The sequence below is a fragment of the Protomyctophum parallelum genome, assembly GCF_964188405.1.
Source record: "Protomyctophum parallelum genome assembly, chromosome: 8".
Lineage (NCBI taxonomy): Eukaryota > Metazoa > Chordata > Actinopteri > Myctophiformes > Myctophidae > Protomyctophum > Protomyctophum parallelum.
The window spans coordinates 20,112,678-20,401,035 of NC_139703.1; the positions used below are offsets into that span (position 1 = coordinate 20,112,678).

The 288,358-nt window shown below is 42.6% G+C and overlaps 1 protein-coding gene across 1 annotated transcript; it reads right to left on the reverse strand.

The window, feature by feature from the left end:
* Window positions 1-34,909: 34,909 nt before the first annotated feature.
* On the reverse strand, window positions 34,910-168,330 carry LOC310862535 (cadherin-22-like; the record flags this gene model as incomplete). The annotated part of the gene is made up of 12 exons (XM_083770479.1): window positions 34,910-35,475; window positions 52,713-52,814; window positions 54,122-54,271; window positions 64,925-65,042; window positions 95,625-95,746; window positions 111,140-111,276; window positions 113,965-114,221; window positions 117,265-117,452; window positions 124,060-124,227; window positions 131,848-131,967; window positions 153,372-153,666; window positions 168,238-168,330. 12 exons carry the CDS (start codon window positions 168,328-168,330, stop codon window positions 34,910-34,912), a joined length of 2,316 nt encoding a protein of 771 aa, XP_083626605.1.
* Between the last annotated feature and the right edge of the window lie 120,028 nt (window positions 168,331-288,358).

Sequence of the window (288,358 nt, forward strand, 5' to 3'; positions counted from 1 at the left end):
GATGGGCTATAACCCATGTTTTTTTTTCATTTTTTTCAAATCCTCAAAAATGATGAAAAACGGCGTGCTATAGTATGCCGTACGGTATGGGCTATAGCCCATGGTAACCCATGTTTTGTTTTCATTTTTTTCGAATCCTCAAAAATGATGAAAAACGGCGTGCTATAGTATGCCGTACGGTATGGGCTATAGCCCATGGTAAAAAATGATGAAAAACGAGGATAACTTTTTTTTCAAAAATTCAAAAAACGATGGGCTATAACCCATGTTTTTTTTTTCTTAATTTTTTTCAAATCCTCAAAAATGATGAAAAACGGCGTGCTATAGTATGCCGTACGGTATGGGCTAAAGCCCATGGTCAAAAATGATGAAAAACGAGGTTAAAAAAATAATTAAAAAATTAAAAAAACGATGGGCTATAACCCATGTTTTGTTTTTTTCATTTTTTTTTCAAATCCTCAAAAATGATGAAAAACGGCGTGCTATAGTATGCCATACGGTATGGGCTATTAGACGAGCGTCTAAAAAGGGGATAAAAAACGTCTAAAAATAGACGTCTAAAACACGTCTAAAAATAGACGTGTTTTAGACGTCTATTTTTAGACGTTTCTTAGACGTCTATTTTTAGACGTTTTTTATCCCATTTTTAGACGCACGTCTAATATTCCAAATGGCTGGTTAAATATAAGTTCCCGATTATACCTTACATGCCAGTGTGGCTCAAAAGAGAAATCTGAGGTTCGTAATCCAAAGGTTACTGGTTCAAAACTCCATCAAAACGAATACTCAACCAATGCTGCATTAATTTGAACTTTTCAAGGCTTGAATAAAAAAATTAAAACTCAAAAGCACCAGGAGACATGTGCTGAATGCCCAAAGGTGTGTTGGCGTAATGGTGTGGAGCGCTTGACCCGTTGCCTCTGCTACAGGCAGTTGGCAGGTTCAAGTCCCATGTCATGACATCAAGGTGCTGGAGGACCATCGGGAGACGGTGCTCTCTCCCCCTGTTTCCTGAAAAGTAACAGTTGGGGGTTATGTTTGAAAGAACCCTGTCCACCTAATGTTTTACAGATAAGAATTAGGTCAAACGTTTACAAATAAAATTGCAATGCATTTTGGCCCATCTGACAGAATAGTCTGTGTATTTGCATACTGGGCCCCGATTATAATCGTCGACAATGGCAATGTCATTTTTCTTGACTTTTGACAATGAAAAAACTACACTATAGTATATTTGTTTAATAATCGTCGCAAAAACCATGAACTATAGTTCATGATTTTCGCAACGATTTCAAAAACCAATATGAAAATGATGAAAAAACGACATACTATAGTTCATGGTTTTGGCCCATCATCTGACAGAATAGGCTGTGTATTTGCATACTGGGCCCTGATTTGGTGGCCCAAAACTTGGTTGGAAAGTCCCTCTTTTATGTCTGGCTTCCAGGCCAGTTGGAAAAGGGCACACTGAGAGGTGGTAAGAGTATGTTAAATTGGACATTTTCATGGTAAAAGGTTAGCTGGACAGGGTTCTTTCAGACATAAGCCCCAACCGTTACATCTCAGGAAACAGGGGGAGAGAGCACCGTCTCCCGATGGTCCTCCAGCACCTTGATGTCATGACATGGGACTTGAACCTGCCAACTGCCTGTAGCAGAGGCAACGGGCCAAGCGCTCCACACCATTACGCCAACACACCTTTGGGCATTCAGCAGATGTCTCCTGGTGCTTTTGAGTTTTTCTTTTTTATTCAAGCCTTGAAAAGTTCAAATTACTGCAGCATTGAGCTGTAGGAGGAACAGGACTTGAACATGGAATGTCTGTAATGAAAGCCTGATGATTAGACCACTGCACCATCAGTCAGACACTCTCAGGCAAAGTCTCCTGGTAATTTTGAAGTGATCTTTTGTTTGTTAGCCTTCAGTTAGTAAAGTTTAAATAACACAGAATCATATTAATCAGATGTTTCTTAGCGGTGTTGAGGTCTTCTTTTATATGATAGTGTAACAGCCGGGAATCGAACCCTGGTCTCCCACGTGGAAAGCCAACATCTTAACCACTGCGACAATTAGAGTTTTGAGGTCATCAGGCTGAGGCTGAGGCTGAGGCTGTGAGCCACTGCTATACAATAAAAAAAATCAAAAAACGATGGGCTATAACCCATGTTTTTTTTTTTCTTCATTTTTTTCAAATCCTCAAAAATGATGAAAAACGGCGTGCTATAGTATGCCGTACGGTATGGGCTATAGCCCATGGTAAAAAATGATGAAAAACGAGGATAACTTTTTTTTCAAGAATTCAAAAAACGATGGGCTATAACCCATGTTTTTTTTTTTCTTCATTTTTTTCAAATCCTCAAAAATTATGAAAAACGGCGTGCTATAGTATGCCGTACGGTATTGGCTATAGCCCATGGTCAAAAATGATGAAAAACGAGGATAACTTTTTTTTCAAAAATTAAAAAAACGATGGGCTATAACCCATGTTTTTTTTTTTCTTCATTTTTTTCAAATCCTCAAAAATGATGAAAAACGGCGTGCTATAGTATGCCGTACGGTATGGGCTATAGCCCATGGTAAAAAATGATGAAAAACGAGGATAACTTTTTTTTCAAGAATTCAAAAAACGATGGGCTATAACCCATGTTTTTTTTTTTCTAATTTTTTTTCAAATCCTCAAAAATTATGAAAAACGGCGTGCTATAGTATGCCGTACGGTATGGGCTATAGCCCATGGTCAAAAATGATGAAAAACGAGGATAACTTTTTTTTCAAAAATTAAAAAAACGATGGGCTATAACCCATGTTTTTTTTTTCTTCATTTTTTTCAAATCCTCAAAAATGATGAAAAACGGCGTGCTATAGTATGCCGTACGGTATGGGCTATAGCCCATGGTAAAAAATGATGAAAAACGAGGATAACTTTTTTTTCAAGAATTCAAAAAACGATGGGCTATAACCCATGTTTTTTTTTTTCTAAATTTTTTTCAAATCCTCAAAAATTATGAAAAACGGCGTGCTATAGTATGCCGTACGGTATGGGCTATAGCCCATGGTCAAAAATGATGAAAAACGAGGATAACTTTTTTTTCAAAAATTCAAAAAACGATGGGCTATAACCCATGTTTTTTTTTCATTTTTTTCAAATCCTCAAAAATGATGAAAAACGGCGTGCTATAGTATGCCGTACGGTATGGGCTATAGCCCATGGTCAAAAATGATGAAAAACGAGGATAACTTTTTTTTCAAAAATTCAAAAAACGATGGGCTATAACCCATGTTTTTTTTTCATTTTTTTCAAATCCTCAAAAATGATGAAAAACGGCGTGCTATAGTATGCCGTACGGTATGGGCTATAGCCCATGGTCAAAAATGATGAAAAACGAGGATAACTTTTTTTTCAAAAATTCAAAAAACGATGGGCTATAACCCATGTTTTTTTTTTTCTTCATTTTTTTCAAATCCTCAAAAATGATGAAAAACGGCGTGCTATAGTATGCCGTACGGTATGGGCTATAGCCCATGGTAAAAAATGATGAAAAACGAGGATAACTTTTTTTTCAAGAATTAAAAAAACGATGGGCTATAACCCATGTTTTTTTTTTTCTTCATTTTTTTCAAATCCTCAAAAATTATGAAAAACGGCGTGCTATAGTATGCTGTACGGTATTGGCTATAGCCCATGGTCAAAAATGATGAAAAACGAGGATAACTTTTTTTTCAAAAATTAAAAAAACGATGGGCTATAACCCATGTTTTTTTTTTTCTTCATTTTTTTCAAATCCTCAAAAATGATGAAAAACGGCGTGCTATAGTATGCCGTACGGTATGGGCTATAGCCCATGGTAAAAAATGATGAAAAACGAGGATAACTTTTTTTTCAAGAATTCAAAAAACGATGGGCTATAACCCATGTTTTTTTTTTTCTTCATTTTTTTCAAATCCTCAAAAATGATGAAAAACGGCGTGCTATAGTATGCCGTACGGTATGGGCTATAGCCCATGGTAAAAAATGATGAAAAACGAGGATAACTTTTTTTTCAAGAATTCAAAAAACGATGGGCTATAACCCATGTTTTTTTTTTTCTTCATTTTTTTCAAATCCTCAAAAATTATGAAAAACGGCGTGCTATAGTATGCCGTACGGTATTGGCTATAGCCCATGGTCAAAAATGATGAAAAACGAGGATAACTTTTTTTTCAAAAATTAAAAAAACGATGGGCTATAACCCATGTTTTTTTTTTTCTTCATTTTTTTCAAATCCTCAAAAATGATGAAAAACGGCGTGCTATAGTATGCCGTACGGTATGGGCTATAGCCCATGGTAAAAAATGATGAAAAACGAGGATAACTTTTTTTTCAAGAATTCAAAAAACGATGGGCTATAACCCATGTTTTTTTTTTTCTTCATTTTTTTCAAATCCTCAAAAATGATGAAAAACGGCGTGCTATAGTATGCCGTACGGTATGGGCTATAGCCCATGGTAAAAAATGATGAAAAACGAGGATAACTTTTTTTTCAAGAATTCAAAAAACGATGGGCTATAACCCATGTTTTTTTTTTTCTTCATTTTTTTCAAATCCTCAAAAATTATGAAAAACGGCGTGCTATAGTATGCCGTACGGTATTGGCTATAGCCCATGGTCAAAAATGATGAAAAACGAGGATAACTTTTTTTTCAAAAATTAAAAAAACGATGGGCTATAACCCATGTTTTTTTTTTTCTTCATTTTTTTCAAATCCTCAAAAATGATGAAAAACGGCGTGCTATAGTATGCCGTACGGTATGGGCTATAGCCCATGGTAAAAAATGATGAAAAACGAGGATAACTTTTTTTTCAAGAATTCAAAAAACGATGGGCTATAACCCATGTTTTTTTTTTTCTAATTTTTTTTCAAATCCTCAAAAATTATGAAAAACGGCGTGCTATAGTATGCCGTACGGTATGGGCTATAGCCCATGGTCAAAAATGATGAAAAACGAGGATAACTTTTTTTTCAAAAATTAAAAAAACGATGGGCTATAACCCATGTTTTTTTTTTTCTTCATTTTTTTCAAATCCTCAAAAATGATGAAAAACGGCGTGCTATAGTATGCCGTACGGTATGGGCTATAGCCCATGGTAAAAAATGATGAAAAACGAGGATAACTTTTTTTTCAAGAATTCAAAAAACGATGGGCTATAACCCATGTTTTTTTTTTTCTAAATTTTTTTCAAATCCTCAAAAATTATGAAAAACGGCGTGCTATAGTATGCCGTACGGTATGGGCTATAGCCCATGGTCAAAAATGATGAAAAACGAGGATAACTTTTTTTTCAAAAATTCAAAAAACGATGGGCTATAACCCATGTTTTTTTTTCATTTTTTTCAAATCCTCAAAAATGATGAAAAACGGCGTGCTATAGTATGCCGTACGGTATGGGCTATAGCCCATGGTCAAAAATGATGAAAAACGAGGATAGCTTTTTTTTCAAAAATTCAAAAAACGATGGGCTATAACCCATGTTTTTTTTTTTCTTCATTTTTTTCAAATCCTCAAAAATGATGAAAAACGGCGTGCTATAGTATGCCGTACGGTATGGGCTATAGCCCATGGTAAAAAATGATGAAAAACGAGGATAACTTTTTTTTCAAGAATTCAAAAAACGATGGGCTATAACCCATGTTTTTTTTTTTCTTCATTTTTTTCAAATCCTCAAAAATTATGAAAAACGGCGTGCTATAGTATGCTGTACGGTATTGGCTATAGCCCATGGTCAAAAATGATGAAAAACGAGGATAACTTTTTTTTCAAAAATTAAAAAAACGATGGGCTATAACCCATGTTTTTTTTTTTCTTCATTTTTTTCAAATCCTCAAAAATGATGAAAAACGGCGTGCTATAGTATGCCGTACGGTATGGGCTATAGCCCATGGTAAAAAATGATGAAAAACGAGGATAACTTTTTTTTCAAGAATTCAAAAAACGATGGGCTATAACCCATGTTTTTTTTTTTCTAATTTTTTTTCAAATCCTCAAAAATTATGAAAAACGGCGTGCTATAGTATGCCGTACGGTATGGGCTATAGCCCATGGTCAAAAATGATGAAAAACGAGGATAACTTTTTTTTCAAAAATTCAAAAAACGATGGGCTATAACCCATGTTTTTTTTTCATTTTTTTCAAATCCTCAAAAATGATGAAAAACGGCGTGCTATAGTATGCCGTACGGTATGGGCTATAGCCCATGGTAAAAAATGATGAAAAACGAGGATAACTTTTTTTTCAAGAATTCAAAAAACGATGGGCTATAACCCATGTTTTTTTTTTTTTCATTTTTTTCAAATCCTCAAAAATTATGAAAAACGGCGTGCTATAGTATGCCGTACGGTATGGGCTATAGCCCATGGTCAAAAATGATGAAAAACGAGGATAACTTTTTTTTCAAAAATTCAAAAAACGATGGGCTATAACCCATGTTTTTTTTTTTCTTCATTTTTTTCAAATCCTCAAAAATGATGAAAAACGGCGTGCTATAGTATGCCGTACGGTATGGGCTATAGCCCATGGTAAAAAATGATGAAAAACGAGGATAACTTTTTTTTCAAGAATTCAAAAAACGATGGGCTATAACCCATGTTTTTTTTTTTCTTCATTTTTTTCAAATCCTCAAAAATTATGAAAAACGGCGTGCTATAGTATGCTGTACGGTATTGGCTATAGCCCATGGTCAAAAATGATGAAAAACGAGGATAACTTTTTTTTCAAAAATTAAAAAAACGATGGGCTATAACCCATGTTTTTTTTTTTCTTCATTTTTTTCAAATCCTCAAAAATTATGAAAAACGGCGTGCTATAGTATGCCGTACGGTATGGGCTATAGCCCATGGTCAAAAATTATGAAAAACGAGGATAACTTTTTTTTCAAAAATTCAAAAAACGATGGGCTATAACCCATGTTTTTTTTTTCTTCATTTTTTTCAAATCCTCAAAAATGATGAAAAACGGCGTGCTATAGTATGCCGTATGGTATGGGCTATAGCCCATGGTCAAAAATTATGAAAAACGAGGATAACTTTTTTTTCAAAAATTCAAAAAACGATGGGCTATAACCCATGTTTTTTTTTTTCTTCATTTTTTTCAAATCCTCAAAAATGATGAAAAACGGCGTGCTATAGTATGCCGTACGGTATGGGCTAAAGCCCATGGTCAAAAATGATGAAAAACGAGGTTAAAAAAATAATTAAAAAATTAAAAAAACGATGGGCTATAACTCATGTTTTGTTTTTTTCATATCCTCAAAAATGATGAAAAACGGCGTGCTATAGTATGCCATACGGTATGGGCTATTAGACGAGCGTCTAAAAAGGGGATAAAAAACGTCTAAAAATAGACGTCTAAAACACGTCTAAAAATAGACGTGTTTTAGACGTCTATTTTTAGACGTTTCTTAGACGTCTATTTTTAGACGTTTTTTATCCCATTTTTAGACGCACGTCTAATATTCCAAATGGCTGGTTAAATATAAGTTCCCGATTATACCTTACATGCCAGTGTGGCTCAAAAGATAAATCTGAGGTTCATAATCCAAAGGTTACTGGTTCAAAACTCCATCAAAACGAATACTCAACCAATGCTGCATTAATTTGAACTTTTCAAGGCTTGAATAAAAAAATAAAAACTCAAAAGCACCAGGAGACATGTGCTGAATGCCCAAAGGTGCGTTGGCGTAATGGTGTGGAGCGCTTGACCCGTTGCCTCTGCTACAGGCAGTTGGCAGGTTCAAGTCCCATGTCATGACATCAAGGTGCTGGAGGACCATCGGGAGACGGTGCTCTCTCCCCCTGTTTCCTGAAAAGTAACAGTTGGGGGTTATGTTTGAAAGAACCCTGTCCACCTAATGTTTTACAGATAAGAATTAGGTCAAACGTTTACAAATAAAATTGCAATGCATTTTGGCCCATCTGACAGAATAGTCTGTGTATTTGCATACTGGGCCCCGATTATAATCGTCGACAATGGCAATGTCATTTTTCTTGACTTTTGACAATGAAAAAACTACACTATAGTATATTTGTTTAATAATCGTCGCAAAAACCATGAACTATAGTTCATGATTTTCGCAACGATTTCAAAAACCAATATGAAAATGATGAAAAAACGACATACTATAGTTCATGGTTTTGGCCCATCATCTGACAGAATAGGCTGTGTATTTGCATACTGGGCCCTGATTGGTGGCCCAAAACTTGGTTGGAAAGTCCCTATTTTATGTCTGGCTTCCAGGCCAGTTGGAAAAGGGCACACTGAGAGGTGGTAAGAGTATGTTAAATTGGACATTTTCATGGTAAAAGGTTAGCTGGACAGGGTTCTTTCAGACATAAGCCCCAACCGTTACATCTCAGGAAACAGGGGGAGAGAGCACCGTCTCCCGATGGTCCTCCAGCACCTTGATGTCATGACATGGGACTTGAACCTGCCAACTGCCTGTAGCAGAGGCAACGGGCCAAGCGCTCCACACCATTACGCCAACACACCTTTGGGCATTCAGCAGATGTCTCCTGGTGCTTTTGAGTTTTTCTTTTTTATTCAAGCCTTGAAAAGTTCAAATTACTGCAGCATTGAGCTGTAGGAGGAACAGGACTTGAACATGGAATGTCTGTACTGAAAGCCTGATGATTAGACCACTGCACCATCAGTCAGACACTCTCAGGCAAAGTCTCCTGGTAATTTTGAAGTGATCTTTTGTTTGTTAGCCTTCAGTTAGTAAAGTTTAAATAACACAGAATCATATTAATCAGATGTTTCTTAGCGGTGTTGAGGTCTTCTTTTATATGATAGTGTAACAGCCGGGAATCGAACCCTGGTCTCCCACGTGGAAAGCCAACATCTTAACCACTGCGACAATTAGAGTTTTGAGGTCATCAGGCTGAGGCTGAGGCTGAGGCTGTGAGCCACTGCTATACAATAAAAAAAATCAAAAAACGATGGGCTATAACCCATGTTTTGTTTTCATTTTTTTCGAATCCTCAAAAATGATGAAAAACGGCGTGCTATAGTATGCCGTACGGTATGGGCTATAGCCCATGGTAAAAAATGATGAAAAACGAGGATAACTTTTTTTTCAAGAATTCAAAAAACGATGGGCTATAACCCATGTTTTTTTTTTTCTTCATTTTTTTCAAATCCTCAAAAATTATGAAAAACGGCGTGCTATAGTATGCCGTACGGTATGGGCTATAGCCCATGGTCAAAAATGATGAAAAACGAGGATAACTTTTTTTTCAAAAATTCAAAAAACGATGGGCTATAACCCATGTTTTTTTTTAATTTTTTTCAAATCCTCAAAAATGATGAAAAACGGCGTGCTATAGTATGCCGTACGGTATGGGCTATAGCCCATGGTAAAAAATGATGAAAAACGAGGATAACTTTTTTTTCAAGAATTCAAAAAACGATGGGCTATAACCCATGTTTTTTTTTTTCTTCATTTTTTTCAAATCCTCAAAAATTATGAAAAACGGCGTGCTATAGTATGCCGTACGGTATGGGCTATAGCCCATGGTCAAAAATGATGAAAAACGAGGATAACTTTTTTTTCAAAAATTCAAAAAACGATGGGCTATAACCCATGTTTTTTTTTTTCTTCATTTTTTTCAAATCCTCAAAAATGATGAAAAACGGCGTGCTATAGTATGCCGTACGGTATGGGCTATAGCCCATGGTAAAAAATGATGAAAAACGAGGATAACTTTTTTTTCAAGAATTCAAAAAACGATGGGCTATAACCCATGTTTTTTTTTTTCTTCATTTTTTTCAAATCCTCAAAAATTATGAAAAACGGCGTGCTATAGTATGCTGTACGGTATTGGCTATAGCCCATGGTCAAAAATGATGAAAAACGAGGATAACTTTTTTTTCAAAAATTAAAAAAACGATGGGCTATAACCCATGTTTTTTTTTTTCTTCATTTTTTTCAAATCCTCAAAAATTATGAAAAACGGCGTGCTATAGTATGCCGTACGGTATGGGCTATAGCCCATGGTCAAAAATTATGAAAAACGAGGATAACTTTTTTTTCAAAAATTCAAAAAACGATGGGCTATAACCCATGTATTTTTTTTCTTCATTTTTTTCAAATCCTCAAAAATGATGAAAAACGGCGTGCTATAGTATGCCGTATGGTATGGGCTATAGCCCATGGTCAAAAATTATGAAAAACGAGGATAACTTTTTTTTCAAAAATTCAAAAAACGATGGGCTATAACCCATGTTTTTTTTTTTCTTCATTTTTTTCAAATCCTCAAAAATGATGAAAAACGGCGTGCTATAGTATGCCGTACGGTATGGGCTAAAGCCCATGGTCAAAAATGATGAAAAACGAGGTTAAAAAAATAATTAAAAAATTAAAAAAACGATGGGCTATAACTCATGTTTTGTTTTTTTCATTTTTTTTTTCAAATCCTCAAAAATGATGAAAAACGGCGTGCTATAGTATGCCATACGGTATGGGCTATTAGACGAGCGTCTAAAAAGGGGATAAAAAACGTCTAAAAATAGACGTCTAAAACACGTCTAAAAATAGACGTGTTTTAGACGTCTATTTTTAGACGTTTCTTAGACGTCTATTTTTAGACGTTTTTTATCCCATTTTTAGACGCACGTCTAATATTCCAAATGGCTGGTTAAATATAAGTTCCCGATTATACCTTACATGCCAGTGTGGCTCAAAAGATAAATCTGAGGTTCATAATCCAAAGGTTACTGGTTCAAAACTCCATCAAAACGAATACTCAACCAATGCTGCATTAATTTGAACTTTTCAAGGCTTGAATAAAAAAATAAAAACTCAAAAGCACCAGGAGACATGTGCTGAATGCCCAAAGGTGCGTTGGCGTAATGGTGTGGAGCGCTTGACCCGTTGCCTCTGCTACAGGCAGTTGGCAGGTTCAAGTCCCATGTCATGACATCAAGGTGCTGGAGGACCATCGGGAGACGGTGCTCTCTCCCCCTGTTTCCTGAAAAGTAACAGTTGGGGGTTATGTTTGAAAGAACCCTGTCCACCTAATGTTTTACAGATAAGAATTAGGTCAAACGTTTACAAATAAAATTGCAATGCATTTTGGCCCATCTGACAGAATAGTCTGTGTATTTGCATACTGGGCCCCGATTATAATCGTCGACAATGGCAATGTCATTTTTCTTGACTTTTGACAATGAAAAAACTACACTATAGTATATTTGTTTAATAATCGTCGCAAAAACCATGAACTATAGTTCATGATTTTCGCAACGATTTCAAAAACCAATATGAAAATGATGAAAAAACGACATACTATAGTTCATGGTTTTGGCCCATCATCTGACAGAATAGGCTGTGTATTTGCATACTGGGCCCTGATTGGTGGCCCAAAACTTGGTTGGAAAGTCCCTATTTTATGTCTGGCTTCCAGGCCAGTTGGAAAAGGGCACACTGAGAGGTGGTAAGAGTATGTTAAATTGGACATTTTCATGGTAAAAGGTTAGCTGGACAGGGTTCTTTCAGACATAAGCCCCAACCGTTACATCTCAGGAAACAGGGGGAGAGAGCACCGTCTCCCGATGGTCCTCCAGCACCTTGATGTCATGACATGGGACTTGAACCTGCCAACTGCCTGTAGCAGAGGCAACGGGCCAAGCGCTCCACACCATTACGCCAACACACCTTTGGGCATTCAGCAGATGTCTCCTGGTGCTTTTGAGTTTTTCTTTTTTATTCAAGCCTTGAAAAGTTCAAATTACTGCAGCATTGAGCTGTAGGAGGAACAGGACTTGAACATGGAATGTCTGTACTGAAAGCCTGATGATTAGACCACTGCACCATCAGTCAGACACTCTCAGGCAAAGTCTCCTGGTAATTTTGAAGTGATCTTTTGTTTGTTAGCCTTCAGTTAGTAAAGTTTAAATAACACAGAATCATATTAATCAGATGTTTCTTAGCGGTGTTGAGGTCTTCTTTTATATGATAGTGTAACAGCCGGGAATCGAACCCTGGTCTCCCACGTGGAAAGCCAACATCTTAACCACTGCGACAATTAGAGTTTTGAGGTCATCAGGCTGAGGCTGAGGCTGAGGCTGTGAGCCACTGCTATACAATAAAAAAAATCAAAAAACGATGGGCTATAACCCATGTTTTGTTTTCATTTTTTTCGAATCCTCAAAAATGATGAAAAACGGCGTGCTATAGTATGCCGTACGGTATGGGCTATAGCCCATGGTAAAAAATGATGAAAAACGAGGATAACTTTTTTTTCAAGAATTCAAAAAACGATGGGCTATAACCCATGTTTTTTTTTTTCTTCATTTTTTTCAAATCCTCAAAAATTATGAAAAACGGCGTGCTATAGTATGCCGTACGGTATGGGCTATAGCCCATGGTCAAAAATGATGAAAAACGAGGATAACTTTTTTTTCAAAAATTCAAAAAACGATGGGCTATAACCCATGTTTTTTTTTAATTTTTTTCAAATCCTCAAAAATGATGAAAAACGGCGTGCTATAGTATGCCGTACGGTATGGGCTATAGCCCATGGTAAAAAATGATGAAAAACGAGGATAACTTTTTTTTCAAGAATTCAAAAAACGATGGGCTATAACCCATGTTTTTTTTTTTCTTCATTTTTTTCAAATCCTCAAAAATTATGAAAAACGGCGTGCTATAGTATGCCGTACGGTATGGGCTATAGCCCATGGTCAAAAATGATGAAAAACGAGGATAACTTTTTTTTCAAAAATTCAAAAAACGATGGGCTATAACCCATGTTTTTTTTTTTCTTCATTTTTTTCAAATCCTCAAAAATGATGAAAAACGGCGTGCTATAGTATGCCGTACGGTATGGGCTATAGCCCATGGTAAAAAATGATGAAAAACGAGGATAACTTTTTTTTCAAGAATTCAAAAAACGATGGGCTATAACCCATGTTTTTTTTTTTCTTCATTTTTTTCAAATCCTCAAAAATTATGAAAAACGGCGTGCTATAGTATGCTGTACGGTATTGGCTATAGCCCATGGTCAAAAATGATGAAAAACGAGGATAACTTTTTTTTCAAAAATTAAAAAAACGATGGGCTATAACCCATGTTTTTTTTTTTCTTCATTTTTTTCAAATCCTCAAAAATTATGAAAAACGGCGTGCTATAGTATGCCGTACGGTATGGGCTATAGCCCATGGTCAAAAATTATGAAAAACGAGGATAACTTTTTTTTCAAAAATTCAAAAAACGATGGGCTATAACCCATGTTTTTTTTTTCTTCATTTTTTTCAAATCCTCAAAAATGATGAAAAACGGCGTGCTATAGTATGCCGTATGGTATGGGCTATAGCCCATGGTCAAAAATTATGAAAAACGAGGATAACTTTTTTTTCAAAAATTCAAAAAACGATGGGCTATAACCCATGTTTTTTTTTTTCTTCATTTTTTTCAAATCCTCAAAAATGATGAAAAACGGCGTGCTATAGTATGCCGTACGGTATGGGCTAAAGCCCATGGTCAAAAATGATGAAAAACGAGGTTAAAAAAATAATTAAAAAATTAAAAAAACGATGGGCTATAACTCATGTTTTGTTTTTTTCATTTTTTTTTCAAATCCTCAAAAATGATGAAAAACGGCGTGCTATAGTATGCCATACGGTATGGGCTATTAGACGAGCGTCTAAAAAGGGGATAAAAAACGTCTAAAAATAGACGTCTAAAACACGTCTAAAAATAGACGTGTTTTAGACGTCTATTTTTAGACGTTTCTTAGACGTCTATTTTTAGACGTTTTTTATCCCATTTTTAGACGCACGTCTAATATTCCAAATGGCTGGTTAAATATAAGTTCCCGATTATACCTTACATGCCAGTGTGGCTCAAAAGATAAATCTGAGGTTCATAATCCAAAGGTTACTGGTTCAAAACTCCATCAAAACGAATACTCAACCAATGCTGCATTAATTTGAACTTTTCAAGGCTTGAATAAAAAAATAAAAACTCAAAAGCACCAGGAGACATGTGCTGAATGCCCAAAGGTGCGTTGGCGTAATGGTGTGGAGCGCTTGACCCGTTGCCTCTGCTACAGGCAGTTGGCAGGTTCAAGTCCCATGTCATGACATCAAGGTGCTGGAGGACCATCGGGAGACGGTGCTCTCTCCCCCTGTTTCCTGAAAAGTAACAGTTGGGGGTTATGTTTGAAAGAACCCTGTCCACCTAATGTTTTACAGATAAGAATTAGGTCAAACGTTTACAAATAAAATTGCAATGCATTTTGGCCCATCTGACAGAATAGTCTGTGTATTTGCATACTGGGCCCCGATTATAATCGTCGACAATGGCAATGTCATTTTTCTTGACTTTTGACAATGAAAAAACTACACTATAGTATATTTGTTTAATAATCGTCGCAAAAACCATGAACTATAGTTCATGATTTTCGCAACGATTTCAAAAACCAATATGAAAATGATGAAAAAACGACATACTATAGTTCATGGTTTTGGCCCATCATCTGACAGAATAGGCTGTGTATTTGCATACTGGGCCCTGATTGGTGGCCCAAAACTTGGTTGGAAAGTCCCTATTTTATGTCTGGCTTCCAGGCCAGTTGGAAAAGGGCACACTGAGAGGTGGTAAGAGTATGTTAAATTGGACATTTTCATGGTAAAAGGTTAGCTGGACAGGGTTCTTTCAGACATAAGCCCCAACCGTTACATCTCAGGAAACAGGGGGAGAGAGCACCGTCTCCCGATGGTCCTCCAGCACCTTGATGTCATGACATGGGACTTGAACCTGCCAACTGCCTGTAGCAGAGGCAACGGGCCAAGCGCTCCACACCATTACGCCAACACACCTTTGGGCATTCAGCAGATGTCTCCTGGTGCTTTTGAGTTTTTCTTTTTTATTCAAGCCTTGAAAAGTTCAAATTACTGCAGCATTGAGCTGTAGGAGGAACAGGACTTGAACATGGAATGTCTGTACTGAAAGCCTGATGATTAGACCACTGCACCATCAGTCAGACACTCTCAGGCAAAGTCTCCTGGTAATTTTGAAGTGATCTTTTGTTTGTTAGCCTTCAGTTAGTAAAGTTTAAATAACACAGAATCATATTAATCAGATGTTTCTTAGCGGTGTTGAGGTCTTCTTTTATATGATAGTGTAACAGCCGGGAATCGAACCCTGGTCTCCCACGTGGAAAGCCAACATCTTAACCACTGCGACAATTAGAGTTTTGAGGTCATCAGGCTGAGGCTGAGGCTGAGGCTGTGAGCCACTGCTATACAATAAAAAAAATCAAAAAACGATGGGCTATAACCCATGTTTTGTTTTCATTTTTTTCGAATCCTCAAAAATGATGAAAAACGGCGTGCTATAGTATGCCGTACGGTATGGGCTATAGCCCATGGTAAAAAATGATGAAAAACGAGGATAACTTTTTTTTCAAGAATTCAAAAAACGATGGGCTATAACCCATGTTTTTTTTTTTCTTCATTTCTTTCAAATCCTCAAAAATTATGAAAAACGGCGTGCTATAGTATGCCGTACGGTATGGGCTATAGCCCATGGTCAAAAATGATGAAAAACGAGGATAACTTTTTTTTCAAAAATTCAAAAAACGATGGGCTATAACCCATGTTTTTTTTTCATTTTTTTCAAATCCTCAAAAATGATGAAAAACGGCGTGCTATAGTATGCCGTACGGTATGGGCTATAGCCCATGGTAAAAAATGATGAAAAACGAGGATAACTTTTTTTTCAAGAATTCAAAAAACGATGGGCTATAACCCATGTTTTTTTTTTTCTTCATTTTTTTCAAATCCTCAAAAATTATGAAAAACGGCGTGCTATAGTATGCCGTACGGTATGGGCTATAGCCCATGGTCAAAAATGATGAAAAACGAGGATAACTTTTTTTTCAAAAATTCAAAAAACGATGGGCTATAACCCATGTTTTTTTTTTTCTTCATTTTTTTCAAATCCTCAAAAATGATGAAAAACGGCGTGCTATAGTATGCCGTACGGTATGGGCTATAGCCCATGGTAAAAAATGATGAAAAACGAGGATAACTTTTTTTTCAAGAATTCAAAAAACGATGGGCTATAACCCATGTTTTTTTTTTTCTTCATTTTTTTCAAATCCTCAAAAATTATGAAAAACGGCGTGCTATAGTATGCCGTACGGTATTGGCTATAGCCCATGGTCAAAAATGATGAAAAACGAGGATAACTTTTTTTTCAAAAATTAAAAAAACGATGGGCTATAACCCATGTTTTTTTTTTTCTTCATTTTTTTCAAATCCTCAAAAATGATGAAAAACGGCGTGCTATAGTATGCCGTACGGTATGGGCTATAGCCCATGGTAAAAAATGATGAAAAACGAGGATAACTTTTTTTTCAAGAATTCAAAAAACGATGGGCTATAACCCATGTTTTTTTTTTTCTTCATTTTTTTCAAATCCTCAAAAATGATGAAAAACGGCGTGCTATAGTATGCCGTACGGTATGGGCTATAGCCCATGGTCAAAAATGATGAAAAACGAGGATAACTTTTTTTTCAAAAATTCAAAAAACGATGGGCTATAACCCATGTTTTTTTTTTTCTTCATTTTTTTCAAATCCTCAAAAATGATGAAAAACGGCGTGCTATAGTATGCCGTACGGTATGGGCTATAGCCCATGGTAAAAAATGATGAAAAACGAGGATAACTTTTTTTTCAAGAATTCAAAAAACGATGGGCTATAACCCATGTTTTTTTTTTTCTTCATTTTTTTCAAATCCTCAAAAATTATGAAAAACGGCGTGCTATAGTATGCCGTACGGTATGGGCTATAGCCCATGGTCAAAAATTATGAAAAACGAGGATAACTTTTTTTTCAAAAATTCAAAAAACGATGGGCTATAACCCATGTTTTTTTTTTCTTCATTTTTTTCAAATCCTCAAAAATGATGAAAAACGGCGTGCTATAGTATGCCGTATGGTATGGGCTATAGCCCATGGTCAAAAATTATGAAAAACGAGGATAACTTTTTTTTCAAAAATTCAAAAAACGATGGGCTATAACCCATGTTTTTTTTTTTCTTCATTTTTTTCAAATCCTCAAAAATGATGAAAAACGGCGTGCTATAGTATGCCGTACGGTATGGGCTAAAGCCCATGGTCAAAAATGATGAAAAACGAGGTTAAAAAAATAATTAAAAAATTAAAAAAACGATGGGCTATAACCCATGTTTTGTTTTTTTCATTTTTTTTTCAAATCCTCAAAAATGATGAAAAACGGCGTGCTATAGTATGCCATACGGTATGGGCTATTAGACGAGCGTCTAAAAAGGGGATAAAAAACGTCTAAAAATAGACGTCTAAAACACGTCTAAAAATAGACGTGTTTTAGACGTCTATTTTTAGACGTTTCTTAGACGTCTATTTTTAGACGTTTTTTATCCCATTTTTAGACGCACGTCTAATATTCCAAATGGCTGGTTAAATATAAGTTCCCGATTATACCTTACATGCCAGTGTGGCTCAAAAGATAAATCTGAGGTTCATAATCCAAAGGTTACTGGTTCAAAACTCCATCAAAACGAATACTCAACCAATGCTGCATTAATTTGAACTTTTCAAGGCTTGAATAAAAAAATAAAAACTCAAAAGCACCAGGAGACATGTGCTGAATGCCCAAAGGTGCGTTGGCGTAATGGTGTGGAGCGCTTGACCCGTTGCCTCTGCTACAGGCAGTTGGCAGGTTCAAGTCCCATGTCATGACATCAAGGTGCTGGAGGACCATCGGGAGACGGTGCTCTCTCCCCCTGTTTCCTGAAAAGTAACAGTTGGGGGTTATGTTTGAAAGAACCCTGTCCACCTAATGTTTTACAGATAAGAATTAGGTCAAACGTTTACAAATAAAATTGCAATGCATTTTGGCCCATCTGACAGAATAGTCTGTGTATTTGCATACTGGGCCCCGATTATAATCGTCGACAATGGCAATGTCATTTTTCTTGACTTTTGACAATGAAAAAACTACACTATAGTATATTTGTTTAATAATCGTCGCAAAAACCATGAACTATAGTTCATGATTTTCGCAACGATTTCAAAAACCAATATGAAAATGATGAAAAAACGACATACTATAGTTCATGGTTTTGGCCCATCATCTGACAGAATAGGCTGTGTATTTGCATACTGGGCCCTGATTGGTGGCCCAAAACTTGGTTGGAAAGTCCCTATTTTATGTCTGGCTTCCAGGCCAGTTGGAAAAGGGCACACTGAGAGGTGGTAAGAGTATGTTAAATTGGACATTTTCATGGTAAAAGGGTAGCTGGACAGGGTTCTTTCAGACATAAGCCCCAACCGTTACATCTCAGGAAACAGGGGGAGAGAGCACCGTCTCCCGATGGTCCTCCAGCACCTTGATGTCATGACATGGGACTTGAACCTGCCAACTGCCTGTAGCAGAGGCAACGGGCCAAGCGCTCCACACCATTACACCAACGCACCTTTGGGCATTCAGCACATGTCTCCTGGTGCTTTTGAGTTTTTAATTTTTTATTCAAGCCTTGAAAAGTTCAAATTACTGCAGCATTGAGCTGTAGGATGAACAGGACTTGAACATGGAATGTCTGTACTGACAGCCTGATGATTAGACCACTGCACCATCAGTCAGACACTCTCAGGCAAAGTCTCCTGGTAATTTTGAAGTGATCTTTTGTTTGTTAGCCTTCAGTTAGTAAAGTTTAAATAACACAGAATCATATTAATCAGATGTTTCTTAGCGCTGTTGAGGTCTTCTTTTATATGATAGTGTAACAGCCGGGAATCGAACCCTGGTCTCCCACGTGGAAAGCCAACATTTTAACCACTGCGACAATTAGAGTTTTGAGGTCATCAGGCTGAGGCTGAGGCTGTGAGCCACTGCTATACAATAAAAAAAAAATAAAAAAACGATGGGCTATAACCCATGTTTTGTTTTCATTTTTTTCGAATCCTCAAAAATTATGAAAAACGGCGTGCTATAGTATGCCGTACGGTATGGGCTATAGCCCATGGTAAAAAATGATGAAAAACGAGGATAACTTTTTTTTCAAAAATTAAAAAAACGATGGGCTATAACCCATGTTTTTTTTTTTCTTCATTTTTTTCAAATCCTCAAAAATTATGAAAAACGGCGTGCTATAGTATGCCGTACGGTATGGGCTATAGCCCATGGTAAAAAATGATGAAAAACGAGGATAACTTTTTTTTCAAAAATTCAAAAAACGATGGGCTATAACCAATGTTTTTTTTTTTCTTCATTTTTTTCAAATCCTCAAAAATGATGAAAAACGGCGTGCTATAGTATGCCGTACGGTATGGGCTATAGCCCATGGTCAAAAATTATGAAAAACGAGGATAACTTTTTTTTCAAAAATTCAAAAAACGATGGGCTATAACCCATGTTTATTTTTTTTCTTCATTTTTTTCAAATCCTCAAAAATGATGAAAAACGGCGTGCTATAGTATGCCGTACGGTATGGTCTAAAGCCCATGGTCAAAAATGATGAAAAACGAGGTTAATTTTTTTTTTCAAAAATTCAAAAAACGATGGGCTATAACCCATGTTTTGTTTTTTTCATTTTTTTTTTCAAATCCTCAAAAATGATGAAAAACGGCGTGCTATAGTATGCCATACGGTATGGGCTATTAGACGAGCGTCTAAAAAGGGGATAAAAAACGTCTAAAAATAGACGTCTAAAACACGTCTAAAAATAGACGTGTTTTAGACGTCTATTTTTAGACGTTTCTTAGACGTCTATTTTTAGACGTTTTTTATCCCATTTTTAGACGCACGTCTAATATTCCAAATGGATGGTTAAATATAAGTTCCCGATTATACCTTACATGCCAGTGTGGCTCAAAAGTTAAATCTGAGGTTCGTAATCCAAAGGTTACTGGTTCAAAACTCCATCAAAACTAATACTCAACCAATGCTGCAGTAATTTGAACTTTTCAAGGCTTGAATAAAAAAATAAAAACTCAAAAGCACCAGGAGACATGTGCTGAATGCCCAACGGTGCGTTGGCGTAATGGTGTGGAGCGCTTGACCCGTTGCCTCTGCTACAGGCAGTTGGCAGGTTCAAGTCCCATGTCATGACATCAAGGTGCTGGAGGACCATCGGGAGATGGTGCTCTCTCCCCCTGTTTCCTGAAAAGTAACAGTCGGGGGTTATGTTTGAAAGAACCCTGTCCACCTAACGTTTTACAGATAAGAATTAGGTCAAACGTTTACAAATAAAATTGCAATGCATTTTGGCCCATCTGACAGAATAGTCTGTGTATTTGCATACTGGGCCCCGATTATAATCGTCGACAATGGCAATGTAATTTTTCTTGACTTTTGACAATGAAAAAACTACACTATAGTATATTTGTTTAATAATCGTCGCAAAAACCATGAACTATAGTTCATGATTTTCGCAACGATTTCAAAAACCAATATGAAAATGATGAAAAAACGACATACTATAGTTCATGGTTTTGGCCCATCATCTGACAGAATAGGCTGTGTATTTGCATACTGGGCCCTGATTGGTGGCCCAAAACTTGGTTGGAAAGTCCCTCTTTTATGTCTGGCTTCCAGGCCAGTTGGAAAAGGGCACACTGAGAGGTGGTAAGAGTATGTTAAATTGGACATTTTCATGGTAAAAGGTTAGCTGGACAGGGTTCTTTCAGACATAAGCCCCAACCGTTACATCTCAGGAAACAGGGGGAGAGAGCACCGTCTCCCGATGGTCCTCCAGCACCTTGATGTCATGACATGGGACTTGAACCTGCCAACTGCCTGTAGCAGAGGCAACGGGCCAAGCGCTCCACACCATTACGCCAACACACCTTTGGGCATTCAGCAGATGTCTCCTGGTGCTTTTGAGTTTTTCTTTTTTATTCAAGCCTTGAAAAGTTCAAATTACTGCAGCATTGAGCTGTAGGAGGAACAGGACTTGAACATGGAATGTCTGTACTGAAAGCCTGATGATTAGACCACTGCACCATCAGTCAGACACTCTCAGGCAAAGTCTCCTGGTAATTTTGAAGTGATCTTTTGTTTGTTAGCCTTCAGTTAGTAAAGTTTAAATAACACAGAATCATATTAATCAGATGTTTCTTAGCGGTGTTGAGGTCTTCTTTTATATGATAGTGTAACAGCCGGGAATCGAACCCTGGTCTCCCACGTGGAAAGCCAACATCTTAACCACTGCGACAATTAGAGTTTTGAGGTCATCAGGCTGAGGCTGAGGCTGTGAGCCACTGCTATACAATAAAAAAAATCAAAAAACGATGGGCTATAACCCATGTTTTGTTTTCATTTTTTTCGAATCCTCAAAAATGATGAAAAACGGCGTGCTATAGTATGCCGTACGGTATGGGCTATAGCCCATGGTAAAAAATGATGAAAAACGAGGATAACTTTTTTTTCAAGAATTCAAAAAACGATGGGCTATAACCCATGTTTTTTTTTTTCTTCATTTTTTTCAAATCCTCAAAAATTATGAAAAACGGCGTGCTATAGTATGCCGTACGGTATGGGCTATAGCCCATGGTAAAAAATGATGAAAAACGAGGATAACTTTTTTTTCAAGAATTCAAAAAACGATGGGCTATAACCCATGTTTTTTTTTTTCTTCATTTTTTTCAAATCCTCAAAAATTATGAAAAACGGCGTGCTATAGTATGCCGTACGGTATGGGCTATAGCCCATGGTCAAAAATGATGAAAAACGAGGATAACTTTTTTTTCAAAAATTCAAAAAACGATGGGCTATAACCCATGTTTTTTTTTCATTTTTTTAAAATCCTCAAAAATGATGAAAAACGGCGTGCTATAGTATGCCGTACGGCAGGGGTCCTCAACTAGAAATGATGAAGGTCCACAATTTTTTTTTTAATAAGACCGAGGTCCGGTCCCATTCGCGGCGTCCTTCGGAGAGCGGGGCTCTATGCCCGTTTAGTATGGTCAAGCCAAACTTATACAAATCAGATCCCCTTCCACCCAACCAATAATGGGGTGCAGAGTGCAGGCCCGGAGTGGAACTCCAAATCAGGCCGGGAGTTATACGCCCTGGCAGGCCACACTGCGCGCGCGCATAGCGCGCGCCAGAATTTTGGAGGCCCTTGGGGGACATTTTGGGGGCCTTTGCAGCAATTTCACATGAGAAATGTACCATCTGATGTTATTTATATTATTAACTTAAAAAAAAAAAAAAAAAAAAAAAGAACTTTTTTTTTTTTTTTTTTTTTGAGTGGTCCGCAAAGAGGTGGTCCGCGGTCCGGTCGCGGACCGCGGTCCGCCAGTTGAGTACCCCTGCCGTACGGTATGGGCTATAGCCCATGGTAAAAAATGATGAAAAACGAGGATAACTTTTTTTTCAAGAATTCAAAAAACGATGGGCTATAACCCATGTTTTTTTTTTTCTTCATTTTTTTCAAATCCTCAAAAATTATGAAAAACGGCGTGCTATAGTATGCCGTACGGTATGGGCTATAGCCCATGGTCAAAAATGATGAAAAACGAGGATAACTTTTTTTCAAGAATTCAAAAAACGATGGGCTATAACCCATGTTTTTTTTTTTCTTCATTTTTTTCAAATCCTCAAAAATTATGAAAAACGGCGTGCTATAGTATGCCGTACGGTATGGGCTATAGCCCATGGTAAAAAATGATGAAAAACGAGGATAACTTTTTTTTCAAGAATTCAAAAAACGATGGGCTATAACCCATGTTTTTTTTTTTCTTCATTTTTTTCAAATCCTCAAAAATTATGAAAAACGGCGTGCTATAGTATGCCGTACGGTATGGGCTATAGCCCATGGTCAAAAATGATGAAAAACGAGGATAACTTTTTTTTCAAAAATTCAAAAAACGATGGGCTATAACCCATGTTTTTTTTTTTCTTCATTTTTTTCAAATCCTCAAAAATGATGAAAAACGGCGTGCTATAGTATGCCGTACGGTATGGGCTATAGCCCATGGTAAAAAATGATGAAAAACGAGGATAACTTTTTTTTCAAAAATTCAAAAAACGATGGGCTATAACCCATGTTTTTTTTTTTTCTTCATTTTTTTCAAATCCTCAAAAATGATGAAAAACGGCGTGCTATAGTATGCCGTACGGTATGGGCTAAAGCCCATGGTCAAAAATGATGAAAAACGAGGTTAAAAAAATAATTCAAAAATTCAAAAAACGATGGGCTATAACCCATGTTTTGTTTTTTTCATTTTTTTTTTCAAATCCTCAAAAATGATGAAAAACGGCGTGCTATAGTATGCCATACGGTATGGGCTATTAGACGAGCGTCTAAAAAGGGGATAAAAAACGTCTAAAAATAGACGTCTAAAAATAGACATCTAAAAATAGACGTGTTTTAGACGTCTATTTTTAGACGTTTCTTAGACGTCTATTTTTAGACGTTTTTTATCCCATTTTTAGACGCACGTCTAATATTCCAAATGGCTGGTTAAATATAAGTTCCCGATTATACCTTACATGCCAGTGTGGCTCAAAAGATAAATCTGAGGTTCGTAATCCAAAGGTTACTGGTTCAAAACTCCATCAAAACGAATACTCAACCAATGCTGCATTAATTTGAACTTTTCAAGGCTTGAATAAAAAAATAAAAACTCAAAAGCACCAGGAGACATGTGCTGAATGCCCAAAGGTGCGTTGGCGTAATGGTGTGGAGCGCTTGACCCGTTGCCTCTGCTACAGGCAGTTGGCAGGTTCAAGTCCCATGTCATGACATCAAGGTGCTGGAGGACCATCGGGAGACGGTGCTCTCTCCCCCTGTTTCCTGAAAAGTAACAGTTGGGGGTTATGTTTGAAAGAACCCTGTCCACCTAATGTTTTACAGATAAGAATTAGGTCAAATGTTTACAAATAAAATTGCAATGCATTTTGGCCCATCTGACAGAATAGTCTGTGTATTTGCATACTGGGCCCCGATTATAATCGTCGACAATGGCAATGTCATTTTCCTTGACTTTTGACAATGAAAAAACTACACTATAGTATATTTGTTTAATAATCGTCGCAAAAACCATGAACTATAGTTCATGATTTTCGCAACGATTTCAAAAACCAATATGAAAATGATGAAAAAACGACATACTATAGTTCATGGTTTTGGCCCATCATCTGACAGAATAGGCTGTGTATTTGCATACTGGGCCCTGATTGGTGGCCCAAAACTTGGTTGGAAAGTCCCTATTTTATGTCTGGCTTCCAGGCCAGTTGGAAAAGGGCACACTGAGAGGTGGTAAGAGTATGTTAAATTGGACATTTTCATGGTAAAAGGTTAGCTGGACAGGGTTCTTTCAGACATAAGCCCCAACCGTTACATCTCAGGAAACAGGGGGAGAGAGCACCGTCTCCCGATGGTCCTCCAGCACCTTGATGTCATGACATGGGACTTGAACCTGCCAACTGCCTGTAGCAGAGGCAACGGGTCAAGCGCTCCACACCATTACGCCAACACACCTTTGGGCATTCAGCAGATGTCTCCTGGTGCTTTTGAGTTTTTCTTTTTTATTCAAGCCTTGAAAAGTTAAAATTACTGCAGCATTGAGCTGTAGGAGGAACAGGACTTGAACATGGAATGTCTGTACTGAAAGTCTGATGATTAGACCACTGCACCATCAGTCAGACACTCTCAGGCAAAGTCTCCTGGTAATTTTGAAGTGATCTTTTGTTTGTTAGCCTTCAGTTAGTAAAGTTTAAATAACACAGAATCATATTAATCAGATGTTTCTTAGCGCTGTTGAGGTCTTCTTTTATATGATAGTGGAAAGCCAACATCTTAACCACTACGACAATTAGAGTTTTGAGGTAGTCAGGCTGAGGCTGTGAGCCACTGCTAGAATAGCAGTAAATGAAGCTCAATAACTAGCATTAAACTTTAGGAAGAGTGGGATTTGAACATGAACTCTCTGTGCTGAATAGCCCCTACTACACCGTCACTCAGTAACATCTGCCTCTTTGTACTGTTGAAGCGATCTTTTGTATGTTAGCCTTCAGATAGTAAAGTTGAAAGAATCAAGAGTTGAACATAGACTCACGTTCATCAGAGTGTAACACCCAGGAATCGAACACAGGTCCCCTGCACTGAAGGCCAACATCTTAACCACTACGCCAAAGCAACTGCCTATGGCTCAGGGGAGATACAGGTATGAGACTTTTGAGGTTATCAGGCTGAGGCTGTGAGCCTTCAGTTAATACACCTCTAAATGTTCAAATCCCTGTTCTCCTATAGCTTAATGCTGGAGTGTTTCAACTTTACTAACTGAGGGCTAACAGTAACACACACAATTACCAGGAGATGTTCACTGTGTGTCTGACTGGTGCAATGGTCTAATGATCAGTCTCTCTGTACGGACATTCCATGTTCAAGTCCCATTGCTCCTATATAGCACAATGCTAATGTTTCTCATCCTCCGCAACACCCATTCTCATACACCGCTATACTTTTAAGTATGTTGCGGTAGAGAGAACGTCATCATTTTGGACCATGGCTATAGCCCATATCGTACGGCATACTATAGCACGCAGTTTTTCATCATTTTTGAGGATTTGAAAAAGAAATGAAAAAATGAAAAAAACGATGGGTTATAGCCCATCGTTTTTAGAATTTTTGAAGAAAAGAAAATATCCTCGTTTTTCATCATTTTTGACCATGGGCTATAGCCCATATCGTACGGCATACTATAGCACGCCGTTTTTCATCATTTTTGAGGATTTGAAAAAAATGAAAAAATGAAAGAAACGATGGGTTATAGCCCATCGTTTTTTGAATTTTTGATATATATTTTTTATCCTCGTTTTTTATCATTTTGGACAATGTTAGCCCATATCGTACGGCATACTATAGCCAGTGTTGTTTTCGTCAGGACTGACGATAACGTAAATGACGACGTCAACGCCCCTTTTTCCAGGACTAAGACGGACTAAAACGAACGACACTAAAATAATTCGGGACAAGACTGACACTGACGAGCTAAATACCGTAGCTCTGTTTGATGACGATGACGAGACGTGTGTGTGTTATCGTTGACAAGACGAGGCTAGACGAAAATGTTAGTGGATTGACGAACAAAGTTTGTAGGGGTCCTAAAGTTGTGAATCGATATAATTCAACTAATCTGCGGGAAAATCACAGATGTACAAGCTCAAAGCGCTGTTCATTGCGACGGGTAGATAACTTGTAGATCTGCTACTTCCAGCGCAGGGCCCCGCAAAAGTGTCATATGAAAGCAGGGAATCATATAGCTTTCTGAGGTCTTGCAGGTGGCCACCCTACTTCCACCCGATCTGTGGTGGTGTTGTGTTGTCTGACGAGGGAAGCTACTGCTAGCATGGGAGCTAACGTTAGTTTCTTCCATATAGTTAGACACTATGTACTTTCCATCCGTTCCCCAACCCCTCACACTCGCTGCTGCGTTTACACGGGCAGACAAAGACGAATGGGAATATCATTTGGAGCTTTAACAATGAATGATATACTATCGTTGCGTCTGCCTGTGTAATGCTCAGGGTTTCACTGTCCACAGCAGGCAGACCTGTCAAAATGCACACAAAATGCAAATTCAGAGACATGCCACCACCTATAAATTCAAACCCACCTCTGGAATATTGCTATCTCATTCCACTTTAATTTATTTTATTCCATAGTCTTAGTTTTTCTCTAATAAAGTTGTTTTTATTTGTTTTCTCATGTTCTCCTTGAAAAGTGTCTTTAAGTACTCAGAGAAGCATACACTGACACGAAAACGCATATTCAGGGCGGAGTCACCACCCCCAGGGTAAATTGTGATTTGCTCTCGTTCACTGCAATGCAATTTGCGGCATTTCCAAAACAATATTGCGCAGAGTAGCGATTATCAAACGTATTTGCAATGCCATATTTTGAAAGATCTGTTGCCCGTGGACAAGGCACGTTACCTCCGCAAGTTAGATATTATCGGCATAGATGTTTGTCCGTATGTGATTAAGGATTGGAAAAAGTTGCATTGGCAGCCATAGAAAATTCTGTCCAGGGTAAAAAACCGGATGTGACGTTTTTGGGCGTTCCTGTCTTGTTTCGTGTCAGTGTATTATATAAATAATATTATTATAACTATTATTATTACTACTTGTTTCATTGCCTATGCTTATGTAGAAAAAAAAGCTCACAGTTCAGGTCAAATAGGCCTATTGATATGCGATTAAAATGTGATTAATTGAGATTAATTAATCACAAAGCCTCCAATTAATTAGATGTTTTTTAATGGACGCATAAGTGTTTATTATTTAAGTTGGGTTTTGCCATAATCATGTCTTTTGCCATAATCAGGTAGCTTTACAACAAAGATGTATTCGGCTATTCGGTATTCGGTTTTCGGCCAACTGTTTCCTATATTCGGTATTCGGTTTCGGCCAAGAATTTCCCTTTCGGTGCATCCCTAGATATTACCGGTATATGATATCATACATTTTATTTTTATGTTATTATTTGCATCTGAACTCTCAGTTGAAGTTATATACCGGTATATTTGTGACCATTTGACTGAGGGACTGCCATTTTTATTTTTTTCATGTCATATGAAAGCAGGGAATCATATAGCTTCATATGACAATGACAACCTGTCAACCTTGATTCCAATGCCAATGTATTAATACCTGTAGCTATAGACATTGTATTTAAAGACATTTTTAAAAATTTGACAAAAAATTTGACTAAAAATGGACTAAAACCTTTTACTAAAATGACTAAAACTGACTAAAACCCTTAGGAGTTTCCGTCGACTAAAACTATCAAGGATATAAATGACTAAGACTGACTAAGACTAATTAAGCATTTTTCCAAATGACTAAGACTGACTAAGACTAATTACGCATTTTTCCAAAAGACTAAGACTGACTAAATCAAAAAAATGCCTGCCAAAAACAACACTGACTATAGCACGCCGTTTTTCATCATTCTTGAGGATTTGAAAAAAAAAAAAAAAAAACGATGGGTTATAGCCCATCGTTTTTAGAATTTTAGAATTTTTTTTTAATCCTCGTTTTTCATCATTTTTGAACATGGGCTGTAGCCCATACCGTACGGCATACTATAGCACGCCGTTTTTCATCATTTTTGAGGATTTGAAAAAAAAAAAAACATGGGTTATAGCCCATCGTTTTTTGAATTTTTGGAAAAAATAATTAACCTCGTTTTTCATCATTTTTGAACATAGGCTATAGCCCATATCGTACGGCATACTATAGCACGCCGTTTTTCATCATTTTTGAGGATTTGAAAAAAATGAAAAAATGAAAAGAAAACATGGGTTATAGCCCATCGTTTTTTATATAAAAAAAAAAAAAATGAATCCCCGTTTTTCATCATTTTTGAACATGGGCTATAGCCCATACCGTACGGCATACTATAGCACGCAGTTTTTCATCATTTTTGAGGATTTGAAAATAAATAAAAATAAAAATAAAACATGGGTTATAGCCCATCGTTTTTTTAATTTAAAAAAAATAATAATTACCTCGTTTTTCATCATTTTTCAACATAGGCTATAGCCCATATCGTACGGCATACTGTAGCACGCCGTTTTTCATCATTTTTGAGGATTTGAAAAAAATGAAAAAATGAAAAAAACGATGGGTTCTAGCCCATCGTTTTTTTAATTTTTTAAGAAAAAGGAAATCCTCGTTTTTAATCATTTTTGACCATGGGCTATAGCCCATATCGTACGGCATACTAATGGGATAAAAAACATCTAAAAATAGACGTCTAAAACACGTCTATTTTTAGACATGTTTTAGACGTCTATTTTTAGACGTTTTTTATCCCATTTTTAGACGCTCGTCTAATAGCCCATATCATACGGCATACTGTAGCACGCCGTTTTTCATCATTTTTGAGGATTTGAAAAAAAGGAAGAAAAAAAAACCGATTGGTTATAGCCCATCGTTTTTAGATTTTTTTAAATCCTCGTTTTTCATTATTTTTGACCATCCCACTGAGCAATAGCCGGCTATTAGACGTGCGTCTAAAATGGGATAAAAAACGTCAAAAAAATAGACGTCTAAGGGGCACGGTGGCACAGTTGGTAGTGCTGTCGCCTCACAGCTAGAAGGTCCTGTGTTCGATTCCCGCTGGGGACACTGTGGGCACTGGCGGCGTGTTCCCTCCTCCGCGTCATCAGTGCCCATACCTGAGGCGGGGGTTGGCGATAGGGCCTTTCTGTGTGGAGTTTGCATGTTCTCCCTGTGTCCCCTAGGGTAGATACCCTCACAAAAACATGCCGTAATCCTGGTCTCTAAAACTACCTCCCCCTGGCCAGCCGGGGCGCCTGATGGAGGGGAAAGGAACTGGTCGGAATAATGTGTCCCTTCCACGCGCTACGTCCGGCCAGGGAAATTCCCCTCTGTCACGTGAAAAGAAGCAGCTTGGACTCCTCATGCATAGAAGGAGGCATGAGGTCAGTCTGCTGCCCCCCCAGGTTGGCAGAGGAATTGTAGTGCCCAGGATTACATTAAATAATTGGCACTGGGTGAAAAGAAAACTGGGTTACAAAATCGTGGGATAAAAATGTAAGAAAAAATCAAATAGACGTCTAAAACACGTCTATTTTTTTATCCCATTTTTAGACGTTCGTCTAATAGCCCATATCGTACGGCATACTGTAGCACGCCGTTTTTCATCATTTTTGAGGATTTGAAAATAATGGAAAAAAAAAACGATGGGTTATAGCCCATCGTTTTTTGAATTATTGATTTTTTTTTGAATCCTTGTTTTTCATCATTTTTTACCATGGGCTATAGCCCATACCGTACGGCATACTATAGCACGCCGTTTTTCATCATTTTTGAGGATTTGGTCTGTGGGGGGGGTCTGTCTCTCTCTCGTTCTCGGAAAATCCATCCACCTCCTCGGGAGAAACTATGTAGAAACAGGAGGGGAGGGGCCTCTTTTCATGAGGGGGGGGGGGGGGGTTCCCTCTTTTTTCAGGATCACATACCCGGAACTTTGAAGATGCGATCGGAGATACATTATATGTTGTCCGGGCACATAGAAAGATGAACTAAAGTATTCAATAGAAAAGCTATAAATGCGTATAGATACGTGATACGCACATGGCGATCGGCTGACAAATGACGTATAGATACTGACCCCGCAAACGATGTGTTAAGGCCCAATCAGATCCCAGTTCAAACCCATATAGGCAAACACAGGTGGCGCATACATGGTTCTGAAATAAAATGGCCCATTTGGATACCACCTAAGATCCAGTTAGAAACCCACGTAAGCCCATATGGGCTAACACGGGTGGGCCCTTTGTGAAAACTGGGTGCACGGCCCACTTGGAACCCATGTCCATAGCCCATGTAGGGGAGCTTTTGAAAACCATACCTTTTGGCACGGCTAACACCGTGCCAAAATATATATATTTTGAGTGGTGCAACCACTCCTATCTGGCTGTGTCCCTGGCTGTGTCCGAGCACAAAAATAGCGTTATAGCGTTTGTTCACCACTAAGTGTCACTGTTGCACATCCTTACCATACCCTGAAGAAGGCATCTTGTTTGCCGAAACGTCGGTTCAATAAAAGTTTCTGGCATCGTGACCTCGAGATGTGCGGCCTCTTTTCCTTTTTTCAACTGTCGCACAGACTAACGCACAAACACAGACACACACAGGCCAGGGAGGAGGGCTAGTACAGTACAGTACAGTACAGTACAGTACAGTACAGTACAGTACCACTCACTATAGACGGGTCTGATTTTTTTACATGTTCCTTCCCGTACCTTCCCAGCTATAAGCTATTTTCTTCAAAGAGATTTCATGTGGAGGGGCAAAGGAGGAGGCCAAGCATAGAGCCATTGGGGAAGCAGTGGTTAAAGTCAAGTTAATGTCATCTCATTAGTACGCACCGGCATACATCATTCAGTAGATCTGTCTCCAGTGCACACAGTGTCTGCAGAGACCAACCAGAGGCACATTGTACAGTAAGTGACTGATTTATTGATCTTGCCAAGATGCTCTGTTTGATCCCTGAGATTGCCAAGATGGAGGAGGTATTACAGCCAGGCACAAAACCGTCGGACTGTCAAAGTAGTCCCTCACCAAGATGTACCAATCTATTACGTAGCATCGTTTAATTTTCACACAGTCTGCTGCTACACACCTGTCCCTATATGGCTATGAGGGGATAATAATTATATCACATATTTGTTTTAAGTACTTTGCTGAAGTAGGTCTTTGAACGAAACGCTTAAATACAAGTGTTCATATTGCAAGTGCAGACGGGTGTGCGGGTCATTATACATTGTGTGCATTTTTTTGGAATACCTTAAGTGCTTTGCTTTCAAAAGGATTCCGTTACATAAAAGCAAACATGAGACAAGCACCTAACCGAAAAGATAGAGCATCATGTTGAAGTTACAATAATGAAGACAAAGATCGTGATCTACAATTGTCAGTGAAAGGCTTGTCTGCATGGGCATTGCAAGATGTTCACTGAATGTTCACATTCATTTCATACTACCCCCTTTGTGATTTTTTTCTAAAGGCCCAAATGGCCTTCATCCTCCTTTGTGCGACTAAGTCAGAAATCTGGGTATGCATCTGTTATGCTAGAACCAGCTTTAGCCATGCAGCGTTGCTCAAAGCAAATGGATTTGTTGCTCCCCCTGGTGAAGGAGAGAGCTTGGTCTTTGAGCATGTCTGAAGACAAACAACTAAAGCTATTGTGCATTCAACACCCCCCCTCCCCCCAGGCGCCCACACACACACACACACACACACACACCACCAGGGTTTAATCAATTGTCATTATCCACCCAAGTGCAGAAGGAAGCAATGGGGATATTTCAATTGCACCCCCTTGCAACCCCTCAAATACACACCGCAAGCACGCATGTGCGCGCGCGCACGCACGCACGCACGCACACACACACACACACACACACACACACACACACACACACACACACACACACACACACACACACACACACACACAGAGAGAGAGAGAGAGAGCACTGTCAATCACAAAACATCAATCTGCGTAACAAATGGAGGTCCTGGTGGTGGTGCCCTTGGGAGTCTGGGAAGAATGGTCAGATTTATGGCGAGGCTGGCAACACATTAATATGTTCACATGTACGTCCCGATCAGCCCCTGACAAATGGTTTTCTGCTCCCACAATAAAGGAAGATGAATAAAGCGTGGAAACGGGGAGCGTATACGGGCCTGATCGACATGCAGCAGCCTCGGGGACCTTCACTTCCTCCTCCCGCCCACAAAGATGAGCTCGAAGATGGATCCCAGCGTCCCTATTTTGGGCACGTCATTAAACGTAGGAGAAACTAAAACAAAACGACAACAAAAACCACGCTTTATTCTCTGTCGTATGCTGATGCTAACTACGTACATTTGAGGTATTTGCATTTTGTAATTTACTTGATTATTTCCAATTTTCCAATAGGCTGACTTTTCCACACTACATCTCAGATCCAGATATTGTACCTTTACTTACTAGATTTGGATTATTATTACAAAGCATTCATTAACCACTTCAGCCCTGTATGAATTTCAGCCATTATACCAGATCTATAAGCTCACAACATGTAGATCTGCTATTTTCAAAAGAGTTGTACACATTTAAAAGCTTCTGCATAATGAGTATACTTTGTACATTTGGTACATTTTGATACCAATACTTTGTACTTTTTCTCAAGTTTTGAATTACAGACTTACAGACAGAATTACAGACAAATATTTGAGTACTTTTTCCAACCACTGGATGCGACACAGGCGTGTGTGTGTGTGTTTGTGTGTGTGTGTGACTGTGAGGCATATTTCAGGCTTCAGTGGTTAACCTCAACTCTTACAGGCATTTGTCACCGTGGGGTTGGTAGTAGAGCACTGTCCTATCAGACCTCTCCAAGAAAAAAACAAATTAACACAAATCTTTGCCAGTAAGTGACGTACTGGCCATTGTTGCGGCAGTCAGACACTATATAAAGATGAAAGCGACGTCATACACCTCACTATCCTCATGTGGCCCGGGGACAATTACAGGAGTTTGGCAGGATGCAGACAGTGGGGACTCATAACCGAAGTGGATGATCTTTGTTTGGCCTGTCGTATGCTTCTTTCTGTCTGAGCCTATTCTTCAACTCTACCCCCGGTGTAAACACAAGATAGCTACACACAATTATCCATTATTCAGGAGATATCTTCAGCAAACGCAAATAAGGGACATAGGCGATTAGACGTCCTTTATGTCAGGGGTTCTCAACGTTTTTGACTGGGGTTTTTGACAATGCTTTGGCCATGTCTCGCAATATGTTACGATATGATCTGATTTAATTTGGTCCAGCATTTCGATTTACCCTAGCTACACAGTAAAATGTAGACCTTTACCCAAACAAATTAAATATTTATTGTTTTTTTTTCATACATTTGCAAGTTAAGGTCAACATTGAATAAGTCGTGGATATTAGGTGGCCGTGGTCAGTCAGTCCCTTTATCGTCTAACTCTTTCCCATTAAATAACACACTTGAACCCGTCATTAAACCTCACCCTTCCCAAGTAGAATATCAAAAGACAAATCAAAAGAATATAAAACAAGGCAAATCACACTCAAATCTGGAATGAACATGGTTGCCCAGTGGGATGGATCTGACAACCATCCGAATCTGTGAAACAAAGACAGTCCTTTTGTTTAGTCTTAAACCATGTGTGTGTGTGTGTGTGTGTGTGTGTGTGTGTGTGTGTGCGTGCGTGCGTGCGTGCGTGTGCGCGTGCATGTGTGTTGTTGTGCCTTTATAGTTACTCAGTATTGGCTGTAAAGAGAATAAGAAAGAAAACGGCAGACGCACAATGTCTCGAATACAGTATATGTGACCCCTAAAAAAACACTTTATAAATCACAAAAATACGTACAGGAAATTCATGTCAATCCCAGGCAATCTTGCACGGGACTGAATTGGCACATCCTTTTCTGCTTTTAAATTTCCATCTGTCTTTTCAATTCACCGCTCTTCGGTTGCTTTGTTACAAAAAGAGCGTTCCTAGAAAATAACTGTGACCCTTGGCAAATGTCTCCCTCTTCAATGCCTGTTCATGTTCCACTTCCATTGGTCTCCTCCCTTCTTATTTTGAACACTTTCACGTAATAGTCCAGTGTGTCCAATTGCAGTCAGAATAAATAAATAAATATAGATAGAAATGAATAAATACATAAATATGTCACCCCCCCCCCCGTTAAATAAATACAGATGTTTTTAAACATATAATTTGTCTTCGATCTGCAAAACCCTAAGCGCCAACTGCTCTGAGTCCTCCCCGTATAATTTGAGTCCCACAGTAAACAAAAAACAAAGTTTCACCTCCATGATTTCAGACAGAAAATCATGCCTCCAGATTTAAATGATAATGTTGCTTTTCCTTGTGGGCCACCCAGTACCATTTTACAAAAGTTAGAGGTTTGTAAAGGGAATGGCGAATGAATCTCTCTCTTGCTCTCATCTTCTTTCTTATCACCCCATATGTTCAGTTTCCAGTTTAAGTAAGAAAGTAATTTAACATTTAAATACCGATTCATTTTCATAAAAATTAAATTCAAAGACACTGCCGCTGATTATCTTTTCTCCTTTCCACATTGAAACAGAGGAGTTGGTGTGCCTGTGTCCTGCTGACTCTCAAGGCCTATTCAGACTCCAGTTTTAGGTGATGAGGTGATCACCGTTTCGGTGGTCACCTCATCACCTAAAACTGGAGTCTGAATAGGCCTTCATCAGTCGAACGCTCGAGGGTCAGAGGAGGAGGAGGTAACATTACAGGCAGAAGAGCACAGCGGAGAGTTTTCAGGTCTCGGGTGCAAACCTAGCTCAGTGCTAGGACCCCTCCTCCTCCTCTGTGTTCCCCGGGGGAGCGTAGTAGCCCGCCAGCTGCTTGAAGCGCGGCCCCCAGTCGCCGAGGTAGGAGAAATCCTGCTCCGAGGTGGTGGACAGCGTGTGGATGGAGCTGAGCGAGAGCGCCGGCGAGCTGTTGCCCTCGAAGGCGTACGTCTGGAAAGAGTCGTACGGCGGGACCGACAGGTCTGCGTCCGCCTGCTCCACCTTCTTGCGGATGTAGCCTTTAAAGACGGTGAAGTCCGCCGCCACCACCGCCGCTGCCCCACCTCCTTTTGCGCCGACCCCTCCCGCCCCCGTCCGGCTGGCCGTCTGGACCCACTGGGGCAGCGAGCGTAGGTCCGCCGGCCCAGAGTCGGAGGAGCAGCTCTTGGCCTCGGGGAAGTCGTAGAGGTTCCTCAGGGCGCTCATGTCGTACGCCTGCGTGTCCTGCTCGCCTCCGCCCTCGTCGTTGTACTTGATGACGTTGTCGCGCATGTCCTCCTCGTCCTCGGACATCCGATGGCCCTTCCTGTGCCGCTTGAGGCTCACGATCAGCAAGACCAGGACTTTGATAGAAAGAGGGAAAGGGTAGAGAGAGGTAGAGAAAAGTGGCCGTGAGAGAGACATAAAACTAAAGATTATCATCTGGTGGGTATTGTGATATTAAATCATATGGAGAGTTTATGTAATTGTTTATGTAATTTTTTGTTCAGCATTACACACGTTGTTAAATGAGGCCCCCGATATGGTTTGAGGTAAATGGCACAAATCATAGGATGTTGAAAACTGTCATTAAGTGAAATCATGTGACTTGAATGAGGTTCAGGGACTGCATAATAAATATATTTGGAATACGAGCTGTCAGGCAAAAGGTTTGAAGAGGTCGATGGTAAAAGAGGAAGTGCACTTCATCAAAGTAAATATAAAGACATAACCATCTGAACCCCTGGGATATTATGCAAAGTCAGGTCCTTCAATAAGGTTTCTGTCAAGTAAAATGTTTTACTGGAATGTGCAAATTTGTTTAATGCAAGTATGAAAATTAACTTCATGGAGGCTAAAATCACACACGTTCTAATTTCCGTAAATTTGATCCTCCCTATAAAGACAAATTATATTTTAACTTTCATTTGCATGAGAACTGATTTTCCACAATCCTAATGGCTTTGCCCAGAATATGATTTCAGAGGCTTAAGGGATGTCAATCTTTCTTTCTGTTTCTATGTGCAACGCCCTGCACATAGAAACACACAGACACACACAATCTTTCCTTCAATACTTATGTGAGTCCAAAGCACCACAGAGTTAAAGTTTACTGTACATCACTGCCGAGAAACAGAGGACACCAACAATGGCGAGGTCTGGATAAATAAAAAAAAAGAATATAGATGGATCCCTTAATAGACTAATGAGACGAGAGGAACACAAAGGCTGCACGCATCTAAATAAATCAATGAAGATCTAATCTGAGTTTAGGTATAAATCTGAATTAAAAAAAGTTAAATGTTTGGATGGAACCCTTAATGGACTAATGATATGAGGAAAACAAAGGCTGTATGCATCTGGATAAATCAATGAAGGTTTAATCTCATCTTAGTTATTTTAATTACTGCCTACATATGTGATTAAGCAGATCTCAATTCGCCCCCCCCCCCCCCCCCCCACACACACACACACACACACACACACACACACACATCATTCGTCCTGAGGGATGCTCCGACTCCCTTGGGAACTTCAACTATGCTAGATGTTAGGCTCAAACTACCACCACTTCCCATCATGATAATGAAAACACACCACCACACATCTTTATGAATTATGGATGATGAGGGAAATTGGAGCGCTAATTCAGTCATATATAAAAAAAAAATCACACTGAAGTTAGACCATATATGTCACAGCTGCACTGTCCCACTGGAAAACAAACACGCACACACACACACACACACACACACACACACACACACACACACACACACACACACACACACACACACACACACACACACACACACAGTCTTTCATAAAACTATTGGAGAATCAACAGGGACTATTTAATGTCTCAGTCAGATCAACTCTGAACAGGGAACAGCCATTCTTTTTTATTTTCATAGTTAATTGCACCACAAATTATGAATACACTGATGTGTTTTGCTTTGTTGGTAACTGTATAATCGCAATATTTGCACGTGTGCTTTACCTAGATTATTGGTTCTTGAGTGATGCTTGCCACATCACTGTTGTGCCAATAATCACGGTAAAGCACACCCTTGGGTGTAATTGTTGTTTTTAGGATTGATTAAAACAATATTTTACTTGTTAGCTCTCAATGGTCTCGCACACTACTGTACATGTCTGCCTGCCTAAATATGTCCCAAACTGCCCCTAAGGTCTTCCACTGCTGGCATACTCGCTTTGCCTGAAAAAATGGCAACTAAAAAATACGGGGAAGCAGCTTTTTGCCGACGGCATGGAACAAACTCCCACTGTACCTTCGACAGGCAGCCTCTGTAGACATTTTGTTATTCATGTCCTCACTGTATTGCATTACTGCTACTATTTTTTTATGTTTATGCCTTGCTTTTCTTTTCTTTCTTTCTCCATTGCTCTGTAAAGCACTTTGAGCTGCATTTCATGTCATGAAAGTTGCTATACAAATAAAGTTATAATATTATTATTATTAATATTGTACTGTTGTATATTCAGATCCATCCCCAATCCCCACCTACAGTATAGATAGTTGTACAAATATGTACTTAATCTAATCTAACAAGAATAAGATCTTATGGGCATCCCTGGCATCAAATATTTGCAAATGGTGGTCCGCAGCAGCACAATACATATAACATTTGGGAATCCCTGGCATGAACATATTTGAGAACCACTGCACTACAAGTGTGTGAAACCCTTCCCTCTGCCTGTGCTTTCTTATTTCGGAACATGTCTGGGAAAACGTTGAATGTTGTGTTGTTTATGAACAGCAACTGACAAACATTACTCATTATACCTCAGCCACCTGAACAGCATTGGGTAATGCTGATGGATAATTTGTAATTAAGATTTATTGTTTATGAATGAGTGCCCTGTGTCCTGCTTAATTATAAATCACATTGATCCCACTGATTTTCATATCATTGCTGTCTCTGCCCCGTGAGATATCTCCTGTACTGTATGTTTATTTAGCAACATTCCGTGGCGTCTTACATGGGTCTCTATGCGCCCGAAGCAGACTTAGTCGACTTAGTCAGTCTTAGTCGGGTGCAATTATGGTTTGACCCTAAAAAAATTGCAACAGAAGGTTTCTCAACAGTTTTTTGTAGTATTAGGTGTCCTTAATAACATACTAAAAGTTTACCAAAGTTTGACCATGCGAAAGGTCAGATTTTCAAAATGGTTCCTTAAAAGGCCATTACTCTTTCATTATTCACAGTAGACAAGTAATGTTGGTGCCTAAACCCCATGTTTTGGTGATCTAGGAATCCAAGTAGCATATTTAAATTATAGTCAAGCAATTACAAGTACAATTATATAATAAAGCAATTGGTAATAAGGTTATAACAGTGTAATAGGACATTTCTCCCTTTTCTATATGCCGTAATGCCCAGGATTGGTGAATTCATCACCTATACACATAATTCACATTCTGTTGAAGCTTTCAGGAGATTTATTTTGATTTGTTTCCATACCAATAAGGAGTGCATTCATTATTAATGGTTGGTACTGTGACATTTGTAAAAGCATGGCTGCCAAGTGATAGACTGTAAAGGTGTCTGGCAAAATAATAATAATCCAAGTCCCCTAGGGCAGTGGCTCCCAAACTGGGGGTCGGGACAAACATTGTGAAAATAGGCGATCTACAAGCTCAGTCTTTGCAGCAAACACAGTTAGTAGGAACAAATTGCCACTTGTCTGGTCTATGAGGAAGATGGGACTCCTCAGTGGGGTGTTCAAGTCAGTACAGGTGGTGGAGTGTGGCACGGATAGGGTTCAGATGTACTTGTCACAGGCATCTTCTTATTCCAAAACTGTACTAGTTTGGGGTTTAAGTGCAAAATTAATTTCACTGGTAACCACAAGGTTACCAGCTCGAACCTGGGCTCCCCCAGAGTATAGTGTCGAGGACTAGGCGTAGACTCTGAACCCCTAATTGCTCCTGATGTGCTGGTTGGTGCCTTGCATTATTTCCGCCGCCATCAGTGTATGAATGTATGTGTGAATGGGTGAATGTAATGTACAATCTATGTAAAGCGCCTTGGATAAAGGCGCTATATAAATGCACCATTTACCATTTTAGTTTGAAAGTCCTTTTGGGAAGAAGATATGAACCCAAATAATAGTCATCAACCTGTTTGACCAATTCTGACCTGAGATCAGATTCATACGAGGTTTCCGCCGGACACACACTGGTCTGATGAACCCATTCTGACCTGAGATCAGATTCTAAAAATGTCAGTCGTTCTTCGATTTTTTTCAAAAATAGCAGACCTACAAGCTCGTATCGCGCCACTCGGTGGCGCGATATGAGCTTGTAGATCTGCTATTTTTCAATAGCTAAAGCATAACATGATGCTAACACCAAAATGGGTGCCCGGTCAGAATGGGTTAAAAGGAGTGTTGTTAAGTGTTTTGAAAATGTGGTTATTGAGAGACTTAGGTTCTGACAGCCCTGCACCAACCTCCATAATCACCCTCTTTGCACACTCATACTGATTGCCTTCCAAATGTATTAAAAGGTTGTCCAAAAAATCCTGCCACCCTAATTAAAACCCACACACCCTGTTTATCCAGCTGCCTTTGTCTGCCTTCTCCTACCAAACCACACCGTTTGCCCACATAACGCACTACTTTGCATCCATGCAACTGTCATAATTACTGTACAGTTTGCATTTGCATGAAAAACCATGTTATTGCGCAACATTTCACAGTGATGGGAATTACATCACATTTTAGGCCACACCCCATTTCACTGCGAGTGTGTGCGCACGCACACACACGGCGCAGCAGTACAGTACAGTACAGTACAGTATTGTACAGTACGGTATTGCACAGTACAGTACAGTACAGTACAGTACAGTACAGTACAGTACAGTACAGTACAGTACAGTACAGTACAGTACAGTACAGTACAGTACAGTACAGTACAGTATGGAACAATACAGTGGCATGGCTCGGCGCTCAAGTGTACTAGTCTATTTAATGTTTTTCATTTTTCGTGCTTGTCCACGATACAAAATATGAAGTTCCTGTGAGGTGGATAAGGGAAGGGCTGCAGATATTGGTTAATAATGAAAACAAAAGTGTGGCTGGGGTGTGCATAGTCAAAGATGAATTTTGATTGAGCCTAATTTGATTTACAGAGCTAACCAAAATGTCTCAATATTGCAAGCAATACTATCTGCCACCACCTTCTCAATTACTGAAAATTGTGACTATTAGTTTTGTTGTGTTTTGAGGATATCTTGAAGCCTTGTTCCAAAAGATATATAAATATTTGGACATTTATTACATATTTAGTTTAGTTAACGGGTGACCATTTCAGAGGATTTTAATAGCCACAAACGAAATATATGATTTCACAATTATCTAATTGTATCTCTGCAATTTGGACAAGTTCAATGGATTCCTAGACCCCAAAAACATAGGGTTAGACACAAATATTACTTGTCTGAATAATGAAGGAGTTAGGCTATTTTAATGATTCCGGACGCCATCTTGGACGCCACCTTGAAAATAACACCTTTCGCATGGTCAAACTTTGGTAAACTTTTAGTATGTTATTAAGGACACGTACTACTACAAAAAAGCAGTTGAGAAACCTTCTGTTGCAATTTTTTTAGGGTAGGGTGCCTTTTTTCATATATGCACTCGTCTAACTCCAACTAGTTTGAGTTGTGAACTACCCTTAAATAGAGGTATGGTATCTCTATAAAAATAGAGATACCATAAAGTACATTTCTGAACGCACCAAGTATTGCGAGACTTCCCACCGTTTCCTGTCTGGCAGCCAAATATCGCGATACTTCGGAGCCAGAAACGATACCTGCTGCGGTTTAGATCCTCAGATAAAATGATATACTGTGCACTCTGTGCACATCGAAAAGTAAGTGATTAGAGAACAACCTGTGATATGTCTTCTGTTATTTTCCAGAAGTGATTACTTTACAAAAGGTCTCAATTGTTCATGAATAATGTTTGTTATGAGCTGGTCCAGCCGGCTCCATTCACTGCCATGTATTCATTGCACTTCCTGTGTGAGTTTGGCTCCAATGAAAGTGTCCATGAAAGTGTCATGGCGCAGCCCAGTCACGTGACCACTTCCCTGCCTTCTCAGAGCTTCCTTGGTTTTGACCAAGGACTGGTTTTGACAGGATGTGATTGTATGAACTTCTCTTGACTGTAGGACACATAGCCCAAGAGGAGAATTAGCAAGAGAGGCCAACTTTGCTTTACTTCCCGTATCTGCGTGAGGTGGGCGGTAACATTATTAGGAGACGGGAAGAATGTTCGAGTCTATTCATTTCCAATGGGAGAGTGAACGTGGACACAGCTTCTGAACCATCCCTTAACTCCATGGTCACTGTTCAGATTTATGGCTTGCTACGATTTCTTTGCTAATTGATAACATACCGTGCTCCAACCCCTCTGAAAGGGGAAACAACTTTACATAGGGTCAAATGTATTTACTCAAATCTCAGGCCATTCGCAACCTAAATAACATAACTCCTTGTCTTTTATATATTTTTATTATATGATTTCATAACATACATTTAACACAATGAGCTTAGCTATTTTAGATCGGGTTAGTTGTTATAGCCCTTGTTCAGGCCTTTGATTATGATTAGTTAAAGATTAGTTAGTAACCTTTTTGATTAGGTAAAAAACCTGAATATGAGACAAGAATATACAATACATTTGTCAATAACAGGTTTACAACACAACACATATATTATTATTATTCATAGTTATTGCATGAATTCATATTTACCATTGGTCAATGTGAGGCTGCGTTTGGTCGCTGTGCAGTGTAATACACAGGGCTGGTCATCGTGCTACCACACGAGGTATTGGACTCTCTTAGTTTGAATCTGGTCCAAGGGGATACAGGCTAGGTGATTTAAGCCCTCTGTTCTGCTAGCCCTTCCTCCAGGGTCTGGCCATCAGCTCTTCCTGTGATTGGCTGTTTGTGCCCCAGGAAGTGAAATACATGTGCCGTGTGGCTGTCATGCTCTAAGGGACAGTGGACTGTGCCCACCCCCGTTGTGAGTTGAAAGGAAGTTCCTTATCAGATTCCCTGCTGTGAGCAGGGTTGGGACAGGACATTTTAACCTCCTCATAGTCTTTGTATGACTATACTTCAAGATTATAGATCAGTTCCACCCATGACATTACTGCTTTACAATAATTACATTATATGGATTATTATAACTTGTTAGTAGTTTTAGTAACAGTTGGTGCTTCTACTGATTCCTCCCTTTGAGAGAGACAGAAGTGTCCCATTTCACACCTCTATGTTAACTCAGTAAGAGTAAAGTCAGAGCCTGCTCTCGGTCACAGATCACACTGTTATCTTTAGTCGGTAACTGCCAGGGTTTGGGCAATTTGGTTAACAGCATATTTATGTAGACATTATTAATTAATAATAACGCTGAGCGTCATACTCAGCGCCACAGTCACCAAACTAAATACTGGACCCAAGGCACACAATATTTACAAGGTATTCATAGTAAAATGGCTTCTTTTAGCGAGACAAATCAGGAGAAAATCTACTTTGTTAATGACATTTCTTTATCCCAGCAACAAACTCTTGCGAGATTTGAGATGAGTCCGGAAGCCTCTCTCTGTCCATCTGAAATTTCACGGACAACACATAGGGGGCTCTGACCCCATATTTAAGATGAGAATATGTGAATATTATAACGTGAAATTAATGGACATATTTAAAACGATTAGAAACGATCCTTATGTGCCCAAATTAGAGCTGGCATACTTGCTCTGCATATTGACAGGCAGGCATCATTTTGTTGATGAATTGAACAAGGTGGACCCTCTTGTAAACAAGTGTTATTTTCCAGAAGTGATTACTTTACAAAAGGTCTCAATTGTTCATGAATAATGTTTGTTATGAGCTGGTCCAGCCGGCTCCATTCACTGCCATGTATTCATTGCACTTCCTGTGTGAGTTTCCGCTTTATTGGGTCGTCCACTCACAGTTAACAGTCTTTGTATTGAGTTGTGCTTGAATTTTACTGTAATTCTGCAAACTGTTAATACATATTTCAATCAGTCAATCAATCAATCAATCAAAAGCAGATATGGCATGGTTGAGGAGGATAGATTATGTAGTCTGTGTGATCTAAAGGAAATTGAAAATGAAATGCATTTTGTTTTTTATTGTCCATTCTACAACTCTATTAGGGAGAGACATTTTAATAAGATATATCCAAATCATGAATTTATATGGTTGGGGTACTTCGAGAAACTACGACTATTTAAAAAGTACACCTTGTCAGTTGTTTTCAATGTACTTTGTTAAATGTGTCATATAATCCCATATGGGATGGGCCAAAGTGGCATGACACGAAAATAAATATTTCATTCATTCATTATTTAAAAGTGAAATAAAATGCGTGTTCCAATGCTTAATAATTTAATTTCTATTAATTCCAGTGTTGTCTTCTTCTTCGGGTTTCATGGCAGTTGGCAAACCTAAATGGTGTATTACCGCCACCTACTAGACTGAGTGTGGAAACAGTGCTGTTGTCAGTGGAGGTCAGGGAGAAGCAAACCACGCCCACTATATTTAGGAGACCATTTGTAGGCTTTGTGTACCATTTCGCCTCTAGTGGCTCCAATGAAGTTGGCCCATCTTCATACATAAACCATCTTTGACGTAGCTCTGTGTAGTGTTCTCTATCTGAAAACAATATGATATATAAACCGTGTCCATTTTGCGACACGGGGTAGAGACATTTTGTAATTTGGCTGTATGTGGACTCATTCCATTTCCTTTCCATGGAGCGAGAATGAATGCCGATGCGATTCCAAATAAAAATGTGTTTGAAATCATTCCAACCAGATAGACCCACATTGGTCAAAGTAACTAATTTTTAGATCATCTGGGGGAAATAAATACATCTGCAGAGTCCCCCCCCACGCAATTATAGCCTACCCAAAGGTAAAACAAAGTCGGACAGTGTTTTATCCGCTCCCAAACTTTTTCGGGAGAAATAAACAGACATTGTTATTTCTGCAAACCGCATATAAATTTCCTTTCCTTTGAGCGAGAATGCTTGCCGATGCGATTATAAATAAAAATGACAGTGTTTGAAATCATTCCAACGCGATAGACCTCCCGAACGTCTAAATGTTTTGTCAGTCAAAAGATAACAGTTAGTTATGTCCGTCCGTCCGTCCTTTGTCTGTACACTTTTCTGCAAGCGACCAGTGGAACTGATTTGCACGCACGCACAGCCCTTTCCTTTTTTTGGCACAATCAATCAAATATATATTAATTACATCGATAACACACCTGTAGCCTATAATGTTTCGCCCTCTATATAAAAATGACAATATATAACTCTAATGTCGTATTTTGTCTGACGAGCAATGAATGTGCCTAGCTCTGGCTGTTAAAATAACATGTGGTAGCCTATTTTATTGGCTCAATACAAAGTCGGACAGTGTTTGGGTATTCAATATAGCGCTCACACCGTCACAATAATTATAGTTTGGTAAACTGAAATGAAAAAGAAAAAATAACTTCAGTTGTCCTGTAGAGTTGAAACTGCATGCTGCCTTGAATTAGTTGGAATGTGACATTTAGAAGACAATGGCAAGTCGTCAACCCCCCCCCACCACGGGGGGAGAGGTGTGAAGAGCATTAGAAGAGATGCAGGGAGAGAGTGGCCAATGGAATTGCACGAAAAACACGGTCATCTTGACCGTTAGCCGTCAGAGTAGTAGTGAGTTTAGTTCAGACATGCTAGTGTTAAGAGTTTTAACTTGACTTCAGTTCTATAAGCTTGAAAGGCAACACAATAGACTAGACTAGAGTGACATACATTAGGGTATTTTGCTTTTGTGATATGGCATAAGTGTTATATAAAAATATAAAGATCCGATCGGGAAAGATCGGTATCGGTATGTCTCAAAATCAAATGATCGGAATCGGATCTGGAGCAAAAAAACGCGATTGGGACATCCCTATCATCAGTATTATGATTGGTCTTTCAGGCCGCTTAGGTGGAGCCCGTAGAATTGTGGCTCAAACACAGGACCGCTGGGATTCTAGATAATTAGACATGGCTGTTTAGTTGTAACAACCGTGTCATAGTGGAATGATTGTTGGGCTTTTTATGTTACCATTAACATCACTGCATACAAATGTGAATCATTCACACTAAAGTGTTCTTTTATCAACCAAGGCCTTAGGTTACCTAGTAATAATGGGAATTATATTTCTTTAATCTTATGTGATCAGTCATTTTACAAGGGTAGATGTCAAGTCAGATTGTTTTGACGAAAGGACTCTCCATGCGTTCCTTAATTGTCTCTTCTCTCTCTCTTTCACAACAGGGACCTTGAGCAGGTACAGCAAACGCATGCCGATGAGAGGACACTTAGATAGATCATTACATGGTGGGTGCAATACATCTTCTGGAACGTACACATGCAGTCTGTTGCCTAAAACAAATGTGAGCAAACCCGCTGGAGAAGACAGACCATCTATTATGGTGTCTGTGATGTCCAGGATGGCACAGAATGTTTGATGCTCTAAGCTCACATGACTACAGCCATGCTCGAGTAAACTGAGATATATGGCCAGATCATTTAGTTCTCAAACTAGATGGATGGTACTTGCTTATGTGTGACATAAAGGGGACTGCAAATACAGTAAAGCAGTGGTTCTCAAACCTTTTCATGTCAAGCAGACCCAAATTTAATATACATGTATTTTGCCACTGACCCCATCCAAGATTTGTTTGTTTCCAAACTAGTTTTTGAAAGATTTGGGGAAAATACCAGATCTACGAGCTTATAAGCTATTTTCAAATTGCCGATGTATAGGGTTAAAGTGGTTAAATAGAATTTGATGCTATATTAAACACACTGAGGGTCACAAGCATATGAATCTATACAAAAGACTTGTTACAGGTCCCAGTAATTGTCTTTATTTTGTGTAAATTACCTGAAAAATAACTTGCTGAGGGGAAAACGGCCCGCTCGGAAGAGCGGCGTCCGGGCAAAGAGGAAAAACTCACTGAAAAGCGTCTGGGGGCTTTTTTATGCAATATCTCTGAGTGATAATGTACAATCACACTCCACTTGCATTGTTTGGTGCGGTCTGCTGGGACCGCCAGCATCTCAGCTCATTGTGTTTATTCTCCTCTATAAATGGGAGTTAATTGCCACGGGGTCCAGGAAGCCGTCACAGCTACGTGATAGGCTCTGGAGCGTGCCGCCATGTGTGCCAAGCATTCGCTCAGACAATTACTCTCAATTCTCACTGATGAGGAGAGTAATGGGAGGTGGGGACCTTGACACTGCAAACTGTTTTGTACATACAGATCAGCTGCTTCTTGTAAATGCAGGCCATATAATTTCTATCACATCGCAATGCGTGGGTGGTGGTAATGTGCTTTTCTTTGGGGATAATTATAACTATTTATTTTACTGGTAATACTGTGTGTTTTTGGTAGGATTGGTAAAGGCAAGATATTTTAATGTCAGACTGTAGCTTACGCCATTAATCAAAGTGGCTTGTGTAAAACAACGGAATCAACAACTTACAGTCTGACATTCACTTTTGACTTAAATCTTGCCAGTGTGCGTGCATCAGACTCATACATCACTGTATCTGTTATGCACACCATAAACGCTACTGCTGCCACGGGTTGCCTACAGTATCTAGCTACAGGTTAGCATGTCCGAGGCAATGTACAAGTGCATAGCTACATGCTCTAACTCTGTAGGAACCATAATGTATACCTGTACCATTACCTCCACATGCAATGGCCCCGGCCCCCCTTGTGTACAGGTGTTTCAATAAGCGTTCCTGACAAGACGGCTCATTTCCCCTTGGGCCACGCTGGCTGAGCGAGCCCAGGAGTTCATCACGGCAGATGGCTGGTAATTGGAACGGATGCGTGCAGATGCTGCAGCGCAGTGGAATGGATTCATCACATCGGGCCTCCTTAAATGAACTGATAGAGGGACTGTTTGCTTGTAGGGTAATTAGGCAGAAATGTGTTTTCATTGTTCTCATCATCCAACAATTGATGTAATAGGGGTGGTCCGGCCTCGGGAGAAGGAGCACGCTCTCTGCTTGGGCTAGGTTGTTTAATGGCTGTGTGCTTGTGTGGGTGGGGCTGCTCCCTCAGTCCCTCACTACAAAGGAGTCTACTAAAGATGTGTTGTGGGCTAAATATTTGCACTGCAGTTATGCACTTACAGTAAGCCCTTCGTACTTCGTACAATAAATAGTGAAAATAGCCTATCAGATAAGCTTACAGATTTAATTTTTTTGTATTATCTTTTTTAAATACAAATTTGAGAATATTTCTTTAAATATTTCGCCCCAAATTATGGACTCCAGGGTTAAATCGGTTAAGGGTGGAAAGATGCAATCTTCAAATGTGTGTGTCCGTATGTGCATTGGAAGTGTGCGTATTGTGCGTGCAAGAACAGGACAAATCTTATCCATGTATACGTACATTACAGTATGTTGTCATGCTTTTAGAGGGAGCAGCAAAGTATTTGGCTAATGTGATGATTGCTGTAGCTTTCACATGGCGGCTCACTCCAGTCCAGCTAGCTACTCTATTAATACCAGCGAACAACTGTTGGAACACTGCTGTCCATTTTCATTCCCCTGAGCCCAGCACTTGCAGCTCCTACAATCTACTGTCCACACAGTGGACAGTCAGGCAGCATCAGGTGCTGCCACTCAATCTGTGCATCCAGCCGTGAGGGAGTATTTTCTACCACTCAACAGCACTCAGTTGAATCTGTGGTGACTGGTTTGTCACAAGCAGTGCAAACTGACTAGGTGTGCAAGTGCAACAGTTAATACAACTAATTGATTCAATCAATTTAAATGAATAATAATACTAATAATAATGATAATCAGATTTACAATTTGTTGATTTTGGAGGACTTTTTATTTTATATATAGTTTAGCTTTTTCAAAAGTATCGAAAATTGGCGTGCGGTGCGTTGTGAACTTGTATTATGGTGTGACACTGTACGAATATTTCACATTGATATCTAATAATAAATGTTTAAAGTATTGCTAATTTGCAGCCCTAAATCTGACACCATGACATAAAGAATGGAGTCTCTTTGTGTCTCCATAGGGAACCACTGCACCACTGCACTGCACGTCGTCAAATTATTGGCTTAGGAATGTGACAAAAAAAAGAAAACACATATCAAAACATTCATAATCCATAGTAATCCATAGACAAGAAAATATATATATTTTGGCGGGTGAACTAACCCTAACCCTTAAGCTTCTTGGCAAGTTTAGACGCTTACATTAAGTTTGTTTGTATAAGTTCCAGAGCCCAGAGCAACAAACCTTGGCACTTTACCAACCACACATATATAATATAGCTGCAAGCAGCGTTAAGGCGGGACCAAGAAAGAAGACAATACGCAATAAGAACAATATGCACATATAAGAATCACGGGCTGAGTTGCCGGTACCCGGATTTGAACGCATGACCTTGTGCTCCAAAGGAAAAAGCTCTACCAGCTGAGCTATACAGACACAGTCAATTGACTCATTCTAAACAGTAACATCATTCAGTGTTTTGGTAAGAAGTATGTGTGTCCTCATTTTGGGCATGTCATTATCCATTTCTACAGTGTGTTGGATGCTCATGTTTTCACTTACAAACTTCTCTTCAACTGGTATTTCAGTAATGGTTCATAGATTGTGTGTAGGACGTTTCACGCAAATTGCTCAAAAATCCAGGCAGAAAATCAGGTATATGAATCCTCAAACTGAGGGCGGAGCTTACTTGTCAAAGTGACAGATATGTTCCCCATAATTCATGGAACATGTGGAAACAAGTGCCATGACTTTTGCCCAAACAAAGCATGAGTTATGACGGTTCAAAGGTTTAGTGCCCCCCTTTGCCTAATTGGAGTAAAACTGCTTGCAGTACTATTTGGCATGACCCTCTACAATACTGTAAAGTGACATAAGCATATGACACTGCATATGTATTATCATTTTTTCACTTAAAAACAATTTACTATGATTTCTTATCCGTATAGGTCCAAAGTTCACGCGTAGACGTTTTTGTGCATTTTGATCAAAGATCCTGGGAGGAGATACATTTTAACTGTTTTTCATATGATTCAAAATGGTGGGTGATCTAAAGGTCAGAGGTCAAAAGTCAGAACACAAAAGTTGTTCGGCATGATGAGACACATAATTGTGTATCAAAGTGTCATTGCCAATGGTCAAACGGTTCATGAGCTATGCACGTTCAAAGTTTGCATTTTCAATTGAGTGCTATAGCGCCACCATTTGGCCTATCGTCATGGGCTTCGCATAGTCACCGTTTGGCATGGCCCTCTACCAGATTACCAGATTTCACGAAAACCGACTGCACGGTTCAGCCAGAACTACTATTTTTGGTGGAAGGAGAAGAAGAAGAAAAAAACCCCACAAAAACAAATATAGCTGCAAGCAGCGATAAGGCGGGACCAAGGAGAGGGAGATAGAGAGAGAGGGGTGAAGAGAGAGAGAGATAGAGGGAGAGAGAGAGAGAGAGAGAGAGAGAGAGGGGGGGGGGGTGTAGAGAGAAAGAGAGAGAGAGAGAGAGAGAGAGGGGGGGGGTGGAGAGAGAGAGAGAGGGGGGTGGAGAGAGAGAGAGAGAGAGAGAGAGAGAGAGAGGGGAGAGAGAGAGAGAGAGAGAGAGAGAGGGGGAGAGAGAGACAGAGAGAGAGAGGGAGAGAGAGAGAAGACAGAATACACTTATTACACTATTACACCACTATTACACTATTGCACTATTACACTTATTACACTATTAAACTAAATACACTTATTACAAAATTAGACTTAATACACTACTTCACTATTACACTACTACACTTATATTACACTATTACACTACAATTAATCTATTACACTAAATACACTTATTACACTATTACAAAATTAGACTTAATACACTATTTCACTATTACACTATTAAACTATTATTACACTACTTATTACAGTTACTAGTATCTCTCTTATTGTGATGCCATTTTGGAGGGCAGGGCCAAAAGGCATAATAATGCATAATATCAATTTTATTTCTATATAAAAAGCAGTAAATGGCCATTTATGATGATGTACAATAAGAGCGCCCCTCATATTTCACATGGGTGTGATTTATTTTACTTTGTACTTGCATGCTTGAGACGTTTCCTTTCCCAGTTAAAAACTATGTTTTTGTTTAAGTTACAAGTCTAGCATTAAATACTAGCATTTTTATTTTAACAATGAGAACATTAGAGGTAGCTCTTTTAATAGTTATCTTCCATGGAGGACCCTGGTGGTGCCACTTTCACAACCCACATGGCGCACTGCTTACTATCAGCGTGAGATGAGCACTGTTGAGTCACTCACAACCATTCAACAACAACGTTCTGAAAACACAATAACAAGCCAACCAGTGATGATAGTATTGTTGAGACTTGGCACCCTGGCAGGCATTGATGTGTGCACGTTCTGCCAGATTTACTTTGTGGTACAACAGTGTCGACTCGCGTGCCAAAAACAGACGATCCACAAGCGCACGGCGCATCGCCCAACCGTTCTTAACTTCAGAAACACGCCACATTCGGGGCGCAACACCGCCTTACGATAGGCATATTTTAAAAACACATATTTTAAGTTAACTTTATTGGTGAGGCGTGTTAGAGCGGGTTAAATAAAGCAATAAAGCATAATGGGATTTAACTTGTCCTCCTGCGAGTAAGTTTGGTAATCATGCGCCTGCCATACCGTGTTGTGGAGCTGCATGCTTAGCTGGGCTTCATGGCTATTTGCATTCACCGACGCTGTTGTCACCAATAAATCCAAAAAGCCGACATTTTCGCATATGGGGGGTGAAGGAAGGAAGACAGGTTCTCAATCACACGCAATTCACGTGCACAGTTGATGTGCAGATTGCGTACAGTGTGAGAATACATGGGCTTCAAAATAAAAGCAATGCGGTTTTAGTCCACCCATATGGTAAGGAAAGTATGTTTTATTTTCTAATTATCAAGTAATCTTTCACGGGCCGGTCAGAATCAGCCAGCGGGCCGTATCTGGCCCGCGGGCCGTACAATGCCCAGGTCTGGTCTACAGACATGTACCATACAGTATGCAGCATGTCTGGCTTTTAGAAACTTGATGAATAAATCATGCTCCTTCTTTCGACGACGCCACACCGGAATATGTCTTGGCTAATGGGAAACACGGCTTTAACTCGCCTCATTACAGAGGCTGTTTGAAAGCAAGAAAGCAAAGCAAAACAAGCAACCCGTTATTCAAAGTTGAAGCGAACCCTGTGTCACGCCATCCATCATTCATAGCCCACATAATGTAAAACATATGTAAAGTGTTGCGCGCCAGGGAGACAAAACATCTTGATCTGTGGCTCAGAAGAGCGGGATGAGGAGAGTGAGAGAGCCGGCTCATCAAACTTTCAGTGATGACAATGCTAACCCTCTCAGGCCCTCCTCTTCCTCTGAGAGAGAGAGAGAGAGAGAGAGAGAGAGAGTATGTGCGTTGCGTGCGTCACGTGTGTGTGTGTTCGCACGTTTGTGTTTGAGTGTAATATAGCATAATTTGTGTTAGTATGTGTTTGTGTAACTGTGTGCACGTTGGGGTGTGTGTTTGACAGCTTCTGTTTTTGTGCGTGCGTGTGTGCACGCATGCGCGTGCGTATGTGTATGTGTAGGGCTCGCGTTCACAAACAACTTTGTAACAGAGAAAGTGAAGAAAGGCTTGTCTATTTAAAGCCTTCTGTTCCAGAGGGATACAGTGCTGAGGCAGCTCTTTTTGCCTGTTTGCAGCCCCCTCTCCCCCCTCTTCCATCCCATCTTCAGTGTGCATGGCACAGAACAAAGTGACTTGACATCACTGATAAAGCCAGGCGGCATCGGCTGTACAGGCAGAAGAAGCTGTCCCTTCGTAAAAAATAGTAGTATTTTCTTTCTCCTTGTTTTTGGCTGCTGTGTGTGTGTGTGTGTGTGATGCCAATGCTGAAATATAGATAACTTAAAAAAAAGTGGGCATTAAAGTATGCTTGGTTGCGTGAATTTCTGAGTGGAGTGAACTTTCTTTTTAAAGATTTTTTTTTACAGTACTTGCTTCATAAGATCTTCATAAGATCTGACACTAAGAGTCCATTTTGTTAAATGTATACACTGTGAGTTACAGCACATTAGCACTCAGGAATTCACTGTTTACTGTCATATTAACAGAATTGTGGGAGTGATTTGTTGATCCCATGGAGCTTCACCGATGGCTGATGGCTGTGGTTCTTCACAATGAGCGCTCAGGGGTAGCTGTTAGGGGTTAATTGCCTTGCTCAGGGACACTTTGACACTTTGACACGGGCTCGCCGGGAGGCGAACCGATGACTTTATGATTACCACTAAGCTACGGTCGCCCCTAGAAACCGTTTATTTCAACTTTAGAGCACCTTTCTGACGGGAAATGTGATGGACGTGCTGTTTTGAAGGTGTGGTCCGTGATGAAGAGGAACCCCCGTGCCCCTTCATCATACTTATGTTGAACACTTACCGATAAGGATGAGCATGCAGACCAGCAGCGCTATGAGAGCTCCGGGGCTGAGAGCAGCACTCATCACGTAGGCTGTAGCGTTGCAGGATTGGATGGCTCCATCTGTAGTGCAAAGAGAGAGAGAGAAAAAGAAGCACTCCATTTGTATTCAAAAAGCGGCCCTTGAATCTCACTAATGCTAATACCGCTGTGTTTTACCACGTTTTGACACCAGTTATTTATTTTTACATTGCCAGTGTAAACTCAATCATACCCCAATGTAGGTAGTATAATACCCATATAAACATGACTGATAATCCCAATCAAGGTCAGATCTTAATCACAGTAAGCAAGCTAGAGACACAGCTATTACAGTTGTACAGTTCATTACTCACACCCTTATGCCAATTGGCAATGGCACTGTCATGAAACTTATAGTGCTCCAGGAAAATAATTAACTTTTGGATTGAAAAGGTCAAACGTAAAGGTCACAATCAAAGGCAAGGTAAACATTGAGGGCAGATGGGGAGATCTCCATGGCACTTGGTGGGGTTACCAGTAGGCAGGTATAGGCTTGAGATACTCAAGAACAAGGTCGAAATTACATAATCCGTCATATCTAACAATTGTATAGGGTTAGTTAGAGGATGTATGCACTCAACTGAGTGCAATGTTTCAGCATGTAAACTCCATAATCAGATTTTGACAGATTGTTTTGTTTTGTTTGTTGTGTGTAAAATATCACTGGACACAGAACGAGAATATCATCGCATTCAGGAAAGAAAATACATGAAAAACCCTGCTGTGCAGGTATAGTAGAATCTCGATCACCAATGGATTATGCTGTAAACAGGTAAGCACTTTAAATTACTTATTGCTGTAGGCCAAGTGTAAACCAATGATTTACTGTCATTTGAGTGTTATTTGTTCACATGTAAGAGATGCAGTTAAGACGTAACTGACTTGACTTAGTCCACTTTGCCCCCTTGGGAGCATAGGGCATCCACCATGGATCTTCACGTCACTCGAGAGCAAACTCGATGCAATAAGGGATGGCCAAAATGAGCAGACCCATAAACTGACAATGCATAACTTCTAGATCATGATGACGAGAGAATTTCCAATATCTTTTTTTCAGAAAGTATATAAGCCTCGGACAAAGATAACTTGGATGGTGACAAATCATGGCAATAAGCAATTCTTTGGGGGCCAAAAAATATATAAAGAAGAAAAACAACAACAAAAAAAGTCAGAGTCAGCTTTGTCCGAGGCTTAGGCCTACAGGTCTTTTAAATAAATACTTTCTGAAACATCTATGGGAAAAAATGAATGGAAAATTCTCTTCTGGGGGGCGGGACTGCAGCGTTCTATTTCTGGTGCATGACACCCAGAAGAAGAACGTAACTTAGTATAAATGGCGGTTAACTCACCGCGGTCGCAGCCACATATGCGAATGGTCAGCGTGCCTGTGGAGCTGAGGGAGGGAGGCCCACTGTCCACCACCAGTATGGGCAGGAAGTAGACGTTCTGCTCATGGCGGTTGAAACCTGAACGCTGGGTGCGGATACCAGCCGTGTTGTCTGGCATGGTGGGGGCGAGAGAGAGAGAGAGAGAGAGAAAGAGAGAGAGAGAGAGAGAGAGAGAGAGAGAGAGAGAGAGAGAGAGAGAGAGAGAGAGAGAGAGATAAACAAATGAGGAACATGAACTAAGTCTGGTGACACTGCACAGACTGAAATGAATGTGTCTGTTTTCTTAATAGAAACTCCTTTATATTCATGACCTTTTATGCATTTGTATTATGCATCCCCATGTATGATGTAGATCAGTCATATGTACTGCACGTTTACGCTCTTCTCTCTATATATTTTTTAACTGCAATTATGAGCTGCACAACCAACAATTTCACCCATGTTACTTGTAGTGTGATACAGTGACAATAAATATTCTGAACGTATAAATGTAACAAAAGACAGACACTGCAAGGTGGAGGTTTTCAAGAACAACCGTCGTTATTTAAATTTACAGCCTTTCCTAAATGAAGTCCTATTATTACTGCAAGCAAGACAGTGTGTTACTGAACGCTTCTAGCCTCGGCTCACATCTTCACTCAGACCACTTTCAGCATCCAGACAACCAGAACGTCTGTGTTAGCGGCTGATTACTAAAGCCCGACACACACCTTCTGCGACCGCCGCGCGTAGCACCGCGGCACAGTATTGCCGCGCGCCATAGCCGCACGGCAACACCAACAGGACGCGGCGCGCTACCACGCGGCTGGGGAGTTTTGTTGACTATTCCATTGCCACGCCCACGGATAGCCGGGTGGAGGCCGCGCGGCAACGCCTGGAAAATAGAACAGCGGTGCATCGGCGCGGCAGGCGAGGCGTGACCGCGCGCCAGTGCGCGTCGGACGCAGCCGGTGTGCGATAGGTTCATTGAAAATAATGGAGGCGGCTGTGTCCGCCGCGCGGCGACGCAGCCGGTGTGTGGTGGGCTTAAGTCACCGCTACCTCGCAATTACAATATTAACGCTTCTGATGACCTATAAAAAGACGGTAGCCAAATTAGCTTTAGCCGATTTAGCTTGTGTTTCATTTTTTATTATTATATATAATTGGTATAATTGCCATATGTACACAGTGACAGACATAATAATCATAATTCTATATATCCGACATGTTCAGCACAATAACAAATCCTTCACAATAGCAAAGCGTAAAATAGCCTGTTAAACATTGTCTGAGAAGGTAGGTGGCGCCGTGGCGGTATGCAATGCCATGCACCCAAATGACAGAAGAAAAAGAACGCTCCGAGCTCTCCTTCCTGCACGTGAAATCAAAATGAAAACAAACATTGCATCTCACCCGGCTTGCTCCCACTGGTGTGGTGTGTACTAGTGTAACCATGTCGCTATCGAAATTGAAAAAAATAAAAGTTGATTCAGAAAATCGCCAGTTTAATAACGAGTGGACAGAGAAATATGCATACATTGAAACTCCTGAGGGCAAACCAATGTGTTTGCACTGCAACCAAATCAATGCTGTTGCAAAGGAGTATAATCTGCGGAGGCACTTCAACACAACTCATGACAAGTTTGATGCAAACTATCCACCAGGTTCAGATATGCGCAAGGGAAGGATAAAAAAGCTGTCTGAAAGCTACGATAAAACACGGCGTAACTCGGCGAGAAGGATAGATGTTTTAGCCACAGACGTCTTTGAAACTCTTTCGGGTCAATTGAGGAAAGCTGCTGTAATATCGCTGGCTGTGGACGAGTCCACAGATAACTCCGACATAGCTCAGCTGTGTTTATTTGTGCATTTTTTCGATGGTGACGTTTTCAGAGAGGACATCCTGGGACTAATACCTCTGGAAGGACAGACAACTGGTGAAATCGTGTTCAACAAGATTGTTGCTTTTCTCAAAGACAACAAGCTTAATTTGGAGCAAGTTAACGTGCTGGTTACAGACGTTGCTCCATCTATGGCGGGGAGCATCAAATGCCTGGCTGCACGACTGCGTGCCATCGCACCGAGGATGAAATCACTCCACTGCTTGATCGACCAGAGCGTTCTGTGCGCCCGACTCAGTGGTGAGTTGAAAGATACAATGGACTCCGTTATGGCCAAGATGAACTCGTCATGATTTGTCACGACAAGAGTTGGCTTTGTCCGCGGCGTAAACGTCTTTAAATAAATACTTTCTGAAAAGTCTATGAGGAAAATGAACGGCGATTTCTTTTCCGGGTCTCTCGAGGGGGGCGGTACTGCGACGCTCTATATCCCTGGACTACAGACTGAATCAATTCTAACAGTAAATGAGTTCAGGGTATTGTATGATTGAATGAGAGGATGTTGTGCTTGCTGAGGTCTGAACGACCGAAATGTTGAAAATGCTAAACAAACCCTAAACAAAAACGGGGGATGATAAACCCCAGAGATAATCTAACAATATAAGCAGTTCAAGGACCACTCCATCTGGGGGGAGCTGCCTGGCACACCCTAGGCATTGTCACACTCAGGGTTGAATCATTCCAACAGCAAAGTGAATTGGCTGCGTGGTGTTAACATTCACCGGGTAATCTTTTTCAGTCAAATAAAAAAAGACGAGAGAGAAAATGGGGAAGCGTCACTGTTTGAAATTAAACTTCAGCAGTGCACACTCTTCACAGGAGACATAGACAAATGTATCACACCATACGGGAGGAGGATTTTACAAATAATAGTCAAGAGCCGCTTCTGTGGATAGACTCGGATAAGGGATACAAAGCAATCCAACTCCCGGAACATATATCACTGTCATTCTCGCCATACACAAGCACTTTTCTGGCACGTGTGGTGTACAATCTTCATGTTACTGTTTATGCAGAGGAACTTGTGCTGAGTGCAACTCCCATGACATTGTACTTTTGACTTTTACACAGTGGTCTCGTCCATCAGTCTCTCTATCTGCCTCAGAGGAGACTCCCTCTTGTCTTACGCTTCATTGACACTCCATGATGCAAGGATGTCGCTCGCTAAAAATAGCTGATCTGCAAGCTCACAGCACGTCGCAACACTGTCATTTGACAAAGCATAAATGAGGCTTTAGACAGACTATAGGGCAGATTTAGGCATTTCGGTTTGACTACTTCCAGCAACTCCACTAAACATAGCATTAATCAACACATTTTATTTTGATTTACAATGTAAAAGGAAAAGAAAATATCTCCTTTAAATCTTGCATTTAAAGCATCCTTTTTCTATATTCGTACCAACCAGACCGTGGCTTTGTGGTTAGAGTGTCTGCCCTGAGACTGGGAGGTTGGGGTTCGATCCCCGGCCGGGTCATACCAAAGACTGTATAAATGGGACCCAATGATTCCCAAGTGCGGCACGACTGCAGCTCACCGGTCCATGGATGTGGCTCACCGCTCCAAGAGATGGGTCAAATGCGGAGGACAAATTTCACTGCGGTAAAGTGTGTGACAAATCGTATGACTTTGACCTTGGTCCGGTTGCCAGGCAACACCTCCGTCACCCCCATGATCTTTGCACATGGCCCCCATAGACCTCTGTTCAAAGTAGGATTTTCAATGCCTCATATCTCTGAAACACTACGAGCGCTGTCCATGATATTGGTGATCCATCCGAGGTTCGGATGTGATTTTTGTTTTTGTACCGCATCGCTCCCGACATGTTAACATTTCTGGCGAAAGGTAAACAGCGTGAGCTAATGCTAATATTAGCCGATCTTTACAATGGCAGCCTCCATGCCAGTAAAACGAAAATGAAACTACCCGAAAATAAAGAATATGCCCTGGCAGGGTTTAACTACCTTCTTCCGCCACCAGGTGGCAGAGAAAGAGTTTAAGGGTGAAATGTCACGTTGTCAAGATAATTTAATTGACATTATGTTTGTCACAGGTTTCTCTGTAAAAGGTGAGAAACATTGGATTGTGTTTGTTGTGTCTCCCGGCAACAGCAAACAATTGCCAACATGGGAAGGTCTTTGACTTTTTTGTCCTCCATGTCTCCTTTGTCAAGGCACGGATACATGAATGTGATGTGAGGCCGTGATAGGGAGAACACGACAGTGACAGATTGAGTGTGACAGGTTGACAAATGTAGAGAAGACTGGAGTGGAAAATAGGGAGGTGGGAGGATAAAGGTCTGTGCTGCGCTCTGCCTGTCTTTGTGAAGATATACATATACCGTAGGTTGTAGGGAGAGTGAGAGCGAGAGAGAGTTAACCCTAACCCCAATTTAAAGGTGATTTCTGGATTAAGGGTTTTCTTACTTTAATCTGATGTTATTATATCCAATAACAAATGGTACAGGTGAAACGTTACACGACAACAGCTCTGCCCATGCGCGCTGCGTGGGTCTTAGGCTAAATCGCTTAGTTTGATTGCTCGAATACATGTCTTTTTTTCTACACATCTGTCTATCATAATGACCAAAGACGTTGCTCAGTGTTTTGTCCAAAAGGGGCTTCTGTAAAAAGAAGAATGAGCCTAACAGTACGTTTTAACAGCGGAAGACCAACGGCGAGCATCGCTTGAATTACATTGGCTATCGCCCAATCGCCCACTATCGCCGGGCAACGTCGCCCAAAAGATGAATTATTATTTTTATCTTTTCGGCCAACGTTCCTCCGCCCACTTTTCGACAATCACCTGTTCGCCTGCTATCGCCAGTAGTTGCCGCCGGGTCCCATTGGAAAATAATGCAATTCCGGAGAATTCGTCGTGGATATAATAAGATCACATGCTCTACTCTACCACTGGTTGTGGATATAATAAGATCAGTAAGAAAAGCACTAGTCCGGATTTAAGCAATATTACACGAGAGGGGGTGGTTTAACGTCATTAATGCACGCCTGCGATGCTGCAGGAACTCGCCTACAGAGCGAGTTCTGAAAGCAACGTAGAAGTGTAATATTGCAATTATACCACAACAGTTACCCTTAAAACTAAGAGAATCGCTGGAAAAAAAAAAAGAATCAGGGTTAGGGTGTGTGTGTGTGTGTGTGTGTGTGTGTGTGTGTGAGTGTGGCTGACTCGCTGTGCTTTGACAGTGTTGGCCCTGAATGAGGGCACTATCCGTGTGTCTCCAACACGTGACACGTCGTGACACAAAGCAACACGTGAATTCACTTCCAGCTGACCATCGGAGTGTGGTTGTGACGTGTGTCATTCCAAGAGAGAGAGAGAGAGAGAGAGAGAGAGAGGTGGAGACTGTGCGTGCGTGCATGCACGCGTGCGTGGAGCGTGCGTGCGCGACTGTGCGGGCGTGTGTGATGTGGGCGTGTGTGTGTGCGCGTGAGTGCATGCATACACATGTGCCTGTCCGAGTGTCTGTATGGTGTTTGCTTTGCGAGTGAGAATTTTGTCCATGCACTCTTGGGCTTTCAGCACAATTGTGCAGATACACGTGCATGCATGAGAGCGAGGAGCCAAAGCAGCCTCCGCATGGTGACATTTCCTTCGCCATGCAGGTCCACTCCCCTGACATTTTCCCGCTGTCACATCAATCTTGATTTAGCCGTGCGTCACATTCACTTAGGTACACATCTCCAAGCAGGCGTCCGCAAACATCCAATCCAACTTGGCTCTAAAGGCACAATGTTTTTTTAAAACAGTACACAGAGGCGGCCAGGTGGGCAAAGTGTATGTCTAAATAGAGTGGCAGCAGTATGAGGAACCTTTTGTAGCCTTACATTATGCAGTTGCAACAAAAACGGCCCGGGTTAGGTTTACAGAAAACAAAACAGAAAAACATGTTTAATTCATGATGACATTTTAGGCAATTATGAAAGTTGTTGACAATCCATTAAAGTAGGGAGTAGACTATAATAGTTTATTGAATTTGTAGCAAACAAAATACTTACCCTACATATATTTAATCGTTAATAGTACGATTCATATACAATTCTTAGGGAGTACATTTACATATAATCACGTTGCTTGAATATACTAACACAATCCGTCAACCCCTTGGTCCACTGGCAACCAACGTCAAACCCTAGCCTAGGCACAGGCAGCAAGGGCAGAATCCATTTGTTCCGGCCCGCGGGTCAGCCGGTAAACACATTCCGCCGGTCGTTTTAAGGGTCGGCCGGCCGGATTTCTATTTTATTTTATTTTATTAAAAATAAATTGTACCGGCCTCTGGGCCGGCCGGTGCGATAGGTCGGCCGGTCCGTGGGTAGGTCGGCCGGTCGTTTGATATGTCGGCCGGTCCGTGTATAGGTCGGCCGGTCGTTTGATAGGTCGGCCGGTCCGTGGATAGGTAAATGGTAACTCTGTCATTTCTCTACCGTTTTGGACGGGGGTGGGCTCGTTGGAATCGTGTCGCCCCCCTGGGGGCGTCTTTGGGGGTCTCAAGGTTCGGGGACCCCCAGGAACCCCCAAATGGTAACTCTGTCATTTCTCTACCGTTTTGGACGGGGGTGGGCTCGTTGGAATCGTGTCGCCCCCCTGGGGGCGTCTTTGGGGGTCTCAAGGTTCGGGGGCCCCCAGGGACCCCCAAATGGTAACTCTGTCATTTCTCTACCGTTTTGGACGGGGGTGGGCTCGTTGGAATCGTGTCGCCCCCCTGGGGGCGTCTTTGGGGGTCTCAAGGTTTGGGGACCCCCAGGAACCCCCAAATGGTAACTCTGTCATTTCTCTACCGTTTTGGACGGGGGTGGGCTCGTTGGAATCGTGTCGCCCCCCCTGGGGGCGTCTTTGGGGGTCTCAAGGTTCGGGGACCCCCAGGGACCCCCAAATGGTAACTCTGTCATTTCTCTACCGTTTTGGACGGGGGTGGGCTCGTTGGAATCGTGTCGCCCCCCTGGGGGCGTCTTGGGGGTCTCAATGTTCGGGGACCCCCAGGGACCCCCAAATGGTAACTCTGTCATTTCTCTACCGTTTTGGACGGGGGTGGGCTCGTTGGAATCGTGTCGCCCCCCTGGGGGCGTCTTTGGGGGTCTCAAGGTTCGGGGACCCCCAGGAACCCCCAAATGGTAACTCTGTCATTTCTCTACCGTTTTGGACGGGGGTGGGCTCGTTGGAATCGTGTCGCCCCCCTGGGGGCGTCTTTGGGGGTCTCAAGGTTCGGGGACCCCCAGGGACCCCCAGGAACCCCCAAATGGTAACTCTGTCATTTCTCTACCGTTAAGGACGGGGGTGGGCTCGTTGGAATCGTGTCGCCCCCCTGGGGGCGTCTTTGGGGGTCTCAAGGTTCGGGGACCCCCAGGGACCCCCAAATGGTAACTCTGTCATTTCTCTACCGTTTTGGACGGGGGTGGGCTCGTTGGAATCGTGTCGCCCCCCTGGGGGCGTCTTTGGGGGTCTCAAGGTTCGGGGACCCCCAGGAACCCCCAAATGGTAACTCTGTCATTTCTCTACCGTTTTGGACGGGGGTGGGCTCGTTGGAATCGTGTCGCCCCCCTGGGGGCGTCTTTGGGGGTCTCAAGGTTCGGGGACCCCCAGGGAACCCCAAATGGTAACTCTGTCATTTCTCTACCGTTTTGGACGGGGGTGGGCTCGTTGGAATCGTGTCGCCCCCCTGGGGGCGTCTTTGGGGGTCTCAAGGTTCGGGGACCCCCAGGAACCCCCAAATGGTAACTCTGTCATTTCTCTACCGTTTTGGACGGGGGTGGGCTCGTTGGAATCGTGTCGCCCCCCTGGGGGCGTCTTTGGGGGTCTCAAGGTTTGGGGACCCCCAGGAACCCCCAAATGGTAACTCTGTCATTTCTCTACCGTTTTGGACGGGGGTGGGCTCGTTGGAATCGTGTCGCCCCCCTGGGGGCGTCTTTGGGGGTCTCAAGGTTCGGGGACCCCCAGGGACCCCCAAATGGTAACTCTGTCATTTCTCTACCGTTTTGGACGGGGGTGGGCTCGTTGGAATCGTGTCGCCCCCCTGGGGGCGTCTTGGGGGTCTCAATGTTCGGGGACCCCCAGGGACCCCCAAATGGTAACTCTGTCATTTCTCTACCGTTTTGGACGGGGGTGGGCTCGTTGGAATCGTGTCGCCCCCCTGGGGGCGTCTTTGGGGGTCTCAAGGTTCGGGGACCCCCAGGGACCCCCAGGAACCCCCAAATGGTAACTCTGTCATTTCTCTACCGTTAAGGACGGGGGTGGGCTCGTTGGAATCGTGTCGCCCCCCTGGGGGCGTCTTTGGGGGTCTCAAGGTTCGGGGACCCCCAGGGACCCCCAAATGGTAACTCTGTCATTTCTCTACCGTTTTGGACGGGGGTGGGCTCGTTGGAATCGTGTCGCCCCCCTGGGGGCGTCTTTGGGGGTCTCAAGGTTCGGGGACCCCCAGGGAACCCCAAATGGTAACTCTGTCATTTCTCTACCGTTTTGGACGGGGGTGGGCTCGTTGGAATCGTGTCGCCCCCCTGGGGGCGTCTTTGGGGGTCTCAAGGTTCGGGGACCCCCAGGAACCCCCAAATGGTAACTGTCATTTCTCTACCGTTTTGGACAGGGGTGGGCTCGTTGGAATCGTGTCGCCCCCCTGGGGGCGTCTTTGGGGGTCTCAAGGTTCGGGGACTCCCAGGGACCCCCAGGAACCCCCAAATGGTAATTATGTCATTTCTCTACCGTTTTGGACGGGAGTGGGCTCATTGGAATCGTGTCCCCCCCTGGGGGCGTCTTTGGGGGTCTCAAGGTTCGAAAACCCCCAGGGACCCCCCCATGGTAACTATAAATTCTCAACCGTTTTGTACAGGGGTTTGTTGGAATCGTGTTGCCTCTCTGGGCGCATTATCGGGGTTTAGGAGGTTCGGGGACCCCCACATGGTAACTCTTGACATTTTCATGATAGATCTTTATTGATGGGAGGGAGACAGAACCATTTATATTGATCTGCATATTCTTCTTACTATAGCTCTCTCTCACACACACTTTTCACCCCCGTCCAAAACTTTTAAGTTACGTTTTTTGAAGTTACGTGTTTTTAAAGTTTTTTTTAAGTTTTTTCTTTTTCATTTTAAGTTACGTTTTTTTTTTTAAGTTAAGTTGTGTGTGTGTGTGTGTGTGTGTGTGTGTGAGTGCGTGCGTGTGTTTTGTGTGATACAGCTGCGCCCTCTGGTGGCGGGCGGGTGGTGTAACAGCGGGACAGACAGACACACAGACAGACACACAGACAAATGCCTACTGAAGATACCGGGGACTAAGCTAAGAACAAAGGGCGACCAGGCTTTCGCAGTGGTTGCTCCTACTCTCTGGAACGCCCTGCCCCTCATGTTAAAAAATGCTGAGTCAGTAGACTCTTTTAACCCTTGGCCTACAATTCACGGAAAAAACGGAATTAATCGAAAAATCTAAACCTCCCGTTAACGGAAAAAACGGAATGACAATCAATATCAGTTATCGCGGGGTCAAAAGAGCAAAAATTAATATTTTTTCGCTAATATCACTAATGTTGGATGTAATTTACCAAAAAACGGCCGAAATCCGCGTGATCGTGCGCTATCGTGCACGCGCGCCGTCTCTATGTGCGTCGCTGTAAAAAATGTGATATTTTGCGATCTTTTGGGGTTGATTTGAGGTAAATTTGACTTAGTTATGAAAAATATAGCATTAGCTTAGCAATCCGGACCAGCCAAGCTATTGACTAGGGTCAAAATACTACAGGTTGTTGTTGATCGTTGAACCGGAAGTGACTTAGGAAGATCTGTCTATTTTAGCCAAAATCAGCATAATGATGCTTTCCCGCCATCTGGTGGCGAATCGAGAGAATACATTTGCAATGAATGAAAAAAGAAAAACATCTCTTCAATCCACCAGATCTTTCTTGTATGTTAAAACGATGAATTAAAAATATGCCAATTTGTTACCCAAACAAAAAAATTGGGACTGGTAGTCCAAGGGTTAAGAGAAAGCTAAAGACACATTTATTCCGTAATTATTTTTCCCATGTAGTTCTTACCTGACTTATTTTTATATACCTATGTTTTTGTGATTCTGCCTCTAGTTTACTATTTTACATGCCTATGTTTTGAGTTTTTGCCTTGTTTATTCTGTATTGTCTTTTTACTTTATTGTGCTATGTTTTCCTTTGGTTTTATCTTGTTGATTGCTTGTTCTGTGTTCTGTTCAGCACCTTGTGACTTTGTCTTGAAAGGTGCTTTACAAATAAAATGTACTATTATTGTTTTCTCGCCAAAGAGTGTTAAGGGCAGTTGAATGTAATTTAAAATATTTGTCTTTAACTATGTTGAGTACCGAGTATGCAATTATTGGGAATGTGCTGCACCAGGGCTGGGTAAATGGTTACTTAAATAATTTTAGTGGCCTCTAAATACTTCCCTGTGATTATGTAAACTTTCTAGTACACCAATATTGTTCTGTACAGCAACCATATCCGCCATGTTACTACTTGACAAGAAACATGTATTCACAAATGCTATTTGGCTCCATAGTTTCCCCTTTAGGTATTCACTTGACCTTTGACTTGAACTCTAGACTTGTACAGTAGTTCCCTGGGAGCTAAATGGTTAGTGCAACTCCATGTCTACAGTCAGTATGACCTTATGGTGAAATGTCAGTGAAATAAAACAGTGCTTACCATTATGTAGTGTAGTCGGCTACTGTGTACTGTTCAGTTTCTCTTATTTTACATTTTACTGCTGCCTGCTCTTGCAGCTGCATAGGTCTGTTGCTGTAACACCACAGTGTGGTTTCATGCCAGTGGCGAATCACTCCCCTACTCACCATGCCCAACCTCATTCCACGTCTCTGCCAGTAACCTTTGCCCTCTCACCTTTGACATCCCAGAGAGTGAAGTGTCGATTGCTGGAGGCTTCGGGGGCCAGGGTGAAATAGAAGCGATGTCCAGACTGGGGTTCATCTCTGTCCACCACGCTGATGGTGTGGATTAACTGGGGAGTAAGAGATGGAACACATAGAGAAGAGAAGAAGTGTCAGTAAGACACAGGTTTACCCCCCCTGGCGCCTGATGGAGGGGAAAGGAACTGGTCGGAATAATGTGTTCCTTCCACGCGCTACGTCCGGCCTGGGAAACTCTCCCCTGTCAGGTGAAAAGAAGCAGCTTGGACTACTCATGCATAGAAGGAAGCATGAGGTCAGTCCACTGCCTCCCCAGGTTGGCAGAGGAAGTGTAGCACCCAGGATTACATTTGATAATTGACACTGGGTGGAAAAGATGGGTTGCAAAATTGTGGGATAAAAAAAAAAGAAAAAAAGTAAGACACAGGTTGCTACTGGGGGCCAGTTGTAGACAGGCATTCTTTTGTTTAATTATAATTTATTATCTATAATTTTCTGCGCGATGTTACTACTTGACAAGAAAAATACAGTATATTCACAAGTACGCTATTTGGCTATTTATATTATTATTATTATTATATATTTTTGTTATATTTAGTAAGTTGTGACCCAAGTGCACAGCAAGAGAGGAGGCGTTGTTCTGAAGTGTTCAGGTTTATTCACAAAAGTAATATGGAAAGGAGTGGAGTGGTAGAATGTTGGTGGCTCTCCAGGTTGGCCAAACTCAGCACGGAATTCAAACACTGAGGAGGAGAAGGAGAGGAGGCGTCAGTCTTCAGAGAATAATAATAACACGGCAAAAAACAACAAAGGCTGGAGCTGCAAAGTTGAACAGCTACGTAAGGCTAAACTGTAACTAGCTCTATAACTTAGTTTAACAACACTAATGCTTGAGCTGTACTTTACCATACGTGTTGACACGAGAAGCTCTGGCGTGGAATGAGGGGCAGACTGGGTTCTTGTAGAGGCAGTGCTTGATTGCAGGATGGAAGACAGGTGCAGAGGATTGGTGCAGGAGAGCAGGTGTGCTGAGTAGAGCCATGGAGTAGTCAGTGAGGGGGGAGTGGCTAAGCAGTGCTTGCATGTGAAGGTGAGGAGGAGTGAGCCGTAACATTTTTTACCCGTTTCACACACCTGTACTATGGCTATTTTGTGGTCCTTGGAATGGAAAACTTTGGGAAACACTGATAATAATATACAGTGCAACATACATTAATACTATAAATAGAAAGACTCAACTTGAAAGCTTACAGTATGATATATTAAAAAGAAAGACTCAACTTGAAAGCTTCCAGTATGATTTATTAATATTTGTTGTCTACAGATTTGTATAGTAAGAGGTTTTTGTCTGTGGCCTACATATGGCTCTGACGCTTGTACTTCTAATAACTCATTCTATGGTACTCCTAATAACTCATTATATGGACACCATTGCACAGAGTATAAATTAGGCTTGGCTAACCGTATAAAATAGCCTACAGTGTTATGTAAACCAATGTTCCATGGTTGATGTCCTCATTCACTCTGCAAAGGGATGTTTGTTTTTGCAGCCTCCCTTTTTTTACCTCTATTACGTGTTTGGCTTTACATGCTGCTTCAATATTGAGTTCTGCTTTTTACCCTCCAGCAGACATTCACTGGATATATAATATACTACTAGCTGTTGTGGGCAGATAAGACTATTCCATTTCCAAATAAAGTCTAAATGACTTGAGGCCTAACCAGCAGATTCCAACATGAACTGTCTCTATCCTCTCACCTCCCCTCTACCAACTTGCAGCCATTTGAACTCTACTACACTAGTGTTACGGTCCTTAAGAACTTGGCTCGAACACCAGGACTTCTAGTGAAGAAAATATATTAAATGAATGATAAAAAAAAAAGATAAGGTTACACTTTCCACTTCTCTATCTGACTGTACTGGCTACCAGTGCGCTACCCTTGTGAAGTTGCGCTTCCCATGAAAGTTGCATAGCACTTTCATAAAAGTTGGCAGTAGCTGTCTAGGAACTGACAGTTCCCGTTTCATTCCCCAGCTAATCCTGACTTAATGAAAAAGAGTCCTTGTGCAAGACACCGAACCCCTTACTGCTCCCAATGAACATCATTGGGATCAGTGCCTTGCATGGTTGCCTACTTGCCTTTGACATTGTTGTGTGAATGGGTGAATGTTATGCATAGCTGGTTCACGCATTTAAAGCAACAACAGCGACCTGTGCTTGAAGTCGGACACAAAGGAAAATATCCTCCAGGAGGAACTGCTGGGCAAACAAATGGAAATGGCAAGCTGTCCCCCAGAGACGCCTCTCGCCTCAACGGAGGTGAGAATTCATCCACCCTTTCATCCCACCAGCCCTTTAGCATCATCAGAGCACAAGCTGATACTGTACAGTAGGTGACGTTCACACCCAAACTGTGCAATCTGTTTCCTTAGTAGTGGAAACAGTAGTATGGCAAAAGAGGAAGAGAAGACACTGTAGCTATAGCATGTCAGTGGCCAGAACACAATCGATTGATTGATCATTAAAATAATGATGATATGCTTTGTGGAAATAATGTAAGGTGCTGTCTACATGAGGACGTATTCTGCGTTACCCGCAGAATAAGTATTTAGCCGATCTGCCCTTTCTGCCACACGGAGACAGCGTTTTAGGGGACTTAACTGGTTCTTTTTTAAACCAGCTCCCAGAACCCTTTTCCACCAGTTGGGAACCGGTTCAGTTCAGAACCAGTTTTTAGTCCATGAGCCAGACCGCCACCTATAGCTAAGCCCCTCCCCAAACTGATATGGTCCAATCACAGCTAAGCATAACATGGGTTAGACAAACCTCTCCACCAATAGTTTTCCTATATGATAAAACACTGTTTTAAAAAATAAATGCCACGCACATATTTTTCCAGTGCATACGGCAGGCCTTGCTGACGGATTTGGGAGAGATTTTGAAGGTCTGGTTCCAAAATGAACCAGTATTTAATGTGTAAAATCCATGATATTTACATTGGAATGAATGCCAACTTATTATGAATAGAGTGTGCAAAACCAGTTCATAGGATCAATATAAGTAAATTTATATTATGATAACCCATCCACAATAGTAGCTTTTTCATATTAACCGTCTTCCTGCCATTGCCGAAGCCCTTCGGCAATTGAAGCATTAATTTGATATTAACGCTTGCTGCCATTGCCGAAGCCCTTCGGCAATTGCGCTTTTATAGTGAATATGATTGATCAAGCCATAATGCTACTCACGTTAGCCGGTTAGCTAGCAATGTTGTTAGCACTGCACTGGATCGTTCATATTAATTCACCGTCGCCATAAGAATCCATTCTATCCGTTTCTTTCAATCGCCTGTATCTCCTATTCCTTGTCCCAGATGGCATTTTTGGTCAAAACAGCGTTTCTTTGACGGCACGAGCCGACGTTGTGGAGTGCTAAAATGTACCGGCATGATTCGATCATGTAAACAAAGGTTGTCTTGGCAACGTAAAGCTGGCAGGGATAAGCTCACTTCCGGTTGAGGCAAAATGTGGCTTTTCAAAATAAGAGCTCAAATTAAAAAAATGCTGGCATGAATTAGGTCCTAATTTCTCAATAAATGGCAGCAGTAAAAGGGTTAACTAATTTACATATTTAAGAAAAAATTCAGAAAATGTGAAATACAATTAAGTGCTGTAACAGTATAACCGACCGGGATAAGGGGTCGTGATCGCCTGATCGGTCATACTGATACTGGTACATTGACCGAGGAGACCGAAAGACCGAAATGCATATTTCGTTCAAAGTGCTATAACAGCATAACCGACCGGGAGAAGGGGGTGGTGACTGAACGAGGTGCTGTAAACTACCTGTGAAGTGTGTACGAATGACTGACTTGGGTCTGACATTGTCTAGCATTGGAAACCCATACATTTTTATTTTGCGGAAGGAAAGACAGATGAGTCTAATAATAATAATAATGCATGACTGACTGACTGAATGACTGATTGTATTTGTAGCCCTCTGGTTGCAAATACAAATACTACTTGCAAGTGCAACAAACAACGTCATGATAATTAACGTAGAAACATTAAACTTTGATTGATTTATTGATTGAAATAATGTATTAACAGTTTACAGAATTACTTGTTTACAAGAGGGTCCACCTTGTTCAATTCATCAGTGACAATCAAACAATAAGAGTGACTGGTTATTAAATTAGCTCTCTTCTGTTTAAATGTAGGCTACTACTATTATGGTGATATTATAATAATATGGTGGAATTATACTATTATGGTGAAATTATATCAATGGGAAATAAACAGGCTAATACATACCAAAAATATATATAGTATTTAATGCTATAAAAACATGAAAATAGATTAGGCTCCTTCTTTATACTAATAACATTAATAGCATAGGCTACAATTCATATTACCATAATTGGTTAGTATAGATTAAATATAGGAGGGGCTCAATAACCATGGAAACTAAAGGGATGGAGGGTAGAGGAATGGAGTTAATCAATGATATTTTATTTGTGGATATAAATTATATATTTCCCCTCAAATATCTTAGTTTTACCAACATTGTTAATGTGAAATGGTTTCTATATGCTTATTTATTTAAATTGTGATAATTGCTATAGCTATTGGAGCTCTGGTGGTCCCAGACAGACAGGGGACGTAAAGAGGAAATTATGCCCGGGTAGAAGGCATCATGACTGGGGGTGACTGGGAGGAGTGACTGGTGTTGACATCGCAGATCGTCTGACTCTGCCAAAACGGAACAGTTACCCTTAAAAAAAACACATCCATTCACTTTCATTGTAACTAAGATTAATAATAATTCATAATTCATAATTTTTAAATACCGTATTTAGCTATAACGAGCGCAAATGTTCGATGCTAATTGACAGTGCTACTCTGCTACTACCATAGACTGTAGGGGAAAAAATTACTACTCCTAGCCGCACCGACTCGTTCGAGTGACTGGTGGGTCCGTGCCATAGAGTATGGTCCATGCGGGAGATCCTATAGCTTACAGCAGTAACCGCGCGAACGACCGAAATGAACGGATCTTTTTAGTGAACGACCGAACCGTTCACTGAAAAGACCGAAAGTTCCCACCACTAGAAGTCAGCACAAATACTAATAAGATTTATTGTTCGCTTGTTTTAAAATTCAAATCTCTCATGCTGTTTGCCTATTTTGCCTCCGTTTTCAACATATAGTTTTAACACTCAGCGTGCTAGCGATTCCCTCAGCCTGACGCTAACGCTGATAGCATTGGACGACAAAACCTTTTCCAAGGCTGACAGCAAATGTTCTCTTATAGCGAGAAGCACACCGCATACCTCAAAAGAAAGCTTAATTTGTCCACTCCAATTTAAAACAAATATTTTACCATCTTCCTTTCTGGATATATTTACCTTTATGTAACAACTGCTTTGTGGTAACGTACTCTTCTTGAAGAGAAAGCCGAGCTAGGGGCCGTTTTATGTCAGACGTTGACAGGCAGTTATAAAAATGAACATAGAAAATATCCTAATCATACTATACATCGAATGAAAGCCCTGAATGTCTACTTGAATGTCTACTGAATGTCTAAAAAGTACACATTGATCCCATCTACCCTTCGTCGGTAATTGGCTTTTGTATGAGCTAAAGAATGAGCATAGGGACTGAGGCAACATATCGGGGCTACGTTACTAGTGTTTTGTTTATTTTTTATGAAGATGATGATGACGGATAGGGTAGGCGCCAGGCGGGCAGATGGAACGATGCAAAGACGTGCTGTCATTATTTATCCATCTATACGCGTCTGTCACTGTATATCGTTCCAACTCGGCTCGCCGAGAGACGGTGGTGTTGCTGACTTGCTGTGCCCCTCCAGTAACACAACAGTGCGTAGCCTATTTGCACTGTTCCATCTGACCGCGGCGATGATCATCATCATAAAAAAATAACCGTTCCATCGGCGATCCAATCCGTGATAGTTGTCTTGTTTGTTTGAGTATGGAGAAGGAAAGGAGACCCGACTGAAACAGGAGCCCTCCCTCCCCTGAAACATGCAGGAGGGAGGGGGGAGGGAGAAACAGGAGCAGATTGGCAGAGGTGGATACGAGCCGATCGTATGCAATGTGATTCTGTTGACTGTTGAGTACGCTCGCATGGGGGCAGCCATTGTGTGATAGACACAATGTGCATTCCCGTCCTGTTTTCAGGAAGGGAGGCATTTCTTTTTATTTTCACGTGACCGGAGTGTTGTGGGATTAATCAGGGCTGCTTGAGCTATTGTCCGGGTGTGTACAAAGGCGATTGAAAGTAATCAATAAAAACATGCGCTAAACGGACATCTACATATCCCGCACCGGACCGTTGGGATTCGAACCACGGAGAAAACCGTTTCCCGCACGAGAGAGCTCTGAGATGTGTTGGCATCTGTACAGTCACACAACACCACCCAGACATACTCATCATAGCTGCACTTGTCAGGATGATTAAAGCTGGTTGTTTGGGTGGATATAATTCCTTTTTCTGGCATAGAGAATTGCTCAAAGTATCCAATAATGGTTTGTGGGAATACAGCAGACCATTTTCCTGGCCAGGTATAGCAGCCATTGCCTCTTAAACTGTTTTCGTTTTGAAAGCTTATTTACCAGTACAAGTGGGGAGCGATTCCTTCTGTCCGTCTGTTTCTTTTCTCCTCCGTTACATCCATCCATATCATTTTCACCTGTTCCCTCTATCTGTCACATTGGGACACTCTCCTACTGTAGGTTTTCCCTGTCGTTTACATTGTTTTTTCATGTATCCCTTCAAGAAATTTCTTCTACTACATTTCTTCTACTTCACATTCATGTTTCGGCTAGAAAGAAATAAGATTATCCGAACGGTAACAGGTATGGTCGCCCCTTTTCTATCTCGCCCCACTACTCTACCTAGCTGTAAATATCCATGGGCATAATAGCATCATGATGCCATTACAAAACATGGGCTACATATGGAATAAATGTGTTTAATGAAACGAAATTAACTGTTTGGTCCTAAATTAACTTAATTAAGCAATCACCGTCTCTGTCTCATGTTATTCTGCCTTGATTTTACAGAGTATAGAGATCGACTAGTATACAATCAAATAAATCTGTATACAATATAATTTCAGATTTTAGGGAGGGAGGGACATACTAAATTAACTGTTAACTACATTAACACTTTTCGCGGGGGCAAGTTGGTAAAGGGGCGAGTCGTCTGGTATTCATCCGAACAATGGGCCTGATTCACTAAGCTGTTTACACCCATATTTTGGGTGTAAAGGAATTTTCCAAACTTCCCACGTTTGTGTAAACTTGGGTTGGGAAGTGGGTGGCTTGGGAGGAATACTGTACTTGTGTGCATGGTTTTGCTCGTTTTACTTGGTCTTAGAAAGAGCGACTGTTAACTGTTCTGGGAGTTGTGCTGTGTTTGGGTGCCTTGAATGTGCCTTTATGTAAAGAATTAGAATTTCAGTCTGAGTGAATTGCTGGTATAGGATATAGTGTTTTGAAGAAAAGGCATACCCTTTAATTCATATTGTGTTTCACATACTGTGATTTTAGTCTTTTTCAAGGTGCAAGGGATACGTTATAATAGTTTTGGGTGCTTATTATTATTATTATTTTTTACATACATTAGATACATTGTTATCAGAGCACGATCTCCCAGTAAATCTATCCTATATTGAAATTGGCTACTGGGAGGGCCAGCAGACCACGTCACTCAGACATAACCATAAACAAATCCATACAGTATGTAATGCAGAGTAATGTAGTAAGAGAGTGCTGACACTAGCGTTTACTCCCATTGTAACAATGGAATGTGGACGTGCTCGTTCTATCTCAATGGGATAGTTCCAATTTTTGGAACTAGCACCCAGCTTTGCGGCGAGATCAAAGTGTGTCACCACTCTCTTACTAGATTACTCTGATTGAATGGTGGTAGTGTCACTATGAACATAACATAACTATAAACAACTATAACAACTATAGACTGTGTATCTGTCTGTCCTTTATGCCTTAAAAGCCATTAATATAGTCGTTGTAAAGGTATAAATTGTTTGCCTGAGGTGGGAGTTCTGGTCTGGTTTTGGTGAATATTAAGTAGTTCCGGTCATTTGGCGAAGGGCACTGGGGGCCACCCATTAAAAATGTATTAATCCACTAGCGTTGTATTGATGACCTATTTCTACTGTCAAATGCAACTATGGTTTAGTGCTGCTGCTGGTGTAGTGACAAAGACATAGTGGGACCAGAACTCCCACCATGACCATAATGACAAAGCTTCTGTATAAAGATGAACCCTCAGCTCTGAACTCGGTAGAATCTGCACCTGGCTCGCTGATAACAAACTATCCTTACACCTGGGAAAAACTGAATCCATCCTCTTCGGATCAAATAGTAAACTCAGCAAGGCAGATGGCTTCTTGGTTAGAGTGGGTGACAATATTATCACACGAAAAGATCAAATTACCTACCTAGGTTCCATCCTGGAGGCTAATCTTTCCGGTGATAAAATGGCCACCAACGTAATCAAAAAAGTCAATCAAAGAACAAGATTCCTTTACAGGATCTCCTCACTGGTCAGCAAAAACACCTTGAAGACCCTAACAGGAGCCCTCGTACAAGGTTTCTTTGACTATGCATCCACCTCTTGGTACCACAGCACCTCAAAGGCCCTTAAAACAAGGCTCCAGACCTCCCAAAACAAACTGGTCAGGCTCCTACTTGGCCTCACCCCCCGAACCCACCTCACCCCTGCCCACTTTGACAGGCTGGGATGGCTTAGGGTCGTCGACAGAGTACAGCATCTTGCAATGGGTCTGGTCCACAAGATTCGATACACCACCAAGATACCCATGTACCTGTCTAAATACTTCCTTAATGTAAACGAAGTCCACACCCACAACACCAGAGGGAGTGCAACAAACCATGTACAACCCAGATTCGGCACAAACAAGGGACTAAATTATTTTCGCTCCTATGCCACCAAAATGTGGAACGCCCTACCAACAGTCATTAAGACATGTGAATCCCTTGACTCCTTCAAAACCGCTCTCAAAGGGCACCTATACGGATGGCTGCAATTCGAAACTGGCCTCTGTAAAATCTGAATCCCCCCCACCCCCCCACCCTCACTGTATATTGTATATTTTCCCAGTGCTTGTATATTTTCCCTTTTTTGCTTCCCATATGATGAATTCCTGTTCTGTTCTTTAGCTACATAGAAATGTCTATTTGTATGTCTCTAAATGGTTGTATGTCTTTAAATGTTTTGATGAATTGAACAATGTGGACCCTGTTGTAAACAAGTGTAATGCTTAATTGGGTCGTCCACTCACAGTTGACAGTCTTTGTATTGAGTTTGTGCTTAAAATGTACTGTAAATTCTACAAACTGTTAATAAATATTTCAATCAATCAAAAAAACAGTCGGATGAAAATAGTGACAGTTCCAAGCGTTCACAGAACAGGTTGAAAGCCTAATTGAAAACCTGAATCAGCGCTTAATTGTCCGCTGCCCACCATCTTTCAAATTTGAGGCTTATCAGTGTTGCAATCGATAGCAACACTGATAAGTTGAGTCGACACAATTTGTACAATAGCTGCAGTATACAATGTTTTGTCACTTGTTTTTTGTAGGATATATCATGATGATAATACGTTACAATCGTAGGTGTTGTAAAAGTGTCCAAACGGTTTCTCTTAGATAATAAATGCAAGCCCTTGAGCTCACTGAGGTGTGCACTGTCCGTAGAGCCTCTGCGTACAATTCTCACTCAGCAGGAGTAGAGAAAATGAGGTGAAGACTCACACCCTATATTATCATTCTGTACCATCCTTGAAATATTACTTCTGCGTCCCATTTATGTGGATCCTATATGTGCATTCATGCACAGGCACCTGTGCTCTTGCACGCCCGCACACAGACACAAGCACAAAGCATAATGACGCACAATGACGCAAACCATCTGTGACACAAAATCGAACATCTTTACATGCACATATTACCAGTGAATCGACAGCGATGTGTTCACGCTGCAGCAGAGAAAGCGTTGTACTTTATGCTCGACCAACAAATGGCTGACTGGGTCTCCAGACTCTCCACTCCACTATTCTAGCATGAACATCTTATATTAAAATTGGCTAATTAGTCCTTAGGCCGGGTGAGATATCGTTGCCCTAAAAAGGGACAAGTATAATTTTGTTCGTCTGACATCCAGGAGTGTTAAATTGTGTGATAGCAGTTTCAGAAGGGCAGCTGAATATGATTTTAGGGGTATAATCTGATTATGCAAAACCACAATTGATTATTATCTATAACTCCAAAATTATTCACTTTTATGCACATTTCTGATGTTTGTACCATGGATGGGCATGACCAACATCATAATAGAACAACAGACATGCTGAATTATACTTCTTGTAGCCATACCGGGCAAATCCACAATTAGTCCTTAGGCCAGAGGCCTTATTATCGGATATCGTTGCCACAAACCATGTGATTTTTGTATTGCTACATGTCTGTAGTTTATGAAATGATGTGATAGCAATGTCAAAATGGCAGCTGATTACTTGTTTTTGGCCTTTATATCTGATATATGATGAAAACAATGGTATATAGTGAAAGGCATAACTCAACGACTGATTTGGATGATTCTGACATCAAAGTATACATTTTATGGGGTGCTGAGTTTAAGAGGTGACTGAAGCAATTCAAGTTCAGGGTCATGTGTCAAAGGTCAATATCAAGGTCATTTTGGATCCAAAATGTCCTATAATACTACACATGTCTTGGATTGGTTTTGATCACATCTTCTCCTGTCTACCTCTGATTCGGAAGCCATAGATTAACGTTGCACAGGTTGTGGAAGAGCACCCTCTATAGTAAACACTGAAAACACCAAATTACGTCTATGTCAATGGCTGTATTGAACTATGGTACCTCTTCCTCGTCAGAACTGTCCTGTTCAACTGTAGGCATTCAATCTTTCTCAGGTGTTTGGTTTGTACAGTTCTGGAGTTTGCAGAGGTCTGTACATCTCAAACCATTGCTGAGACAACTGCAGTTAAGAAGCTTGCATACTTGTGCACATTTACAGGCCAAAAGCTCAAGGACTACATCTGGTGCAGGGGCTGTGCTCATCCACTGAATTGCTAACTCTCCACCATCAACAGTTGTCCATCGACTATGGGATCTGGTGCAGATGGGTGAGTCTGCAGAGACAGAGAGAGAGAGAGTGTGTGTGTGTGTGTGTGTGTGTGTGTGTGTGTGTGTGTGTGTGTGTGTGTGTGTGTGTGTGTGTGTGTGTGTGTGTGTGTCTGCAACTGCTATCACACAATTTTGCACTCCTGGATGTCAGACGAACAAAATGATACCACATATGTCTTGTCCCTTTTTAGGGCAACGATATCCGATAATAAGGCCTCTGGCCTAAGGACTAAATGGGTGGATGGTGGGTGAGTGGATGCACAAACACATGACAAAATATGGTGTACATGCACTGGAGGGACATACGTTAGTACAGGAATACAGGAAAAATGGAGACCCCACACACTATCCTCACTTAGTAATTGAAGACAGTGTGTGGGATTCAAAACACAAACACATGAATCAGACATAACCAATAACCGTCCTATCCTATATTAAAATTGGCTAATGGGTAGAGCCCTGGCAGCAAAGAGGAGAGAACAATCCTCTTGTTTTCAGTTGAAGAGAAAAATCAACAGTTTTTCTCTGAAGGAATACGAGCATCAGAGGATGAGGCGAGTCATGATCTGTTTTGGACGACGGTGCCCTTGCATCGTCTCAGGGTCCTGAGCAAACCACAGAGGCCAATGTGTGGGAGTTTATCGAGTGGCAAAAGCTCTCTGAAGCACAATCACCTAATTAAATTGCAAGCGGTTCCCTTGTCTGACCTCCTTAAATCGCTAGCATCATTGGAAAGATGGACGCAGAAGACTTCGCCAAAATTATCCCATCTGTGGCGAGGCCATCCATGGGTCAGAGGACAGCAAGGGCAGCCGCTTTCTTCTCGGAAGAAGAAATGAAGTACTTTCACACGACGTCTGCAGCAACATAACTTGAAAGGAAGAGAGGCACTCAAAGCAGCTGTGTCTAGGATTAAGCCATCAAAGTAAAGTAAGTTAAACATTGAATGCTGTAATTGAATACAAGTATTCAAGGCTATAGCGTTGGAGTGCCTTTGTTCATCTGCTGGTAGGTCTGTGTGTTTTTCCTGTACTGTATGTTTGGTTATATGTATGTTATTTTAGAACAGTACCTTTTGTACCAAAAACAGACATTTGAATATTTATGGAGATAAGAGGTTTCTGCCTGACAGCATCGATATGCTGCTTACTTGCATATTGTCTGTGTATGAGTTATTCAGTTTGTGGGTGGAGGAGGTGGTTCGAGGTCCCTAGCATTGGCCCATTCTACTAGCTCTCTGAGAAGTGGAAGAGGTTGAGGAGGCTAAGCATGAGACGTTCCATCACGGTGACCCACCCGACCAGCCATGAGACGGCTAGGCAGAACTGACAGGCCTCCGTATCCCCCAGGGCACACTTTGTATTTGGCTTCCTCCCTGCACACACACACGGCACTATATGGTATCTGCAGTGTTGGGCAGTAGCTAGCTACAAGTAGCGAAGCTACATAGCTTAACTACATTTATCAGTAGCTTGACGGTAGCTTCACTCCTTTTGAACCAAGTAGCGTTTTTTGTAGTGTAGCTATTTTTAGACCCAAGTAGTGACGTAGCTTTCAACAAAAGCTATACGTTACAAATTGACTGTTAAATAAAGTTTTGTGGGGAAAAAAATCCCTGGAAAAAAATCCATGATTGGTTGGTTTAGATAAGAAGAGTCTGACACAGTTATGTTGTTAAGCAGCAAGAGGATCCCACGCAGCAGCTGTCCTTTTATCTCTAGCACAACACAATGAATTACTCACCTAATGCTGCCTGCAGGTTCCATGTTTAATTCCAGCGTGTGTAACCTAGATTATTGTCTAAGTGAAAGTTTTCATATTGTAAATTTGATCGCTAACGGTTTAGCGACTATAGTACTTTGACAGCTCATTCATCGTAGCTTGTTTACAAGTCAAACGGACTTCTTGTGCAGAAACTGCCCCATCAAAATAAGAGCCACTTGTATTGATTAGTCAACACTAGTTTTATTTCTAAGTCTACTACAGGACATTAACATCTCATTTAAGTGCCTGTCAGCATTCTCTCAATCTGAGTATCCCATCCTCAAATATTCGGTAAAACAGTGCCTATCGAGGCAACAGTCTGTCTTGAGAGACTAGCATTCTCTAGTCTAAATTATGTCTCTCAGCTGGTGTGCAAATGGCTAGGCTGTGGCAATAATAATAATTAAAAAAAAATAACTAAAACATTTTTGGAACCATGAACTTTAGTTCAAAATGTTGAATTATGAACTGAATTAGTTCCTTTAAAAAAAATGAACTGTGAACTGAACTATAGTTAATAAAAAAAAGAACTTTCCCAACACTGAACACATGAATCAGCCGGCTCCTGACACCGCAAGGTACATTAATACAAGTAAATGGGAAAAAGTTGACACCAAAAGCCAGACAGAGGGCTTGTTTCCTGTTTGTTTTTTAATAAACAATCAAACTCAGCATTTTGCCTGCCTATTAGGCTATTTGTTCGGTGGAAACTTGATCATTAAGTTGATAAAAAATATATTTTTTTTAAAGTAGTGTCCATGTAGCTAGCTACTTTTGCCATGTAGCTTATAGTGTAGCTTGCTACAATTATCTGGGGATAGCTTCGTTGTAGTTGAGCTATATTTAATAGAGAGTAACTGGTAGTGTAGCTTACTACATTTTCCAAGTAGCTTGCCCATCACTGGGTATCTGTCCCTCTGCATTCAGTCAGACAAATACCACAAGGTGGGCAAAGAGCTGTCCAAGAGACCAAAGTAATTTTCACATGTCAGGTAAGGTTAGATCAATGAAACAAAACACAGATGATGTGGGACATCAGCACATTCACAAATGATGAGGGTGCATGTGAAGTAACATGAGAGTCAAACATTTATTATTGTCTAACCACTTAAGCTATATTTTATAAATGTACATGCTCAAACTGGGACACCAGGTTTAAAGTGGTTGTTAGAATAACTTTGCAATGTCTGTTACATTCTGCCATTCATGTGTGGATGAATGTGAACGGCGTGTTGTAGTACTCCAGTCCGGTCTAGAGTCCAGATTTAAATTTACTCGGTCTCGTCTCGGTCTCACACATCATTTTATTTGATCTTAACTTGGCCTCGGACCAAGGGACTCGCGACTCTCCCCCCACCTAGTCCAATCGAGGCTCACAACTCCACTACAATGCAATGAGATATTATACCCATATTATGAGGAACCCATTCACGTTAACATTATAAGACATTATAAGCTGTCTGGCGCTTATAGACAGCCATCTTGTTAAGTAACGGAGTGTAGCTGACGTGTTTTCAAATGACAAAAAAATAAAGACAATCTGGTCTCGTTCTCGACTCGTTCTCGACTCAGGCTCGACCCCCTCCAACACTCGGTCTTGACTCGGACTCTCCCCCCTCAGACTTGGTCTTGATGGACTCGACTACAAAAAACGGCGGTAGAGGCAACCATGCAAGGCAGCAACTTGTGAACAGTTAGGTTCACTGTCTTACACAAGGACACTTGGCCCATAATGGCAGTATAGGAATGGAGATGGGAACCTTCCAGTTCCCAGATGGCCACTCTACGTGGCATCCCCCTACACCCGAAAATGCCTCTTTCCGTGACTCTCTGGCATGTCTGAAGATCCACCTGTATGAGTCCTAAAGAGGTAGCGTGTAATAAAAGGTGTGAAGCTATTTGCCACTCTGTGTCGCGCCCCTGGCTTGAACTGTGTCTCCGAGCTAAAGCTGCTTAGCTTCTGTCACCGGAGCGGCGGAGCCTTTTATTCACTTCTCAGGCAGCCTTCTCCCATCTCCCACTGGATGCGCTTTGCCTCTGAACACAAACAGAGTACGCTAGTGTTGCCAGCCCCTCAAATGGGATCAAACCCAACGCAGTTAAAAGGCTTAGGCTAATCTAATTTTCTCTGTGGTTCCACCGAAATACCTAGAGCTGAGCCTCGGAGCTGACACTCCACTTGCGACACAGGCTGATAACACAGTACAGGAGAGGAGTCAATGGATAGATCCTCATTAGCCCAGTTAAATCAAGGCTGATTTGACATGTGTGCATGCATGCAGGTGCCGTGTCATTAGTCAGAAGGTTCATTGTTCCGAAATTACTATCCCTATCTCGAACCCTAACCTAAACCTAACCGCAAGCACGGGAGCAAACCTAAACCTAACCGCAAGCACGGGAGCAGTGCATGTTCGGACTAACGGGACTTCGGATCTATGGGTAGTTCCCGCATGCATGCGTGCGTGCAAACTAGTGATGTGCAGGTCAACTTGTTACCTACAGGGCCTACAATACACACAGATTTCCAGATTTGGGACAGAGAAAACATATTTCATGAATAGACACAGCGTGGGTGCATGAGATGTCCATATGATGATCATCACTGCCTCGTGTACAATTCACTCAATTGGCTGCTGCCAATTTTATTTAATAAAGACGGCAATTACATTGGTTTCTCTCAATTTATAAATGCATTTACTTTAGGTGCCCTTCTTACTTGAAGCAGTATTTTGACATCATATCCACTAAGACATCTACAAAATCCTTACTTTAAATCCCCCAAATCTCCAATGTGGTTGGATGGAGGTCTTTCTGCTACATTTGATTGGAACAATCTCCCTCTATCTCTTAGATACTTCTCATCATTCAGTAGCTTCAGGACTACCTTATATTCACATCTAGACTCAACTTGTCTATACTTCTAATCTGACACGCACCGTGGGGTTCTTTTAGTTTTTGCCTGGAGGTCAAATCAGGCTTATTATTTTGCCAGTGGGTGTTTAAGCTACCAGGCACTCCCGGAGACGCCGTTGCTCTGTAGTAGGGACTACTGTATACAATTAACATAACCTGTTTGGCTAGACACCCCACACAATCAGACAATCAGAGTGAGACAGAGTTATATGAGAGAGACAGATAATTTCCCTCTATATGCCCTTCCACACCAAACAGTCTTGTTCAGTCGGCAGATGAAAACATATTTTTGCCCATGCAAAGTAGCCTGTAGATAGTGCTGGTTTGCAGTGTTGCCATTTATGCCCATTATAAGCGAATTTGTTCTGTAAAATAGCTTGAAAACTCAGTTATTTGGGCTTTCTTTCACTATTCTTTTTTGAAAATAGCTGATGTAATAGGGCTCAAGTGGTGAAATTGGTTGCTTGTTTGGGCTTGTTTTCATAGACCTTGTTGCTTGTTTCACTGACATAATCTGGCAACCTCTCTGTACCCAGTAATGACACTGATCCCTTCTTTCTCCATTGTGTAGCAGCTGATGGTGTGGTGGTTGGTGGGGTAGGTGCAGCCTAAGATATAGACTCTCGTAGACGTATTTATTGATTCTGACAGCATCTCTCTCGTCTCCCCTAATGAGTGCAACTGGCTGTGCAACACTGACCGCTAGGGGCACTGTTGCACATTCACAATTGAGGAAAATCCAAGATGGATGCCAGATTCCGAGACAGAGTGGATCAAAACACCTTTTTATTGAAAACTACGGGCACACTTACCGGTGGGGCAGCAGGGAAAGCGCCGTAAAATGTGCATGTATGTATCTATTTGTATATCTGTACTGTATGTTTTGTGTATTTGTGTACTGTATGATTTAAATCTTGTTTGTTATATGGGTCCCTCTTCAAAATGAGCTGCTGCATCTCAAGGGACTCTGTTTTAAGAACAGAGTGGATGCAATTGTGTTTCTGCTCTGTTCAAAAGGACACAGAAGAAAACATTGTTCTACAAATAATAGGGGTGCACCGATGTATCGGCCGACAATCGGTAGGGGCCGATATTTGCCTTGTTAACTGACATCGGCACATCGGTAAAAAACTTGAATTTCACCAATATTAGTATAGCCGATGTTCTGCTCTGCAGCCAAATCCGGTAATACACCCGTGTACGGAGATGTATAGCAGCTGCATGTCGCTCAGTGCACTGAGTGCAGTGGTATTCCTCACCCTCCCCTCACAGGCTCACACACAGGCAGCGGGCACCGTTTTTTTCCCCTTTTCTTTAGTTTCCAGTTTACCAGACTATAATCCACAAGTTAGTGTTGCCCAGGCGGTGGCGTAACCGTCTGGGCACCCGACTGGTAATCCAGTCGCAGTGTCCCGCGGGTTCGACTCCCGGGCCCGACACAGCCTTTACTGCATGTCTTCCCCCATCTCTCTCCCGTTTCCTGTCAGCCTACTGTCTGTCCCTTAAAAAAAAGGCATAAGCCGCAAAAATTTAAAAGAAAAAAAGTTAGTGACGGTGTGGGCCGTCAGCTGCAAACGATCAACGGTCTTTAATTGTGTGATTAACGGATTATATATACTAGCCCTTACCCATTGTGAGATATTTGCCCGGGTGCGTTTGTAATTGACTAATCAATTCATTAATAATCATTAATGTGTCAAATCGAAAAAAGGGCTTCGTTACGCCCTCCGCATTCATATGGTCAATGTCTGTGTGAAAAGTGTGTGAAGAGTGATTGGTGCAGGCAGTAAGGAGTTATGGCAGTGTTTCTGACAGACACACACACAGCCAGACACACACTCAGACATTGTTAGAATTATAGTATGATGATAGTATGATGATATATTAATCATTTTGGGCCAAATAAATACAATACTGGGCGTTGGGGGGTGCATCAGCTCGGTCAACGTCGAAGTCCTCCACATCCCCAAAAATAATCATTCGTGCCATACTCAGCCTATCAACATATTGTTTTAATTCAAAGTGGTATTTATTCTGTGAAATGTTTATTGTCATCCCGTGTATCTATAGTGTTGTGTCCACATGCAGCGCATTGTGAGCTTACTATTTTGAGTATTTTCGGTGCGCACTCACCATGAATCCAAGCAGAGGTAAAACACCGCCACCACCTCAGTGCAATGGCCCGTGTGCAAAAAAGTTGAGATCAAACTGCCAATCTTCAACAGATTGTTATAATTCCAAATGGCCTATACAATTTTTTCATGGGTGGATAAGTCATAGAGTCAGAGAAAGGAGAAATGGTAGGGTAAGCACTAAGCCCTGTTAGCCATGCAGCCTATATTTCATGAGCATGAGCTTGTTAGGCCTGCACTCTCTCAATTATGGATTTTCCCAGTGGTTAATTTCACTGATGTGTACAGCCTTTATTCAAATAGTTGCAAATGTATTCATTAAAAAACCGAGCACATGTATTTTTGATCTATAAGGCCAAACCTCATTTGAAAGAATATATTCAGAGTATATGACAGCCTTTTAAAATCTATATAATATTAGAATTTTACACAGCTGTGCTACCAGTCTGTTTGCGCAAATCTGGGTCAAATAAATTAATTCATACCTTTTAATTTTGCACTAAAAAACATGCTTGACAGGAACTGTAACCAATAATGGCCCAGTGCAGACCGGTGCAAAAATAAATAACGGCCTACTGCAAATAGCAGTCTAGTTCCTAATAAACATGTATAACACCGGTATCGGCCAAGAATTTCCACATCGGTGCACCCCTAACAATAACAATAGGCCTATATTTGTTTTACATGAAATGATAATATTTGTTGCAGAGACAGATCAGTTGAAATACAGTAGGCCAAGAAGCAAATATGCAGTGGGAACTTAGTTTGTTAGACTTACTGATTTTCAGACTCAACATTATTTAAAATGCTGGCCTAATTAAGTGCTGTTTTGTTGTGGTTACACTGCTGTGGCATGGAGTTATAGACCGATTCCGTAGCGGTTTCATGGTGGCAGCCTACGTATTTCCTGTAGGCGGACTCGACGTAGCTGCAGGGTTTAAACCCTCACCAGGCGCATCTCTTCCACTACAGTGAACGGCAGAGTGACTGATGTTAGTTTGCCTCAAACTTTACTCTTTTACCTGCTTTTTTACTAACACTAACATTACAAAGATGTCCAGAACATCGAGATGAACCTGTGTAGTTTATGGCTGCTCCAACAGTAGTGGCAACATAAAAAATAAATAAATACGGAATGTCAAAATATCTGAGACCAGAGCCATTGATTAATGGTTGAGACAAAGCAGTGAAAGGTCCTGAAAGATACATAATTTCAGTCTTACCCAATCTTTCTGTTTTATGAACACAAGGCTGCTGTATTTTATACCTCATACTAAGCATTTAAAGTATGAGGTATAAAGTACAGCAGCCTTGTGTTAATAAAACAGAAATATTTGGTATTGGGTAAGACTGGCGTTATGTATCTTTCACTGCTTCGTCTCAACCATTACTCAATGGCTCTGGTCTCCGCCACCGCGGTGGATATTAGACATTCCGTTTTTATTTTATTTTTATGTTGCCACTACTGTTGGAGCAGCCATAAACTACACAGGTTCATCTCGATGTTCTGGGCATCTTTGTAATGTTAGTGTTAGTAAAAAAGCAGGTAAAGGAGTAAAGTTTGAGGCAAACTAACATCAGTCACTCTGCCGTTCACTGTATTGGAAGAGGTGCGCCTGGTGAGGGTTTAAACCCCGCAGCTACGTCGAGTCCGCCTACAGGAAATACGTAGGCTGCGACCATGAGACCCGCTACGGAATCGGTCTATAGAGCACCCAAGTCTGACGTCACTTTCAGTAGAGGTCGCCAGTACATAGTTTCATCTATTTGCATTGAAATCCCCATTTTAGGTATTTTAGGTCTCTTTGTGGTGACCCACATCTAGAGACTTACAGAGACATTCACCAAATGGACATTGTGCCTTTAAGAGGATGATGAGGATGAAGGGTGCAGGTTAGACTAGGGTTTCCGGTTCCGGGTAAACTAGTGTTGTGTTGTTGTTCTGACTCTGATGCTGCCTACAGTGTAATGCTATACATTTTTGGGATTAAGTAAACTACCTCTCGCTGTTTCTTACCCCACATTGGTGACCCCGTGGCGTGAATACAAACAATGTCAGACATCGAAGAAAACAACAACGCTGCTGCGCCGAACATGCATGCTAACGTCTATGCTGTGACCGTCAAACTGCCCAACCTTTGGCAACACAACCCGCGGCTGTGGTTTCAGCCCAATTCCAGCTGAGAGGAATAACACAGGATATTACTAAATACTTCCATGTTGTGGCGGCGTTAGATGCTTCAACAACTGCACGTACGGTGATGCTGTTGGAGGCTCCACCGGCTGACGGCAAGTACGAGGGACTAAAGACATTCCTACTTAAGCTTTATGAACTGTCTGAGCTGGAGAAAGCGGACCGTCTGCTGTCTCTCAACAGCCTCGGAGTCGGAGTTAATGGAGAGAATGTTGGCTGTGCTGGGATCAACTGATCCATCGTTCCTTTTTACGCACGTTTTCCTGCGGCAGCTTCCAGTGCCTGTGCGCACAGCACTAACCCCTCTCCTCCACCAAGGACTATCGTGGCCTGGCTGACAGGGTTTTCCTAGCCAACCAACAGCAGTTTGTCCATGCCCTGCTGCCCCACCAGAGCACCTCCTTGACCCCACTTCCGCCCCTGGAGGACTATGCAGACACCACAGTTGCGGTGACGGCCCGCCGCCAGACCGACGACGGGCTCTGTTATTACCACGCCAGGTTTGGGGCCAAGGCCAAGCAGTGTCGAAAACCATGCACTTTCAAGATGCAGGGAATCGCCAGGGCAGGCGCTCGTTAGCGGCCATGGGCGCCGGCCGTGACTGCAAGCTGCTGTTCATAACTGACTCCTTGTTTGGCCAGCGGTAGCCTGAGCTAACGTGTTAGGTTTCTGGTCTAGAGGGGCGGGGCGCGGCTCAGATTTGCGCACGCCCTGATTGGATCTCATCGATCTTTCCGTCACCCCCGGCCCCTCCTCTCCCCCGTAGTGCAGCGCTACGTCACATAATTTGGAGCGACGCCCACCCGGAAGGGTTGACTCCCACTTTTAGACCAGAGCGGCCAATGCGTTCCTCCAGGCTTTCAATTTTCGCACCAACAGAAATGGAAGCCTGGTACCGAGGCTAGGCCGGCGGCTGCTGGTGGATTCCGGCGCTCAACGCAGTATCCTGCCAGCACAGGCCGTGGACACCGTGGCCGGTGGACACGGCCCCCAGATGGACGCCGCTAATGGCACACAGGTACGCACTTACGACACCAGGTATGTGGAGGTGTGTTTTGGCGGGCGGCGTTTCGTCTGGGACTTTGTTATGGCTGCTGTGTCTACGCCGCTCCTGGGCGCAGATTTCCTCTGTGCCTTCAGCCTGCTGGTGGACGTTAAGAACTGTCGCCTGATAGATGCCCTTTCTTTTGCTTCGTACCCGTGCACGCTTTGGGGGGCCGGAGCACTCTGCCTGTCTAACACGCTCACCACTGGGGACCCATATCAACGCCTGCTCGCCAGTGTTCCCGACCTCACCACGCCATATTACCACCTTGGGCCCCTCAGTCTACGCTGGGCCCGACGCCTCAACTCGGCCAAGCTGGCCATCGCCAGAGAGGAGTTCTCGACTATGGAGCGCCTCGGCATCGTGCGGCGCTCGAACAGCCCGTGTGCTTCCCCGCTACATATGGTGACTAAGGCTGACGGTGGTTGGCACCCCTGCTGCGATTTCCGTCACCTGAACAACGCCACGACCCCCGACCAGTACCCCGTCCCACACATTCAGGACTTTTCTGCCCACCTGGCGGGGGCCGTCATCTTCTCCAAGGTGGACCTGGTGCGCGGCTATAACCAGGTTCCAGTGCATCCCCAAGACATACCGAAGATGGCTGTCATCACCCCCTTTGGCCTTTTCGAATTCTTGCGGGTGCCTCAGGGCCATGAACACAGCCTTCGAGGCTGCCAAGACCGCGCTGGCCAACGCAGCTCTGCTCGCGCACCCGTCTCCCGCTGCCCCGGTCGCACTTACAACAGACGCCTCTAACTATGCAGTGGGTCGGCGGTGCCTGGCAGCCGCTGGCCTTCTTCAGCAAGCAGCTCCGCGACGCCGAGCGATACAGCACCTTTGATAGAGAACTGCTGGGTCTGTTCCTCGCCACCAGACACTTTAGGTTACTGTTGGAAGGGCGCCAGTTCACCACATTCGTGGACCACAAGCCACTGACTTTCTCCATGGCGAAGACGTCGGAGCCGTGGTCTGGGCGTCAGCAGCGTCAGCTCTCGGCGATCTCCGAGTTCACCACGGATATCCAGCGTGTGGTGGGAAAAGATAACCTCCGACTGCCTGTCGAGGGCAGTTGCGGCGTCCGTCCACTTGGGGCTTGATTATGCCACCATGGTGGCATATCAGGCCACGGACACGGAGATTCAGGACTACGGGTCGGCTCCTATACCGCACTGCAGCTGGAGAACGTGGTGAACTCGGAGATCGCCGAGAGCTGACGCTGCTGACGCCCAGACCACGGCTCCGACGTCTTCGCCATGGAGAAAGTCAGTGGCTTGTGGTCCACGAAAGTGGACCACTGGTGTATTGGAGTTTTCTGAACAACACAACAATTGAAGTGGTTAAAATGTAAAAGATGTCACAGAGGCTTGACAAAGTGCTCTAAGTGCATTGTTCTTATGTTAGTCCATGTATGACCAGTAGTGGTCCTATACCCGAACACAGGATCTAAATTACCACCTCCACCCAATGCAGTTGTACTAGTTTGCTAACATGTCATAATAAGCTAACATTCTAATCTGCAATTTTAGCAATTATTTCACTGAGTTGGTGTAGAGTAAAAAAAAAAGGACGGGGCCAAATACACAGACCCCTAGCGGCCTGTACCGGGGTCTGGAGTTTAAGTGGTTAAAATTATATTCACTGGATGGATTGAAACGTTAATGCCCTATATATAGAGAGATAAGCCAAGACAAAGGCTTCCCATGCAACGTCATCATGTTAATTGATATATTTCATCCACATGCTCATCAAACAGATAGCATCAACCTGGCACAGAACTTAAAGCTGCTCTGCTCTCAGATAGTGTCAGATGTACCGTATCTTCATCGGGATATTTCTAATGGACAACAGAGAGAGCCATTCATGCTTCTGCTTTGAGATTATGATGAGACGAGATCATTTTGCCAAGAATATATTTTTTCCCAAGAAAAGTGGCATCTGCTTGGTGAAGATATTTCTGCAGTATATTGGGCAGATTACTGGCAGTTCAAAGCCTGGTTCAAATCAAAGATTGAGGGTATGTGCATGCATAAAGTGAGTGGCAAATCGAGTGGCAAAAGTGAGTTTAACGTCATTTAATCCTCAGATTGGACTTTTCTTGCCTCTCAGTAGGCGTTCCCGCATAACTTCCGGGTATGATGATAATGATGTCATGAGCATATTCTCTATTTGCAAAATCATGATATACGACTGTGTCGGACAACAAAAATAGCAGATCTACAAGCTCACAACATGTCATAGTTGCAACGCGTTGTATACGCTTTTACATGGGCCATTTTCAGTGTGCGACATCATCTTATGAAAATTGCAAAAAGGCCTCTAAAAGAGAACTTTGTTATGACTTAATTTGCTGCCAGTCGCTCTATACGGGGAGATTTGTTTTCACCCACCAGCGAAGGGTCTATATGGCTGGAGTAATTCATTAATGGATTGATTGGAACTCGATCAATAAAAATAAAACCCTATCCCTGCCACAAAAACAGAGCGAGAAACAATAAACTACCACAGTACATAATAGCTCTGCTGCATTAAAGACAGACACCTGCACAAGGCAAATCCCTGGGTCTATAACATTATTACATTCTAAAACATTAAAGACGGACACCTGCACAAGGCAAATCCCTGGTCTAAAACATTATTACATTCTAAAACATATGCCGGCCATCTCATTTTTCATTATGATTAGCTTTTGTTTTGTTATATCATTAAAACAAAAAAACAACAAGATGGAAGAGAAGGCATTTTCTCAAAGGCTCAGTCGGTTGTATTCCCTCAGGGGTGAGAATGATCGCTGGAAAGTCTCTGACCCCAGGCTAACACATTTTCAATCTCAGCAGTCAAGTCTGACAGAACTCCCCAGAATATATATTAAAAGGACAAACACAGGGTTAGAGAGTGAAAGACCACAGGACTGAGACACTAAGTGCAAAACCAATTTTACGACAGACAGACAGACGTGTCCCTCCAGGTGTGCAGATCTTTCTCCCTCTGGCCCATAATTTCTCTGTGAAATATTTAAGTGCATTCCTCTCTGATGAGAACATTAACGAACCTTTCTTCGTTTACAATGCTGCGAGCACGACAACCTTTTTTTTTGCCGGAAGACTAATTGTCTCTGTATGATTAGGAGTTGAAGGTTAATGTGGACTTGTCTAGATGGAAGATGTAGCAAGGTGGGAGTGAGCGAGATCAGACCAGACAATGTTCAAGGAGGAGGGGGGGGGGGGGGGGGGGGGTGCAGAGGCAGGTGGTGGGGTTGCGAAGGCACAGAGAGGCTATAAGCAGTAAAGTCTGCAGATCAAGAGGAGCCTCATTACACATATAAATGTAGCTTCCAGCATGGAGGGCCCCACTTTAATGCCTTGCTTTTTTAATTATTCCTCTGCTCTGCAGATATTAATTGGGTCCAACTGAGCCTCGGGCCTGTTGACTAAGTACACCGAGTAAAATACCGTTAATGACTCTGTCCATTTCTAAAGGTGATTGGTGTGGGATTTAGGAGGTATTATACGGCTACTAAACTATTAAACTACACATGGACTGTTCTTCAGACAGATCGATTGTTTTTGTGTTGTTTAGTGACGGCCTCTAGAGATTTCAAACAATTTTTTACTTAAGTGACCCTGTCGAGGAATTCAATTTGATAATGCATTAGGCACCATTTAATACAATTATTATCCCTGGGACCCCCCAATCTTATTTAACCCTCTAAGACCCAGCGTTGCTTTATAGCAACAATTTTATTTTAATTAATTACGTAATTATTATTACTAGTCCTTACCCGTTCTGATATATTTCAACTTGTATAATATATTTGTGTGTGTGTGTGTGTGTGTGTGTGTGTGTGTGTGTGTGTTTTTATGAATAAAAACAGCAGTATAACATGAAAGTATTACAGTACAAATGCATGGTAGGGAAACGTTTTCATGGCAAGAGCAAGGACCGCAACATTTACACTTATTAGCCCACAGAGCCCCATTTGAAAAGTATCAAGGACCCCCAGTTTGACATGCACCTATATATGGACAGTCGCACAGATCCAATTTGCAGGTGGATTTGCGTCCAAAACGGTCTCAATTGTGAGCTTTGGCTTGAGAGAACTCATGGCTTTTGCAACCTGTGATGTTGTGAGCTTGTAGATTAGCTGTTTTCACCGGAGCGTGCGCTGTAGCCACTTCACGCTGTGTGTGTGTGTGGCTTATGTTCAAGACAGTTGTATCTCGTGTTGTGTTTATAGCGAACTGAAAACGGCCACGCGATGACGCACGCGCACACATACGCACGTGCGCACACACAGCTTAAGTAGTTTACACACACACTCACAGCGAAAGTAGTCTGCACACACACACACACACACACACACACTAATCCAGCCAGGCAAGGGCAGAAGGTTCCTATTATAACGACAGTGGGTGCCCACCTCAGAGTAGCCTGCGCACACGCTTTTAGCGAGGTGCTAAGCAAGGGTTGTTTTGGTATATCAAACAATCCGTCCACTCCATGTGCGTGCGCACGTGCACTCTTTACTCTGTACAGTAAATATGACAGTTGCGTCGATAAAATGTAGCCTAGCTGGATTCTGGGAGCGTGCAGATTTTTTTTGGCATGGAGAGATGTGTGCTAATAGTGTGGCTCGGTCGGAGATAGACCACGGACAAATATGCAGGTTTTTATTCACTAATAAATTCATTATTAATCTTATTGCAAAAATGGCTCCGTTAAGACCTCCATATTATTATGGTCAATGCCTGTGTGAAAAGTGGGAGCGATTGGTGCAGGCAATGAGGAGATAAGGTGGTGTTTCTGACATTCATTCAGACAGACATTCGGTTAATTATAGTATGATGATGATTTCTTTATGTTCTTTTTTCACCTAAACGTCATCAGTGATGTTCATTGCAATGCCATTTCAATGCCATTGGTCATGATATTTGCATATAAATACCCCCCACAGAGGCTGAAATTCACACAAAAAATCTCCGGAATTTTTTTAACCTATGACTTTTGACCTTTAACCCTAATAAAAGTAAGTAAAATAATTGTAATATAATTATGTTTTTTTGTGATCATTAGAATGTCTAGAACATGTTTTATTCATTATTGTGAAAGATATCCCCCAAATGTAAATTATTAATTTATTATATTATTATATAATTATTATAAATGTTTCATCAAACCTTTTTTTTTTTTTACATATTTTTTTGTCTTAGTCCTAGTAGTACAAAGTAGTAGTAAGGTTGAAATCTATGTTTTGCAAGTAGAAATTAATGCGGGTCTTAGAGGGTTAAACTCTGAGAGAGTTTAAATGGTTACAATATCATCACGGCCCATTTGGTTCGTAACTATAAACCATTTAGCTGGGGACCTCTGTTTTGACAGCCTCTACAGTTTGAACAGTGTCAGATAATGTTGTACGCACAATTCATTCTGGAGTTTAACTTTATTAACCAAATAAACCAAACGTTATGAGATATATAATAGAACAACTGATTTTGTCTGGATAGCTCTAGCTCAGTAGGGACACAACGTCATGGGTTCAAATCTGAGTACAGACAACTCAGCGTATGAGTCTTCAAGAACCCTGCCCCCCACTATAAAAAAAACTACCCTGTCACAATTCCATGGTCTTCTTTTTCTCAAGTTTAGTCTTCCATGTTTCTATGGCTAATTGTGCATATTATTGCACAATTAGCATATAATATAGTCATGTATTTATAATGAGCTGACTATGAAATTATTAGAATTGTGCGCATCCTTCGCAGATAGATCATGTACTGGGGTTATGTAAGAGATGAAATACTGAACGATGTGTTGCGTAGCGATCCCCTTGTGAAATAGCACGCAGCAACAGCTTTGGCAGGTGTAACACTACGCTGGAAACCGAGATACCCCGAAGCCTTATTTATTTAAACCAACCATATTGTTTATTTATACAGAAATACAACATTGGAATCGGCGAAGTATCTCACTTTCAATCTGCATCTTGCATCAAGAAACGCAGAATAAATCTTCCTGTTTGGGGTGAAAAAACGCAGGGAACCACTTTCTGGCACCCAGTTGTGGAAAAAGTAAGCCCATATATGGAGATCCCTGATGTCAATATTGGCTAGCAACTATACATCTGACCTCAAACCCTTAGATCTCCATATATGGATCTATGTCAGAACCTGTTCTGACATTCCATACGTTGGTCCTTCCCCATCCATCGTTCCTCTTCGATGCCCAAAGTTATTAGTGCAGCCACGCCCAGCAGCCGGCGAAAACTAGATTTCTCAACAGGCCCGAAAATTAAGGCCCAGCCCTACCTGAGCCCTCATTAAACCCTGTACACTCAAGACACTCCATATAATGGCCAGTACAGAATTCATTCCACATGTTGATCCCCCATACCAAAGCACCAGCGCTTGCCCAGCAGTCTGCTGTCATCCAGGCGGATGCATGCATGCAACCTAGGGTGAGGTCGCCGTCAGGCGTCTTACTGGTAATAATCAAAATCTATAAAGTAACTAGCAACTAAAGTTTTCAAATTAGTAAAAGTACAATATTTGGATCCGAGATGTAGTGGAGCAGAAGTAAAAGTATTGGAAATTGGAAATACTAAAAAAAAACTAAACATTTCACTTAACTGCAGTACTGCTGGCACCAGTACACTTGGCAAATTGTGCCTTCTTTGAGTTGAGTTTCTAAATTGCCTCTGGAACAAAGTGTCAGATAGATCATGCTGTCCAATTGGAAAAAGAGCCAAACCAGCAGCATGCCATAATGAAACAGTTCAGACAAGCGAGTCGAGGCATGGTGATTGGCTGTCGTAGTAGGAAGAAAACAAAAGAAGAAGGAATATCAACGACAAGGTGATTGCTCTACTAACACCAGTACCTGGCAAGACCCTGGTGGAAGTACAACGTCTGAAATGATTTATCAGAGGTGGATACATACCATAGACATGTTATCTTCACCAGAAACAGCATTTCCTATTTCAGCACAAACCGTGTATTTCCATATTTCAATGTTGTATGTTTGTCATATTACAGTGTCACACGAAAGTTGCAATTTAGGTTTTTTTGCGGTGCCTAACGACTCCAATGAACAGGTATGTGTGTCCGTATAAGTATGTATGTATCCATGTATGTCGGCTTGAATGTGGCAATACCGCTCTGTGACCTAAAGTGGCACTGTTGAGCTGCCTAGTAATGGGGCGAGTCGGACCAACGCGTCATCGGAATAATGACGCTGACCCGAGTTAATGTGACAAAACAAAATATATCAAACATGCCTAAAAATATAGTGCCTACCAGTGGCGTGCACAGACATTTAGAGGGGCAGGTGCTCAAGTGAAAAAAAGGCACCTTATGCAGCGCGTCGAACCGGCCAGTTGCCTTAATAGTGTGAGATTTATAGATTTGGGGGAAAAATAATATATTAGAAGCTTTTTTTTTTAATCAAGAATTGATAACCTTTTTTTTTCTTCAAAAGGGCACATTGCAGTCCAGAGGGCAAGGGCAGGTGGTAGAAGGCAGCACGGGTCCATAAAATTGGACCCGGTCCGAAACGGGACCAATGATATCTGAACCGAACGGCTATGGAACCGAGAAACATTCTAATTGGCCGCACCCGCCCCGGAACCGGCTCCGAAAGTTTTGGATCCGGTCTGAAACGGAGCCGAGAAGGATTTGACTGTTTGGAACTGGTCCGACCAAAACGGCGCTGATCCGATCCGATATACAGTAGATCCGGACTCATATTGTGTTCTCTGCAATATTATATGCTCAACATGACATGAGACTGCTCTATGAGCGACGTACGTGCACCCCGCCGCCTCTCGAGACAGCGCCGCAAAGGAGGAGGAGGGTTGCAAACTTGCATAGGCTATAGTGCATTTTAGCGCACCGACATTCTTACCAGAGCTGTTGGCAATCACAACAAAACTGTCCCACATTTTTCCTCCAAAGTGTAAAGCCTGGTGACGTAAGGTTAGTCCCACCTCGCTCGCTCAAGGGGGTCGCCATGATTGCATTAATATAGCCAGCTGTGTGTGTGTGTGTGTGTGCGTGTGTGTGTGTGTGTTAGAGGGCAGCACGGGTCCACCCGGACCCGAATACCCGAGATCCGACCTGAGAATCGAGCCGGGTCGGGTGCAAAATATTGACGTGCCGTCGGGGAACGGGTCGGTTCCATTTCAAAGCTGCGGATCTCGTTTCGGGTATCTGAAATGCAGAATACCCGAAATAACCGTGAGGATCCGAGATTTATAAATTAAACCCTTCAACTTAAAAAATGGGTTTAAAAAATAGACATGTGTGCGTTGTAATTATTACATTCTAACGTCCATATTGTCTGTTGAACAGAGTCAACGAGGGCTGGGTCTCGTCATGCACCTCGACATGAGCGAGAGTGCGCTATCTCTCTCTTTCGCTTGCACACACACACACACACACACACAGTCACACACATGGCTATATTAATGCAATCATGGTGGCCCCCTTCAGCGAGCGAGGTGAAACGCAAAGCAACAAGCAATGTGGGACTAACCTCGCATCACCAGGCTTTCCACCTCGGAGGAAAAATGTGGGACAGTTTTGTTGTGATTGTCAACAGCTCTGGTAAGAATGTTGGTGCGCAAAAATGCACTATAGCCTATGCAAGTTTGCAACCCTCCTCCTCCGCTGCGCTGTCTGGAGAGGCGGCGGGGTGCACGTTGCTCATAGAGAGCAGTCTCATGTCATGTTAAAGCATTATAATATCGCAGAGAACACACTATGGGTCCGGATCTCGGATCGGATCAGCGCCGTTTTGGTCAAAATTTCTCGGCTCCAAAAATGTCGGGTCCCGTTCCGGGCCGTCTGCGGCCAATTAGAATGTTCTCAGATCCGGATCGGTTCGGTTCTGATATCACCGGGTCCGTTTCGGGCCGGGTCCAATTCTATGGACCCGTGCTGCCCTCTAGTGTGTGTGTGTGTGTGTGTGTGTGTGTGTGCGCGTGTGTGTGCGCAAGCGAAAGAGAGAGAGAGCGCTATCGCTCATGTCGAGGTGCATGACGAGACCCAGCCCTCGTTGACTATATGGACTTTAGAATGTAATAATAACAATGCACGCATGTCTATTTTGATCCTCACGGTTATTTCGGTTAACTGCATTTCAGACGATCCGAACAGTTCGGCTCTCGGGTGTTCGGTTCCGAATGGACCCGTGCTGCCCTCTAGCAGGTGGTGCCTACCTCACTTTGACTATGTTCTGTAGTTTTACTATTTCTGCTACAAGGCTGGGGAATCCAAATCAAACAATTTTACTCTCATTCACTTCTTGAATCATTGACATACAGGAACCAAAGGCACCAAAGGCTAAGACAAAGTGCTCACAAAGTGATCGTGATTCTGTTTCCGGACGATTTTGAAAAGCCTACCTGACCAGGCTTGGCGTCTTCACAGATGGAAGCTTCATATGGTGTTGCCAGTTCTGGAGGATTGTCATTCACATCCAGGATACGGATACTGACCACTGAGTGGGACATCATGGTCTGGTTATCTAGAGAAGACAATGAGACATCAGGGTCTGTTATCTAGAGAAGACAATGAGACATCATGGTCTGTTATCTAGAGAAGACAATGGGACATCATGGTCTGGTTATCTACAGAAGACAATGAGACATCATGGTCTGTTATCTAGAGAAGACAATGGGACATCATGGTCTGGTTATCTACAGAAGACAATGTTGAGGTTTTTGTACTTTACTTGATTATTTCCAATTTTCAATACTTTTACTTCTACTTCACTACATCTCAGATCCAAATATTGGACTTTTACTCCACTACATTTATTTGAAAACTTTAGTTCAGTCAGGACAACTCAAGAATGGATGGAATATAATTATATTTATTGAATATAAGATGAGCAATATATTTATTATGGTTTGGCGATGTATTGGATCTGGTTTTTAGGTACTCAGATCAAGCGAATCAGTCCCGACCATAGGGACTCTGAATCCCCCGTCACTACCTAAACAGTAGATCCAAAACGACAGGTGGTAGTTGGGGTGGAGGTGGGTGAGCAGCAGGTTTGTATACAGCAGCGCGCTGATACAGCAGCAGTAAGCAAGGAAGGAAGCAGGAGGAGGAATGCAAACCTCCAGTTAAAGTAGCCGGTATGAAGATGGAGTGAGTGTGTGATTGGCTGAGTGAATCATGTGAATGAGAGCGTGATGCTGAGGCCCAATTAACGGCCGGCAGCAACTGCACTGAGGTTCCCTGACTGAACTTGCTCTGCGCATGTCTACGACATGGCACAAATGCTCATTTACTAGTTACTTTGTAGATTTTGATTATTATTACAACACAAGATGAAGAAAGAAAATTAACCACATTTTGTTCATTTTCTTGTGAACCTTTCTTTTGTTTATGGACTTTCATGCTAGCCTCTCGCATCCATCTTCAGTCCTATAGTAAGCCTTGAATTTAGAGTGCAAACTTCTCTATATTTTGACCAGTGAGTCAGACATCATTTCCATCATGAGGCAGCCGGTTGAGGTTTGGCATTGCTGAGGGATAAGAGGTTTTAAATCTCAAGACTCCCAAAGTTCTATCCATGACCTCAATCACTTTCTAGACAAACCTTAAAGCTGCAATCTGTGAGATTCACCTCCTATACCCATGCAGGATACAAACCTGGATCCCCAACACCAGCACCTCCATTTCTACTGTTGTTCTACAACTTGGCAAACGACTCAACGAGTGAGCCCATTTTCACTCCCGGGCCTTAACATCCAATAATGGAGAAAATTGTATGGCTGTTTAATTAGTTGAAGTGCAACAGGCAATAAACAGGCAAATAAATGTCACCATATGTAATTGTGTTGTATCTTTTTCTTTTAAGTAAATTTGTGCAAGAATAGAATATAGTTAGTTAACACACGCGACACAGCTGCTTAATGTGCTTAAGCCTAATCAGCACAATTAAAACCCACTTCATATGCTCTGTACTACTCCTTGAATCTTAATTCCCATTGTTAATCGCATGATTATGTCTGACAAAAGTTAGCATTTTGCTGCTGGAAACAACAGTACAGCAGGGAGCCTGGGAGCCAGAGATGAAATGGAGGGTGAGAGAGAGTAAGGGAGAAATTTAAACAGAGGACCCATTCTCCTCTAAATAAGTTAATCTACTTTCTTTATGTGCGATCACCCCGTAATTGCAATAACCACAGGGTGTAGATATGCTGGCTAATTACAGCATAGTTTATGTGTATAACAGTGTACAACCAGCAGCTGTTACCATGCGGTTAATGCACTTAATGCACTTTGAGTAGCACTTTCAAACCGAGAGGATGACGCCTGGGTAATACTTAACGGCACACGGTTGAGCGTGGGACGGGTGGTGTGCAGAAAGAGGCGCACAACTAAGTATAAGTCATGGATCACAGAAATAGGGAAACTGGCACATACTGTAATATATACAGTGGTGGAAAACGTGTTTTACTTGTTTAAGTAAAAGTATCAATACTGCAATACAGAAATAGTGACATGAAAATGTATTTAAAGTACCAAAAGTAAAAGTACTCATTATGCATAATGTCCCGTTTTCAAATATATAAAACAAACTCTTGAAAATAGCAGATCTAATCAGATTCCAATTCCAATGCAGATCACATTGGACATTGGAAATACTCAAGTAAAGAACAAATACCTCAAAATTGTGCTTAAGTAAATGTACTTAGTTACTTTCCACCACTGAATACACTGACTGAACAAATACGGACAGCAAGCAAGTACAGGCAAGACCAACGGATACACAGCAAACAGATTATAGCGTCACACATGGTGACAGACAGATGTACATCAACACATTAAACAAATGGTGAAACTGTAACAAAAAAAAGAGGTTGAAACATCCAACCAATCAGCCCTTCTGGTGCTATAGAAATAGACAGACAGGCAGACAGACTAGAAGTCTGTCTGCACGCACGCACGCACGCACGCACGCACGCACGCACGCACGCACGCACGCACGCACGCACGCACACACACACACACACACACACACACACACACACACACACACACACACACACACACACAGGGCAGAGCAATGGAGTGATAGTCTTTCCCTATCTAACTGTACAGAGCAGCCCAGCAGCAGCTAATGGGAATCCTGGTCTCAGCTAATAGCATAATCCTCACATCAATGCAGGGTTATAATCAGTTTTAATAGACTGTTTTGTTTTGTTTGTTTTTTTTCCCTCCCTGAGCAGCAGGAATATAAATGGACAGAGAGCTCCTCCAGTGCCAGATATCTCTTTTCTTCTTCTTCTTCTTCCTTCTTCTTCTTCTTCTTCTTCTTCTTCTTCTTCTTCTTCTTCTTCTTCTTCTTCTTCTTCTTCTTCTTCTTCTTCTTCTTCTTCTTCTTCTTCTTCTTCTTCTTCTTCTTCTTCTTCTTCTTCTTCTTCTTCTTCTTATTCTTATTCTTATTCTTATTCTTATTCTTATTCTTATTCTTCTTCTTCTTCTTCTTCTTCTTCTTCTTCTTCTTCTTCTTATTCTTATTCTTCTTCTTCTTCTTCTTCTTCTTCTTCTTCTTCTTCTTCTAATTTACTCCTGTGTTGCAGCTGCGCAGACCCCGCCAGGACGCTACATATTAATTCCTACACGGGTTGTGCTTATAACCACGCCCCTGGGCAAGTTAAGTTTACCAAGGTTAAGGTCAGGGTTAGGTTTAGGTATAGTTTTACTGAGGTTAAGGTTAGGGTTAGGTTTAGTTATAGTTTTACTGAGGTTAAGGTTAGGGTTAGGTTTAGGCTGTCAATCACAACGACTGGCCAATCACAGAGCATCGACTGCACAACCCGTGTAGGCTTTGGTATGTCACCGCCGGGACAGAGCAATCATCAAATGTAATCGGTGGTGGAAAAAAGTACTCACATGTTGTACCAGTATTAATGTAGAAATACTCTGTTACAACTCAATGGCCAGTATTCAAAATTTACTTAGTAAAAGTACAAAAGTATTGGTATCAAAATGCACTAAAAGTACCAAAAGTAGAAACTACTCATTATGCAGAATGTCTCATCTCAATTTTTCAAATATCTTGAAAATGGCAGATCTACAAGCTCACAATGCGATTGTGTTAATTTACGCACACACGCACACACACACACACACACACAAACACACACACACACACACACACACACACACACGCACACACACACAATACACCACCACCCCTGTCCTCACACACTATAGGACGATAAACTATATATCCTTGGAGACAATGCTCTCTGCTCCAAGAAGCACCTTCGAACTCTGTGTTCGTTCGGATAGAGGAGTAAACGAATAAACAATTTCAACAGATGACCGTCGTGCTCGATGTCTGTTCGACACTCGCCATATGCTGGGTATCTTAAATTGTATAGCGGATCTCTGTGGCAGTGAATTATACTTGATTTAACTGTATATGTGTATAACATACAGCCAGTGTTGGGGAGTATTAAGCTACATGTAGCTGAGCTACGTAGCTGAGCTACATTTTGCTGTAGCTTGTGGTATTTTAGCTACATTCATATTTGTGTACCTCGTCAAGTAGCTCAGCTACCTTTTGGGTCATTTTTTGTAGCTTAGCTACTCAAGTTACAAGCTACAATTTTGGGCAATAACATGAAAGAAATATATTAATTTTGACCATTGGTTGCTGTGTTAATTCTTGTACTAGAACCCCCTTTGAAAAATCAAGGACTGTTCCTTTTTCTGATTGCTTTGAGGGCATATCAGCACTTGACAGCTGCCTCTAATTGGCCTCTGATTGGCCCTGGTATCACAGGGTGGGAGGGGTCTCCCAGGGGGGAGCAGGGGTCTCCTAGAGGGGAGGAGGGGTCTCCCAGAGGGGAGCAGGGGGAGGAGGGGTCTCCCAGAGGGGAGCAGGGGTCTCCTAGAGGGGAGGAGGGGTCTCCCAGAGGGGAGCAGGGGGAGGAGGGGTCTCCCAGAGGGGAGCAGGGTGGGGGGGGGTCTCCCAGAGGGGAACAGGGGGAGGAGGGGTCTCCCAGAGGGGAGCAGGGTGGGTGGGTCTCCCAGAGGGGAGCAGGGTGAGGAGGGGTCTCCCAGAGGGGAGCAGGGTGGGGGGGTCTCCCAGAGGGGAGTAGGGTGAGGAGGGGTCTCCCAGAGGGGAGCAGGGTGGGGGGGTCTCCCAGAGGGGAGCAGGGTGAGGAGGGGTCTCCCAGAGGGGAGCAGGGTGGGGGGGTCTCCCAGAGGGGAGCAGGATGAGGAGGGGTCTCCCAGAGGGGAGCAGGGTGGGGGGGTCTCCTAGAGGGGAGCAGGGTGAGGAGGGGTCTCCCAGAGGGGAGCAGGGTGGGGGGGTCTCCCAGAGGGGAGCAGGGGGAGGAGGGGTCTCCCAGAGGGGAGCAGGGTGGGAGGGGAATCCCAGAGGGGAGCAGGGGGAGGAGGGGTCTCCCCGAGGGGAGCAGGGTGGGAGGGGTCTCCCAGAGGGGAGGAGGGGTCTCCCAGAGGGGAGGGGTCTCCCAGAGGGGAGGAGGGGTCTCCCGCATGTACATTCTCAATTTAACGCTGAAAAATAAAAAGTAGCTGAGCTACTTTGAGCTACTTTTTCCATGTAGCTGTAGCTTTACAAGCTACATCTCTCCAGGGGTAGCTATGTAGCTTGATCAAGCTACTGCCATGGTGAGCTACTTGTAGCTTTACAAGCTACGCTTTCAAAGTAACTTGCCCAACACTGCATACAGCCTGTGTCTGTATGTGCCTGGGTTTGTGTGTGCTACAGTATGCGTGCAGCAGGCATGCAGAGCGAGCAAGTGGTTTCAGCCTGTTCGCCTTTAGGAAACGGTTTGTTTTAAAATGTCACTTTGGTCAGGAGGGAAATGAGGGTATGAATGTGCTCTATCTGCCTGCTGCTGGTCTTTGTGTAGAGCCCAGACAGCCCAGTCATGCACAGACTACGCTTACGCTGTATTACAGACATTCTCCATAAGTGTGCCAAATTCAGTACAACACACAGTGGTGTCGGCATCTAAAACATTAGGTCTTGAGTTGTGCCTTCCTTTGCTAATAAATTGACAGCAAGAGTCATTCTTGCCCTGATGAAGACCTTGTTGGTCGAAACATGTTGGCAGTTGCCCTTTTAATTTAATAAAGGCGTTCCTCATTTTTCACTTGTGTGTGCCCGGATCCTTCTCTATGCCTTGATCCCGTTTTTTATCCGTGTGAGCACCTTTTTATCATTATCACATTTTGCTATCTCCATTGAGCACCTGGTTAGTTCCTCTTTTTCTAAAAAAAAAGATTTGGAATGACACTTGAATTAAGGTGACTTGATTGATTGATTGATTGAAATGTACCCCTCAGGTACATTTTTTTCAGCAATGAAATACATATTTTTGGGTAGATCTTGTTGAGCAGGTCATTTTGAATGTAGCTCTCTAGTCAAAAAAGTCTGAGCACCCCTAGCTGCCTTAGATCATACAATCTCCTCATTATACACAGGATAAACTCTACATCAGGTTATGGTGCTTTCAGTCACTATAGTCCCACTCTGTGGAATTCTATATCAGTTGATTTAAGGTTTGTTACAACATTGTCTTCTTTTAAAAGCAAACTAAAAACCTACCTATTCTCACAAACTTTCAGCTAGGTTTGGAGTGTGTAGTTATTTAAAAAAAAACTCAACCTTCTTTGTATTAGTTCATTGTTCATCATGATTCATGTTAATGATATGTAATTGTGTTAAATTGTGTCACTGGTGACTTTTGCATTTTATTAATATTTTTGAGGCACATTGAGTCTGCGCTTGTCATATGAAATGTGCTAATAATGTGACTTGACTTGATAATAAAATGGCAATTCAGCTATTTCAGTAAGTGTTTATGAATTCCCACAATGGGACAAAATGAGTGGTAAAGTCAATGAGTTGCTTTTCATATAGCTTTGAGTGCCAGGAACTTAATGGACGCGTTGCAGTGGCACGTCTATGTCTCTCATTAGAAGCAATACAGCCAAATTAATCCCGGCTAACACTCAAATGTATACGTAGGCTATGTAGTATGTAGTACACTTAAAACACTTCAAAACTACACATGGAGGTTTGACCTCATCCTCCGCACCAGCTGAGAGCTGATTTTCCAGTCTTTATTTGGCAGAATTGACAGTCTTTATCGTCCCAGTGAGACAGGTTGGTTTGCAAACCATTAGTCCACAGGCTTTCAAAGAGGCGACTACAGCCCCCAGGGGGCAGTCAAAGGGGCCAATTAAAAAGGAGAAGAAACATGAAAATAATAGTTATATAAAATCGGAACGGGTCTCAGTCGACTGACCACCTCATAGTCGACTAAAAAAAAATTTTTTTTTTTTTTTTTTGCCCCAAAAAATTGTATATAAAAATACAATATTTACAAAAATATACAAAAATATTGTATTATTCCACTAGGTCTGTGGGGGACATAAACACATTTGAACATTCTGACTGTTCAAATCTCCAATGTGCATCTGGAGTGTGTCTGCCTGTGTGGCAATGTGCCACTGCCTGTGACTTGAATCGCACAGTGTGCTGGCCTGATAGACTCCAGAATCTCAATCTCACCTGCTGTGCTCAATCTGGCTAATGACAAGCCTCTCAGTTGTTAAAAAGAAAGATTTGAACAGTCAGAATGTTCAAATGTGTTTATGTCCCCCACAGACCTAGTGGAATAATACAATATTTTTGTATATTTTTGTAAATATTGTATTTTTATATACAATTTTCTTGGGGCAAAAAAAAAAAAAGTTTTTTTTTTTTTTTTGCTTAGTCGACTATTAGTCGACTAACAGCTAATTTATTCATCTATCAGTCGACTATACAAATCCTTAGTCGGGGACAGCCCTAAAAATCATTAAAGATATGTATTATTTAAAGATAATTTAATTTATATAAATTATTAATCTAGCAAATAAAAGCTCAAACAAGTTGTGTTGTGAGGTCTCTGATAGGCTATTGTTGATATTTTCTTCTTTTTAAAGTAATTTCACAATAGGGTGAGGGCACAGGCTATGGCTATTTGGGGACTTTTCCTCTGCTTTCAACTGCATGCAGCCTCACATCCTCTGCACTATAAGCTGAACGATCTCCAGGTTGATCCCCACATGATCCTCTGGATAATAGATGTCCTCCGCAAAAAGGAGCAGTTTCTTTAAGGTCAACAACCAAACCCATCCAATTACTCATGAACAGCCCTCGCCAAAGTCTGTAAATGCCGCCGTGACTTATTCGGTGTTTTGCATAATGAATTTGATATCTCATTCTGACTATTTTCCAGGTTTTTGTTCAATTGAGCCATGCCTCATGTCCCACGTTCCCTCCCTCCTCCCCTTTAGCATTCATTAAACTTTGATTAAAAAGAGAAAATTGTCTCCTTTTGCAAAGTATCTGCATGCAATTCATACGGAGGCAGAGCAGAGATAAAGAAGGGACTACCTTTTTCCACTTACTGTAACCGTCTGGATGTGAAAGAAAAAAATATATAATAAAAACATGTTGCATGGTGATATCATACGGTCACTATCGGTCCAGGAAAATGATATGTCCCTATGGCTCGTGACTGTGCAGTAAAGACAACCATGCAGTACTGTGGCTCGTGACTGTGCAGTAAAGGAGACAACCATGCAGTACTGTGGCTCGTGACAGAGCAGTAAAGGAGACAACCATGCAGTACTGTGGCTCGTGACAGTGCAGTAAAGGAGACCATGCAGTACTGTGGCTCGTGACTGTGCAGTAAAGGAGACAACCATGCAGTACTGTGGCTCGTGACAGTGCAGTAAAGACAACCATGCAGTACTGTGGCTCGTGACTGTGCAGTAAAGGAGACAACCATGCAGTACTGTGGCTCGTGACTGTGCAGTAAAGGAGACAACCATGCAGTACTGTGGCTCGTGACAGAGCAGTAAAGGAGACAACCATGCAGTACTGTGGCTCGTGACAGAGCAGTAAAGACAACCATGCAGTACTGTGGCTCGTGAGTCGTGACAGAGCAGTAAAGACAACCATGCAGTACTGTGGCTCGTGACAGAGCAGTAAAGGAGACAACCATGCAGTACTGTGGCTCGTGACAGAGCAGTAAAGGAGACAACCATGCAGTACTGTGGCTCGTGACAGAGCAGTAAAGGAGACAACCATGCAGTACTGTGGCTCGTGACCAGTTGTCTCCGTGCATAAAGTGTTTTGTTCCCTGGCAGGGAGAGGAACAAGCAGTGGTGGAAAACACTGCTAAAATGTGATACTTAAGTAAAAGTAATATAGAAGTACTCCATTACGTAAATAAGTAAAGTCAATGTCCAGAATTCAAAATGTACTTGAGTAAAAGTACAATCTCTTCTCATAGTACACACTGTGTGTGTGTGTGTGTGTGTGTGTGTGTGTGTGTGGTTGTGTGTGTGTGTGTGTGTGTGTGTGTGTGTGTGTGTGTGTGTGTGTGTGTGCATGCATGCATGTCTGCACCCTTGTGTTTGTGTCTGACGGCCAATTAACATTAAAATGTGCCTACAGTCATGTCAAGCGTAAAGAGGAATACAAAAGAACACAATTTGTCTTGAGAATTATGGCTCTAAATTTACGCCTCACAAAACTAATTTAAATTTCATTCGGAAATGTTTTGCTGAGGGGCTACTGTTGCATTTTATTGTTTGCATGAATCTATTGTATCTGTGGCTATACGAAAAGGCACCAAGAGACGTGTGGAATTCAGAGGAAGAAAGACTGCTCCATTTCATTGTGCACTCTCTCTCACCTGGTGTTGAGCAGGGGAACTATTACAATGCAGAATGCAATCTCTTTTGCATTACATACAATCCCCAAATCACTACATCCACTCCTTAGAGATTGCAAAAAGGTAGAGAATACAGCCATACGTGCACGTACACACACACACACACACACACACACACACACACACACACACACACACACACACACACACACACACACACACACACACACACACACACACACACACACACACACACACACACACCTTCAAGTCAAGCCGCAGCAGCTCTAGAGTTACTGCATTGTTCACTCTCTGTCTATCTCCTACTTATGACAAAACTATCCAGGAAGATCAAGTCAGATCACAGGATTGTTTCCACTCACAAGTCGTGAGAAACAATAATGTTTTCTTTGTCCTCTTCCAGAAAGACGGATGCCATATAACACCAGCAGAATATTGCATTACATATTGAATGTATGCTACAATGATGTATTAACCTATACTTTTTTATTCTTCCCTCTACAAAATCTCTTTGCCAAAGATTTGCTACACTACAAATCCCTATAGGGATGCTAGCTGGGTTCATGTGGTTATTCGACAATGATTACTGTAGGAAAGACTCAACGCCTCAACGTGCTCGCATGAAGAACATCTAACCATTGCATTATAGAATAGGTTTATTTTATTCGTGTTCCTGTTCCATTATATTTTCAAATCAGTGACACTTATTTTCCAGTGGGTGTCTCCCCTGCAGGGGGCGCCCTAGGGTGACCGTCTACGTGGTCCATGTGTAGAACCGCCCCGGGGAAGCTGCTGGCTATTTTGGCAGCTCGAGTCAGAAAGTGTTTGGACGCTTGATTCGACAGGTGCCATGACTTGGCAGGCAGTGAGTCTGCGTGCTTTAACCAGCTTTACTTTTTGAGATTCTAATGTAATATAATCCCCCTCAGAGCCATGTTTTTCCCATCAATTGTGTGTGGGCTTTTCCTTGATTTTCTCCATCAAACAATTTAAGCCAGGAGGCAGGAGCACAAAATGTTGTTTTTAATTTTGTTTGCTAATTAGCGGATCACTTAATTGGGCACTGACTAACTAGTTGTGCAATGTGCATTTGGAATGCATTAACATTACTGCTTTCTAATGTGTTACATTTGTCAAGATGCAACATGGTCACAATGCTGATCACTGAAGAGGAAAAGTTATTATTTCTAATTTCTCTGATTCAAGCCTTGAAGCTTGAATTTTCTAGGCTCAATGTGGTGGTCACTGAGGGAGTTCCAGGGCATCCCAAGCTACCCATTTGACATAACTGACAACTATAGAAACCAACTGGAACTGGTCCATTAGGTTCCTTTGTAAACGGTGCAATTTTGCACTTCTTAATTACCAGGTCTTACGTATTAAATTGATACCTGGAGGCGTGACCAAGGCTATATGGCCATTCAAAATGGATAAACAGCATCGCCCAAGCCTCCAGATCTTGACGCCATGAGACCTGATAATTAAGGTCATATTATACTGGGGGTCTTGGAAATACAAAAAAATTATAATCTTTTGGACCTCAGAAACCACATAGGAACAGCGTGGCTCCATTGTGGATCTCAGACCAATCTGTGACACCAATCATCTATGGACAATGTGTCAATCTGATCAGAGGACCACGTTTGACTTAATGCTAAAATGTTATCTTATTTTTTATACATTTTAAAGTATGAAACATAGTATGTGATGTCCAGTGGTTGGTGAGATTAGCTCCAAACAGACAGACAGACAGACAGACAGACAGACATGTAAGAAATGTGAATCCCTAGACTCCTTCAAAACCACTCTGAAAGAGCAATTACAGGCCCAGGCGGTGGAGTAACCATCTGGGCACCCGACTGGTAATCCAGTCGCAGTGTGCCGCGGGTTCGACTCCCAAGCCCGACACGGCCTTTACTGCATGTCTTCCCCCATCTCTCTCCCATTTCCTGTCAGCCATACTGTCTGTCCCTTCAATTACGGCCGGCTGCAATTCAAAACTGACCCCTGTAAAAAAAAGTTAAAGTCCCCCTCCCTCACCCTCAAAATGGAGGACCCTGATGTAAACAAGTCTTAGTGTTTTTTCTGGTTTTATCCTCGTAGCAGTTTTTGTATTGACGTATACTTTCGTTTGAAATGTACCCAATGTACCCATACTGTTAATACAATGTTCAATCAGACAGACAGACATACAGACATACAGGCAGGCAGGCAGGCAAGTGTAGGAGGGAGTGTAGGAGCGTACAGAAGCTGCATTTACTGTGTCTAACGCTAACCGACAATCACACAGCACTTATACTGAGATGAATGTCTGAAGAAAGTGCAGAAAAGTGCAGAAAATGAACTGCTGTATAATGATGGAGTCACTATAGGGGAGGACTTTGATGGTGGCTCGAACACACTGGTTCTCACTGAGGGATATCAGGACCCCCAGGGGGTCCTTGAGGGGGTTCCAGCCTGGGAGTCCCCAGCTAAATGACTGAGAGTTACGAACCCAGTTAGTGGACTACAAGTAGTGTGTGAATTGAGTGCGTGTGTTTGGTCATGGCATTTTCTTGCGCAGCTCAAATCTCATATAGTTCTTTGAAAGACTGTCCTTAAACACTAAACACAAGCAGGCCTACTGCTGCCTTTCTTTAAGATGAAAAATGTAATTAAAATATTCAACTATATAGGCCTATATATTATTATACATATTCATTCATTCAAATAATCACATGCCTGCCATCAATTACGGCAGTAGCGCTGTTATTCAGCAGCAGGGCCGTGCTTTTCTATATAGGCAAACAAGGCGGCCGCTTGGGGCACCAAACAGCTTTTTTTTATAATAAATATTTAGCTTTCTAATCCATCCGGGGCCCCTAAAAACAACATGTGGCCAAGGGGCTCAAGTGTGAAGCACTTAGACAGTCAGGGGGCTGAAGTGTAAAGTACATAAAGGTACATATCAATGAGGTGTAGTCATGTAGACCAGGCCCATTGTTGCTATACTCTGTTGTCTTCTACCCTGAGCCATCCTACCCTAATAACATGAGCTGGGGTTAAATCATTCGATGCCCGGGTGCCGCTAAAACAATCCAACATGGCACCTCAATGAGTCAGGGGGCCCCATGAGATGTCCTCAATTAATAAATAAATAAATATACAGCTCTCCAATCTGTTCGGTGCCCCTAGAAATATCCACCATGGGGCCTCAATGTGTCAGGGGGCCCCATGAGATCTTTTCAATTAAATAACATGAAATAACATGCATTTTAAAACGGTTTGTAATATTTAATATCATATTGTCTATGTCTCTCAAACGTATTTCTAATGATTTGAGCCTCAATCACCACTCTGATATAACCAGTCCATGTAATTTATTTCTGGACTGTGAACCAGTTTTAGCTGCAGTATCACAATGTCCTGAGGTGGTGGGGGCGCTGATATGCTAATTATATAATCTTTGAGTCAGTATAATACTGATGCTAGATAAACACAGGCTTGTTTCCATTCCATGCCAGCTTGGCAAATTAGCAATGGTGGACATTGTAAACAAAGTGGAAATGCAAATTTGAAACTGAAGACTGAAGAGGAGGAGGAATTATACAAAGTAGGGCGATACTGATGACATCCCCCATCCGACTAAATCAGTTAAGCTGTTCCTGAGAGCAATAAGGGACTTTCTCAGCCCCACCCCTCTACCACTGTTTATATTGTGTTTAGTTTCAAAGATGGCCACAGCACCAGGAGGGGGTGGGACCATAGACTGTAAAAAATATGGACAAAGCGTTCGCCGGGTCTAACATGAACGTAAAATGAAGCCTGTAATAATATGGTAATTCCTGATGTAAGTCGCCATCTTTCTAGATCCGTTTGGTACCAGCTGGCCATTGGCTGGCTCCGTTTTGGACCAGCTGGCCATTGGCTGCCCAGACAACGAGGCGGGACTTCCCCCCTTCTTCTCCGTTGGTTTTTATTTTGACTCGAGTGGGAGGGGAATCCCGATCATAGACTGTAACGGTAGCCACGCCCCTCAGAACATACGCGATGTTTTTTTTTCTTTATGGTCATTTCTTTAATTAATGGGACCATAATTTTCCAAAAAGAATATTATGACATTAGAAATGAGACTTTAAACTAGTGACTGGAAGAAGAAAGTATTCATGACCATGTTTATTAAGGTAATACAGTCTAGGTGAAGTTGGGCCAAAATACATGGGCCTCTATGGAGCTATGGGGCTTTTTGGGTCCAGTCCAGCGCCACAACAGGCCATTATATGAACTACCGATTTCAAATGAGGCTTCACGAAATATCTGGCTGACTGCCCCCCTGGGTGGGACGGAGGTGAGCGGGCGGGATCGACATGTGCCCTTACTGAGCTGCATTCAAGACACTTTTTTATTTATTAATTCATTACTTATTTTTGTTTTTGTTAGACACCCCCAACATTGTATGAATCAAAGCTGCATGTTATTAAGGTCACAATTGAATAACAATTCACTATATAGTATATAACCTTAATGAAGTAGTGAGATTGGAATAGGATCTGTCTGTCTGGACAGAGTTTATATGTGAAGTTGTGAACTAGACAGATATTCTCCTGCTCATTACTGTACTATATATATACTCTATATCATACAAGCACGCACGCACGCACACTAAATCTAGGGGAAACACTGACTCATGAACTTGTTAAAATGTAGGAAACATGAAATAAAGGTGTAGGTTATTTATTTGCAACCCTTAAAAAAAAAAATCTGCGACCCTCATATGGGTCCACAGGGGCCTCATGCCGGGGTTTTCCTAGGGCCCCCAGATTCCTTCCATGCAGTGGCAAATGCAGTGGCAAAAATAAATAAATAACACACTTTTGTATTGAAATGCCTTGATATATATATATGTTTTTGTATTGTAACTTATATAAACTTAATGTAATATTTGCATAATTTGTAAAATTATTTTCAATAAAGTATATATAAAAAGCAGTGGCTGGAATATTCAGTGGTTGCTGGTGCTTCCTTTTGCTTTCCAAATTTCACATTGGCATAGTTATTTAGTATGGTAGGCTAAAGTCGAGGAGGCTGCAACTCTAGCCTACTGACTGGCTAAGTTGGAATTTGGCTGGCATATTGGCTGGTTTTATTTATTATTATTGGTGGAATGTGAAATGTACTTACAGTATGTAGTTACTTTCCACCACTGTCCACAAGTCCATGGGTCTACTCTACTTGTACATTCTCACAGTGTAAATCGAGGTTCCAGAGATTAAACCGGAAATCTTTTGCCTAAATGTGTATGAAACTAAAAAAAAGAAAAAGGAAGCCTTTGAGGGTGGCTCTAACAGGTCAGCCTGACCAGTACAGTATGATTGACAGGGGACGTATCCTACTGACTGCCTCTGTTCACTAAGCTCTACAGGTGATGCACCTGCTTCCACTGCAGTCACTGTGATGTTGTGCCAGCCTGCAGTCTCTCACCTGCTTCCACTGCAGTCACTGTGATGTTGTGCCAGCCTGCATTCTCTCACCTGCTTCCACTGCAGTCACTGTGATGTTGTGCCAGCCTGCATTCTCTCACCTGCTTCCACTGCAGTCACTGTGATGTTGTGCCAGCCTGCAGTCTCTCACCTGCTTCCACTGCAGTCACTGTGATGTTGTGCCAGCCTGCATTCTCTCACCTGCTTCCACTGCAGTCACTGTGATGTTGTGCCAGCCTGCAGTCTCTCACCTGCTTCCACTGCAGTCACTGTGATGTTGTGTCAGCCTGCAGTCTCTCACCTGCTTCCACTGCAGTCACTGTGATGTTGTGTCAGCCTGCAGTCTCTCACCTGCTTCCACTGCAGTCACTGTGATGTTGTGCCAGCCTGCATTCTCTCACCTGCTTCCACTGCAGTCACTGTGATGTTGTGCCAGCCTGCATTCTCTCACCTGCTTCCACTGCAGTCACTGTGATGTTGTGTCAGCCTGCAGTCTCTCACCTGCTTCCACTGCAGTCACTGTGATGTTGTGCCAGCCTGCATTCTCTCACCTGCTTCCACTGCAGTCACTGTGATGTTGTGCCAGCCTGCAGTCTCTCACCTGCTTCCACTGCAGTCACTGTGATGTTGTGCCAGCCTGCAGTCTCTCACCTGCTTCCACTGCAGTCACTGTGATATTGTGCCTGTCAGCCTGCTGTCTCTCACCTGCTTCCACTGCAGTCACTGTGATGTTGTGCCAGCCTGCAGTCTCTCGATCCAAGACCTTGTCCAGAGTGATGGCACCCGATACGGGATCAATGTGGAAGATCTTCTCCTGGTCCGTGCTGTGATCAATGGAAAACCTGCAACCAGAGACAGAGGTACACAGAGAGAGACAGTAAAAGTATGAGGCACAATACTTTATCAAGTGAAATTCCAATTCTGCGACATTTAATGAATACAGTCCTTTGTATTTTCTTCTCACTTATAATTATTTTTGGGCTCTCGTTCCGTTCGCTGTGACAAACGAGCAACTTGTAAAAAATATTTAATGATGAGACAGAGAGAGAGAGAGAGGGGGAAAGAGAGAAGGGGGGGGGGGAAGAAAGAAAAAAACATACCCACCAAATAAATGGATAAAAATAATCATCTGTTACAGTGCGTTTATTGGAAAGCTGTCACAGTGTGTGCGACCCTGCTAGTTACTCACTGCCCACCCTGGAGCAAGAAAGCAGACATTAAAATTTCATAGTGCGCTCCAGCAAAATCATCAAGACTTCACGATCATCATTGTGAAGTCTACAGAAAACCCAATGACGGTTTTCTTTTTATGTCCACTTTCCTTTCAACTACAGTATGTCATTCCGGCTGGATCGCTCATGCCCACAGAAACCCTAAACCTAAACCGAGGGCAATGGCAGCTTTTTAAATCTCAGTTATCAGTTATATGTGTTATATATAATTATATAGCCCAATTTTATACTTAGGCTGTTTGAAAATTGCTAATCTACAAGCTTGCTTCCTTATGGCTCGTACACACTGCCCGATATTTGCTCCGATTATGCTGTCGGGGAGCATATTTGGCGCTCGCCGACAAAACCCCCGATCTGACGTAAAATCGGGCTTTGATCGGCGAGGTTTTGCTCACTGTGTGTGAAAGGAGCTGCGAGAAGATCCAGCGCCGATAAAAGCGCTCGCAGACGCCTCCCCGACCATTTCTGAACATCTAGCACGTTTGATATTTGACTCTGTCGCTGACTGGATATCATACAATATGAACTGGGTTGCGACTGCGCCCCGATAAGGCCTGTATTAGAGCCAATGAGAGCACACTGCTCACAGCACTGCTGTCTATCTGTCTGTCTGTCGACTGTATAGATGATCAGATATATATACCTATATAACTTTCATTCCGATGGTAAATCCCTGTGTCGTACATATTGGTAGCCTATATTAGCCCAATATTGCCGTTACGCATTTCACTTGAATAATGTTGATAAAAAATGCATCGGAATCAACATTGCAGAGCAAACTTTGGACCTCGTGCGCTGTGTGTGTTTGTGTCCGTTTGTGTGTGTGTGTGTGTGTGTGTGTGTGTGTGTGTGTGTGTGTGCGTGCGTGCGTGCGTGCATGCGCGGGCGGAGAGAGAGAGTTATTTAATGAAACTCAAGATTATAACGTCCTGTCTCGCTATAGCGCTATCACAAACATGTCGCCATGTGTAGCGGCTATATTCCTGTGTGTGTGGCGTGTGTGTGGCAAGCAGAGAGAGAGAGAGAGAGAGAGAGAGAGAGAGAGAGAGAGAGAGAGAGAGTGCCCTGTGTGGGTCTCGTGCTTGTATCACGGCATCCTGCACAATTAATTGGAATAAAAAAACAAAAGATGTAGCCGCTGCCTATATGTATCGGGTCTAGATCGCATCTTGGTGAACTCTTGCAGTGTGTGATCCCTGGTCGGCGATCAATCGTTTAGTGTGAAAGACACAAAGATATAATGACAGCCGATTACAAAAAAAGACTCCTGCAGTGTGAAATGCGATCTGATGACTCGCTGACAACTTTAAAACTCCTACAGTGTGTAGGGGCCATTATCCAATTCCGTTTATCCAACCAGAAACCAAGGTATTTGTAGCGCTCCACCCACTCAATGGGAGTTCCCTTCAGAGTGGTGATATTAACAGGGGCTGGAATAGCACCTGGAGTGAACAACATAGACTTGGTTTTATTGCTGTTTAAAAACATATATATGTTTAACTTTTTTTTAAGGGATGGAGATGAAGTCAAAAGACAAATGTGTTAGCCACAGCAAGTGTCGGCACATGTGATCTGCATACGATCTAGGCATAAGATACCTAGGGCTCCATTTTCGTCAACGCTAAACCTCTTATCCGTAAACTTATTTGCCTTTTTTTTTTTTTTACATGTTTGAATAGTTAAAATGGCTAGTCTACAAGCTCACAACGTGTCAATGTAGATTGGCTAGTTGAACTATTCAAAAATGTTTTTCAAAATAGTAAAAAGAAAAGGCAAAGAAGTTTATGGAAGGGGTTTAGCGGTGACGGAAATGGAGCCCTAGACGTTTGCCCTGGACCCAAACTAGTGAAAATAGCAGATCTACAACTTAGGTTGAAGAAGCGTTCTGTGGCTGTGACAACTGTTCTCTCTCACTGTACAGTACCTGATGGGTGCGTTCTGTACGGTACCTGACAGGTGTGTTCACCACATCGACTGGGTCCTTGGCGGACAGGTGCCCATAGCACTTGCCCTAGCCTCGACGATCTACAGGTGTATGCATATACTGTAGGCTCAATTTATGTAACTTAAATACGGTAGCATTTTATCTAGACATAGCACTCTATAGTGTATAGTGCGCATAGTTTCATTATATAGATATTCCATTGTTAGGTTCTTAGCTTACGATGTTACCAGGTTTTTTGTTCTTGCTTACTGTAAATCGCTCTGGATTAAGAGTGTCTGCTAAATGCCTGAATTGTAAATGGTAATAGTAAATTGGGTGCGTTCACCACAACAGGGTCCTTGGTGGTACAGTACCTGACAGGTGCGTTCACCACATCGGGGTCCTTGGCGGTGACCGTCCCGACCAGCGCTCCCAACTTGGCGTCTTCCTGCACCTCCATGACGGCGCCATCTGCCGGACTGAAGGCGGGCGGTTCGTCTTCGTCCGACACGCTCACCCGCACGATGGTCTGGTCCCGGAAGGAGCCCAGGTCCACGAAGCGAGGGTCTGCGTGCTTGTTCACCGCCTCCACCACCACGTTGTGCGTGCGCTTGCTCTCAAAGTCCAGGGCCTGGAGATGAATGAAACAAGGTGGAAAAATCAAGGAGGGGGTCGTGTGGAGTCCAGGGTCTGGAAATGAATGAAACAAGGTGGAGAAATCAAGGAGGGGGTCATGTGGAGGTCGCATGACGTGGACTCCCAAACAATTGGCAAAACACTTGACTCACTCACTGCCAAGGACGAGTTTGGATGTTTTTTTCCTCAAAGGCGCTCCCTACCAAGGGTTCTGTGGGTCTTGAAAGATTAGTACAAAATACACTACAAATCGCTGGTGCTGTTAGCAGACTGTTCTAGAGAAACTGTAATGTTTACCCACAACCCATAAAAATGGTTCCATGATCCAAACATGCAGGTCTCGACCCAGTGTAGAAAACTACAGCATATTGTTTTGAAGATGTCCTTTGGAAGATGGCCTGCAATCATTCTAATTAACGGTAAACTGTGGAAAAAAAAAAAAAAAAAAATCTGATAGAAAATAATATAGGCTAATAGATGTCAACACATTTCCAGAGGTCTGAATGGAACATTAACCTTGCCAGAGGCTTGCAAGTGCAGCCTAAATTAATTGACAGATGAAAGCAAGAGCTATTCTGAAAATCCCTTTGCAAATTGTACATCTCACTTCAGTGAAATGCAGTGGAAAATATTCCTTCTTACAGTACAAGGTCAATAAACATACTTAAGTTGTGTGATTTAATTATTTCCCTTCTTGGGCTGGAGGTCAATCCATCTGCAGCCCATCACATGCAGCAGAGAGCTGTGTGTAACTTTGACAGGTTGAATACATCTGGGTAAGATATAAAAATGGCCATATATCCAGCTGCACAAACTAGGAACTGCGTGCCTTTATCAATGCTGGGCAAGTCTTTGCACCCTGGGCAAGACCTACGCTGAAAAGACTTGCAAATCAGTTTACATTCTCCGCGAATGAAACAAGTGTTGTGATTGGTCGGGGGAATATCGTATCCGGGGGAAATACATCTGACCTGGGACAGAGGCCAAGTCCTTTGTGCTTTACTAACAAAATGGAATGGATGTGCAAAAAGCGGATATTGCTTGCACTTGTTTCACAGACCTGGTTGATGTATGTCTGCTGACCGCTTCTACCTCAAACCCAGTTGACAGCAGGTGCTGTGAATGTTTTTAATCTTGCGAGGAACACACCGTGTGGCCAATAGCATTTGAAAAAATAAAGGCAATGTAACAGCTGACTTCAAATCTATAAAAAGTAATGAGTAATTACAATATTTGTCTTTGACATGTAGTGGAGTATTCAAGTCATAAGTTTCCAAGAAATAACAGAAAAATGCGGGCAGGGTGGAACAGATGGAGTAAAGTGTCAGCGTTGATTTGTGACAGAAGGGTACCAGCAAGAGTGCAGGGAAGATGTATAAGACGGTAGTGAGACCAAGCATGCTGTACGGCAGGGGTCCTCAACTGGCGGACCGGGGTCCGGTCATGGACCGCCTCTCTGCGGACCCTAGGCACAAACATATATATATATATATATATATATTTTTTTTGCATCAGGTCAGGCCAGCAAAAAAAAAATCTCTCCTAAGCTCAGGCCAGGCCAGCCACAGTCAATTTCAATTCAATTCAGGCAGTGTTGCTGCAGCACAACTACATTGTGTGTCTTATGTTAATGGAGGGAAGAAGTTAATAATATGAATAACATCAGATGGTACATTTCTCATGTGAAATTGCTGCAAAGGCCCCCAAAATGTCCCCCAAGGGCCCCCAAAATTCTGGCGCGCGCTATGCATGCTCGAAGTGTGATTTGGATTTGGAGTTCCAATCCGGGCCTGCACTCTGCACCCCATTATTGGTTGGTTGGAAGGGGATCTGATTTGTATAAGCTTGGCTTGACCATACTAAACGGGCATAGAGCCCCGCTCCCACGATGGACGCCGCGCATGGGACCGGACCTTGGTCTTATTCAAAAAAATATTTGTGGACCTTCATCATTTCTAGTTGAGGACCCCTGCTGTATGGCTTGGAAATGGTGGCACTGACAGGATGCGTAGCTGGTGGTGGCAGAATTGAGCAATTAAAACTTCTACAATAAGTTAAATTCGGGTTGTGCTTTGGCATGTCGTCACTGCTAAGAAATGGACCTACAAATGAACAAAACATTGCGACGTGACGGAGTTGTGCAGCATATGCACATATTATGCACAAATAATATATAAAATAAATAATTAAATACCATGGCTGTTTACGGCGTGATAATATGGTAATACATACCTTTATGCCTACTGACATTACGCCCTGCCTTTGACATTGCGGTGACATCGTTGGTACCCTGGTTTTCAACCAGCCACAATTATCTTAGGCTATGTAATTTAGACATAGCACTCTAGTCTAGTGTATAGTCTACTCATGGCCATTGTACAGATGTGTACAGACTGTACGGATGTTAGGTTCTTAGTTTGCTTATTGCTTGATGACTATTGTTTATATATTTTATGTATCATGTGTTGTTCTTGCTTACTGTAAATCGCTCTGGATTAAGAGCAGCAAATGCCTAAATTGTAAATTGTAATCACTGCCAAAACACTACCACCCAAGTCTCGGCTTGTGTTCCAGAAGCGCTGGCTGAACGCATCTGTGAGTCCAGCCTCAGGCATTAGCCCTTTCCAGTGAGACACATTTCTCGCATGCCATTTTAACGCATATACAGTTGTCAAAAGTATCAATAATATTATGGCGGCAATTACATATTTGTGCTAATTGTGTAGAAGGCTTATGGAACCTCCCAGTGGGCATGCAGTGTATGTCTGCATATCACATAGATAGACTACCACTGATAATAAGAAGCAGAGCTGCTAGCTCAAGCATATACAGCCTTTCATCTGTCATGTTATCTAATGTAGTAGCTTGAAGGTTTCTTCTAAGCATGTTAAAAAAGGTTGCTATGCTCCATTTAATTGCTAACTCTTATCAGCTCTAATGCTTTGCTTAGTGATGACAGCAGACTAAAAGGTACACTATCGGATGTAATGAAATGTATTTCCCTACAGCTTTAGGAATGGAGCACCGCTTACCCTTACCTTTTTGACGGAGATCACCGCCTCCTGCGTCTGTGGGTCTGTGGAGACCTTGAAGAGCTCCCCTCCCTCTTGGTCTTTGATCAGGTAGCTCATGTCCGTGTTCTCTCCCATGTCGGCGTCGGTGGCGATGACGCGGCCCACCGAGGTCCCCACGGGCGCCCCCTCCGAGACCGAGAACTGGTACATCTCTGGTTGGTGACCCGGTTAAGTGTTACAGGAGGAAAGGAAAATAAATAAGTGATGGAAGGTGTTACGAGGAAGAAGAGGAAAGGTGGATGACCGGAAGAGGGTGAGGTTAGAGGGAGAGTGCATGTGGAGAAGATGAGACAGAACAGACAAAGAAATAAGCAGGCACAGAAAATAATAAATATCACGAGTCAAAGAGATGAATTGAAGAAACAAGAGGGGAGAAAGGGTGAGAGAATGCAATAAAGGAACGAGATCAACGGGATCAGGGTGAGTTAAGCGAGGTCTGTGGTCAAAATGTTCACAGCATCCACCATCCAGTTCAATTCAATTCATGTTGAACATACTGTATAACATTATGCCATTGCTGTTAGCTGTACTGACAGCTCCCATTGAGTTCCTGTCAGGGGTTATGCACTACTATATCTCTGGCAGGTTTGAGTGCATATGCTAAACTGTCAGTCTATGTCAGTATTAAGACTTTCAGTATGTCTGCCAGGGTTCATTCACAACACTGTGAACATAACTGGATTATATATTCAAGCACATTCTTTTGCACCGTTTGCGAGGTGTGCATGGATCTGCTTTCCAAACTGAATCTGTGGCCATACAGCAGGGAGAATTACTGAAGCTAGCCGTATTCACACAAGCAGCTGAAAAAGTGACAGGCTACTATTCCAATGGAAGCGGCCAGCAACATAAAGACGACATTCATAACTTCTGACACAGGTCTGCTACAAAAAAGATGAAATGGCTTCCACATTTTTAAACACTCCGTAACACAGCGACCTGTGATACAGGTAATGCTAGGGGGCGGTCACATTTTCCAATTCTTTATTCAATAATACATTATAAAATGTGTTAACCATAATAGTATGGTCAATGCCTGTGTGAAAAGTGAGAGAGAGGTATGGACGGGCCGACATACAACCAATGGACCACGTTACCATCCTTAGAAAGGGAATAATAATAATGTTTTATTCATAAGCCAGAAGGTTATTCAGTGTGGACTATACCAAGCGATGCTAATTATGTCTGCGATTGAGAAGAGCCTTGCTGTGTCACTGAAAGACAATAAACAAAGGTGCCATACTGTACATTGAGTGCATCTTCTCTTTTGTGTGTGCATCATGTAATTAAACATATTCATTGACATTATAGTGCAGAATGATATATTTAACTGAGTGTGTGTGTGTGTAGAGGCAGAAATACTTTTTTATAGAAAAATGTGGAGGTAGGCCTAAGGCTAAGAGGTCAAAGGCAAATGATAATGGAATAGCATAAGGTTGTGTAAGGTCTGATATGTAATTAGCCTTGAGAGTAATGTTTTAGACAGTGAACGAGAGGCGGAAATAAATACAATGTATGAGTCGTACATGTACATGGAATTCATATTATTATTAATCATAATAATAATTGATTATTAATTATTATAATACTGCAGCCTTCCTTTTTCTTTTGCCTTGTACGTATTGCGCTTAATTCCTATCGGGATGTGCTGACGAGTGGGTCGACAGTTAATTTGTCATCTAAGATGATTCACTAAACAAAATCTTTATAATTACCACAACATCAGTGTCACTCTCTTGAATATTGATTCAGACCTCTCTAGAGTCCCATGTACCGGGCCAGACACCAGTTCCCATCACTTGATAGTCAGTTATGGGTTGAGTGTTAGACCAGACCAGCACATGCATTAATATAAAATTATTTTCTCTGACAGTATTTGGGCCAGTCAGCACAGCTGACACCATTCCCTGATTGGTGTTAGTGCCAAGATAAAGACTATCTCTCTCTCTCTCTCTCTCTCTCTCTCTATCTCTCTTTTCTCTCTCTCTCTCTCTCTCTCTCTCTCTCTCTCTCTCTCTCTCTCGTGCGCATGTGCGAGCATGTGTGGGGTGGTGTTGCGGAGTGAGTCTCTACGGAGTGAGTGAGTTTCTTTCTATATTCTTTTTCATGCTTTGCTGGGTTGCTCTTTAAAGAGTTTTTCTCTTTTATTGATTAGTGTTTAATCCCCGCTGCGGTCAGCTGATGCTGTTAGCCTCATGGTGCTTGACAATTTGACGAGGAAACATGTCATTAAAGTCTCGCCAAATTTCCCGTGTTCATTGGAAGACTGCAGTCTGGCAGTGGCCAAGGTGGTTGGAGCGGCTAGTGTAAGATCCGCCGCTAGAATGAACGGTGGAGTGGTGAATTTGTGGATGGGGTGGAGAAAGCAAACACCGTAGTAACAAAAGGTGTGGTCATAAAGGACACGTTTGTGTCCGTGACGCCCCTCGCTACACCGGCAAAAAAGGTGATGTTGTCGAATATCCCCCCATTTATAAGTGAATAACTTATTGTGAGGGAGTTGTCCTGGTTTGGCAAAGTTATGTCACCAGTAAAAAAGTTGCCGTCAGGCTGCAAATCACCTGAGCTGAGGCACGTTCAATTTTAAGTTAAAGGTTGATGGGTTTGAATATACTCTTTTTGCCACTACTGAGAGCATGAAATGTTTCGGATGTGGTAGGGGAGGGGCACTTGGTTCGTTCTTGCCCAGAACGGCGGTCCACTGCTGCTCATTCATTTTTTAAGAGCCTGCCTAGGGACTACAGATGAAATTTAGCTTCGGCTAACTCTGGCCCATTTACATTGATGTGAAAACTGACATGTTGATTAATGAGCTTTGTCCCTGTCAAATAAATAAATAAATAAAAATGAGCCCAGCGCAGGGACGAGTGGTGTGTGTAAACGGGGCTGGGGGGGGGCAAACCGTGGGGGGTCCCTGCTGCTGGGAGGGAAGCGGGGGTGTCAGGAGAAGTGAGCAAAGAGGGGGCTGGAGGAAGCTGAAACGGGTGAGGGCGACAATGGACATGGGGGGGAGGAGGTGGAGGTTAGTGAACCGGAGGGAAGCCAGCCTGCTAACAGTGATGTGTAGGTTTCGGGCACTCAAGACAGCAGTCTAAGCGCCAGCCAGGCGGGGGAGGGGGTGAGTGTTGCAGGGGGCGTGGCAACAGAGGTTGACATGAGAGGCGAGGAGGACAGCTTAAAAGTGATTGGGCAGAAAAGAAAGGCAAAAAAAGACCCCACTGGAGGGTCACAACCAAAGAAGGCGACAGAGAGAGAGACGGTCTGACAGAACAGGGAGAGTTGGTTTTGGATGGCGGTGAACCTGGGGTGTGGGAAAGTGAGATGTCCGAAGATGAGCCAAATAATTATAGCCTGCCAGATTTTTTTTTACAGAAAACAAAAAACGCAAAGGGAGTGAAGGTGTCCAGTTGTTTCCCTCTGAAAAAACCTTCATACAGTCAGCAAGAGAAAACATGAAGAAAAAAGGAATGGGGGCTTTCACAGAACAGGAGATCTATAGGGTCAGAAAGTTTCTACAGAAAGTGAATCACGATCAAGAAATTAATGATGGAAAGAAAACTGTCTAATTATTTTGTTTGTTTAATTAATAGTTTTTTACTGTCCACATGGTTGGTGCCCTATTTTTTATACATGTCTGAGTTCAGAATTGCCTTGAACCTGAACGGAGCAAGGGATATTATAAAGAGGGCAATGTTGTATGAACTGGTAAAAGTGAAAGGCATTAATGTAATGATGTTACAGGAGACACACACTGATGGAAAAAACGAAACTGATTGGAAAGTAGAATGGGAGGGCGAAGTTTGCCTGAGCTCTTTGAGCTCACACAGTGGGGGGGTTGCAATCCTGTTCTCCAAGAGGTTTTCTCCTATTACATATGATGTTCAGGTCAAGGTGGAGGGGAGGTTATTAATTGTCAAAGCAAAGTATGAGAAATATACAGTTGTTTTAATTAATGTCTATGCACCTGTCGTTGGACAAGACAGTGATGTTTTTAAATACATTTAATTATGATTTTTTTGTACCTCTGGGGGGATTTTAACTGTACTCAGAACGACAAAATTGATCGCAATCATGCTGAACCTCACAGGCAGTCACAAAGAGCAATGAACAACATTATTGAGACACACAACTTAATAGACATATGGAGAGAGTTACACGACACCAAGAGACAGTATACATGGGCTCACGTAAGGGACAATGTTATCTCTCTAGCCAGGCTGGACAGGCTTTATTGTTTTAAACACCAATTTAGTGTCGTTAAGATGTGTGGCCAGTGGGTTTTACTGACCATTCTTTGGTGGTGGGGGACTTTTTCATCACTAATGTAAAACCAAGGAGTGCTTACTGGCATTTCAACTCCACTCTACTTTTGGATGAGAACTTTAAGGAGACCTTTAAGTTTTTTTTGAAGGGCTACAGAACCGAGAAACATAGTTTTGAGTCTTTAAGGCAGTGGTGGGACTATGGAAAAGTTCAAATGAAAGCTTTGCCAGCAGTACACTCTCAATGTCACAAGGGATATTGAGTAAGTGGAACTGCATATAGTTCGTGGGAGTCCACAGGAAATCGAGGACATTTTGAAGTCCTCAAATAAAAAAAAAGCATGCTTGAAGACCTACTGGGCATGAAAGCGCAGGGGGCATTGGTGCGGTCTAGGTTCCAGGGCTTTAACAAGATGGATGCACCATCCAGTTTCTTTTTTTGGTTTAGAGAGAAATAACGGGCAGAGCAGGTTCCTGCACACGCTACGGTCACCGGGGGGGGGCAGGAGCTTTCGTATGCTGGAGAGATCCGGCGTGCGACAGTGGAGTTTTACTCTGAGCTGTACAAGAGTGAATACAAAGACAATGAACTGTTGTTTTCATCATTCTGTGATGGACTTCCCCCAAACGATCTCCCCAAACGAGAACTGTGGTCAGGGGGGACCTCTGACACTGGATGAGCTGAAAGCTGCTTTGCAAGGCATGGAGGGGAGCAAGGCCCCTGGCATCGACGGGCTGACAGTGGAGTTCTATAAGGATTTCTGGGAGGAGTTGAAAGAGGACTTGTTGGGGGTGCTGAGTGAAAGCTTTGGAGAAATGTGTTTGCCGCAAAGTTGCAGGAGAGCGGTGCTAACTTTACTGCCCAAGAAAGGTGACCTTAAAGACATTAAGAACTGGTGTCCAGTGTCCCTCCTGTGCACAGACTATAAGGTTCTGTCCAAGGCTCTGGCCAATAGACTCAGGGAGGTGCTAGACCAGGTCATAAACCTAGACCAAACCTACTGCAGGGGTAAACTGGCAAAAGAGTGAAGCTTTGGCAGTAGGGAGATGGGGAGGTGGTCTCCCAAAGCTCCCGGGGGGCTTAGAGTGGAAACGGGGGGGTATCAAGTATTTGGGCATCTACATTGGTGACGAGGCAACCATGAACAAAAATTGGGAGGGCGTAGTGGACAAGGTACAAGGAAAATTTAACAAATGGAAATGGTTGCTACCGAAAATGTCATTCAGGGGGAGAACACTAGTCATCAACAATCTGGTGGCCTGTACCTTGTGGCATCGTCTAACATGCATGGAGCCACCAAGTGGCTTAATGAGAAAGATCCAGGCTTTAATGGTTGATTTTTTTGGGGACAGAATGCATTGGATACCTCAAGCAGTTATGTTCTTGCCAAAGGAAGAGGGGGGGGGGGCAGGGACTGATTCACATTGAAAGTAGAATTGCAGCTTTCCGGGTGCAGTTCGTACAAAAATATCTCACAACTGGATACGAGTACCTCATCTGGAAGGACGTGGCAAGCACTATCTTGAGGAGGGTGGATGGACTGGGGATAGATGCTGCAATGTTTTTACTGAATGTTAATGTTTTCAATGTGACTGAACTGTCACCTTTTTACAGGGCTGTTTTTAAGGCTTGGACTCTTTTTAAGTGGACAGTAGAGGAGCCAGTTTCATCAGTGCACTGGTTTCTAGAGGAACCTCTTGTTGGGGGGGGCTAGGTTGGACATCCAAGACAGTACAACACCTAACCTCACTGACACCGCTGCATGGGATGGTGACGTTGAGGAAGTTGGTGGATGTCGCTGGGTCGAGGCTAAGGAATGCACATGCCGTAGCTGGCCTGTTGGGACTGAGGTCAGTGCGGAATACATCTTGGGGCGATGGGCTGAGAGACTGTCTGAGGACGACTTTGATCTTTTGAGGATCTACAGTGAGGGGGAGGAAACGCCGGATGGAGAGGACCCTTTTCCTGAGTTTGGCCTGATCTGAAGGGCTGTTCAGGACCTTTGCTAGAGGAAAAAGAGGGTCAAAGTGTTGATTTGTACACAGTAAATGGAAAGGGGTTGTACATGTGCTGTGTTAAAGCTCTTAACAGGGAGAAATTAAATGGGAAAGACGACACAATGTGGAGAAGGTATTTTGATCAATCCGATGAATGTAAACCAGGGTGGAGGGCCTTGTACAAACTTCCCTCAAAGAAACAGACGGGAGACTTACAATGGAGGATTCTCCATGGGGCGGTGGCTGTCAATTATTTTGTGTTTTCGCACATTTTGCATGACTTGAATTATATGATGAAGTAAGTCATCAATTCACCAAAATGTAGCCTATATTAAGATATTGAGATACAAGGTTTCTGCCCGACAGTGACAATGCAATTATTCTGCCCCACAAGATGAACACTACTCTATCTCTATCTCTCTGTATCCCTATGAAAATGTGTGTGTGTGTGTGTGTGTGTGTGTGTGTGTGTGTGTGTGCGTGCGTGCAAGAAGCTCACTCTGTGGAAAGCGCGGTGGGTTGTCGTTAACGTCGGTGATGACGATGGTCACCGTAGTGGAGCCAGAGAGACCGCCCAGTTGACCCGCCATGTCCGTGGCCTTGACCACCAGCTCGTAGCGGTCCTGGGTCTCACGGTCCAGGTCTGCCACAGCTGTCAGGATGATCCCTGATGATGGTGGCATGGAAAGGGCCAGATGAGCAGTGGGAGAGAGAGAGAGAGAGATAGAGAGAGAGAGAGAGAGAGAGAGAGAGAGAGAGAGAGAGAGAGAGAGAGAGGGAGAGGGAGGCCGAGAGAGACAAAGGAAAAGGTCACAGTTGTTATAATTCATGCAACTTCATAATATTCCCGACGCCGCCCATTTTGAATATCAACTTCAGCTGAGCACTCTATTACAGACGCACTAGGGCAGTACATTCCAATTCACTGCTACCTGAGCCCTCCTGATAGACGAAATTGTGTATTTTTTCCCGTCTCCTTCCCTTCCCTTCCCTTCCTTTTTTTTAAGCACCATGCTTATACCATTATAGGACTGGGCTGTATTAAAATTAATAATATATAGGCAACGGAATGAAGGCCTGCCTCTGCCAGAATGAAGCTTCATGACAACTGCTCTACGGTGAAAGCAAAGCCTGTGTCAGGATGCACCTCTATAGTGCAAGCAGTGGATCTGAGGAGAGAAAGGGTTCGAGCAACAGTCAGAGAGAGAGAGAGAGAGAAAGAGAGAGAGAGAGAGAGAGAGAGAGAGAGAGAGAGAGAGAGAGAGAGAGAGAGAGAGAGACAGACAGACAGACAGACAGACAGACAGACAGACAGACAGACAGACAGACAGACAGACAGACAGACAGACAGACAGACAGACAGACAGACAGACAGACAGAGGTAGAGAGAGGGGGGGCAGGGTAGACAAAACAATCACAATGGCTTCCCTTAATCTGCCCAGGGAGCACATTCAGTAGTTGCATTTCAACAGGCTCTGTGCTGAGTTGAAAACAGGCTCTCTACTGCGTTAAGCCACACCAGTCTTACACTTCAAAGAGAGGAAAGAGTTCTGCAGAGTTTGAAAAGAAAGAAACAATCCAATCCTCTGCATGTTTCCAGAAATTGGATATTTGTGAAAAGATGACTGCAGTGTATTGGTCGCTGTGACTGACCCACTATGTGGACTAACTACAGTAGCAGCACTCAGGTCAGGTTGCCCTGTCCAATCGCAGGCAGCTGGGGATGTCATTGCTGACATTGTGACCAAGGCACAGGAGAAGAATGGGGGTAATTTCAGCTCCATATTTCTGAGGGGCCCCCTATATACAGCTTTAATGTTTGTTTTTAGTTAAATGTTTGTTTTAAAAAAGCCATTAACAATAAAGATAAATTATTGTCACCGTTTGTTTTACATCATTACATCACCTAATCATAGCAACATGAGTTAGAATTCCCTCCTTGATGTTGTAAAATGATAAGAGCGCCCCACACGCATAATACCGGTAAGCTCTGTATAATTGGTCGACTGACAAACAGAAAAATGTATAAACTCACAAGACATCACAATATATATACGCATTGTGAGCTTGTAGATTGTTTTATCTAAAAATAGGCCGTGTTGGGACCCATGAAAAAGTGCTTAGAAAATGAGTTTCGTTCCCATGTCATGCGAACTACTCATTCAATGCATTTTTTCATAGATAATACCCTTTTAGACTTTGGGTTAAAAGTTATACTCATAATATTCTGCAGTATTTTGTCACAAGCCATAAATGTATAAACAGTGTATAACCAAAAAACGAAAATCTTGTGCTGCTGTTTTTGCTTGTAAAATGTGTTTTTGGCAACACAAAATCTTTCTCAAATGTCAAATGCATATACTTAACATCTGAAACAAGTATTGGTGCCTTTAGTTTACTCATATGTGAATTTAGATCATGTAATGTGGCATATTTCTTAAAGAATATGCTTCAACTTAAGTGTTTGCCACACAGTACAATGAAACCTACACAGTAAATTGTGCCAAGAGCTTATGTTTCATAACTGTTTCAACCTACTGTGTAATGAAAGGTAGAAAAGAAAATCAGGGCACCTTGGACCAAAATGGCAGAAAATCTATCCAAATGTTACCACGCCCCCTAAATTGCAATAATGCAAAAAATGCACAAGACTAAAAATGTAAGTACTAGAGGTCAGAATGATTACAACATAATTGTATGAGACATTTATTTATTTACAAGTACCGCAAAGTGTCACAGCATCTGTCATTTGTACATCCACCCCCCCCCCCCCCCTGCCAAGGAAATATATGAAAATACAAAATAGCATACAAATGCATCACAATAAAACCTTCTGTTGGCTGTGCAAGTAGTCTGTGCTGTTTGCATTTATGCATTGCATTTAAATGGATGTAGGTAGTGTGGCAATTCTTTAACATCTTAATTCTTGAACAAAACAAGTAGTAGGCCTACATGGTAACATGTTGGGTTATTCATCCCTATCACTTTCATCAGAGTCATCATCCCATGTACCTTCTTTCTTCTGTTTCTTTTGACACATTTTCACAGTCCTGGAAGTGACATAAATCAGTGCAAGACAGTTTTGCAGACATACATGAACATCTTTCAGTCTCACATTTGCTTCTTTTTTTTTTACAATTACAGTGGACTATACCTGCAACACACTATCAGGGGCAGGATTTCTAGTCATCCATGTTACTGTTAACTCCCCATCCTCCATGCCCCATCCACTGCCAATGGGTGAAGGAGCACACATCCTACTAGTCAGAGAACGTCTCATCACTGCTGCTTGGTAGTTTGCCCTTTTGCAATGTTGGTGGAGAGCATCACTTGTTGGGGGAATGGACAGTTCTGGCAAAGCTGATGATGCCGTACAGAATGATTTGTACCTTGCATCATTCACGTTTTTGGCAGATGATTGGCCATACAGGTGGCACACATATTTGCTCAGTGTGTTGAAAGTTGACTGGTCAAGGTTAAAACTGCTGCCAAGATGAACCTGCTTGGCTTACCTCAGTTGACTCAATGAATGCCAAAGAGGTAACCTAAAAGTTCCTCAGACAGATTGAGGCGCAGCTTCCTCAGTGTAAGCAGACGTCTCTGAGTATCACTAAGTGACTGTTTTGCAGGAGGTGGTAAACTTGGTGACACAAAATTGAACAACAACATGAAAGTCCTGTGAAGAATTTCATTTTGCTGTCATCAAATTCTGAAGGATCAAGAGTACGATGTTTCAACCCACTTTCTAATTTGTTGACTTTATCCCTAAGTGATTGACATTCAGCATTTAAAGATTTAATCTGTTCATGTAATGAGGCAATGTCATTTTGTGTTTCCTCTGTCTGGACCCCAATGCCTGGGACTTCAACTTCTGTACCTCTGCTGTACTTCGATCAGTGATGGAGGTGAAACCAAATAACCTTGGCACGTAGTCAGGATGTAGAGGATCATCACTCTTTTCCCCTTAAATAACAAAAACATTTACTAGAAATATGATATTAATTTGTTTACATATAGGTGTTTTCACATATGTCCTGTTTCAGACATCAGCCTCAAAACAAACTCATCCGGGACGGGGCTGCCAAATCATTGTGAGATTATTTTTTTACATTAACCACTGGAACAATAGCATCCCTATTCTGGAGGGAACATTTGCAGAAAATAGCAGATCTACAAGCTCACAACATTGTTGGTGTAGAGCAGGGGTAGGCAGCTTTAACCACGGGTGCCAAGGGTGACCACTGGCACACACTGGCAATGCCAATGTCTCACTCTAATGCCAGTCTGGCATTAGAGTGAGAGAGGATTAGCCTGCATGTCTGTAACTGAGTGTACAAATGGAACCAATGGACCCCATTGGACCCCAAATGGACCCTTCTTAGGCCTTAAGCCTACAGGTCTGTGAGAGTGGAACCAAATGGACCTTACAGGTCTGTAACTCTGAGAGATGGAACCAAACGGACCCTTACAGCCTGAGTGTACAAATGGACACATGCAGGTCTGTAACTCTGACACTATGGGTCCATTTGGTTCCATTCGTACACTCTCAGAGTAAGTCCATTTGTGCAATAACAATCAAAAGTTATGTGGGTCCTTGAAAAAAACAAACAAAAAAAAGTTTGATATTAAACCACTGCAGTGGACTCTTAATGTGTCATATAAATCAGTGTCATACGATATTCTGAGGAAAACCATGGAGACTTAACATTCAGTAACTGCAGGGTGTGTTGATCAATAAGAACATTAACATCGAGTCTTTCCACGGACTCACGTAACATGTTGATGAGTAATTACTCCTGACCAGATCTCTTTCAGGGGAACGGACTATGTTAATCCACTTCTTGGTCCACAAGAAGAGAACTCCGTTAGGTTCGTTTAAAACGGGTCATTGTGTGAAAAGGCCCTTTTACATTGAACGTATGGTTTTACAAAAAAAGCAACATACCTGACACAAAGTGAAAGTGGCACCCGCAAATCCAGTAGCCCTGAAACATGACTACATCGGCGAAGTGCAGCGATCCATTTACTTATTTTTTCTTTACATTTCGGCAGTCTGTAAAAGGATAGCCCCGAGTTCTTTTTTAATCTGTTTGTACAGTCAATCGCACAACGGCTCTTTCCCATTTTCCCAGTTTAGAGTGAATGAAAACAGCGTCGCAACAGTGAGTTGCTAGGTTGCTATGGACAACAAAAAGTTCTTCCGCATACGATGACGTCACGCACATACTCAAGGGAATAAAGCGGCTACGCGATTGGTCCACGTGACCAAAACCACACCACTCCCCTTGCACATATTATTACGCCTTGTAAGAAATAGTCCCGTCTTCGATCACGGATTATAAAAAAACTGCAGGAGGGCACGAGTAGAACTATTTTATTTGGACTTTCTACCTATAAATCTCTTTTATGGAGAAAGAATTGTGTAGTCCCCCTTCCGTGGGAACGGAACTGAACGAAAAGGGACCTCACAATACGGCCTAAAAAAAGTAATGTCAACTTTCATTTCTGTAGGCCAGACAAGGCAGGTTTGTATAGCAGCACATTGCAGCAACAAGGCAATTCAAACATAAACATAAAATATCAGGGCATTAAGCTCTATTGTAAGCTCTAATCTTCTTTTGTGAATGAAATGCATTTTATCCAATAGTAGAATATGTGAATACAATATAACCTATACAATTGGGCTGGTTGAATTTGGTCCCCCTGCTCTTCTATTGAGACATTTAGATGTCTATATAGTCTAGGTTGAACACAATCCTGTTTCTAGTTTGACACAAAATTTGACCCGAAAGTCAAAATTATATTCCTCCCCAGAGCAAAGCAGTGCTAAAAATGTAATTACTTTTGCAGGAGTGCCTGCGTCATTCTGTCGAGAGACACTGGCGAGATACACTAAAACATGATTCTTTTTAGTTGTCAAAACACTTGCTCTCTCCTCCGCGCCCATAGCCTATAGGGATGGTGAAAGGCCTTGCTGTGTTTACATGTTTTCTCTGTGTCCCCTAAGGTAGGTACCCTCACAAAAACATGCAGTAATCCTTCCTGGTCTCTACTGCACCCCCCTTGTCAGCTGGGGCACCTGATGGAGGGGAAAGGAACTGGTTGTAATAACATGTTCCTTCCACAAGCTATCTCCTACCATGGAAATTCCCCCTTGTTAGGTAATGAAAAGCGGCCTGCTCACCCCTCGTGCATTGAAGGAAGCATGAGCTCAGATCGGGGCTCTCCCCAGGTTGGCAAAGGGAGAGTCATGCCCAGGTTTGCAGTTTAGGTAATTGGAACCGGGTGAAAATTGGTTACAAAAAAGACAAGAAAAGAAACGTGAACTTTAGCCTGAAAAATACTGAAATACGGACGACAGGGTTACTGTGGATTTACATGGCATGATAATATCACTGCATTAATAATACACAGTCATACACACTGCCACCCGCCAGCCCTACAGCGGTGGAACAACAGAAGCTAGCCATTTCAATGCGTGGTAATACTATTTCTATTCTGCCCCTCTCCTGGGATTTTACATGTCAAAATCTATTGTTGCATTTCCTGGGCTTGTGCTCCTCTCCCTCCCAGAGGTTTACATTGTGTTGAATACACAACTCAGTGATTCTAGTCACATTTGGCTCCCAAGTAGCTCCGGGCCATGTTTGTATGCGAGTAGCCAAAAGTACATGCAGCAGCGGAGCTAAGGAGGGAGGCAAATGACATGGTCCTCTTTCATCCACAGGAAGCCAGAGGGGATGCATTTATGATGCATTCCCCCCCCCTCTCTCAACCCTAACTCCCTGCATTGAATAAGATTGTATTCAACACATTTTAATGTAAAATCCCATTACAGGATTTATATTCATTATATGTCTCCCATGCTGACTGAAAATGAACATGTACGTACACGGCACAGGGGGAAGCCAGCGTAAAAAACGCCAAAATCCTAGGAGCTCGAAAAAAGCTACATAAGAAAGAAAAAAAGTGAGCATGAAATGTTTCCTCAACAGAACTTGGTCTGTGAATGCACAGCCGACCATGAATGGCAGTGTTTCGCTTTTGTTCAATTCATTGTAGCCTACTGTCTCTGGAAAAATAACACATGGTCTGAGAAGTGGTGTTGCCTTCATACACAATAACATCATAACCTGAGATTTTCTTTACCGAGAAAGACACAAAGAGAGACGCCTCAATACTGTCATAACAATCCAACATGAGAGATGTCTTTACAGAGACAGCGATTCTTAAACTTTTTTTTTATTTCAACGACGAGAGGATTTTACTGTGTAGCCTGGCCTTTGCGTCTACAACGTGTGTGTGTGTGTGTGTGTGTGTGTGTGTGTGTGTGTCTGTGTGTGTGTGCGTGCGTGTGTGCGAGACTGTGTGTGTGTGTGTGCGTGCATGTGTGTGTGCGTGCACGCGTGCGGGGGGTAGAGGGGCACCGGCAGGTCGTGAGACTAGGAGCTTGGTCTCCCGGCTAGCCCCGCCGAGGCAGAGCCATTTATCATCCCGGCACCGGGGCCGACCAAATCAAAGCGGCAGGGACCAAAAAAAGAGGGATCATTAAAAGTTTAGCGCTTCTCCCGCGGGGCCATTTGCAGGCAACACCAACGCTGGGCTATGCCTGAGAGATCTTGGCTCAGGCCTTATCCCCGCCATCCGCCTCACCAATAGAATACCAGCAGGGAATTCAGCCATATCTGCTGACTGGGGACGCACGTCTCTACAGTGACACTATCTGCATCTTGGGGGATATTCAACGTATAACCCTCTGGGGATTTAACTGTCCCAACGTTTTTACTATGTGCCTTGGGCACATAGTAAAAATAAACCAACATTACACAAGTAATTGGACATATTGCTTACGGCTATATAGTGCAAAAATCACCTTGAGCAAGTTGGTTAATTTGTATGCCTGTGAATAAATGGGGAGGCTGTATCCGTGACTGTGTAATGATCATTTCTGCAACTTGTTTAGCTCTGCCTAACTGTTGTCCCCGGCCGCCTATGTCTAACCTCGCGTCACCAGGCTTTCCACCTCGGAGGTGGTTTCGATCGGATGATAAAAAAATCCCCCCGTTTGTTTTTAGTCTCGCTGGTCGCTACGAGTTGGAATAAAAGATGAATATACCAAACAAACTATTCCAAGAAGCAATTGAAGAAACCTGTCAGATTCATACGTGGCATCAAGGCTTTTATTGGGTCTGACCTAAAATTATGATGCCCTCGATAGCAGGGGATTATTTAGGGTAGTCCTTAGAGAGAGAGAGAGAGAATGTACATGGAGAATCAAGCAGCTTACCAGTGTGTTTCTCCACAGAGAAGAACTTCTCCCCATCCAGAACGCTGTACACCACCCTGGCACTGCTGCCATATGTCAGGTCATCTGCATCTGACGCTATGACCTTCATCACGGATGTTCCTATCCAGAGAGAGAGAGAGAGAGAGAGAGAGATAGAGAGAGAGAGAGAGAGAGAGAGAGAGAGAGAGAGAGAGAGAATGAGAACACACACACAGGCTCAGATGAAGAGAAGTTCAGAGCCAGGCCACCTGGGAAGCCACAGACAGACAATGACATCTTAAAGAGTCAGGGCGAGAGAGAGGATAGTTTATGTACAACAGCAAAGCAGGTGTCTGTGTGTTCCCTGCATGTTCCTGAGTGTCTGAATGCCTACTGTAAGAGAGAGAGAGAGAGAGAGAGAGAGAGAGAGAGAGAGAGAGAGAGAGAGAGAGAGAGAGTATGAGGTTAATGCATTGAGGAACTGCCAGGGAAACGATTAATCTCTATGTACATACTTTTTTTGATATTTCAAATTACCTCTTGCCACAATACCAGCGCAGACGGTTGCTCGGCCTCTCCCAGGCACACAAGCTGTGCTCGGAAGATGAAAGGAAACCTCAAGTTATATAACATCTCTATCTTCAAAGTCTGATATAATATAAAAGTGCATGAAATCCACAACAACAAGCAATTATCGCCGATTGCTGACGCTTAATTTCCACAATAACCTTTCAAATCTGGATTTGCACAGCAACAATATTCTTTAAAGTCATTTATTAAACACTTACTGTTCTATATTATTCGTCAGCTGTGTGCAAGCCTCTGGCAGCCAACAAACAAGCACATCTTTACATTTAGTCACACGCTTTAGTTAAAGCTCAGATAAAGCCCGTAAAGCTTAATGGGCAACAGCTTCCTCTAACTGCTTTGGGAAAAGAACCAACCACTGACTATAGCCGTTTAGTGGCTGAGCTGTTTCCCTCCCTATAAATAAAAACACCTTATATTAAAAGGGCGGAAGGACAAAAAAAAACGAGAAAAGAAAAGGCACAGAGAATCCTGGCATAGGCAGCCATGACTCCTCAAGGACGAGGAGTCTGTCTCCATTCCCCTGGCAAAGTCCATAGGTAATTACTGACAGCTGGTGTTGTCCACTAAAGGTCACAGCTGTAGCCTCTCTCAGAGCCCTGTCATGCTACTGTCCAGCCACATAATGGCCGTATGCTAATGATGCTAATTAGCGGGAGGTGTCAGAGCGCTGTTTGTTTCCTGTCATCCATTGGCGCTCCCAAGGGGGAGGGGGGGGGGGGGGGGGGGGGGGTAAAACAGAACAGTGGATTATCATTAAAGCCACGGGGCCATTACCACAGGCAGCCCAGATCACTATCCTGCTGCTGTCACCAACAGCAGCAGCCCTATGATTGCATTCCCTCTCTTTTTGCTGGAAGCTGGAAGGCCTGCATGCAAACACGGCTAGTACCAACTATGGCAACATATGCTCATGCCCTATAGAGTCTAGGGCATAGAGAGTATGTGTACACATGTGAGGCTATGATACTCAGCCACAGCAGTCGTAAAGTCGCAAATATTACAGTATGAGCAACCTTGTGTAGTTAAAGATGATCATCAGGTCTTATTGGTATATAAGGAGGTATAATGTTTTCAAAAAAGTGTACAGTATTTGTTAAAATGTTGTTTTTATGTGGGCACGCCCACCGGTTCATTAACAATGCCTGGTTTGCCAGGTGGGTGGTGATCCACCTGAACTGAAGCCACACCCACAGCTGTAGTTGTATGATAAAGGGGAGGGGCTAGGGGAGGGGCTGATAGTGTGATGTCACTATATTACCGTTTATTTCATTGGCCCGTTTGACTGTCAAGGGTTCAGCCTCCAGAAAGAAACCCTAAATACAAAGTTACTACACCATTGCACATGGAAACAACTCCAGGGTGTCTAATGAAGTACTGTCACCTCATAGACACATGAAAAACTGGAAAAATACAAAAATTGTGGCACTTGTGGTTCTTAATGCATGCTCAAACAGTACAGTAACATAATTCACTCATTATTATTTCTCCAGCATATGCAATTGGCCCATGTCTGCCTGATCCTTAGATCAATGGGATACAGTCCTTTCTCATGTTGAAAACAGAAAGCCATATAGGCACAAGGCAGTTTCATTACTGGCGACAGACAGAACCCCTGCCTTTGCTAATTATGTCTACCTGGTTGTCTCTGTGTGTCCAGCAAAGCCATTTCCATCCTTGGGATTATTCTCTTATCTTAATTTTCCCCAGGTATAACAATCAGCTCGACACTCAGCTGTTTCTGGGTCCTAGCTGGCAGCTTGGAGGAACTATATAAATGCAAATGCTACTTTATTGTGTTTATATTAAAAGGGAAGGGAAGCAGGGAGTTTGCTGCCTGGGTCATTACTCGCTCTGGTTGGCTTCTGTTTCATTAGGAGAAGTCGTTACGAGTTGGCAGCTCTCAGATCCTACTGGTGACCGATCTCTACAGGAGTGGTTCCCAAACGTTTTAGCAAGTATAGGGATTGAAGTTACTGACTTGACAAAATGTAACGCAAACTGTACTGCAAAAAATAAGAAAAACGAAGGGAAAAAAGGCGTCTAATGAAGAACATTTCTCATTATTAACATATTTTCTCTCTCTACAGTAAATCAAGATAAAGAGCATGGTAAATTGTTCTGAGATGACACAGCAGGCACGGCAGAAACTTTGCCGTAATGGTGTAAAGCAGCATATAAACAAACATGTTTTCCTCTGTGCCTCTTCTTGAACACACTTTTTTCTCAATTCCTCAAATTACTTTTTTCTTTCATTCTTTGAAAATTGAGAGTAGCCATTTGTTTTTTGTGCTCATTATGCTAATTAACCCTCCCCACACATTTGTGTTGCCACTGCTGTTGTACACTACTGGCTCACCTACCAGTGAGGAAACCCCACTGGGACACCACTGTCTTAGTCAAATTCACAATTTCCTGCCACTGTGCCAGTTAGCGGATTCAAGTGTGTTGTCAACAAGTGCGTTACTTATCACTACCATATAGGCCTAATGAAGCCAGTAGGCTCTACTGGAGCGGAGACGTTGTTGTTTTTGTCAGCCATTGTCCGACGTGGTGTTGGTCGTGTTGTCCGACTATTACTAACCCTAAACCTAACCTAACCATAAACTCAGTCTTAACCGGCCATATTTAAGTAAACATAAAGAAAAGTTGTTGTAGCCTATAGTGCAGCTTCACAATGTTCTCGCTTCGGCAGCAGTAATTTCACTTTGTGTTTCCTAATCACAGCCAGTAGAGCCTGCCGGCTCCATTGCAAGGTCTTGATGAGTAACCTACTGGTGATTATGTGATAAATAATGTATGGCTGAGGGGTCATTTGTTATAGATAAATCACTGACTGAAGGTGATTTATATATAAACAATGACCACTCAGCCATACATTATCCCGCTTATTAGACGGCTACTTAATACATATACATAAATAAATTGACTCAAAATGACTCGTATTTCATTGCTTGATGATGAAAGTATTCCCATAAGGCGGCGTCTGCCCAGCTGCAGCACAGTCGGAAAACAGTGAGTTGATCAAAAATAATCCATTTTTGGGTACTTTTCGGGTACGTTTTCTCAAACATTTTTGAGAGCAATGTTTAGCTGAAAATGACATTGTGTGTGTGTTTAAATGGCTGTCATGTTGGAAACAGCAGTAAATCAGCAGCGCACAGTAGGTGCGCCGAGGGTTTGATTACTATAGGCATCGGTCTGTTATAGAGCGGAGCAGTCTGTTATCCAGAAATAACAGACTGATGAATTTGATGATTGACCAATCAGAATCAAGCATTCAACCAAGCCATGTAATAAGGGTTGATAGCATTGTGCCAGTGCTGACAGGTGCCGCTCCAGCCCGTAAGTTTAGATGCAGCGTGGTGGGCCCCCTGCTCCACCTGAGCACCCCCAATTCATCAAATTACTAATACTAAGTACCACTACCTGACATGAAGCTACAGTATAGCATGTATTACTAATACTAAGTACCACTACCTGGCATGAAGCTACAGTATAGCATGTATTACTAATACTAAGTACCACTACCTGACATGAAGCTACAGTATAGCATGTATTACTAATACTAAGTACCACTACCTGACATGAAGCTACAGTATAGCATACATTACTAATACTAAGTACCACTACCTGGCATGAAGCTACAGTATAGCATGTATTACTAATACTAAGTACCACTACCTGGCATGAAGCTACAGTATAGCATGTATTACTAATACTAAGTACCACTACCTGACATGAAGCTACAGTATAGCATGCATTACTAATACTAAGTACCACTACCTGACATGAAGCTACAGTATAGCATACATTACTAATACTAAGTACCACTACCTGACATGAAGCTACAGTATAGCATGTATTACTAATACTAAGTACCACTACCTGACATGAAGCTACAGTATAGCATGCATTACTAATACTAAGTACCACTACCTGGCATGAAGCTACAGTATAGCATGCATTACTAATACTAAGTACTGCTACCTGACATTAAACTATAGCATGCATTACTAATACTAAGTACCACTACCTGACATGAAACTATATCATGCATTCCCAACTAGGTCGGTGCATGTGTATAAATAAAATAAGACATTGATTGTACTATCTAACGTTATTAGTACTCTGGTAACTCTGGGTACTGCACTGGGGGTGTTCTAACTACACATTGGGTATTGCATAACCTGGTGTGGCATGCATTCCCAACTTGTATTGCTCCCAACTTTCCCAAAAGTGTTCCTGACTTGCGTAGTCAGGAAGGGCACCGGTCTAGTTTATATGAATAATTGTTTCGTTTCTTGTCACTACATTGAGAAAGCTCAAAGTACAATAATGTCTGCAATGTTGTGATCAGCTCTATTGCATATGCAGGTGAAAACCAAGGCCTTTATGTATTTGTCTTGCATCCCTAAAATAAAGTTTTCCACTTGGGAATCACAGTTGTTGTCACTGTCTCTCATGACGGGGCAGCAGCAGCATGCATGCTGGTACTGACTCAACATGATGTCTGTGTCCATCTCTATTAGGTGTCTGAAGTGGGACCCAAATTGGACATCCATGTCCCCAATCTCACTCCCTATATAACCAAGCTGTTCCCTGTTCAAACAGTCAAAGCTAATTATGTTCGCCTGGCAATTAAAACTCTGAAGCTCCAATTCTGTCATTAGTGTTCTCTTCTGTTACTGCACCTGCTTCAGTTAAAGTTGTCTCTTCAGTCTGCCAAGTAACGCCAGGGCTCCACTGGGCGTGTTTGGGCGCGTTGCGTCACGCGTGCGTGCGTCAAAAAACGAACCTGTTACATTTTATGGTGACGGAGACGCGTCGCAACACGGGCAGTGGAGCCACCCTCCATTGATTAAAAGGGCACATTCCTGACGCTGACGGAGACGCGCCCAGTGGAGCCCTGGCGTTCGTTGCATATAACCCTTGAAGCCTAGATCATGGGGCTGCTGAGCTCACAGGCATCTGCATACTGCCCAACAGGCTTAATGTAGAAGTGGATATGGCTTTATAGCTATTTCAATAGGATTCAATAACAGGGAGAACAATGTGTTCATTACAGACCATGTTATAGTATTGCTTAGGGTTGGGTGACGATACGAATACATCGTCAATCGCGAATATACAAATCCAATCGCCGAATATTTTTATTAGGCGATTTCTCAGGACGATTTAGCCCAATTAACCTGTAAAGTGTGAGCAACATGTGAATCAATTTGGCCCAGCAAAGTAGTAACAGCGGCCGGGTGGAAATCTCCTCCTCCCGTTCTAATGTATCCCCCAACAGTCCCCGCACTCAGCAGCATCGGGCACCGGGGCACGGCACTTGCGGCAGCCGCCAGCCAGAGTAAAGGCTGGGAGCCTGGGAGCTGAGGGAGGCTGTAGCCTACATGTTGTTTAAGCTCCGGAGTCCAGACCCATGCAGTTTAATAATATACAGTCACAACAGAATGCACACTGCTGTCTCGTGTCTCATCACAATCCCAATGCCTCACCCGTGAAGTCGGGGGGGGGGGGGGGGGGGGGGGGATAAAAACTGTCTACTAGTGTTAGTGTATAGGCTCGGGGATCATTCGTTAGCTTAGCACTTAGCTTAGCGTGTAGCCCCTACTGGTGCTGCAACCCACTGATTGAACTTCATCTCCGCCTGTAATCTAAGTTATTTTTATTGACAACGTGAACGAACACCGACACCAGCGCTGCAAAAATAGACAGATCTACAAGCTCTCAGCGCGTAGCGAACGGCACTGCAAAAACAGGCAGGACGCGATGCCTTGAGAGCTTGTAGATCAGCAGCAGCCCGGCCACAGCAACTTGTGGGCTCCGCTCCGAGCCTCCGACGGACCGCCGGTGCGGGGAGACAAGGGAGCAAGTTACCCTGGCTGCGCAGCTGCGCTGCAGTCTGCAGAAACAGACTGATCTACAAGCTCTAACGCCTAGCGAACGGAGCTGCAAAAACAGGCAGGACGCGGCACCTTGAGAGCTTGTAGATCTGGCTTTTTTGCGACCTGCAGTGAGCTGTTCTCACTTTACTTTTATGACACGAATACATCGTTAATCGGCGAATATTGGTCACGATGGGTGGTTGAAAAAAAAGTGCATATCGCCCAACCTTAGTATTGCTATTGTTGGTTGTTGTTGTTGTTGTTGTTGTTGTTGTGCTATTGTTGCCAGTTATAATGATCAATTCCTGTCATTAAAAGGCCTGACTGAGGCGTGAACAAGCTACTAATGATAACACAGAAGGGGTTACAAACCATGTTTCTAAAACGGGTAGTCCCAATACTTCATTCTGATTGGCTGGTTACCGTCACGTGACCGGTGTAAATTTCACCGATAACCCACTCCTTCAATCACTTTGTATCATCCTGCAGCCTTGTAGCTGAACTGGGGAAGGGGAGGGCTTGATTGCTTTACCAACACATGCCGTGCAGGCGTCTAAGCACCGCCCGGCTCATATGACTGTGAATGTGTGGCTCCAGGCAGCCCCGTAAATACATCAAGCACTATTCTCCCGTCACATAGGCTACTTGCCGAGCAAAACAAGGAAGTGTTGTGGCTCTGGCTCGCTCGCTCTGGTGGCGCAAAGCGTAGCTACTTTTGTGAATTTAATAGTTTTATTAGGTTAATATTGCTATATGTTTGTAACCGTTTTAGAAAAGCAATAAGCCACTCGAGGCCCCAGCTTACCAGGTATTTTACACTGGCTGGGAGGGTAGAAGACCCTCCGCTGCGCGTTGAGTCTGCCTACGCCCCCAGCCAGTGTAAAATACCCGGTAACCTGAGACGTCTCGTGGCTTATTGCTTAAACAAGTAACCCTACACTGGTTTATGAGTTGGAATAAGGTCGCTCTTTCCAAGGTATTGGTTTCTTTCCAATGTTTGGGTAATGTATAATTTCAATCGATCACACCTTAAGACAAACACAGAATACCAATGCATTGGATTAGGAGGAAATAAACACATATGGATTTTAATTAAAATCTAATTTTGGGGGCCATCTCCTGTGAAATAAAGTGAGGAAGATTTTCCTTCGAGGGAGGACAGTGATAGCTTTATATCGGCCCCTACCGACTTGGATTTATGCATGAGTTCTGTTTAATGGTATCAACACAGGCGGTTAGAATGGCTTCCCCTCACCATTTCAGCACTCTGGGGGAGATGGTTCAATTACCGATAGGCGAGCCACAGGAGTGCACCACGTGTGAAGACACTAGACTGACAGCTATTTAAGAGGCAGCCTCGTAAAAGAGATTTGTGCCCATCTCGACTGGCGCGGTGGCGACACTGGCTCTGACGGAGGGGGCATAACGGCTGCGCTGGTGACTTTCTCTCCGGCTTCCTCCCGCCTTAATCTGCAGGACTGAGTGCTCCCCGCCCGCATTATGGATCATTTAGTAAAGACATAAAAGCTGAGGTGTTTTCACATGAAAAGTTATTTCTTCACTACTTCCAACGTGATTCATTCCTATAACATCCACATAAATGCACAGAGAGAGAGAGAGAGAGAGAGAGAGAGAGAGAGAGAGAGAGAGAGAGAGAGAGAGAGAGAGAGAGAGAGAGAGAGAGAGAGAGAGAGAGAGAGAGAGCGGGGGCTGGGGGCATGTGGCAGACAGAGAGAGGGACAGCTTAATTTAAACTCAATCGTAAGATGGTGTCGCACCGAACATCTATATCTCTATGTGATCTATACGTCACAATGAGCTTGTAGATCAGCTACTTTCAGAGTGGGACACCATCAAATGATGGATTATATCAGGCTGAAGAGGGTGAGAGAGTGAGAAACCTGCCATGTCATGAAAGCCAATGGCCTGCTTGCAAAGGTCCTCGCTAGGGGAGTTATACAAGGATTTAGGCATATCTCCCACCGACCCTGACAGAGAGCACAAATTAAGTCTGTATCAGCCACTAACTTGTGTCTTTTATCGGATTCTATCGCACGCACGCACGCACGCATCTCGGCTGTGTCAGAATCAATTATGTCCGACACCCTTGTGGAGTGCATAACGGTAGATGTTCCTGGTCACATAAATATAGATGGTTGGCAGCATGTATTGATTGTATGATATGATGCACCTGCCATGTCACATTCCCCTCTCCTGTGATCCCACTGCTCCACAGTCATGTCTCACCTATGGTTAGTACTGTTGGCTGTCCAAATGGTGACTTCAGCAATTTGTAACATCCTGTGCCTTCACTCAGAGAGAGAGAGAGAGAGAGAGAGAGAGAGAGAGAGAGAGAGAGAGAGAGAGAGAGAGAGAAGCCAAATTCCAATACGCAAAATCTCAGCCACTCGCTCACTCCCACTCGGTCACTACAGCATGGCAAAGTATGGTGAAATTGGTGACCTGCCGAAATATGTTACCATCTTGTGGACTTTACACAACTACATGGAGGTCTTTAAATATGTGGCCTGAATACCGCTAGGTTGAACTTTGCTAATGAACAAACTGCAACGATTTTCATTCGGACACTGACATTATGTGATGTCTGCAAGATTTTCACATATTTCAGCAGGTCACCAATTTCACCGTAACACCACCATGCTGGAGTGAGCGAGTGTGAGTGAGCGAGTGGCCGAGATTTGGGGTATTGGAATTTGGCTAGAGAGAGAGAGAGAGAGAGAGCGGGATGCAATACTTCTCACAGGGAAAAAATGGCAAAATGGGAGAAACACGTTTTCTGTGTAATAGTTTAGAGTAATAAGGGGAAAAAAGTGCTGGGAGGGGGAGGGGGGGAGTAGGGAGAAAGCAGAAAGACAGACAGACAGACAGACAGACAGACATACCCTGGATTTGGTATTGTCTAAATTCCATCCATGCATGATGCCGTCTCATTTAAATCATCTTATAAAGACATGGCCCTAAACGGCCTGGTGAACTGATAGGTCTAAAGACATGGCCCTAGTTAAACTGCCTGGTGAAAATTGAAATGCAAGGTCTAAAGCACATGGCCCCAGTTAAAATGCCTGGTGAACTACAAGGTCTAAAGACATGGCCCTAGTTAAACTGCCTGGTGAACTACAAGGCCTAAATCGCATGGAGCAAGTGCAAATGGTCGTGTCCAACTCCAGTTATGCTAGTTTAATGGTATATAATCTGGGTGCAAAGGGGTCATGTTTAGTTTCTAAATTAATCATGGGAGTGTCTCCTATTCCCTTTAGCCAGGTGCACCTGCACAATGCTATTTAAGCAGGTTGGAGGAGACGCGGCCAGTTTTCTGCTAAGGAAATGGGTGCTGCTGCTCATGCACATGGTGAAAGCCATCTATGGGAGCAGCAGGTATCCATCAAACAGGAGGTGAATCAGACGTGCGAGGAGGTAGCGGTGACTGTGAGACAAAACACAAGCTCTCTGCTCATCAAAAACAAAGTGGAAACAGGAGGTGGACCACGGCTATGCTGGGAATATTACAGGATTTCAGTTCAGATGCGCTAATATTAATTCCTGTAGTGTGTCTGAAATTTATGTCCAAGAAACATCTCTGATATCTTGACATTTAAACGTTAATGTACATGCTCAGCTATACTGCATGGTAATTAATTCACACCAAGAATAAATAATTATGACACTAACTATAATGATGATGATGTGAACTAACATTCTGTAACCACTGGCTGTGTCGGAGCCTCAACATGGATATTGATGACTTGTCCAATATTTATAGTTATCATTATAGTTAATGTTCTTGGTGTGGATGGCCCTTATACTGCTGTATGCTCTGTTGCTCAGAGGCAGGCAGATAAAGAAAACAAGAAGGGCATATGTTCACAAAATTCTTTAAAGATGAGAGGTCCTTGAACAGATTTCATAGTCGAATGGATTTTCCTTTGAACGTGTTTTCTATCAGCAATAAAGTGTACTTATTGAAATAAATACCCTGCCTCTCTATCTCTCCTCCTCCATGGTGCTGAAAGACACACACCAACCAGCAGATACATTTGAACTGGTATCTCATTATCATGATGAGTCTCACAGCAATTGCATCTGCAATGTTTAACGTGAGTAATGTGTTGAATGTTACGCCCTGAACATTTGGATGAGTTTTGATTATAAGCAGAGTGCGTTGTGAGAGGTGAACTTAACATTGCACGCTTTAAATTGTGGGCAATTTACTGAGAATGGGGGCGTTAAAATTATAAGTACTTGTCACTACTGTAAACTGTAGTGACATTTTTGCCGTGTGCCATTTTGCGCCTGGTGTAAGATAGGATAGTTTCTGAACGAGGGTTAGTCTATCACGCATGAGTCTGCAGATGCAGCATTCTCAGGGAAAACTGTTTTGGAAATGTGGGTCATGTGATAAAATCAATGCTTTTAATAGCTTTTCACGGTGCGTTCCCTTTACGGCTACAGCTTGTGGATGTGGTCTGTTTTTTCCCATTTTACGTGTCATTCTGACTTTCAGTCAATTACAATAACCTTGATTTTTCATTGTACCGTATAGCGTTCTCCATATTTGCTTCATTTGGGAGGATCTCTGGTAGCACTTAGCGTAGCCGCCCTATAGGCAGTTTTACAATGACATTTGAAGTCAAGTATTGATAGAAATGCACATGGATCAAAAGTAATAAATAATCAAACAAATGTAACCACCCAAAGTGACACATTATAGTAAATAAGTGATAATAAGCCCACATGATATACTGGCTGCTTGCTTTCTTCCTTTCTTTCTTCCAATGCCACTCGACACCACGCTATGGAATTCTTTGTTTATTCTGTGAGTAGATCGTGATCACAGCCAGATTAAAGATCGCTAAATTGTCCATCTGCTCGCCTGAGGACGCTATGCCTTGTAAGCCAAAGTGACCTGCATCGGTTAGAGGTTGTCACTCATGGCACCCAAGTCCTGTCTAACAAAACACGGCATCAATCACAGGACCAGCTTGGTGGAAACGTTTTGCCTCGCCATGATTCTACGCAGTCCCCTATCCATCAATCCCTCTCCTCTCTTCTTCTCTGTCTCCTGACCTTTGGAGTGGTGGACAGGAAGTCCACAGTGACTGCCTGCCAAACCATTTTAATTTGATAGCCAATTAATACTCTCGGCACCATTGCCGTACATCTAGGTCAATTGAAGCCTATTTTTTGACACTACACTTGCCGCCATTGCCGTTGATTAATGGCAATTGTGCTTTTATAGTGCATTCGATCGATCGAGCCATAATGCTACTTAATAATTAATTAATAATCAATCCCCATTTTGGGAAAATAAAACCTTTCAAACAGTGAAAATAGCAGATCCGCATAACACTAAAATAGGGTTTAAGTGCTTTGATAAATATTATTTTATATTCAATATCCCATTGAATCTCCATAATTCAATGCATTGACACAGTTATCGATAGAATAATCAATAATTGTAGCTCTATTTAAAGGTAGGGCATCAGATATGGGACAACTTTTGATATACAGTTCATAAACTCTAAAAAAACAATATTAGTTATTATTTTTTTATAAAACGATATGGAAATGGAACTTACAGTATGACATCATGTACACTCTGTTTATTTGTTATAGGGAGTCGGGCAGAGTTACAGTAGCTGTTCAAACATATGCAATGTTTATGAGAATGAGCCAAATTTAAAAAGTACAGTTTTTTAATGTTATGTTATTCTTTTTGTCCTCTGAAGGCGAGGCGAAGGCTGCGTAACGCCCACGGACACTCAGAAAAATAGATTCTCGGTGGAATCAGTCTGTCACCCTAACCGTAAGCACGACGCAACGCATGTCAGACCAACGCACTGCCGCTGAAGCGAGTGGCAGTGGAGTGCACGTTCCCCGGCAGTGCCGGGGAAGGTGGCCGTCCACGAAACGGAGAGTCTTCCCATGGCAGATGCCGATAGATTTGTACATACATTGCATTGCTATAAATAAACACACACACACACACACACGCAGGCAAGCACACGACCTAAAAAACCTCATCTAGCCATCACAATGAAAGCAAAGTGTCATATATAATGCAGTGCTTCTTCAGGTAGTACAGTGTTTTCTCATCTTCTGTGTACTACTTTCAAAGGTAAATCATGTTCTCACATCCCGAGCCACACAGCCCCACCCAGGCCTTTTAGCTGTTCCACCTCATATTGTGTTTGGCCTTTACAAACTAAGTGTTTGTGTCTAAGTGGACTCCAGAGTCTAAGTGGACTCCATGAATACTATTCAACCATTCAGTGGGCCACAGGGCTTCACTACATTAGAGGAATTTGAAAAGTAAAAGCCATCCTCATCCTAAATGGACAGACCTGTGCCTCTCCATCAGCAAATGGACAGCTTTTAACATGGCAGGTGATTTACATTACGGTGGCGTTTTATTTGGAAAATAAAGAGGTTGGCGAACCATAACGAGAAACATGATGACCCCCACAGTTTTGAAGTGAGAAACCATTTATCAAAGAGGTCTATATTAGGCATGTGGAAAATAATCGATACGTATCGATACATCGATACAGACGTGCGCGATGCGAGTCCATCGGTTCATTCACTGTGTATCGGATACAATTGACGGGTGAAATCTCGATGCATCGTTCGCGGAGTGCTTGCATCGGTAAAATCCATGGTTGCACCGTTTTTTTCATGGTAAATTTCACCCTTTCCTGTGTTTCCGAGGCGCAGTGAACGTACCATCAGAAAAGGAAGAAAAAAAAGACTCTCGCAGGCAGCGCACAGCCGCACACACAGTCAGTGAACAGAAGCTACCGTACGACGGTGCAGAGTAGACACGTTGAGACTGAGACAACAAACAGACTAGTAAGAGCACCCGCGGCCGCGACTAACAGAAGCGAGCCCCACGCATTAAACAAGAGAAGCACCACCTTTCAGTGGCGGAAGGTTCCTATAACGGCAGTGGGTGCAGCCACGCATATTTGCGCTGCGGCTGGCTGCTATTAGCTCTTAAAAGAGCCGTTGTGTTGTGTTATTATTTTGCCAGTGGGTTCTTCTGCTCCTGTGCACCCCCAGAGTTGACGCCACTGCCACCTTTAGCTTTATAAAATAGCTGTCCGAGGATCAGTTGACTTTTCACTGTAGCGCTGCGTGCTGGTAATGATCCACACTCCACAGCTGTTCTCGCTGATTCTCCGACGCGAATCTGCGTCGTGATCATCAATTTAAATTAAAGAAAGCTTCTGCAGTCTGCACACACATGTACAACAACAACAACAACGCCACAGCTGGGTATACTGCTTGCGTTTAAAGTCGTTTACAACGGTTCCACAACTTTCCACTGTCCAGCTTTCCCCTGCTGTTTCCTGGGATATAAGCCTCATTTATATTCTGCAGCACGACGGTGTCGCACGCCTAAAATTGCAGATCCACAAGCTCACAGCGGGGCGTGAATGAGACGTGTTGTGAGCTTGTACATCTGCTATATATTTAAAACGTTAATAATACATGCAGGCCAGCCAGGGTCTTCAATGTTTTTCAGGTCAAGCCAAGGACCACTTAGCTGAGAGTGAGAGATCAAGCAGGGACCCCCAATATACATAGGCAATTATATTATAAAACTGTGTTGCAGATTAAACTAGACATAGACTTGTTTGACAGCACTACGAGTGTGACCTGTATTCTTTGTTTTGTTTGTTTCTTTTCTATTTATATGTTGGTAACATTAATTGATGAACGATAGGCTATTACATTTTAATCTCTTGAACCCTCTATACTCAAAACCTCCTATGATTATTGGTAATCTAAAAATTCCACAATAACATGATAGCATGACACACTAACACAGTCAGTCACAGAAACAAACATAAACGCGCATGCTGCTACTGAGACACACCCACGAAACGACAACAAAGAAGTGAATAAAACATGGACGAAACGGTGAAGAGCGCTATCGCATCAAAGATAAGGCAGTGATTATGAAGTTGTTAACAACAATTCGCCAAGGGCCAAGTCGGACATATGGGAAAAGTTTGGTTTGGTTCAAGACGAAGAAAACAACATAGTTATTGGCTGTGCCGTCTGCAAGGCATGCAAAAAAGTGCTAAGCTACGAAAGCCGCAAGCTGGGCACTTCTGCACTCAAAAAACATTTGGAAAGCTGCCCTGGGCTGCCAGGCGGTTCGACTTCACTTGATAGGTTCCTACACAACAGCAGAGAAGGCTGTCTACCGCCACAACGAGATGACAAGGACGCCATAACCAAGTTAGCAGTGGAGTTTGTGGCTCTGGATGTGAGGTCATTTGAAACTGTTAATGGGGAAGGATTCAAAGCCATAGCACAAGGATTGATTGATGTCGGGGCCCGGAGTGGCAGGGTTGATGCCACAAAGTTTCTGCCTGATCCAACTACAGTGTCACGAAATCTGAAAAAGTGTGCAGATGGTATTCGGGATAAACTAATTCCGATTATGAGAGCGCAACTGACTGAAAGCAACGCAGCAGCAGCGCTGGACATGTGGACCGATGACTACAAAAAAGTTGCCTATCTTTGTGTCACTTTACATTACATCAACACGAAATGGGAGCTGAAGGAACGGGTGCTTTGCACTGCTGAATGGGACAGTACTTTGCGCAAAACGGGAGAGCACCTGAGAGCATCAACTCAACAGATACTTCACAAGTTCAACCTGGGGGAGTTCTACAACAAACTGGTGTATGTGACTGACAGAGGCTCAAACATAGTGGCAGCACTGTCTGCTGTAACTAGGCTTAGTTGCGGGGCACACATCTTGAGCACTGTGCTGCACACCACCCTTTGAAAACGAGCGGATGATGACCTCTTTTATGATGATGTGGCTACTCTCATCGATGCCGCCAAGTCCCTTGTGACTTATTTTAAGCACACCAACCTCCAGAGTCGCATGACGAAAACACTGAAAGCATCCGTCAAGACACGCTGGAATTCCCTCCACACAATGCTGGATTCAATCCACAGCCAGTATGACAAAGTTGTTGCTCTTCTGGAGGAGCGAGGGGAACAACACCGCCTGGCTGGCTATATTTACTGCTACAGTAAAAATGTAAGCTATTGTCTGTTGTGTAAAATGGAGTGGCTAGTTTGTGTTCTGTTTCTATTTTTATTCATGACTCACACGTGTGTATGGTGTAATAGTTCATGTCTTAAATGTGTTTTGTGAGTTACGTTAACGGTCCTCCTTGTCACACACTGATCCTCCTGTTAACACTGAATGTAGTTAGTAGTCCCGCTGCTGAGTGTTGTTAAAGGCTGCTTACATCTTGTGTTAAATATGCAAATTGCAAGTACAATAGTACAGTACAAATAAAGTACTTTGAAATCGAGTGACCATTTTTTGTAGCCTATTTATTTCATGTAATAATCACGGGTAACGGGTCGGGTAATGGGTCCTTTTTTTGACGGGCGGGTCGGATCTGGTTTCGAGTTTTATATAAATCACGGGTAACGGGCGGGTAGCAGAACTGATGATTGACGGGCGGGTTGGGTGCAGGACTCTGCCGTGTATTCATGACGAGGAAACCCTGTGCAGCTGGGCTTTAACATTGAGCACTCGTGTGCACTTCTGCATTTGCCAACCAAAATTCTATCTATGGAAGAAGAAGAAGAAGAAGAAGAAGAAGAAGAAGAAGAAGAAGAAGAAGAAGAAGAAGATATGCATCTCTGTCCAATTAGCAATTATCCAAAATGTTATCACTGAAGCAAATACGTTTTCAAATAATTATAGTGTAGTAAAAGTACAATATTTGGAGTAGAAGTAAAGGTATTGGAAATTGAAAATACTCAAGTAAAGTACAAATACCTCAAAATTGTACTTAAGTACTTAAATGTACTTAGTTACTATACACCACTCAAACTTCTTCCCTATTCATCAATCACTTTGCCTGTCCTCATCATTGAGAGTTAACCGAGGCTAAACAAAAACAGCTTTTGAATGATATGTAAACAATTTACATTTTTAGTAGCAGATGCCAGTCAAACAGACAGACAGGCAGGCCAGGCCCGGTCGCTGCCACTGCCCAGTCTCTGCCAGTAGAGAAGAGTGGGGGGCTGGGGTGGGGGTTGAGTAAGCTATGACAGAGTCATATGACAGAGACATGACAGGCACTATAAGTGAAAATGAATATGCCCAAGGCAGTTTCCTGATTACTTTCTTATTATAATGGCAGAGCCCACCGCCACCCAGGCGGTGGGCTATATAGTTGGCCATGAAACAGCAACGTGAGCATAGCACTAGTGTGGCTATAATGCTCGCAACCTGCTGCAAGTCTAAAGCCTTGCAAAACACAGCCTCGCTTCACATCAATGGTTCTCACATTTGTCCAATTAGGTTGCACACAATCATTATCCTTAACTCCATTATCCTGGAATTGATTGGCCCAACAGGTGCGATGGCACCACTACAAAGGCAATTAGATCAATGCTTGTTCAAGTGTCAGATAGAATTCAGACCAGTTGCACTAACGAATAGTATAATTTAACACCAGGAGACGATGGATTCGTCATTACCTCCGGGAAAGACGTTATTAGTAGACATTACAACAAATAAATAGGCACACAATAGTTACAAAAACATAATATTTTGTTGCTATAAATGTTTTAAGTGCAATATGGGCTTGTGCAATAACAGGAAGTATGGTTGTCTGTGCGCATTTGTTGTACTAGTTTTATAGATTTTTAGCTTTTAGTGATCTATTCTATTCTATTATTTCTTACAATACAGTTTAATATTACTGCGTGTGAATATAGTGATTTCAAGTCAACCTTTTTTGAGGGGTGCTAGCCGCTCATAAACAGCTTTTTGTCATAACTCGTGTCACATTTGCCATTGACGATGAAAGGATAATGTACGTCAGATGTGTCTGAACAAAACGGCTAATCGGCTATCTATTTAATTCTCGTTAATATTATTTGCGTCGGTATAACATGACCGAGAAGTGGTATAGTGTGGTGTAATGTCCCACATTTATCTGAGACGTGAAAGAACTAGGCCATGTGGAGGAGGTCGGCGAATATGATAAGAGCACCCCTCACTTCACACGGGTGTGATTTTTGAGTGGTGCAACCACTGCTATACAGCTATGTGTGTCCCTGGGTCTGTCTCTGGGTCCCTGGCTGGCTGTGTACGAGCACGAAAATATCCACACGGTAACTCTGTCACCCCCTGGGGACCCCCACACAGAGTTGCACCACTCACTTCACACGGGTGTGATCTTTTTCTTCCAAATTATTACATTATTCCACGTAATTCCCAACTGGGCATTCGTTTCCCCTGCATCCTCCTCACTGCAGAGCTGCACAGAAAGCCTGTCTATATTTTGGAACTCCTGCTAATGACGCTCGCTCATGTATTCAGGTGCGCACCCACCTGTCGGTGCCATCAGTCCTGCAGCTGACAGGCAAGCGGGTGGGCAACATGAAACAGCTACAAACAGCAGGTGGGCAACATGAAGCAACTACTGCCGATGGCAAGCAAAGAGGCGATAGTCGAAAAGTGGGCGGAGGAACGTCGTTCAAAAACATGACAATATTGTATCTTTGGAGGACATTGTCCTACGATAGCCAATCGAATCCATGTGTTGCTTTGTTTACCCTCCACGCAGAACGGTGATATGTTTACATGACATACTGTGATGACAGCGGGAGATAATGACTAGGAGATTTTTATCGCCCAGAGTCGCCGCTGTTCGCCCCCTGTTAAAACATATGTGAGCTACAGGATTCTAACTCTGCCCACCTTCACCCATTAAACGCACACACGCGCACACGCAATATGGAGAAAGTAAGAATGCTGGACTCAGCGGTAGCTGTTATTTTATCCCATTAGGCCAGTGGCTCCAGTTCTATGTTTTAAACATGACCGCCACACTTAGGATGTAAATTGACTGTGAAGTGGAAGTGATTTGAACATGGGGAGGTGCTGAAGGGGAAGTGGTTTGAACAGGCGTACTGTATACAGTATCTATGCTACGTCCGAGCATAAACATGGTAACGCCCCGCCTAACTCTGATTGGCCTACCGACACTGCCCGTCTTGACTGTCCACTGAGGTGCATAAGTTAAAGCTTCTGATGGTTTTGTTTCATCTTCGTCTTGTGTTCTTTCAATTTACTGTCTGTTATTATATATACTATTTATTTTTTGGGGGGGAGGGGTCAACTATTTTATTACTTCCCATCTGTTTCACCCGATCCTCTTTTAAAGAAAGCAGTGTAGGCAGAAACGCTCATGGTCTGGATCATGCTGAAGAAGCAGGAATTAATTCTAATCAGGCAGCGAAGAGCCATTCCATTTAGTCCTGATCCGGGTGTCGCTCGCTCGCTCGCTCACACACGCACACGCACACACATTTTAAGCCTCAGGTTTGCTTTTGCAAGACTGTGCTGTCGTTTGACAACCCTCCCAGAAGAAAATTTCAGTCTGTGTCCTCTCGACTGAGGGTTGAGATCTCTAACGAGATGCTAATGACCCTCGCCACAACCCCACAACTTCACTCACAATCTTTCTTACCTGGTTTTCTTTCCCATTGTGCATTTTCACAGAGATAAAATGTGCTACTCTATAGCTCACAGTATAATAGCAAAAATAATCTAGATCAAAGGCTTTTGTCTGCAAGAGTGAAAACATGACATTTGCACTGTGTGAATGGTTTCTCCATTCAGAGTGCGCTCATCACCACATTCTGCTCTTCCTCGTGTGTCAGCCATTTGTCTCTTAACACGTTGGATCCGTATGACGAGTATACATGTCCTATAAATGAATGACGCTGGGTACAGATGACAAGCAGGCTCGTCTTAACGCGTTTGATATCGCTATATCATTGTTTATAGTTTGATATCGCTATAGCGTTGATATATCGCTATAGCATTGATATCGCTATAGGGTGTAAAAATGTGTATGCCACCAAGAGGGGGCGGCGTCTGAAAAGCTAGCGGCGGCATTCTTGTGGGCTTTAAACTCTAGCCCACATCACTCAGAATAGAGTGACGGTGGTGTGTTTTAAAAATAAATATTGAGCTCGTTCTCTGCGACAACATAGTGAACCAACACCAGGATGGATAGAAAGAATGTCGGGCCCAAATACCTTACAAGGTCAAGGAAAATGTCGTGAACAAAAACGGCTGTGCTTAGATACTTTGTTGAACGTTATGTCTCTGTGCCCGTGCGCCGTACAGCCGAGATCCAAGCCATTCTACGTCTTTTTGTAAACAATCTGGGTTCCTTGATGCTGTCTCCATGTTGGAGCTGAAAATCAAATTCCGTTTTCTGTCTCATTCCCTCGATGTGACCTGCTGTGGCACTTACTGAGCAAGTCTGCACCATAGTGAGGTCAGTTTACAAGCACACCGGATAGTCGCTCAATTTAAACAAATCAGACAAGCCAATAAGTATGGCGGCCGCTACCACGTGACACATATGTTGACGCCCCCTCAAGGAGATTTTGGTATGCTCTATAGCAACGCCTCGCTGGGTTTAATTTTTGGGCCGCGCCTTTGGAGGCTTTTTTTCCGGAAACTAACTGCGCTGTCCTTGGTGTTGACCAGCGATCGGCGATGTTCAGAGGTCTTTTCTGATTATCCTGTGGCCGGGTGGGAGCAGTGTGGGGTAGTGACGAGTAGTGTGGGCGTGTCTCTGGTGTGAACTCAAACTTCAGTGTCGCCAGAAGAGAGCTAGACCAAACACTTCCGGTAGAAGGCTGCAGCAGGCCGTGTTACTCGCAACGAGAGAGAGAGTTGCGATCAGGGTTTCGGTTTCGGTAAGCGCTTTAGTGTTTTCTAGAGCAAGGATTGGCTCGGTAGCATTAACGCTAATACATTAGCATCCAAGACGGAAGCCAAAACTGGACGCAAGTCATAGGGGAATAACCTGAAAACACCCAGCACTAGGGCTGTGAATCTTTGGGTGTCCCACGATTCGATTCGATTCCAATTATTGGGGTCACGATTCGATTCAAAATATATTTTTTCCGGATTCAAAATAATTCTCTATTCAAAATGATTCTCAATTCAATACATAGGATTTCATCACAATCTACTCCAGCTCCAACTGAAGTGACTAATACTACAGTAACTTGAAAATGACTGAAGACATGGTGTTTACTGTGATTAGGGTATGATTAGGGTAAGCTTACATTTATTTACAAACACCATGTAGTGAAAACTCAGATTTTTGGAAATTATGAATCGATTTTGAATCGTTCATAACGGGAATCGCGATTCTAATTTGAATCGATTTTTTTACACCCCTACCCGGCAACCAAGGCCACAATGCTCATTGGAGAGTAGAGCAGAACAGAACAGTGCAAACACCCTGGTCCCTAATACTGTCCAACAGTACAGTACAGTACAGTACAGTACAGTACAGTACAGTACAGTACAGTACAGTACAGTACAGTACAGTACAGTACAGTACAGTACAGTACAGTACAGTACAGTACATCTCTCAGAATATACTAGCTCCCTAATACTGTCTAACTGTACTGTACAGTACATCTCTCAGTCTATACTGGCTCCTTAATACTCTCCAAAACAGTACAGTTCAGTACAGTACAGTACAGTACAGTGCAGTACAACTCTCAGTCGATATGCTCACATCTCTCAGTTCCTTGATAGCTGGGCAACAGCTCAGACACTCTGTAACTCTGTAACTCTCTGTACCTTCCTCATCCTATCTGAGATTGATTTCCCTGTCGCGTTTTATCTGCTATCCCTCTACATCATTATTTTGTGTTATTTTTTTAAACCACATGAGCATTAGCATTGCTTTTCTGGGCATGTCATAACAGGCCAACATTTGACAAAAACAGACAACTTGTAGATTGCCTGTTTTCCCCCAAAGAGATTTTGGTGCAAAGGGGAAAAAAGGCCAAGTATACAGACCCCTGGGTTGTTCTTCAACAAATATAGTGGTTAATATGGGGGAGAATCCGTCCATGATGTTCTCCTTTGCCTCTTCTCCTCTCTGTGACAACTTTTCAGCACGTCCAGGACAAAGGAAACAGGAGAACATGAAGACAAATCATCGTACTTACCTATCGGCGATAGTTCAGGCACGCTGCCGATGTACGGTCCTTCCAGGAACTTGGGCTCGCTGTCGTTGATGTCCTGGACCTTGATGACGAACTCGGACTCGGGTTCCAGCGGGTCGTCAGAGAGCCGGTCTCGGGCCTGCGCGCGCAGAGTGTAGAAGGCCTTCTCCTCGCGGTCCAGTCGCTCCGTGGCGTGGATGTCTCCCGTCAGCTCGTCGATGATGAAGATGGTGCCCGCTCCCTCCCCGGAGACGGTGTACTTGATGTTCCCCTCGCCCTCATCCGAGTCCGTGTGGATCTGAAAATGGATGCAAATATTACTTTGCTTTGCTTTTCTTTGTTTGTTTTGTTTTCAATTAATTTTTCTTTTTACATTATCTGGCTTCAGCTTATAAAAATAATTATTCTATATTTCCTGGAGGGATTCTTCAAAAGGTTGAAATCCATCTAACAGCACTGGCCCATATCAATGGAGTGAAGCTCCAATGTAACCAACTACCACTGTGGATAGCAGTGCTTTATGTGAATGAATATTTCCACATAATGACATCTGGAGATTGAAACAGGCGTACGACTCAGCGTGTTCTCCTCCACCTCCATTTTCTCATCTATTTCCCAGCAGCCAATGCAGCTTAAGGTCCATTCTCAACTCCCCCTGGGCCAGCCATCATCACACTGCCATGAAAAAAGGGGAAAAAGACAGCAGTTCCTATGATGATTTACACCGTCTTCACACGGCATGCCCTTTACAGGATATGAAGCCCAAATTAGGAGATCAAAGTCATTTCAGAGATTGTTAAAGGTGTGGAAGTGTAGGCGCCGAGGTTGAAAAGTGAACTTAAAGAGCCCATATAAATCAAAGCTTCTCCCCTAATGTGATTAGAAGACATTCTGGAAGCTGCGACGAGAGCAGCCCCAACCTCCCCTTTGGGTCTTTACAAAGCTCATGGGGTCTGCAGGCACTCTCTCTCCATGTCCCTCATACTCTCCTCTCTCCTTTGTCCATCTTTCACTCTCATTTATCTGTATTCACAATCCTCTCGTGCACACGCACACACACACACACACACACACACACACACACACGTACACACACACACACACACACACACACACACACACACACACACACGCACACACACGCACACACCCGCGCACACACACACACACACACACACACACACACACACACACACACACACACACACACACACACACACACACACACACACACACACACACACAGTTGCCTTCTACCTGAAATTATAATTCCGAGCCCTCTCTGCAGTATAACCGTGGTTCAATCTACCGAACAGGCCCAGGGAGAGGAGAGAGGGGGATGTGGGTCTATGGTAGAGATCACCCCAGCCTCCCTGGTTAATACTTTATAAAGGCTTAATTAAATACAGGCTTATATCACCCTCACGGGGGTTTTCATTAAGTATTTGTCGTAAAACCGCAGGATAATGCAAGCACGTGCCTCCATATTGCTCCGCTCATCCTTTTGCCCCAACCTTTTTTTTCCTTCTTTATATCGGCCTTTCTTTGCCCTTTCTCTTCATTCTGAATCATCCCCAAGTCAAATAAATGAACAGAGAAAATATACACTTTTGGCGCCATTAATATTTCAGTGATAATAAAATAAGCTTGAGTTTCTAGAGCTGAGAAATACGGAGAGAGAGATAGAGAGAGAGAGAGAGAGAGAGAGAGAGAGAGAGAGAGAGAGAGAGAGAGAGAGAGAGAGAGAGAGAGAGAGAGACAGAGAGAGAGACAGAGAGAGAGACAGAGAGAGAGAGAGAGAGAGAGAGAGAGAGAGAGAGAGATAGAAAGGAAGTTATCCAATGACTGGAGACTGGAGATGTATCACTGTTTACGTACTGTATCTTTCTGGCTCACTGTCTTTGATTCTCAATATAAAAACATGAATTTACTTGCATCTAAATTTAAATCACATTATTTAAATTAAACATACCCAACCGCCAACAAAAATACTACATTGAAGATTTGTTTAGCGCACACACACTAACACACGCACAGACACGCACAGAGTTGATGATTCGGTTGTGATGCATGTGTAATAGAATGATATTTCTGCATGATAGTGAACTGCATACAGTGGATATTATTTCTACAGTGAAGATAATTGACTAGTAATGTCTGTGAGATCGATCGATTGCTCATGCCTTCAGCTTGCCTGTAGGGGGAACCGCAGCACCGTACTCCATTCAATACAAAGCTTTGAATGAGAGAACACGTCTGCGTATTGTTTCACATACTATTCTCCCCTGTTCCAGGTAAATATGTGGGAAAAGTTACCCTGTGGATACATAGTCTCATGCTATTTCTGCACGCATGGTCTTGTGTGTTTTAGTCGGGGGAAAGAACATAAATAGCCTTTGTAGTGCTTACTCACTGTGACCACAACATGTATACATATAAGCTAAGCTAAGCTAACGTAGCACTGGCCATGTCAGCAGACTGCACGTCGCTGTTTGTGATGACGTCACTCACAGAAAAGGGGTTACGTTGCTGAAGAGGGTTTGAGAAGATATTTAACTGAGATGATTTGCTGAATGTTTATGCACAACTCTGAAGAACAAGTGGTGCAGTTGTAATTACTGTTATTCTGTATTGCACTAATAGTTCATGGGTACATTTATGCTGGTTACATTACAAAGTCATTGGTGAAATATGCTAATGTATGAAAAGAAGACAAGGAATGTTATTCAAGTTAAATGATATAATTCATGTAGAGTTAAGCTGTTGGTTTAAAATACAATGGATGAAAACAGTTGAAATGATTTATATTATACATGTTTACCTGCTATACACAGTATTTACCTCAGGGTTCTGGAATGTAAGCTAGTTTAAATAAGTGTTATTATGGATACCTAACTACCTATACTGTACACTTACCTGGTTCTCGTCCTGTATCGTTGAGGATGATTTGTACATTGATCGTGAAGATGCTGTATGTTGTTCTACTATTTGATACTTGATTCAATACAAAGCTTTGAATGAGAGAACACGTCTGCGTATTGTTTCACATACTATTCTCCCCTGTTCCAGGGGTATAACACATGCTCCCCTCAGGGTAGATGTGTCCATCCATCTGTCAGTCCGTCCTCACTGGAGTGATTCAGGCTGGCGGTTTCTCACACACACACACACACACACACACACACACACACACACACACACACACACACACACACACACACACACACACACACACACACACACACACACACACACTCTAAAGGGCATTGCCAGGATGTACATCAGCTTTAAAGCAAACAGAACCAGTAGCGGTAAAGACGTAGTCAAATGTGGATTGGTAAAAACTAGGGCCGGGACATTAACGCGTTAATCGAGATTAATTAGCTACAGAAGAATTAATCGCGATTAACTACAGATAAATTAATCGCACCTTTTTGCTTCCCCCATAATAAAGTTGTTTTTTTGTTTTCTCATGCCCAGCCATGTAAAGCACATTTGAATATTCATATACACACTGAAGACACTTTATATAGGCACTTGCTGCCTATATATCACCTGCCTGTATATCACTGTTGGGATAAAATGCATTTTTCTATGGAGTTGTGTGCACTGGAAATAATAAAAAAGTCCCCCCATTCTGTGTTGCCTATAGAACTGAAGGTCTGAAAAAAACAGTAACATTATGAAGTACATTTTTGTGATGTCACTGAGATGTACTTCATAATGTTACTGATTTTTTTTCAGACCTCCAGTTCTAGGCAACACAGAATGGGGGGACTTTCTTATTATATATCCACACAACAACTCTAAGGTATATTAATGACAGTAAAATGTTGAAAATGAGTGGAATCCCATCACTATTCACTGGGATACCAAAAACATTTGAAAAAAAGGTTTCTCACTGTTCTCGGGTTAAATATTGATATGCGATTAAAATGCGATTAATCGAGATTAATTAACTACAAAGCCTCTGATTAATTAGATGTGCACTTAAGCCTCTCCAGCTGATCCAAAATGCCGCAGCTCGCTTGGTCTTCAACCAGCCAAAATTCTCACATGTCTCCCCCCTGCTCCGCTCCCTCCACTGGCTCCCGGTCGCTGCCCACACAGAATACAAAACTCTGATGCTGGCATTCAAAGCAACCAAAGGTCTTGCAAGTATGATTGAACCCTACAAACCCTCCCGCGCACTCAGATCAGCCAACGCAGGGAAGCTGGAAGTACCCTCACTAGTAAAAACGCCGGGACAACGCTCCACACGTCCCAAACTCTTCTCCCTTCTGGCTCCAAAACTGTGGAATGCACTTCCCATTGCAGTCAGAACTGCAGCATCACTCCCAATCTTCCGCCGTAGTCTGAAAACCCACCTTTTCAGACTCCATCATGGCCCATAGCACTAATCCTACCCCCTTAGATAGCATTTTGGTAGACTTAGATAGCATTTGATAGACTTATAGCATGTTATGTAGACAGCACTATAATTGCATTGTATATAGTCATAGCACGCCATAGTACATATGTATAGCATAGTAGTATAGATATATAGTTTATATGTATAGTCTCATAATATAGATATTCCACTGTTACTTTCTTAGCTTACGCATGTTTCATGATAAATGCTTTTATGTGATGTATTCCCATGCTTTTTTGTTCCTGCTTAATGTAAATCGCTCTGGATTAAGAGCGTCTGCTAAATGCCTAAATTGTAAATTGTAATAATGTGACTCTAGAACATAGTCTTAGACTGCTTTGACAAGGCTTTTATTTGCAGATGATACTAATCTCATTGCCTCACACAGGGATTTAAACACCCTTGTTAAACATGTTGTTGGATATCTTCAAATGGTTTCAATTGAATAAGCTTACCCTCAATATAAAGAAAATGCAACTTCATGATTTTTAGTAATATAAACAAAACATTTCCCAAAGAAAAACCTATAATTTTAATCAATGGCTCTGAAATGTGCGAGGTTCCCCATACTAAATTATTGGGTGTCATTATAGACGAACATTTAAATTGGAAACAACATATTGATGCTGTATGTATGAAGTCTATGAAGATGCTTGGTATATTGAGAAAAATCTGCCCTTTTGTTCTTCCTTCATGTCCTTTAACACTCTATTATAGCTTAATTGTCCCTCATATTAATTACTGTAATATTGTCTGGGCTGCTACATATTCAACACATCTCACTAAATTACTGATCATTCAAAAAAAAGGTTTCTGAGAATGATTTCACATTCAAATCGGTATGAGCCGTCTGCCCCACTCTTTACATTTTTCAGACATTCCGCCTTCTTTTCACAATTTTCACAAAAGACATTCACTCCTACCCCACAAGGCAAAGAGATCATTTTGAATTACCCTATTGTCGCACTTCCAAACATCAATCTTTCATCAAATTTAGAGGCCCTCATCTATGGAACTCCCTAGATGCTTCACTTAAATCCTCATTATCCTTGACAATATTCTTCCTCTCTGTAGATTACATGTTTTACCTTGATGCGTTATATTTTCTTTTGTGTGTTTGTTGTTGTATTGTTTATTTCTGTTTTTTGTGCAGTCTGTGTTTTTATTTCTTTACTGCACAGCTGCCCCCCTTTGCCAACTTGTAGATTTATGTACTGTGAACTTTTAATCTTTTAAACCAATGACCTCTTCCTACAGGAAAGGATTTCAAATAAGCCTTCTGGCTTCTTCCCTTCCTTGCATTGTATTTTTGTCTATTTTTTGTACTACATGCTAAATAAATAAACCTAAACCTGTGATACATTAGTATGATTGTTTAATATAGTTAATAGTACATACTGAGTATGATTATAGCCTTCCCCCGCTGGTCCCATTTCACATTAGATATACCTAATATCGGCGGTGGCTCAGGGGTAGAGTGGCTGGATGGTAACTGCAAGGTTGCCTGTTCGAACCCGGGCTCCCCCAGAGTTAAGGCTCATACATAGTCTGGATTTTCGGTGGTGGGGTGACCACCGAACTACAATATGACGTCACGAGCCACGGTGAAGAGCAAACCACCGCCACCGCTCGAGCCCTTCTCTGTTTTTACTCACCACCGCTCAACGTTATTTCAGCTCCGGTGGTCAGCTCACCACCGGAGCGGTGGTCACCTCACCACCGAAAATCCAGACTATGAATAGCCTTTAGTGTCGAAGTGTCCTTGAGCAAGACACTGAACCCCAATTGCTCCTGTAGTGCTGGTTGGTGTCTTGCATGGTTTCCGGTGTATGAATGTGTGTGTGAATGGGTGAATTGATGCACAAGCTATGTAAAGCGCCTTGGATAAAGGCGCTAAATGCACCATTTACCATATATCTAGTTGGGAGTTAATAATTAATCCTGACTTCATTTCTTCAGCAGACCAGAGATATCATTTGATACAGCATGTAAATGAAAATCACACTTGTGAAATGAGGGGCGCCAATTTTGATGTTTAGCTATTTTATTGTGGCTAGCTGTTAGCATAAATCCCAGTTCCAGGTACCACCATACGTGTTCACTTTAAGAGTCTGAGTTTGCCCCCCCCCCCCCCCCACACACACTCACTACACACACGGTAGGACCATTGGCACAAGCACACATCGTTTACCTTTCGTCAGAAGCTTTTACATGGCAGGAGCGTCACGGCACAAAGGCACAAATTATTGTTTTCCAATACGGATTAAATCTGACTGAACTGCATTTGAATTGGCTCACATGATATAACATGTCTCAGGGCTATTATGTAAATGGCCATCATTATAGTAACACATTCAATTATTGAAGCCAATGCAAACCAGCTGGGAGTTAATGCTTTCTGTTATTAATTCAGACAATGATAGGAAGGATGGATGCTCAGATGGCACTTAATGTGAGGATGAAACATCACATATAATCTTCTTTATGAAGGTTAGTAGTATGGCATGGGACAAGCCTGAACTTGGATGCATTAGATATGGCCTTTCTCCGAGTTATGGTAAGAAGCTGTTTGAAAGCTAATTTTATGTTTTGAATAGCAGCAATCAAACCTTGCAGAGGTGGGAGTCTTAATGGGAGCCGGAAAAGTTAATAATAATAATAATAATAATAATGTATTGCATTGTATAGTGCTTTTCTATGCACTACGTGCTTACTCAAAGCGCTTTTACAATGGTCCATTCATTCATAGGCCTACATTGGAAGGTGAAGCGGCGAACAGTCGATGCCAGCGTCCTCACTTCCCTCATTCACACCCCAATGGTGGCGACCACTGGAGGCAAGGTGGGGTTCAGTGTCTTGCCCAAGGACACGTCAACATGTGGACAGGAGGATCCGGGATTCGAACCGCCGACCCATGGATCATTGGACGACAGGCTCTACCTCCTGAGCCACAGCCGCAAAGCCCCAAAGTTGTGCAGAATGTGCACACGCATGAACGCACGTCTGCGAATACACAGTCTCCGCTTCTGTATTAACCTGTTCTCAAGTATCTACTATAACTAAAAATGCTTCACTTTATGGGGTTTTACGAATTAGAATGTGTAACAAGCATTGCTTTTATGATCTGTTTTAAGTTACACATGTAGAACTATCGGTTCTACATGTTCCCAGGCTAAATTAGTTCAAATAATTAGCTAGAAGAGAAGAGAAGAGAAGAGAAGAGAAGAGAAGATGAGAGGAGAGGAGAGGAGAGGAGAGGAGAGGAGAGGAGAGGAGAGGAGAGGAGAGGAGAGGAGAGGAGAGGAGAGGAGAGGAGAGGAGAGGAGAGGAGAGGAGAGAAGAGTGATACTGTTTATTTTTATATGGATTCAGCAGAATGCAGTTTACACTGAATCTGTGGGTTTACAGGGTCTCAGAGTGAAGGCAAATTGGCCGTCTTATATCCAAGTCTGTGTAATCAGGAGTATCTCTGCCACATTTCACTGCTGTGCTTGTCAAGCTCTCTGATCTTAATGGTGCTAACGAGGTGACTGTATCAGAGACACGACAGGTGCAGAGATGGAAGGGAACGGGCACGTTGGGAGAACTCGGGAGACTGAGATGTAAAAGGCAAGAAAGTGGCAGTGAAGCGAGACCACAAGACAAAAGAGGAGAGATTACGAGAAAGAATACGGGGCATGGCGATTGGCACAAAGGAGAAAATGTCGAACCTCAGACAGAAAGAACAGGCTGGTCCGTCCATATGAGGGAGAGGGAGGACAAGAGTAAGGCAGAGAGAGAGAGAGAGAGAGAGAGAGAGAGAGAGATAGGGAGAGAGAGAGAGAGGGAGAGAGAGAGAGAGGGAGAGGGAGCGAGGCAGGAAACATCAAGAGGTAATAACAGTATTTCAAAGATAACAAACCAGAGCAACCTAAATTCCTCTCTCATCTTTCCAGGAGATGTGGATCGGTGAAAGCCCTTCATGCCCATCAGCCGTGCACTTTCCCTTCCTCCGTTCTAAAGCCACTTTGTATACCTCTTTGATAATGTGCCATGTGATGTCACAGCTGGACTGAGATTTGACTAATTATAACTTGGATCATTACGGTGGGGAGAATTACTGAAGAAGGCTTGCGCGTGCTGCATGTGTGCATTCGTGTTTGTGTGCGTGCGCGTCTGTGTGCGCGTGTGTGTGTGTGTGTGTGTGTGTGTGTGTGTGTGTGTGTGTGTGTGTGTGCGTGTGTGTGTGTGTGACGCACATGCACACGGAAACAGATTTGCCATCAAAGACTGTGATATCATCACACCCAGTAACTGAGGAAAAATATGTCTCTATAGTCTATATAATCTCTATATGTAAAGCAAATACTGATGTCTATGCCCATTCCTAACTGCGAGATTCACACTCGTCCATTGCTATTTATATAGCACATTTTAGTTGGCAAAGGCAAAAGCCAGTTGGACATCTCTGTTTGACTTTCAAATATGTTTTAACATAAATGCTTGTAAGGCTGCAATATATATCAAAAATGTACCTTCATCGAGGTATCATCATGCAAGGTTAGGTATAGGTATACATGTCATGAGGTATATTATCGAGGTAAATAAATGGCATGTATAATTATGTATATTTGCCGATTGAGCAATCCCATCGGCAAAGCACCGTGGAGTGGAGATGGAAGTATAAACAAGTTGAGCAGAGCTGCTCCTCCCCGCCCCTCTCAGCTGAACGTTTTCTGTTTATATCAAGTACTTCCCAGTAGCCTCTCATGAAACTACTCCCCCCCCACCCCTCACATCCAAAAGGACAATTGTATTTTAAATCCTGAATGGCAGCAGGCCGAATATTATTATTGCATTGAGGCTGTGCAATAATGCAACTGAAAGTCAAAGTTCAGAGGCATTATATTGTCTTTTGTTAGGCTGTATATTTGTTTTACATGTCTTTTTAGTTTGCTAAACTATATCCTGAAGCAAAAAAAATAAATAATAGGCTATACTTATTACTTACTTAGTCATATCGTTATCGAGGTATTCAACAACGTTATCAAATATTGCATGCTTTTCTAATATCGTGCAGCCTTACTTACTTGTATCCAACAAAAGTAACACACAGAATACTGAAGGCACAACATACTATCCAGATCTCCGTCATTACACTAGTGTTTAAAACAGGGAGCTACACACACTGTATAGATGGAGTTTCCAGCGGACTGTGCGCTGACTTTTGCCTTTTATAGACCAGTGTAGAGCCCTGCGTGGGAGTGAATTTATTGATCCTCACTCCCGCCCACTCCCGTGGAATTTCAGCCCATTCCCTCCTGCGCCCGCAATGATTTTATTTTTGACCGCCCGCAGTGACCACCTGTCCGCCGCTCCCGCCCGCAACAAAAAAATAAGTCGCAATTAGTCCCACACCATCCCGCAATTGTATCGTTTCGTCCCGCTAAACCAGCAATATTTCCATTGGGATCGGAAAAAATACATTTACCCAAACAGTTGCTGAGATTTGCAGGCGTGCATGCACGAGAGAGGAGTTACTGTATGTGTGTGAGGAGCTGGTCACAGATAGAGGGAAAGTGTTATATTAGGCCTATTAGTTATGCTATATATATTATTATTGTGTCACAGTCTCACAGTCACAGACATTGCGCAGCAGCGCGGACATGCATGCTGGGTGGACAGAGAGAGAGAGAGAGAGAGAGAGAGAGAGAGAGAGAGAGATAGAGAGAGAGAGCGAGAGAGAGAGAGAGACAGCGTGTTAAAAACCAAATATGTGTTGTGTTCTGTTTCACGTTATTGCTCAGTGAGTGACGCTGACACACAGGGAAAAGCAACAAGGGGTTTAGAAGCGAAAATGTCCATTGTGGGGAAAAGGATCTCGATCCACGCATGCACTTCTCAGAGTGATTAGCCTACTAATGATTGACAGGAGCGGCCGCTTTGGGAGCGTGCCTGGTGATGTCTGTTGGAGAGAGTGAGACTGACTCTATGGTGCTTGTCCAGCGCATGGAAATTATACGTTCTCATCAGACATTTATATTTTGCTAAACTGTAGGCTATATAAGCTCTTTATCTGATAATTGCAGGAGGATGCGGGATTCCGCTGGTTTTATTTTGACCGCCCTTGCCCGCCCGCAGGCATTTTAATACCGCCCGCGCCGCCAACATTTACGTTGGGTCCTGCGGCCGCCGCGGGCTCCCGTTCCCGTTGCAGCCCTCTAGTCCAGTGTAATCAAAGAGCAGACAGTTCTCATGGACAGGTAACAAAGACAGTTCTCATGGACAGGTCACACAGACAGTTCTCATGGACAGGTCACACAGACAGTTATCATGGACAGGTCACACATACAGTTCTCATGGACAGGTCACACAGACAGTTCTCATGGACAGGTCACACAGACAGTTCTCATGGACAGGTCACACAGACAGTTCTCATGGACAGGTCACACAGACAGTTCTCATGGACAGGTCACACAGACAGTTCTCATGGACAGGTCACACAGACAGGTCACACAGGCAGTTCTCATGAACAGGTCACACAGACAGTTCTCATGGACAGGTCACACAGACAGGTATGCATGGACCCAAGAATGACCTATTGCTGCACAGACCACAGACCATCTGCATAGACATATGTCTGCCTATATGCCTTATGGTCTGCTTTCCTTCCATGTGGACATCCATAGCCAACCCAGTCTCACTACATACACTACAAGTAAGACGCGCAAACGCGGGAAGCGAACGCAGCTCGTAAATTGCAATAACAACAATTAGAATAAATTACGTACTTTTTTTTTCTTTTTAGTTAGTAATTTTTTTAAGTTTTCTACTGTGTGTGTGTGTGTGTGTGTGTGTGTGGTTGTTTGTGTGTGTGTGTGTGTGTGTGTGTGTGTGTGTGTGCTACAGCTGCGCCCTCTGGTGGCGGGCGGGTGGTGTCACAGCGGGACAGACACACACACAGACATGATCTGCAGGGTCTCATAGTTAGTGCTCACTGCGTTCGCAACTAGAAAACCCCCAATCCATACATAGTACACAGAAATCCTCCCCATTAACCGCCCTATAGACAGAGGGGTGCTGTCTCAAGCGAACATCAGCAATGAGAGACACCACCAAGTGAGCTAAAGCGAGCAAGCTGCCATGGCGAACGTTGCGAAGTTCGATTGAGCCGACTCAGCCCCGTCCGAGTTGGAACCCGATAGGCACAGAATCGTAAATAATATTGTGGGGAGCGCATTTGCCCAAACTGAGATAATGGGGTGCAAAGCCACGCCTCCGACACAGTGTATGTATGGATTTTAGAGTTTTCTGTACGGAAATTGCCAATCCGTGTTATGTCACCATGTTTGGGTGAGATCGGGCTCCCATAGTGGACCCCTGATCACGTCTGCCTAGATCCACTCACAACCACCCTAGTCTGGTTAACCAGACTATATCCACCCTAGCCTGGTTAACCAGACTATATACACCCTGTTCTGGTTAACCAGACTATATCCACCCTAGTCTGGTTAACCAGACAATATCCACCCTAGTCTGGTTAACCAGACTATATACACCCTAGTCTGGTTAACCAGACTATATCCACCCTAGTCTGGTTAACCAGACTATGTCCACCCAAACAGCCTAAATTACTTGAAGGATATGAATGAAGCTTATGAACTGGGCTACACTGAGAAACTCATCTCATAGGACCCAATGTCAGACATACAGTATTTACTGCATGTGTCATTTCCTCCTGAGAGCATTCTACATCATCTGCTCTTGGCGGTCTGATGTGCTGTGACTCTTGTTGTTTGATGAGCCTCAACATAAATAAATAAACTTGCTCTCGAAGATGATTAATTATTGACCTTCTGCTAATAGCAGTTTAGCATGACAACAGCAGTCAAGGTTTTCTTACTTGAGGTAGAAAAAAAGCAATAACCTACAGAGGATTGACAGAAAGGAAAATGGTTCTTTATTTTTTTCTATTCAGACGAAGATGAAATAAGGATGTCAACCCAGAACAAGTCAATACTGGCTGGAGGGCTAGGCCACACTAGACACACTTTTATTAAGGTTATTGTAGCAGTCAATTTACGGGAGGGGGCGGGGAGGGAGACATTGCCAAAGCATTTTGGGGGGTCCCCGGCCAAAAACGTTGAGAACCCCTGGACAAGGGTTTAACTGGATTGCTGGATTACTACAATGACCATAATGCTTTGGTGCACTGCCCCACCTAGTCATGTTGTCTGTGCAGGTTCGTCCGACTGAGACAATGTAGTCGAGGAAGGAAGTGAGATCAATGCCTGATGAGTCATCAGGCATTTGAAATACAAAAATATCTAAAAACACATATTACACACATAAAAACTCAGGAAAGTGTTCCCCAACATCATTAAAATAAGATCTGGTTGCAAAAGGGGTGAAGTGGCCCTTTTAGCGGTTTCCATATCCCTGACGACGTGACTGGGAACGACATCACCATATCTCAGCAAAATGACATTCCCATACATTTCATAATGCCTATACCTCTCTCTGCATTTGTCACGGAGCACATTAGGGAAGTAGACAGGGGGGAAGTGAGAGTATTGGGAGCAGTTCGGTCCAACAGGATTCATTATCCAAATGTACTGAACAAAGCTCCCCGTTTATTGGTGTGTGAGTGAGCATTTACTGGGAAATCATATTTCATTAGCAGAGTAATGGTGGCCGTAGTGTGAGACCGACAGGCTTGGCAACGTTGCCCAGTTGGAGTAAAATAATAATAAACATGTGAAAAAACGCTTGTTGTAAATAGACAACAAGAGACTGTCAGAGGCGCGATGCATGCATGTAATACTTGCATGCACAATTGCACACATGTACACGCACACACACACGGAGCAAAACGCTTGCATATGCATGCACAATTGCACGCACACACACACACAACGCCATATTAATAGTCTTGGCCTGTGCCCTGGCACCTTGGAGAACAATAACAATGGGTAATTTTGTATTAATAAAAGCATCTCAGCTGGCTATGGTATGTGGGCCTCACTGTCTCCCCCTCAGACTGATAGTTGTGCCTGCTGGCTATGTGGTCCTCACGCCTCCCCAGCAGGAATGCCAAGCAAGCGGCAGACAAAAAAAATCACCAGGGGAGTAATTAGAAACGCCCAGCCTGCTGTGGGGCACATCACCAACATGCATTCTGTAACAATGTAGAGAATTACAAATGTACGCATGAATGCTGCCAGCGCACAGTTGCCAAGCCCATAGTGGAAAAACGTATAAAGAACGCCCACAAGATCGGCACGTGCGTGACTGTGACTCATCCACGTGTCTGGGTCTCTGTCGGCATCAATATTCCATCTTTTCACATCACGTCAAATATAAGTCAACTGAATCATACATGCCGTCCAGTCTCATCAGCTCATCCAGTCTCATGACCGAGACGCCAACGAGGAGAGACAAGGGTTCGGCGGAGTGGTATACGGACATTCCCAAATTGAAAATACGGCACGCGTGCCAACAGCAGTCAGCTGTGGTTTGACATGCTTTCATTATCCATGATGACATTAGGAAAATGTCACACTGACAATCACACAATAACCAGTGGCAATCTTTGGGGGAATGAGACTCAGGACATTGGCCCTCCTCTAACCCTCCTCACCCCCACACCCCCCCAAAAAGGAGCCAACCATTATATAGCATGGGGTTTCAACCCGTTTCATATCAAGGTCCATTATTTATTATGTGGTGTTTGAGCCATGCACGGACCACCATTTTGATTACCTTGATGAGATTAGCCTCTCAGACACAAAACTTAGAATACTGTTTCTGTTTCACAATTCCACGCTGTATTGTGGTACCAAACACCATAGGAGAGACAACAGGCAAACGTTGATCAAAATAATTATTGTATACATTCTCAAGAGCAGGGCTGAAAGTGGCATGAGGTTCTTGCCGGAGCTCTCTCTTAAATAAGGGACATCTCCTGGCTACACGGATGAACATTTTCGGGTCAATTTCGGATTAAACCCATCGGGTCAAAATTTCAGGCCAACCCCCCAAAAAGCATAGAAACTGCATTATGGCACAGAGGTCCTTGCAGACTTTTTCGGGAAACTGAAAAAAAAAAATCTGAAAAAACGCAGCAGTATGCAGGGATGTGTTATTATTATGGGTCAAGCCTGAATAAAAATAAAGCCTTTTTTTATTAGTAGTTTTGGCAGTTATGTGCTGTTGTTTTCCACCAAATACGGCAATATGATACGAACTGAAGCTCACAGTCAATTGTCAAAGGACCTCTGACATTTAGATCTCCCAATTAATTAATTATATGAGCTGCTCTATCCACATTTTTTAAGTAAAAAAGGTCAAAGATTTTCGTCAAATATGTTTTAGGCTGAGGAAAAAATCACGGCAGTCCATCTTTAAGTAGGCTACAGTAGGCCTACTTATGCAAATGTTCTTAGTGACTTTCCACCACTGACAGTAAACACGCCTTACCTTTCCTACGTAGAGGGGCTCCGTTCCGGTGTACTCCTCCACAACAAAGAACTGGTTCCACACCCATCCTCTCTTCACTCGTTCATGGGACATGGAGCCCTGTTCCAGGCTACTCCCTCCTGGGGCTGAAGCACTAGTCCTTGACGCCTCACACCAGCAAAAAGTACAACTAAGGAGAGCAAGCGCTACAAACACTGTCCAAGCTCTTACTGTCCAGCACAGAGACATTTTAAGAGGGGGGGGGGGGGGGGATTGCTCTCCTGCTCGGCTCTACATGTGATGTAGGAGCGAGAGAAACAGGAATAGTCTTTTTTGTATTTGTATGTGCATATACATAAAAGCTGCTGTCTGTTATCAATTCAATTGTCGCAACTCCAGCTGGGCGGACAGGTCTTGATTCTACGCTAATCCACAAGATTCTGGAACATTCTAAAGTCTTGAGTGGTTCTGGCCATGGGTTTGCTCAAAGGGCAGGTCATGCATGCTCTCCATGAGTCTGTTGGATATAGAATAGTTGTCCTGGTAAAGTCTTCAGTAAGACATAGCCAGTCATTCTTAGTCTATATTAGTCCTTTCACTGCCCTGTTAGAGGCTACAAGGGGGCATTTGCTTTTTGCACCAGAAGTTTCTGAAGTCAAGAGAACGGGAGATAAAAGTGTGTCCTCAGTGCTATGTGGCCACAGGTAATTTCACTGTGTATCACTGATATAAATGGAATATGGAAATGGGAACGGCATAGAGAGAAACCTCCCTGAGCGAAAATACCAGCCTTCATCCATCCTTGAGTATGTCTATGTGCTGTCAAAAATATGACTTATAATGTATTGTAAAAAAAAAAAAAAAAAAAAAAACCTTGATCCCTCAGGATAATTTGCACGGTTCCATGAGCACATGAGACGAATGATGACAGAGGTCCTTTCAGTAACTAAAACGCTGAAACTGCTCCAGGGCTTGGTGTCTCACAAACAATCCCGTTTGCCTCCTGAATTCTTGAGTGGAGAAGCAGTTAGTTGATTTTTATTTTTGCTGACACCGATTGATCTTTCCATCTGTCTGGGGTGTTCACTGTTGCAGAATCCGCTGGCGTTGCTCTGGCTGTGAGGTCAAGTGAGTCAGTGTGTCCAGGCAGTGATTAGAAGGAAGCACACCTGTAAGAGAGGAAAGGAGAAGAGCTGTTACTGGAAAATTTAGACTTCTGATAGAAAACACACCTGAAATTATTACAGTATGTGTGCAATATATACACACACACACACACACACACACACACACACACACACACACACACACACACACACACACACACACACACACACACACACACTTAATTTTACTAGTGAGGTTCAATCACTTCAATCACTCTGCAAGCACTTCAAAGTGTTGGAATGATGTATTGCAGCTCAACATGTTTTTTATAAACGTAAATTTTTCCCCATTATACATCACGCATGCTGCCCATGTCATTTCAGCGCTATAATGTGAACACAGCGAAATTCACTGTGTGATTTATTCAATGTACATCACTGTGGCCATAAACATTGATAAATAACTGTGCACAATGCCTCTCCCCTAACACCATCTGTCCGTTACACACAGCCAGCGCTTTCCCATGCCTCTCTGATGTACAACAACAACAAAAACAAGTTGGGCTTTCTGGTCGGGATTATCTGGACCAAACGGTTCTCAGCCAGCGATTGTTGTGCTCAGCAAGAATGCTAACAATCAAGCATTGAGCAGGAGAGCAATGGTGGAGCACAGAAAACAGGACAGGAAACCAGGTGTGTGGAAGATGGTGGAGAGAGAGAGACCGATAGAGAGAGAGAAAGAGAGAAAGAGAGAGAGAGAGAGAGAGAGAGAGAGAGAGAGAGAGAGAGAGAGAGAGAGAGAGAGAGAACGTTCTTCATCACACACCAGACCTGTAGCATCTGTCTGTCTTTCGCCGGCCCAGAGCAGGCCTAACACCTCACCAGCTGATTAATTGCATGAGGGAGCACTAATTGGATGAAAAGGTATTAATCAATTAGTCATATCCAACGATGCAACAGCCCGCTAATAATTAAAACAAACACGGAGGGAGTAACAGTGTACAGATATGGTCTGCGGCTGCTGTGAAACATGCTCTGAGGTAGACATGGGGGGGAGATAAACAGGGTTGAGGGAAAAGGAGAGTGAGGGAATGAGAAAGACTGAGATAGACTAGAGAGACGAGCGGAAACAAGAACGACGATGACAATGGCAGTAACAATCTAAGAGAATGAGGCAATGGCAGCATCCATGCTATTGAAAAGCCACTGCTCTGGGGGAAGGGGGCAGCATCCATGCTATTGGAAAGCCACTGCACTGGGGGAAGGGGGCAGCATCCATGCTATTGGAAAGCCACTGCACTGGGGGAAGGGGGCAGCATCCATGCTATTGGGAAGCCACTGCACTGGGGGAAGGGGGCAGCATCCATGCTATTGGAAAGCCACTGCACTGGGGGAAGGGGGCAGCATTCATGCTATTGGAAAGCCACTGCTCTGGGGGAAGGGGGCAGCATCCATGCTATTGGAAAGCCACTGCTCTGGGGGAGAGGGCAGGGGATACGCGTTCTCCAGAGAAAAGTGTTTAGGGAAGTAACTGACCTAACAGCACTTGGTTGTTGGCTGGACAACAAATGCCTGTAAATGCAAATGTGACTCTGACCGGAGTCACTGACTGATGAAGTTACACCATCAGTCAGCCGATGGTGTAGGCCTACTTTTTCCACCACTGGTGTCAATGTAGACATGTACGTAATGTGTTGAAGTATTTCAATAACTATATCAATAACTGTATGCTCTATGTATGTTCACCCTAAAGGGAGAAGTTGCGTGCACGGGATGCCTGGGTGACGGTAGACGGCAGACTGCTGGGCGAGCGTTGGCGTGGAGGAGTCAGATCAACATATGGAATGCATGCTGTACTGGCCATAGTCTTGAGTATACAGGGTTTGATGAGGTCAGATCAACATATGGAATGCATGCTGTACTGCTTGAGTATACAGGGTTTGATGAGGTCAGCTCACCATATGGAATGTCAGGTCAGCTCCATATATAATAATTATGGAGATCTAAGGTTTTGAGGTTTGAGGTCAGGTGTAGATCCATATATGCAGATCTAGTGATGACCCAGCCTTCTCCATGTATGGTTATCCAGGGTTAGTGGATGAGGTCAGTGTCATGATCTTCATACTGTATATGGAGATGGCCATATATAGGGGTGTGACGTGTCACAAGGCGTGATGTTACAAGGTGTGAACAACTGAACATATATGGACCACTGCATGATATTAATTAAGCAATTAACATAATATGAGCTGGACCATTTATAAAAATAGTGAGCAGGCACAATTGTCTTCGATTTCGTGGCGAGATTGCAAGACAAAAGGATCTAAGACATTGAAAGAGGGTTTGTTAATGGGGCAGATGGCTGAGAGATTCAGTCACTGACTGCTTTAACTGGCTATAGCGTTTCAATGGGAACAGTGATTAAATGTCTCCTGCAATATGATCTATGGGAAAGTGAACAGCGACAGAGATTGTGGTTGAAAGATCACATTCGGTGACGGTGATGCTTGTGCAGTAGTGTGATGTTAGGGGAAAAACAATAGAGCAACTCTTCCTCGGGTGACTGAGAAATTTAATGTCAATGCGGGACGTGATCAGACTGTGTCAGCATGAACGAACGGTCCATAGACAACTTCATCGACTCTGTTATGCTTGGGGGGGGGGGGCATTGATTCATAGGGTCACTTGTCCCCTCACGGTACGTTTTAACACCTAGAACGCCCAGGACGAAGTATCTTCGTCTTTTCTATTAGTGACGCCCAGGACGAAGTATTGTTCAAAAGACGAAGTTTATTGATATGAGAACGGATCGCATGGCTCCACCGCCTAGGAGCGCCTGTTGGGCAATCCTTGATGTTGCATAAGAATGAGACGTCATCGAAAAACTCCCTCCCCTGTTTAGCCGACGAAAACGAAAATCTTAAAACATTAATAACTCGCAATCTAAATCATCCTGTCTAATTATGAAAATAATCCTGTGTTAGACGGCCCTCCGCGGTCCAGTTGCTAGTCGCGATAGATTTATTCTTACGTCCCGTTGTTGTCGATCGACTCTAGAGTGGCGTGGCTATTGTTAGCTGCTACACACACAATCACAACAACATCCGGTCCGTCGGTAAAAGTGGTCTAGAAATAGAAAAGATGAAGGGACGCCGTTCAAAAATGTGTTGCGTTGTTTACCCTCTACGTGGAACCATACCACCGAAATGTTGTTCCTAGTTCCACTTCTCAATAGTTTTTTTCTGTGTTAGTGTCTCTGTGTGTGTGTGTGTGTGTGTGTGTGTGTGTGTGTGTGTGTGTGTGTGTGTGTGTGTGTGTGTGTTGCATGCGTGCGTGCGTGAACAATTTAATTCCAGTTTGACTGGTAGTGGATCAAAACAAACAAATCATCTCATGTCCCTTGTTTGACTCTAATTGATCACAAATGTGTCTTTTCATGTCTCAAATTAGACTCGTTCACGCTATAGAGAAGAAACTTCAAAGAAATAGAAAAGCAAACTGTTTATTTGTCTCTGCCTCAAAGGCAACCAGCTTGGGGAGGGAAAAATAATTCCTTTATATCTATCAGACTTACCCTGATCCACATACAGTAGATGGCCTTAACCGGAGCGCCAGGCCATTTTGTATTATACAGTCTGTTTAATTAGAAGCCATTTGTATCAAACTTATTTTTCCTGGTGCACACTAGCTCTGAAGTTGCTTTGCAAACTGAGAAACATTTGCTCAGTCAACACCAACTGCTTGGCATGTGAAAAACAAAATTTGCTCTTCTCTCTCTCCCGCCTTATGTTCTGCCTCCTCCTCACTAAGGGTACTTCGATCATTAAGTGTGCACACATTTACTCATATAATTAAGGTCTAAAAAGCATGGCAAGAGAGAGAGAGAGAGAGAGAGAGAGAGAGAGAGAGAGAGAGAGAGAGAGAGAGAGAGAGAGAGAGACAGAGAGAGAGAGAGAGAGCAGAGATGTCTGCTTTCACTGCTACACCAAAATAGTAAGTTCCACTAGCGAAGGCTAATTAGTAGCATGTCAATTAATGCCCAGTGCTGGCCTAGATGATATACACTGTAAATATGTCGGACATCTCTGCTTCCCGCGCTCACCAGCAGAACCCCCCCCCCCCCCCTCCCCCCCTCCTCCCCTTCTCACTTTATCCAACATAAAGGCTATTGGCAAGCAATGTGCAGCCATTCGTGACCTATTAGAGTGTTGGATTGATTCTAGAACATGGCCGTAGCTTCCCATCTGTGGGGTCTTGCCCAGAGCAGGCCCTTTGACAGCTGGCAGTGTGGCCAGACCACGGCCAGGGAAGACTGATCAGCCTAAAGTGATGGGCATGAAGCCAGTAGACTGGAACCCGCCACCTATGCTTTCTATGGCATGGCATTTCTCCCGGCAGGATCCGCCGGGAGAAACTAGACGCAGCTGTGCGACATGAGACTAATAAATTAGAGCGACAGAGAGAGAGAGAGAGAGAGAGAGAGAGAGAGCAGTGTGTGTGTGTGCGTCAATTTAACAAAGGTGCAGATGATCATGAGAAATCAGCAGATAGTGAGCGACGTTTGCACTACTGTATGCCGAATTGAAGTGGACTCGGCCCCAGACAATTTTTTTCCTCCCTGGACTTAGAGCTTGTGAATCTGCCTTTTCCGCAACCCACTGTACGCTGTAATCACATTGCACGAATATATATCGACCATCTGCTATTTTGGGCCAGACGATGGGCGATAGGAAAATATTGGCATATCACCCAACCTTAGTATCTACGTCCTCTGGAGCGTACAGTATGTGCTCAAGGGAGGGCAAAACGTTTTCCTTGCGAAGCACCGCGGAAGCATGAGCGTGCGTCACAGACCCGGAAAAGATCCGCTGTGATTGGCCAGTAATCACTTGAGTAGCAGTGTGACGTAGCGTGCCTTCCACACTTCCAGCATACTTGCTCCCCAGTGTAAATTGTTCCGCCCCTCCTTCAACACACATGGGTCCAACGAACTGCAGTGGCCAATGAGGCATCTATTTTTTTATATTTATGTTGCTTGCCGTATCTGACGACAGATTTTAAAGCTCGAAACGTGTGCACGTTGGAATATGAAAACGGACCCAGAAATTGAGCCAACATGTTCCAAATCCACTCTCAGATTTAAGTATTGAGGATTTGTCCCTGCACACACACGCACACACACACACACGCTTGCACGCACACACATGAAGACAGAGCGAGCATCTCTCTATCAGACGGATGAAAGCTACCCATCAAAGCCGGGCCCAGGAGGAGTTCAGCCTGTCTGCTTATTCAAGTGAACCCGGATGCCAGAGTCCAATCCCCTCCGCCATGCTTGTTAAAAAGACTATTTTGTCATTTCCAATCCCAATTTGTCACTGTCGCTTGGCTCAGAGTCCATACCGTGTCACATGGGGGGGGGGGGGGGGGGGGGACAAATGAATAAACAAACATATAAATACATACAGTACAACAAAGCTGAAGGCACAATAAAATAAGATGAAATAAAAAGCCTCACACACGTCTGTGTATGTGCGAAGCATGTGACGCATGTGACACCGTTAAGGATTTAATGGCTCGTTTGCACTGAGACTGACAGGATAAACTGTTAGCTTTGGCGTACAGCGAGGTTGATGTTAAAGGGATTGTGACATTATTATTATTATTATTATTTTTTTTAGGTTTTCTAATCTCAATTGCACCCAAAAAACATGAACTTTTAACATTCAGCAGATTTTCTGTGATCTGGGGTTTTCTGGCTCAAACAGGTGCTCTGATTTGCCAGCAGTAAGTGACATCACTTACTGCAAATCCCATATATGTCAATGGGATTTGCCAGCAGATGTCACTGTTTCACTGTGTTGCCTGTTTTCATTGTAGCTCAAAAGGCCCAAAAAACCCCAAAGAAAACAGACCACAGAAAATCCACTGCATGTTCAAAGTTCAGGTTTTTTTGGGTGTAATTGAGGTCATAAAACCTAAAAGAAAAATAAATGAAATGAATGTCATAAAACCTTTAAAACAAGCATGTCAACTAAAGGGAAAACAGTGCAAATATGCTGCGTAGGCGATATAGCACACTCTTTCTCAACATGGGTTCCGGTGACAGCCAGGGGTCATTGAGAGGGTTACAAGGGGGTCCCCAGCTAAACCATTGATAGTTAGGAACCAAATGAACCCTTACAGGGTCTGCAACTCCGAGTTCAATTAACAGAGGATTTTACTGTGTACGTACAGTAGATTGGGGTCCCAGATCAAGAGTTGAGAATCACAGTCCAGACCTATAGAATGACCTAGCATGCTGTTGCTATTTACAGCATGCAATAGTCTAAACACTACTTGAGTTCAAAGTACAGTAGTACACATGGAAAAAAATAACATTTCCTTTGATTGATTGATTGATTGATTGAAGTATTTATTAACAGATTGGAGAATTACAGTACATTTCAAGCACAACTGTTAACTGTGGACGACGCCATAAAGCATTGCACTTGTTTACAATAAGGTCCACCATGTTCAATCCATCATAACATTTAGAGACGTACAAATATACACTTCTACAGTATATAGCCAAAACAGGAAATCATAGAGGTAAAAGGTAAAAAGAACATATACAGTGAGGGGAAAAAGGGGTGAAAGAACAAGTTGCGTCAAAAGTTATGGCGGGAAATTAAGTCTAAATCGATAGATTAGGATGGATTGAAGACATTTGCGGTTAAATCGGCCCAACGACAGACACAATGAGGTCATGAGACATACAGTAGGCTGTTTCATAGTATATGACCCATGTAGAGTCATTTACATTTTATTTAACAGGGAGGGTGAACATTTACTTGTTTTGCCACAGGGTAAAGCTGTTCTACCAGACACTACTCCAGCACTGGGACATTGTGAAAGCAGTGTGTAGTAGAGATATGGGTAGCGTTACATTTGTCTAGAACAGGGGTTCACAAAAACTTTGGCTGGGGACCCACGGAAATACAGTGTCTCGTGTAATTGTAAGACATTTGCATGTATTCAAGGAGATGATTGAACCATAACTTCACATACAGGTATACTGTAACATTTTGCATTTCAGTGAACAACCCTTCAATCAGCCAATTCATTTGAAGCAGCCCTTTCAACTCCTCCAACCATGAGGTTGTATTCCTCCAGTAATTGCTCCAAAAACATCAATTCAGTCTCCAACACAACATCTAATCCTCTATTCTAACAACCCGTAATAAAAACCAGCCCACACGTTTCATTCATTTGAATGAATCAATCCCAGTGTGGCTTAATGAGGACCTAGAGCCCTATTATCTATTATGCTGCCAAACTTCCAGTGCTCGGCAGCAACATAACTGGCCTCCCTCTCTCTCATTATTGTTGTGGACCTCACCTTTGGATATTGTTAATCCAAAGCCCTTAAGTTGTATTGGCAAGTCAATAATATGCAGTGAAGCGTGGCCAGAGAGAGGAAAATGTGCACTGACACAAGGAACCGTCTAAAGAATGAGCGTTGCCTTGCATTAGGCTGCCGTGTTTACTTATGGGTCATAATGAGAGGTGACATATTGTCAGGGCCTATAACTAAAGCCAGTCTCCTAATTACGCTAATTGCTTCTTTTCCGCCACACCCCCTGCTGTCTCATGCCAGTGACTGCTGCTTCCACTCTGGGCTCTGAATCATACACCCACAGAGCAAGATGAGCCTCCAGCCCATCTCTATTCCTTTCTATGGGCCTTTCCCAGGGACCACCCGGCCCAAATCCTCTCATTTTCCACTTCCATCTTGCACTGCAGTCTGTCTTCCACCTCTCTCTCGATATCTCTCTCTCGATATCTCTCTCTCTCTCTCTCTCTCTCTCTCTACCCATCTCTTTGCCTGTTGGCTTGGCCCATGTCCATGTGCAAGCAAGGGTGGGTATACATGCCAGACGTTGGCATGCCAAGGCACAGGCATGCCTGTTCTGCCAGCCTGGCAATGACTAAGTCGCTCCTCTCACGGGTGGCTGCGGCACTGAATCTCTGGCTTTGGTGAAGAGAAAAGGAGGAAAGAGAGAGAGAGGGGGGGGGGGGGACACACACACACACACACAAAACAGTGAAGTAAATAGGAGAGTGAGAATATGAATGTGAGGGTGTCACTGTAATCTGGAGGGAAATGCTTGGCAAGGGGCCAAACCCCGAAGCTGGCCCTAACTACTGTCAATGTTTGCGTGCGTGCGTGCGTGCGTGCGTGCACTGGTCTGTGGTATATTTTATTGCAAGTGTGTCCATCCATGTATTTGTATAAATCTATGTGCATATCTTAGTCTCTCTCTGTGTGTGTGTGTGTGTGTGTGTGTGTGTGTGTGTGTGTGTGTGTGTGTGTGTGTGCTCCAGATAAGTGACAGCCAGGGTAGTTGACAGCTGACAGTGCACATGGGCCCAAGACAGAAGGAAAGTGCTGGCATCAGATCTGCCAACTCAAGGTTGTGACTGTGCCCTTAACTCTGTGCCCAGTCCTCCATTCACTACTCTCACGCAAGAGCCCAGTCAGCGTCTGTGATGGACGAGGCACCATGCATCGTCAGTCAGTCAGTCAGTCAGTCAGTCAGTCAGTCAGTCAGTCAGCCAGCCAGCCAGCAGTGGTGGAAGAAGTACTAGAGTAAAAGTAGCAATACCACAGTGTACAAAACACATACATTATTAGAAGTTAAAGTCCTTCATTTAAAATGTTTTATAAGTGCAAAAGTGTCAGCCCGAAACATACCTGTTATGTGTAACTAACCACAGTCATCGGTTCTTTATGGGCCGTGAATAAAACAAAAACTAACTCTGGGAGAATCTAAGACATACTACACTCTCTGTGTGTGAAGACCTCCCCGAATGTCTCACTCTATGCCTCCTTGGACTCAACGTGCCCCAAAAATCAGTAAATCTATTTACATTGAAGCGGACAGACCGATACAGACTTTTCACATCTGGTTCATTTCCGGTTGAATCTGTCTCCTAGCAACCTAGAGCCATTCATACTGTATGTTGGCGAAGAGCGCAATTTAACGTAATCAATGAAAAGCCTGAATTGACGAGCTATATATGTCAATGGCAGTTATGTTAAACGTATGAGTCGTTTTTATTTTTATTTTTAATTATTATTATTATTCGTATTATTATTATTATTATTATTATTATTATTATTATTTTTATTTTTATTTTATAAAATGTGGAATATTCTTTGAAACATTTTACCAACAACACAAATTCCAAAGTCGCTTATAATGAAACGGCATGGCAACACTGTCTGTGAGTTTGACCTATGAGCTCAGAGCCGCAGCCATTGGCTCATGACACGAGCACACGACCAATGGGACAGAGCATTCAGTGTTGCTAAGATACCCCCCACACCCTTGGATGATGGGGTCTAAGTACCACAACAACTGCAGGGCATGCATGATGTGACGAACGTGAGCTGAAAGTTGGCACTACAGTAGCAGCACAGCAGTGTCACACACAACAGCAAAGTTTATAACGTTTTATAATAAGCCATTACAATAATACTAATTATATTTATAATAATAATAATAATATAATCCATGATTGTTTTGAAAACAGCAGATCAATGCAACGCGTTGTGAGCTTGTAGATCGGCTATTTTCAAAAAGCCTATAGTCGCTTATTTTTTGCTTGTTTTCATAGACCTGAATGCTTATTTCTCTCACTAATTGGCAACTCTCACACATGCCGTGAAGTAAACTGACAGGTCTGCTGCTCTGAGCGGCGAGCGCTCTTCTCGTTGTGAAGAAAACAAAGCAGGACAGAGTTGTCAAATAAATCACGCCGTCATTCATACTGTATTTATTCCCTGACCCGACATTAAAATATGGAACAACGTGCGTCCCGTATCAGTTCATTACGGGACTCGTGACAGGCTGCAGACCATAATAGTATAAGCTGGGACGTATATACGTAACGTAGCCGATAGCATAGCCGATAGCGCCACTGCTCCTTCAGTGTCGTTTACAAAATAAAGTATTTTTTTTTAGAATTTGGATTTAGGCAGCTGCAGAAGTTGCTTAAAGATGGAGTGCCACCATTTTTTTCCACCCTAAAACATGATCATCAGGTATTATTACAATATAAGGGGGAAGAACTTTTTCCAAAAAGTGTACAGTATTTGTTAAAATCATGCTTTTATGTGGACACGCCCACCAGTTCATTAAGTATGCCTGGTTTGCCTGGTGGGTGGTGATGGGTGGTGATCCACCTGAACTGAAGCCGCACCCACAGCTGTAGTTGTATGATAAAGAGGGAGGGGTTAGGGGAGGGGCTGATAGTGTGGTGTCACTATATTACTGTTTACTTCATTGGCCCGTTTGACTGTCAAGGGTTCAGCCTCCAAGAAGAAACCCTAAATACAAAGTTAATACACCATTGCACATAAAAACAACTCCAGGGTGTCTAATGAAGTACTGTCACCTCATAGACACATGAAAAACTGGAAAAATACAAAAATTGTGGCACTCCATCTTTAAAGGAATGCATAGTTGCGTTCTCCTCAACTGCTGCGCAGCAACAATTGTTTTTAAATATAAATAATACAAAAATAGGGAAAAATCGATCGACACGTCGATTTGCGGCCTCGATTTATCGATTTGCCAAATATAAGTCGTTTGACATCCCTAGTAGATGGAAGCATTAATAGTGTGCAACTGTGCATTATGGTGGACAAATGATATGAAGGTTGAAAATGGGTGAAGTGCTTTACACATCTGGGCGGACAATAAGTTCCACAAGGCTTCATTCTGAGACCTCTACAAATTACATTTACTGTATCAGGGGAGTATAATGGTCTGCTAAAACACTGAGTAAATTCATTGAACAAATCAATTAAATGACTGGATGTGCCAGAAGGTTCTTCAATTAAACAAAGGCAAAACTGGAGTCATTGTTTTCGGTGCCAAGGGAAGAATGATTAAAAGTGCTTATAGCTTAAATCAGTAATGTTAAAAAACACAACCCAAGCCAGAAATCTTGGTGTAGTGTCAGACCTGAATTTCATCAGCCACATTAACACAATTACAAAATCCCCCGACAGTCACCTTAAGCATATTAATAACAATTAAAATACTTGACTCAGCAAAAATGTATTCAGCTTCAGTAGACTTAACTATTGTAATGGTAACGTACATGCCTCACTAAAAAAATCAACTGCAGTTGATTCTGAATGCTGCTGCTCAAGTCCTTACTAAAGTTGATCATATCACTCTAGTTCTTACATCTTTACACTGAAATGAAGAATTTATTAAAAAATACTGCTGTTGGTTTATAATGCACTGAATGGTGTAGAACTTCAGTTGTATATATGGCACAAATAAATGCCTTTCCATTTGCCACCACCCTTTACTGTTATAAAATGTATGTAATTGATTCTGCACTGTACTCTTATTGTCTCCACCATGCAGGCCGAAGGCATGGGGAGAGAGTTTGTTTTGCACTCCCTGGATGCCATCGACGAACCTCTGCCCCAAATATTCCTCAACAGCCTGTTATAGCACCACCATGAGGCCGATTTAGGCAAAACACATTTCTGTAGATAACTCATACACATTTTATCCATACATCACACAATTCGGTATACACTATCTCCATAGTCATGTGATCAACACCATACATTTGGCTTCCAAAGCTCACATGATTTCCATGTCCATTTCTAACAAAATGCCACAAATCACAAACACAGTGTGTAATTTTTTCCACTAGGCCAATTTTATTTTTCTCCAAATCAGCCTCATGGTGGCGCTATAACAGGGCAATTCCTGTATTTACCTATAACTGCATCGATCTGTATACAACTTATGTATGCGCACTCCCTAGAGGCCATGGAAAAAAACATTTTCCCTGCATCACTCCACATCTGCCAGTTATAGCGCCACCATGAGGCCGATTTCTGCAAAACATATTGTTTATGGTAGTCGCACAGATTTCATCCAAATCTCACTCAAATCGGTACACATGATCTCTGTAGTCATATGATCAAGACGAGCCTGTTGAATTTTTCAGATTCTACACTGATTGGCTAAAATTACCTTCCAAAGTTTTCAGGAGTAGCCCGTTTTGTATTTGTACAACATGCTGCACATGTCCTGCACATGTCCTGCTCATCCAGAATTCTATCCTCAGAGATGGTATGAGTTATCTGACTTTGCATTTCCTCAACAAAATGAAGAGAATTGTTGCAAAAAAATAAAAATAAAATAAAACATGTTTATATCACTCCTAAACATTTTGCCAAACATCCCCCCCCCACACACACACACACACACACACACACACACGCTATGCGTAAAGCACTTTGAATTGCCTTGTTGTTGAAATGTGCTGTACAACGAAAAGTGTATTGCCTTGCCTTACTAACAACAGATAGCAGGTGCCTGCCGGTCACGAAAGAATAGCAAACAAACACAGCGAGGTAATCAGTGCTTTATGAAACATCCCAGTGTCTTTTCAGCTGACCAATTTGGCTGTTCCAGCCCGACTGCATTCTGTTCATTGCCTCGCCCGCTAGACTAGTCTGTTCCTTAAGTCTTAAGGGTCTGTGTGCATCAAAGGCTATTGGCGCAGAAACAGTAAAACCACACTGGGATAAATGCAGATAAACAAATTATGCTAATGACAATATTAATTATTCTTTCTATTCGATAGTTCTCTTTGTCTTTAGGCAAGGCATGTTCATTTGTATGACACTTGCATACAAAATGCACAGTGGTTTGCATAACGCCTAAAATAAATGTAAAGTGGGAACAGACTTAATTAAGGTTTTCCAAGCATGCAATTTATTGACAGTCAAAAGGAAGCACATATATTGAACCTGTCTAAGTATATTCAACACAGCGTGGTATTCAATTAGCAGAGATTGTAGGATATTACAGAAGGTCTAAAAACTGATGAATGATGGACAACGCCTTCAGAGGGGAAACAAGAATACAAACCCCATCTGTTTGTTTACTTGTTTACTGTGGCTCTCTTCATGTTTATTTCAAAACATCCTGTTAATGTTTTGTGTTCATTATTTAAATAATCCCGTATTCAAATAATCCCATAATCTCTCTCATAATCTCTATCCCTCTGCCTCTCTTTACTTCTCTCCCACCCCATCTCTCCTTTTCCATGTCCTCTCACTTTGATGCCGCTTGGGATGTTTTGCTGATAATCATGTTACATACAGTCTCTAATCCCTTAATATATGCAATCTTCTAAATATTTCATGAGGACTTCAGAGGCGATTGTGTCCCATGTTTATTTTATTTCCTTTTTATCTTTTTATCGCCGCATGAATCACAAGCTCCGAGTCGACATCTCAGCCAATATCAGATCTCAAAGTGCTAGAACAATATGTACAGGACAACAAGGCAACTATTGTACAAAGCTTTGTCTCTGTTGCCTACTGGGGCATTTTCCACCAGCTCAACCTAAAAGCATCATCTGCACCAGAGCTTGTAGCCCTTTGGGGACGAACAACCACAGCCAATAATAGACAAAGAAGGCCTGTTTATTGTGCTCATTCATGCACACAAAGGAATAACAACGGAGGCCATGAATGAATTTTGACTGGCTGAAAATAAAAAGTGGAAACACCTTGACACATATTATTTGACCACTTCATGGCCAGTGGTAAAGTAACTAAGTACATTTACTTAAATGCTTTACTTAAGTACAATGTTGAGGTATTTGTACTTTACTTGAGCATTCCCAATGTCCAATACATACTACTACTACTACAATGCATACTACTACTACTAATAGTACTACTACTACTACTGCTCCACTACATCTCAGATCCAAATATTGTACTTTTCCTCCACTACATTTATTTTAAAACTTTAGTTACTGTTACTTTTTATATTTAGTATTATTATACAAAACATACATTAACCACTTCAGCCCTTATATGGCCATTTGAAAAAAAGCTACTGTATGTGAGCTTGTAGATCTGCTATTTTCAGCTTCTTTATAGATTTGAAAACTTGTGAAAGACATTCTGTATAATGAGTATACTTCTGATACTTTAAGTACATTTTCATACCAATTATTTGGTACTTTTACATTTTGAATCCCAGGACTTTTACTTGTAACAGAGCATTTCTGCGCTGCAGTAATGATGATACGTTTACTTAAGTAAAACATTTGAGTACTTTTTCCACCACTGTTTATCACCAGCCACAGACACGGCCCATTTCTCCCTCTATCTCTCACTCCATTAATCTCCAGCTCTCCTTATGTCCCTCCGTCCGTCCGTCCCTCTCCACTGTGTCCCCCTCCTCTTCTTCTGTCCCTCCCTCCGTCCGTCCCTCTCCACTGTGTCCCCCTCCTCTTCTTCTGTCCCTCCCTCCATCCGTCCCTCTCCATTGTGTCCCCCTCCTCTTATTCTGTCCCTCCCTCCGTCCGTCCCTCTCCACTGTGTCCCCCTCCTCTTCTTCTGTCCCTCCCTCCATCCGTCCCTCTCCACTGTGTCCCCCTCCTCTGCTCCTGTCCCTCCCTCCAACCGTCGCTCTCCACTGTGTCCCCCTCCTCTTCTTCTGTCCCTCCCTCCCTCCCTCCGTCCGTCCCTCTCAACTGTGTCCCCCTCCTCTCCTTCCTCACAGTGGAGTTCATTTTCTCTGTGTCAGGCTCACAGCTGGAATGTTTTCATGACGGTGGCCATACATCCCGGCCTCTGTGCAGCGCAGCGCACTCAGCCATAAGATTCCCATTAGGCCAGGACCGTGGTCAGACAGGACAGTTGTCAGACAGGGGCAGACCCGCCTGCATATTTGTTCTTACCACCCTCGACCCGCTATTGATCAATGTGTGTGTATAGCGTGTGTGCATGTCTGAGAGAGAGGGTGTGTGTGTGAAGACCTCCCTGAATGTCTCACTCGATGAGTCTTGGACTCAACAGTGCCCCAGCCGAGGCCATCCCATCACACACACAGACGTTCCTGTCTGCTCATCGAGCCATCCACATAAGGCTGCTAAGAGCAAAGATGATTGGAAATCAGGGGAAGGATTATTCAGCCAACATGTGTATCTCAAAACACAAAAACTCCAAAAAGTAAAGCACTGTTCAATAACACTTTATATGAAGCCAGTGTCTATAATGCATTATAAACACAGTTTTAATACATTATAATCTGCTCATAGCATTGCTTAATTATACTTAGAAGTAATATTAATAATGCCTTATAACAATAATAATAATAAAACATTATGACATTATGAGTCATTCTAAAATGCCAGTGCTCACATTCTGGGGTGAACATTTGGCAAAAATAGCAAATCTTCAAACTCAACATCTCACACTGCAACTACTTCCATGCAGCTACAGGTCTGTGTGTACAGGGGGAAAAGAGATTACCAATAATAGTATTACTATAACAGCTGCCTATCCATAATGTGATGATGATTGAACAAGAAAATAAAATTTGCCTGCCAAAGGTTCACTGTACAGTATGTGCAGTAAACTTCTGATATAGGCAAACATTGACAATGTTAAGGCTTTGAAGGCACATTTATATGAGATTGTTTCCCTTCAACCGTTGCATTATAAAGTCCTTAGAGTTGAGAGAGTGTACGCAATGTACCCAGAAAATAATGTTGGTAAAGAACATACACTATAGAGCCATGCTGGGGGGATGTGTGCTATATGGCTGTTCCGAAGGCCATTTTCTTTCGGAGCAGAGAGTTGTTCATGCTGTCCGTGACTCTGAAAATGTTTGTCATTTCTGCCATAAATAAGGTAATTGGAAAAAAAGACTGCACTGTGCTGGTAGTTGTGGTACAAATACAATAGGGCGCGTGCATGTGAAGCCAGCAGCAAAAGCTGCAACCAATTACCAATGTAGTTACTGTATTGCTGACCAGCCGAGTATAGTGAAATACCGTCTGTCACGGCCAAGCCTGATTTAAAGGAGCACTTCACCCACTTTCAACCTAATCTTCAAATAATTGGTATTCACAAATGCTCATTTACATGATGGTGGCAGCATTTCTGTCTAGTTTGCACTGTGACACTAACTCCGCCAGATTGACGCAGCATTGAGTTCACACATGCCCTCCTCCTGCCTGCATCTGGTCTCTCTCAAGCAGAAATGATGAACCCGAAGCAGCGGGACAAAAATATGATATCTCCATAATAATTTTGAGTTGTAGTCCTGTTAGGTTGTGTACTGTGGGACAGCTTCGATATGTCATCAGTATCGCATTTATCCCGCCTCACTCCGAACAGCACTGGTTGGGAGTACATCGTCTCTGCCCAAGAGAGACCAGATTGAAGCAGGAGGAGGAACTCACACTGCCACCATCTGGCGGAGTCAGGTTACTGTGTCACAGCAGTGGGTTGAAACCAGGGGGGCAGTCAGACAGATATTTCGTGAAGCCACTAAGGAAATCGGGACTTCCTGAAAGTTCATATAATGGCCTGTTGTGGCGCTGTCATTGGGCCCAAAAAAACACCCATAGCTCCATAGAGGCCCATGTATTTGGGCCCAACTTCACCTAGACTGTATTACCTTAATAAACATGGTCATGAATACTTTCTGCTTCCAGTCACTAGTTTAAAGTCTCATTTCTCATGTCATAATATTCTTTTTGGAAAATGATGGTCCCATTTATTAAAAAAATTACCATGAAGGCACGTATGTTCTGATGGGCGTGGCTACCGTTACAGTCTATGAACAGGAGCCACCCCCCCGTTCAGTAAAAATAAAAACCAACGAAGAGTAAGGGGGGAAGTCCCGCCTCATTGTCTGGGCCAGCCAATGGCCAGCTGGGCCCAAACGGAGCCAACCAATGGCCAGCTGGGCCCAAACGGATCTAGAAATATGGCGACTTACAGTGCAAGGAATTACAGGCTTCATTTTACGTCCATGTTAGACCCGGGGAACGCTTTGTCCATATTTTTCACAGTATATGGTTGAAACCCCTACAGTGGCCACAAATAATGACATAATTGTTAATTTCAAACAAGATTTAAAGTTAATAAGTTAATTTAAGTGATTATTTCTCGTTTGGGCAAAGTATTTGTTCACGTTTAGCTGAAAATAGTCCCTGGAGTAAAGATTGCTTTATAGGAACTTAACGTTGAAGTTAAACATGCATTGATGTTATTGACTCAAAATCCCAAAATAAAGCCATTAAAAAGGAATATGGTATTTTGATGTACATTATACATTATGGTAAAAGCCGTGAATGGATAATACAAAACGCCATCTGATTGAATACAAGGTTGTGTTGAGTTCGCAAAACATGTACAGTAAAATGAAAATCAGATTTGAAAAGGAGATAATCAAGGAGATGATCAGTACATGCATTTAAAGAGGTAGACATAATGAGCCCTGCATTTATCTCACATTCACACTGGAGCAGACTACTGGGACATGATAAAGGAGTCTGCAGTAAAGACATGCTGCAGAAGCTGTTTTACAGGATATGAGGCTAAGAATACAGATCACACAGAGTCATTTCAACATGATAGCAGCGCTACCGCACCTCCTCATCATCTCAAGAGAAAGAGAGGGGCCTTTCCCAAGTGAAATGGTTGCGTGTGCCTTTGCATGCATGCACGTACACGCACACGCACACACACACACACACACACACACACACACACACACCAAAAAGTATCTACAAAAAAAAACAATTTCAAAGGCTAAAAGCCATTTGAATAGCACGACAGCCTTTCCAAAACCCTAAAAATATTTTGACGAATCGTCTCTAAAACTATCTGGGGAGTCAATGAGATGCATGGAGGCCAAGCACAGCCGTGTGCCGGGCTACACAACTCACTGGTTTCTCCTGGATTAACAGCACATGAGTTCTCATAAATACGCACCGTAGATCACGCCCTCAAACTAAACTCTGGCAGTGAGGGTCATTATCGCACCCATTTGTTTTCTGTGCCAGCCCTCTCCTTGATGAGGGGAAGCAGAGCTGACAGTTTATAAGGCGCGAAGTTGAAATAAATTGCCTCAGTATCAGATAAAAGTATTTTTTTCTCTCCGTGCCGAGCAGTCAGACAAATAGGACAACACGGTGCCGGTTTACGCCCTTTTAGGTTTATATCCCCAGAGACACATACTTACTTTAGAAATGACTGGGCAATGCAGATGGCTCTTCTATCTGGCACGCTGTGTGTGTGTGTGTGTGTGTGTGTGTGTGTGTGTGTGTGTGTGTGTTTCACAACAGAGAATAGACCATTGGACATCTGGTCATTCATTAGGTATGTAGCAGTACACACGACATAGCCTCTGGCCCCTGGATTAGAGAGAGAGAGAGAGAGAGAGAGAGAGAGAGAGAGAGAGAGAGAGAGAGAGAGAGAGAGAGAGAGAGGATATACTACGTGATACACTGTTATATTCCCACTAAAATACACTAGTGTTCATGTATATCCGAGTGTGTAAATGGAGCCAAATCTATTTAACGGGTAAATGTTTTCTCCATTGTAATTTTACTGTGTAGTAGTGTTTGCACCACAACTTCCCCTGTCAGTTCCTTACAAGCGAGACAAGGATGTTGTGCTCCTGTCAGGGCGGCTATAGCTGAGTGGGTAGAGAGGCTATCTGGGAATCATAAGGTCACCAGTTTGAACCTTTTGCTCGCCCGACTATGTCAAAGTGTCCCTTGGCTGCCTTAAACCCTAACTGCTCGCCGGGGCACTGTAATAAGTGTACACTGCATGCTCCTAATACTGGTTGATGATTTAATGATGGTTAAATATAGGGGATACATTTCACTTACAGCATGTGCAAATGTAATAGTCTGATGAACTTTTCACTGAGTGAAAACCAAATTCCCAACTGTAAACTGACTAACTAGGAAGTCTTAGCCCGGATATCCACTGGCTACAACGGAAGCCCGGAAAAATCACCCCTTGCCCCGAGAGTCTAAATCGTCATCAAACGATAACCAATGGGTTCCAAGATTGCCTACACCCGGAGTATCGGTAAACCTTACAGGATTCTCGCACACTCGTTGCCCACTGGCACAGTGAGGGTCATTTCTGCTGCCTGGCCACATTTTCTCTGGCAGACACTGTCCCATTGGATGACTGACAGGCTCATTACCCTATCCCCATTACGATATTGCCTACTGTATATTGCCTAATCAATCTATGCATTGTGTACTCCCCCACCACCATCCTGAGGAAGAACAGGCAATCTTTCGCATGAAAATGACCCGGCCACTGCTGGAATGATTATGAAGAGAGGCAGCGAGCGGGTGGAGAGAAGAGCGTCTGCTTTCAATTTGAGGCCGAGGGGAGCGTTGGGGTTTAGTGACTGATCAATATCAATGACGCCAGGAGCTCTGAGAGACTCGCCTTATCTATCCACTCTAATGCTTCATTTATAGGCCGTGCCTTCAAGAATGGAAGATCTACATTCTTGCGTCGCATCGCATCACGCCACGCTTTCAGCTTGTAGATTGTCTCATTTCAGCATGAGAGAGTACAGTATGTCAGAATTAAGGTGCAGTGCATGCGCCCCAACATCAGCATGCTGCTAACGTCAGAATTAAGCTGGACTATTCGTTCAACCTGTACTGTGCACACAAGTGCGATAATAAGTAATGGCATGGAATGGACAGTCAAAGGAGAGCCAAGTTTTTTATTTTAATTATTTCTTCAGTTGGTTTGCCATCATTATGAGTGACAGGTGCACCGATAGAAAGTCCTATTCAAAGATGGTCTACTGCATTATATACATACGGGTGGTGTTATGTATGTCCATAATACATCCCTGACATAACAGGAGCTCTGAATACAGCATGGCCTTGAAATGATCTCTGTCTTTTACCACAAACACACTGACATGGCATGTGCCTTGCTGTGGTAAACATTTAATAAACCATAATTCCTTTGATCACATTGATACTTGACAAGGCACAAATGTGTGATCAACAAAGTATCATTGCCTCTTGCTGGACTTTACCCTAGAGTGCTGTATGTCAACACAACTCATTGAATTAGCATCAGCTGTGACTAAGTCGGTTTTTGTTTATTTCCAAAAAAATAGGGCGGAGGATAGTCAGTGATGATATAACTGAACAATGATTAATAATAAAACTGTGTTATAATAAGATTTAATTTCATATCACACACCCTACCCACTCCTGTAACGTTCACCAGCATACAGTACATTAGGCTATATATAGTAACTCATACCTGGGTCTGGAAGTAATGAATGAACTACAGTACCTCTCCACCCTCCACCGTCCACTAAATCATACCTTTGAAAACCAGCGGCCAACTCACACCCTACTGTACTGTAGTGGTCACAAACTATCAACACACTCCATCGAGCCCTATGATTACTATCATTAGGGTGGGGCATTTTCCACAAAAATAATAATGGAAATCACTAGTCAATCTAAGTCACAGCATGTGGCCCCGAGTGGACCAGCTTGGCCGTGTGAACTTTCATCTGCTGGGTGAGCATGATGCAACAAAGCATTTTGTTACAATTATGGTGAGAACGGCTGGGGGTACAGAAATATACCCATGTTGGAAGTTCCCATTTTCACAGCATACTACTGTATGTAGGCCTACTTTCGATGATTTGGATACAACTCTTCTTGTATTATTCTTTCCCAGTAAAGATTTCTTTTAAAATGTGTTAAAAAGTGGTTTTCTGTACACTGCTGACAGAAAACAGAAGCAAATGGACATTTAGTGAGTTTTTCTGGGGATGATGTCTGTTATAATTGTAACACACCTGCTCAGAGAGACTGTCCAACATTTGAGATAATGTTGTTTTATATGCAGCAATAACATAGATTCATGAGTTGATGCATGATTGCCAACTTTTACTACCGTACTTTGTGAGTAAAAACCCTCTAATGTGTTTAAAATAACATATTTGTCTTAATTAACACTTAATTAACGACCTATTAGGGGGCGGAAAAAAGAACATTTCTATAGTGATGCCCAAAAATTAGCACTGCCTAATGAAGATGTGAGGCTTGTGTTACTGTATGCAGGGTAAACATGTAGGGAGGTCATATGCTGCACTTGCGTTAGTAAGTTTGTAATTTATTTTCCCTGAAAGCTCTTCATCATCAGGTTTAGCTTGCAATAACATAATGGTCCCTCATTGCACATGATTAAAAGACGGGAATTTCGGGCACGGTGGTGCAGTCGGTAGCACTGTCGCCTCACAGCTAGAAGGTCCCTGTTTTGATTCCTACCGGGGATGCTGTGGGTGCTGGAGGCGTGTTCTCTCCTTGTTTGGAATAAAGTGTTCCTTCCACGCACTACGTTCCCCCCGTCAGGTCATAAGAAGCGGCCTGCACACTCCTCATGCAATGAAGGAAGCATCAGCTCTCTCCAGGTTGGTAGAAGGAGAGTAGTGCTCAGGATTACAGATTAGGCAATTGGCAGCGGGTGAAAAATGTGTTACAAAATTGTGGGATAAAAAAGCAGGGGATATACCTGAGAGAATCTATTGTGAATTGCTTCAATGATGCAATGATGATACGGTACTTAAAGGACCTATAACATAAAATTCAACTTTTTCAATTTATTTTGTGTTTCTGGGGCTCCCATGTGTGTTCTCTATCCCCACAAATAACCAATTTTGAACAATCAGGCTTTCATGTCATATGGGTGTTTTAATGGAAATTGCTCTCAGGAACAGCTCAACAGATTTTGGCCTCATCGTGATGTCATCAATGTCACCCTACTTTGTATAATTCCTCCTCTTCTTCAGTCTTCAGTTCCAAATTTGCATTTACACTTGTTTACAATGTCCACCATTGTTGATTTTCCAAGCTGGCATGGAATGGTAACAAGCCTGGTTTTATCTAGCATGAGTATTATAATGACCCAAATATTAAATAATCTGCATATCAGCACCCCCACCACCTCAGGACATTGTGGTACTGCAGCTAAAACTGCTTTCAAAGTCCAGAAAGAAATGACAAGGCCTGGTTATATCAGAGTGGTGATTGAGGCTCAAACCATTAGAAATAACTTTGAGGGACATATAAAATATGATTATTAAATATTAAAAACAGTTTTAAAATGCATGTTATTTACCCTTTAAGGAATTATTATTATTACACTTTTTTTTTATAATGTCAATCAAAGGGGCTCGGAAGCTCCAAACCTGGGCGGAGTCATCAGCTAGACTCTTTCAGAGAACCCCTTGTTACCTCCCAAACTAGTTGACGCACCCCCCATATGGAAATATAAATTGCATAAGCTATAGAGACATATATTTCCTATGTATGAACCTGAATATGGCATATATTATGCAGCATAATTTATGCTATATTCTGCATATACTTGCCATATATTGGCATATGTTAATATATTCAAAATAAAACCATAGCACCACCATTAGCCTTTTCATGTTGCGCACCCCCTAGAAGGCGCTCACGCACCACAAGGGGTGCACGCACCACAGTTTGGGAACCACTGAGCTAGGCCATCTATAAGTGAATGGCTGTCAAATTGGGCTGTGGAGTCTGTGGAGCTATGTAGTAGCCATATAGTATGGCCAAAGTATGGAGTCATAATCATATTTGGGCCAAAATATGGATCATATGTCATAGACGACTAGAATCATAGACTGCTCAGTGCTCACATGAAGACCCAGAATTCTAAAACAAAATGCTAGACGCCACAGGATTTTTAAGAAGTAATACAATTTGATACCAAAAACTTCTGTTAGCTTTCAAAAGCTGAAAGGCTAAGACCACTGAATAATGAATTCCATTTTAGTGTTAACAATCTTGGTTTGGCTATACAATGAACAGATTAGAACTCGACAAAGTTTAATTATGAGCAAGCCTGAGTTAGACGTATAAATGACAAAAGATTACTGAGAGAAAACTCCAGGGCACGGGAATTAATCTTTTATAGAACAAATTTGACAGAAAATGACTGGCCACAGTATGTGCATTTTTGACAGCCGGTACTCGGAGAGCCATTGACCGCATATAGCATTAAGTTCAAACTGTACCACAATTAAAAAAGAGATGGAGAGAGTGAGAGACAAATGGAAAGGTCAATGTCACCTGAATTAAAGAGAGGATAGCATCGCCCACACTCCCACATCAAGCAGAGGACAAGTGCAGTCTGCCACTGGGACAGCTTTAAAACTATGCTTCCTTTAATTTTTCTTAATTACCGGGAAAATATTATCCTCTCTTCTGCTTCATTACTCACTTTGTTGAGCGGTAAGTGATGTCAAAGAGAAGATAGAAGGACAAGGCAGTGAAGCGAGTAGGGGGTATGTTGCCATAAGCCCTTCTCTTTAGTCTGAGAACATTTAGCTCCTTTGGAGGCCATGCTGAGCGCTGCTAAGTAGCTTAAACACTTTTAACCAGGCATATTATTATTTTGGGCACATCATTATAGTAAAAAATAAATAAACGTAAAATGGAGCCCTGCAACACTATCGTCTGACAGAGTATCCCTCTATATAATAACTGAAAACCTAGCGTCCACATACAGACCCGGACGACAAGTCATACCCTCTAGTGCAGGGTTCCCCAATAGGCCCGCGGAGCGCCCCCTTGTGGCCCCTGGAAGAAAATAAAACTGCCCCAAACAGGGCATCCTTTTCAAATGGGGTCTTGCCCTGAAAATTCATTTTCAAGGCAAGACCTCGACCTTGCGCGTGCGGACTCGGCCCCCAGTCTGGTACCCTAGTCAAAATATGGCCCTTGAGGAAAATCAATTGGGGAGCCCTGCTCTAGTGTCAGCAGCCCTCACCAACACACCTTGCAGTCACCACCTCACACGTCACTGAGTTATCCCGTGCGTCCTTCAAGGGCTATCTCCTCAAAACACGGCAAAATCCACGAGCCAACGGCACTTGCAAAAAAACTCCTCTTTGCTCATGCTTGTTGTCTTCCATTCACCATTTTCCCCAAACTTGCATTCCTTTCTTTCCTTACAAATGTCAGAAGCTCCCATAAATAATAATAATAATAATAGGGCATAAGTAGTTACCTGTAACCCATATATGTCAAACTCAAGGCCCGGGGGCCAAATCAGGCCCGTGAATGAATTATCTTTGGCCCGCGGGATGATATTTAATTAGTATTAGAACTGGCCCTCTGGTATATTGCACGGACCACTTTAATACTGCAAGTCCCACAATGCACTGCGAGTGCATTGTCACACGTGTATCGAGGGCCCGCAAGCGTCTTCTCTTCACTATTGATCAGCAGTGAAAGTATAACACTTGTGGTCAAATTTCAGCTATACCCCTCTCCCCAAAAATGTCCCGTGTGTTGAAACACAGTCCGGCCCTCGACTTGTACCAATTTCTTTATTTTGGCCCACTGTGTATTTGAGTTTGACATCCCTGCTGTAACCCATATAGCTCTGAATGATGTTGAACTTCAGATTGTGATTCTAGTCTTAGCAACGTTCAGTGGTTATACCGTGGCATTTTGAATTACGGTCATATCTTGTAATAGTGTACCTTCTCCTTCTGTTCTGAAAGCAGCACTTAATTCAACCGACAAAACAGGAGTGTTAATCCTCGCTGCCTCTTGTTGTCAATGAGGAATACAAGAAATGTTCACATTGCTAAAGTACAAATGAAGTAACAAGTAACTATTTCAGTCCATTGTTTTCGGAAAATGTCAAAGTGTCTCTGAAGGACAAACACAAGGTTGGTGAGTGATAAACCATCCGTCGCACAGTAGCCAAAGTAGCATATTAACACAAAAAATGCTGGAAACGTATCCATACGCTTTATTAATATCGAACGCCGTACGCGCGAAGCGTATGTATACGTTTTATACGTTTTTTTATTGCTTACTGTACATCAACGTCCTATGCTCCAGGACACCGAGGAAAATAACAGCGATCGTCTCCAGGAAGCTCCAATATGTGATCCGGGAGTAAAAAGCCCCTCCCTCCTGAAAAGAGGTCTGTCTGTGGCGAAGACGCTCCCTCCTCCAATGCCTCCATTACACGTATGGGTCTGCACGGCAACGGCATAGACCAACGCAGATGTCAGGGCATCTAAAATGGAGTTACCCATACTCTAGTAGTAGTCTAGTGTCTGTGAATACACTCGATTCCCCCTCCCCTCCTGTTTCTACATGGTTTCTCCCGAGGAATCTTTGTGGGGGGAGTCTGATCTCTTCTGCCCGGATCGCATTGCAGTTTGAGTTCCCTGGCCCCAGGCCACACTGCGCCTTGTAATCGCCTTGCACCGCTCTCTCATTCTCGGAAAAAGATATAACGCAGTCGTGTCGATTTGCCCTCTGCCAGTATATAAACCAAGAATAATCTTCAACGATCGCCATTTCATAACGTTTTCAACACGCACACGGCACACGCCATGATCAACTAACTGCCTGGCTACGTCTTCAGTCTTCACCAGCCATCGCTATCCGTTGTGTGGATCGCCATCGCGTCTTCACTTTGTTTGTTTGGGCAAGAAGCACGATCAGCGATGGAAAAGAGCTTTATATCCACGGCAGATAAGTAATGACGTATTATCGAAGGACCGCCATGATCAACTTACTGCCTACGTCTTCGTCAGCCAATGCAGCCATCATCGCTATCCGTTGTGTGATTGTGGATGTAGGCTATATCCACGGTATCGAGAGAGACGCCCGGCTGTGATATAGGTCTTATCACTGCAATTATAATGAATAAAAAGGCTACAATCACACAACGGATAGCGATGGCTGCATTGGCTGGTGACAACGTAGCCTCGGTCCCAGGCAGTTAGTTGATCATGGCGGTCCCTCGATAATACGTCATTACTTATCTGCCGTGGATAAAACTCTTTTCCATCGCTGATCTCTGCTTCTTTGCCCAAACAAAGTGAAGATAGCGTTGTCCAACAAAGCAGCCAGTTATTTGATCATCTCTCTCTCCTGTGCTTCTTTCCTCAAACATGTCCAGACATGTCAACCTCAACCACTAAACTCACCGATCCAGTAACGCATCTCACCGTTATACTATCGTTCTGAAGGCAGATATAAAAATAAACATAAATAAATTATTGTCATATACATACTACACACTGAATGAAAGCCCTAATTGTCTACTTTTAGGAGGAAAACAAATACATAATATTGATCCCATGTACAGTTTGTCAGTAGGATATTGAATGCAGTTGTTCAGGTCCAACTATTATTCACAAAATAAGGCCTATAGCGACATGTACATATTATATACCGTATGAAACAGAAGACCCTCTGCTTTCATAAGAAAAAAACTAATACTGTAATAATAATAAAAATCACACCCCTGTGAAGTGAGCATTTCCTCATGAAGTTATCATAGCGAGTTATAAAGGTTTAAAGTCACAGAGATTGACAGGCAGATATAAACATAAATAAATTATTATCATATACATACTACACACTGAATGAAAGCCCTGAATGTCTACTTTTAGGAGGAAAACAAATATACAAATATATACAAATATAGTTTGTCAGTAATTGGCTATTGAATGCAGCTTGCGCCCACCAGAGAGGATTTCAGAAAATGCATGGACCAGAAGAACTATTATTCACAAAATAAGGCCTATAGCGAAATGTACATACTATATACCGTATGAAACAGAAGACTCTCTGCTTTCATAAGAAAAATACTTCTACTGTAATAATAATGAAAATCACACCCCTGTGAAGTGAGCAGTGCAATGTTGCGCAACATTGCATTTGTATTGTATTGTATTGTATTTTTCTTATGAAAGCAGAGAGTCTTCTGTTTCATACGGTATATAGTATGTACATTTCGCTATAGGCCTTATTTTGTGAATAATAGTTCTTCTGGTCCATGCATTTTCTGAAATCCTCTCTGGTGGGCGCAAGCTGCATTCAATAGCCAATTACTGACAAACTATACATGGGACCATGTGTATTTGTTTTCCTCCTAAAAGTAGACATTCAGGGCTTTCATTCAGTGTGTAGTATGTATATGATATTATTTGTGTTCATTTTTATATCTGTCTGTCAATGTCTGTCAACTTCAACCTTCCATATCTCTGCTGTTTTTTCAAAAGAGCAGCGTGCTGCGAAAAGCAGGTGTTAGAAAAAGGTCAATATCTCCAGAATGGAAGATGGTAGAATCATAATTTTTTTTTTAAATTGAAGTGGACTAGTTTGGCTTCCTTTTGATTTATGCGGTGTGATTCTCGCTATAAGAGGCCCCTCGCTGTGGGCCCCGAAAAAGTTCAGAAGTCCCAATGTTAATCGCTCAGCACCACCAAGCCTGAGCAAATAGAAAACTCTAGCAATCAATGTGTTAAGAGAGAACAATAACTGTTTCTCAGAGCTTCTCATCTTTAGCTTACACCCCACAGGGATTCTGGCCATTTCTCTCTAATTTGGGGAAATCTTGTTAAGTTGGAAATTGTTCACACATCTGCTTCTGTTTCAGTGCATCTTCCCCCGTTTATCTCTCTCTCTCTCTCTCTCTCTCTCTCTCTCTCTCTCTCTCTCTCTCTCTCTCTCTCTCTCTCTCTCTCTCTCTCTCACTCTCACTCTCACTCTCTCTCTCTCTCTCTCTCTCTCTGTGCCCTGCCAAACGGCGCAGCAAAATTGTTATTCCCAAGTCATTATCTTATTTGTGCGTATCTACTCAGCTGTGAATCCTCTAGGTATTCCTCTCTATTCTCTATTAACTCCACTGCAGTCAAGCTTCAACTGCCAATCACAAATCTGCACAGTGGAGAAGAGCAAGAAGACAAATAGTGTGTGGGGACTGGGGAGGAGGTTAGAGAGAGAGAGGGAGAGAGAGAGTAATAGAGGACCAGGCCATGAAGAGGAACACGTAGAATATTGAGGGCTTAATAGGGGAAAGCGGGGTGAGCTGGACTGTGGACGAGAGGTCAGGAACTTGAAACGAGTGGAAAGTGGGAGATAACTCCATTCCTCCTCGTTCTGTCCGTATTAGTGCAATAAAGATAAGCCTGGACTTGCCGGAAAGTGCACCAAATATTCTACACTAATTGGAATTTTGGCTCACAGCAGAACGCCTGAAAGAAGGACGAGAGGTCTCAAACATTACGACCCGTGTGGGTGAGGGGTTGCACACACAGTGCACGCCATCTGGTAGCTGGTGCCAAGGCTACGGTTCACACAGTACCTCACATTTGGTCACACGGTTCCGAGAGCGGATCTACAAGCTCATAGCGCTACGAGCTTGTAGGTCTGCTATTACTTTTTTTATCGAAGAACCACTGACAGAAACATAGCTTTAGATTGTGGGGGCCTAAATAATATAGTAGATAGAAGCGTTTTTTATCAAGATTTGATCAATGTCACCATGGACCACACTACAAATTAAGAAAAAAAAGATTTTTTTTTTTTTTTTTTTTTTTTTTTTAAGAGCAAAATTGCCAAAAGGGCAGGGGGTGCTCTAGCACCCCCTAGTGTCTATCTGTGCACGCCACTGCTGTCCTGTCCCACAGAAAATCCTGTCCTGTCCCAATCCTGGACCAGGGTAAAAAAAAAAATCCTGTCCTGTCCCACTCCTGTAGAATGACTCCTGATCCCATCCCGCTCCCACTCGAGATGACTCCCACTCCCATCCCGCTCCTGTTTTTTTTTTTTTTTTTTTTAATACCGCATTGTGCCGATTATAGACCACTCCAATAATAAGATGACCCCCATTTTTCAAGACTAATTAGTTGCTCAACTCTCATGAACCCTGTCAACAGCTTAGACTTCCCGACAAGTTCTCTGAGTCTAACAGACTGATCATTAGTCCTCACTTTTCGCTGCAAAAGCTCCTTTTGGGCATCATCTCCCCAACACGTTAAGTACTTTTAACGTGTTGTGGCTGTTTTCTGTCAGCACGGAGTAAAGCGCAATGCTCTCTCTCTCTCTCTCTTCTACACACACACATACACACGTGCGCACACACACGAGACACCTCGGTGCACTCTGCTGGAGAAAATAAATAATTACACTAGGTTTAGCCAGAGGCAGCATGTCAAACGCAAGTCAAAAGAGCGTTGTCTCACTGAAAGATGACTACAAATATGGGTGCTTCTGTTCTTTTGGTTGGCGCCACGACCAGCTAAAAATGATCATTATGATTCTAGATATATGTCATTCCCGCTCCTGCACGCTCCCGTTGACTTTCATTCCCGTCCCGTCCCGATCACGGGATTAATAAAAATGTTAATCCGGGAATCACGTGACCCACGGGAATCCCGACAAAATGTCACTCTCTAGTGTGCATCCTGTTTGCTTGTTGCCCGGTTTGCCTGTGTTTTGCTTAGCCACACAAACCCTGCTGGCGTCTCGTTGCTGGGCATATGTCATAATGGGATAAAAAATCCGACCCAAATTAGGCAAATAATATCCAGCAAAAATATCAGATCTACAAGCTGTCAGTGTGCTGTAATGCAACATGATCCCTGGGACCAACCCGGTCAAATAAGGTTGAAGTGTTTAAGCTGTGAGGTTTTGCTCTGTGTAATAGAGCCCCTATCTGGAGACATAGAGGCATACAGGTACATGGAATATGTATAAATAATTGCAGAGCCACACAGAAATAATATACTAACTAGCTGTAGGAGCTGTATCGAACCAGGATTAATAGAATGCAACACCTCTGTGCTGCTGGTAGGAGCGTGCAGCACTTTGATTTCAACAGATGGGCAAACATGCACAACGTATGAGAGCATCACCTGTCTGTCTGTCTCCCTGCCTGCCTGCCTGTCTGTACTAATTCCGTTGTTGTCTCCACCAGGCCGAAGCCATGGGGAGAGATTATGTGTTGCATTCCGTCCATCCATCTGTCCGTCCGTCCGTGCGTGCTTGTGTCCGTTACCAGCTAATCTCCCGCACCGTTAACCCGGCCGATGCCAAATTTTGCACGCACACTCCCTGGATGCCAATGATGAACCTCTGTCCCACATTTTCCAGAACGGCCTGTTATAGCACCACTAGGAGGCTGACTTTTGATAAGCACATTTTTTGATATTACTCCAGATTCTGTCCAAAAATCCCGCAAATCGTTACACACTATTTCTATAGTCATGTGTTTAAGAAGGATCTGTCCGATATTTCATCTTCCATTCTAATTGGCTAACATTGGCTTTCAAAGTTTGCAGGATTGGCCCGTTTTGAACAAAAAGCCTCAAATCATGGCGTTATTATAGCGCCACCAGGAGGCCACAACCTGACCTGGCCTGGTGGAGACCTGTGCCTCGAGGGGCACTTTTTATAGTTTGTTCTGCTCCAGTGTCTCAGATTGGTAAACAGCATCATCATCTGTGCTCCGCATGGGAATCAGCCCATGTGCCTCTGCTCAGCCCTGTCTGCTCAGATTAAATCCCAAGCAGGTCAAGGTCAGACACATTACAGCAATGGCAGCCTGGTAATAAGCATGTCTGAAGATTTCTCGAGCCCTAATTTAATTTCTAGAGTGCGATGCAGAAACGGTCGAGAGACAGAGGAGCGGAGAACGTGAGAGTGAGAGCGTGAGAGAGAGACACAGAGAGAGACAGAGAGAGAGAGAGTGGACAAGTGAAAATAGTGAAAGAGATGTCCTGTTGAATTACAGTGTGACATCACATTGATACTCATTTCAGAATCTTGAGGTCATCTTCACACCTGATAATCAATGTACAATATTTAAAATTGGATACAGAGATCATAGGCTCATTTTGGCACAACTTACAAAAACTCTAAATGATAACAAATGCATTGTAGGGAATGACAGGCAAAAAATTTCTTTTTAATTTTATATTCTATATTTTATTTCCTTCTTCCGCCTTGCATGGATGCAGCATTTTTTCCCTAACCAAGAGCACCTCGGCTACACAAACAAACGGAGCACGTCGCCATGCCATAACTGCATAAATAACTCATATGCACACTCTAAAGTCTGCCTGGCTGATGAGTGACATACAGTTCCATCATGATGAGGTGGTCCAGACTCATCCTGTTCATGCCCTGATATTCTCCTTTACTCTTCCTCTGCTGAGGAATGTTCCACAGCATGGTGGTGGAAAACCGTCACCCTCACCAACGTGCCACACTCCTCTAAGCCAAAGGCCTCTAGGCCATGCATAGTAAGTAGCCTTGCCGAGCCATGGGGCCCATAGGGCAGGAGCCTATCTCCTGTTTCTGTAGCGTGAGGCAGCTTGATGTACAAGTACACCCCCTGGACATGACGCTAGTATGTCGCAGGGACTTACCCCCAATACAACCCTACTGACCCCATGCTTCCTTCTATGCATGAGGAGTCCAAGCTGCTTCTTTTCACCTGACAGGGGAGATTTCCCCGGCTGGACGTAGCGTGTGGAAGGAACACGTTATTCCGACCAGTTCCTTTCCCCTCCATCAGGCTGGCCAGGGGGAGGTAGTTCAGAGACCAGGATTACTGCATGTTTTTTGTGAGGGTAGGGGACATGGGGAGAACATTGCAAACTCCACACAGAAAGGCCCTTTTGCCAACCCCACCTCGGGTATGGGCACTGATGACGTGGAGGAGACACCCGCCCCCAGCACCTACAGGCCACAGCATCCCCAGTGGGAATCGAACCCAGGACCTTCTAGCTATGAGGCGACAGCACTACCGACTGTGCCACTTTTGACACTGAAAAGTGCCACCCGGCTGACACCAACCTAACGCTCGTGGCCGTCCCATCATCTCTGCACATGTGAATGTGCCAATCAGTGTAATTGGATAATTAACGAGAGCATTAGAGTGGAGGACACAAGCAATCAGTGTCCTCCAAGTTCACCGTGCCAACACGCCTAAATAAGGCATTAGGCCTTGTTGTGATCCTACTTCAGAGAAAATACATTTTGCCGACACCGCGGAGAACACTGGCGGCCAAGCTTCAGGACAATTTATTTTTAAGCAGAGCATGATGTTGATATGACAGAAAGGGCAATGCATTTGCCATTAGGACTTATAGGACTCGCTCCGCTTTATTTCTTGTTGTTCTCATGAATGGTAATGGCCTCTTATCCCCCCGGTAGGCCAGGGTTGTTGGACGGAGCCGGGCCGCTGGAAATTACAAGTCTCTAGTCAGTTTGAGTTTTAGAGGTGAGATAAAAGTGCATTGATTAGCGAGGGCAGACTGGCTGTAGATCATGAATAAATTAAAATTAGTGTTGTTATGCAAACGAGAAGGTGATATTTTCCGTACGAGGATTAGATAGATTTCAAACGAGGACATTCCAATCATCTCTCACACGCTACACAATGGTTTAGTTTCAGTTAACTGATATTTAAAGGTATGCAAAATAACTGTGTGTCCCCAGTTACACTAGGTAGATAGATAAGTAGCCTAATCTATATTTATAGAAGTAGCGCCCCTGTGAATGTCTTCCAAAGTTCTTCACAACAACAGCAACATAAATTACAGCTGCTACACAACAAAGGTCGAGGCCAAACAATTTGAACTGGACTTATGTGCAGGGACGGCTCCAGCCTCCAGGGACGGCTAGGGGGGATTTAGCCCCCTCTGGTGGAAGCTTAGCCCCCCTTAGCCCCCCCCCCCCTCGCCACAAACCCAATTCACTGACTTCTATGTAAACCATCATTCAATAGCCCCCACCAACTCTAAATAGCCAGCCCCCCTACATCCAACACCCCCCCAGTCCCCAGTCCCCCCTACAGCCCCCCTAGAATCCCCACAGTCACAATGTTCTGGAGCCGTCGCTGCATGTAAACACTTTATTGCTAAACTTATTTGGAATTATTTACCATTTTGAAAAATCTTTTAAAATAGTTTGAATAGCTGATCTACAAGCTCACAACCTGTCGAAGTAGATCGGCTAGTTGAACTATTTTTAAATGTTTTTCAAAATAGTAAAAAAATGGCAAATATGTTTAGGGATAAGGGGTAATGGGTGGCGCAAGATAGGGCCCTGTGTGTGTGTGTGTGTGTGTGTGTGTGTGTGTGTGTGTGCGTGTGTGTGCCTTTGATGCAGGGACATTGGCCTGCTGAGACAAAATGACAGATTGTCTTCCAAGCAGATGTGTTGAGTTGGAGCCAGTGAGTCCCCAGAGGTGTTCAGCGGTGGCAGCAGTGAACCGTTTGTTGACTTTCCATCATAGGCTGAGCGTAAAATCCTCACACATGCTTAGACATACAACGGTGTCCCGCGACAAAATAATGCAGATCTACAAGCTCACTGCAAGTCACTATATGGGAGTATACTGTAACACTTTGTTTGTATGATATGTGCCAAGAATAGCCGATCTACAAGTTCATAATGCATCACAGGCGAGACCACAATTTGTTCGCTATTTTCAGCGTGCAACGCCCTCATACGATGTGTAAATCAGGCTTTAAATGAAGTAAAACTGTCTGAACTTAAGTCAACCTCACATGCTCAGGAGGAGAGGTCATGCGGAGCTCCATATAGACTTAATGCAGGCACCCCACCCAACAGACAAGGCTGTACACACATGCATGAACACACACACACACACACACACACACACACACACACACACACACACACACACACACACACACAATATACCGGTATTCACATGACATTCAACGGGCCTGTCGCCACCCATCAAAGCATGAAAATGCGTTTGATGAATGTGACGGTGCTGCTATTTATAAATTAGGAAGCCACACACAAGAACAACAAAAAAAGAGCGAAAACTAGAAAAAGTGCCCCTTGGGGCACAGGTCAGAAGGTCTCCACCAGGGCAGGTCAGGTTGTGGCCTCCTGGTGGCGCTATAATAGGCCAATGTGAAAGGGGTGACATTTCTTCTTACGCCTTGGATGGCAATTGGATAATTTGAGGCATTTTGTTCCAAAAATGTGTTTTGCAAAACATCCACCTGTTGGTGGCGCTATAACAGGCCAATGTGAATAGGGTGGGATATATTCCTCAGCCTAGTAGGAAAGCCTGTGAAAGATTTCACGTAAATTGCACGCTCCGTTCATGATTTTTGTTCAAAACGGGCCAATCCTGCAAAATTTGAAAGCCAATGTTAGCCAATTAGGATGAAATCTAAAATATCGGACAGATCTATCTTGAACACATGACTATAGAGACTATAGTGTGTAACGATTTGCGGGATCTTTGGATCTGGAATCTGGAGGAGTAATGTCAGAAAATGTGTTTTTCAAATTCAAGTTCATTGTTGGCATCCAGGGAGTGTGTGTGCAAAATGTGGACCGGGTTAACGGTGCCGGAGATTAGCTGGTAACAGACAGACGGACGGACGGACACACGCGCACACACACACACACACGGACGGAGTGCAAAACATACTCATGCCGTGCCGTCACACATCTATCTTAGAGCAATGGGAGGTCATGGACCCTCATAGGCTTACACAGCTGTAGATTACACCCACACACACACACACAGGGCACGCAATATGATGCATGATACACATGCACCCACATGATAAACACACACACACACACACACACGCACACACACACACACACACACACACACACACACACACACACACACACACACACACACACACACACACACACACACACACACACACACACACACACACACACACACACACACACACACACACACACACACACACACACACACACACAGGGCATGCAATAAGATTCATGATACACATGCACTCACATGATACACACTCACACGCGCACATGTGCACATGCACACACACACACACACACACACACACACACACACACACACACAAGATAAACATGCACGGATATGCAGTATAAGGCATGAGACACATGTGCACTCACACACGCACGCACACACACACCAGACGCACGCACGAACAGGTGCACATGCACAGCTCTGGGGCTGAACTAACTCATGAAAACAAACAGCCTCTGCTGCTCGCCATATAATGACACCCTGTTGGGTTACTGTGACAGTAATGGCTCTCTGTGCAACACTGGGATATTAAACAGCCAGCCCATGCAATGGTTTCAGTGAGGGAATGTTCTACCAGACCCCATGCAGCACTATAGCTAAACATTTTGGAGGACCAGTTTGCATTATTTAAAAGGGATGCAGTTCATCCGAGGGTTTTAAATGAATTTGTATTTTGAATATGCAAATGTTTTTTTTTTTGCTATAGGCACACTGAGCTTTAGCCCATTGAGACCTAAATGTCTTCTAAATCATGACAGTTTTCTTAAAAATCTATGTTTCTATATCAGTGGTTCTCAAACTATTGCATGTTAAGGACCCCAAAAAAGTTCTGTAATTGCCCGCCGACCACCATCTGAAAAGATGCTGTTCCAGGCTCTTCCCAGAAGCAAAGGTACGAGTTGCACACGTTTTCACCATTTAGCAGGTCTACCAGCTTGTATGTAGCTAAAGTTGAAAATAATGTTTAATAAAAAGTGGTTAAACACAGATGCGTCCCAGCTCGTAATGGGTTAGCGGTTGCGTTACGTTTCATCATATAGGAATCAGGTCTTCATTAAAGCAATAATAAGCAATAATATGTCAACATTTTAATAACCTTTTTATTTTTTGGTATTCAGACAGCCAGCAATGGGTAGAACGCTCCCCCCCAAAAAATAGTCTCTGTGACATCTAGGGGCCGCAATCTGCATTCAAAGATTTTCCTAGAAGCTTTGTCATTGGTCGATTTGCCTGTCTGCTTCCTGATTGGTTAATCATTGCGACCGGGTTTTTTTTTCGACCAATGACAAAGCTTCTACGACCATCTTTGAATGCAGATTGCGGCCCCTAGATGTGTCACAAAGACTACATTTTTTGGGAGCGTTCTACCCAAAAAATGGCTGTCTGAAATTGAATACCCAAAAAATAAAAAATAAAAGGGTAATTAAAAGTTGTACATATTATTGGTTATAGCAGCTTTAATTGAGGACAACAATATAACTTCTAAATACTAATAAGACATCCTCATCCTCTTAAGTCTGCACAAATGTGGTATTCTTTTCCATTATCTCACGCTTGACACTTCCCTCGTAATGTTCTCGCCGACATGATTGCTGATACTGATTTGGATTTGCACAATTAATCTACCATCTTTTCAGTGGCAACTTGCCTGTGAGACTGCGGTCCAATTAGTCACATACACACCAATAGGGTCACGTGTCTATGTCTATTTTACTGCATAATGTAAGTCAAGTGCATTACACAAGTGCAAATGGAATTACAACACACATGCATACTGTACATCATTGTGTAACAAGAGGATAATCAACAGAACAAACAAAGTTTGTCATAATCACCTCACCATAATAATTAAACATGCAGTACAATGAAAATCACATTTCCGGAAATTAATCTAGATACAAGGAAGATAAAAAAAATATATAATTACTGTATTAAGCATGCTGTGGAAGTGTCAACATATCCTTCTGGCTGTCAAGAGAATCAAACTTTGTTTTTATTATATCGTGAGTGTTCTTCCTGTACAAAGTGTTGTTACTTATCCACCTAATTTAAATTAAACCTTTCCATCCTAGTCTTATATGCCCAAATACTTACTAAATTACCTAATGGAATGTGTCATGTTGTGACACATTGTGAGCTTGTAGATCAGCTATTTTCACGTGCACCTCTTATGACATGCCCTGAACAATGCTAGTGTTCTGTCGGTCATGAACGAACGAATCAAATGAACCGGTTATTTTTTGATGAACAAACTTAACGCGGTCAGCGCGGGCACATCCGTGAAAAGATTTGTTCGGACCGCTCAGTTTCAAATGTGAGGTGGTGAGGGACTGTTCCCTTCCTCTTTCCTCATCCAGCACCCTCATATATTGTGCCCAGGTCTCGAGACAAGACTATGACATAGTTCTCGTGACATCACTATGACATCATCAGGAATGATAGTAAATCAGGGATCCTATCATTGTAATTGCGAGCTGCTGTCGCAATTAAGCCCATATATGGAGATCCCTGATGTCATCAGGGATATATGTCAGAATCTGTTCTGACATTCCATATGTTGATCCTTCCCCATCCATCCATCCTTCCTCTTCGATGTCTCCCTTTTGACTGATACCTGTCCATTTAAACTCTAGACGCGCCCGCCCCAACGTTATTTGTGCAGCCGTGCCCGGCAGCCGAGTTCTCAACAGGCCGGAAAGTTAGACCCTGCCCTACCTGGGCCCTCATCAAACCCTGTACACTCAAGACACTGCCACCGCTGCCACCCTTAGATCTCCATATATGGAGCTGACCTGTTCTGACATTCCATATGTTGATCTGACCTCACTCTTCCTTCTATACAGGAGGAGTCCAAGCTGCTTCTTTCCACCTGGCAGGGGGGAGTTTTCCTGGCCGGACATAGCGCGTGGAAGGAACACGCTATTCCGACCAGTTCCTTTCTCCTCCATCAGGCACCCCGGCTGACCAGGGGGAGGTAGTTTATTACATCTGACCACAAAAGATCACGAGATCTACTGAATGTGTCAAACTGACATATTGAGCCTATGACACACAGTGTGGCTTCCCCCCAGTAGGCCTTCTTCACATTCAGTAGATCCTGTGATCCTTAGTGGGGGTCTAGTATAGTAAATAATAAAAAAAGAAATCGCCATAATATTTTGTAAATAAATACATATTTAGCCCCATTCTCGAATGCTCCCGCCCCCCTGTCAAAAAATGCTAAAATCCCTAAAACGAAAGAAAGCAGCAAATGAAGAAAGATTAACACTCATCCTTTACTTTCTCTAATAACAACCTAAATCATGAGCCTTAGTTGAAAACAAAATAAAGGTTAAGACCTCCGTAATATTATGGTCAATGCCTGTGTGAAAAGTCGGAGCGATTGGTGCAGGCAGTGAGGAGCTATGACAGTGTTTCAGACATCCATTCAGACATTGAGTGAATTATATAGTTAGATTTATTGAAATTATGTGAATTTCTAGCTCATTTGGAGGTGAGCCCTGGTGGTCCGGACAGGACAGGATGTAAACCTGAAATTCTGCCCGGGCATCATAGACACAAGGGGCTTTGTGACTGGGGGAAGAACCCACATCAACCCAGTTTCATTGGAACTAAGATAATCAATAGATTGCGATACGGTACGTCACTCACGTGGTCTTAATTGCGCTGTCGAGTATGGAACGTGACCGACTCATGCAACGACTGCTGACTGGGTCTGTGTTTTTACTGAACGACCGGTTCACTGAAATGAACGATAGTTCCCATCACTAATGCTAGGGTTCACACGGTTAAGTGCTGGCTCAGATGGATGAGAGAATGTTAGGACTGAAAATAAAAACACATTTCTCTCGGACAACACCTCAGTGTTTCAGCCGAAGTTATCCCGGGGATCGACAAAAACAGACCCAGGCACGGCACCACCACACGACCCACCTTTCCGCTGGAGGTATCGCCCGAAAATCTAAGATTTCCAACCCTGGAAAAACGTGCCTTTTGGCGACCCGGTGGTCCACGCGGGAACTGGGGCTCTGTCCACCGCGGGCCTCTACCAACCTTACGGGTGCATTTAGACTGAATTACCCAAATTAACACTCAGGATTTGACTGTATATCCATTCATAACCATTTCATTCAGCAGCCAACAGCTCCTAAACAATCCTCCGGAGACACAAAACAGGAATTACTGTATAAAAGCCACTTGAATGATATGGTAATTGCCGCCAGTGTGAAAGACAGGTGGTAAAAAGGTAGCTGTAAATAAGCTGATTTTAATGAGAATCTGAGCTCATGCACTCATACTCAGCTGATCCCCTGGAAGGCTTTCACCTTGTGTAGTTCTTAAGTTGAACACCGTCATTCATCTCTCCAAAAGCCTCTCTTGACTTGTTTGTGTGTGTGTGTGTGTGTGTGTGTGTGTGTGTGTGTGTGTGTGTGTGTGTGTGTGTGTGTGTGTGTGTGTGTGTGTGTGTGTGTGTGTGCGTGCGTGCGTGTTAGTGTGCATGCATGCGTGCCTGCCTGCGTGTGGAGGTTACACTATTTTTATGATGGAGAGAAGATTTGGATTAGCGTTTCAATAACCACGGATTGTCTTTTAAAGGTGACGCTGTCTGTGTGCGTGGCTGCGTGCGACGTGCGTCCAAGTATCTGTGTGTGCGTGCGTGCGTGCACGCGTACGTGTGTTCTCCCATACAGTACATCATAGTGCAGTCAGGTCACAAACAATAATAATCTCCCTTCATGGATCAAAAGACCTTCACATGTATCAAAGTCACAGCTCGGCTCCCATTCATTCACTAAAGGTGCAGTAAATGTGCTGTCAAAACAAATGGTAAATAGCTCCATATTCTCATAGCAATCATTGCTATAGTGTTTGTTTAGTAACAGGGGTCTCCCCGCCAGTGTTAATTTTAATTGACTTAAGACCATTGAGTAAAATACTAAAATAGTAAGATTTTGATATTTATTCAACTAAGATAGACTACAAATATACTATTTCAGATGACTAAAATATAGGACTGAAACAAAATGGTGTGTTATTCAAGAGACTAAGATTAAGTCAGAATATAATCAAAATGAACACGGCTCCCCGTCTCTCCAGTTAAACAGAAAATACATGTTCAGGACAGGATATCAATGTCATCCTATCAGGAGAGAGAGCTCATACATGTTTACAGGATGAACACCATCCTATCAGGAGAGAGAGCTCATACATACAGGTATGAACAAGTACGTGGAAGTGATTTAAAAGGACAAAATTACAAAAAAATAAAGGACAATATTGGATTTGGAACACTATCAAATTGAACCTGATAAAAGTCTTCTCTCTTCTGATTGGATGAAATTGGTGTCCCACCTATGATGTACTAACACTATGTAACAATGATTACCCAGAATATTAGAGCTTTAACTTTGTAACAAACAATTTGTTTTAACAAAATATTCAGTGCTCCTTCAAGAGTGTAACATTGTTTGATCTACTCATTTGTTTTATCTAATTACTTGAAAATACGTATAAGCAGATCATGGACAATTCGCCTCAGTGGCCTTGGTGTGGGCAGCTCCATCTGTAACTGGCGATTTGATTTTCTGACAGGCAGGCCCCAGTGTGTACGCATAGGAGACATCCACAATTCTCACCAGAACCGGTGCGCCCCAAGGCTGCTGCCTCAGTCCTCTGTTGTACAGCTTGTATACGTTTGATTGTGTCGCCAGATATGAGAATAACATCATAATTAAATTTGCTGATGATACCACAGTGATCAGACTATTAACCGACGGTAAATAGGAGGGAGATAGAGGATCTAACTCTATGGTGCGATAACAACAACCTCTCACTTAACACCAATAAGACCAAAGAAATCATTGTAGACTTTAGGAAGTCCAAAGGTATCCACACCCCCATTTCCATCAAAGGGTCATCTGTCGACATAGTTGATAACTTTAAATTCCTGGGCATACACATCACAGACACATTCACATGGTCACTCAACAACGAGTACATCCTCAAGAAGGCGCTGCAGCGACTGTACTTTCTGAGGCGCCTTCAAAAATTTGGACTAGTGAACTTTTATCGCTGTATAATTGAAAGTGTCTTAACTGTCTGTATCACAGTGTGGTACGGTAACACGACCGCTCAGGACTACAACATGCTGCAGAGGACCGTTAAAACAGCAGCTAAAATCATTGGCAGCACAGAATTACCCAGTCTCCATAACATCTACACCACTCGCTGTATGAAAAAAGCCCACAACATCATGGAAGACACCAGCCACCCCACAAATACCCAGTTCAAACTACTCCCTTCCAAAAAACGCTACCAGAGCATCAAATCTCGTATCACGCGTCTCAGTAACAGTTTCAACCCCCAGGCAGTCAGGCTGCTGAACAGCTGACCTTGAACTGTATTGCACTGTTTTGTCACTTCACTTGCACTTTTCTTTTCCTGTTTTTTTTTGTCTTTTTCTTGCACTATAGATGTTGTTTATGTCCTGTGTATGTAAGCCTGAGAGTGCTCTGAGCAAAATAATTTTCATTGTATTTATACTCATACTAAATACGTTGTTGTTGCCATGATAATATCAACGACAATGTAAATCTAGACTCATTAGTACAGATATACCACCTAAATTTCCATAAGGTCAAAACATCTATAGTTTATATAAAGTACCAAGAATGCCACCAGGAAGAGAAGAAGACACAGGTCTATTTATCACCTGATCGACTCCATTACTATTGCTTACTGATGGTCATTTTTAAGACTTATAAGTAATAAATTACCCTCATTTTTATTCTTTCTCTAATAACAACCTAAAACATGAACCTCGTTTGAAAAAAAACTAAAGTTGTCCTTTAACAACGGTATGCATTCTCAACGGCCTCTCGCGTCTTTGTTGCTGGATACAAAACAAATATGGTCGTTGTTGTTAGTTTGCTACTCGCGCTCAGTGATTATTGGTCCGTTTTCTCGTCCATTCCAACATGCAGTACAGGACATTACACGACCAGGATTCAACATAAACACCATGGCAGCGCTCAATCTGTTTTAATGTAAAATACTTATTCCCATCGCTCGCCCATTTACTGTTGCAGTAACTTGTAGTTCTCCGTTTCACAGTTTGCACACAGCTTCAGAGCGGAAGGGGTGGTGTCTGCTCAAATTCTGAACACGCACGCGCACACACACAAGACAATTATTTGACACTATTAGTCAATCATATCATTTGTTGTCTGTTGTTGAGCCTGGGTTTCCTTCTAATTAAGAAATAAATCAACAGAGGAAATAAAACAACAGAGGGGAGTCAGTATAGAAACTGAAAGTAGGAGGAGGGAAGGTGGCACGAAAGGGTACAGGAGAGGGAAAGACAGATTGAGCTAGAGACAGACAGAGAGAGAGAGAGAGAGGGAGGGAGGGAGGGCAGAGGATCCGGGGGGAGACCTCGATGAGGCATCAATTGTATCTCAGCCTTCACCCCGTCGGCACGGAACTCAATCAAATTCCCCTCATTCTTGACTATGCATTAAGCAGGGACCTTGTTTCACTCCCTCAATTAAATGCCTGCCCACACATCATTAACAACTGTTTTGTCCACAGATCAATGAAGGTCTTGTTCATTAAAAGTCTCGTTGCTTCCTCCAGGATCCTGTGGCTTAGTTCAGTGGTTCTCAACCTTCTGTGAGGTCTGGACCACTACAGTAGCATATTTACAACATGCTGTACCAGCCCACTGCCCTACAACATATATGTGACCAGTGATTTTTTTTTTTTTTTTAATTTATATTTTTTGTCCCACGATTTTGTAACCCATTTTTCACCCCTGTGTCAATCATCCTGTGATGTGATCCTGGGATCTACACACCCTCCGCCAACCTAGGGAGAGCAATGGACTTAACTCATGCTTCCTTCATGCTTGAGTGTCCAAGTTGCTCCTTTACACCTGACAGGGGGGAGTTTCCCTGGTTGGACGTAGTGCGTGGAAGGAGCACGTTATTCCAACCAGTTCCTTTCCCCTCCATCAGGCGTCCCGGCTGGCCAGGGGAAGGCAGTTTAGAGACCAGGATTACTGCATGTTTTTGTGAGGGTACCTACACTAGGGGACACGGGGAGAACATGCAAACTACACACAGAAAGGCCCTTTCGCCAACCCCGCCTTCGGGTATGGGCACTGATGACGCGGAGGAGGAAACACGCCGCCAGCACCCACAGCGCCCCGAGCGGGAATCGAACCCAGGACCTTCTAGCTGTGAGGTGACAGCACTACCAACTGTGCCACCGTGCCCCCAGTGCCAGTGATTTCAACCACAAGTCAGCAATAGTATAACTTCACAATTGAACGAAATACATTATTTCTTTCAATTTGGTGGTTTTCGTTTTTAGCCACATTAACACAGTTGGAATGTTAAAGAATGTTTTTATTCCATCAGAATGTCGTTTTAGTGTCATTAAGTCGTTGTAATTGCTTAAACAAGTCACTGTCTAATGTTTTAACCATTGGGTTAAGCAATGCTAACCAATGCTAATCAGAAAATCAGCTTTCCTTTCAAAGTATGCAAATTCCGCTTTTTTGTACACAATCATTTTTGAAGATAATACTAGTCTTTTACTAACTGGCTAACAGAAATAGCAGAGAAAGAAGTATTAACCATCGTATTTTGTAAAAAGTGTGTTTATTTTCGGTCCGCCTAAAGCTAATGTTCCAGATGGGGGCACTGGTGAATCAGAACAATGGAACATGTTGAAATGGCTTCCTGTTTCCAATAGCAGAAGAAGAAGACAATCCTACTTGTTTTAGCTACAGGATTGATATCAATATAATGCTAAACGTAGCTAAAAAGCTATCGTTGGGGTTGCCAGGTTCTGAGAAATAAGCAACCCGGTATATGAAAACAAGCCCAAAATAAGCGAAAATAGCCGATCTACAAGCATTTAACAATACAAATCTTGTACCTGGACCCTGGCATACATTATTTTCTACAGACAAATAATAATAACAGGCTAATATAGCTATTTTATTTGTAGGCTACTCATCTGGAACATTTACATAGGCCTGATCTAATAAGGGTCCACTTGGTTACCAACTCTCCATAATCAACTACACTTTAAAAACAAGCCCAAATAATCAACTACACTTTATTTTTGTCAAATACATTTTTAGTAACAGGTTATAAATTATTATAAAATTGGTACAGTAGGCCTATGCATTATTTTTCTTTAGAAACAAGGCCAACTAATTATAATAAGCAGACATGGCAACACTGCTGGTTGAATAATGGAGGAATGAAGGGAAAACAGCGCCCCCTAAAGTCATAGATCACTGCTGAAATCTTAGATAGGCAAATTCTTTACTTTGAGGTTTCCAATTCAACAAGTTTCAAATGGTCATATCTTCTTCATTTCCCCCCCAATTTCAATGAGCAATACATCATATGAAAGGTTACAGTGTGCAGTTTCATAATATGTAAAGAACTGAAAAATGACCATGGCCCCCTTCTATATTAAACCACTGTCCCCGGTCACATATTTAGTATAAGAAGAAGGCATAACACATAGGTTACCTATTTCTGTTTAATTTCTATTTTATATACGTTTAAAATTCATGAATAACATCAATGATCACAAAACAGGTTCACACTGTTGTTGTGTGCTTCTGTCACACGCCTAAAATAGCCGATCTACAAGCTCACAATGCATCATGATGTGACACAGTGTGAACTTATAGATCTAGACAGGGCCAGATTAACAGCTCTGAGGGCCCCTGGGCACTGAAGCTCGAAGGGCCTACTTGCACACCTATGTGCGTTGCGCGCAACATTTTGGCTGTTTTGGGGCATTTTGGGGCGGTTTTATGCTTTAATATTAGCCTATTCCCGGCCGCCTACCCCGTCCCAGAGTGACAGTCAGGCAGTAACAAACTCATTATTTGGGTGAGAGAAGCCACCAGTGCCAGTGTATTTCAGTGTTTTTTCCTTTTTTTGTACAGCCACCTGACGCGCTATGCGTGCAGAATGGAAACAAAGCAATGCTGGATGGCGGACTCACGTATTTTATTCCACTAGAATCACCTCTCCACCTGACCTCACACGGCCTAGTGAGCCCACCCACCTTGAACAACAGCCAATAGGCCTATAGCGCATCATTGCACAGTAAAACACAATTTAATTTTAAACACCATTTATGTCATTCGGAGTGGGGGAAATTTCTGTGGAGCTAAAAAAAGGAAAAAAATGCTTATTTTTTTATATTTTAGGGCCCCCTGGTGCCGTGCCCAGAGTGCCCATATGGTAGGTCCGGCCCTGGATCTAGATGTTTTAATGGACCACTGGTTTAGAAACAGAGGCTTACTTCACTATTGTAACCGAGACGATGACATGTTTCATGTCTTCTCTCTCTCTCTCTCTCTCTCTCTCTCTCTCTCTCTCGAAAGGATGTTAGGATGTCTTTTGAAACAGCAGAGAGCAAGAGGGCTTATGGGAACCTATTAGCTGGAATGTATGACTGTATAACAGCTCCCCGCTTCAGTTCTTGGTTAACCTAGTCTGTCTTTCCATGAAGGTTGGTTTTATAATTAAACATAACAAGGAAACTCAACAAGGTTTTATGCAGTATTGGTAACTGTTAACTTTACATTTTTATCCCACAATGATTGTAACCCATTTTTTCACCCGGTGCCAATTGTCTAAACTGTAATCCTGGGCGCTACTCTCCCACCGTCAAGCTGGGGAGAGCTCCGAACAAAGCTTATGCTCATGCTACACTCATGCTTCCTTCGATGCATGATGAGTGAGCAGGCCGCTTCTTATCACCTGACAGCCGGGAGTTTCCCCTGTAGGACGTAGCGCGTGGAAGGAACACGTTATTCCAACCAGTTCCCTTCCCCTCCATCAACCCTCCATCAAGTGCCCCAGCTGAACAGGGGGAGGCAGTTTTACTGAGACCAGGATTACTGCATGTTTTTTGTGAGGGTACCTACCCTCCATCGAACCCGGGACCTTCTAGTGGTGAGGCGACAGCGCTACCGACTGCATCACCAACTGTTTGCACTCACATTGCCTTTTATTCTGCATCTTTTCCCTGAGCTATTTCCCCCCAAACAAAGTTCTATCCACTGTGAAGCAGCAACAGCAGCAGCCGTGCAGCCGATACGTAAAGAAATGCTATATACACCATCAATATGCACCGCCCGTGTCTGCACGGCGGTGTGGAATATAGTCCGTCACCGTCAGTGTCTGCCACAACAGCCAACATCTACACCCACTGCACGGTGTTTACAGATGCAAAAAACAAAGTAGCTGTCTGTTTCTCCTTAAAGGCCCTGGCGATCAATAGGAGCAAAGGGGGCAGGATTTAGTGTGCAGTCTGCCTGCCTGCCATCCATAGCTAATATGTCTGTCTGTCTGCCTGCCTGCCAGCTGCCATACTGTAGCTACAGTAACATGGAATGATTAGACTGACGCACGGTGCAATCTCAAGCTTACACATACTCACACACCAGACACAAGAAAGAGCAAACAAACAACACATTTACACGGATATGTTACACACACACACACACACACACACACACACACACACACACACGCACATGCACACGCACAAAGACCCCCCAGTAATGATCAATGTGCACTTGATACACTCGTGTCTCATGCCTCCTTCCATCTGCACACAGGATCTCTGGAGATGGGTAACAGGGTCTGAACACACAACAGCATCATATTGGAGTTTTGTTTTTTATTGAGCTTATTGGGTTAGGCCATCTGAAATTGTTATATCAGAATCACTGTATCAAATCAGATTGCTGCAGTGCCCTGCGGTACTGAGGGAATGCCAAAATGTTTGGAGAACTAGGCTTGGGCTCAACAACACACAGAAACCGAAACTGGTTCTTCAGAGTGATGCCATAGCTACAAGAACCATTTTTGTTTCAAGGTTCTTTAAATAACAATTTATTTGAATGGTTAAACATGTTTACTTCATCAATAGGTGTCTCCCAGGGGTCTATATTATGTATCTGTATCCTTTTTCCCCCTCCACACCAAATCTCTTCATTGAAAATAACGGGTCTATGTTGTGACGCGTTATGAGCTTGTAATGTAGATCTACTATTTTTGGTGAATGGTTGCCTATTAAGAACCATTATTTGTCTGTGTGAATGATACACTTTGACCATTCTCTGTCAGATGCTCTTTCGTTGCAATGCAATGTCTTCTAAGCTGTGTTTAAGTAAAGTAAAAAACATTCAGTAAATCAAGATGAATAGGTGTGCTGCATGTATAAACAAACAAAATGAATTGTCCTGTCATGTCAACTCTTTGCAATGTTTCAGTTAATCAATTTTCTAATATAAACTCATTTATTTACAGTACTGCAACTTTTCTTTCCACAAAGGTCAGTCGGATAATATTATATTGAATTAGTTGCCTATTATATTATTCATGAAGAAACCCAGGAGTACAACAATCCTGTGGGTCTGAATCTCACGTAACAATACAGACATACCCTAGTATAACTTATGCACATTGTTACTGTATGTGCTTTTATTAGCCTACATAAATTATACAGTAAATACACAACGTCAAACAAATAACAGCCTCCCCATTTGGCTCATAATTGCATTCTCTGCTAGTAAATATATTTAATTATGGCTATTTAAATGTTTGCCTACGTACTGCTCCCAAAGCAACCATATATATTTTTTTATTTTTATTTTTATTTTACGATTTTGTAACCCATTCACCCATTGTCAATTATCTAATGTAATCCTGGGCGTTACACTTCCTCTGCCAACCTGGGGAGAGCAACGGACTGACCTCATACCCCCTTTGGGAGGCGGCCTTTTTTCGACACCCCTTTTAGCCGACAGGACAATGGTCCGACAGTTTCGGGCTATTGTCTGAAATACCGTCTTTTTAGTAAGACAGACAGACAGACATGTCTGAAATACCGTCTTTTTAGTAAGACAGACAGACAGACAGACAGACAGACAGACAGACAGACAGACAGACAGACAGACAGACAGACAGACAGACAGACAGACAGACAGACAGACAGACAGACAGACAGACAGACAGACAGACAGACAGACAGACAGACAGACAGACAGACAGACAGACGTCTGTCTGTCTGTCTGTCTGTCTGCCTGCCTGCCTGCCTGCCTGCCTGCCTGCCTGCCTGCCTGCCTGCCTGCCTGCCTGCCTGCCTGCCTGCCTGCCTGCCTGCCTGCCTGCCTGCCTGCCTGCCTGCCTGCCTGCCTGCCTGCCTGCCTGCCTGCCTGCCTGCCTGCCTGCCTGCCTGCCTGCCTGCCTGCCTGCCTGCCTGCCTGCCTGCCTGCCTGCCTGCCTGCCTGCCTGCCTGCCTGCCTGCCTGCCTGCCTGCCTGCCTGCCTGCCTGCCTGCCTGCCTGCCTGCCTGCCTGCCTGCCTGCCTGCCTGCCTGCCTGCCTGCCTGCCTGCCTGCCTGCCTGCCTGCCTGCCTGCCTGCCTGCCTGCCTGCCTGCCTGCCTGCCTGCCTGCCTGCCTGCCTGCCTGCCTGCCTGCCTGCCTGCCTGCCTGCCTGCCTGCCTGCCTGCCTGCCTGCCTGCCTGCCTGCCTGCCTGCCTGCCTGCCTGCCTGCCTGCCTGCCTGCCTGCCTGCCTGCCTGCCTGCCTGCCTGCCTGCCTGCCTGCCTGCCTGCCTGCCTGCCTGCCTGCCTGCCTGCCTGCCTGCCTGCCTGCCTGCCTGCCTGCCTGCCTGCCTGCCTGCCTGCCTGCCTGCCTGCCTGCCTGCCTGCCTGCCTGCCTGCCTGCCTGCCTGCCTGCCTGCCTGCCTGCCTGCCTGCCTGCCTGCCTGCCTGCCTGCCTGCCTGCCTGCCTGCCTGCCTGCCTGCCTGCCTGCCTGCCTGCCTGCCTGCCTGCCTGCCTGCCTGCCTGCCTGCCTGCCTGCCTGCCTGCCTGCCTGCCTGCCTGCCTGCCTGCCTGCCTGCCTGCCTGCCTGCCTGCCTGCCTGCCTGCCTGCCTGCCTGCCTGCCTGCCTGCCTGCCTGCCTGCCTGCCTGCCTGCCTGCCTGCCTGCCTGCCTGCCTGCCTGCCTGCCTGCCTGCCTGCCTGCCTGCCTGCCTGCCTGCCTGCCTGCCTGCCTGCCTGCCTGCCTGCCTGCCTGCCTGCCTGCCTGCCTGCCTGCCTGCCTGCCTGCCTGCCTGCCTGCCTGCCTGCCTGCCTGCCTGCCTGCCTGCCTGCCTGCCTGCCTGCCTGCCTGCCTGCCTGCCTGCCTGCCTGCCTGCCTGCCTGCCTGCCTGTAGAGAATAGAGTTCAAAATTCTTCTCCTCACCTACAAAGATCTCAATGGTCAGGCACCACAATATCTCAAATAACTCATCGATCCCTACAAACCAAATAGAATACCAGTGCGTTTACAGTATGCAAAAATGCTTACTGTCCCTGTCCCAACAATATCAAAAGTTACAATAGGAGGCAGGGCGTTTAGGTCCCAGGCACCCCAGCTGTGGAACCTTCTCCCGGCTTCGGTCCGTGGGGCTGACACGCTCTGCACATTCAAGACTAGGTTGAAAACCTTTCTCTACGACAAAGCCTATGGCTAGACTTGTCTCCAGTACTCGCTCACCCGACAAAGTCATAAGGGTGGGAACTGAGTAAGGGGAACCTCCTGCCAAAACCTGCACCTGTGTTGTGTGTCTGCTAAATACCATGGTCGTACATTGTTTGTGTGGGTTTGTCTCCCAGCAGTGCTTGCTTGTAATATACACTATATAGGCTCCAGTAAGGCCTGCCACTAATCCAACATCCGGGGAATCCCTCCCGGAGTCTCTTTTCGTCCTCCACGTCGCAGTTCCGTGGACCTCTAATATTAACCCCCAATTGACCGCCGAGTGTGACCGTGGACCAGGCCTCTTCATGGAGCCCATCAGAAGTGTGACCGTGGACCCGGCCTCCACAACCTGGACCAGATGTGGACCACGCCCCTCCACGGAGCCCACCCTGTCTATCTCTCTTCTATTCTTTCTTCCTATTCCCCCTCTACCCCCCCTCCTCTCCCCCGACACGGTCGAGGCAGATGGCCGCCCACCCTAGAGTCGGGTTCTGCCTGACGTTTCTTCCTAAAGGGGAGTTTTTGTTTTTTTGTTACCATTGTCGCAATATTGCTTGTTCTGGGTGGATCTTTGTTGGTTGTATGTGTCTTGAGACAACTTGTTGAGATTTGACACTTTAATAAAATTGAATTGAATTGAATTAGTTATTTGTAAATGCACAGTAAATGAACAACTAAAAAGTAGAATGAATGCAAAATATCAAAGCTGCTATAAGCAATAAAAATATGTAAAATTTTGAATTATTATTATTTATTTCTGATGTATTCAGACAGCCAGCAATGAGTAAAACGCTCCCAAAACACTTTAGTCTTTGTGACACATCTAGGGGCCGTCATCTGCATTCAAAGATTTTCCTAGAAGCTTTGTCATTGGTCAATTTGCCTGTCTACTTCCCTATATTGCTCCTGATGAGCAGGTTGGTGCTGCATGGTTTGATTGTGAAGTGCTTTGAACAAGAGCAAGGTGCTGTATGAATGCACCATTTACGTATGAAGTACCCTATCACTGCCCTCTACTGTAGAATGGCATTTTAAGAGCAATTATAATTATTGGAATTTCCGGATTATTTATTTTTTAATGCACCTGCTCGCGTTTCTGTAATATCTTGAAACCAATGGGATCTCATATCTGAACAAATTCCCTGCATACGAGTTTGACACACACACACACACACACGCACGCACACGCACAAGCACACACACACACTAGCGTAAATGAAATAATAGGTATTTTAGCTATGATGGCCCTGAAGGAGTCGGACTCAACTGTTGATATCGGCAACATGTTCTCAATGACATACCTGCCGGGAGGCATACTATCATGTCCGAGGTGCGCTGCGGGTCGGGAGAGGGTTGCGGTTAGGTTTAGGTGTCTGCCCCGGGGGAGTTTAGGGTTAGGGTGAGGGAGGAGGTAGGTTGTCGTTCGGACCAATGCTCCGTCGGATGAAAGTACTGCACTCATACCTGCCTATCATAGCGTTTAGTTCCCTCTGTGTCACAAGTCTTTGTGGAGGAGTAAAATCCAGCTTTTACTGCATGGCACCGTGTCCATCTGTGGCGGCGTTATTATCATCGCCGGTGTTAGTGTTGGCCACTAGTTTAGTGGAAGCGTGTGTCGAGGAGAGATGCTTTTGCAAATTGGAGTTGCTTTGGACAGACGAGGACAAACACTTACCCCCGGGACACAATGTGCACTTCAAATAAACATTCTTCCCTTTCTTTTCAATGAAGGTGAAGTATTGATTGTACCGCCAGTTTGTGAAAGCCATCTTGTCGGACTCGGATTGTTCGTCGTGACTCGCCATCTCTTCTCTACTGTCTGGTTGTTGTTAATGTTAAAGTTAGTTTGTGTGTGTGTGCGCCGCGCTGGGTTTGTGTGTAAAAAAACACCCATGAAGATACCAATACCAATGATTCGTCCGTGAGGTCATGACTCATGTCACTGCTTAAACAGCGTCGAGTCCGTGTTAGTTCCTGGTTGCGTAACAGCAAAAAGTAAGAGACATCACTGTCGTATCCTTGGTATTTTATTCTAACCATGTCATGTTTGCAGCAGCAGGAGGAGCAGCAGCAACACCATTGCACACACGCACACACACACAGAGTTACAGACACACACACACAGAGTTACAGACACACACACACTGTCAGCCGGCCCGTGGTAACAGAAAGCTTGGGGACGCTTAACATAATAACGGAGCACATTTCATTGTCAGTAACGGTAACTGCGTTGTAACGATGACAATTGTAATTAATTAGATTACCCGTTACTGAAAAAATAGCGACGTTAGGTAGCGCCGTTTGTTTAAACGCCGTTATACCCAACACTGGTCGTGAGTACTTGTAGATCGGCTATTTTTTGCTATTCATTGCTTTCAAATTGGTCGTCCTCCTCCACCCCAACCTCCTCCTTCCTCCTCGATTCTCGCTCTTCTTCCTTCTGTCCATATTTCTCTAGGAATCCAGGGGGGATAATGACGGAGCAGAGACAACCGAGTGCTCCCCGAGTAGAGCAATGATGGCCGCCAGCTCCAGAGACTTCACCCCACCCTGAGCCTCACCCTAACCTTGGGTTCCTCGTCCCATTCCACTTTCATCTTCAATAAAATGTCAAACTTAGTTAGTCTCTACTCCTGAACCTACGTTGAACACAACTACATTTTGAATATAAATTTGTTTGTTCAATTAAATTAAATGTTACTGTCATTAACACATTACCCTGCTGCCAGATGTATTTTGTTGTCTGCTGTCTTTTGCAGGTTTGATTGTTGACATCTATTGCTTTTATATGTGTATGCAGACGGATCTGGCAGGCAAACCTCACCAGTCCATAAGTAGTGCACTGAAGACACCTATGTAATTGTATTATTAATACACCACTTTACCTAAACACAATATCATATAATTAACAACTTATACATGTATTTCTTGCTTGGGGCCCCCTGGTGGCCACGGGGCCCTACAGCTGGCTGAGTTTGGGACTCTCTTATCTAACATCAACCGTCAGACGCCAACCTGACCTGTAGCACACACAGGTCATTGTTGTTGTTGCTGTTACCGACTGACAGAGCGTTCGACATGTGGGTTATGTCCTGCTGAACATACCAGCTGTGTGCTGCATTTATGTGTGTGGCAGAGCCGGGTGTGGCGCAGATCTGTGCCGGAGGATTTAATGCCTCATCCTGGATTGGTATACCAATGACATACTTTTCCCTATACTGTACTGTTCCTCTCTGAACTCCAGGGTAAAACAATAAATCACTGCGGCATCCTCGTTTTGTACGTCTCTTCAACAGCTCTGATGCGTGCCGGCACAGTACCTTTGTGCTGTTTTATGGCAAATGCTGTTGCTGCACTCTGGGATGGCGGGTAAAAAATGAAGAAATGTATCTCCCCCTCTATAAAATGAACAATGGCAGGTTTATGGTTCAGTAGCAAAGCAGCTTCCTTAGACCGAGATAATAGGAAATGCACAAAACACTCAATAAAAGGTATTCTTTAACGCGGCGCGTTCGCTTCACACAACTTAGGCAGGGAATCAACTGAAGGTGTTGTCATAAAACTTGCTATTGCAGACGTAAGGGACTTATAAGTGATTGAAGGGTTTGTGTGAAAGCTATTAACATTTAACTGCCGGTTTACATATTGTAAATGGAAAGTAAAATAATTAAATAATGTGGATTTCGGCTGCAAACTTCAAATGCAGAAGGTTGTGATAATTGATGCTATTAAAACCTAATTATAATTGAAAAGAAAATGTCATGACAGGAAAGTGATGATGACTAGAAGAATGAATGATATTGTGTATGATTACATCTCTTTTTCTTTTTTTTTCTTTTTATCCCACGATTTTGTAACCGATTTTTCACGCCTGTGTCAATTATCTAATGTGATCCTGGGCTCTACACACCCTCCGCCAACCTGGGGAGAGCAACGGACTTGAACTCATGCTTCCTTCATGCATGAGTGTCCAAGTTGCTCCTTTACACCTGACAGGGGGGAGTTTCCCTGGTTGGACGTAGCGTGTGGAAGGAACACGTTATTCCAACCAGTTCCTTTCCCCTCCATCAGGCGCCCCGGCTGGCCAGGGGGAGGCAGTTTAGAGACCAGGATTACTGCATGTTTTTTGTGAGGGTACCTACCCTAATAATTAAATCTCTGATGATTTATTCATCTCTACTTTTGAAATTGATCAATACAAATCAGATGCATGTTTTGAAGAAATAATGATTAAAAACAAAATGTAGGAAACAATGAATAAAGGGACCCATAAAAATGTGTCCGTGTCACACACATGAGTCCCGACCCACTGTTTAGGAACCAGTGATGTAGGTCATTCAGTACTCATACTTAAGACGGAGGCTCAATTCTTAATTTCCATTGAGTGTGACCCACACACACACACACACACACACACACACACACACACACACACACACACACACACACACACACACAATTAAAACTGATGGCAGATGGTTAAACTAAATTCAAAGCCTCATAATCTTCAAGATTGGGTGCTTCAGATTAACCCTAATAAAACCAAAAACACAGGATAAGACTCATTAATCAATCTGCTGCCACCAGGTGGACGCAGAGCCAACCACAGACTGCCGAGCCATTTGTAGTGTAACACTCGCTGGATTCACATCCTGTTTGGGCGGCCATCTTAGATGCTAAATAAATAGTGCCAATGCTAGCGAGCTAAAAAGTAGCCATCCTTGCTCTAGAAAGCGCCAATGGTCCCATCTAGATCACCGGATAATCAGCAAAGACCTCCGAACGAACATTGCACGTTTTATCCAAACCATGGAGAGCTCCGTAGATTTCGCTTTTTAGTCAGCCTGTATAAAGGGAGGTGAACGGCAGTGTGGTTGCGCAATCCGGTCTAGGATCGCTAAAGAAGGAAAGGCCAAGCCAAAAAATTAAATAAAATGAAATAAATCAGCGATCCGGTTTGATATCAATAATAAAGCTTATCAGACGGAATGTTACGCCAGAGGCAGTTCCAGTTGGATTCCAACTGGCAGAACGTTCCGTCAGGAGCAGTTAATTTGTTAAGACAGAGAGCGATATCCAAAAAACAAAAACACAGGATGAGACTCATTAAGAGAGAGCTCTGAGAAAGTTCATGACACAGCACATTTTAGACATGGAGAACACAGAGCAGTGGGAAGACACATCAGACGCACGCACATGCACACGCACACGCACACACACACACACACACACACACACATACACACACACTTTTTACCCGCCCTCTGTCTCTCTCTACAAATTATCGACTCGCCATCTACTGAATTATTGTATTATGGTAATCAAGATTTGATTACCACAAATGTAATGCAGCTGTTTCCTCGTGCATACACATACGCTAGTATGAATGCACTGTAACAGATTGATTCATACAGGATCACAGTTGTGTATTTATCGCCGAGGGGTTTATGGTTCAGTCATTTTAATAGCAGCCACAAACTGTGGTGGAAAAAGTACTTAAATGTTTTACGTAAGTAAAAGTGTCCAGAATCCAAATGTCCAGAATTCAACATCAATAAATGTAGTGGAGTAGTAGAAGTAGCCCACTGGAAGTTGGAAATACTAATAATGAATAAACAAAAATAAAAACAATCTCAAATGTTTACTTAACCGTCTTCCTGCCATTGCCGAAGCCCTTCGGCAATTGAAGCATTAATTTGATATTAACGCTTGCTGCCATTGCCGAAGCCCTTCGGCAATTGCGCTTTTATAGTGCATATGATTGATCATGCCATAATGCTACTCACGTTAGCCGGTTAGCTAGCAATGTTGTTAGCACTGCACTGGATCGTTCATATTAATTCACCGTCGCCATAAGAATCCATTCTATCCGTTTCTTTCAATCGCCTGTATCTCCTATTCCTTGTCCCAGATGGCATTTTTGGTCAAAACAGCGTTTCTTTGACGGCACGAGCCGACGTTGTGGAGTGCTAAAATGTACCGGCATGATTCGATCATGTAAACAAAGGTTGTCTTGGCAACGTAAAGCTGGCAGGGATAAGCTCACTTCCGGTTGAGGCAAAATGTGGCTTTTCAAAATAAGAGCTCAAATTAAAAAAATGCTGGCATGAATTAGGTCCTAATTTCTCAATAAATGGCAGCAGTAAAAGGGTTAAGTACAGTACAGTAAATGTTACTTTCCACGACTGGTCCCAAACGGTGACCATAACCTGTGGTTTTAGGGTCTGTCAACTACTTACAAACCACCAGAGTGAAGCTTTTATTGTTACTATTAAACCTGTAATTACAGAGCTTGGAAATAATATCATTGAGGGTTTTCTCCCTTCTTTCTTTTCTGTTTTCTTCCCCCAAGGATTAAAAGAAAACAACGTTCCCATCAAAATGAGGTGAAAACACATCAATGACTTCATTGACATCAAGTGTTAATGCTAATGGATGGCAGACTAATGGTTATCTGACACCGGCCTTAATGATCTTCAAGAAAAGCGTTGAGCAAGCTTTGCCCTCGGTGCATCACCTACCCAGTATGTGCAGCGTCGCCGCTGGCGAGTCTCCGCCAACTGACCTCGCTGTCACTCTGGAGGAGTAATGGCTGCCCGGGTCCCTCTGGGTCGCCTTCGGCGCGTCCTCCCACACGTTACTCCACTCCTCTCTCTCTGTCCGTCTGTCGGCCCGAGTCTCTCTCTTTTGTCAACCCCCCTATTCAGACTCCTGGAAAGTAAAGGAGAGGAAGGGGGGAGAAGTGAGATGGGGCCGGGTTGACTCATAACTTCATTCTTTTCCAAGTTTGAATTAATTAATTAGGATAAATGCAGTCGTAATGGGACAATAAGGTGGGGGGAGGGGTGTCGTTGGAGGAGACGGGGGGTAGGAGAGCACAGACAAGAGGGGAGAAAAAGGGACGCAATTTGCTAATGGACCTGGGAGAAAAATGGAGCGGCTCACCCATCTCTAGTGGATGAAAGAAGAGAAGAGAGATACAGTAGAGGGAGGAAAACTCTCATTATGTGTCTGGATGGGGAAAGAGAGAGAGAGAGAGAGGTTTGAAGAAGGAGTCATTAACTGTCTGCTTGATCTCAGGTGGAAGGAGCATGGAGGAATGGACCTCAGGGTGGAGGAGGGTGGGGAGAGAAAGAGAAGAAGAAAACACTTTGTTCAGGTGAGAGAACACAGTCTTCATTTAATTACCTTCTTATCCCACTGCCTTACTGACGGAAAATCTGGCATGGAATCTGCACACTGTGGAGATCATCTCTGGTGCAACTAGAGGCCGCTAGGAGGACTAATCCATTACATGACATTTAATTGACCGGAAACCACATAATTTGCACTGTACAAGTTAACCATGGTCATCGTATGAAGGCAATTCCTTCAGTGTACAGTCTGTGGTTGCTGCCTCAAAAACGAAATGTCCACGAGTTAGATACAATGAATACAAAACATTTTAGCACTGCAAAGTGCTTCACTCTTTACCGTCTAAATTGTCAGTTCAGAAGGCGCACACAAGCTTATCCTTCAATCTTGTTATCTGTGAAGCTTATCTATGATCTTCACACACAACATTCAACTACAACTTCACACATCACTGCAACTCCCAGGCAGGCTCTTTTCTTCCGTGAAGGTTCTGTACATGTGCTTGCAAGGCAGTGGCCGAGTCCCTCTGCTGTCTACACTGTCATTAAAGGCAACTGTTAGGCATTATCATACGCCTTGTTAGTCATGTCTTTCTAACGACCCCAGCGTGTTAGCTAGAACTCAGGTGATTTCCATCAATTGGATAAGTGGCTGCGGTCGATAAGGAACAACTGACTGACTAGTGGAGAGACACCTGCTACCCCCCTTGCCCCCGCGCTCAATCCAGAATTGACATAAACATTTGAACAACACTGCAGTGATCAAGTGAGCATGAGAAAGCGCCCTGATGGCCAACGTGATTATTTCATCCTAAACAACAAAATACTTCCTCTTCTATAACTTCACTTGGCGCTCAAGTTGTTTTGTATTGTTGAAGCAATTTTTTAATTTGATACCATATACGGTCAGATTCCTTCCCCCTGTATCTCTCTATGTATATCCTCCTTTAACTTCCCTAAGCTCTGCTCCATTTTGTCTTCAGTTTGTGCTGTAGTGCTGGCATGCTTCCCACTGTGGGATTATTTCAGAGGGGTAGCCTATTTTGTAGTAGCGTATTGATAACCTGTCCCTCCCATGACAGTGTCTACAGTGTAATCAATATCTCCAAATAAACAAATAAGACAATGCGAAGTCCTCAGCAGTCCTTTTTATTGGCTTAAGAGTTATCTTGCTTTCACATTGTCATGTGCATGCAGTCGTTTGCTTCATGTCTTTATCTTGCTCCACTTTCATCTCCTCCTTATAGCGTCATCTCCTTTTTTTTTATATATATATATTTTTTTTTATCCCACGATTTTGTAACCCATTTTTCACCCCGGTGTCAATCATCTAATGTGATCCTGGGCTCTACACACCCTCCGCCAACCTGGGGAGAGCAACGGACTTAACTCATGCTTCCTTCATGCTTGAGTGTCCAAGTTGCTCCTTTACACCTGACAATTGGAACGATACAGAGAAGAATTTGGAACGATACAGAGAAGAATTTGGAACGATACAGAGAATAAATTGGAACGATACAGAGAAGAAATTGGAACGATACAGAGAAGAAATTGGAACGATACAGAGAAGAAATTGGAACGATACAGAGAAGAATAAATGTCTGTTGGTTTGATCAGTCCCTCTCCCCTTTTCCCATTCTTATGTATAGTAACATGGTTGCTCCAATTAAGAGTTATATATGCAAATATATGCAAATTTATACTTTTCCGAAGTATATATATAATATATATATACTTTGGAAAAGTATACATTTGCATATATATTATATATAATGCTTATTTGGAGTATAAAAGTCATTAATTTGAAGTATACTTGTATTAGTTTAAGTATACTATCAAATATATTTTAAGCACATTAGTTTGTAATGTTATTATATTAACACATTGGTAGTATATTTTAAATGTATTTATTTAATACTTGATATACACTTATAATACACTATAAAAATACACTATATACACTATAAATATAATGTAAGTATGCTTTTCACTCATCGGAAAAAGTATACTTGGGATACTGGAAGTATATTTTCTATTTTTTGTCAGAAAAGGCTTAAAAAGTATAGAAAAAATATATTCGAGATAACAAAGTATATTTTAAGCACATTAGTTCATAATGTTATTCTATTAACACATTGGTAGTATATTTTAAATGCATTTATTTAATACTTGATATACACTTGATATATTCGAAAATACACTATAAATATAATCTAAGTATGCTTTTCAAAAGTATACTTGGGATACTGGAAGTATATTTTCAATTTAACACTATTTTTTTGGTCACAAAAGGGTTAAAAAGTATAGAAAAAAATATATTTAAGATATGTTTTAGCACATCTTAAGTGCAACTTAAGTAGTTTCAAAATAGCACAATTAAAATTAAAATAGTTTCAAGTACATTTAGTATACTTTAAAAAAGTATACTAAATATATTTCTTTTTCGCCTGGGTAGGCTCATTTAATAGCACAATTCTGGATATATATTTGCAGCAGCTGGTAATGTATTGATTTGCATAAATTATTGTTTCATTCTGACTGCTATTATATTTCTGCAATGACTACTCAGGGAAATACACTATATATATATATATAACTAGACTTGCACCTCCTACGGGTCTTTTTGGATGTGCAGGAGTCCCCTTTTTTGTCTCATACTGTATATATACATATATATATATATATATATATATATATATATATATATATATATATATATATATATATATATATATAGCGTCCAACAATGCACACAGTTGGAGCTCGGGACCAAGGCTACGAGGAAGCACTTCCATGTGTATTCCAAAGGTGATGGCCCTGCTTGGACCACCATTCACCATGAATAATTTGTGAAGATGGCGGTTTAAAAAAATCTATAATGTGTTAAAAAAAAAACTGTGGTTGGATTGCAGACGTGTTCCTCTGAAACACGCTTGTGAGGAGGAAGATGACACAGGGAATTACAGAATGTATGGCGCTATAAGTACTTTCTATCCAACTTCATCCTCTGTGGATTCTGTTGGCCAGTTAATACAAAAAGAAATAATTTAGTAAGCTTTTACCCTGCGCTTTGAACTGGTAATCATTTTAATCAGTAAACTGAAACAGTCAAGGCCTTTATATCTCTGAAAGTAATCTTGCAAACCGTTCATTTCACCACCTCGATAAAGATGGTTTCAGTTTTATTGTTTGATACGTTGCTGGGTAACAGCTGTATCAAACTTCCACTTGGATTTGTTGAATATCAGGGTATGTTTAATCACAAGGTCATCACATTATCACTACCACAAATGCAAATTGGACTAAAGAAAACTTCATGTACTTACAGTGCACAGTGTTATTAAAATAAATCACCTAATAATAAGATAGACTATAGCCTGCCTTGATTCCAAAATAAAATTACCTTAACGTCAATTGAATTAATCAGTCTGAAGCTTACACAGGTGGACGGAAAGACATAACTCTTGAATATTCTAAGATTTAATGTACCATAACTTTATACTCAACGGGTCAGTTTTGTCTGCAGCTTTATCATGGACAACTTGAATTAATTCATGGATCAATATCACAAATGTTGATATCAACAACGGACAAGAGCTTACCCTGTAACTTAATTTCAGACAAGATAGTAGAGACTAGAGAGAGAGGCGACAAAGGGCGAAAGTAGGTTAAGAAATGCTAAATATGTCCTAGTCAGATTATCACTGGAGTCGCTGCAATTAGTGGAAATACTAACATGTCAGTGCAGCACACCACACACTTTAACATATTTTGACAACTCAGAGTTCTCTCTGCGGACTTTGACTTTAATTTACCTAACCATCGGTCACAGCACAGAGCACCATGAGCACAGCATGATAAAATAAAATAAAATATATTTTTCTAAGTCTCAGTCTAAGGAGTTTTACTTCTTTTTCTATACGGTGAGCGAGTCTTTTTCAGTCAAAGTTTTCCTTATGTTTTTGAGACCACCGCTACCGTAGTTAAGTTTAAAGAGAAAAAAAGGATGAAGAAAGGCGCAACAGTTTTCTCAGTGCCTAACCATCGGTCTGCATGATTTTGGGACACTCCTATATTAAGCAACAGCAGGTACGAACCCAAACTCCTCCACCTCACAGTGTATACTAGGTTTAATGGTACAATGGCTAGGAGGTACTTTCACAAGGATTCCCAGAAGACCGCAATGGTCTACCCTAACAAGGAGCGACTCCACATCTTTCGCAGCAGCAGCAGCTTTAGGTGACAACACTGACTACATCCCACAAAGGCCCATGATAGTCCTGTCTAATCTCTTAATCGTTGCAGTAGCTACATGGCTCTGGGTGACTCTGGGTCGGGGGCACCGTCTGCGGATATATGATATGATGCTATAATGCACAGTCACAGACACACTCTCTCTCCCTCCCTCCTCTCGCACGCACGCACGCACGCACGCACGCACGCACACACACACACACACACACACACACACACACACACACACACACACACACACACAATTTACAATTTACAATTTAGGCATTTAGCAGACGCTCTTAATCCAGAGCGATTTACATTTACACACACACACACGGCACCACACCCCCCAGAGTGCTGTGCTGAAGCCCCTGTGTATCTGTGGGTATTAGCAGATCATTGCTTCACGAGCCTGCTGCAGAGCAAGGATAAACGCACAGCTATCCCCCAGGCCTCCGCGCCACCTTGGCTGCACTCAGCTACGGTACCTCCTCTACCTCCCTCCCTCGCTCGCTCCTTCACTCACTTATCCCCTTCTTATTCCCCTTCTCGCTCCCTCCCTCTTTCTATCAACGCCCCCCCCCCCCTCTCCTGTTTTATCTCATTTTTTTCCTTTCCCTTTGCATCCCTCGCTTTCAGTCCGTCCACTGCTGCCTCTCAACCATCAGGGTGCCTCTCCTACTTTTGGCACCCCGCTCCTTCTCTCCTCCCATCTTCTGTCAATCTCTCTCTCACCGTGTCTACCTCTATTTCCAGACTCCTAGGGTTGAAAGCCGCTTGCTTGGAATTTCCTTTCCTGACAAGACAGGTAACCCTCGTTAACCGATCATAAAACCATTAACAGACAAGATTAGAATGGACAATCTAGAATGTCCGTCACCCATAAAAAATAAATGACCAGTGCAACAAATGTTTACGTTATGTTACGGGCATAAACAACAACATACATCACCCGATGCTTGCTTTGCAAGTGGTTTGGCATCGTTTCTGAGTCTCTATGAGATGGTGCAGTCTATTCACTATCAACACATCCACAGGATGCATCCTATTATTTAGAGTCATAATGTTAAATTGTTAACAGCAAATCTATGTTGAAATCCTAGAAATAAACAAAATCAACCTCATCAATTCACTTGCACAATCATAAGCACAACACGCGCACATGCACACACACACACACACACACACACACACACACACACACAAACACAACTTATTGACCTGGTTTGTCAATCGCTTCCTACCGTAAATTATATGTTAACAGTGCCACCTGGTGGACACCAGGTTTGGCCCTGCCAAAAAAGTCCAATGGAAAATGAAAATCCATTGTGCACGTCATGTGCATGTCATCAAGTGCACACCGGATTAGAGCAATACAAAACTAGAAAAAGTGCCCTTCCGGGCACAGGTCTCCACCAGGTTATCCACAGATCCGTGCAGTTAGAGGTAAAAACACTTTTCGGCCAGTTATAGCGCCACCTTGAGGCTGAGTTGAAATTGTTCATGTGGCATTTCGTCCTCGGCCTAGTGGGAATGTGGGTGCACAATTTCACGGAAATCACGCGATGTGTTCATGATTTGCAGCATTTTGTTTGAAACTGAGCACTCCTGTGAACTTTGGAAGCCAATCTTAACCAATCAGGATGGAGTCTGATAAATCTGAAAGACCCGTTTCGTTGAATGGCTCTAGAGAGACTGTGTACCAATTTGCGTGATGTTTGGACAAAATCTGTAGGTGTACTGTGCAAAAACTTGTTTTGCACAAAGCGGCCTCCTGGTGGCGCTATAACAGGCCGTTCTGGAAAGTTTGGGGCAGAGGTTCATGGTTGGCATCCAGGGAGTGTGTGTGCAAAATATGGCATCGAAAAACTTGTTTTGCACAAAGCGGCCTCCTGGTGGCGCTATAACAGGCCGTTCTGGAAAGTTTGGGGCAGAGGTTCATGGTTGGCATCCAGGGAGTGTGTGTGCAAAATATGGCATCGACCGGGTTAACGGTGGCCGAGATTAGCTGTTCACGGACACACGGACACACGGACACACGGACGGACACGCGGACGGACGGAGTGCAAAACATACTCTCCCCACATGCCTTCGGCCTGGTGGAGACAAATATATATGTGTATATATATATGTATTTATTTTTAAAGGCGTTTAAAGGCGTCGAGGCAACGAGGGTTATATGGGAAAGGCGTCAAAAGGCGTCCTGTGGCATTGAATTAAAGGAGAATTTCAGACTAGAAGACTTTCTTACCTGTATTTGTAGTTGTTATGTCCCCACCAAAGAGGTCCAGGTGTTATTTTGGGGAAAAAGCACATATTGGCTATTTCCTAGGGGTGGGACGATATGGGTACCTCACGATACGATATATATTGCGATATTAGGCCCTTGATAACATTAACATCACGATATTTGATATATTGCAATATTTTCGATATATTGTATGAAATTTCATCAACGAATCAACGATATATCACGATATCTGCAACTACAAAATACTTGGAAATGAAAAAAACACTATTTTCACGCTTGGACACAGGGAGGGACACACACATAGCTGTCTATAGGAGTGGTTTCACCACTCAAACACTGAATTAATACTCAATAAACTCCCCCTTTGACTCATACCCTCATCCCGTTGGTAATGACACTTTGATACACATATGTGTCTTCTCATGCCGAACAACTTTCGTGTTCTGACTTTTGACCTCTGACCTTAAGATCACCCGCTATTTTGAATTATATGAAAAACATTTCAAATGTATCACCTCCCAGGATCTTTGATCAAAATGCACGGAAATTTGATCAAAATACGGACAAGAAATCGTAGTACATTTATTTTAAGAAGAAAGAAATTCGTTTTTATGAGCCAATGAAAATTGCTCGTTTGTGAAAATTCTTCTTTTGTCCCCAATACATACATGCAGCGTCATATGCTTTTGCAACTGTACAGTATGGTATAGGGTCATGCCAAATAGCACTGAAAGCAGTCTTACTCCAATAGGTCAAAGGGGGGCGCTATGGCAATTTTTTGAAAATGAAAACTTTGAACAGGCATAACTCATGCCTTGTTTGTCCAAAAGTCATGGCACTTGCTTCCACTTGTTCCTTGACTCATGGGGAACATATGTGTCACTTTGATCAGTAAACTCCGCCCTCAGATCTTCTGCCACTTTGAGAAGTTTATAAAATGCTTATACCTGATTTTCTGGGTTTTTTCAGCAATTTACATGAAATGTTCATTGTCTCTGTGTAGCTCAGTCAGTAGAGCTCTTGCCTTCGGACCACAAGGTTGTGTGTTCAAATCCGGGTACTGTCAACTCCGCTCGTCAGTCGTATTTGTGCATATTGTTCTTTTTGCGTATTGTCTTCTTTCTTGGTCCCGCCTTATCGCTGCTTGCAGCTATATTTCAGTACTTCTGGTTGCTGTGGAATGTGAGAGTGGGATTTGCTTTATTTTAGCTGTCATTTCCTCCTTTTCTAAACATGTTGTTCATCACTTCATTATGAGCAACATTATTTTATAAAAAAATAAATTAAATATATATATCGATATTTTAATAATCAATATAGATTATTTATCGCGGGAGGATCATGTATCGATATATATCGCCATATTGATATTTCAGCACACCCCTATTATTTCCCCTACCATAAGCCCTCAATGGGGGTTGGGTTTTAGTGCTAATTCACATATTTCCATCGAAATATATATTTTTTATTTCATTTATTTTTGAGCGATGGAAATAAGCGAATTAGCACAACAATTCAATTAATTGAGGGTTTATGATAGGGGGAAAAAGCCAATAATGCACTTTTGCACAATATAACACCTGGACCTCTTTGGTGGGGACGTAACAATTACAAATAAAGGTAAGAAAGCTTTCTAGCATGGAATTCTCATTTAAGGTGCTAGAGAAAAAAAAAGAAAAAAAGAAACATGTCAGTGCGTTATCCATGGGATTAGGTGCAAAATGTCAGTGCGGGACAGTTGGCAATGCATGGCTTCAATAATCGAACAATATAATCCTCCTGGCTTACCTGGAAATTGAAACAGTCATTTCACTCAAATAGCACAAGCCAATGACATGCTAAATCGGAAAGGATGCTTTTTTATAAGACGCAGCAACATACCATTGAAATGATTTATATTTTTGTATTATTTTCACCGATCAATATGTACATCATCCTTGCCACGTTGTACATATGCCAGAACATTACAGGTAATATGAGAAACACACTAACTCCTGTACACAAATACCATATCCTGAAAAAACTAAAAACATCCCCATGAGCCAATTTCACTCGATAATGAGAACATGTGTAATTAAAAAACAAAAATCACCCCCGCGTGAAGTGAGGGGCACTCTTATCATCTTACAACATCAATTACGACATAATGTTTGTTTAAGCAACGGGTTCTAATGTCTGTTTAAGTCCTCAAAACATTGTCTAAGGCATTTTCTTAAACAAACCTCGTTGAAAAAAAAACTTTAAAAAGCCATATGGGCAAAAACAAAACACACCTGTGTGAAGTGAGGGGCGCTCTTATCATCGTACATCACCATTCATCATCTCTTTCCGGCCGGCCCATCCACGGACTGGCCGGCCCATCCACGGACCGGCCGGCCTCCCTCCCGACGGTTCGGCCCTCCCTCAACTAAATTGTGTCTTGAACTTGAAATAAATAATCTTCATTTTGCAACGAACAGAAGCTAACGGTGCCATCTGCTCGTTGTCGGGCTGGGGGCAACATTTTCATGTAGCATGTGGCAACCGTACCCTGAGTGGGAGAGGTACAATGTGTTGCCTGGCTGCCTGTCTTAATCCCAGGTTGAGAAGCATGTGTGCATGTTTGCACAGACTGATAGCATTACCTGCACTATATACTGTACGTACATACGCGCATGCTCGCACTTGCACACGTGCGTGCGCACACACAAACACGCACACAGTACACAAACAAGAGTATCTTACACCAAACTACAACATTTAACAACCTTTCCAAAGGAAAAGTGACATAATGCTTTGACCATGCAACTGGTTTCTCATAGGATATTGGGCACACATAGCCTACCATGAGAAATCGTAGAGTGGTTGTTTGTGTGTGTGGGTGTGTGTGTGTGTGTGTGTGTGTGTGTGTGACTGTGTGTGTGTGTGTGTGTGTGTGTTGTGGTTACGATTTGCTTCCCACCATACAGTATGTACGACGTGCAAGTGTACGTACGTGCGTTTGTGCGTGCGTGCGAGGCAGACAGATTGTGTGTTTGCAATTATCATTTGCATAGTCTGCTCTATTCACACACTGGAAAAACAAGTTGAGTTCACTAACAGAATCAGAAGTACAGGCAGTTATTGATTTATAAACCCAACTATGCCAGACAGACATGTCAGATCTGACGAGTTTGACAATTTGACTGTGTGTGTATGTGTGTGTGTGTGTGTGAGTGTGTGTGTGCGCACGCTTGCGTGTGTATGTGTATGTGTGTGTGTGTGTGTGGTTATGATTTTGTAGCACTTTCAAGCGCTCAGGCTTCATAATAATGCATCCCAGTGCCTCTAGCATCAGTAGAATGTCACTTCAAACTTAACAGTGACAAAGAATGACAACAGTGGAAAAACAAATGTGGACGTCAATCAGTCCATTTATGCAACATCTTAGAGAAGAAAATACCAATTTTACCAGTAGCCTACTGTGTGCTGAGAGAGAGACACAGACGAAAGAAAGAAAGAAGGCCAAAGGAAAAAGGCTTTCAACTTCAAACAACTCCCGTTTCTCATAAAGTACTTTCTACTTTTTTTTGCTGAGAGAGAGTACGCGATGGGATGAAAAAGCATTATTTACCATTGCATTCCCATGCAACTCAGGTCAACAGAATTGCTGCATACCAAGCCGATCGGTGCAGTGGGGTGCACCTCATCTTGTTTCTCTCTCTTTGTTTCAGGGAGGTGAGGGCTCTCTCCTGTGTGTTTCAGCGGAGGGTTTTTGTGTGTAATATGACCCGAGTGTGACTGAGTATCTGTCGGTCAGATTTCTCTCTCCTTTTTTCTACATATTCAAACAAAAAAACTCACGGATTGTATCGTCCCTCGGCGAGCGGTTATTTCTTTATTATGATGATCAACGCCGGTCAGATGGAACATTGCAAATGTGCTGTGTTGTTACGAGAGTAGGGCAGGCTCGGCAGCAATACTAACCGCCTCACAACAGTCTTTCCACCACGGAGGAAAAAACTGCACGATACACAGCGTCTGACATAAAACCACTTCAAACTAGGCTTTCTGTTCAAGAAGAGTACGTTACTACAAAAGCAGGTATTACATAAAGGTAAAATCTTTTTTTTTTTAAATTAGAGTGAACAAGTTACGCTTTCTTTTGAGGTATGCTGTGTGATTCTCGTTATAAGAGAACATTTACTGTCGGCCTAGGAAATGTTTGTTTGTCCAATGCTATCATCGTAGCAGTGAGGGCCATGCAGTTAATCAGAATCGTTAGCACTCTTTGTGTTAAAATAATTTGAATGCATGCAATGGAAAGAAGTTGTGAATAAAATGTGTACAGATATAATGGTGTCCCCCCCACACAAGGGAAATACCAGTCATTTATGTATTTGACTGTTTGTTATTCCGGGACATCAATGAAAATGCACTGCTCTCTCCCACAGCAAAAACAGTAAGCATGTCTCCAACCCCCCGATTTATGTTTGTGCCTGAAAAAAAAAAAAAGAAAAGTAGAAGAAGAAGAAGAAGAAGAAGAAGAAGAAGAAGAAGAAGAAGAAGAAGAAGAAGAAGAAGAAGAAGAAGAAGAAGAAGGGGATATATTTGAGTTCCAAAAGACACAAGTGCCTATAAAGCATCTATAAGAGTAGATTTTTACACCCTCAGTGACTAACTCTCAGCTGTGACTATATTTTCTATGCACTTTTTTGAATGAGACATTAATATCTTAATACTGTTTGACTTTGTTGTTGCTACTCTTCCCTCAGTGTGTTCCAGTGTATTCCAATGGTTAATTACTTTGGGGATATGTTAGCTTCTTCTAGTATCAGAAAGTTATCATCAAAACAAGCATACCGTTGTGTTGAGGAGCATTTTCCTTTATCTCAAAGCAAAACATGAAATCCTGTTGTGTCTCTCTGATCATAAAGAGCCAGTCACTTGACGATACTAGTAGCGCAGAAGCTGTCAGAAGCTCTTCCAATCATTTTGTATTGTTCCTCTAGACAAATCGCTGCTCTCTCCTTTTCTCCACTGCGACAACTACAGCATGGAACAAAATGTCAGTCTATGACAAACAGTACCTCTGCTGGTGTGGTGAACCTCGCCTATATAATGCACCGTAATACTTGACAGTGTTTGGAAAAATACAATATAATCCTGAATGCTACACGATGTAGCCTAGGGTTGATAATAATAAAAAGCCGTTAAGGACTTGCATTAAGTGGTGCTCAGTCATAAAAGACTCTGACATTAAATGTAATTTTGTGTAGGCATGCAAACTCTTGACTGTAGCTGCATCGTTTCAATGAAATGTAAAACCTCTCTTTGGGCTGTATTTTGCGTGTCTTAAGTACCAGGTCTTATTACTTAACGTAAGACCTGGAGGCGTGATCAATGCCATTTGGCTATTCTGAGTGCTCTTTGACCACGCCTCCAGGTCTTAAGTTAAGTCATAAGACCTGGTACTTAAGACACGCAAAATACAGCCCTTTGTGTCTACATTGTTTCGAACGGTATTGTTTTGTCTGCTGAAAGCCAACACACTTTGCTCAAGGACAAGTTATCCAGAACGTTCAGAGTTGATGAGAAAGCACCTATGTTTCGGTCCAGGGAATGATGGTCGGGAAAGAAGGAATAGGGAAAAAAGACAATTTGAAAATGCCTGCGAATGGCTGTCACTCAGAAGACATGTGTCAGAAATGTGCTTTCTGCCTGATTGACAGATGACTCTGTCTCTCCCTGCTCCCTCTCTCTCCCTCTCTCTCTCTCTCTCTCTCTCTCTCTCTCTCTCTCTCTCTCTCTCTCTCTCTCTCTCTCTCTATCTCTCTCTCTATCGTTCTCTATCTCTCTCTCTCTCGGCAGATTGTAGAAGGAATGAACGGAGCACGTTTACAGCCTCAGAAAAAAAAGAAAAAGAAACCTGGTGGAACGACAATAGCGCTGTTAAAAGCGCTTGGCCATCCTAATGCTCATCGTATTGACCATATTGATTTCCCATTGGGCAGGCCAACCCTCGTGGCCCTGTGGATGCATGAGGCTCCGCTTGCCTCGACATGGATCGTGGATCCACACGGGCGCGCACACACACACACTCTCACACACACACACACACACACACACACACACACACACACACACACACACACACACACACACACACACACACACACAGAAAGCGAGATAGAAATACAGAGGGAGGAAGCAGACAAACATCAAATGCACACGTACAGGAAAAGTGTGTGCACTGCAGCAGCCACTGGGCTTTCGCCAAACGTTGAAGCACACTTTGAAGCACGCAAGACAGCGCAATGGCCACCATCCCGTGCCGATGGTGGCCATTGCGCTGTCTTGCGTGCTTCACGGTATTTACGCACTTGAACTGGCTACTGGAGTTTACGCGTGTGGCTCGACTGTTGGACTCACTCAGAGAGCTATTTGACAATTTGTGCCGCTATATTGGCGAGGAGTGGAACGTTTATTCAGCCGTCTTATTGACACAGAGTATGCCCGACAGTCAGACACACTGCAGACAACCTGGCTGGTAGGTAAACAAGTAAGACGCGCAAACGCGGGAAGCGAACGCAGCTCGTGTGTGTGTGTGGTTGTTTGTGTGTGTGTGTACGTGTGTGTGTGTGTGTGTGTGTGTGTGTGCTACAGCTGCGCCCTGTGTGTGTGTGCTACAGCTGCGCCCTCTGGTGGCTGGCGGGTGGTGTCACAGCGGGACAGACACACACACACACACACAGACACACACACAGACATGATCTGCAGGGTCTCATAGTAAGTGCTCATTGCGTTCGCAACTATGCGGTGGTTACTTGGAGGCTTGGTAGCCTGGCTTTGCCAGACACATGGACTCATGCCTGTGTGCATGTGTTCACGATAACGCACGTAACGTTTAATGGATAACAATAGGACATTTATTTTCCTTAACGGCTAACGGTTAATTAGCCGTTAAGGCCTGCACCACTTTAAAAAATGTCTCCATTTGGCCAGCCCTAGTTAACATTATTGTGTGGATTATTGTCTGATGATTTTCTGTAATGTAATACATTTACTGAATTGCTGTAACCTAATCAACAATATGTTCATAACGAACAGGAAAACAGGAACAGGAAAACACAACAACATAGCAAGCTTAAGGGTGTTCCTGCCTAAACAAAGTGGTGGCATTTTGGGTTCCGACCGAATGACAAGGGATATCAAGCAAATCGCAACCAAGGTGACAGCTAGAAAATGTCATAATCCAATCCATGTGCCCATCTCACAATCAATCATCCATGTTGTCAAATTCAAAGGCCCCCGCTGCTATAGTGCACAGGCAGAATCCAGTTGGTCCACCACCACTTCTACACAACAAGCAATAACACACAGATTATTCCTACGAACGAATGAAGGGTTGTTGTTAAATGGACTCTCATTTATATAGCCTAGTGATACTAACAGTAATCCATAGTATACAGGCGTGCTGGAAGTGTACATGATTTTTGTGCATCATACATTTGATACATGTACTGTACTGCACTCAAACTAACAACCAAATACCATAGTTGCAGGCCTGGCTGGCACAACAACAGAAAGCACATGTTAGCCTGAACAACAACCATTAAAGCGCAAATAACATGCATTTTAAAACTGCTTCTAATATTTAATATCATATTGTCTATGTCCCTCAAAGTAATTTCTAATGGTTTGAGCCTCAATCACCACTCTCTCTCTCTCTCTATATATATATATATATATATAGATATAGATATATAACCAGTCCTTGTCATTTCTTTCTGGACTTTGAAAGCAGTTTTAGCTGCAGTACCACAATGTTCTGAGGTGGTGGGGGTGCTGATATGCAGATTATTTAATATTTGAGTAGTTATAATACTGATGCTAGATAAAACCAGGCTCGTTTCCATTCCATGCCAGCTTGGAAAATCAACAATGGTGGAGATTGAAAACAAAGTGGAAATGCAAATTTGGAAATGAAGACTGAAGAAGGAGGAATTATAAGAAGTAGGGTAACATTGATGACATCACGATGAGGACAAAATCAGTTGAGTGGTTCCTGAGAGCAATTTCCATTAAAGCACCTATATGATTTGTTCAAAATTGGATATTTGTGGGGATAGAAAACACATATGGGAGCCCCAGAAACACAAAAGGAATGGAAAAAGTTGAATTTTATGTTATAGGTCCTTTAAAACATGATGGCAGGCATATGCATTATAGCCATGTGTAAACCTCTTCTGCTCATCATGTTTAAAACTATAAGCTGGAGTATATTTTATTCTGACATAAAAGCTGACAGACACAGGGTACAGTTTACGCACCGCTCAACGTTCAACATACACCTCAACCGCTTTGAAGAGCCCCCTCAATGTTCACAGAAATGGGCAATTGGCGAAGCTGAAAGTTTTTAAAAGTCAGTTGCAATGCTCGGTGCCGAAAAGTTTAGATATTAACATGAGCAATTAATAAGTAAGGGATAATGTACGGCTATAAATCAGACAGTGACAGACGGTGATTTAATCTATCAACCATGAACACCTAGCCATTCATTATCCCGCTTATTACATGGCTACTTAATACATAAATTAATAAATTGACCCAAAAGTGACAACAAAACAAAGTATTTCCTTGGCTACGGTAAATAAAGTATTCCAAGTTGGCCCCGCAGAGGAAGTGAGTGTTGATCAAATGGAATACATTTTCGGGTAGTGCATTGTATATTTCTCGCTTCAAATGTTTTCAAAAGCTCAGTGGCCTTGTGGTTAGAGTTTCTGCCCTGAAACTGGGAGGTTGGGGTTCGATCATACCAAATACTGTAAAAATAGGACCCAATGCAATGCCTCCCTGCTTGGCACTCAGCATCAAAGGGTTGGATTGGGGGGTCAAATCAACTAATCAAATTATTCCTGAGCACGGCACGGCTACAGCTCACCGCTCCTTGGCTGCGTTTCACCGCTCGAAGACATGGGTCAAATGCGGAGAACGAATTGAACTGCGGTAACGTGTGTGATAAATCGTACGACTTTGACTGGAGAGCAACTGTTTGTTTACATGGCTGTCATAAGGGGTACAGCATAACGTTCTAGCTGCGCACTGCACAGCCAGGTGCTCTGAGCCTTTGATTAGACAGTGGTCTGTTATAGAGCCGAGCGCTATGACAGAAATTACACACAGCTGAATTCAGCGATTGACCAATCAGAATCAAGCGTTCAACCAAGCTAGGTAATAAGTCTAGAGTGAGTTACAGCCCCCCATGGACAAATCTTATATTGTATCCGTTTCTACCATTTGGAACTGAAATCTTCACTGTGCATCTCCTGAGTAGGCCTACATCTATTCAATGTATATTTTGCGTTGCTTGAGCACCTAAAATAATATCATGCCAACCACCACTAGAGAGGGCTGCTGTAGCCTCCAAGTGATACAATTGATACAACTGTTACATGGTAACTAACTGATGATAGAGTATTTTACTTCACGCAGATAAGGGAGGTAAACCGGAGATGACAGGTCTTGACATTTCTGTCTTGCCTTTTTCCTGTTCTGCTTCATTTTCCCAGAGCTTCGTTCGATCGGCTCAGCAGCAATTTGAACTGGAAACACAAGTCAAGTTGTCATAGGTGTTTCCGGTTCAAACCATGGCTCAAACCAAGGTAGGGACGTTCCATGTCAGATAAGGTCAGATAATATTTGAATGATCAGTAATTTAGTGAGATGTGTTGAATATGTAGCAGCCCAGACAATACTGTAATATTGTCTGGGCTTCAAAAAAGGTTTCTGAGAATGATTTTCACATTCAAATCGGTATGAGCCGTCTGCCCCGCTCTTTATTAAATATTCACTATTACCCATTGACAAAGTAAACGTTTTTCAGACCTGTTTATTAATGTTTAGAACTTTAAATTAAAAAAATGCATACAAGACATTCCGTCTTCTTTTCACAATTTATTCCGTGTTACTTCTGACATTCACTCCTACCCCACAAGGCAAAGAGATAATTTTGAATTACCCTATTGTCGCACTTCCAAACATCAATCTTTCATAAAATTTAGAGGCCCTCATCTATGGAACTCCCTAGATGCTTCACTTAAATCCTCAGTATCCTTACCAATATTCAAAAAACATCTAAAGAAATATCTTATTTCTTCCTCTCTGTAGATTAATGTTTTACCTTGATGCATTATATTTTCTTTTGTGTGTTTGTTGTTGTATTGTTTATTTCTGTTTTTTGTGCAGTCTGTGTTTTTATTTCTTTACTGCACAGCTGCCCCCCTTTGCCAACTTGTAGACTTATGTACTGTTCTTTAAGAACTTTGTAATCTTTTAAACCAATGACCTCTTCCTACAGGAAAGGATTCAAAATAAGGCTTCTGGCTTCTTCCCTCCCTTGCATTGTATTTTTGTTCTTGATATGTTATTGTCTATTTTTTGTACTACATGCTAAATAAATAAACCTAAAACCTAAACCATAACACTGATGTGCATGGCAGTCCAAACTGGATCGGGAAGTTAGGCGAAATACATTGGAGTCAATGAGAGCAGGCTGAGTCAGCTTGTGAACAACTATTTTTAAACGATTGGGACCTTTGTCAGTTATAGGTTCAGGAATATAAGTAGACATATCACAAGGTTGTTTTCTAATCACTTGTTTGGGGTCTGGGGACCTAGGGGTCCCCAGACCTCACTCTGTAAACCACTGATCCAGCACTGTATGCCCTGATAAGCAGTAAGCACTCGGACTCAGCTCAGCTATTTCCACTTATCAATGGAGAGAGAAATTGGGTGGCGGGTCAAGGGGAAGAAAGTCAAGAAGAAGAATAGTTGATAGAGAAGAGAGCGAAGAGTTACAAGATTGTATACGAGGAAAGGGCTGAGGGGAAGAAGCTGAAGACCAGTGTCAATCAGATAACGCTATTAACTGGGCTGTGAGAGAACAAAATACATTTTCTAAGCTGTGGCAGTTAAGCCTGATTTGTACTTTGTTGTGCCTATGTGTCAGTTTAGGCACCAAAAATACCTGATTTACAAGCTCACGGTGCTCGACTTAGTATAATACTTACCACCTCAGACAAAGTGTAACCGAGATCCGAGGTCCGGACAAAAGAGCAAATGTTACACTACCACACAAAGAAGAGCAGACGGAGAGAGTGGTAATAAATCCAACTCGTGAAAAAGCGTTTTAAGATTACCGTTAACGTGGCAGCGGACGGCGGGGAATCATTTCATTGACGGACCACATGTGAGCCGAGCGTTAGCTATAGCGACGGAGACGCTGCTAGACGGTGGATATCAGCGAGACCATTCTGAATGAAAAAAGAAAAAAGTCATAAAAGTCATCTTCGGTAGTAAGTGTAATCCACGTGATTTGCAAAACACAATATATACTCAAGTATTTCATTTTTTGGTGGTATTTCTCCTGCCTGAGAGACGGGGAGCGACACTCAGCAAAGGTTGTCGGGAACGGGAGTCGAACCTGCGACACGCCGTCAGGCTGCATTGCAGCCAATTAGTGCCACACTCAAGTAATTTAGTGATGGCCTGATGCACACAATATTTCTATGGGAGACCAAGAAGAGACTATCCCTATTCCCTAGGAGGCGCACAAATGTCAGCAAACGCTTTTTTCCCCTCTCCATTACCACATTACTTTCAACAGAACTGGCACTTAGGAGAAATTAATATGACAATGAGCAGCATGCTGAGCCCAGGCTTGGCTAATCACAGCCTGTCAGAATCAGAACGCTTCTCTGCCAGACTCCAACAGGCTGGAAACCACAGAGCCTGCCTAATGTCTGTCATCTCAGACACAGAGGGAAAAAAGGAAAAAACTTCCCAGTATCATAAAGCCCCTCATAATAGCGAAAAGGAATCAGTAATTCACACAAACTGACCCGTTTATTGTCTCCACCAGGCCGAAGGCATGTGGGGAGAGTATGTTTTGCACTCCGTCCGTCCGTTTGTGTGTCCGTCCGTCCGTCCGTCCGTCCGTCCGTGTGTCCGTGAACAGCTAATCTCGGCCACCGTTAACCCGCTCGATGCCATATTTTGCACACACACTCCCTGGATGCCAACCATGAACCTCTGCCCCAAACTTTCCAGAACGGCCTGTTATAGCGCCACCAGGAGGCCGCTTTGTGCAAAACAAGTTTTTGCACAGTACACCTACAGATTTTGTCCAAACATCACGCAAATTGGTACACAGTCTCTCTAGAGCCATTCAACGAAACGGGTCTTTCAGATTTATCAGACTCCATCCTGATTGGTTAAGATTGGCTTCCAAAGTTCACAGGAGTGCTCAGTTTCAAACAAAATGCTGCAAATCATGAACACATCGCGTGATTTCCGTGAAATTGTGCACCCACATTCCCACTAGGCCGAGGACAAAATGCCACATGAACAATTTCAACTCAGCCTCAAGGTGGCGCTATAACTGGCCGAAAAGTGTTTTTACCTCTAACTGCACGGATCTGTGGATAACCTGGTGGAGACCTGTGCCCGGAAGGGCACTTTTTCTAGTTATGATTTTGTTTTTGGAAACCTTGAAGGCTATTTGTCAATTTTCTCTTTTAAGCTACACAGACTTTCATCGACCCGTTAAAAGTGGGATCATTTTGTTGGCTGGGAATGCGCGGTGAGCACTTGCTGCCAACGCACTACGGATGTATCTTCAGAGGTCTTTCAGACTTTCCCCGTCCGTTCGATCGAGCTCACAAAGCAGCCGTGTTCTAGCTGAGCCGTGGCCGTGCACACAGACATCACAGGGGAATCCATAAAACAAGGGAGTGGGCCATGTTCCGATAAATGAAACCCAGGGCCATTCCAACCTCTACAAACACAACCCAGTGTATACCACTGTGGGTACCATGTTGAACACTGCCTAGGCCTACCACAAAACAGACACCGCTGGCCAGGAGTAATGTCTCCACTAAGGCTGAACTATTAATAATTTTCAAACCGAAATTGCTTTTTTTCTATCATAATATTCAACCCGGAGCGAGTCTGATCCAGTATTTACAACACGGCTGTACTGTGCTCCCTATTCTAATCAATCAGAAGTGTCCCTGCAGTGCATGTGTACACGCTCGCCCAGTGCCACTGCCCAAAACAAAGTAATCATTTATGTCTACTCTGCTCTGCGTTCAGTGCGTTGATGCTAATGCTTTCATGCTAGAAGTCAGCAGCAGCTGAGCAGCAGCCGCAAGCATAGCGTCTGTGGAGCCCGAAGAAACTTTAAGTCTGCACAATTTAATCCCAAAGAGATCAGGCACTTTGGAGATAGCCTATGGCATTATTTTGGTTTTGACGTTACAGACGTCCAACAAAAGAGAGTTTTGTGCAAGACCTGTCATGGTACAGCGACAGTCAAAACATCCCGCAGCAACACCAAAAACCTTCACATAATAATAATAATAATAATTTGTTTTGTATAGCACCTTTCATACATAAATGCAGCTCAAAGTGCTTCACAGGGCAGGACACAAAAATATAATACAATAAAACACAACTAGTTAAAATGATAGAACAATGGCAAAGAACAAAATTTAATATAAGAACATAAAATAAATATGGCATGGCATGGCACGGGCGCTGTCCTGCTGTCCTGTCCCCTGTTTATTTTAATGCTACAATGTCGTCCCCGATTCTGGTGAACCGGTCCCCGTTGTGGTGCATGTACATTTGTACTGATTTGTCTGAGCGAGGTCCGCAAAATCGTACTGAGATCCGAGCCGTCATTAAAAAAAGCTTACACCAGGACCTGTGGTGGGAAAATAGCCGGCCAACCAGCTCATAAACATTAAAGTTAAAGTCATGAGCTTGACTTAAACCTCAGACAGAATTATCTCTAATTATTGATAGCCTAATTCTGTCATCACATCTGTCAAAATGTGGTGCCGTGTCATTAGTCAGAAGGTTCATTGTTCTGAAATTACTATCCCTATCTCTAACCCTAACCTAAACCTAACCGCAAGCATGGGAGCAAACCTAAACCTAACCGCAAGCACAAATAATTAAATTGAACATAATATCTAAATATGAATATTAAATGAGAATCACAATATTGTGCTCTGATGATTAGATAACTGTAGCCCAATTGCACTTAAATAGAAAGTCTGGAAATTACATTGCATTAATGTTCTGTATCCAGAGAGCTGTTTACAATATTTTCTAACATTACACTTTTAACACATCTTTATTGTAGTTCATTAAACACAGAGGGGTCAATTTGGTTACATTATTTTGAGCTGTCTCACATCCTGTGAATCCTGACATCACTTTAGCCTGGTAGGCTAAAGTATATGAATGGTATGCCTTTTGTAATGTTCCATTACTTTTTAAATGGACACAGTGAATACTACAAGCTTTACTTTGTAAGTGGTGCAACCACTTCATTACGGAGCTTTGTGTGTCTGTGGGTGGCTGGCTGGCTGGCTGGCTGGCTGGGTCTGTCCGACCACGAAAATAGCGTTTGGGTGGTTTTCACAACCAAGTGTAACTGTTTCACAGCCTAACACACACACATGAACTGTACAGGGCTGCACACAACATTTTTGGTCTAGTACTCAGAGGAGCACCTGGAAGAGTTTCTTGGTGCTCCTAAAATGCGGCGACCCGTCTCGCCGGATGGATAAAAGAGGGATGAATAACTTATAGCAAAACGATATGTATTGGATGAGTGGGGAGTCAATGGAGGATATTGCAACTCTAGATTTAGCCCTAGAATGGCTTGTTGTAGATTCATCCCATTATTAAAATAAACTAAATTTGCTAAAAGCTAGGTCCATGTGTGGTCCAGCCCTATGGAATGCATATTCTAATAAAAACAACTTAATACATCCTAAGGTATTCAAATAACCGATCTGTGACACGTTGTGAGCTTGCAGATCAGCAATTTTTTTAAACATGCGACACATCGTACGGCGAACCATACATCAGGATTCCCTTTAGTTTCTAGCTGAGGCGACGTAGTCAGACAGTCAGACACACATGGCTCCTCGGTGCAAAAATAAACTGGTGTACACTACCCGACTTTCCGATAATAAGGGACAGTATGTCGAGACACGGTGTTCATGTTGGGCAGCAGCAGTGCCAGTCCGCAATGCTTTAAACTCTTCCCACTCCACTATGTCGGAACTAAAATCTTAGTACCCGTAAAAAGTCGGTGGCCGGTGCCTAGGCTGTGAGACGGCATCGCACGCGAGCAACCATGCTGCTCCAGCACCCGGAAAACAAACACAAGCACAGCGGCAAATGGAAGAGTGCAAAGCATCCAAAGCATGCCCTTTTACACCGCTGTATGTGTATAGTTAGCAGTGGTAACCCAAATGGTTATAACATTAGACATAGCGACATTTTTAAGCATTTATTTCATATTTATATGGCGACGCCAATAATCGCGATATCAGCTCTGACATTTATTTCAGACATTCTTAACGTGACATGAATAATAATATAGCTTCAGCTTATTTTAGACAGAAAAATAAAAAAGGACAAAGAAAATAGATTTTCAGCTGTCCTGAATAGTTGCCACCTCTGCGATGGCAGGCTGTGTATCAAAACAAGTCACATTTTTTTCAATGCCAGTCTCGCAATATACTACAGGATACTACTGTAAATGCCCTATACAGTAGACTAGATTTGAATCTAAATTGAGTGGGTCTTAATAAGGAAAATCTTCATCACTCTGTATCTGCAACACACGCATGCACGCATGCACAAACGCACACACACACACACACACACGCTTTGTGTTTCCAATATTATCCATTTGCATGGATAAGGCAGAATGTCACTTTTCCTTTGGAAAGGTTGTTGCTGTAGTGTGGTGTAAGATCAGACATTCACATGGCATTGCGGGTGCCTTGTGAAATGAAAATGAAGTGACAAAGCAAATGAGCCATGAGCACATTGGGGGAGGGAGACAAACTGTGAAGGTCACCACAAACGGCAAAGAGGTTAGCCTTTCATTTGTTGTGCAATTTTTTTTTTGTCTGTACTGAAAACCTTCCCGGAAAATTATTGGCTCCGGGATCCCAGGAGAGGTTATACCTGCCTGTGTGTGGGCCTCCTTTAACCTAGTATAACTGCAAAATGTCATTGTGTGTGTGTGTGTGTGTGTGTGTGTGTGTGTGTGTGTGTGTGTGTGTGTGTGTGTGTGTGTGTGCGTGTGTGCATGACTGTGTGCGTCAGTCCGTGCGTGCGTGCGAATGAGAGGGCTCATTGCACGTTCAGTCTTATAGTGCCTGCACTCTTCCTTTTACATTTATTGTTTTAGAGGAAGAAAATCATGCTTTTTGGCACATGCTAACAACCCAAAACAAAATCGATAACAACTTCCATCTGAGAGTTGCATCTGCCTCTTGTATCCCAATAATACACCGATATGGACACACACACACACACACACACATACATGCATTCATGCATGCATTTGCCCATGCACATGCACACCCACACGGCCAAGGTGACACATATTCATGCATAATTCTACTACAATATGATAACTCCGTCAATAGTAAGGATTAAACTGCTTGCATTGACAAAGCAATGTTTTGTGTTTCTCTATAAAGTGCTGTCGTTGTAAATGTGCGTACATGTGTGTGTGTGTGTGTGTGTGTGCCCATGCGTTCATGCCTTGATAATTAACTTGCATTCATTGTGTGTGTGTGTGTGTGTGTGTGTGTGTGTGTGTGTGTGTGTGTGTGTGTGTGTGTGTGTGTGTATGTGCATCCACAGCATGTGTATGAATGTGTGTGGCACAATGCAGCACAGTGCTATTTATACTGTATAGCCACATCTTAATCAACATACAATCAGGGACAGCAAATGCCATTGGATAACTCCTCTTCCTCCTTCTACTGGTTTGACAATGGGGAATTACAATAGAACTGGCATACAATTTACAACTATTATTATTGTTGTATTATTACTGTTATTATGGATCACACCTCATTTCTGGGGAAACAATTATGCCTAAACCTAACCGTAACCTCAGTATAACTATACCTAAACCTAACATTAACCCTAACCTCAGTATAATTATATCTAAATCTAACATTAACACTGACCCCAGTAAAACTATATCTATTCTAACACTAACATACATTACATTGCAACATACAGTACATTGGGAGGTGAAGTGGTGAACAGTCGACGACAGCGGCAATGTAGTGTCTTGCCCAAGGACACTTTGACATGTGGACAGGAGGAGCCAGGATTCAAACGGCCGACCCAGGGATCATTGGACGACCTGCTACCTCCTGAGCCACAGACGCCCAATAGTTATAGTTACAGTAGATGCAATCCACTTGAATCAAATGGACACTGCTTGCTCATTTGGGATCATTTGTCAAGAAAGCTCAATTGTGGTAAATTCGATTCAGTGGAGATGCTCTCAAGTTCATAAATTAACCACTTGAGAATTAGACCGTAGTGTTTATACTTTCACATTGATCCATGAAGGAAAGCAAAACAAAGCAAGATTAAAATAGGGTGCATTTTGCATCCCAAAACGCAGTTTATAGTTAATTGACGCAATAAAACAACAACCTCTGCATCCACGGGATGCACTACTGTACTGTTTTTTATTCTAGTTTATTTTGCTAGCTTTAGTTATAATAATCATTTCTTTTTCGGTTTTCTACATATATAACCACATTATAACCATATAAAATGAAATGGGAGTTAAATGTTGCAATTTGTAAAAATGGCTAAATATGGCTCCTAACGTCGTTGAAGTGGGACTCATAAAATGTCCCTGGGACCTTTACATCACTGTGCATGAAGAAAATACACCAACACAAATGCACTCATAATGGTACACGCATGTAACGTATGCTCGCATGCACACGTGCATAAAATGTACTCATAAAGGGTCACTTCTGACAGTCTCAGAGTTAAGCGAACATTCAGGATTTTACTGCGTGGTGTGTTGGCTTCATTGTCAGCCCTGTCACTGTATGCTGGATCACCATGTCGTTCACTGATTAGGCCTTTGTGGACTTTCTGTCTTCTGCGAGGAGGACAATACCCATTGGTTCACTCTGCAACCCCCCCACGCCCTTATGCCTAGTCTTTGTCTTGCTAGGCAAATAATCCTCATATCCCCCGTTCTCTCTCTCTCTCTCTCTCAGCTTGGCCAAGAGAGTGTGGAAGCAAGCACTGTGTAGCACTGTGTGCTGTTCCGTCATCCCTGCATAACGCCTCGCGGGTCTGAAGATGCATAATTTTCTCACAACAAGGGTTCCCATGATAGCGCTCTGCTTTGAGTAGCAATTAATGCCCTTTCTGCCCAGTGGATTGTCTAATGCAGGGGTACTCAACTGGTGGACCGCGGTCCACGACCGGACCGCAAACCACCTCTCTGCGGACCCTTTTGCATCAGGTCAGGCCAGCAAAAAAAAATCTCTACTAAGCTCAGGCCAGGCCAGCCACAGTCAATTTCAATTCAATTCAGGCAGTGTTGCTGCAGCACAACTACATTGTGTGTCTTATGTTAATGGAGGGAAGAAGTTAATAATATAAATAACATCAGATGGTACATTTCTCATGTGAAATTGCTGCAAAGGCCCCCAAAATGTCCCCCAAGGGCCCCCAAAATTATGGCGTGCGCTATGCGCGCGCAGTGTGATTTGGATTTGGAGTTCCACTCCGGGCCTGCACTCTGCACCCCATTATTGGTTGGTTGGAAGGGGATCTGATTTGTATAAGCTTGGCTTGACCATACTAAACGGGCATAGAGCCCCGCCCTCCGATGGACGCCGCGCATGAGGCCGGATCTCGGTCTTATTCAAAAAGATATTTGTGGACCTTCATCATTTCTAGTTGAGGACCCCTGGTCTAATGCATTCATCTGAGGCTTGGCAATGGATGGAAAAACGGCAGTGAAAGGGAAGCTGGAGAAAACTTTAGGAAGGGAGGAGAGGATGGGACTGGAAAGGAAAGACGGGGTGAAAGACCAAAATGGGTGAGAAGAAAAAGAGGAAGCGGGGAGTTGATTAGTTGACTCTACTGTTACAAACAAGTCCACACACTGACCTCTGGTTGTCAGTAACCAACTCCAGAAATGCTGCTCATCGTTCACCACAAAAGAACATTACCTTCTATAACACAATGTTTTACACCGGTGGTCCTTGAGGTTCCAGGTGGTTCCCAGCTACAGTAAAAGTACAGTTGGTAACCAAATTGACCCGGGTTATACAGTAGATCTTTAACTCTTGAGAGTGTAAAATGAAACCAAACCCTTACTGCCTGGCCCATTTGGTTTCAATGTACGCTATCAAGAGTTAAATTATTGTTAAACATCTGCATTACTTAATTTACTTAAGTTACACAATAAAATAAATCGTAATTTTGAAACATTTGCCTCCTATATGGTACGACATCAATACAGCATGGAATTGTGGACAAAATCGTATCCAACAATAACAAAATATTTTAAGTCTTCTGAGAGGCTAAATCTCATAGTGGTCCGTGGCTCAAATGCCACAAGACTTTAGGCCAGCAAACGCTGAGAGAATTCAACACTTAAAGATGGAGTACCAACATTTTTTTCGACCCTAAAACATGATCATCAGGTATTATTACAATATAAGGGGGAAGAACTTTTTCCAAAAAGTGTACAGTATTTGTTAAAATCATGCTTTTATGTGGACACGCCCACCAGTTTATTGCCTGGTTTGCCTGGTGGGTGGTGATGGGTGGTGATCCACCTGAACTGAAGCCGCACCCACAGCTGTAGTTCTATGATAAAGGGGGAGGGGTTAGGGGAGGGGCTGATAGTGCGGTGTCACTATATTACTGTTTACTTCATTGGCCCGTTTGACTGTCAAGGGTCCAGGAAGAAACCCTAAATACAAAGTCAATACACCATTGCACATAAAAACAACTCCAGGGTGTCTAATGAAGTACTGTCACCTCATAGACACATGAAAAACTGGAAAAATACAAAAATTGTGGCACTACATCTTTAAATGCAGTAATCTTCCATGGGCTGTATTGTGGTCTACTCAGTAGCTTGTGCAGTGACCAACGCAGTGAAGTGACACTATGACTTCAAGACCTAACCCTAACCTCCCACGGGGCAGCACACCTTAACCTAACCATAACCCATGTCTAACCAATGACTAGTCTAAACTAAGTATGCACCCAATGCAGGCCCAAAAGATTATACAATTTGCATTGCAGCAGCAAAGCTATATGGTATACCCTTGCTGACGAATAGATTCAGAATGTGTGCTGCACTTAGTGCTTGAATAACTAACAGTTTACAACAGTTTATAAAAAGAAAGCCTTGACTAATTAATAGCTTTGCTGTTAACCTCATCAACTGTATCTTCTCTCTTCTGCACATCTGTCACATCTATTCTGTCATAACAGGCGAACATGTTGTGAATGTATCTAGGCTAACTATGTATACGTTCACGACACCTTGTGAGCTTTCAGATTGGCTATTTTCAGCGAAGAGGTTTGGTGTAGTGGGAAAAAAGCAGGGGGCCAACTACAGACCCCTGGGGAACTGTGATCAAGAAGTATGTAGGGCTTACGTGGTTAAATATAGGATGACTGGAGCCATTATGTAAGATATTTAGTTAGAAACATATACTATCATATTGTATCATTTAGAATTCCACATATAGATTAAGCAAATTAAGATGAAAGAGTATTGTAAAACATTAAATACAAACTATGGAGTCGTTCACTTGGTACTGGCACCATCATCTATTTCCTTACCCACAACCACTTTATGAATATTGATCGCTAGGCTAATTTACATGGAAAAACAAGCTAACGATTATCTAATTAGGATGTTCAGGAAACTTGACTTAGATTAACATTGTACCAAGATCAAAGAAAACATATTAATAAATGGAGAGTTAAGAGTGTGCACAGGAAGCTACAGCAGGGCCACTCAGGGGATGTGTGGAGTATAGAGGGAGGAAAGCAGGCTTCCACTGACTGAACTTCACTGCATGTCTGTGGGTAACTGTGGAGAGAAACTTCAGGGTTCCTTTATCTCAGGATATGAGTGAGTGAGTGAGTGAGTGAGTGAGTGAGGGTGTGTGTGTGTGTGTGTGTTGTCTTTTGATGTGCCAAAATGTTATGTGTTGATTTATGTATGCTGTTTTAGACTGTATTGCTATTTGCTGCTCCTGCATATGTAAAGCACTTTGTAACTTTGCTTGGAAAAGTGCTATATACCAGTAAATGAATTCATTATCATTATCCTTTGAAACGGAGGGTAAATGAAGCAACAGAGGAATCCACGTGTTAAAATTGATACGTACATTTATACAGTTTGTACAGCATGTTAACTTAGTCAGAGATCCAGAGATATCTAAGGACAGCAGCTCAGTTATTACATTTTAACAACGGGCACTGTAGGGCAGTCAGTCAGTCAGTCAGTCAGTCAGTCTGCCTGCCTGCCTGCCTGCCTGTGTGTGTCTGGAGCTAATCTCACAAACCACTGGAATGGTCAGCGCCCCCTCTGTGCCAGTAGGCCACATAGGTATTTCATGTTTTGTACTTTTACATTTTTTGTTCTTATTTATCTTACTTTGATTCTTCACTCTTACCTGTACCTCTCCTGTATTTCATTTCCACTGCAATTGCGGATATCATGCCTTAGTTCTACTCCAGGCATCATTGCAGATTTCAGTTTGTCTTCAATCATGGCTATGCCTTCCGGTGAGTCTATGCAACTGCTAAGGGAAACTTGACACATGCAAATTAAATTCTAATGACCTGATAGACTGAGGCTAAAGTTATTGAAGTAACCCAGTAACCAATAACGAGGGGAATTAATTACTCAAGGTGAAGACCTCTTTTAGAATTTACATTTCTAGTATAGTCTAGTTTAATGAGTCACTGCACCAAAGAAAATATCTGCTACAAATTCTTTGTCCATTCCCCATTCCACGGCAACACATCCTAATGTTGGCAAGCAATCCAATCAGTCCCGTGTTGAGAATTTAGCTCTTGGCTTCTATACAATGTCACCTTCTGGCTTGGGGGGGTTGCTGAAGGGAGCCTTGCCACTCACTCCTCTGCATAGCAATGACACGCACGCATGCATGCATGCACGCTCGCTCGCACGCACGCACGCACGCACACACACCCCTCAATGATTTCCCTCACACTATTTCAACATCCGCTCCGAGATGCATACTGATCCCCATGTTAAGTCAGCGCAAACTATTTTATTGACATCTCGCTTCAGCCCTGTAGTCATTTGTTAAGACTAATGAGCTTTGATTGAAACCAATGTGTGGTTTTCAGTTGGCCTCACTCCATTGTGTTTTGTTACACCAGGTAATTGTACAAGACCACTCTACAGAATAAATCATTAAGCTGCTCTTGATTGCAACCATGTCTCCCAGAAAATTATTATTCAGGGTAAAAAAAACGTAATCAAAGAACTCTCTTGGATAGAGAGGGATGTGGTCAGTGTTTATTTTGTCAGTGCTGTCCACACATACTTTATATACAGTATTTATAAACTTTAACACAACAAATACAATTAAATTAAAAATGAAAGAACAGATTAAAAAAAGAAAATTATATATACACACATACATACACACAGATGTGTTTTATACTGAAATATTATATGTCAATCAGGTAAACATTTCTTCAAAGTGCTTTGCACGCATGCGTGCACACACACATACACACGCTCAAGGATTCTTCGAAAATCATAATTTTTATTTCCTTGAAAAAAAAAAGTTTTGCTTAGCAACATGTATTTTTATCGAGCTTGACTTCTTAAAGCCTAGGAGTAATTCATATTTTTTCTTTGATCTTGTTACATTGTTAATCTAAGTCAAGTTCCCTGAAAGTACTAATTAGATAATCGTTAGCTTGTTTTTTCATGTAAATGAGTGGTGTGATCAATATTCATTATGTGTGTGGCCACTAGGGATGTACTGTATATACAGGCTCAAAAAATGTTCACAATGTTGTTCACAAAATACACGGTTGAGGTTCTAATGATACAACACGGTTTTCAATACAGCAAAACAGTTTAATTGCCACTGAAATGAATGATGGGGAAAAATGGTATTAAAATAAATCACACCCATGTGAAGTGAGGGGCGTTCTTATCGTACATCATCATCGCAGACATCTTACTGACAGTTGCGAGTTGAAAGCATACACATATATAGGTGTTACTGTAGTGTACAACATATCAATGTTTGTGTTATGCAATGTTTGTGTTTACAATATGACGTAACATTTTCCATTCATTGTCAGTGGGAATTTAATGTTTGTGTAGGACAAAGTCTGTGCTCACAAAAATGTGACCAGTGCCAGTATTTTCAGCCACAAGTCGGCAGTGTTCGTATTTCACAATTGACCAAAATATATATATATATTTTTTGGTGGTTTTCGTTTTTAGCCACATTAACACAGTTGGAATGTTAAAGAATGTTTTTATTCCATCAGAAAGTCGTTTTAGTGTCATTAAGTCGTTGTATTTACATTGCAAAAATGTCTCTATAATTACAGTTTATTTGCCGTATTTTGGGGGTGTGAACATTCCTGCACGTATTTACATAGAGTCGTTTCGATTGGCCATAGCTGTCTTTGTTCTCCAGTTACAGTAGCCGTGTGTTTCTGTGACAATAGTCAATAAATAGCCTACAACATCAGCATTTTTGTTAACTTGATATGATGCTGTTGGATGTTGTAATAAAAGTATAAATTAACTGATTTACCCGTCGTCCACTGAAGAAAAAGTAGCTGTTTGTTTGTGGTCTCCACACGGACCACACGCATTCTGACGATTGTCTTAGTTGTAAATCCATTCTTCTGCCCTTTATTTCAGTGCACACATGTGCATGTTTAGCACTGTGTTTTAATCTCTGTAACTTTATTACCGTTGGATGCAGCTGCCTGATGATCAATAGCCTACATGAATTAATAACATCGCGCGTGATCGCGCGTCGCGGTGAAATCCGTCTTTAATATAATTTGATCAATCCGTGACATTGTTGTTCAAATTGAATGAGAAGACATAGTGTAGTACTTCAAAGTGGAAGCATCATAACACACGTCTAAGATATTTTTTCCCCTGACTTTCTGTTGGTAAGGTTTTGACTCTTTCACATCAGTGCACGGCTGATTCAAGCCATGCATTTAGGGGTAAAAAGGTACCTTTGTACATATTAATAATGTAATGTAAACATACAGCATTTTTTTATTTAGCAATTAAAAGCATGGGTCTAAAACTACAAGTAACTCCATGGAATAAATTATAGCCTACTATACTGTTGTATAAAACTGCTTTTTTAACTTTGATCAATGGTGGAGCTATAATACCTGACCCCTTTTCTCTTTCATCATCAGACACCATTACGTAAAATTGTCCATTCATTGGCTACGTTTACATGGACAGGTAAATCCCCTTTTCATTCAGAATAAAAGTTAAATCCTATTAAACGTTGTCATGTAAACACCTACAAAAACGTAAATCCGAATGAAAATGCTCGATGCGATGTTGAATGCAATTGAAAGGAAATTGGACTCATGTATACACTCAGTCGGATTTAAAGTTCATTCTGGTTTTTCTGAGCATGCTCATTTCCAAGGCGCTCCAACTCCAAGGCGCTCATATCAAGGCGCGCCGAGGAGTTTGCACATAGAGCGCGTTATTTTGTGCATTTTGCAGATCCAAAATCCACAAAAAGAAACGTGGAGCAGGCTGCAGCAGCAGTGATGATGATCCCCCTGGTCTGTGAGTGTTCAAAAATCCAACCGTTCCGAGTTGATCAAGATCACTCTGCTCTGTTAATTTTCAAACATGTTTGATAGGCTAGCCTTATGTATCTGGATTGATTAATGCTACTGTAGGCTATACAGTGCATCGGGGCATTCGGGGGACTCACAGAAAGACAGTGGAGGAGAGGACGCAATGCCGTCAGCGTGCACGCGCACACACACATACACACACACACACACACACACACACACACACACACACAAACACACACACACACACACACACACACACACACACACACGCAGTCCCAAGAATACGCTATATGTCCATCCTATCCCCTTAAACTTTGATAGGCTAGATAACTTATTCCAGTCTATTCCAATAAGTTGCAACCAAAACGTCATGAAACATAACGGCTTTGCAGTTTAATTGCATTGGTGATGAGCAGCTGCAATCAATCTAGTATTAAATACCCTATACATTATGCTTTATGTGATGTACAAGACCACAGATTGGACACGTTGTCAGCCTGTAGATCAGCTCTCACTGTGCATTGTGCAAAGACGAAGCACAAATAAATCCAATAGCCTTGTGAGGCATGCAGCGAAAAGTTGATGAATGCGATGCCCCCCCACCCCCCCCCCCCCTCTGTTTTAATGCTTTGTGTGTGTGTGCATGTGTGTGTGTTCAACAGTCTCTCTCTCTCTCTGGTCCAGTGCTTACAGCGAGAGAGAGACTCACTGTAAGCACTGGACCAGGGCTACGTCAATATATATCACACCGACGACACCGTCCATGTAAACACTCATTCGGAATGACCATTTCCCATGGAAACTCGCAGCAAAAAACATTACTTCCGAAGTATTTTATTCTGAAGTATTTATTCTGAATGATCAGCCTGCATGTAAACGTGGCCATTGTCAATGGGAATTTAATGTTTGTGTAGTCTGTGCACATCACCACACCAAAAGCATATAATGAGGGCTAAATATAAGTTCTCAATGTTCTCAATGCAGCTACACCCAAATATGGAGTGTGTTATTGTCTAACCTCAATGTGTCGTCATGGCATCAGGCGCAAATAAATAGCTCTGCTCCATATATGGGCACAAAGGTGGCATGCTCATATATGGGCATATCATACCGATAGATACAGAGATCTCGAGCATGAAGGGGCCCGTCCTAAATTGCTACGTTTCTACGTCCCGCCACTGAATCAGTGTTAGTCCATGTGGTACATTGCCATTCAAGCAGGATGCAGGATTTTACAATACGCTGCCTGATGGTCATGCTTTATAGAGGACACGGACTGTGCTTCTTATTGATTTATTTTCTTCTGGTGATTTTCCATTAGTGATATCAGTAGAAAAGACAGCATCAGGGCAAACGTGCAATAGAGTGACAGAGAAGACTATAGGGGCAGAAGCAGTCACTGTGTTGACAGACAGCTTTCACGCAAAAAGCACCACCAGAGTGAAGAGAGGAACCCTTAAGGCCTATTCATAGTCTGGATTTTCGGTGGTAAGGTGACCACCACTCCGGTGGTGAGCTGACCACCGGAGCTGAAATAACGTTGAGCGGTGGTGAGTAAAAACAGAGAGAAGGGCTGGAGCGGTGGCGGTGGTTTGCTCTTCACCGCGGCTCGTGACGTCATGTTGTAGTTCGGTGGTCACCCCACCACCGTAAATCCAGACTATGTATGAGCCTTTACCAACCACCCTCCATCCACCACCCTCTCATTCTCCACCTACCCTCACCTACACCTTAACCCAATAACCACATTTCCCAGGGGGCACTGCACTCCCTGGCCCTGTTTGATTTAAGCAGATCGGGTGTCAGTAGTCCCCTACAAGCCCAGGTTGAGCCATGAATAATGGATCTGCCATGGGGCTTCGCTCCCTCTGGGACTTCCCTACCAACCCTCCTCCCCCCCCTTCCGCTGTGACTGGAATAGCCAATGTTGCATTAACAGCCAGTGATTCATAAAAGGCCCCAGTGCCAGAGCACAAACAAACAGGAAATAGCCTCCATGTAAAATTGATGCTGTCATTGATGCCAGCACAGGAATTTGGAATTTAGTCGGTTCTCTTTGATCTTGTCCATGAAATGAAAAAGTGCATGGACACAATATGCCACCAGAATCCAGGCCAAATCATATCTTATACCTTTGTTGTAGGGACTATAGCTGGATACTTAGGTTATGAAGTTTCAGTATTGGTCGGGCCAGTTGGCTATAGCCATTTGTATAACAATCATCTCTCAAGGTGATAGGTATAGTACTATAGTCTATCCCCGGTTAACTTAAACAATCGCGCAGACACAAACAAACAGGCCTACCGACAGTGGTGAGAACATAATGTGTGTCTTCCTGGATGTCTGGTATGATGAACGTGCGTGTGAGTTGCTTACAGAATTACTAAATCAGGTTTTATATTTACAATTATAGATTATTTATTTTACAACAGTGTAGTAAACGGTACATTACTGGTGGGCCAAACACTGTGTAGGCTACACCTCCCTGAGGTGTAATCTTGGAAAGAACCAAGCTGTTTCTCAACACATCTACTCTGAGGAGCAACGAGGGGCATTCTAAATGGACTTCTCCCATTACCCTAGGCTGCCTGTTTGTCCAGTTTCACCCTGGTAGTGAATAACATAAATCCATTGCCTTGCTTTGCATCTGTTCTAGCTTATAATCTATATTAAGCCATGGTAGGAAAATGAATGGCAATGAGCAGACATTTCAACTACTCAGCCCTGCTTAACTCATAAGGACAAGGCTGTTAAAGTGTGAAATGCTAAGAGCAAAAGGCAGTCGTACAAGACTGTGGTCCTGGGAGGGAGCATGGGGCTAATTTAGAGAAACACACAACGCCACTCCCAAAGTAATATATTATAAATGCATAATTTCAACTATCCCTGGGCCTTGTGTCACTATAAATCAGTTTAGCAGCACTGGTGCAGAGACACAATTTAATTATTATACAGAAGAGGGGAGTGTGGATCATCATTGGGGTTGAGAATTTAGGGTTGGGATCCTTTAGGATTTTAACGATTCCAGTTGTTTAAAGGCCCGATTCCTTAACGGTTCCCTTTAACGATTCCTATATAATATAAAATAATATATATAAAACATTGATGCAGTATTGCATACATATTGTAGTGTTTCTCAAAGTGAGGTTCAGGGACTTGGGATGATTCCGAATGGACCGGTCTGTAACTAAGAGTGTACAAATGGAACCAAATGGACCATTTGAACTAGACATGATGGCAAAATCACATCCTGATCCACTTCCTGTTATTTTCTTTTTTTGGGTTTACGTGAATGGCTTTATCTCTGGTGAACACAGTCCAAATGGAATATAATTCCATTTGGACACTTAAATGTGTCCGTGTCAGCGATTGCCCGGGGGGAGCGATACAAATATATTTTTGTAAAAAGGTAAGATAAACTAAAAACACCTGTCAAGGGGAGAACAGGGGGTACAATTAATCTGTCAGTCAATGACTTAAGTGCCTCATCCTGATAACGCTGAACGTGGAATTAGGGGAATTACGCCCTGTGGAAGTCCCTGCTCCGCTCCGCAGCCCTCTGGTGATATTCTCACTGTGCGAGGATTTTCAAATCCCAGCAAATAAATAAAACGATTTGTAGCTGTTGCAAAAGACACAAATCTACAGAGCTACAAATAAGATGAACGGTTTTCAACTTCACCTACAAAGATTCAAAGCTACAAATACGCTGTGTATCTTTGTTTTTGTTCCCCTCTATTGAGAACAAAGGGACGTTTAATTAAAACTATGTGGTAACTGTATTCATCTTTGTCTACTATTTGAATCTACCCCAATAACATAATAGGTGCTAAAACATTGACATTTTCCAGTTACTATAGTTACTAAATTTATAGATTTTGATAATTATTATAAAACATGCATTAACCACTTCAACCTTATATTCATTAGTATTGTGGTGACTGTCACATAGAGAACCCACGAGTCAGGACACATATCGGCCTATATCAAGGCGTTTTATTTAGAAAAGGAAGAGGGGACAGTTGTAGGGTTTCTTCTCTGTATCTCCTGCATAGACAGTTCGCTCACTCTGCCCCTAGGTGGGGCGGTTGATCCGTCGGTCACTGGACCTCGTCTCTGGACTCGGTGACAGATAGGAGAATTCAACAGCGATATATATAAACGGCAGTTCTGTATTGCTACTCAGCCTTCCTCTCTCTGGCTGGGTACTCGGTCGTGAGCCTGTCACTCCTTTCCCAAACTCCGTATGATTTGTATTATCCTCCTCTTCCTTTATTTCTCCTGCTTGCAACGCTCACAGTTTGCACGCGCGCTCCAGTTGCGTGTTCAAACTGCTGTCAGTATAAGCCTGGGGGGAATAAGACAGAGGGATCAGTATAATAATTCACCACAGTGGCACAGAGTGACAGTGAATTAGTGGTTGTCTCGACTCACCGCCCTGGCAGTCTCTCAAGACTTGCGACCTCACCCCCCGGAGTGTAATCTGTTCTGAGGCAGAGAGATCTCACTTTTGTAGTCGCTGATGGGCGAACGCAGGTGACGCGCATCCCAGCTGGTCCAACAGGTGACGGGGAATGTACCTGTTTTCCAAAACCACTCCCAGTGGTAGGTGGCTCCTGTCTCTCTGCCTCTCCTGGCCTCCGGGGGTATTCTTACCTGGGTGGTGATTCACCATCGAGACACCACATATCCCTCCCCCTAAGCGTTTGCCCGACGTAGGCTGATTTTCCTCCTCCTCTTCGTACCGCCTGGATAAGGCGTCTGCGTAGGGAATGCTTCGTCCCGGACTGTGCTCCACTTTGAACCTGTAGTCCTGTAGCTCCAGGAACCAGCGCGTGACGCGAGCATTCTTGTCCTTGTTGGTGGACATCCACTGGAGGGGGGCGTGGTCAGTGATGAGGGTGAATGGCCGGCCCCAGTGCTGCACGGCCCACTTTATAGCCAGGCACTCTTTTTCTACTGTTGCGTAGTTTTTCTCATGATCTAGCAGTTTTCTGCTGATGAACGTGATCGGGTGCTCTTCTTCTCCGAAGTTTTGTGAGAGGACCGCTCCCAGCCCCGTCCCCGATGCGTCCGTGTGCAGTAGGAATGGCTTAGAGAAGTCTGGCGCCTTCAAGACGGGTTCCGCGCACAGAGCGGCTTTGAGCTGTTGGCATTCCAACAGCTCAAACCCTCCACCTCGGGGTTCCATCTCACCGTGTGGGGGAGGCTCTTGCGCGTCAGCTCATATAGTGGGGCTGTAGTAGCAAAATTGTTAATAAACTTTTGATAATAAGACATCAAACCTAGGAATGATTTCACCTGCTTTTTGTTCACGGGGCAGGGCCAGTCCCGTATCCTTTTGTGTATCCAATTGTGTGGCCGAGATAGTCTGTTTCTGTCAACCCGATCTGGCACTTCTTGGCATTGGCGGTTAGTGCGGCTTTGCGCAGGGCGCCTAGGACAGCCGCCAGATGTTCCAGATGCTGACTCCAGGTCTCCGAGTGGACAATAATGTCGTCCAGATAGGCGGCGCTATAGGCACGGTGGGGTCTCAGTACCCGGTCCATGAGCCGCTGGAAGGTGGCGGGGGCTCCATGGACTCCGAATGGAAGTACTGTGTAGTGAAACAGCCCGTCGGGGGTGGCGAACGTCGTCTTCGCCTTGGCTCGGTCAGTGAGGGCTACCTGCCAGTAGCCTTTAGTGAGGTCCAACGTCGAGACGAACCGGGCCGGTCCCAGCCGGTCCACCAGTTCGTCGGACCGCGGCATGGGGTACGCGTCGAAGAGTGACACCTCGTTCAGCTTCCTGAAATCGTTACAGAACCGGAGGGAGCCGTCCGGCTTGGGCACGATAACAATTGGACTGGACCAGGGGCTAAAGGACTCCTCAATTACTCCTAGCTCCAGCATCTTTTTTACCTCGTCTCGTATCGCGAGCCGGCGCACCTCCGGGATGCGATACGGTCGTTGTCTCACTATTTTCCCTGGCTCTGTGATGATGTCATGGCGTATGACATTAGTGCGGCCGGGGATCTCGGAGAAGCGGTCTCGGTACCGGCCGAGGAGCTCTTTCACGTCCTGGGTCTGACTGGGGGACAAGTCCACGCCGATGGGGACATCTGTGACATTCTGAGGAGAGACAGAGGTTAACAGGGCGGGCAGGGGCAGCTCTTCGGGCTGCTGCCATCTTTTTAACAGATTTATATGATAAATAATCTCTCCTTTCCGGCAACCGGGCCGTCGCACCTTGTAGTTGACGGTCCCCGTCTTCTCCACAATCTCATATGGCCCCTGCCATTTAGCCAGGAATTTACATTCCGACGTGGGAATTAATACCAGCACTTTATCACCCACCTGGAATTCTCTCTGGGTGGCCCCACGGTTATAGACTCAGCACTGGGCCTGCTGTGCGTGCTTCATGTGCTCTCTAACAAGCGGCCAAATCCTCTTGGCTCTCGCCTGCATTTGCTCTACGTGATCGATCACGCTCCGGTGCGGGGACGGCTCACTCTCCCAGGCTTCTCGTGCTAGATCCAGCAGTCCGCGTGGTTGTTGTCCGTAGAGCAGCTCGAAGGGGGAGAATCCTGTGGAGGCCTGGGGAACTTCACGTATAGCAAACATGACATATGGAAGTAGCCTGTCCCAGTCCTTGCCATCTACATCAGGTAGTTTCCTCAGCATTTTTTTTAGTGTCTGATTAAATCGCTCGACGAGGCCATCTTCTATGGCTTTTTTCACGCCTGGCCAATAAAACCGGTCTAACACACGATCGTGTGTTTTCTGGATTCACAAATGAGCGCCCAGCTGGTGAGAATGCGCTAAATATAGCACTCGTCTCACGTATTGTTTCGGTACCAATAGCTGTTCTATGACGCGTCCGTCGCGACTCTTTATCCCCCGGTACAATAACCCTTGTTTCACAGTGAAATATGGTGTAATTAATTCACTCACCCCATCGCAGAGTTGGCCATCGATGGCGGACACTTGCTCCCGGCCGCCGTGGAGGTTGGGATCCTCCCACTGGAGGGTGGCGTATTCACCACGGGACGGGGTCCCTCTCTGATCGGCGCTCGGGAACTCGGCGAAGGGGTCCGGTCTCTCCGTGGAGGGGTGTTCATATTCCGGCGCGCTGTGGTCATCCTCGGGGCTATTTGGCTGGCTGGCGTCTGAGGAGCTGGAGAGCGCTCGGTTTGCTACTCGGGCCGAGCCGTCGCTCGGAGCTTCCTTGTCGGATCCGCGGAACGCGGGGTACGCGGCCCGCGGCGCGTTCGCTGGGCGGCGCCGGCGGGTCCGGCGTTGTCTTCGGGGTCGCTCTGCTCGTCGTCCCGGGTTCCAGTAGCGCTCGAAGAGCGCACAATCATATCCTTGGAGGAGGGGGACCGGTAGTTCTGGGACAACCCCAGCCGCCACCACGGCATCGCCTCTGGGCGTCTGGATTCGTACGGCTGCTGTGGGGTAGCGGCGCACGTCACCGTGGACGCACATGATGGGGACGGTCTCGAGACCTATCGGTCCAGCCAGGTCTGCTCTCACTAGCGTGACCGCACTTCCCGAGTCCAGTATGGCTTGTGCGTCGGCGCCATCGATTTTCACCGGGATAGTGAACTGTTGGCCCTGCTTGCTCTGGGTGTGTAGCGAGGGCCGGGCGCTCTCCGAGGACACGCTGGCCATGGACACATCGCGGTCTCTTTCGGGGCAGGCCCAAGCGATGTGGTCTAACCTCCCACATACGTAGCATTTCCGAGGCTTGTCTGCTCTTGGGGACCGGTCGGAGCCGCCACCACGGTTCGGTGGTGGCGGGCCTTGTGGCGGCCCTCTGGACTGGCGGCGGTCTCTGCCAGAGCGCTCGTCGGTGGCGGGCTTGGGTGCCTCGGTGCGAGTGTGCTTCATCATGTCGCGAGTAACTTGCCAATTTTGTAACATTTCTACCAACCTCTCGGTGGAGCCGGGGCTCGCTTGTGCGACGTGCTGTCGGGCCTCTCTTGGCAGTGCTCGTATGCATTTGTCGATGACCACCCTCTCCATCCATGGTATGTCACCGTCTGCGATCAGCCATTTGCCGGTGAGGCGCGTGAGCGCGGCGACCTGGGCGCGAGGTGGTTGGTGAATAGAATATGTCCAATTGTGAAACTTTTGTGCTCGGGCGGGGAGGCCTGCTGGCCTTCTTACCTGGGCGGTGATTCACCATCGAGACACCACAGTATGAATAGGGTAGTAGTACTTAACTTAAGTAAATCAATTGGGTAATGTATAGTATAGGCCTACTACTTTTTTTAATTTGACACTTTTATAAAGGCTAATTTCCTTACTATACCCTGACCCAGATTGGAAATTGGAATCCTGTAACATATAGGACAAACTCCAGTCACTGGCTCACATTAAAGGTTCCAAATGTTAACACAGAACTGGGGAAAACAGCTTTTTGTTTTAGTGCCCCAACCACATGAACCAAATGACCTACAGCTTAAATTAAAGATCTGCTCTCCCATTACATAAGGTCAATTTAAATATTGGATTGCAGACTTGCCCCCAAGTGTCTGCAACATGTATTAGATCACACAATGAGGAAATGTTGCTGTCCTGTTTTAATAATAATAATAATAAAACTTTATTTGTATAGCACCTTTCATGACATGAAATGCAGCTCAAAGTGCTTTACAGAACAATGGAGAATAAAAGAAAAGCAAGGCAACGACATTAATAAAACAAGCAGTAATGCAATACAGTGAGGACATGAATAACAAAAAAATAAAAAATAAATGATCAATCAGTCATGTAGGTAGGAAGGTGCAAGACCATTGAGAGCTTTATAGACAAGTAAAATAATTTTAAAATCAATCCTAAAAACAACCGGAAGCCAGTGCAGTGATGCCAAAACTGGAGTAATATGTTCTCTCATCTTAGTTCTAGTTAAAACTCTGGCTGCTGCATTTTGGACAAGTTGTAATCTGTCAGTTGTTTTCTTAGGCAGTCCTGAAAAAAGTGCATTGCAGTAATCAAGCCGAGAAAAAACAAAGGCGTGGATTAGCGTTTTTGCATCGTCCAAGGACAAATAGGCTCTGATTCGTGCAATATTTCTAAGGTGAAAAAAGGCAATCTTGGTAACATGATTAATGTGTGAATTAAAATTAAAGTCTTTCTACAGTCAGGTTGCCAAGTCTGCTTATTATTGCTGTTTATTGCTTTGAAAATGTTGTATTATGTTGTACTGTATCTCGACAACACTGCAAATGAGGGAAACCTCAATGTCTCTCTAAATAAATAAAATAAATAGAAAAAGTGGCTGATGGGCAAGTTAGTATAGTGCTGTATTTATCTATTTATTGTCTTTTGTTTATTGATCTATGATGGCCGGTTGTATGTCATTAGTATTGTAATGTTAGTACACATGTTCTTCTTATCATTATGCTGTAACTATTTATTTATTTATTTGGATCACAATGGAAATAGGTCCTCTGACTTTTGGTGCAATCCTGATAATTCTGTACTGGTCTCCTATGAATTTTATCATGAATATATAAAATAAATCAAATAAAATCAAAAAAGGTGTGAATGAAATGAATGCCCTATCAACAAAAATGTCATGATCGTGATAGCCCGACCCAGAACTGCGGTCTCCCATTCGCACTCAGAGTCAGACCTAGAGCTCTGCTCACAGACACTATATGCTGACACACCTGTATGTCTACACCTCCACTGAGACCTGCAGGATCATAAGAGATTAACCCCCAAATCAACATTATCGATCTGAAATGTCGACAGGAGAACGGGCCGGCTCACCGGGTCAGCATTAAACAAAAGTGTAGGGGGCTCTTTTTTTCCTTTAAAATCGGCAGCTGCATTTGCCTGCTGTGTCATTTACAGCAGGCAAACACCACCACTACCACTCCAGCCCAGCCCTGGCATGTTGAACCATGGCAGGGACAAGACTAATCCATCACCACCAGTGCCCTCTATTCCCCACCAGGCGAAGCACCAGATGCCAACAGGAACATCCATATTTCTCATTTCCAGGCAGGCAGTGAAAGGGACCACCTGTTGCGGAGAGCAGTTGGAGGTGCATTAAACATCTGTGACACGTTGCCTCCTTAATATGCGCCTGGCTTCTGTACAATCAAAAGTACATTCAGCCCAGAGAGTGGGGGGGGGGGGGGCACCAGGCACTGAGCCAGGACAGACAGCGAGAGAGCAGTGAGGTGCACCGCATGCAGAATGTGTGTTCACGTGCCCATGAAAACATTACACGCGCGCACACACACACACACAGACTTTTACTGGCAGACCACATGTCAACACTTCACATCATGCCAGCGTAATCTTGCCCTCCCACAAGCATGCAGGTAGGAGGGTTAGAGGTGAGATAGCGTAGCTGGAGCCATCCGTGAGATTACATCCCCGCTAGTAGAGACACAACGGAACTGCATGGCCGGGAAATATGCAACTATGCTTGAGAGTTTAGAGGTTTGGAACGGCTTACGCAAATCTACTCTTTGTGTGTACTGTATGTACGTCAGTGCAAAGGGTCAATGTCATTTTCAATTCAGTCAAGGGGTTGTTGTTGTTTTATTATTATTATTTACACATGAATGTCATTGAAGTCATGGACGTGAGCCCGACCGACAGACAGTGATGAAAACATCTCCTGGCGGATATTTAAAAAAGGGGAGCATTACACATAAACTGTGTAGAATAGATGAAATTGGGAACATTGATTGACTTACTAGTGATTGCATACACTAGATACATTCAAAGATGTTAAATTGGATGGCTGGATATGTGGATAGATAAATGGCAGTCAAGATGGCTAGCATACCGTTGAAGAACAAGCTGATTGGTTGGCTGAGCTCCCCAAGTGCCTGGCAAGCTGTATGACTGAGTGGCTGTAATGTTAACTGCTGCTAAACTGTAGAGCAGAACTACAACCTGTCAAAAAGAGTGAAAGTGTGACGCTTCTAGTGCCAACTGTCAAGTTTCCTGAACAACACAAGCTACTGTACAGCTCAGCAGTGTTCTGTTTATCAGGGAGATTGCATGCCTTCAAAAAGTATAAACCCAGGGGCATACACAAAGACAGGTATTATAGAGTTATAGTATAGCATTGCACCGCACCTGAACAACCTGCATTCAAACACTCTTCCCTATCCATTTCACTTCCTCGTAGCGTGGACCAACACATCCAGTGAGAGCCTCGAAAATGAAGTGCTACTGTCAAATGTCATCTTCATTTCCATGTCTTAGTTAATTGCGGTGCAAAAAGGTCAAAGTTAATGATAATATCGCAGCAAATGTTAAAAGAGTGACAGGGAAATAACAAGAAATGTGTAGGCCTACTTGGAAGAAGACATACCACCCTATTTTCGGTAAACAGTAAAACTGTGTTATATTGCTGTGATACCGTATTAAGTGTATGGTGTTTGTTTGGCAGTGGACTGATAACAGCCATGAGTGGAGACAGAGGGGCAGAGTACCCTATCCCCCTTTTTGAAAATAGCTCCTCACCACTCGCCCTACACACTTCCACTTGGTTTGAGCATAGATATATAAATAATAGAGACGGCAGTCATGGCACTGAATGGGAGGGGAATCCCGGTGCCGTCTCAATTAGTTATATATCTATGGTCAAACCGAGTGGAAGTGTGTAGGCGAGTGGCGAGGAGCTAGTTTAAAAAAGGGCCTGTGTATAGTTGAGATTGTTTGGTTTCGGCTGAGTATACTCACTGGGTGTCTTGCAGGTGAATTCAATCATGGCCAATAAAATGACCACTTTTCATTATACCTTTAAGAGCAGTGTGCTGCCCTCAGCACAACAGCATGCTGGTGTCGTAAGAAGAAAAAGCATTGGAATCACTTATCCCAAGAGCAAACTGATGCCCTTGTGCAGGAGGTGTGGAGTCGACAACAACACCACTAAATCACGTAAAATTAGTTTGGGAAGAAAATAACAAATGCAGTTAATTTTCCCAGAAACGCTTTCATGATGTCCGGCAACAAGCCAAGCCGAAGCTGGCAGTATGTGTAATCTGTGCCATAAACGTATCCGTAACACTGTGGAGAGTAGAAACCGATTTGGAAATATGTATGCTGTCAAGTGTTGCACAGTAAACCGGTAGTGAAAAAATACTGCAGTACTAGAGTTGTCAAAAAGATTCTTCTTCTTCCTGCGTCTACCTCCAGCCGCCTGCATATCGTCTCTCACCGCATCCATAAACCTCCTTTTTGGCATTCCTCCTCTCTTGCAGCTCCATCTTCATCCTTCTCCCAACATACTTCTCCTCGGCCTAAAGCCATGTGAACCTCCCCTCTCTTGTTCTATCCCACAACCCTTAACCTGGGCTGTACCACTGATAGTAATCTATGACCTTGCCACTCCCGATGAGAATTGTAGCGTACTCAATTCTACCACCTGTGCCACTGTCTTTCCGTCAGTGCCATCGTTTCCGAGCTGTACAGCATGGCTGGTCTGTCGACAACACTTTCCTCCATCCATTCCCCTCTGCATGCACTCTCTAATTCACCCCTCTACCACACTCCCCATGATGTAGTATAGTTGACCTCAGGTATTTAAACTCCTTCACCGGTTTCCCCACCTTTCACTCCTCACAGTTCCACTGTCCTCCCTCTTGTTGGAAGACGGCTCTCTCACACACACATGCTATCTTGCTCCTCCTGAGTCTGACTTCCTCTTCTCTTCGCTTCGGTGCATGCCTCCATCTTTGCAGGCTCTCTTCTTCAATTGTCAAAAATATACTATAACAGAATTTCAGAATTTTTTATACTTTAACCCACTACCCCACTATCAAATACTGTAGACAGACTAAGAAAAAGTAGACTGGGAAAAAAAGGAAAAAACTTCCATCACCATTACTATAGCCAATAAACTACAGTATTATCAAGGGGATTCACAAAACCCGCCATCATCATTCATGGCTGGACATGAATGGAATTGCAAGAAATATAAATCAATGGCCAACCCCTCCATAGCAACACTGTTAAAGAACACAACTGCTTTTAAAAACACTGTAATTGCCACAACACTGCCAGCCTGGTGCAATGTCGATGAAATGACAAATGTCACAATTCACAATAAATCACCCATGACAGGCAAGAAATGGAAGGGGCATGACACCGTTACATCACAACCTAAAACCTTGCTTACCTTCTAAAAACAAAACTAAGGTATTGAAAGAAAAGCTTGTGGCAATACGTCTAACACTCTCAAACAAGGCAACAAATACATTGAATCAGGTGTTTTGAAAATCATGGATTTGGTTGAATTACGAACATTAGTAGTGGTGTTCAGAGCGAAAAACAGATCATTACCAATACAGTTACAGAAGTCATTTGAGTGTAGCTCAGAGGATGAGGACCATAGAAGAAGACATGGTCTTCGCTCGGACTACACTAAAACAAATGTGCACTTCTGTTGCAGGTATAAAATTATGGAATTCACAAAGTGTTTAAATTTAAGAAAGTGTTTTAAAAGGAAAAAAAATGATAGAATATGAATTAGAAGGTTAGATATAAGTGTTATTTTGTTCCCTCAGCGTTTTGTCTCTTGTTGAGCTCTATAGGTTATTTTGTCTTTGTTGTTTTTCTTTCTTTTTTATTTGATGTAATCGTGGTGATAAAATGTATGGTTGGTAGCAGCATCAATTTAGATGGGTTTTTTTTAATGAAAGGGGCAGGTATAAATAAGATTTATCTTATTCCTGCTCCTTTTCTTTTCTGGGATGGAATATGTAAAAAATAAGTACAAATTAAAATGTATATAATCATGTAAAACCATAACTGAAATGAAATAAATAAATAAATATGAAATGAAATGAAATGAATGAATATCAACCTTCCACCAACATTTCAGACTACATCTGTCTGAAAACCCACCTTTTCAGACTCCATCATGGCCCGTAGCACTTGCCTTAGCCCCTTAGATAGCACTTTATGTAGACTTAGATAGCATTTTAAACAGATTTATAGCATGTCACGTAGACAGCACTAGAATTGTCACGGTAGCAGAATGACTGAACCCAAAGTGCAGAGCAACAAGCAAAGTAGTTTAAAAATATTATATTATATTATATATATATAATATTTATTAAAGCAGAAGGCAGCTTAGTTTACAATCAAAGTAAAAGAAAAGCAACTTGCAAGCAGTAACTCAGGAGAGCCAAAAGGCCAAACTGTTCAAAAGTACAAAGGGGAAACTAGGAAGTCCAAAAAGGTAAAACGAACCAAAACAAGGCAAAACACAGGGAGTCCAGAAAAAGCAAAAACCTTACAGAAGTACGAGAACAAGAAATTCCAGGTACAGTAGATCACAGAAACGCCAATGTTGAGCACCGGACAATGGTTTATGTTCTGACAGTTTGTGTGTGCAATGAGTCCAGTATTTGTAGGAAGCAGGTTAATGGCAAGACTGTCTAAAGAGGACGAGATGCGAAGACCATACGGGCGACGCCATGTTGCTCCATGGTGCTCCATGGAAGGAAAGAAACATGCACAGTTTAGACCAGGAAGTTGTACATGCCCAGATTTGTGCATGTACAACTTCCTGGTCTCAACTGCGCATGTTGCACAGGTTTGTAATGGGAAGCACTGCAGGGCTGATGATGGAATGGAATGAGGGAGTGGCCAGGGTGGAGACATGGTCTGTGCAGAGACAGACAATGACAAGAATTGATTTTATGTAGTCATAGCACTCTATAGTACACATATAGTATAGTAGTATAGTTATACTGTATATATAGTTTCATGATATACTGTAGATACTCCACTGTTACGTTCTTATGCATGTTTCATGATAACTACTTTTTATATATGTGATGTATGCCATGCTTTTTGTTATTGCTTAATGTAAATCACTCAGGATTAAGAGCGTCTGCTAAATTGTCAATTGTAAATTGTACATCAATGCTAACTCAAAGAAACCTGTGTCAAAATGATACTAACGTTTGTCTTCTATGGACCCCAGTCACCCCACCATACCTCTTCTGATAAATAAATGTGGATTAATAGAGATGCTCCGATCGATCGGTGGCCGATTAAAATCGGCCGGTCAAGCTGCGCAGTTTACATCCAAAAGAATGTGTCACTTTCTCGGTTCTGCACCGCTTACTGGAGAAGTATAGCACTCTCGGTTCTGCAACACTACTGGAGAAGGATATATCACTGTTGAGGGCAGCGCAACTAATCTCCCCCCACACACGAGCGAGAGAGAGAGAGAGAGACAGAGAGAGAGAAAGAGAGAGAGCAAACACGTCTTCACCCCAGCGAGGGAGGGAGAGAGAGAGAGAAAGGGAGAGAAAAAGGGAGAGAGAGAGAGAGAGAGAGAGAGAGAGAGAGAGAGAGAGAGAGAGAAAGGGAGAGAGTTCCAGTCCTTACTCCTCCTCGATGTTTCTTTTCTCAAATTGACCAGCAAACTATAATCCACATTGTTAGACAAGTAGTGTGCCCTGATACAACTTGCTTGGAAATGTGCATGTTGCCAGTGGCAGCCAGCAGCGAAGCCTGTGCATTTCACGGTTTTCACCCTATATAACTTGTTAAGTTTTGTTTCAGTTTGTGTTCAGTTTGGGAAAGTTGTCAAGCAGACATCTTTTTACATCACTGAGCTGGCTGAGTAAACAGGGAGTCTCTCCCTGTTTACTCATCTGTCTCTGTCAGATGCCAGGTGTATTTCCCAGGATAACACTCGGAAAAAGGTTATTTTTAAAGTGAAATGCCCAACAATATTACGAATCACAAATTATGAATAATATATATATATATATATATATATATTATTTTTTTTTACTGTGAATATTGACACTTCAGTGATACCTGAGGTGAGGAACTCGTTGAATAATTTCAATCATAGATGTTTTCAGCCATGAGAAAGAAAAAATAAAAGAATCATCACATAAAACTTGTTTATAATGGTATGGGTTGATAGTTGATACCATTTAGCTTAATGGTTGGTACTATATTTATATATATATAATTTATAATTTATAATTTATAATTTATAATTCATAATTTATAAAATTATAAACCTAAACCTATATGGACATGATCTACAGTGTAAATGGTCAAAGAATAATTTGTACCAGAGTGTTATTTAAAGGAGCTGGGCTGATCATAGCCTACAGTACATGAATCATTGCAGAGGTGAATGCAGGCATACGTCTGTGTGTGTGAAATACACACACAGACGACATTTGACATAAATCAAATATGTACAGCAAAAGCCAATAAAACAAGTAACTGGCAGTAACAATGTGACATATTTCCATGAAAGTGACTCTACGTCCTTCACACAGAGGTTAACGATCCTTATTAGCCTATTGTACTTTGATATATTTATAAAACTATGCTTGTTATCTCCTGCTGAGTTGATCAGAGCTGTGTTAGCTCTGAAAGGGAACTCTGTGCATTATGTCACCTTATTAACAGCTTAATTAGTATCTGCCAGGGTTTAAAATAGACAACATTCATCCATTTACATTATTACCACTTCTATAACAAATCCATATGAGAATTACATGAATTGATTAATGATGCCTATAATTGCCAGTGATTACAGTAACGCACATCTTCTCGTGAAATGCTGCCTAAGTGTAAATGATCATGTAAGTAGGCCTAGAGTGCAAAGAAAAACTATTTAGTGCTTTAAAGAAACAAGGACACTAGTCATCGAAACAATCCGACTAAACAACAAGCTTCTCCTTAGCATGTGTCGTCAAGCAAACAAATTTAAATAAAGCATAATGTCAACATATCTTTATAGTAGGCCTATATAACTTGCATCTATCAACACATAGGTGACAAGAAGGGATACAAGGAAAGCAGAGTGCTAACTGCTGAAAACAACACATTGTTGCATATAGATTCATTGAAATGCATGTCATGTTATTATTTTGTATTTATTTACTCATTCTGCTATTTATTTGTATTATTTTCTACTGACTACTATTATGTGCACATGTTGTGTGCACATGTTATTCTTCAGGGTGTTAACCACTTGAGCCCAGTGATGGAAAGTAACTAAGTACTGTACATTTATGTTACTGTACTTACTGTAATTAAACATTTTAGATATAAATTTGAGTATTTCCAATACTTTTACTTCTCTACTTCACTACATCTCGGATCCAAACATTGTACTTTTACTCCACTACATTTATTTGAAAACGTTAGCTACTAGCTATTTTGTAGATTTTGATTGCTATTATTTGACTACTATTACGATTACTATTATTTGAAAATAGCCGATCTACAAACTCGCAATGTGTTGCGATGTGACAGTGTGAGCTTGTAGATCTGCCAATTTCAAAAGATGATATACATTTAAAAACTTGAAATGGGACATGATGCACAGTGAGTACTTTTACTGTTGGTACTTTTTATATTTTGATGCCGATAGCCTACTTTTGTAGCCTACTTGTACTGAAGAATTCCAGACTAACTTGTAACAGAGTATTGCCGTATTGATCATTTTATTAAAGTAGCCTAAGTAAAAAAAATAATGGGAGTACTCTTTACACCACTGTTTAAGCCCAATTTATACTTTGTCGTAAGATGGTATTGCATTTACGTTGCATTCATAATTATGTAATGTCCATTAATAAGTACTATAGTTTTTGCCTCCAAGTAAAGGGCCAAGAGCTCTTTAAAATGATCAATTGTACTCTGGTCCAGCACAAGGCAGAAGCCCTACTTCACTGGCTGTAATCAAAAACAGCCAATAAAGTTAATTATTCACCGAAACAAAGAAAGCCCACAGCCCACAACTTCAGAAATCAGAATGCATTTTATGTATTTATGCAGTTACTCTGTGTGTTGGTGGGGTGTTGTTTACACGCCATGTGTAATGTTCTGAATATGTGTTGGACTGTCAATTTTGTGAACTTTGAAAATGCATTACAGTAAATTGAAAGTCAACGTCATGGCACATAGAATATGATGCCGGGCAGGCAATAACCACAGGCTCTGACAGGCACGAATGGTGGACAGTGATTAATTTATTTGAGTACTGTGTATGTGTACATATGTATATATTTTTTTTAATTAGTACTTTATTTGAGTATTGAGAATATGGATACTTCAAAGACAAATAGTATAAGTTTGACTCCATTACAAAATGTGACGCATTATGAGCTTGTAGATCGGCTAATTTCACTGTTAACATTAAAAAATAAGTTTTACTTCTGAAAACTTTTAAAGTATTATTTCTAAGCAAGAATTCCAGTACTTTATGTCAAGTACAACACAGCATCTATCACTTGTAGTTGGATACTATTTGACCAGGAGCATCTAGCTACTTTGACACCAAACGTACTGAGGTTGCATGAGTACTTTGTCCACAACTGCATGCACCACTGCTGTCACAGAGCTGACTGGTGTTCCATCAAAACAAACAACAGAGATGACACGCACCATTTTGAAAGGATGGGCCAATATATGTAAAAAAAATAATAATAAGATATTTAAGAGGGTTAGAGTGGCGATTAATGTCATTTCCTGGCAAATCCGAGGCTTTACTGGTATATTTCAATCAGAGTTGATGCTCTGAGACACAGTGGGGGTGACAAACTGGGACACAATCCTCACAATCCCCCAAAGCTCAGAAGTATTGTTATGTCTCCTGGGTATTATCTTACAAAGCCTATTATGCTGCAGAAACTAAGAGGAGACCAAAGCACGGTAGCCGTAATTCGTGCACACACATGCATGCACACGCACACGCACACGCACACGCACACGCACACGCACACGCACACGCACACGCACACGCACACACACACACACACACACACACACACACACACACACACACAAACGATGGCTTAATCTTTCCAAAGATACGCATCATCAGTGGAAAGCTCAATGTGTCCCTGGATTATAGTTACCGGTATGGTGCGTGTGCATCCAGCTGTGCACCATTAAAAACAGATTCTGTAAAATGGACACAGCAAATTCAGCATGGAGCAACAAAAAAAAACCCATTGAAGCTGGTCAACTGTGGTATATTGAGTATGTTCAACAACTTTAACCTGCACATTCATAATCATTTCTGATTGCAAATGGGTAAATAAATGTCCCATGTTGTAGTGTGTAATTATGACAATGCACACTGTGAACTTGTAGATCTGCTATTGTATTGTAGATTTTCTAATGTCCGAAATTGCATATATATATATATATATATATATATAATATAGTGCTGAAGTGGTTACTGTGTTTTGTAATAATAATCAAGATCTACAAAGTAACTATAAATGTTGCCTCTGATTTGTACTAAAATACAGTACTTAAGTAAATGTACTGAGTTACTTTCCACCACTTACTGAATATAACATGCTATGTCATGTCATGAAAATGTAAACATTTTGGCAGTGTGTAAGACAAATGTTGTCTGAGGAATATACAGTAGTAATTTGTTTGTGTGTGTGTGTGTGTGTGTCAACTATGGAACACGTCAAGAGAAAGTTAGTTGTTGTAAGTAAATTACATTTGTGTGGACATAATGAACAACAGCTGAAAGACAACCTCAGAGGGAATACAAACAAAGCTCATTGCACTTCAGTTCAGTGTTCAAAGACACCAGAGACCTGTGTCACTCAGCTTGGAATTGCTGGATGAACTGATATTTTCCATGTTTCACTGCACATAAATAGGAAAGTACCCAGCATGCACGCACGCACGCACGCACAATAAAGCTTTACAGTAAAAGGCCCTATAAAACAGCCATTTGATTCAGCCTAATGAAGTGTGTTTCCCGTCTGTTGGCTGTTACAGTAGCCAACAGTGCTAAATGTGGTAAAAATCCCAGAAAAGCATTTAAATGGATGGAAACACTATATATCCCCCTGTGAGCAGGATACGTCATCGTTTTAAGTAAATGACAAACTCTAAAATACAATTACGCCTATACATACAGTACAAAACAATGTTTGTGTCATTGTTGGGAGCAGGACAACACATTAAGGTTAGACAACACATTCCATATTTGGGCATAGCGGCATTGGGAACTCTTTATATGACTCTTAGTCACGGTGACATGAGCAAAACATCAGGTCCGTCCGTGGTAACTTTAACAAACAACATTAATCTCTCAAGACTGTGCTGTTATGTGCATGTAATCCACCCAGTAGGAAGTGGACTAAGAAAGGGGTGGAGTCAAACCCACGTTTTACACAAAAAAGGAGGTCGTGCACAGAAGCAAAAAGAAAATGTCCCGTTTTCCTTGGCTGAGGATCTGGGAAACATTCATGTTCCCAGGTGGCCGATTCAACTCCTGACCTGAACCACTGCCGCCCAAAAAACTATGCCAATCTAGTGCACATCTTGATGCTTTCAAATGTTACTACAGCATATGAAGTGGAGATGTTACTATTTGTGAAGCAGATATGCATTATTAAAGACAATGGAGACAGTGTCTTCCAGATGGCAATTACAGTACTTAAATATGTGACCGCTTCTGACCAAGAGAAAGTCATTGAAATGTTTTTCGTTTCATGTCATATGAAAGCAGGGAATCATAGCTTCAAATTGACATTGGTTGGTCAGTTTGACCCACCAGTTTTGGAGATATGGCTTATAGAGTAATGTCTTGCAGAAAACAGCGAGTTGAGAAAACAGGCTTGAAAGGTTCACTTCTGTGGTCTCAAACATTACACCTAACTACATGTTTAAGCATTAATTTCATATTTACATGTCAATTTCAGCTCTGACATTTATTTCAGACATGCTGTAGTATGTGAAGTATGCCTGTGCTATTAACTCAATTTGCAATCAAATAAATCTGTTTTTCTCCTCTATTGAACAGTTGGTCTTGCCGCCATGTTTTCTCTGTATCAAAAAGAGTCACATACATACAGTATAGTACTTTAATTGTACACATTGTGCATTTGAAAAATATCCAAATCAGATGTTACTGCTTTCTCATCTGAAAGCTTAATAGCATGTCTGCCCCAGATGTGTCCTTTTTGCCTCAGACTAAAATACAAAACTATACATTAAGTGCCATGGTTTTAAAATAGCCAACCACGTCTTTTCACAGAGGAATTGTCTTAGCCTGGAATCCAGACAAATTTGTTCCGTTCAGCTGACTTTTTATTTTATTTTATTTTTCCACTTTGCTTCTCAGTTCCATTTGAGCCCGATTTCTGAACATCACCTGTTAAATCCATGAATGGTATCATGCATTATAACGTCGTCCATCCTATGACTGACTTAAACTTACAACAGCAACAAAAAACGCACACAAATTCGCAAAACAACACTTTAAGGCCTGGGCCATGTAGTGGTCCAGGCACCTTGGTAATCCAGTCTGGCAGTGTGCCGCGGGCTCGACTCCTGATCCCGACGGCCTTTACTGCATGTCTTCCCCCCCATCTCTCTCCCCATTTCCTTTCAGCCTATTGTCTGCACCACCATAAAATATATAAAATAAAGGCGAAAGCCATGAAAAAACATTAAAAAAAACACTTTACCGTACAAATGTAGCTTCTGCAGCACATGTAAAAACAAGTTAAACAACATTATTACCTTGATCCACTTGTCTGACAGAGGAATTAACCGTTCTCTGTGACAGAATAGTTTGTGTATGTTTGACATAAAGGAACCATTCTACCCAGGGGGCAAAGGGGGTTGACCTGCATTTGCCATGAACTCAAAGGTTGTCCACCAGAAATGGTATCTATGACCAGGGCTTGACAGTGCGACTAGGTAGTCGCATATGCTACTAAAAATAAAAATGTGCTCATGTGCTGTGTGTCTGTTGTTCCCTCGCAGGCAGCACACAGAGCGTCAGAGTGAACGCAGCATGATAGCGTCCCCGGCACGTTGAATACTAAACTTATTTGTAAAGTTCGAACGCCAACTTTTAACCAAACGCGGGAGAAACACTGTGCACAGCTGCACGCACAAATAAAGAGTGCACGCGCGCACGCAGATGACGGATTATTATCGATCAAAACAATCCTTAGCGTCGCTTACAAAAGCATGTGTTGCACAGCACGAATGATATTAGTAATCACCGACCTGGCTGGATAAATATCAGTGGTCCATCCATTGTGTGACCTGATTAACGAGCAACGGTAGGCAGCCGAGTAAGTTACCAGCTTAGTAAATTAATAGTCTACTGTAGCTGTGTGTCAGATGTTCTGTCTGAAGCAGTCAAAGCCAAGGAGAATGTTACAATTTAATTAACAATCGAGCATCTTGCCCTGCATCGAATATCACATGATAGATCAGCAGGATAAAAATGGATAGTCTGTCTATCCATCCATGCATCCATGAGCAACATAGATAGATAGCTATATAGATAATAATTGAATTGAATTGAATTGAATTAATCCATCTATCTATCTATCCATCTATCTGCATAAAAAAACAAATAGTCTATCAGCATAAAAGCAAATTGGTTAAATAGATTATATAAAAATAAACATAAAAATTATATCCTGATGAATATCAATATTTTGATAATTGCTGAAAAGATATTGCTCTTGATAATATTTTGCCATATTGCCCGTCCCTACCTCATATCACTATATTAAAGAAAAATCACTCCTGGGTAGTGATACATCATACATCATCATGAATAATCTCGTACATCAGAATACCTAGCTGTGATTGGTTTAATAGCTGATTTGCTCGTTTGCATATGACGTACAATCGTACATATGACATTTTCTTTTCAATGTCAATGGCATTTAATGTTTTGATGTTTAATTTACGTCATATTTAGTGGAATTCTGACCAAATTTCTCCGTTCATTGCCAATGGCAAATATTGAGACGTGTGGGGACAAGAATTAGTGTACATTTCACCTGAATTCCCCTTTCATTGTCAATGGCAAATCATGAGATGTGTGGGGACTAAGCTATGTATACCGGTATACATAGGAGGGGCTAGCGCCACCTCAAAAACACATTATTTGATAACTTTTCATCATGCTCCTAAAATCATTTGTGTGCTACTAGATTTTTAGCACACGTGCTACTTGGAAAAATGCTAAGCGTCAAGCCCTGTCTATGACCCCGTAGGATCACAACCTATATGGACAACCCGGTCATTTTTTGGCTGGAAATCCAATATGGCCGCCACAATATTTGCCCCCATTAGATATACAGTATTGGGGATAAATAGGGCAAAATCTTTCAGCGTCTGTGTCTCCAATCTGTTGTTGTATAGGCTACTGTATGTCTGTGACGCACGGGTGAGTCTCTTCTCTCCCCTCAACCTCTCTGTCTCCTCTCAATCTCGGCCATGTCGCACACGTGTGTGACAAATGAATGGCATCGCATCGGCGGTCCGAACACCCGGGACCATGTGTGCTTGCCAGTGATATTAGCATATATTAATTAAGACAGTTTAGAAGCACCTTTTTGACAAATATAAGCCGCGTTCAAAGACATATTTGACGTCTATTTAATGTCGGCAGGTTGCGGGCCAAGTCGAGTTGTGAAAATGTAGGTGGTGCTGTTATGTGGGGCGGGCTGGGCCGAGTCAAATTATTAATACATGCCGGACCTGCGGGTCATAAAAAACCCTGACCCGCGCAACACTAGCGTGTGTGCGTGTGTGTGTACACCGGCAGTCTTATTCTGAGATATTGGTTCCATTCGTCGGCCCAAAGCATGGGTGATGACCGGAGATGAGGAGTGCAGATTCGAACATTATGCAGGCTATATATCAGTCAAACAAATCCACACCATTAATACATAAATAATACAAACCATGAGAAGAAAACCGTGTCTCTCCATCTCTCATTAATGTTGCTATGAGCATGACATCACCCCATTTATTTGCCTCCATCTTCCAACCTTTCATACTGTAGAAGCACCAGATCAACACATTATGCCAGCCATCAGCTCGGGCCTCTTTGCAAAAATACAATGCAGAAAGAATATCCATGTCTAACACACATTACGCACGCACGCACATGCTACAACAACACGACACAGAGATTTGTACCACCAAGGTAAGTAGTCTTTAACACATTATGCATGATTCATAGCTTTTATAGGAACAGCGACAGCACAGAGGCATACAATATGTATACTTAGTAATGTACTGTGTGGCTTTCTTGCACCGCCTGATTGATCTTGCATTTCAATGCTACTGGTGCCATTGTTCAGAAACAAGGTGCAATGTGTTAAGTGTTCTAGGACGCTAGATCTCATGTTCACATGAGCCCTAGCCTCCCTGATCTGGGGGCAAACATTTAGTGAAAATAGCAGATCTAAAACCTCCCTAAATTCCCTAACCCACCAGAGAGTTTGCCAGCTCAGTTTATATATATATATATATATATATATATATATATATATATATATATATATATATACTTATATATATATATATATATATATATATATGGATTGACTGTCACTCGTTCAGAGATCCAGTGCCGATATCTGGGGCCAGCAGCTCAGTATTGTATTTTATTTTATCTTCATTATTCTCCTTACACGTACTGTCTCTCGGTTTGGTTCTTGGCTCTCCGTCTTACCTGTACCTCTCCTGTGTTGCATTCTTACTGCTCTTACTGCCGTGACAACTGATTTTCCCAACAACAGGGATCAATATAGGTTTATCTGATGTCGTCTGCTCAAACTGATTGCTTTGAGCAGGTTGAGCGGTTGGACTGACGGAGAGGCCCATGGCAGCTTAATCCACACTGTGCATCTTGCACTTCTGTAAACCTAGGTCTGAGCCACTGTAGAGATTAAAAGAGTGCATCACGTCACAAAGTGGAATTTCAATCATATCCATGAATTCACTGCATCTTCGTGGAAAGCCACCAGCTGCACCTGGTTGAAGCTCATTACAAATCTCAGCTCCACCCCAGCGCATCACAGAGTGAGAAATAAGTCCATCTCACAGCAGCTGACCACTGATCAAACTCAACCTGAGGTGCTTTGATGCATGTCATCCTCTCTCTCTCTCTCTCTCTCTCTCTCTCTCTCTCGTGCTCTCGGAAAACAATATGGCACAAAATAAAATTGAAAAGAACCCCAAAACAAACAAAAAGAACACCTCCTCACACCCATAAAATAATCCATTTGTCAGTTCAAGGCAAGGACAGGCAAGGACATGCCTTCCGGCATGTATTAATATTCATGACTTTGTAATAACACACATTTATTATAACCTAGTTTATAATATATTTTATGTTTTGAGCCAGAGACTCAATGTAAAATCATTATTTATAAAAAAAAACCTGTCTTCTCTACTTGGGAGTTCACTGTGTCAGCAAGAAGTCAGGAATATTTATCCTGGGTAATTAATTTGGGTATGAATCTAATTTATACTTTTTTTAACAGCAGTGTCTCACTCAAAAGTAATACAAAGTAATACTTTGCCAAAGTTTGCAGTTTGCACGTATTTGAATTAGTATGTGGTAGCTTACATCTTGCACAAGATCCACACGTGACGTGACGACAGGATTGTCAGCAAAAGACACAGCTAGGTATTAACATGATATATATAATATATATATCATGTTAATACCTAGCTGTGTCTTTTGCTTACAGTCAGAATTATAGTATAATATTATATTATATATATATTATATATATAATATAATATTATACTATAATTCTGACAATGTCTGTCTGACTGAATGTCTGTCTGTGAGAAACACTTCCGTAGCTCCTCACTGCCTGCACCAATCACTCCCTACTTTTCACACAGGCATTGACCATAATAATATGGAGGTCTTAGCGAAGCCCTTTTTTCGATTTTACACATTAATGATTAATAATGAATTTATGAGTGAATTACAAATGTGAAAACGCACCCAGGGAGCAGTACTCCCTGTGGCCACAAGGGGGGGGGGGGGGGGGCTCTGCGGGACGATTCTGCCAAAAGCTTGTGGCTAAAATGAATTACACACAAAAAACCCTCATAAATCATCACACTGTACATCCACTTACACAGATGGCAGTAAATGAATTGTTGGCAAAGGAGTGTATATTATACCTCACTTTCAATTCATTTACCATATCATTTCAAACCAGAAATGGATTTAGCTCTTATCCCCCCAAGGAGCACCCCACCCCACACACACACACACACACACACACACACACACACACACACACACACACACACACACACACACACACAACAGTGAAGGCTCTCAGTTCTTAGTTCAGTTCTCACAGCCTGCATATCTCCATGTGCTGAAAAAACGCATTGCGGACGCAACACGTTGTGACTTGTGAGCTTGTAGATCAGCTATTTTCAGCATGGAACACGTTGTACAACAAAGAATAAATCAGTGATCACTGCACGTCTGTTGTGGGAGATGTCTTTTGTTGGCCAAACGAGGCGGATACCTCGTCGATGCAAAAACAAGCTATTGGAAGCAATTTTTCGTGGCACATTATGTTTAATCAAACAACAGGTTTCCTCAGTGTTTGGGTCGGGATTTGGTACATGTCCTGTGTCTGCTGTCTGCGTGCATGACAGCAGTTAGATGCACACCGCACTCTCCTGTCCAGTGAAATTGTACGGCTGAGAAAGATTAGTTAATTTGTGTCGGATAATGGCTTATTGGTGGGTTTTCCGCTAGATAGCTAGACTTTAGGGTGTGTTTTAGCAGGCGTTTCGCCCTGGAAGGCTCTATGGAAACACTACTCTTCAACGAAGTTGAACTGTGAGAAAGTGACGTTCACACACGCCAGAAATGAACGCGTTCACAATGACATTCATCAAGCAGAAATACAGTACGCTCAGTTCACGTTCACCCAAAATATGAACGTGTTTGTGAATGATCGTTCATTGAACGCGTTCAGGGACAACACTGTATGTAGGCCTATCAATACATATTGTTATAGCAAACAACACAAGTATAGGCTACAACCAACAAAACATGGGGGTTCCAGTTCCACTGCTCCAGTGAATATTGTATGTGCAGATAGCTCATAGCTGCTCTTATTGGTGGTGGTGGCAATACTATCAGAGTCTGGATTTATAAACAAAGTAAGTCCAAAATCAGAATTAATGATTATGATGATTGATGATGATGATGATTATCTCACACACGCACGCACCTGAAGAAGAAGAAGAAGAAGAAATGCGTTCTGGTAAATCAAGTTTACCAAGGGTAACTGGACTAAGCATCAGATACTTGTTTACAGCCAGGCCCACATGGAGCATTTCATGGTAGTGGTTCAATGCCTTGTCCAAGGGCACTTCAACGGTGGTAATTTTAACGTGTCGGACCGCTGATTCGAACTGGCGACCTTCCGATATCTAGCCCGCTCCGCAATCCACTCGGCCACCGCTGCCACCGCTGCCACCGCTGCCATCTTGACTCTCACTCTCTCTCTCACCCACCACCAAGATACCCATGTACCTGTCTAAATACATCCTTAATGTAAACGAAGTCCACACCCACAACACCAGAGGGAACCATGTACAACCCAGATTCGGCACAAACAAGGGACTAAATTATTTTCGCTCCTATGCCACCAAAATGTGGAACGCCCTACCAACAGTCATTAAGACATGTGAATCCCTTGACTCCTTCAAAACCGCTCTCAAAGGGCACCTACGGATGGCTGCAATTCGAAACTGGCCTCTGTAAAATCTGAATCCCCCCCCCCCCAACCCCATTTCCCCTCACTGTATAATGTATCTTTTCCCTTTTTTGCTTCCTATATGATGAATTCCTGTTCTGTTCTTTAGCTACATAGAAATGTCTATTTGTATGTCTCTAAATGTTTGTATGTCTCTAAATATTTTGATGAATTGAACAATGTGGACCCTGTTGTAAACAAGTGTAATGCTTAATTGGGTCGTCCACTCACAGTTAACAGTCTTTGTATTGAGTTTGTGCTTAAAATGTACTGTAAATTCTACAAACTGTTAATAAATATTTCAATCAATCAAAAACTCACGCACCTCTCTCTCTCTCCATGAAAAGTAACGGAAGAATAAGAGCGTAACACACCATGTAGTGACGGTAACAAAGAAAACAATAAAGCGTTACAGCACAAGTTACTGCCGAAAATAACGTTAGGCCCTACTTGTAACCAACACTGTTCAAACATCGGATGGATTGCACAAAACTATGGACTTCTGCCCATGAAGTTCTGACAAAGTTCCCCTTGCATGACTTTTTCTAAATATTCGATTCAAATCATCTTTCAAATCATCGTTTTGTAAATATGATTTTAGGCATACTCTTTTTTGCCCAAATGACTCTTTTCCCCCCGCAAGCTGTGAAGTTCGCATATAGAGCTCAATATAGAGCTCACACCGTCACAATTATATTTTGGTAAACTGAAATGAAAAAGAAAAAATAAGTTGAGTTGTCCTGTCGAGTTGAAACTGCTGCCTTGAATTAGTTGGAATGTGACATTTAGAAGACAATGGCAAGTCGTCAACCCCCCGGCGCGGGTGGGAGAGGTGGTGTGAAGAGCATTAGAAGAGATGCAGGGAGAGTGGCCAATGGAATTGCACGAAAAACACGGTCATCCTGACCGTTAGCCGTCAGAGTAGTAAGTGAGTTGAGTTCAGACATGCTAGTGTTAAATGGGTGTTATGGTCGCAAATTGTCGCAATCAGGTTAATAATATCAGATACCATTACCAATCAGCACCAACAATGTAGTTGGTTTCAACTCTTTTCATATCAAGGAAATTAAGATGATTAACAATAATTGAACTCTTTGAGAGTTAATAAGGGTCCATTTGGTCACTAACTCCATCTTTTAGATGATGACCACCTGGAACCCCCTCAAGGACCACTGGTGGTCCCTGGTCCAGTGTTGTGCCAATTGATCACCATAGCAACCCCAGCCTAGGCCTGATTAGGTGAATTCCCAAAAACCTGACCTTGATTGGAGACAATCTCCACTCTCCACACTCACTCACACTCCTCTCAGTCATGGAGCTACACAGACACATCCCAGGCACACTTTGGTAGGCCTATAGCCCTGTCCTGTTTGGATGACAATACTGCCTTTCCAACAGATATTTTCATAAAAAAAGAACAAAAAAGCAAAAACAATTAACGATTATTGATTTTAATAATCAATTTTGGGTCCTATTAACGATTATCAATTAATCAGACCCATCCCTACACCCTACGGGTACAAATTATGACCCGTGATATAGCGCTTTGGCTGTAAGCGTGTTAAGTGCTATTTGGGCTTTACAGCATTCTTATTGCATGCTCATACGGGAGCTGAGTGCTTTATGTCAAAGTTTCAAAAGCTCTTAATTGACGGACACGGCGTGGTCTCAAAACACGCACACACGTGGCTCCTAGTGTAACCAGCTTCCTTATTGAACCATGTGAACCCTAATGTACTGTGAGGTCCTTCAAAGCCGAGAGGTGCTGTAAGCCATGATTCAGCGTTAGCTAGCTGATATGGGGAGCTGACAGCTTTGTTGGCCAGGTTGACTGAATGCCCATTGATGAATTCCTGACTGTAATCGGTGGATGCAGGTGATTACTCAAGGAGATTGACCTCATGGCCACGTCGAGAACCGATTGCCGTACCATTGGGAGCAATTCTGCATTCACACCATAATGAGGCAAATATAGTTAGTGTCCACTCCCCCACACCTTTTAAATAAGCTATTATTTTATCTGGGGAAATGAAGGATTATACGGACGACCTTATATTGACGACCTAATTCCAGTACATTGATTATTTGTTGGACACAGATATTATTTTCTACAGCGACAACTTCATAGGATTTAGAAACCTTTCTTGCTGGTGCCTTAGTGTGCTAGACTAGTCCAGGTTTGTAAAGAATTCTTCCTATTCTGTCTCTCACAAAGCTTTTTAAACTTGCATGTTAACACCCTGAGCGGCATAAACGGAGTTCTCCGTCCTATCAAATAGTAACGCTCGGCACTCAGGACGGAGATTCATAAAAGGAAGGAACTTTATTCACTCCACATGCTGGGAGCGCCTGTTGGGCAACATTCAATGTCATTTCCGGTTGGGACGCCATGCAAAATGTCCCCCCCCCATTTTAGCGGATCAGTTCGAAAATCTTAAAACGTGAATAACTCTTGATCTAAATCAATTCTAATCAAAGATTGATTATGTTTTAGACGGGCCATTGCGGTCCCGTCGCGTTAGAATTAATCATACCTCTCGTTGTTGTCCATCGCCTCAGGGGTGTTTTGGCTACATCTAGGTAATTCTAGCTACTTCCCAAAATGGCGCGGAGCCACCTTGAAATAGGCCCTGAAGAAACAACTCGCCGGGCGTCCTGATTTAATGGCTACAATACAAATACCCCCGGGTGCTCGGGGTGTTAAGTAGTGCGTGTGGGTGTGTGTGTGTGTCCATGAATGGACAGCATGTGGCCGTTTTCCCCTTTCAAAACCTTTCTGTTTGTAAAGAATGTATGACTATCCTCCCGAGACTATGATCCCAATGCATAATTCAGCAACAGAGCATAAAATAAAATAAATATATAAAAATATTACATTTAATTTTCTGTGTTTGTGTGTACTAGATAAGGTTACTAGAAGAATGTAGAATGGCATTTTAAAGTAGACTATAGGTCAAAACCTGGACCGTCTATGAAATGCTGGGGAGATTTTCATTTGACGGGACTGGGCTTGTGTGAGTTCATATACACACTTATTAAGTCAGGAGCTGCACACACGCACAGACGCACTCACTGTGTCTCTCTCTCTCTCTCTCTCTCTCTCTCTCTCTCAACCTCCTGCATGTGCTGTCCAGAGCATATGCACAACTATGCAAACCGGTGACTATATTGATTTGGGATTGCTTGCCATTATGAAAAGGCACAGGGGTGGGGGATTATCAGATTAAGATTACAAAAACATGACTTTGAACAACTCTCTTTTAATTAATTTCAGATTGAAAAGATTATGGTACATAGGTTGCAATTTTTATGCACACTGTGCTGTTAAATTATATATTTTTCCGGTACAAATCTGAGTGAAATACTGGTATCTTTTCCTTTGGACTGAAAATATTGTGGTAGATTGTAGATCTTTACTTACACACTGTATCTATTTTTGCACTGAAAGGATTATGGTACAGTGCTTATAAATTGAAAAGATTATGGTAGAATAGGTTGTAATCTTTATACACTCACTGTCACACACTTTGTATATGTGTCCGGTAACAAAAGGTTAGAAATTAGGATAGACAACAGAGAAATGATTGCACTGCGATTGACTAGTTGATTGTTAGGCCAACTTGCCGAACAATGGTGCGACTTCATCAATCAGTCAATCAGTCAGTTACATCCATCTTTATGAGGATGGCCCTGCTTTAACGGTCCAGTCAAAAACTATACAAACACACAACGCTCCAAAAACAATTGCTTTCCACAGCAGCACTGTCAAATTATAGCGTTCACATCAACACCCGCCCGATAAATGGATGTGTTCGTCTCAGATAGGACAGGCAATGATTCAACTATACACATGTCACAGTAGGTTTCATTATTTGAGTTTGCAATAATATCTGCAAGCACTGTCAAAGTCACTGCACTGGAAAACAACTCTCTTTCGCTCTCAAACATCTTTCTGAAGAATTCCCTCTAAGGCCTGTAATAAAGCCCCCCAAAAGCATTATTCATCGCCCACCGCAGATTCTTCTCTTAAAAGTGCCACTTACTGGATACCTGCTGTTTTCTGTCAGCCCAGATACGGTTTATCAAATATATCAATTCTGAACCCTGCCCATCAGATCCACAGTGGGAATTACTGTAACATAATTTTTTACCAGTTATTCATCAGCTGCTCTGTTTAAATGCATAATAATAATAATATAATAATAATAATAATAATAGCCGAATAGTAGAACAACACTATCACCTTTCCCAGGCATT